We start from the raw sequence: 288,358 nt of genomic DNA on the forward strand, positions 1-288,358 counted from the left end.
CCTTCCAAAGGGAAAAAAGTCAAAGAATCTTTACCTTTTGAATCTCTTATCCATTTGGGTATAAACAGTTCCCACAGGTCTATTGCTGGAATGCACTGGAATTCACCTCAAAAAGCCCCAAGCATTGTGGGGGAGGGGAAGGGAGGAGGAAGACATTCAGTACTAGATTTAAGACTAAGTGCAAAATCAATGAGATTTGGGGCTTGATTTGATCTCACATTTGGCATTTTCAGACAAGGAGACGTACAGTGTTCTGTTTGGCTCTAATTACAACAAGCGTGCAACCATGCACACAAAATTTACATAATACCTTTGACTCCTATCCCAACTCACATTACTAAACAGAGCCATACTCTTTAAACCTATAATTAGGAGGCTGTAGACAGTTTACTTGGTTTATAGAAGGCAAGAATACTCCAGTAACTACCAGAATGATGATTTAACTTCAGTTAGAATGGGTAACTGTTGTTCAAACTGAAAGTTTCTAAGTAAGGAGTGGTTATTCCCTTATAATGAGCTTCAATTTCTCTGTAGGCTGAATGCTTTTCTAAAGAATAGCTATGGAAGTTACAGGAGATAGTACTTTCAGAAAGGAAGATGCAACTCTTTCCAGTATCATAATCACAGGGCTGCTCCACCACTGGCTGTAGTACACCATCACTCCTACAAGTTACAAGCTCTGCAGTTTTCTACCAAGTAGGAGTAGGAATAATCTGATAAAAGCAAAAGAGCTGGTGCACCTGCCCTTCACATGAAGTTGCCAGAAAAGGGAAATGGTGATAAACAATAGACTAGTGCAGGGGTAGGCAACCTATGGCACATGTGCCAAATGCAGCACGCGGGCTGATTTTCAGTGGCACGGAGCTGCCCAGGTCCTGGCCACTGGTCCAGGGGGCTCTGCATTTTAATTTAATTTTAAATTAAGCTGCTTAAACATTTTAAAAACCTTATTTGCTTTATGTATAACAATATGTTAGTCTCTATAAGTCTATAATATATAACTTTCTAAAAACATTAAAATGTATTACTGGCACGCGGAAGCTTAAATTAGAGTGAATAAATGAAGACTCAGCACACCACTTCTCAAAGGTTGCCAACCCCTGGACTAGTGGTACATAAGACACTTACCTTTTCTAGCAGTTTTTCCTGTGGCTGAGGCTGACGCAGGAGTGTCATACCAGAAGTTGTCTCTCCAAACAAATCCACAGGGATCAAGCAAACGAACACTTCTTTGGTGCTATTTTGTTGTTGCTGCCTAGCTAGGGAGGGGCAGAAAAACCCAAATTTGTCGATAGAAGGGGATATCAAAGAATATTAAAAGCAACTGTAGTTAAAGGTATTACCTACTTTCTGCTGACCTAGCATGCTAGGACTTGTGCTCTTCACTTGTATACAACATTTGGGTTCAGTTCTGAAACTCAGCTCTTACTCATGGGGAAAAAAAAATGCCTAGCAGTCTTCTGCAGCAGTCTGGTTAACAAATATCCTGATAGAATTCACTTCACAATTCTCCCTTGACCTTCCTGTCAGGAAAGGATGGTAACTAATGCAGGGGAATGATCACTTTTTATGTCAGAAATGCTAGAGATAAGGGTCTGTCTCTGCTCCACTGTAATGCTGTAAATGTTGCAAAAAAGGGGGAAGTGGGGGAGAAGAGGTTTTCCTTTTTTAAGCTTTTCAAGCAGCAAAGTTTCTGAAGGTGAAGTGTCAGCACAAAATATTACCTAGATTTATTTTTTCCTAGAGAAGATATGAAAAGTTGAAAAAAGGCATATGCAAGTCATACAGTAGTCACTTTTTTTTATTTAACTTTTGGGGTAGGGGCAGAAAGAGCATACATTTTTATTTGTACAATATTTAACAATCAATCACTTTTATGCTGGGCTGGGGTTTTTGTTTTTGATACTTGCAGAAAAATAGCAAGTATAATCTGACAGTAGTACAACAACCTGTGCCCCAAACAGACAAATACAGAGAGTAAAGCTAAAACAATTGCTTACCAATATCTTGAGAGGTAACAAATAATATATGAACTGAGACTGCTTTAAAAAAAAAAAAAAAGTACTGCTGGTTGAATCTCTGAGGTAAATGATGTTCCATCAAGGATGCTACTTGTATCATTTTGCCCATAAACCTGCATATAGCTTTTTGCATTTTGTACCAGATGTTCCTAATAAAAACAAATGCATTAGAAGTTAAGAGAAATTGGAAAAAGATCAGTCCAACTGGTAATCCCACTTGTTAAACTATAATCAGCAATGCTGTTGAAACCTAGTATGAACAAGAAATACTCACTTCTGTTTCTGCTTACATTTTAGCTGGAATTCCAAGACTCTTTAAAAGCTACATGAATTTTGCTATTTCAAATAGATACAAAGTGGTGAATTTCAATCCTGATTTATAGTTTCAGAATGTCACCATGAATGACAGTGCTAGTTCAGGAACGCCAACAATTCAGACACAGTTTCTTCTGAAATGCTAAGGTACATGTAGTAATAGGTGTACAAAGAGTAGTCATGCATCATGTGATATAAAAATGTCCTAGTAGCTAATACAAACTAAAAAAATGCAGGGCTTGGACTTCCAGTAAAGCCAAAAACTGGCTAATCCATCAGTCCTGTGGCAGTTATACAGCAATCATTTAAATAGACAGGCAAAGCTGACAAGTTGGAAGTGAGCCAAGGGACTGACTTTTCTTCACAAGCCAAAATACAGGGTGAACCACTGGAATAGACCATACATGTACATATACACCACCACACATGCTGCAAGTAAAAAGAGGGACAACGGTCACTACTTCTGCTAGTAAGTAATGCCAGAATATTTTTACTAGCTTAGTTCTTATTCATTTTTATCCTCATTCATGAGTCTGGCTCAAGCATTTTAACTTACATATCTATATTTTACTGTACTATAAGTGGAACACACACAAGTTAAAATGCCCTGCAAAACACAAGTCTTATGTATAAGAACAGCTCACCAAAGTTTAGTTATTTCACCAATTATAAAAACACTTTTACCATGAACATCCTTATCAGTGTGATACTGTACTATGCTGTTTAAAAAAAAAAATCAATCAGAAAATACAGTTAGTACAATATTCACAGCTGTGGGAATTTCTATGAAAATAAATATCTTATTCAGTTTCAGGCTTTGTGATTCACCTACATCACTTGCAAACACAAAGTGCACTAGCAACACCAAAGGAGCCCCCAAACAGCATGGCCACCAGGGCCCATACCAGCAAAAGTTCAAGGATCATGCATGCAGGATGCAAGGCTCATATTGACGTATGTCCGTAGCTAGGTATGATTTCTGCATTGAATCTTGAATAACTGATCCTTATATCATCCATGCTGTTCCTCCTACTTTTGCCAGTGTTGGGGTTTAAACTTCAGAGAGCAATACAAGTTTTTGAACTAAAATATGACTGGTTTTGTTCATCTCTCTTTAGCCATGATCACTTGATGTACGTTTAAGATAATGTATCCCTGCACTGAAGGTGGAAGCAAAATGAAAATCCAGATCAAGAAAATGGGTGCATGAGTAGTTTTATAAACAAAACGAGCAAGTTGCCCTACTAGTACCAATAACGCATTAAAGCAGGGATTCTTATGGCTATCATGAAACCCTAGGAATAAGAGCGAAAAACAGCAAGCAGAACAGTATTGAGTGGTATGTTATGCATGAACAATGTTGCTATTACCCTTCTTCCCCCTCCCTGCTTAGAATATGGTGATCTAGGTCTTGTTTATAAATAAATGTTATTGTTCCCAGAGATTAAGTGCATATTATATGTAAAATTGAGTGTATTCTGTGGTTTCTACAAATAACTGTTTAAAGATAACATTCACAGTGAGCTCCTGATTGTGACATTAAAAACTTCCTTAAAAATCTAATGCATGATTTAAAAAAAATGACCTGACAAAATACATAGCATAATACTGGCTATTGTTGGTTCGGTACTTGAGTACTTTAAAAAGTTTGTTTTTTTTACTTTGATCTGTATCAATGTAAAGGATCAAATAAATAGTGTAATATTAATTTTGAAAAGCACTTTGGCACCTACAGTCAATTCAGGTTTTTTATGTTATGTTACATAGTATATAAGGCATGATCTCCTAAACCCTAAAATAATGTTGGAGTCCGCTGTGAAAGCAATTTTTTTTTTCTTTTTTTGCTAGACTGTGCTACCTATGTTGGTATTCGTTACCTCTAAATAGTCATTGCATATTTGAAATTATAGCATAACAACTAAAGTTATCCCTGAATATTTTTAGCAGTTACATCGGAAGTCTGTGGCTATCATTTTTAACATGACTCCAGCATGAACCTATGCATCACAGACATCAAATATCACTCTGACAAGATGGCAGCAAGCTTAAGTGTAGAGAAGTTGCAAATCTCAAAGCAGAGAGAGTGAGGAGTTCGGGTAATTAAGCTTCCTGAGGTGATCCTGAAACAGTGATCCAGAACGCACTGCAAACTGCTAGTGAAAGAAAGTACTCTATGCAGAACTTTTTACATAAATAGGAAAAAGCCTTCTTTAGAAAGAATAAGAATTAAGAGCCTTCCAGTGTCATAGCTCACATAAAATTAAAAAAAAAAAGTCATGCTCAAATATTCCTCAGACACAGCAAACCTAAATAGTATTTAGTAAAAATAAAATGTATGCAATATTTTGGGAACTGAATGTGAGATAAAAGCTTTAAACTAAAACAGGAAGAAAGTTTTGTTTCAAACCCAGCACTTTTTATACACAAGCTAGCACAAGAGAGGGCTAAAAACACTGCTTTAGGAATGGCCATTTACTCTTGGCATAAAGCATAGCTTACCCTTTTTTAAATAACAGTGAATTTGTAATACAGCATTTACAAAACATGGATCAATTTATTATTCAAATTGTTAGTGTTGTCAATCTCATAATTTAGCAGACGTGGAACTGAGGTATACCTTGTTGAGGGAGGTTAAAGTAATGCTTGGAAGCCTCTTTGCTATATCCCACTTGATTACTTTTGTTTATGTACATATAACAGCAGCACACTAAACATTCACAAGCTGTGTCATACTGCCATTACAATAGTCATTTATATAAACACAACAGCAAATGCAATAAAAACAAGTTACCCTTTTTTTAAATCTGAAATGAAATGTTTGATTTAAAAAAAATAGCAGTAGTTCATTTAAAGAATTAGTCTCTTCTGACAGATATTAAGAAATCTGATGTCAGTTTTTAAAACACTTGATTAGCCCGGATAGGTCCATATTCTTCATTTATTTAAGTTCCTCAACAATATTTTGCCACTTCTCAGGTCAATGTCCTTCAGGACGGGAATGCAGTCAAGTCTCATGTATTCATGTTTGGAAAAAAAAAAGTCTCCTTATTGACATTCCCAAAAAACTTACCATTCCTCATTTCACACAGAAAGTAATGACCATAAACAGTCTCATTAGCTTTAGCAGCTCCAGTTCAGAGTCCTGTTGGTCAGGATGCATAACCAGTGCAACTATCATAGACTGGATTCTTTGGGAGGAAAGTCAACATTTGTCACCATTGTGACCACTGTCACAATGTCCTCTGTTGTTATAATGTTAGTCAGCCTTTGCATCTGAATAATCCGTTCTTCTACGCAACCAGCTGATAACCTGGCTTCTGCATCATGATCCCAACATTCTTCTACTGTTTCACAGAGCATTGCCATTCCCTAAAAGAAAAAAGTAATATACAAGTGGAGTTGGTAACTGAGTTGTCTTATACCTTCATTATAAGGCCTTGTTTTCAGTTAACTGAAATTTTTGATGCCAGTTGTCTGCCTCAGATTGTTTTATTTTCGGGGGGGGGGAGAAAGTTTCAGCTAAATCAGTTCAACTGATTCAGAATGAAGATAGGCAAAATATGTTGATTTGTCCATGTTGAATAAATCTTACATCTGAGAGGTTCTATGTTTTGAAGCAGGTACTTAAATTGGGCAAGGGTGGGTCACACGTTCACTAGAAGTTTCGTGAATTTAACTGAAAGCCACTAACAAATATTGTCTACACTGAGTATGCTCCATCCCCTCACAGCTCCTATACATTGAATGGACAGAACATGAACCATCCTCAGAGTGACTAAGCAGAACTTTTATTCCAATTCCTGCATCCTGAGAGCTGCTGTGACACCAAAATAGACTGTTTTTCCCATGCTCTCAATGCTCCTTCTGCTGGTGCAGCATGGAGAAGTAACCAACCTGAATGGAATGCAGAGAGGTGAGGATAGGATAGGATACAGGCCAGAAGGAGGCACAAGTGTAGAAAAATGACTGGGTGGAAAAGTCTTGTAATCAACAAATCTCTTCTCCAGAATCTGAAACAGACCCCAGGACACCTGGGTCTCAACATTTCCATGCTGTCTAGCAAATAGCTGCAACATCCACTGACAAAAGCATTTGTTTCATCCTCTGTGTTCCAGCCACTACAGGAGGATAACAACCTAGTCCGGGTACCAGTTACTCTGAGCTAATGTGCTATGAATCTAAAGGTCCCAACCCTGCTGATGAACCATGCGGAGGTTCATCAGGTTCTGAATGATCACATGTTTTTCTCAGGAAGTTACATGACAAAAAGCTACATTAAAATAAATGTTAACGGTGGCAAAGTCAGGAACTCAGAAGTTAAGAAATGCCAGAACTGAGGTTTTGTCCATGCCTTATTCACATCAAAGCACTTAAATCCTGCCCTGAGTACAGAATTATTGATTTTCTCAATATACATAGCAACTTTGCCATCTTAAAATATAATGAGATCTCTAAGAACTACTAGTCCTGTTCAAGATTTGAATGAAATAACTCCAAGAAAAATAAGGGTACGAGCCAGGGTATTAATAGTCAGGCAGTGGATGCATGCTTACTTCCATGATGACTTGAAAATACGCTAGTCTGCTATTAGGGAGCAGCATGCTGTGAGAGGTGCTGATTTTTAGGATAAAAAAAAAAAAGTCACAATATTCAGAATTCTGAAGACATGCCACTTTTCCTAAAGCAGCGGCATCACTCAACATCTAGCCCAAACCCAAATGTAGGCAATTCGTTCTGCCCACCTAAATTATCCTTGAAGTTTCAGGGTCTCTTTACCTTTCTGAGATTGATACTGCGTTATTAAAGGCAGCTACCAAATTACCCCTCCAAAGGTGGCATCATTTCAGTAATGAGTGAAGGGGATAAATACACATCTTTATATGAAACAACAACAGAACTGCTCAGGACTAAAACTGAAGAGTCACTTCACCCACCAAGGAAGTTTAAAACTTTTATGAAGTACTTTGAAATCCTTTGGTATGAGTGCTGCATTTAAAAACAAAGTACTATAAAACATTAGTATACAGTTTATTAATTTTTCAGCAGAGCTAATTATATAAAAATACTGTATCAGAAGAAAAATGTCCACAGATAAGAATTAAATATAATTTCATGAAAGTTTTACAGTTAAAGCACAATAATACTTTCAGAACTTAGTTATTTTACTACTTACAGCATGTTTCTGCCAACACTCTCTTAAAACAGGCCTCTTCTTTTTGTGCACTACAACTTCCTGCATGTCTTCAAGGGATGGATGCTGGCCAATTTCCTCTTCAAATGGCAACATGTATTCATCCACTGGTCCTATATTTAAGAATAAAATAAATTTTGCTTTTCAGACAATTGGTACACCACAAATTTAATAAGTATGTCAAAATACTGTACAGCCATTTACTCACTATTGCCATGAAAAACTCATATGATGCCAAAGTGAGAAGCAATGGATGCTAGACTACATATCAAGAGGGTGGCCATGTTCTTAAAAAAACTACCATTCAACTCATTAAGTTACATTAATAGTAACTTATCCCCTTCAAGCTGACAGCAAAGGGCAACTAGATTGTAAAAAGATATCCAGGATAAAAAGAACAGCGACAATGAAAGCTCAGAATAAAGAAAGGTACAGAAACAGGTTGTAATGCAACCTCTGTAGGCCCACCACCAAAACTCAGAGCCTAGACTACAAGCATTTGGCAGGTACACTATGCCAGCGAAGTGTTTCTAGTGTGGACGCAGCTTATATGGAGCCTATACTAGTCTATCCTCTCCCCTCCCACAATGAAACAAGGGCATTCTTACCAGTGTAACTAGGTATACCCTAGGGACTTGGCAGCACAACTGTCGGTCAGGGATCATACCTTTTCACACACCTAACTAACATAGGTATGGCAGCAGAAGTTTGCAGTATACAAATGAACTTGGCATTACACGGAGTACAAGCAGCAATGCCTACAGTTAGGGTTGACCAACACTTCCCATTTTAAGAGCTTGTTTCCATTTACTTATGCTGCTAAAAAGGAAATAGTTTTCTGGTCCTAATTTTCAAGATGTCGAAAAAATTTCCTGTTCCAAATACTGACAAAATCATAAATCACAAATTTTCACAAACCAAAAAGCAAAACAGCAACAACAAAAGCCCTACCATCCTGGTCTGAGTCCATCAAAAAGTTTGAAAGATTACAAAATTATAAAACCCATTCTGATTAACTTAAAGTAATGATTAGCTTAAATTTTGAAATAAAGTTATATTGAACCCCAAAACTGGAATTCTTTAGAAAACATCAAAAGATATTAAGAATTTTGAAACTTATTTTTCAAAATGTCTTCAAGGTGAAAATTTTGTTGAAACTCACTTTTTCCTCTTAAAAGTTTTGGTTTGGAAAAAGCTGCATTCTTTGACAAAGCATTGTGTCAAAAAATTGCCTGAACAACTCAACTTGTAACTTTGCCAAATTTATATCATACAGGCTGAATTTGTCTATATCAAGTGTCTGTCTCTGGCTAAATTTTTTGAGGAAAATTTCAGCAAAAATGAGGTAGCATTTCTGAGAACAAGATTAGAAAAAAATACGTTTTCCTTTGGAACAGTGTCTTGATATTTGACTTGGGGAGGGCAGGGAGGATAGCCATGCTGTCAGGAATATACTTTCTGCTCATCTTTTAAAAAAAACCAAACATAAAAAACAACAAAAAACTTATTTATCCAAATAATCAAGACTTAGAATCTGGTTAGTAAATTCTCTGAACATTGTCTGTACCGAGAATGCTCCAGTCCCTCAACTCTTACATTTGATTAGACTGTGCATGCAATGCAATGATTAAGCATGCTCCATCCTAGGGTGCAGGATTTGTTCCTTGGATGTACTGAAGTCACTTCTGATGACTTTTTAGAAAAAAGATTTATTATTATTAACTGGGTACTACCATAAAACAAATGTCTGTCTGGAAAGCATCCAGCACACGAGAAAAGTTTCTCTGGCTCAAAGTTCTTACAATATATGAAAGATGGGCAGATAGAATTCCTCCTAACCACTGTCTATTCATCTAACTTAAATTAAGGAAGCACCAATTATGACTCCATAATAAAGGCTGAGAAATTTTGCATGTAAGAGCAAGAATTCTCTGCTACATATGAAAATTACACCCTTTCCTCTCCAAAGTTACATCACTTACTGAGTAAATGATTTTTGTGAGAATTCAGAAGTACATTGGTTAGTTTATGAATTTAAATTAATTTTAAAAATAGGTTAAGAAATTTGGCACCCTATGTCAGACCTTTATTTTGTTCCCCTAATATCTTAACAGAAGAACACTGACTCTTCAAACTTCCCATATAATTAAAACTTGCTGAAATCTTCTGGATAAGTTACATTTGAAAAAAAAATAGATTCAATGGACACTTTTTGGTGTTTTTCATAACTGAAAGTTCCTGCTTCAGGTTAAGCTGAAGGATAATTTTCAAGGAGTTACAAGAAGAACTGTCCTCTTCAAAAATAGCTGCTGTCTCTTACTGCCATTCATCTGCTCCTCAGTGTTCCCTCCGACTCCTGACAGCATTAAGGGAATACCATCTTCCTTGCAAGGAGCTTGGCTTCATTCCTATTTTCAATAAAATAGGCAGTGGCCATTTGGAGAGGGCAATTCTTCATAAGTTTCTCTGAAGAAAATTTCATGCACCAGTGTACACTGGAGGGACAAGCTTTCCATTATGGAAAAAACAAAAAAAAAGGTTAAATTGAATCCTAAATATTTTTCTTTACAAAAACCACTTGTTGCCCCTTACTAGTCAGAGGACAAAATGGTGCAAGAGGGGAAGAGCCAGCACAAAGTGTGCGCAGAGGAACAGAAGGGTGCAGGAGGGAAAAGGTTAGAATTTATGCATAATGTCTGTGGAGAAGACAAGAGGGAGAGGGAACGTGTGTGCACAAGGAAAGGTAGGGAACAGGAGTGAGGGGGAAACTGCAGTGTTCAGCAGCTGCTTTGTGCTGGTCTGGCAATATAAAGCAGCTGTAAGCCCCCGTTTAACTAGCCAGCATGATCTGGCTGCTTTATGCCTCTGCAAAGGGACATAAAATAGCTGGAGAGTACTGTGATTTATTAGAAATATCACACGGGAGAGTCTCTTTGAATTTATTGTTTAGGGTTCATGTATGCTTTAAAAAAAATTCAGACAAAAGATATGTTAAAAGGATTTATTAAGACTGGGATACATATAAGTAATTTAGGGTAATACATATTACAGGGATGTTGCATGTATCCTACAAAAGCAACCATTTTAAGCCTGGGAAATTCAGAGCTTAAAAGGGAAAAAAAAAAAAAAAAAAAAAAAAAGACAACGAAAGACATACACACAACTCCCACTTCCCCCTAACCCCCGAGCAGATTCAAAATTTTAAATACTGCGCTATCGACTATGTATTTTTATAAATTAAACATTTTGCTTACCATCTGACGCAGTACATCGGGATGCCAGTTCCCACAGGACTAATCCCATGGCATACATATCTATTCTCAGAAATGCATCCCTTTGGAAGTTTATCGCACCTTCTAATACTTCTGGAGCCATATACCTTCGTGTACCAACCTTTTAAAGATATTCAAGCATAAAGTGTTACTGCACTAAATTGTTTATTTCAAGATAAGCAAAAAGACATTGACCTTACTGTACAATTCTCTCCCCCCATCCCCCATTTAAACAAAAAATCCCAAACCAAAAAAAAAAAAAAAGTTGTAGTCACTGCTTTTACTTTGGACTCAATCCAGCAAGGTGCTGCATGCCCTCAACTCCCTTAGAGTTGAGAGGTTAAGGACACTCAATACCTTGACAGTTTGTGCCCCCACAGTGGATTTCTAGAATGCATAAAAGTCTGCATGTATATTTATAAATAATTTAACATTAATTTTCCTTCAGCAGATCTGGTCTTTTCCTCCCCTCCCTTGTATCTTATTTTCTTCCTGGTTGCTAGAAGACCATCATTTCCTCCGCTATTAATATTAAAGGTGTCACACACAGATTCCTGTAAGTAAATCCTCCAAGGCAGTTGACACTGAAGAAAAGAAGATCTTCAGATAGAATTATATTAGTTGGCCATGATCAACTATGAAACTGAAACATCACATCAAGTAATTTACTGAATTAGACCTAGAAGAAAGCTACATTTCTTCCGGTTAAAATTCATTTAGTACAAAGGGCCAAGACAAGGCACCATTCACAATTAAGTCCTTCCACAATACTTTTGCCGTGATTTTTAATTGGCTGAGATTGTGAAGGCCTTAAACACAACATGAGGGCATTTCTGTGCCTGTAACATAATACCTTTTGAACACTGTATCTGATCCATTTCAAAATTTCAGTTAACATTCTATGCACCAATAGCTGGAATCCTACTAATTGTCGGGGAAACTAGAAAAATCAAAAGGGGGCACACATATGAAGCCTCTGCCATCTGTTTAGCAAAACCATAGCTTAAGGACTTCTAATTGTCTATGGTTGATGGCTCCATTAATGCCTTCCAGAAGAAAGTGCTCAGCCCTTCAGCACAGGAAGAATGAGGGATCTTGACATGGGGTGCAGTATGGAGGACAGATAAAGCCTCCAGCATGGCAGAGAGAATGGGGGACCCTGGAATGGAGGACACACATACCTGGATGGGAGGCTACTGGGGGAGTTTCAGGGTATTCCAGACTTAGAGAGGGATGGGGGTGGCACACAAACTGGGGGAGGTGTTGGAGAGATGCAAAGAGCTCATTTGTGCAACAAGCTCAGCCTACAGACGCAGCCAAGTGTGTGACCACCTTGGAAATAAATACCTTCCAAGCTACAAACTGAAATATAAGCATTGTTAGTATTTAATTTTTATGTAAATCCATTACCTGTCCATGTGTGTCACCTGCAGACTTTCCAGCCTCAAACTTTAAAGCTAGACCAAAATCAGCAATACAAGCTGTAAGGTTGTTTTTCAATAGCACATTCTTGCTTTTGATGTCCCTTCAAATTAAGGGGGAAAAAAAAAATACCCAAATTATACAACACCATCTAAAAGGTCTAAGAATAAAAGTGTTAATGGAATAAAACAAAGGATCTTGCAGATGCATAATAATTTGAAAACATAATTATGGTCTAAGAGTATATTTAAACACCATTAAAGGGATGACAACAAAAGCTAAAAGACAATGTTAAGTGTGGCAGTCCATCCTTAAAATCATGCTGTTTAAATATTTTTAAAAGTGATAAATTAAAACTGAGTACAGTACATTCTTTAACTATGAATTTATTGTCTTTCTGGTTTAAGAAAACCTTATTTGTAAAATAAGTAAATCTGATGTAGAAGTATCAGTGTAAACAGGACAGAATGTACTTACTGGTCACTTTCTTGACTTTTAAAAATGGAATTGTGCTTCAAATTCAGCCTATTCCTGCCACATGAATGGGAAAAGGAGAGAACCCCTTGAGCAGAGATAAAGGCCTTTGAAGTTTTTCTGATAAGAGGACCAATAGCCCAAATAAGTAAAAGAAAATTCTTGTTCTACCAGGTGGCAGTTTATCTTCCACTCAATTTTCAAAGGGTTCTTCCCAAAAAATCATGCCCTTCATCTTATTGAAAACTAGGTCTGGAGAATTACAAAAAAGAAAAACTAGGTAATCGGCACAGGCCTTTTGTGGTTTTATCACAAACTCATGTAATAGGCACATAACACCAAGATAGATCTACCCATAATGTGTGGTGTAGAGAAATGCTCTTCTTTCAAAACATCTACCATATCATTAATACTTTCATTTAAAGAAAAGGTGCTATATGGCATCCCTGGCACACTCCAATAAGAACAGGAGTTCCTAACCCATATTGCTTTGGTGTAGAACCTCCAAAATATATCACAGTCTTAGATTGGTACCTATTCTCCTTAATTTCACCCAAAGTTTGTCTCAGTTAATAGACTCAAATGCCATCTTTAAATCTATGAACACAGCATATAATTTAATACCCTTAACCACAGTATATTTATAAATCATGGAAGAAAAATAATCATCAGTTGTGGCTCTATCCGCCCTAAAGATGGACTGCTCTTTGTATAGTAAATTAGCCTCTGAAGCCCATTTCAACTTTAGATAGTAAGAATCTGGAGTAAGTTTTCCTTGCCACATCTAACAGACTAATAGAGTGAATGAAGCAGGATTCTTTGTCCTCTTTTTAAAAAATAGGAACTATAATACTAGACTTCCACCTAGCTGGAATCCATCCAAGATGATTAATGACAGTAAATAATTTAGCCAAGACTGGAGATTACCAATCAAGAGTTTTCCTGAATAACTTCAGCAGGGGAAAAAAAAGTCTTCCCCTGGACTTTTTTCCATTGTTGGGCTAAAATCAATGAGTGGATTTAATTGTGCTTTACCGAAGGACAGAGTGATAAGTTTATGGAGGGGATGGTATGAAGAGATTACCTCCAGTGGTACATGGCCCATCTCCAGCAGCCAAAGATGAGACAGTAGACAGGTAGGGCCCTGAGTCACTACAGTCAATTCTCTCCCAGGTGTCTGGCTGATAGATCTTGTCCACACTCTCAGGGTTTATTTGAAGTTGGGAAGGAATTTTCCCCTCGAGGTCAGATTAGCAGAGACCCTGGGATTTTTGTTTGGTTCGGGTTTTTTTGGCCTTCCTCTGGAACATGGGGCACAGGTCACTGGCTGGTTTGAACTAGAGTAAATAGTGGATTCTCTGTAGCTTGAACCCTTCAAATCATGATTTTAGTAACTCAGTCTGAGATTAGGGGTCTAGTATAGGAGTGGGTGGGTGAGGTTCTATGGCCTGTGATGTGCAGTGGTGAGACCACATGATCACAGTGGTCCCTTTTGGCCTTAAATGCCTAAGAGTCTATAAATTGAAGGGATTTCTCATTGCACCAACTATAGGAGAATTAGAGTTAAAAAAAATATATTATTGGAATGTGCTATCCAGGCTTCATCATTAATATGGGGTTCCTCATCTGGAGTATATCTACCAAGGCCTGAAGCCACCATGTTCCAAAACATGGAATAATTTTCAGCTTTAGCTACTGCTTCAAAATTGTTACATAAGGATCTCAGATATTCTTGGCTTTCATTACATAATAAACCTCAATATCTTATTCTGGCAGCTACTAACTTCTGAAGTAAATTAGGAGAGGGATCTTATTAACTATATGTGCAACAGCAGATTTTTCCTTCACACAGTCCACGTCAAACCAAAGTGCGCTAAACTTTGAAAGCATTTCTGGGATAATTAAAACCAAAGTCTTCTTGTTTAGAGAAATGTGGCAGTAAGGACTTGACCAGCAATTCATGAGATTCACAAATTTGAGAAGAATTCTCAGACTTAATTATTATGTCTCTGAAAAAATTTAACATCAGTCCTCCAATCTCCAAGATAATTTGTCCATTTTAGTCTTTTACAACCACATTGTTCCAAACGGAGTAATTAAGGCATCATCATCCATCAGAAATAAAACTCTCCCCAAAAAGGGCACATCATTCATAATTAGAGAGGTTGGCAGTCACTATCTGGGCAAGAAAAATTTACATAAATCCCTAAAGGAAGATCAATTATATAATCAATACTACTAGAACCATTTGATGAAATACAGGTAAACTGTCCACCTCTGCCACATTTTTTTTTCCATGTACAGGTATCAGATTAAACTTGTATAACAAAACCTTTAATTTTTGACCAATGTTAACCACCTGATCTCTAGAGCTGAGAGGGAAGTTCAAAAATCTCCTCAGTGTTTTCTTCCCCTGATACTGATTTTGTTGGAGGACCTATTGGAGCATTAAAATCTCCCAAAATTAGACAAGCTATATCAATTTGATCATCCAGGCACTCCCACAATTACTCCAATAAGAGGAGGAGAATGAGGGGAAAAGAATATTTAATATTATAATTTGGAGATCAGGAAAACACTAAAATACAGCCTGAATGCCCTGACAATTTGATTCCAAAGGTAAAACCCAGGATTTCAGGCATAAGGAAACTAAGGTTGCAAGTACTTCAGATATATGACCCCTTACTAACAATCAATTTCTTCCTTGAAGAAAGGATTCAAACACAAGAAAGATTATGATTTAAGATTCACTAACCATGTTTCTTGTTAAAATAAATCAATTCAAAGGCTTCCAAAAATTTAAAAATCTCCATATCATTCATCTTATTTTTATAACCACGAATTCCAGGATAAAGTATGTAAATTGTTCTGGCAAAAGCTCTCCTTGTGTAAAGGGAAAGAAATTGGACAATCCAGTCAGACATAAGAAACAGACCTAACAGCCTCACTATAAGCATTTGATTAATCTCCAAATACCACTGTATTCTAAAGAGCAATCTATGTGGGAGATTTTGAATGTAAAGGAAGTCTATCTCAAGGATCCCATGAAAAACCAACCTTATTTCAGTGAAGGGGAATTGTAAAGCTCATGGGACTAGAAAAGACTGGAGTGTCAAACTTAGGAGATCCAGTTAAATAAATAGTACAAAAAAGTTTAGAAAGGAGCTGAGGAAAAGTTGACGTAAAATCCTGAGATATATTCTCATAAGATAAATAAGAACCAGACTCTTCTATAAATTATACCTTATATTTTTGAGAATGTTCTGTAGAGCAAAGATCTCTCAAGAGTGTTTTCTACTCTATAGAGATGAAGACACCTCAGAGCTTTAGTGGTTTCCTCAAATTCCAAATTCTAGAACCTATGTGCCAATAAAAAAAAAATTCCATCTCCCACCTCGTGCGTATTTCAAAAATAAAGGTGCCCTATGCGCCTTATAAACTTAAGAGTTAAATAGTAAATACGAAATGAACCGTATCAATTTATAACTGATGTAGATCAATATCTGTAAGGGGCTGTCTGCCTGAATATAATCCCCCCCTGAAAAAAGATCAAATCAACATGGGGCCCATTTATATAGAGTATCAGAGGGCCAATTTTTTGGCATTTTCCAATACTGACATATTTGGAGGATTTCTAAGGGATGGGGAATTCTGCTTGGAAGTATTTAAATCAAGAAACAGAATTTCTGAAACCTCAGAGATCCTGCGTATGATAAAGCAAGAGGACGATGACGACAAAAAGGTGGTGTCAATTTCTCTTACTTTAGCCTTAACTCACTAATAAAGCTCTATATTCCTTTCATCAATATGAGAGAAATTATCTATAACTTTAGGTTCTTCCTTGTCCAGATCTGAATTAGTGGGGGGAGGGGGCATCTAGCTTGCCTGTAGACCAATCCTCTCATTATCCACCCAACAGAATTTTTCATTCAAAGAGCTCTTAATATCCACTAATGCTTCCATAAGAGGTTTCAACAAAGAAAACCAATGGGAACTGTGAATAAGTCTGATGATACAGGTTCACAGATATTGCTCCTGCTATTCAAAAGTTCTAAATTTGTAAGATCCTTATCTATAAGTTCCTTAGCCAATAAGATACTTCCAGGGGTTTCCATCCCTCAGAATTCAAAGTAACAAGAGAAACAGAACTCATGTGAGCCAAACCCCAGATAGAGAGTAGGGGAGTTTGCTTCTCAGAGAAGTCAGTTAATTTATACTGCAGTAGACGAGGATACCCAGGACAATCCGGAGGTGGGTGGGTGGGTGGGAGAGAGTGAGAAGGAGAGCGGACCATCTTCAAGGGGAATGCTTACATGCTTTTCAATTTCTCACGTTTGGGGGAAGTGTGGAATAGAGCTCACAGTCTTTAGGGCCATTCTGTTAATCCCAAAAGAGCGGAAGAAAAAGCTCCTTCCCCGCTCATTCACCAATAAGCGAGTGATACTGCAACTCCTTACAGAGAGGAGAGGGTGAGCTCCTCTCCAAAACAATCAACGCCTTCAACTTAAAAGTTCTATTTAAGCCTCACAAACTCCTACCAAGGAGGAATGATTCTACGACACTCAGGCCTCAGTCCAACTTGGATGATATGACCGCCTTCAGAGTGGTTCACTTCATCTGCCACTTGTTACAAGTCTCCAGATTCTCCAAGATTACAGAACAATATTGCCGTATAGAGGAAATTGCTGCTTATTCACTCAGCAGCAGCAGACTCTCAGCACTACTCCCCATTTGGGTGGCCTTGACCTTTCAGATACTGCTCTCCCTGAGCCCCAGTGGGCCTCTCTCTTCCTTCCCAGAAGTGAGCTCAGTGGTAACTCTCTCTTCTCTCATTATACCGCTTCCAAAAGAGTTTCATGTTATACAATCAGAACTTATTGTAGCTGAAAAATCTGATGATGATCCAGACAGATTGCACACCTGCTTATTATCCATAACATTACAGAATTGATGGAGGTATCAGTAGTAAAACTTCGCCAAAAAGTAAACCAACATGATATGAAAACTCTTCGAAAGCAGGCGTGCTGGACAGAGTGGTAGCCAGAAAAGTAGTAAGTATTTTATTTAAAAAAAATAAGCATGGTGGTATTTTGATCCATGTTCAATTTTTAGTTACGGGCTTTTACAGCCTGGGTCAACTGCAGCTAGGAGCACCGCAGCGGTAGCTCTGAATTCTGCAACAGAAGAGAATATCTTCCATTGATACAAGGGGTTACAATTCAGCAACCAGTTCTAAAAGAGAGCCCCATTTGCTTGTTCCCATTTGGAAGGATAGCAATGGGGACACAGGACTGATGATCAGCTCCTACGAACTTATGAGAGATACTGCTTATTTTGTTTGAAGGGTAAAAGTATGTTTGGCCTTGTGTAAACATGCATTTAAGTAATTTTAAGAACATTTTACAATATAGCTACAGATACTGATTACACCATGCTGATTAACGGACTAGAGTCGTCATTTAAATATGCAAAAATTGAAAATATATCACCACTGCCAACCATGATCACCAGAACACATCCTGTAAGTCAACTTATCTGGTTAGGTAGAGAAATTTCTATTATCAGACCTTTTCCAGATTAATGATTTTTCAGAAAACTAGGAGCAAAAACAACCTTTGAAGCTAAAAATTCTCATGCTTGCTCTCAGACTAAAAATGGTGATTTTTATCTGAACATGGGAGCAGAATAAAGAGATTTTTTTCTGTAATTAAAATATCAATTATAACACTATCAGGGTTAAAAAAAATTGGGCACATTGAATATAAATGCATGTTGTGCAAGGAGGTAGTAAAACATTGTCCTTTGTCCTCTTCAAGTATCCTTCTACTGCTTTTCTAGGAGTATTTGATTTGCAGGAAACTAACAGATTTCTTCCCTCCTCAAAATTCAGCCTCCTTTTCTTTACCGCTCTCTTTTTCAATGCTGCCATGACAGTCCTGGAACTTAATTTTTTATTTCTTCAAAATGGGAGCTGTTGAGCGAGAGCGAGAGAGCATGTGTGTGCATGTGTGTGTGTGTGGTCTTTTCAAAAAGCACTCAGGCTGTTGAAGGTAATAACTGTTAGAGTACTTGCAAACAAAACCCCCTGCTTCTGAAAAGGCTTCTGCAGCCCACAGGCTATTGTTTCGGCATGTCCTTGCAGGCATCTAGGTTGCTTTTGACATCTTAAAAAGGCTAAACTTTTTAATAGAAAAAAATCACAACTTCAAAACAGCACATCCACTGAAGATAACAGGGGAAACAATCTTATAAGGGAGAGAGAGACTGAAGGGACAAGGTTATTTGTATTTGTCAACAAATTCCCACAAAATTTTGAAAATACAAGTATTTGCATACTAGTTTTATTTTTCCATTCTTCTTTGGGGACTGTCACCTTGTTGTGGTGAAGGGGCTTGCATGTTCCAATGATCCTCAGAGCTAAGTTGTCGGGAGCTTCATGTTCCTGGTAGGGTCTCCCAAGAAGAACAGGTCTGAGGGGAATCCCAGACAAAGCACAGTCCAATTCCTCCTAGTCCTCAACAGTGGATCAGGTGGAAGAAGGTCCTTGGATCTCAACGGCCATAAAAGCGGATGAAGGCTGCAGCAAGTAAATCTCCAGTCGTCCCAGACTTTCCCTACTACTGGGTCCCACATCTCCAACTTGTCATGATCATGTGGTTGTTGTAGCCACACCAGCTTCCTCACGTTAAAGGAAGTCATGCACAGGCTTCTACCACGGGAAATAAGGTCTTTCCAATCTTCCAAGCCCTGCGGCAATGGGCTAGTGGTGACAGGGACAGGATCAGTGAATCTGGCAATCCCTAGCCATGAATCTGCACATAGGCGGCGATAGTTAGATGGTCTGGCACCTGGACTGAGACAGGAGTGCAATTCGGCACCTTCTATTGCAACTGAGAAGTCCTCTTTAGGATCCCCTCTCCTACCCTACATGGTGAGAGGGTTAGAAAAGTTGCCCTAAACCTAGGCTGTCTCATACACTGCTGGCTGGATTACTGCATCCAATGGGATCACTCTGCCTGTGAAGCTATAAAGACTGACTTTTGCTACTTTGTTATCCATCAGGGTGCGAACATTCAAAGATAATGTACAACTGGAAGGAATTGTTATTGTCACCAGGGAACTTGTGAGATATTACATCAACATCACTGCCCTCAGTGAGACAAGGCACCCAGATGAAGGTCAACTGAGAGCAGGTGGAGGCTACACCTTTCTCTGGAAAGGAAAATCTGCAGAGTACAGGCGCATTCATAGTGTCGGTTTTGCAATCAGGAATAAATTTGTCAGTCAGCTTATAAAATTTCCTGTAGGAATCAAACATCTTATGACTTAGTCTTGAGCTCAGCAACCACCAGTCTGCTGCTGTCATCAGTGCATATGCCCCAACGCTGGATTCTATCGAGGATATCCAGGAACAATTCTATACAGATATTGACAGAGGCCTGGTCTACACTATGCATTTAAATCGAATTTAGCAGCGTTAAACCGATTTAACCCTGCACTCGTCCTCACAACGAGGCCCTTTATATCAATATAAAGGACTCTTTAAACCGGTTTCTGTACTCCTCCCCGAAGAGAGGAGTAGCACTGAAATCGATATTGCCATGTCAGATTAGGGTTAGTGTGGCCGCAAATCGATGGTATTGGCCTCCAGGAGGTAACCCACAGTGCACCACTGTGACCACTCTGGAAAGCAATCTGAACTCGGATGCACTGGCCAGGTAGACAGGAAAAGCCCTGTGAACTTTTGAATTTCATTTCCTGTTTCCCAGCGTGGATCTCTGATCAGCACGGGTGGCGATGCAGTCCCAAATCCAAAAAGAGCTCCAGCATGGACCGTACGGGAGATACTGGATCTGATCGCTGTATGGGGAGACAAATCTGTTCTAGCAGAGCTCCGTTACAGAAGACGAAATGCCAAAGCATTTGAAAAAAATCTCCAGGCTATGATACAGAGTCCACAGCACAGTGCTGTGTGACGGAAAGCCAGAGAATCAAATGGACGCTCATGGAGGAAGGGACGGGGTACTGAGGACTCCAGCTATCCCACAGTCCCCGAAAACCATTTGCATTCTTGGCTGAGCTCCCAATGCCTGTAGGGTCAAACACATTGTCCGGGGTGTTTCAAGGTATATGTTGTCCTCCTGGCCCCCCGTGAAAGAAAAGGGGAAAAAATCATTTATTGACTTTTTTATATGTCACCGTATATCTACTGCATGCTGCTGGTAGACCGGTGCTGCGGCACTCAACAGCAGCATCCTCCCCCCTCCATTCCCCGATGGCAGACGGTACAGTGCAGAATGATTGATAGCCGTCCTTATCATCCCGTGAGTGCTCCTGGCTGGCCTAAGGTGAGGTCGGCCGGGGGCACCTGGGTAAAAATAGGAATGACTCCCGGTCATTCCCAGCAGATGGTACAGAACGGCTGGTAACCGTCTTCATCACAGCAACTGGGGGCTGAGTTCCATCAGCCCCCCCCCCCCTTCATGTCTAAAGAAAAGATTCTGGTACTGCCTGGACTATCATAGCAGCAAGATGCTGGGCTCCTCTCCCCCCACCGTTTAATGTCCTGCCAGGATTATCATAGCAGCTGGAGGCTGCCTCCCCCTCATTTTATCTCACTAAAAAGTCAGTGTTTCTTATTCCTGCATTCTTTATTACTTCATCACACAAATGGAGGGACACTGCAACGGGTGGGGTTGTTACAGGGGCACCCCCTAGAATGGCATGCAGCACATCATTTCTGTGGGATCTGACATGGAGCAGCTATGCTCTCTGGTACACTGGTTCTCTAGTACACTTGCCCCATATTCTAGGCAGGACTGACTCTATTTTTAGATAAAACAAAGGAGGGAGTGACCCGGGGAGTCATTCCCATTTTTGTCTTCACGTCCCCGGCAGACCCCAGCGAAGGCCAGCCAGGAGCACCCATGACAGCAGCAGATGGTACAGAACGATTGATAACCGTCATCTCATCACCAATTTACACTGGCATGACAGACGGTACAGAACGACTGATAACTGTCTCTGCTACCTTGCAAAGGCAAAGGAATGCTGCTGTGTAGCGCTGAAGTACCACCTCTGTCAGTGGCATCCAGCACACATACGGTGACAGTGCCAAAAGGCAAAACAGGCTCCATGGTTGCCATGCTATGGCATCTGCCAAGGCAATCCAGGGAAAAAGGGCGCGAAATGATTGTCTGCCGTTGCTTTCACGGAGGAAGGAATGAGTGACGACATTTACCCAGAATCACCAGCGACACTGTTTTTGCACCATCATGCATTGGGATCTCAACCAGAATTCCAATGGGCGGGGGAGACTGTTGGAACTATGGGATAGCTACCCACAGTGCAACGCTCCAGAAATCGACGCTAGCCTCGGTACACGGACGCACACCGCCAAATTATTGTGCTTTGTGTGGCCGCATGCACTCGACTTTATACAATCTGTTTTACAAACCGATTTATGTAAAATTGGAATAATCCTGTAGTGTAGATGTACCCAGTCTTGATCAACATTCCCGAGGAGGAGGAAGAGGAGATCATTCTTCTCGGAGATTTTAATGCTAGAGTCGGGCAGGAGTCAGATCTCTGGAATGGCACTATCGGAGAAGGAGTAGGAAAGGGTAACTCCAGTGGCATCTTTCTCCTGAGCAAATGCGTAGAACATGGTGTGTTCATCACGAACACCCTCTTTAGACAAAGTGAGAAGTATAAGACCAGCTGGAGACACCCTCGCTCCAGGCATGGCACCTTCTTCACTGTTATTGTTAGAGCTTGACATTGGAAGGATGTCCACATCATGAGGGCCATGCATGTAACTAGTGACTGTTGGACAGACCATTGCCTTGTTAGATCAATCATGAATTTCCAGATCGTCTCAAGGCAATATAAGCAGGCAAAATCCGTACAAAAGAAATTTCATGTCAAGTCCCTTGACGATATAGTGACTCAGAAGAAACTTCGGCAGTGTCTCCAAGATAAGTTTGCCACTATGCCTACAGCTAACAATGAAAATTTCTGAAAGGGATTAAAGATGGCCATTCTCTCGGCATGTGCCAAGTCTATTGTCTATGTAACCTGCCATCATCAAGATTGGTTTGATGAGAATGATGCTGAGATTCAGGGCCTGCTTGACCAGAAAAGAAAAGCTCATCACATGTGGCAAAACATCATATATGACTTTCTTCTGCTGGTGTGATAAGTAATTCAAGGCTAAAGCCCAAAGGAAAAATAAGTCATGGTGAGAAAAGGCCAAGGAGATTGAGCTTTATGCTGATATTACCTGACAGAAACTCATGTCATGTTTAAGGGCCATTTATGGCCCATGATCTCATGGACCCACACCACTCTGAGCCCAACATAGGTCAACATATTTTAAGGACAGAGAAGCCAAAGCCAGATGGAAGGAGCATTTTGAGTTACTCCTGAATCGTGAGTCAACTGTCTCTGATGCTAATATTGAATCTATAGCTCAAAAGACGTGAAAGAGAATATCTTGCTGATCCCCCACCCACCCTTGAAGAAGTAACATGAGACATTATGCAAACTAATAACAACAAGGCAGCAGGGCCAGATGGCATACCAGCTGAAGTATACAAATTTGGAGGTGAAGAACTGGTAGGGAAGCTCCACAAACTTTTTCTTCATATCTGGTAAAATGAGAAGATTCCAGAAGACTTGAGAAATGCTAACATTGTTACAATCTTTAAGAAAAGAGAAGTCAGAGTGTGGAAACTAATCGATGCACTGCCTTGCTATCTACAGCAGGGAAAATTCCTGCCCATATCCCCTTAAACCGATTACTTCCCATTGCTGAGGAAATATTGCTGGAATCTCAGTGTGGTTTTAGACCATCTCACGGGACAACCGATGCTGCATGCCAAATCCAGGAAAAATCTCCAGAGCAAAATCATGACCTGTACATGGCTTTCATCGATTTGCCAAACGCCTTTGACTATCAATTGTGAAGCCCTGTGGAAGGTACCAGATTTGGCTGCCCTCCAAAATTTATTACAGTTCTAAGGCTTCTCCATGATCAGATGACTACCACTGTTTCCTGTAATGGACTTGAGATGGAACCTTTCATCATCAAAACTGGGGTTAAGCAAGGATGCATTGTTGCCCCAACCCTGTTTTCCATTCATTTAGCAGTCATTTTGGTCCTCGTTAAAAATCATCTCCCCAGAGGAGTTGACATTCAGTACAGAATGGATGAGCGGCTCTTTAATCTTTGACATCTCCACTCAAATTCTAAAAAGTCTTCAGGGCATCCATTACTGATCTTCAGTCTGCTGAAGACTTCATTCTCTCTCACACTGAGAATGACCTTCAGTCCATATTGTATTTTCTTGCACAAGCTGACTGAAACCTAGGACTCCCACTCAAGACTAAAGTGTTCTATCAACCTGTTTCAGGCATTACACATGACTAACCACAAATCACCATTTAGGGTCAGACTTTGGAGATAGTTAGGCACTTCTGCTCCCTTGGTAGCCAACTTTCCCAAATTGCAAAAATTGACAGAGATGCACACTGGATCCTGTGCCGGAAGTGCTTCCTTTGGGAAATTGCTCCGACAAGTTTTCACGGACTGTGACCTAGGGCAGGACATCAAGATCCAGGTCTGTATTACAGTTGTTGTTCCTACACTCCTCTATGGATGTGAAACCTGGGTGACCTATTGACAGCATCTCAAGAGTTTGGAGAGGTATCATGAATGATGCTTCCAGAAGATCCTTCACAGCAAGTGGCAAGATTGCCGCACTAACACCAGCATCCTCACTGAAGCCAACGTCACCAGCATTGATGCAATGATCCTCATGCACCAACTTCACTGGGCTGAACATTGTGTGCAGATGCCAGACTCTCACCTCTCAAAACAAGTCCTCTACTCTCAGCTCACACATGGTCAGAGATCCTGTCATGATCAGAGGAAACGCTACAAAGATCCACTGAAAGCGTATCTTAAGAAAACTCATGTGGCCATCACAAGCTGGAAAGAAGAAGCCACCAACCAACCCCAATGGCACCTCCATCAGGCAGTAGCCTGTTTCGAGGAGAAGGGCGTGGCCCTTGAAGCTGAAAGGAAAAAGAGAGGAGGAAAGAAAAAGATACAGCTTTCTCCCAGCAGGTCACTGGCCTGCCACAAAATGTCTGTACCTACTGTGGGTGGATCTGCTGTTCCAGGATCGGAGTCCTGAGTCATCTCAGGACCCATATGCAAATTCGTGGTAGAGATCATCCTCGAATCGAGGGATCGCCAATCATTTTTCCATCTTCCTTTAACTAAATAATTAAGTCTGATAAACACAGAGAACTTCACATACTACAATCTTATAGGACCACTAAAGATTAGAATGCACAAGTTTGACGTTAGACATATTAATTGGCATACAAAAGCAGCACAAATGCCCTGCTTATATATGGAACTGATTCAGTACTTTTTATTAAATTAAAATATATCAAGATAAAGTGTTTAGATAATAAATAGCATCTTTATATATGTACCATGTACCAATATGATACATGTACCAATTTTGAAAATTCTTAATTTACTCAAAAGAAACTTCTTAAGACAGCATTTCCCCAAAGCATGGAGCATGCCAACTAGGAAAAGACTAGTTCAGGGGAACACTCTAATATCTCTATTGCTCTCCACAGTGGTGGTTTTCTCTCTTTATTTTAAATTCAGTCTTAGATTGCAAGGAATATCTTCAAAATGTGAAGTAAGCTGTAACAGATATAGAATCATCTATCTTCCAGAATGTCTGAAACAATCTCTGTGGTGTGAACTGCCCATTTAAGTTGATGGCAATTCAGGTTCCCCATTAATATTTTAAATAGCAACACCTAACTATTTCACTGCTAAAACCATGCGAGAAAGGAGAAGGAAATACATGATGAAGACCTATATCAATATTTCCCAAAGCAGAGCAAAAAATGTATGAATTAAAGTGCATAGCCCTTTCATACCATCCTACAGTGAGATGGGACTGGTTTTATTTCCTGAAGCAGGGTGTCGCTTTCAAGGGTTTAGGAAAGACTGGTTTAAGACATTACTCATGTAAATATGTACATAGTAACTACACTGGGAGTATATCATACAAATGGTGCAAGAAACCACTTTAGCTTCATGCCATGTCTTAATCATCTCGCACCTCACACTAGTCACATATTCACACTTTTTAAGAGTGAGTTTCCAGACCAACTCCCCACTTCTCTGCATCCCACTCTCACCAACTCCCTAGCCCCTCAAAACTCCCAATTTTCTGACAGTGAAGAGTACATTTCAATAACTTCAGGGTAAAAACCCTTAAGAGCTAGGAAATCTAGAGCTAGGATAAACCTCCAGTAACTGCAAACATTTGAAAAGGAAAAAAAAAAAAATTTCCACGGGATATTTATTCCCTAGACATTGAGTCCAGATGCTACAAAGCCTTACGCACATGCTTACTTTACACACTTTGAATAGTCCCACTGATATTAAGTGGTTGTACCAACTTTAACCTTATTATCTCTATTATTGTAGTGCTTAAGAGCCCTAGTCAAGGACCAGCACACCAACTGTTACTGTCACACTCCACAAAAAGCCTACTTTCCAAATTCCTGATTAAATGAAATAGGAGAATATGGGCAGTCATTCCAACTGCTAAATAGGGACCTGATTCTTTGAGGTGCTCACCACTTTCTAGAAGGTGTTCCAATTAGATCACAGTTCTGTAATATCAGACAATCAGGCCATACTTGGAGCTAGTGTGTACACAATAGAGAGATAGTAAACCAATAGTGATGCATACTTGCAGCAGTTCACCTACAAACTGTACAAAGCTAGTGACTGTTTAAAAGTTAAATTATGAATGTGCATTCAAGTTTAAAAAAAATGGGGGGGGGAGGGGACGGGACACAGCCTCCTGATCCCAAAGTACATCTTACAAAGCAGGCATTAAAGGAATAGAGGAAAAATGAAAGGTTAATCGATATCACTAAAGGAGGTATAGTTAAGGTTTTGGGGTACTTTGTGAAATTCTGTACTTTCAAATTTTTAGGTTTAAGTCATATCTTAATTCTATTCTAACCTCAAGCATAGGGACATAGGTATCTAAGTTACTGCTTTGTATTCTTATTTTCACCTAAGTTTTTTATCTGGGTATAATTATAAAGGGAACCAACAGAAAATACTAACACTTACATTTGCTTTCAGAACTGTAGGAAGGTGGATTAACTAGGAATAGAGAGTAGAGTCAACATGCCTCTAACAGTTACAAGGAGTTTCCCAACCACTTCCCAACCCAACTAAGCACATACCTAACTTTAAGCAGTTGAACAGACCCATTGAAGTCAAATTTGACTCCAGACAAGTTCAGGGCTCCATCCATACAGAACTCAGGTGGTGGTTTAAGGCTCTGATCCTCACATAGGTCTATGATAAAACTCACATTAAACATCAGTGGTACAGAACAAGGCCTAATTACTTTTGAGTTCCAGGTATATGCATAACCTCAAGTATAGGGAACTGAGTAGGTACTATAATAAATGCAAACTAGACTTGACTGTGTACTGAAATACTTGCAGTAAGTACCTATTCTCAGCCTGTAGATACAATGTAGTCACCTGGACATGGAGAGAGAGAGAGGAAATATATGTGATCTGCTTTATAAGCAGCTTACTGGATATCTCACATTGAGAGTAGTTGTGTGATTTTCAGTACTAATTCATTTTACATTTTATAACCACAGAACTCTAAATCAGACACATTAACTTGTAGTTTAAACAGCTGCATTTCAAAATTTAAAAAATATTTAAAAAAAGTTATTTAGAACAGATTTTTCTTGAAAGTGCAAAGTTGCAGTGCTGTTTTATTTATTAATCTGATTTTAAATGTTTATTTTAGCTATGATAAAGTATTTCATAGCCATGTTGTTCTATATCTGTACACAAGATTAAGCTACAGCTTAATACATGAGATAATAGGCAATATCTGTAATATAGCATACCTATGGGATATAGCAGGTTTATGTCCATCTTTCAGACCTGGTATATCCTCATGAAGGTAAGCCAAACCTCTAGCCATAGTTTCGGCAATATGACACAGCTCATTCCAAGAAACCACATTTGCCTTGAGAAAGTCAGTTAGTGAACCCTGTACAGTGGAGGGAAAAACAATTAAAGTAAATCTTAGTATTATTTCCCATTAAGGAGAGATTTTCTTAATGATAAAGTGTACCTAGAACACAGATACAAAGAATCATATCTGTTTCATAAACCTATATATATAGCATGCATGATTACAGGTACAGTAGAACTTCAGAGTTACAAACCGACCAGTCAATCAAATACCTCTTTTGGAACCGAAAGTACACAATCAGGCAGCAGCAGAGACAAAACCCAAAAAAACCCTCCACCTCCCCACTCCAAAAACCACAAATACATATATTATTGTGTTAAACTACTAAAAAGTAAGGTTTTAGAGTGATAGCCAGTTAGTCTGTATCAGCAAAAAGACCGAAGAGTACTTGTGGCACCTTAGAGACTAACATTTATTTGAGCATAAATAAATTTGTTAGTCTCTAAGGTGCCACAAGTACTCCTCGTTCTTTTTGCTAAAAAACCAGAAAGTTTAAAAAAAGATTTGACAAGGTAAGAAAACTGTTTTGTGCTTGTTTCATTCAAGTTAAAAGATGGTTAAAAGCAGCATTTTTCTTCTTCGTAGTAAAGTTTCAAAGTTGTATTAAGTCAATGTTCAGTTGTAAAAACTTTTGAAATAACCATTATGTTTTTTTCAGAGTTATGAACAACCTCATTTCCTAGATGTTTGTAATGCTGAGGTTCTACTGTATAATCTGTTGGTATTTAGAAAAAAGGTATAATTTCCAATCCAATTGGTCATCTCTTAACACAACAAACACTTACAAGAGATACCTATATTTCACACAATAACCAAACAATTTAATAAAATTAAAAAAAAGATGTGAAAAATGTCTTGTCATTGACCCTCATTTATTAGGGGATTAAATAAATGGGAGTCAAATGTGCAAAGTTTTAAACTAAAAAAGACTAGAGATGAAGGAAGACAATTTATGATAGATATTAAGAAACTATTCTGTAAAAGAACAGTCAAAGAAAAAAATTAGATATTACAAGTTAAACACACTGCTGGAGATAAATACTGGAATTTCTTTGCTTTCAAAACAGGGTGATTTGATTTTCTGGGCACAAAGTCAAGAGTTTTCTGGATCCAGCCCCAAGCATCATGCTGAATTATGTATGTACTTTCTCACAAGCATTACATTTATATTCAGAGCCTTTTTTTTTCTTTTTAATATAGAGTGAGGGGATCTATGAGAGAGAGATCGTTTCTTTACCTTTTCTCATATTATGAACTACAAATTTAGTCAAATTATAAACAAGTTAAAATTCAAGAGTTACACTACTCTTGAATCCCACGCCAACTTTTGGGGTTTTAAATATCACTTTTTAAAAACCAGACAAGTGTCTGTGTCTCACTTGTTGCTGTGAGGGAAGCCCACACAAAATGGGACAATGGATTGACTGCTCAAGGGGAAAAAACGGTTACCTATCTTTCGTAACTGTTGTTCTTTGAGATGTGTTACTTTTGTCCATTCTATCCTAGGTATGTGTGGGCTCACGTGCACTGTCGTCAGAGATTTTTGCCTTAGCGGTATCCGTAGGGTTGGCTATGACAGTCTCTTGAGTGCTGCGCTTATGAGTTGGTATATTAGGTGCCGCTGACTCTATGCCCTCTCAGTTCCTTCTTGCCAGCAAGTCCAATAGAAGGGCAGGAAGGTGGGTAATTGAATGGACATGAGCAACAGATCTCAAAGAACTGTTACAAAAGGTAGGTAACTTCTTCTCTGAGAGCTTGCTCATGTCAATTCCATTCTAGGTGACAGGCAGTATCCATGGAAGTGGGCTCGGAGTTCATGGCCGTGTGGCTTGTAGCACTGTTCTGCCAAAGCCAGTGTCATCTCAAGCTTGCTGCGTAAGTGCATAATGAGACATGAACGTGGGGACAGATGACCAGGTAGCTGCTCTTGGAGCGGCACCTGTGCCGGAAGGCCACTAATGACACTTATGCTCTAGTCCAGTGTGCCATCATGATTGCTGGTGGAAGCACTTTCATCAGTTCATAGCAGTAGTGGATACAGGCCATGATCCAGGATGAAATCCTCTCATCAGGCACTGGCTAACCTTTCATCCTATCTGCCACCACAACAAACAGCTGCACTGACTTGTGAAATGGCTTTGTCCTATCGATGTAGAAGGCCAATGCCCTCTTGACATCCAGGGCACGTAACCTGCATTACTCTTCTGATTTATGAGGCTTCAGGAAGAAGACAGGTAAGTAATATGTCCTGGCCAGTATGAAACTAGGAAGCTACCGTGGACAGGAATGCTGAGTGCGGTCACAGCTGGACCTTAACCTTGTAGAATACTGTATGGGGAAGTTTTGAACTAAAAGCCCTGATCTCACACACCCTGCAGGCAGATGTTTTGGCACCCAGGAATGAAACCTTCCAGGAGAGAAGGAGAGAGAAAGCCAGAGGCTTGAAAGGAGGCCCCATGAGCCACGACAGCACAAGATTCAAGTCCCAAGGAGGGACAGGATCCTGGACATGAAGGTAGACACGCTCCAGACCTTTCAAAAACAGGGCTGTCATGTCATGAGCGAAGCCTGACCTGCCTTGGAACAGAGGTGGAAGGCCAAAATAGCATCCAGGCAGATCCTGATCGATGACAGGGACAATCCTTGGAGTTTGAAGTGCAGAAGATAATCCAGGGTCACCTGCAGCAGGACCACCTTCAAAATGAATGCTTATAGCCTACAGGGCGCTTTGCCAGACTGAGCTGCACGGGTGAGCGGGAGGAGGAAGGGCGGCAACAACTAAAGCTAACGTCTCTATCCAGTGTCCTTGCAGATCAGTCAAGGCTGCCAAGGCCTTGGCGGTCACAGCCAAAACTGTTTCCTTGCCAATTGCAGCATACGCAGACCCAGAAAGCAAGGGGTCACCCGAAGTGTCCTTTAGGCTAATCAGCCTTGCATCAGTCTGCCCCACAAAAGAGACCATTCCCATCGAACAGGAGATCTTGAATTGGGGCCTGCATTTCCTGGAACACGCCAGCGGTCTGAAGCCAGGAGTTGCACCTCACGACCACCGCCGTTACCACCAAGTCGGCCATGTCCCATGCCATTTTGGAGGGAGCACCTTGCTGTTGCAGTACCCTCCTCCACCAGGGTACCAAACTCCTGGACCAAGTCCTGGGGCAAGGACTCAAACTTCAGAGGGAGTTCCATAAGTTGAAGTATCTGCCCAACAGAGCCCAGTGGTTTGCCACCAGGAACTGAAGGCTAGCCACTGAATAAATCTTCCTCCCAAAAAGGTCCAGCCTCTTTTGCCTGTTCATTTTTTGGGGGTCGAACTGGTGTGCCCCGGTTGGCCTTCTCATTGGCTGCAGAGGCAATCAGCAAGTCTGGAGGCGGGTGAGTATGCAAGTACTCAAACCCCTTGGCTGAGATGAAGTATTTTCTCTCAGCCCTCTTGGAGGTGGGAGGGATGGATGATGGGGATTGCCAGAGAGCTTCGGCTATTTTTAAGAGTCCATCATCCATGAGTAGTGCAACATGGACAGGGATAGACACCAAGAGCACACTGAACACAGGCCATCTCCTCTACCTCCAGGTCCAAGTTCTTGGCCACGTGTCAAAGCAGGGCCTGGTGCTCCTTGAAGTTATCTGGGGGGTTAGCATGCAAGGGCCCCGCCATCACCTTGTCCAGGGATGAGGATGATGACTGGACCACCGGGGGAGTCCCCAGGGCACCATTCTCCTCAGGGGAAAAGGATTTTGTGGTGGGCCCTCATTCCTCTACCTCGACCTTTGAGTGCACTTTTTGCACTAAGTCTGGTGCCAGTGGTGCCGTCAGCTGTTAATCGTCACACGTTAAGACGTCAGAGAGGGCACTGGCATCACAGGCATACCCCACGTACTCCAGTAGGACCACTGTGCTGGTCAATGGCTGTGTTGCAAAGTTGACATCACAGAGGTCGACACAGCCATGAGTGCCCAATCACGCTGGTGATACCTCAATGAGGGGCTGAATTCCCTCTCCGTGCTGGAGGAATCCTCTTCCCATGACCACGGTGGCGCTGTTGATGCCTGCATCTGGCAACTAACCATTGCCACTAGAGACGAGCATTTTAAATAGGACCAGTACAGGATGGTGGGACTGGTATTGCAATGAAGACTGTTCCCACAGTGCGGGGGATAGGGATCCATGCCGATAAGACGGACCGACGGGAGGGCGAATGGTGCTGGTGATACAATGACCAGCACCTCCCCCCAAGGCAATCTGCAGCATGGAGACAGAGCGTTATCTTGGCTCTGGGGATCAGCAGCGCTCACTTGCCGTTTGCGGGGTGTCTAGACGGCTGGCTTGCCCGCATAGTGAGCCTTTGCCACTTCCAGAGACATACGTGGCCTCTGCTTTGGAGAAGCCTGGGTTCCCTACCACTCCCAGGAGTGCAGCCCCCTTGGGGTGACGGGTCCATGTGGCTCCAGTGTTGGCTGGCAGCCTAAACTGAGTCCTTTGCCTGATACCCCATGGACTTTCTTGGACTTTTTTTTGGGCACTGGCAACAGAGAGTGATGCCAGGCAGAGCCTGGTGCTGGGGGTGCACTATGCACCAAGGCTGAAGTACTGGGGGGACGGGGGGGAGTACAGTCTAGCCGGGAAGGCTCAGAAGCCAGATAGAAAGCAGACTCCATGAGGAGGGCCTTCAAATGGATGATGTGCTCTTTCTGGGTCCTGGGTCAAAAGTTTTTACAGATGTGATGCTTGTCCCTCATATGTGATTCCCCCAAGCACTTCAGGCAGCTGCTATGGGGGTCACTAACAGGCATAGGCCATTTACAGTCCAAGCAGGGCTTAAAACCTGGAGACTGGGGCATGCACGCCTGGGGAGAAGTCCCCGCTGAGACTAACTTCTAACTACACTACTTAATCACTACTCAAACACTAGCTACAGTAATTCCTCACTTAACATCATCCCATTGCTGATCAATTAGAGAACATGCTCGTTTAAAGTTGGGCAATGCTCCCCTATCACATTGTTTGGCAGCCGCCTGCTTTGTCCACTGCTTGCAGAAACAGTAACCTGTTGGAGCTAGCGGGTGAGTGCTTGGAACCAGGGTGGACTGGCAGCCCCCCTAAGTTCCCTGTGCAGCAGCTGCCCAGCAGGCTATCAATTGCCTGGCAGTGCTGCTGTTCCTGCCCTCTGCCTTGGAGCTGCTCCTGGGAGCCTCCTGCTTGCTGTGGGGGGGTGGGGGGGAGAGAAGGAGGGAAGAAGAGGTGCTAATGTCAGGGTGTCCCCCTCCCCACTCCTTTACCCCAACTCCATAGAGCTGGGGGGATGAGATGGGACATGATCAGGCTCAAGAAGGAGGTAGCTTGCTGGCAGCAGCTGCTGTCTCACTTGCTGAACAGTGTACTCAGAGTGGGGTCGGTGTACTTAAGGGGGCAATGCGCCTCTCTCTCTGCCATGCTGTCTCCCCTCCCTCCATTTTGTGCTGCCTTGTAGAGTGTGAGGCTATATTAACGTGTTATCCTTGAGGGCTCAGCTGAGTGCTAGTTCATCATTTAGCAGTAAGGCATTCCCTCGGAATATCCCACCCTCTGACTGCACCATCTCAAACAGGCTTCACAATCATTACTGTGTACAGTATTTAATTGTTTGTTTAAAAACTATTTTTATATATTATACATCTATATCTATATCTATTGGGGGGGGGGGTCTGGCAAAAAAATTTCCCTGGAGCCTACCCGCTCCCCTTTACATGAATTCTTATGGGGAAACTGGATTCGCTTAACATTGTTTTGCTTAAAGTAGCATTTTCCAGGAAAATAACTACGTTAAGCAAGGAGTTACTGTACTAGGAATAAACTATTTACAAGGCCCTAAGGCTTGAAGACAATAACAACGAAACTGTTAGCTCTTGCTAGGTGAGGAAAAGGCGCTCTGACTAACCACCACAGGCAGTAAGATGGAACTGAGAGGGTGTAGGGTTGGCGGCACTTAATATACCAATGCATGAGCGCGGCACTTAAGAGTGCCACAGCCAACCCTATGGATACCACTACAACAAAAATCTCCGACGACCGCATGTATGGGTGCGTGCATACCTAGAATGGAATTGACATGAGCAATCACTTGAAGAACTGAATTGCTAACAAACCAAATGCTGACAAACGTACAAAAATTGGGGGGGGAAAAAGAAAATTTTCTCTCCTGTTCTTCAATGAGAATAATCTTGGTCATTAAGAGATAACAGTAGTTTAAAAAACAATTCAGACATGAGCAATTAAGTAGACCATATCCTTTTAGAAAGGGAAATGTTTATCTGTTGATTTAATTTGATATAACATGCATAAATAAATTTAATAGACTGGTATCAAAAATGTGAGGTAGCTGTCTTGTTTAAAACTTTACAGTAACCAAAGCAAAAGCTAGAATCAAAAGCTACATTTAACCGGATGGATGTATGTGTTAGGACTGAGGTGTTGTACCAAACTGTAAATACTGACTATGACACAGCATAAGTCAATTTTCACATTTACATTATGTAAAATCTTTATATATTGAATAATTTTTTTATAAGACTTATACAGGAAATAATATTCCTAACTTTACGTGGTTCATAGCAAAGCACTCTATTTCCCCTTAGCTATTTATGCTATTACACAACTGCTTTAATTTTACAAGTCCTAATATTCAACATGTCTGAAAATATTTTTATTCTACTACAAGAAATGTAAGTTACATCACTAAAGCTAGATGGGCCAGTAGTAACAATAATGCTGTTATTTTGTTATACATACACTTTGATATTTCTTATTGTAGGGAGCTTTCCATACAGAAAACCATTTAAATTTGTGATACAAATTTCATATATGAGACTCAGTTCAATTGATGGGCATTGGTTAAAAAACTTTTGAAGACCTACTTCATTAGGAAGGCCCACAAACAGAGTGAAATACTGATAAAATTATATTTGTGTTGTTTTAGAGAACATCTTACTCTGGCAAGGATCAATGCCAGTGACTTTTACAGCTTCTCTACTAGGACAAAACCTGTTTTAATTTGGCTTGGTCTTTTGGATGGGGAAGGGAGTGAGAGGAAAATGATCCCTGAAGCTACAAAAATGGGGGAGGGCCTAGTGGGTAAGTGAAACTACTTTCAATTCTTTTTTAAAATTAGCTGGAACTCCAAATTACACAGCCTTCCTTTCTGTAAGCTTGTACATAGGCTACAGGATTTTAATAAAATTACAATGAAACTAAATAGATAAAAACCAACATTATTTGTTGTCAAAACTGACCATACCTTTTCATGAAATGCTGTAATTAACCATAGATCTACATCAATGCTGGTGCCTCGTTTCTCTGCACCAATGAATTGTAAGATATTTTCATGCTTCATTCCAGGCAAGCTGTAAATTTCATACTCATTTTGCCATGACTGTTTGTCCTTAATCAAGCACAGATATTAGGTTAGTACATTTACTATTTTCTGATGGGGAAAAAACAAAACAAAACAAAAACAACTCTTCTAAGTCACAAGTTTGCTGCTGTAATTCATTATGAAAAGTTAACTGATCTTTATATTAAGAGATTAAAATCTGTTTTGACCTGGTATAAATTTGAATCAATGGAAAGAAAGGAACGTTTCAAAATATTAATATTGACAGACTAGATAGATTATTTTAAATTACAAGTATGTGTCTGAAATTTAGGTAAGTAATTAAAAATCTGTACTACATATTTCAGATAAAACATGAAAAATGCATAAAATTATAGGATAAATCTTTATGTATCTAATTTAAGTTACAAGGAAACTATATTTGGTAGTCTCCCATGGAAATTTGTCTATTGTAACAGTACTATGCAGGTTGACACCAACGTGGATCTCCATAGATACCATACACTGGAATAGCAGAGAAGCTTAAGGTCAGGTCTGGGGTACTGTCAGCTGAGTGAAGGGTTTGCATATTGCCCACCAAATCTAATGCTTGGCTCTTGATAACGCTAGCAACATTAACCACTCTGATGCTGAAGATCATTGCTCAAAAATTATGTTCAATACAAGTTTTAATATTATATAATTTTAAGAAGTGGGAACAGCTTTTCTTCATTAAGTTGTGTTAAGCAAAATTCCAAGTGTAATGGATTTTATTTAGGGGGTAAGAAATTCCTACTAGAGAAAGATGATCTCCACAGATGTGTTTTATCAGCAAGTCAATATGGATCTACTTATTAGAAAATCTAAGTACAACTCACCCCTCCTTACCTGCTAAAGTGTATTTTTAAGTACTGTAATACTCAGATTAATGTAATTCAATGTGCTTTAATATCCTTTCAGTGAGACTGCACTTCTAACAATTTAACAGGACCCCCCAGAGCTGCAGAGCTAAATGAAGCTGATGGCTCAACATTTCCAGTACTGCAGTATACTTCACTTAATGGATACATGCCTAATTGGAACAGCCACTTTCCTGGGATCTCTTTCAGGATACCAATTTACTCTGACAATTTTCATTCATTATGACTACCATTTAATTTAGACAGCGTTAGCAAAAAATCTCCTTGGCAGGTTCACATTTTTTCAGTACCCAACAGCAAACTACTACTAAAACCAGTAGGAGGATGGACAGCAGGTGCAATGGGACTAGTAAAGTGCTTAAAATTACTAATATGCTTAAGAGTTTGCAGGACCAGAACCTCTGTCTTTTGAATTTCTTAACTTTGAACTCCATTTCCCCAATGTTGAATTAGAGCACATATTTTGCATTTAATTACAATTTATTTTTATTTCAATTAAAAAAGAATATGTATGTCATCATCTGCCTTGTTCACTTTTGAGCTGCCAACATTTCCTGTATTTGAGAAAATAATTGTTTTTTATAGTTACTGACATTTGGGGAGATGACAACTTCCTATTGCATACAGAAAAGTTTGCTTTGTATATTGATATTTTACATTACAATAGGACAAGAACATTTACATACCTGGATTGGGAATATTTTGACAGCAACGTACTCATTTAGCAACTGAGCTTTCCATACACAACCAAATCTTCCCCTAGCTTTTATCTCTAACAATTGCAGAGGCTTCAGACCCATCAAGGGTGAAGGTGGTGGTGGGCCAGGGTCCTGAGAACAGATAAAAATGTATAATTGAAATCTAGCTAGTCTGCGTGAGATCTAGGACTACAGTATTAGGAACATAAAGACAATTACATTGAAAAAACATTTGGTGTCAAATCCTGCCAAAAACAAACCATCTTTAACCCTTCTTTACAGGAAGGAAACACGACTCTGTCAGACACACCGCAAAAGGGAATCCAAACGTCCTTTTCAAAACACAATAGAAATTGAGAGAACTACTGGAAGGGAAGGGGACAAGTGTCTGAGGGTGTCTATGCAACCAGCAGATTACTCTGGACAGTTTCCCTTTCTGGGAAACATTATTACAGTTACTGTAAATAATGAAAGCCCTTACATATTTTGTTATATACATATACATATTCATTCTACATACATCTTCCTCAATTGAAATAGCACATTTTCAATATTTCTGGTAATGGAAAAGCACTGTGGGCATTTTTATTTTTCTTCCCATTATACTGTGTTTATGTAAGCCATTATTCTATTCTGAAGAAAAATGTCAGGCCTACTTGTATCTGCACAAGCATATCAGAATTTTCTACTGATTCATCTAACAGAAAATTTAACTCTTCAGCAAAGGCCTGTTTTCTGAGTCAATGTTGAGAGTTATTCTTGACTGTACACATACACCACTCACTTGTCAAGTTTGTGCCTGATATTACAGATCATTAATTCTAGTCCCCCTCTACTGATCAAATAGATAAGATTCAGACTGATACAGAGAAGGAGTTTTGGTTTATTTTTAAATCTCTTTGTAATGTGCACATTTTGACTTCCCTATTGGACATTACTGCACCGTTGGTGTGTGCAGGAGGGAAAAGTGAGTTAGGAAACTGATTTGCTATTTTTACATAATGAACAAGTGGTCTCCCTCACCTCTATGTTTGGACACTACAATGAAGGGTGGTATGGAATACCCTTAAACAAACATTACAACTACAGTTGTTCAGAAGATAAATGAGTCTTTAAATCTGCTTCACTATTGTGAGAATAAACAATACACAAATATTTTTGCCCCTATTTTAATTAAAAGAAAGCTATAGATGCACAGATTTCAGTTAGCTAAAGTTGTTGTTCACATAATGCCACTTTAATACTTCATCAGGTCCTAGTTTAAAATGTGCTAAAAGAGTAAATCTAAATTACCTATTTCTTCCCTTACAGAGGATTACTAAATTTAATTAATTAATTAATTGCAGTTGTCATGCAATTAACACAACAAATTAACTAGATTAAAACAATAGTCGCAATTAATGACCGTTTGAATCACACTTTTAAACAAAGTAATACTAATTTAAATTTATTATATATATTTTGGATGTTTTTCTACATTTTCAAAATATATCAATTTCAATTACAGAGAATACAAAGTGTACATGCTCACTTTATATATATTTTTTTACAGTGCAAATATTTGTGAACAAAAGAAATAGTATTTTTCAACTCACTTCATACAAGTACTGTTGAATCTCTATCATGAAAGTGCAACTTAGTCCACTCAGTCCTAATTCCAGTTCTGCTAATCTCTAAAACAAATTTGTTTAGATTTACAGGAGATAATGCTGCCTAGTACTTATTTGAGGTGAACTGAATAATACTCTTTTATAGTGCAGATATTTGTAATAAAAATATAAAGTGAGCACTGTATACCTTGTTTTATGGTGTTGTAACTGAAATTAATACAGAGTAATTCCTCACTTAACATTGTAGTTATGTTCTTGAAAAAGCGAATTTAAGCAAAATGATGTTAAGTGAATCCAATTTCCCCATAAGAATTAGTGTAAATGAGGGCATTAGGTTCCAGGAAAGAAAAATCTTTTGTCTGGTGGAAAAATTATTTATTTTTTATTATTTTATACACATATATACACACACACACACACACACGTACGTATGTGTATATACACACACACAGTATAAATTTTAAATGAACAATTTAAGGTTGCTACCAAGTGATAATGATTGTGAAGCTTGGTTCAGGTGGAGGAGTCAGAGGGTGGGATATTTTCCAAGGAATGCCTTACTGCTAAAATGATGAACTAGCAATTGGCTGAGCCCTCAAGGGTTAACTCTCACAGTCTGCACAATCTCCCTCTATCCTGAGCCCTGTCATGTTTCCCCCATCGTTCTACGGAAGATGGGGTGTGCAGGGTGCAGGAGCAGGGGAGAGGGGGACACCCTGACATCAACCCCCGTCTTCCTCCTCTCCCCCCTGCACAGCAAGCAGGAGTCTCAGGGAACAGCTACAAGGCAGAGGGCAGGAGCAGCACATGGCAGTGGAGGGAGGGACAGCTGCAATGTTAGCCTGCTGGGCAGCAGCTGCACAGGGAACTTAGGGAAGCGGGGAGCTGATGGGGGGCTGCCTGTCCACCCTGGTTCCAAGCCCCCACCAGCTAGCTGCAACGGGCTGCTCTTCCTGCATGCAGTGGACAAAGCAGGCAGCTGCCAAACGACATTAGAAGGGACCACTGCACAACTTCAAAGGTGCATGTTCCCTAATTGATCAGCAACATAACAATGAAACGACTTAACCGGGACGACTAAGTGAGGAGTTACTGAATTGAAAAAGTAGAAAAACATCCACAAATATTTATTATAAATTTCAGCTGGTGGTATTGTTTAACAGTGTGACTAAAAGCACACAATTAATCTTGAGTATTTTTTTTAATCTCACGATTAATCAGGATTTTTTTTTAAATCATTTGAGAGCCCTAATTAAGACTAAAGGTAAAATTCTCACACACTTAAGTCCCATTTTCAAAAACACTTAAGTCATGTAAATGTTACCCCTCATGTAAGAATCTGAACCTTTAAAGAAACATGGAAATGAGGGATGCTTAAAACAAAACTAAGATAAAATACTTAAACATGCTGATTAGAGAAATAAAGCTGGTAAAAACAGAGCACCAAGATTAGGCATTAACATAAATTTCATTTTTAATGTCACATAGAAAACAATGTCTCATTGATAAATTCACTAACACAATGAAGTATAATTTCACTCCTATAATGGCTTCCATACAATTTCAAATCCATTTACAAAACACCTTTGAAGTTATCCCAGTTCTGCTGATGTAGAAATTCAGGCAGAGGGGTTAAGGCCTTTTTGTTCCAAAATGGGTGCCTGAAATTATTTGTAAACCCAAATCCTCATACCAATTTAGTAGGCTTATCTCAAGTTTTCTGAGCACCCAGCAGTTCCCATGGATGCCTAAATATGAATTTACAAATTTAACTTTAGGCATCCATTTTTGAAGTCTTGGCCCTAATGAGTTGCCCAAATTAAACAAAGAAAGCTAGATCTGTGCACTATTGCTCACTTGGTCACAGAGCTGCTTTGTTAGACGATAGAACATTCCTCTCCCAAATCTAGAAGTAATTAAAACTTTCTGAATTTGCTCTGTACCATATAGCTAGCGAATGTTCAAAACTTCTCATTTACTAAGAGTGATTAAAAACAATTCCACTACAATACTCAACTTCCTAACCACTAAATGCTACATACTTCTTAAAAACTTCAGAAAGTACACAGACAGGGGAATGTATTCACCACACTCTGTGATATATGTATTAATCAGAGTAGCCAGAGTATATTAAACGTTTTCTTGTTTTCACAGCGGAACACAAAATTCTTCTACAGGGCAGAAACTGAATTTTCTGTGTCAAGAAATTCTGTAATAAAAAAAAATCATTCTGAAAAAAAAAATTCAGTTTCCAACCAACAAAATTATGAAAAAAAATAGTTTTTGGTTGAAATGTTGTTTTGACAAAAGTTTTATTGCAATTTAAAATTTTATTTGGATATTAAATTAAAAATAAATAATTTTGAACACCCTCACCCATCCAAAAATCCTTTCTGAAGAGTTCAAAATGCAACACTGTTTAATTTTTCCTGAAGTAACATTTCATCAAAATCTACGTTTCCATGAAGTGTTTCACTTTTTGAAAAATCAACTTTTCCCAAATAGACAAATGTTTCATTGGAAGAGTCCCAACTAGTTTGAGTTTATGTAAACCATTTAGGTGCCACAGGCATAATTATTTCTAAATAATCTTTTCAAAAGATCTTTGTAGCCTTAAGGGCTCTAAATTTTCTCCAAAGCCTAACTGACTGGCTAACCTAGTCAGTAGGAGACAAAAGTTGATAAACTGACTAGGAGGCAAAAAGCTCGGGCATTTAAGCTCCACTTTTCCCATAAGTTGTAAAGCTAATTTGAGTTAAATACTGCACCAGACTATAGTTGCGAACGTAGGGAGCAGCAAACACCGGAGAAGCAAACAGACAGAGGATTGGTGGGACAACACCCTGGTTAGAGTACCAGTATTGAAGAATATAGCTTGTTCCAGAAGGATGGGTATGGGAAAAAGGGGGAAGCATCGTGCTGTACATCAAGAATGTTTATACTTGTGATGAGGTCCAAGAGGAAGTGAGCAGCACACTTACTGAGGGTATGTCTGCATTATGAAATTAGGTCGAACTTCTAGAAATCAGTTTTCTAAAAATTGATCTTATACAGTCAACTGCATTTGTCCCCACTTAAGACCACTAAGACCATTAACTCAGTGGAGTGTGCCCACAGTACCGAGGCTAGCATCGACTTCCGGAGCATTACACTGTGGTAGCTATCCCACAGTTTCCGCAGTCTCTGCCACCCACTGGAATTCTGGGTTGAGATCCCAATGCCTGATAGGTCAAAAACATTGTTGCAAGTGGTTCTGGGTGCATATTGTCAGGCCCCCCCTCCCTCCCTCCGTGAAAGCAACGGCAGACAATCATTGCAAGCCTTTTTTTCCAGGGTTACCCATGCAGACACTATACCACGGCAAGCATGGAGCCCGATCAGCTCACCATACGTCTCCTGGGTGCTGGCAGATGTGGTACTGCATTGCTACACAGCAGCAGCTCATTGCCTTTGGCAGCAGATACTGCATTACGATTGGTAGCCATCATCGTAGTCTCCTGAGTGCTCTTTTAGCAGACCTCAGTGAGGCCTGTCGGGGCGCCTGGACGTAAATGGGAGTGACTCCAGGTCATTATCTTTTTAAGTTTCGTCTCCTGGAGATTCAGTCCTGCCTGAAGTCACACTGCACTGTCTTCTGGCGAGCAACCAGGAGACGACGATGGCTAGCAGCTGTACTGCACCATCTACTGCCAGCTTAAGATGTATAAGAGAGATGGAGTGGATCAAAACAAGAAAGAGACCAGATTTGTTTTGTATTCATTTGCTCCCCTTCTCCCTCCGTGAAATCAACAGCTGACAATCGTTTCAGTGAGGTCTGTCAGGGGCACCCTGAAAAGTTTAATGGAGATTCAGTCCTGTCTGGAATAGTGGGGTGAGGAATAGCTCATTGTTTTGAGCATTAGCCTGCTAAACCCAGGGTTTTGAGTTCAATCCTTGAGGGGGCCATTCTGTGCAACAGTTGTGTGTGTTTCTCTTTCATGCAAACCCATCCTCTTTGTTGATTTTAATTCCCTGTAAGCCAACCCTTTAAGCCATGTTGTCAGTCAACCCTCCCTCGGCACTGCTGCGGGTCCCTGTTATAGCCTCTGTCCTTCATGCTCTTAGAGTTTTTTTCAAATGTTTGGGCATTTCATCTTTTGGAACAGAGTTCTGATAGCACGGATTTGTCTCCCCATACAGCAATCATATCCCATACCTCCCGTTCGGTCCATGCTGGAGCTCTTCTGTGATTCTGGGACTCCATCATGGTCACCTCTGCTGATGAGATCTGCACTCACCTGCAGATTGCCACACCGGCAAAACAGGGAATGAGATTCAAAAGTTCGCGGGCCTTTTCCTGTCTACCTGGCCAGTGCATTTGAGCTGAGAGCGCTGTCCAGAGCGCTCATAATGGAGCACTCTGGGATAGCTCCTAGAGGCCAACAACATTGAATTGCGACCACATTACCCCAAATTTGACCCAGCAAAATCGATTTCAGCACTAATTCCTTTGTCAGGGGAGGAGTACAGAAATCTATTTTAAGAGCCCTTTAAGTTGAAAAACGGCTTCATCACATGGACGGGTGCAGGGTTAAATTGATGTAACGCTGCTAAATTCGACCTAAACTCATAGTGTAGACCAGGGCTGAGAGTCACTGGGTGAGGATAAAAAGAGTAAAGAATAGTAGCAATGTTATGGTGGGCGGTCTATTATAGACCACCAAATCAAGAAGAGGAAGTATATGAGGCATTCTACAACCAGGTAACAAATTATCTAACACATATGAGCTAGAATTAATGGGGGATTTTAACTTCCCTGATATCTGTTGGAAAACACAGTATGTCTTGCAAGTTTTTAGCATGTATAGGAGACAACTCTCTGAATCAGAATGTGGAGGAAACAAGTACAGGGTCATCCATTTTGGATCTGGTACTGACCAACAGGGATGAATTATTTGCAAAAAATGAAGGTGATTGGGAACTTATGAGTTGTGGGCTTTTATTTGTAGAACAAAAAATGTTTATTATTAAGTTTGTTTTTTTTTTTTAATATAGTGCTTCTATCCAAAGCACTTTACAATAGTTCGCTAATGGTACAAACAACATTTGGAAAGATCTTTTGCCAAGACCCTCAGCAATTTTCAAGTGGTCCACAAAAAAAAAAAGTTGAGAACCACTGGTCTACACTACAGAGTTATGTCAGTGTATACACTAGCATACTGCTTTGGATGAAATAAGTGGCCTGCTACACCAATATAACTCCACCTCCACAAGAGGCATAGCTCGGTGTAGTTAGGGCAACAAAGTGCTCGTGTAGATGCTCCGTTACTTACTTCAGATGTTGGCTATAATTCTGTCAGCAGCCTGGGGTCCTGTGCCATTTAATTGACAAGAATGTCAATTTCATTGCTAGTAGGCTCCAGTACTGTGAAATTGAGTCCATGCTGGGCTCACAGCTGTGGCTATCACCTCGATTTGGGTAGAGGGGCTCCAGCTGTCAGCCCCGCATGTCTATCAGTACCCCATAATACCCACTTCAGCCTGTGCAAGTGATACTGTTGAAGCCACTCTCCACCAGTAGGAGAGTAGCATGGACACCAACAGCAAACTGAATAATTGCGGTGGCTGTAGGTCGACCTAAATTAAGTTAAGTTGACCTAATTTTGTAGCACAGACAAGCCCTCAGCCTTCTTACAAAAAAGATGTGACCTGATGACTAATCAAGTTACCATAGAGAATAAAGAGGAAGAGATGCAGATCAAGCTAAGTAAAAAAAAAACACACAGGATCTTCTTACTAATTTGAATGAATTGAAGACAGCGGAGCCTGATGTTATGCACCCTAGGGTGCTGATTAGCTGAAGAAATCTTGGAGCCACTGGAAGGAATATTTGTAAACTCATGGATAACAGATGAGGAATACTGGACAAGGGCTAACATAGTACCATCTTTTAAAAAGGGAGAAAGGAGGAGCAGGGAATTTGTGGCAGATCACAACCCCAACATGAGTCAATGTGATGCTGTTACAACAACAAACAACAACCACCACCAGCAAATGCAGTTTTAGGGTGCATTAACAGAGGCACAGCATGCAAGTTACAGAGGTCATAGTTCCACTCTACTCAGTGCTCGTTAGGCCTCAGCTGGAGTACTGTGTTCAATTTTGGTCATCAATTTATAGACAGAACTTAAACAAACTGAAAAAGATCCAGAGAAGAATGACAAAGATGATCAAAGGGACAGAATACAAGCCATATGAGCAAAGACGGGAAGAACTGGCTATGTTTAGTTTGGAAAAGATGAGATTAAGTGTGCGTGGGAGGGAATATGATCGCAATCTTCAAATACCTGAAGGTTGCCATTAAAAAAAAAAAGATGGATAACAGTTGTTCTCTCTTGCCATAGAGGACAAGACAAGAGGCAATGGGTTCAAACAACAGTATAGCAGATTTAGATTAAACCTCAGGAAAAACTTTGTAACTTTAAGAACAGCAGGACTATGGAACAGACCATCCAGGGAAGTAGCGGATGCTCCGTCACTGAAGGTTTTCAAAAGGAGGCTGGATAGCCATCTGTCTTGGACGGCTTAGACAACATATCCTGCATCTTGACAAAGGTGCAACAAAGATTAATAAATATCTGTAAATGTCAAAAAAAGCGTGCATGGTAAGTAGTAATAAGTTTCCTATTTTAATTTCTTCTGAACCTGAAGACTTTCATTTGAAGCTGAACAGTGGTTTAAGTGGAAGGAAATCTCTTCCAACTTTTTACAAAATTTAAAATTTGCAGGAAAGCTATTTAAAACAATGAAAAGCAATGTGCCATTTTCTCTAAATCATGTTTCCAATGGGTTTGTACTATGAATTAGCAAGACCACTTATAAAAGAGAGTGAAGTTCAGTATCCACAGCAATTTAGAACTTGGCTCTCTGAAGACTGCCAACAAGGAACTGCCAATTGTCAATGAAGTTTTATGTGCAGACATTTTAAAGTGATTGGTTTCTTTCATATAATCTCAAATGCCGAATTCAAACCAGTGACCTAAAAAGTGAAAGGTGGTGTACTCCATTATCAATCTCCACAGACATTCAACTCTATTGCACAAGAAATTCTAGTAATTTTTAGGAGAATAAGTTTACATTTTGACCCAGCATGCTTACTGAAAGTACCGCTACAAAGTATTGCAAAGACTTTAATTTATATCAAAGCAACAAGAAATAGAACGTCTTAGATGACCACAAAGTTCCACAAACACACACACACAAAAGTACAGCTTACCTCAATCATTATATGAAAGGCGTGCTTGTAAAAACAAAAAACAAAAAAAACAGGCAAAGGAAGTTACTAATTATATCAAGAACAAAGTGAAAAGCATCTTGTGAGAAAAGTGACACAGAAGATTAGTTTGTATAAAACAATCTGTTACAAAGAGTATCTAAGGCGCTATCAATTTTTGCTTGGATAATTAACTGATTTAGAACAATAAATCTGTCACTGAATGTCATGTTAGTAAAGTAAACAGGTAAAAGAATAATTGTAGTACAGGATGTTAGCAGAAATGATCTTATGATTAAACAGAGAACTGCTCTTTTAAAGTATCTGAAGAATCAGTTTGACAAAAAACGATATTTCTGAAGATATTTTTTAAACAGTAATGAAATAGAAGACTTACAGAACATACATGGGACATAGTCCACCATCCACTTCTTTCATATGCTACTCTGATTTCACAACTGTTACTCATCTGTTCAACCGCTCATATTCCACATATTTACACAGCATTATGTTAGTCTATTTGCCACATCTCAGTTTGAAAGATTTATGCTACTAGAAGAACATTCACATTCCTGCTAGAACTTATTTTCTACTGTGGTCACAAGAATACACCAGATGGCAGTGTTGCATTTTCTAAAATTAAGAAGCTATATTGCAACTGAAAACTGTAAGTATGAAATGAAACAACCTTTCTTTAATAGCACATCATATGGGAGATTTGTACTACTAATTTAGAAGAAGATGTGTACATTTATTTCTGGGGGTACAATTTAAATAACTGATCCTAGATATGCAATATTTGACAGATGTAAGACGTGAAAATATTTAAGGGTTCTTTCAATAAGTCCAAAAGAGTAATTTGATTTTTTTTCCACTGAAAAGTTTTGTAAAAAAGGAGGAACAGAACTGAATTACTGGAATTTAGAAAATGATTCAAATTAATGTTGATTGCTTGGCCTGGCTAACCCCCACCCCCTCACACCTCTACTTGATACAAATGGCGTGTCACTTGCCGTTAACCACTACACTCAGAGCATTAATTTTCAAACTTTGTTAATTTACATGGGTTTTTTCTGTTTGTTTTTAACTGCCCTCAATGACTGGGTCCTTATTTCTGGACATTAGCATCATCAATCATGTCATCAGCTAAATGAATGCTATTGCACAAAATTCAAACACTTAGAGTACTCATTCTTAATGGCAACTATCCCTATCCACCACCCTTTGTCTTTATCTTCTCAGAGTACACACATTGCAGGGCCAAGCGCCATGTCTTCCGCTGTGCTTGGAAACTGCCTAGAACATGCCGAGCAGTATCTCTGTAACAAGCTAGATGAAGTATTTCTTGAAGGCTAGATTAGCCAGAGTCAGGTGTATTAATCCTGCAGTAGGGTTTATTGCTACTGAAAGGATGACTAAATTTCCAACTGATTTCCCAATGATCCATTTGCTAAGAAAAAAAACCAAACAATAGGTGATCGCCTTTCTTGCCTCCCCAAGTCCTGAAGGAAAGCCTGGAAGCACCTGACACAAAATCCCAGAAATATAAATGGAAAGGACTTTGAAATGTCATCTAAGCCTGCCCCCTTCACTGAGGCAGGACTATCCATGACAGATGTTTATAGCCTCTTAAAAACCTCCAGTGAGCTCTCTTGGAAGCCTGTTTCCGAACTTTATCCTTATAGTTAAAAAAAATTTCCAAATTATCCTAATCTAAATCTCCCTCATGGCAGAATAAGCCTGTGACTTTTTGTTCTAGTTTCAGTGGACATGGAGAAGAATTGATCATTGTCCTTTTACACAGCTGAAAACTTATTGGGAGCCCCCATTCACTCTTTTCTCAAGACTAACATGCCCAGTTTTTATAAAAAACTTTCCTCAGAGCTCAGATTTCACCATGGTTTATCATTATTGATGTTTTCCTCTGGGCTCCCGCCAATTTGTCCACATATTACTTGAAGTGTGGCACCCAGAACTGGACACAGTAGTTCAGCTGAGGGCCTCACCGGTGTCCAACACAGCAGAACAGCACAATTACCTCCCATATCGTACATACAAGACTCCTGCTAATACGCCCCAAAATAACATTAGTTTTTTCACAACTGCATAATACTGTTGGCTCATACTCAGTTTGTGATCCACTATAACCCTCAGATCCTTTTCTGCAGAACTATGCGTACCCAGTTAATCCCGATTTTGTATTTGGTGTGTTTATAAAACACATTAGGAACTACACAGAAACTTCTCCTAACGTGACATGATACAGGAATTTGTAAAAATGTTAGACCCTCCCTAATGAACTCATTAAAATACAAATACCAAGGATATGTCTACACTGGCAGAGAGTTATAGCACCACTCAGAGTGTGCTGAAAGTGAAATGACTGTTGTGTGTTCACACTATCAGCTGCCTGTGCAATAGCGTGTTCACACTTGCAGCGGTGCATTCTGTGCAGCTATCCCACAGAGCATCTCTTCCTCTTCTGCCACTAAGAGTTGTGGGAAGGTGGAGGGGGTCGCAGGGCATCCTTGTCCTGTCCCAATTCCACATGATGCACTGCTTCACATCCCAGAAATCCCTGTGCTTCTGTCCGCATTTGGCACCATCTTTCAACTGTTTGTGTACTGTGCACTCTGACTTCAGTCTGCAGGAGTGGACCCTGCTGTGTTGGATCAATATGTTGCTGGCTCTCACTAACATGTCACAAGTGGCAGTGGCATTATTCCTTAAACTACAAAGGCAACTGGAGTTTGACATTGATCTCCCCACGCATAGTAGTTACGACACGAGATTGCTTGTGGCATTCATGAAGGTGCTGATCACAGTGGAATGCTGCTTTTGAGCTCAGGAAACACGCACGTCTGGATGACAAGCAGTGGCTGCAGAACTTTCAGATGAGGAAAGCCACATTCATGGGACAGTGTGATGAGCTTGCCCCAGCCCTGTGGCGCAAGGACAAGAGAATGAGAGCTGCCCTGCCATTGGAGAAGTGCGTGGCGATTGCACTATGGAAGCTGGCTACTTCAGACTGCTACCGATCAGTTGCTAACCAGTTCAGAGTAGGAAAGTTTACCGCTGGACTCGTTTTGACAGAAGAGTGCAGGGCCATTAATTGCATCCTGCTCCAAAAGACCATGACTGTGGGTAACATGCGTGACATTGTGGATGGTTTTGCACAAATGGGCTACCCTAGCTCGGGGGGGAGAGGAGGGGGAGCAGGCGATAGATGGCACGTATATTCCAATTCTGGCACCAGGCAACTGAGTACATTAATCGGAAGGGGTATTTCTCTATGGTTCTCCAGGAGCTTGTGGACCACCATGGGCCTTTCATGGACATTAATGCAGGCTGATCCAGAAAGGTGCATGACGCACACATCTTTTGTAACACCGTCCCTGCTCGCAGCTTCCTGAACACGCCATTCTTCCAGGATCAGAAGATCATCACCATAGGCAAAATCAAAATGCCCATTGTGATCCTGGGAGACCCTGCCTGCCCCCTTAATGCCATGGCTTATGAAGTCATATATTGGGCAACTTGACAGCAGAAAGGAACAGTTCAACAACAGGCTGAGCAAGTGCAGAATGACGGTTGAGTGTGCTTTTGGCTGTTTAAAGGCCTGCTGGCACGGCCTATATGGGAGGCTGAACCTGGTCAATGACAATATTCCTATGCCTATAGTCACGTGCTGTACTCTCCATAATATTTGTGAAGGGATAGGTGAAAGCTTCACTCACAGCTGGATTGAAGAAGCTCAGCATCTGGAGGCTGAATGTGAACAGCCAAAGACCAAGGCTATTAAAGGGATGCTTTGAGGCAGCAATTTGAAGCTGAAAGCCACTAATTTTTGTTGCTATGCTTAAGAGTGCAGTGCTTGTAATGCTAGGAGGTGATTGCGATTGGTGCAGACTATGCACTATGAAGGTTTAAGAAAACTGCCTGCTGCTTTGCAGGGCTATGTTAGCTTTCAATTAATAGAATTAAGATTGCTTTCAAACCAACACAATTTTTTTATTAAACAACCACCACCACCACCACCACCACCAGAGGAGGGGAGACAAAATATACATATCAGCACTGAGCAGGATGGGGGGGAAGGGACAGTCCCAGGAAATTAAAGATTTGTGTATGTCCAGGTATCATATCCAACCTTCTCCTTTGGAGTACAGTGCAGCAGGTACTATACTTCAGCAAGACTGAACTGCAGAGGGACAGGTGTTGAGTGCACTGGGTACTGGGAGTCTGCAGTGCAGAACTGTGATGGGAGGGGAATGGAATGCCATGGGTACAGACTGGAGCCAGGAGGTTGATAAGAGGGTATTGGCGGTGTCTAGGAGGAGCATGGGAAAGAGTTCTGTGACAACAGCTGCAGGAGAGGGTGGGCGCAAGGCTGCTCAGTTTGCAGTGCTAGTAGTGCCTGGAGAGAGAGTGTGTGTGTGTGTGCTTGGTGCGCCATGTTTATGAGCCGCTCCATGACTTTGTTCTGGCACGCCATGTTCTCCTTTCGGTCCCTCTTCTTGCTGTCCCCGCTACTCCATCAATTCTTGTTTTTCAGCCGCGGACTGCATCACGACGCCACTTAGAAAGTCCTCTTTAGTTCTTCATGGCCCCTTTCTAATTCTGTGCAGCCGTTCAGCCAGTGATAACAAAGAGGGAGGCTGGGCTCCTTAGGTCAGATCTGTGAAGCCAAACTGCATCATTTTACAGAAGCAGTATTGTTTACAACACACAGACCACTGATTCAGTGATTTATAACAGTTACTATTCACATACCTATCACTAACTGGCTGACCACATGCAAGCACACATGAGCCATAAGACTCCCAAAATGGTGAGTAACCACAGGGGAAGGGGAAATCAGTGTTCCACGACTGTACTGTACACTGGGCATGTGGCTCTTGGGGAGAGCTAGCACTGTAGTGGGGGCCTTATAATCATTACCCTTCTCACATTTTCCATAGGCTGTGTTCATTATGGAAGATCTCACTGGTGAGGGTGAGCAGGGAATCAAGGGAGCGTCTCCTTCAAAACTGTGGCTTCCACCCTGGTCCTTATGTGACTCGCTTGTATGCGACACCCCCTGCACTCCCCTGTTATGGCAGAGTGGTGCGGGAAAGTTACCTTTAATGGATCAAGAAACAAAGCAGCTCTGCCAAAGAACCTGCAGCAGCAGATTGCCCATATTTTCATGAGAGTTTTGTGGAGATCTCGGAGGCAGATTCCCATGAAGTGAGGGAGTCAATCAACACCTTGTTCCGCTGCTCAGACTAGGCATGTGGTGGTACACACATCATACAGACACAAGTCTGCTTTCTGCAACCCTCCTGTCCCCAACAACACTTCAGTGATTCCCAAAAATCAAAGCCACTTACTAGGGGCCTCCTCTCCTGTTTGCGCTTTGCCAAGCTCCAATAGCTGTGATTGGCTAGCCTCCACCAGAGTAGAGAAGATCTCCTGGCTGCATGCATCTCTGACCTCCAAGTCATCCTCTGCCTCTGGGTCACCCTCCACATCCTCATCCAAGATTTCCTCTCCTGGCTTAGTCCATTCTTGACTGGCACACGAACCACCGAAGTATTCACAGTCGCCTTCGCAGTGGAGGTGGGGCTGCCACAGAGTATTGCGTCCAACTCTTTGTAGAACTGGCAACTCGTGGGCACAGCACCACAGCAGCAGTTTGCCTTGTGGTAGGTGTTGCACAGCATCTTCACTTTGACCCTGCATTGCAGCGTGTTCGGTCATAGCCTGTCATGCATCATGAAATCTGCCCATAGGGGTCATAATTCCTATGGCTGGAGCACAGCTGGGACTGGACAGCCTCCTCTCCCCAAATGCTGATGGGGTCCAGCAGCACGGCATTGCTCCAAGCAGGGGATCGCCTGCGTGTGGAGCAGGCATGGTCACCTGGAAAGATGCTCTGACACGACTGCATGCATCACAGAGAAAACAGGAAGGGGACTTTCAAAATTCCCAAGAAATTTGAGTGGAGATGACAGTTGGTCACCTGAGGGAAGGGCAGTAGAGTTCAAACCAATGACCAGAGAAGGGAGAACAGGTATTGTGGAGCACCTCCCCAAGGACAATCGCAGTGCTGTAATTGACAGAGTGTTTACACTGGCACTGCAGCTCCAGCGCAGAAAGCTGTACGCCTCTCGTCAAGGTAGGCTTTTGGTTTTTTTGTGTGTGTTTTTTTTTTTTTTTTTACAGTGCTGCAACTGCACAGTTTCTGCACATTAAGTGGCTTGGCAGTGTGTACACCTCAGGAAAGTTGCTTTACCTCACAGAAACTTGCCAGTGTAGACAAGACCTAAGTTTCTCTACATCAACAATTAGTTTGTGGCAAACAGGGCTGTTAATCTACCCCTCATTAGATTGCCACATACACACTGTGTATTTGGACCCTGCTCATGTCCATTAAATCTGTTAAAGAGCTTTGATGTAATCCCGATTCAAAGAGGACTAGATCAAAAAGTATTAACAAATAGTTAATGAGCAGAGTCCACATGGACAGTTAGTCTGTGGCAGGCTAAACTCATACCTCAGGTTACCGTGAACTAAATGTGCACGCAGACAAACCCCAAAATCTCATTTAATAATTTAGACTAAGTATTTCAACAAAACTACAGAGAACAGTTATAAATATACATTTTTTTAAGTTAGGGAATCTTTCTGTAGAAACTTTAAGCTTAAAGGGGAATTCGCCTCTTAACTACTTCCTTCCTGTAGTCAGAAATTCCTCCCTACTGCTCTGACTTGTCATTACTGCATTATGAGTGCAGTTATCCAAGGATCTTGACCCTTTCAACTCTTAAATTACTAGATTTTAAGATGATGTCCTCTGACAACGTTAAAAGTATTAATCTTTAAGTAATAAATCCTGTGCTCCAATACAGGAGGTTCTTATTCTAGACACAACTCTAAATAAAATTCCAGTGTTTACTTTCTGGAGCTATTGTATAAAGGTATAAAATATTCATAGTGAAGTGTCTGGATTAGTATAAATGAATGGAGAAACTTGTTTTATATAACTGCACAAAGTTTAATTTTTGACATTTTATTCAGTTGTAAAACGTTCAGATCTATTAGATAAGACACTAGTCATACCACAGCCACAACTGGTATTATTTGACATCCCTGACAGTGGTCTCAACTGAATGAGTATGGAGATTGAACTATTTGGTTATCTAGAGAGTGATTCTCCCCAGAACAGAGGGATCAGCAGGGTAAGGGAAAGAAGCTTGGATAACTGCCATTTTTTCTACACCTTGTTCTGTGGATAGAGGACTTCACTCTCCAAAGCTATACCTCTGGCAATTTTCGCCAGCACTAAACACACAAAAAAAGTGAAGCATTTTACATGAACAATTTTTAAACTGATGCCTAATCTAAAGTGTTAATGAAATTCCTATTCAATGTGATCAAGCATTTGTATAAATACACATTTGCAGTATGACAACTGTCAAAATGAAAATGAATAAAAATAATTTAAAAACCCCCCACACACGCATCAGCCCTTTCTAGATTTTGTTTTCACAAAAATTTAGCAAAAGCTACATTCATGTGGTATTTAAAAAATTTAAAAGGCACAGCAGTGACGAAAACTCAAAAAGTTAAAAACTAAAGATGCTTTAACTTAGTCACACTGCAGATCCACACTGTGGTATGAAGTTAATAGCATAAACAGTAAACCCAGATGGTTGAAATATTAAACAGTTTATATAAGGGGATATCTCCAAGAATAAATTACATTTTAGTCCCATATAAAACTAATAAGAAATTTAAAGACTTAGTGGCTCAAACATGGGCAAGAAGTGTTATACTAGGTATGCTACCTTTCCTTCCCTCCCCACAAACATTACTTTTAATTGTAAGATACTAATACCAAAAAAGGTAAAAACCAAAAGGCAGAAGGTAAAAGCTTTAACTCATTTCCAAAATTAAACCCCTGAATCAAAAGTTCCTAATTTTAACTGAGGTGAGATTTGTGCTGGCACAGTTACAGTTCCAACAAGTTGTAAATACTTAAGGTAACTACAAGTATCAATAGGTATTATCTTGAGGTGTTCGCAATACTCTTTTTGAAGTATGAAAATGAACAGTCTTGTTTTAGAATTAAAAGTTGGCCCCTCCTAATTTCTCATTTGACAAATATTGATTCCCCCCCATCTATTACTAATGGAACAAACCAACAGATCTCATTCTGCGTATGCACCACTAACATCTGTAGGAATATGCAGAAGTAGCAATTCTAGTACTGTTGAAAGTGGTGTCAGCAGAGCACAAGCATATGTAAAGTTTTGATTAGGTCTGACAAAAAATTAGCGTGTTTTACAATCAGATTAATCAATAATGTTACCCGGGAGGCAATGTATTCTAGCTCAGGGGTTCCCAAAAACTTAATTGCTCTGCGACTCCCTTCTGACATCAAAAATACAATATACGACCCCAGAGGGGGGACCAAAGCTTGAGCTCACCAAAACCTCAATGTCGCAGGGGGTAGGGGCCTGAAGCCCAGGGGCTTCAGCCCCAGGCAGGGGGCCTGTAACCTGGACCCCTCCACCCAATAAGGTGCTGATCTCAGGTGACACCTTTGTGACCAGAATATATTTATTACAAACACACACAAAAATAAAATAAATTAAGTTAGTATTAATATTATAATAGTACCTAGAGTGCCTATCAGGTATTGTGGCCCCAACATGCTAGGGCTATACAAAGTTCTTGTTTTGCTTTGTTTTTTAGAAAGCTAGCCTCCTTCCCTGAATAACTTACAGTCAAAGATCACGTTCTTTAAACCACTTCACATTTAAAGCACATACGGAAGTGTTTGCAGGATTTGGATCTAATTTAAAACAAGATGCAAAATGCTTTTTTAACAAAAGGAGAGAAAATGGGAGGAAGGTCAATCAAACTGTGCAGTAGCCAAGCTAACTAGTACACAATCCAATGACTGCACTTCATTTACTTTTAAAAAACTGCTGTCTAAGCCTATCTATTTTTTTTTTAACATAACCTCTGCTTTGCTAGTTACCAGCTTTTATCCTTTTTTACTTTTAAAACACATCCACACACACACATCCCCAACAGGAGTAGATCATAAGCACCTTATTCCCTATGATGAGTAGATAGTCCATTCACATCAAGGAAACAATTCGAACATGACTTCACAATTTTCCCATAATATTGAGTCTTTACTGTTTAAAATAAATATATGGACATGTTTACTTAATTTTTCTTTTTTTAAAAGCATACGCTGGGTTTTTAGAATGTTAAAAGGTGAACTGAATCTTCACTAGGTTCTGATAATTTTAGAGCCTAACCTACCAGTACTTGATTTTTATTAGTTTCCTTATGCAAGGAAAACCAAGCACCTGCTTCAGTATGCAAAGGAAGTCAGATTTCAGTCACATCACTTAAAAATATCCTCTATCTCCCTCACCACATTGCTTTAAAAATGATTCTAAAACATTAAGATTACAATATAGCAACTTACTTGGGTTGGTACAAGTACTGGAGGATATGCTAGCTTATGATGTCTGTACATCCAAAATGAAAACAATACGATCACCGCAATTCCCATTATAGGCACCAACGAGTAAAGCAGAGTATTGAACAAGGGTGGTTTAGGTGTAACAGGATTGGAAGTGGCTGAAGAACAAAAGTTACAATTAATCTTCTGCGATTACAGATTTTAACAAGCTCATCCAATGCCTAAACTCGATTATTAAGTTCTAAAAGAAATGAACACATTTATTAAGTAGCAGAACACAGTGGCGGAACCTAATTCACCACAACAGAGTTTAATAGCCAGATACAGATTTTAAAGATTTATCAGAGATTTTCAAAAGCATGTAAATTAAAGTTCAATTGAAGAACTTATGCTCCTAAACTCCTTGGTTGCTTTTGAAAATCTTCCTCTTCTACATCAAACTGTTTAATATTCATGCAGTTCCTAAAATAAATCCTCAAAACTGCCATACCAAGAAAAATAAATTCACAGTGAATGCTCAAACTTAGGGAACTATATCACGAGGCACCATTTTACAGGGTTTATTTAAATCACCAATTTTAAATCATGATATAAATCAGCAAATATGAAATCTTGATTTTTAAATTGTAATCTTCTTTTGCATTTGTACTTTTTAGTTATTTTCCTGAAGAAAACTGGATTCTCAGTTACTAACCATTAAAAAACACATTGACTTGACTGAAACAACACCTTTACACTGTGATGCTTCTCTTTCCTAATCAGAATACATATCTATATACATTTAAGCAATTATATAACTTAAGATGCATGCATTCAGATTCTTAGTTTTTCCTTTTAAAAACTTTTAAAACCTTAGAAAAAGGTGACTAACGTATTTATTTATCAAACGATTGACTGACTTGTGATTTGCGTCAAGCTTCATTTGCATGGAAATTGGAAATCGGAAATCAATTAAAATGCACAAAAACACCATTTTTTAAAACTACCTTAAATATGCGGGGTATTTAAGAAAAAAGTTTAACATGTTTTGCATTTAAAAGCCAAGTACTTTATTACACAAGGAATTACCATCTGCAGTAAGTGAAATGAACTGTTTCTGGGCACTCAAAGCCTGTACACCCTCTCACTCTCTTTGGTGTAATTTAAGTAATTAAGGGGTGTGAAAAAGGAAGCGACTTCCACAAGTTCAGTTGTCTGACTTAAAACAGCCTCAGCAAAACATGTACTGCTTAGTATTTTATTATTTAATTTGCACTCTCTTTACAGAAGTATTTATTGATTTTGCTTTTTCATACAATCACCACAATATATGAAGAACACAAATTATAAAATGTATAATTATTTTCTGTAACATGCAGCATAGCGTTAACATGCATTTGCAAAAAACATTTAAATCAAACAAACTATAAAACCAAAGAAATCAATACTTTCAAAACTCATGGGGAAGAACAATGCAGACTCGATAGGGTCAGGCAGCATGGAAGCAGAGGCAAACAGGCCAGGGGAAGGAGTCTTGGACAGGCTGTTAGACCTTTAGACATACCCTAGTTAAATGTTTTTTAAAAAGAGCAAAGATTTCCTCAAATTCACATCACTGATCCAGGTGGCAGAAAGCGACTCTTGCTTTGGCCAGTAGATCTGAATACCATTATCCTACTGAGCTCACTGATTTACTTTTCCACCTCTGTAAAATCATTTACTTTGTAATCATGACTCCTCTCAAGTACCACGAATGCTGTGCCAAGGAGACCAAAATTTGCAGCAAAATATTCTAATATGCAATTCTCAAACTATGTTAGATTGTTAAATCAAAAAATGATTTTAATTCTAATGTCAACCTACTTCTGTAGAAAGGGGATATTCCTATAGCCTGCGCAGAAGTGCGTCCATCTTTTACCATAGTGCCAGCATGTAGCCGAAGGGAAAAACGATCTTCTGTAGTCTTTGCCATACCAAATTCATTCTAAATAATTTTTTTCTTGAATTAAACATGAGCATAAAACTACAGAAGCACATTTTGCATTGCGTAATAAAATGGACCATTGTAATGCCTTTAAACGATGCTCTAGCTCTTTATCCCAGGATTTACTAGTAACTTCAAGATGAAGTCTTGTTTTCAAAAAGGCATACATGGATGACATGGGTCTAAGGAGTTTGTAGAGCATCTCTTCTATATTTTATATTTGGGAGACGGGGGGGAGAGTGTAGTGAGTCCCTACTGTCAGTACCAAAGTGAGAGGTCAATTAATTTTTTGGCTGTATATCCTGCTATATTGCTGTGATCAGGAGGTCATACTGTTTTAGGACCTGGAAGAGAACTACCCCCCGCCACCACCACCACCCGTCAGAAGAAACCACACATCCCAACCACCAACTGAGAGAGAAATAATTTAAATGAATAGATATTAAGTTTCGTCTTTAACATGGTTGTCAATTGCAAACTTAATTTGAAATATTTATGAGAACAAAATTAGTGTAAATAAATTGTTTTCAAATAATTACTTATACACCCACTCACTCTGTTGATAACCCATAAAGCAGCACTACTGTTCTGCTTTCATCTACATGATCTCACCCTTTTAATTAATGCTTTTGCGGGGTATGTGTGGTGGGTGAGAGGAGGGCGCACAGGCAGGGAGTTGCAAATTTTTTTTTTTAATATATATATTATATACACACACACACACACACACACATATACACACATATACACATACACACACCATACTTTTCAAATGGATATTTGTCGTTAGGGTGACCTAGTAGTGCTTAACAGGTTAAGCACCTTCGTTGGAAGGCATGGAAAAATAGCGTCGCAAATTTTTAAAGTTATTACTTAAAATCATGCACAGGATTTTCCCCCTTCCCCCCTAAAGGATTTCCAGAGAGTTTTCTTAGTAGCTTTTAGTGTGTTTTTTTTAGCAGACTTTTTTTTTTTTTAATACATTACAAGTGTGCCCAGCAATGACAATGAGTTCATTTAATAAGTTACAAAATTAAACAGACCATTTCACAAGAAAGTAAGTACCTACTCCAGGGCATGCATCTGTAAGGTAATACATGCACAGGTTGAGTGTGCTATGGCATTATGGCCAGTTCAAACACAACCAGTTTCATTTACTTACACCTAAGATGAGATTTAAAACAATGAATTTTTGTTTAGATTTTCAAAAGAGTATGAATTAATTAGCTGGATTTTTCTGAACAGGTTGCCAAGGATAGATGCCCCCTACTAGCTTAGAATAGCTTTATCAATTTGAATGGTTTTGTTTCAAAACATGGGCCTTTCATTTCAAGCTGAAAAAAGTTAGTCTATTGCCCAGATCAAATTATTTACACTAATACAACCAACTCTGAACCACTATAGTTACCAAAAAATCCTCTTCCACATATGTTTGGAAAAGGGAAAACTAACAGAAGCTATTCAAAATATTCTGGAAAAAAAAGTCTTCCTGCCTAAACATACAGAAACTGTATTCTGGTCAATACTGCAAAACCATTTCTTTTGAATGTTAAACCAACTTACGCTGTGTTACTTCCATCTCTGGAAAATAGAAAAACCGTTCATTACACATGTTGCCTTCACAGCAACAGAAGAACACGTCAGGGCTGTCTTTCTTTTCTATACAATCAGTCCTGTAAGAGAGCACCGGAAAAGTCATTTTTGTTCATTTAAGACTGACTTTCTTTGTACAAGAGCAAATATTGCACATAGTAGCTACAAAGTTAACTTTGAAAATGAACTTTTGAAAATTGTGATCCACTAGACTAAGATGGTGTTATTGGAATACCATGCTAAACTGAAGAGAAAATATATATTTCAATACAGGTCTACTTCCATTTGCAGAAATATAACATTGATCAACCTTGATGCAGAGATAATCTTCCTAACTTGCAAGTTGCAAACATGCTAGCATCCCAAAAAAGCCACCAGCAAGCTGGGTTTCAAAAACTCCTCTTGCAAGAGGAGGGGGTAGTTCTGGTGGAGGTTTTAACAACTCATGAACCCAATTTAAATGTGGCATAATAAATAAAATGAGTACTTTGAATGACTTGAGTTTATCCATGAAACCTTCACTGTGAGGCTGTTGGGAGAAAAACACCTTTTAAAAGGAAGAATACAGGAAATTTCTGTGCAGCCAAACATTAACTTTGCCCAGAGCTAGAGCTTATTGCAGTAACAATCTAGAACTATGACACATGAAAAGACATGACAAATTGGTGAGGAAAAACCATCAAAACCCCACCCCCCAAGAACTCAGGAGAGGGAAGGTAAGATAATAGATGTTGTCTCTATACCAGAGAGCAAAAAATAGTGAAGAATTCTAAGAAGAGTTTGAATCTGTTGGAGAAGTGGCTGAAGGCTGCTGTTTTATATACAATTAGAAGACTTGCTCATTATAATTGCAACTGTTTCTGTCATAATTCATTCATTGCTTGATATTCTTTGTCTGGAACCTTTTGGAGTTTGGTATACCATAAACTTAAAAGTTTAGTGAACTGCAATAGTCCTTCGCCAACAAACGAAGTTATGTACAACAGATATTATAATGTTTCCAATTAGAACACTATTCAGAAATCTTGTATTCCAATAATAAATAAAATAGTGATGTCCTGGCACAAAAGAAACAAACAAAAAAGAATAGTTTACTGAAATGCAGTAGATAGTATTGATTACCAAAATCAATTGTTATTTAAGAACCAGAGCAAAGTTTTAATATCTTAATTTTTTTGTTTACTAAATGCTGTGTATAGTATGCTACAAAGAAAAAAATTAGCATTCGCTCCCACTTCCTTAGCTCCCTTTATTTCTCTAGAAAATATAGGGTTTAATCAACACAACTGGTGCAATTCCACTTAAGGCTTGTCTACACTTGAAAATTAATTTGGATCAAGGTGGAGTATGAATTTGAAGTGCAAAAGCTATTCCTGAATAACTCCATGTTTAGACAGACCCTTAAGATTGACTCATCTGGTCAAAAACAGACTGATACAAAAACTGTGAACATCCACATGAGGCAATTTAAACCTGTCTTAAAAGAAAAAGCCACTCTTACACCGAGATAAGATTATCCACCGGGGGTTGTACCAGTTTAAACTATGCTAGTGCAATTTTGTCTACTCACAAAAAATCTTCCTCTTCAACTTTTCACTCCTCTCACACCCTTTGACTTCTTCCAAATCTTTTTTCATCTTTGTAGGAAGCTTTGAGTGAGGCAGTTCCAAGCACTCTTGAAAATTCTTAGGTCAGCTCTCATTTGTAATCAGTGCCAAAATTCTCATGGATTTCCAGTGAGAATTAGGCCAACAATAAGCACTGCAGAAAGTCCCTCCTTAAAGTTTTAAAATTTGAGAGTAACAACATCAACCCTCAAGCTGGAAACATACCCCTCACACCTACCCTTCCCCTGAAAAGGGAATATAGTCTCACTACCTCCCCACGATGGTTGAAATACAGTTCTACAACACTGTGAATAGCAGTTGACAAGATTTCATAAAAACTGCCTTTTTCCCTTCAGCACAGCAACACTTCAGTCAGTGTCAGGAAAATATCTATAGATGCTTTGCTACTTCGGAGGAACTGGCAAATCAGAATTACAATTTTTCCTTTAACTGCTTTTTACTGATGAACTTAAAGCTATAAAACTTTTTTATGAGGTAAAGAGGACTATAATGAATATCACTTTCTTCCACTGACACAAGTAAAGTTGAACAATTTTTTTTTTTAAAGATATGAAGATTTGTAAGATTAAGGGGTGGTTTTTTTTGTTTTTTTTTTTTAAGTTTTGTTCAAGCTTTTTGGAAACATTTTACTAATGCAAAGACAATACTAGAAATTTAATGTATTCCTTTTCTTCCTTCTCCTCCCTCTCCCAACACTGGTATAAAGACATTTTGTAGCTCCAAAAGAATCCTTCAGAGTACCATACAGAGATCAATTAGATGGTTGTAATCTTTAGCATTCGGCCTAGGACCCAACCAATGCCTACTGATACCCCAATACAATCCTATTGTGTGTGTTATTGCTTACCATATCTGACTGGCCATCAGTTACACAAAAAAGGTCAAGATTTTCAGAAATTATGAGTACACGGAAGCTGCCACTGGCCTCAGTGGGAGCTTCTAGGTGCTCAGAAATTTTGACAATCAAGCTATATATTGACATGTCTGAATAATGGTTTAGGGTCCAATGAGAGCTGGACTTCTAAAATGCTTTTAAAATTCTACCCCTAGGAATATAACTTTAGGCACTAGTTTGAATACTTTACTTAAATCATTCAGTAATAAGCAGTACTTATAAAATAAACTTTAAGGGATCAGAAGGAAAAAATTAAAAAAAAACACGAATACTTCAAGTTTGTCACTATTTCTATGAGTCAATGGAAGATGATGAAAAATATGTCCAACTATAGTAAAAGCTGTTAAGTATCAGAGGGGTAGCTGTGTTAGTCTGGATCTGTAAACAGCAATAAAGAGTCCTGTGGCACCTTACAGACTAACAGATGTACTGGAGCATAAGCTTATGCTCCAGTACATCTGTTAGTCTGTAAGGTGCCACAGGACTCTTTGTTGCAGTAAATGCTATGTTATCTTGCACTTTACCAACTGGAAAGCTCTATAAACTGGCATTTCTGATCTTCATTGAAAGTCTGGTTTATAGTCCAGTTGGTGTGGGGCGAGCACGCTCCCTACCTGGCTCCCTGGAAGTGGCAACATGTCCCTGCTGCTCCTAGGTGGACAAACGGCCACAAGGGGTCCTGCGTGCGGGAGGGGGAGCAGGACATGGGCTCTGGGAAGGAGTGTGAGTGCAGGCGCGGCCTTCACCTCAGGTGGCTCCCTGCAAGCGGCTCCCTGTCCCTGCTGCTTCTATGCAGAGACATGGCTAGGGGGCTTTGTGCGCTGCTCCAGGGGCAGTGCCTGTGGGTGGAGGCGTGGCTAGGCAGCTCTGTGCACTTGTCCCTTGCAGGCACTACCCCTACAGCTCCCATTGGTTCCTGGAACCAGCGCTCGGGATGCAGGCAGAGCACAAAGCCACCTATCCGTGCTCTGCCTAGGAGCAACAGGGACAGTCACTGCTTGCGGTGAGCCACCCCAGGTAAGCGGTGCCTGGATCCTTCACCCTGCACTCCACCTCCCGCACCCCAACCCCCTGCCTCAAGTCCCCTCAAGCACCCGAACTCCCTCACAGAGGCCATGCCCTGAGTCCTCCCCACATCCAAACTCCCTCCCTCCCTCTTAGTTAACCTCTTAGGTTTTAATTTTACTTACTGGCACCCTTCCTTCTTCCAACATGCCAGATAAAGTAAAAGCTTTAATAAATTTAATGGGAACTGCAGGCACCTAAATTCAAAAATTCTGGCTTCTAACATAGTGAACAATGTACTATAACGTGTCTCCTAACTAGCCTTTTTTTCCCCCAGTAAACTTGGTTTAAAGCATTATTATACTTAAGATACTTAAAATTTTCTCACCTATCGTAACAGTTGATATCATCCAGCCAACAACCTTGTTTCACAATATCAATTGATCCAGAAATATTCTTCCATGTAGCAAAGCAGTGTCGTCTTTTATCTTTATCACCATAACAAGGTTCAATGCCACTGCGATTTGTTTTATCCTTTTCCCAATTAGCATTATAGTAGATGCACTCCTGTGTTTCCGATCTGCCTAGTATGGCACCTATTTGGAATTAAAAATAAATTAATGTTAAACCACTGGATTCTGAAGGCTGAAGCACATTTGAACACTAAAAATCAGGCTGCATATAAGCTTCTTATATTGATACCATTATTAATATTCAAGTTCTCTTCTCATTGCTATATTTAAAGTTAGCATGCATTCTAAACAGGTACTGAAACATAAAAACAACAGCAGCTAAAAACAAAAGTTTTCTATTAAATTTAATGATATAGCCCAAACAACGCATAGCTTGTCAAGATTTGTAGAAAGGCTGGAAAATATTTCTTACCAAATAAGTGACAAATTTTGGCATAGCTTTTCATTATATGGCTGTAACCAAAGGTTTTATTGGCTAAAGGATAGAGCTTAATCAGTAAGTATTAGTCAAATAAATGGTGGTCTTAAATTCCAAAGCAGCATTAGTTAGCAGAATTTACCCAGTTTTCAAAGGCTGCCTCACTTCCTTGTCTTAGCACCCCTCCATCACCTAGGGTCACCTGATTACTTCATTAGCTCAGCTCTTAAAAAAGTTTCTAACCCTTGCAGTTGTGAAGAAAAGTTTGAAAAAATAACCCAATTAATGGCATAGTGTTCACCTACATTTGAGCTAAGAGGTATGCTTCTTAGCTCATGTAGATGTCCCCATGCTAGTAGTTCTGCTCAAGCAAGCACACTAAAAAAAGCAGTACAGCCACGCTAGCACAGGCAGCAACTCAGGCTAGCTGTCCAAAAACATATCCAGCTGATATTTAACTAAGTTTTCAAGATACTGTTAAACGCTTAGACAGGAACTCACATGGTTTGAATGTGCTTAGGATTCCCGTGTTTGTCCATCTATAGGAAATTAAATACCAGAAATAGGGGGTGGTGGGGGGAGTGAGTTGGCTGTAGGGGCAAAGTCAAATAAGCTGTTTAGGAAATAAATTTTCCATGAGACTCAGACAAACCTAAAAGTAGTTTCCAGAGGTCAAACTTCTTGATACCTCAAAAAATCCCAAACAAAAGTTCTCACCCCAGATGTGAAGCTGCGCACACCTCTTTGTCAATCAAAAGGCACTATTCTCCATATACGGTTAACCTGTAGTCTTCCTTCAAAATAATGTCTTGTTCTATTGTAAACTTTTTTTTTTTTTTAAAATAGGCGAAATGCTTATATATAAAAATCAAAGAATGCATGACTAGGTCTTCTAAGTTTATGGGAACTATAAAGGATTTGTTTGGTTACTTTTCCAAATGATTGCCACACTCTAGAAATGTGGATTACATAGCACAAGGAGGAAAGACTATTTATAGATACAAGTATCTAACCTGGGGTAAAATTCTGTAATATTAAAAGAAATTGCTTTGAATAGGGGAAATTCCAATTAATAGTCTGAGTAATATAGAAAAATACAGTACAGTATTTGAAATAAACAAGAATCTTCCAACTAAGAACAAAGTACAAAAAATCTGTTATACACTGATGCCATCTACTGGATATCAAGGGACGTAGTAGAGAAACAGCTGAAAGTCAAGAGCCATTTGGCACCCATTCACCAGAAATGAGAGCAGCCCCCTTCATTGAACCTTGAATCCATGATATTGAACATGGTCCAAGCTGTGGACCCTAGAGTTGCTAAACCCATCAAAGCTGCAAAAACAGAAGTGTCACCAGACACTTGGACTCACCCCACCACTCACGATTGAGAAGTGACAAGCTTTCATTTCAGATACTGTATGTGTTTAATGCAAATAACAGAAACACTCTTTCTAGCAAGACCTCAACTAACTATATTTTGGATTTTAACTGGGCAAGCCACATTTCTCATTTTTAGTTCAAGTAAATTACTCTAAAAGATCTTTAAAGTACTTTAACAACAATTGCTTGAGATGTTTTAAACTAGGCCAGGTCCACACTACAGCGTTAAATCGATTTAAACAGTGTTAAATCGATTTAACGCTGTAACCGTCCACACAAGGCACTTAAAATCGATTTTAAGGGGTCTTAAAATCGATTTCTGTACTCCAGCTAAACGAAAGGAATAACCCTAAAATCGATATTACTATATCGATTTAGGGTTAGTGTGGACAGAAATCTAAGTTATTGGTCCCATTCTTTTACTGAGCTACCCAGAGTGCACCGCTCCGGAAATCGATGGTAGCTTGGGACCATGGACGCACACCACCGAAGTAATGTGCCCTAGTGTGGACGTGTAAAATCGATTTTATAAATCCTGTTTTATAAAATCGATTTTACTAATATCGATTTTAAGCTGTAGTGTGAACGTACCCCTAGTCTCTATCAAACCAAACGAGAAATAGCAGGAACCACATTTATAATAGTGCCTTACGATAAGTGCATCTTTACACCATTTGAGAATTATTTAAAGGGTGATAAATGCACTGGAGATGAAAATTGGTAAGCAGTTCAACTAAAAAACCCTGATTTGTTATTGTTCCTTCATATAGTTAGTGAGCAGCAACAGGGGTCTATGCTAATTATTTACAAGACTGCATGCATGTTGTGTGTTCAGTATGTGCCTGTGGTAGCTACACTTATGTAAATAATCAACAATTTATAGTTTATGTGGCTCTGGGCAAATTAAGTCAACTGTCAATTGGCTGAGACCTGAAAAATACTGTCCAAGATAGAAACAGAACTGAAAAGAATGTAAGAGATAAATTCAATAAGCTAGGACTCCCCAGCTCTAAAAGGGGTTATCCTGATTATATTACTTTCCAATACTATTCTATTATACTTACCAAATAGGCAAATCTAATTTGTTAGATTTCAGCTTTAACAAATTGGTACCTCCGCAAGTTAATGCATCTGACCCTCCGTTCACATCTGCACTTACCCAACAATAACTGTTGATTGAGAGGTTGGAGTGGATCAAACTGAAGGTGTACATATGCCTTGTGTGAGAGACACACACACACACACACACACACACACACACACTTTTTAAAAGAGCCATATCTGTCAGCATGTTTCCTGTGCCTCTTCATGCTTTTTGCGTGAAGGCATGAGTGGCCGCAACCCTCCCTCAGTTCCCTCACAAGTCAAAGTCTATAGGAGATGAGAACTCCAAAAAGCACAGATGAAAGTTGGGTTGAGGGGTCCACCCAAAAGAATAATAGTTACTGAAGGATAAGTAACCCCTCTCACTGAGTAAGAGTTTGGATTCCACTGTAGGTGACTGGCAAGCAGTATCGCCTCAGGATGGTGAGAGTGACGAGTTTTGGCAGCATCCATTGAACGATTGTAATATTTTTCTCCACTGGTTTTCAGTCAGCTTCCAATGCAGTTTAATTAAGTAATGCATGAATCCCCAGCTATATCCAAGACCCACTGATCTATTGAACACGATTACAGCCACACTCAAGGACAATGCACATCTCAAAGTCCACGGTGAAACATGCAAAAGCTGAGAACAAAACAAACATTCTCTGCTCCATAGCTAGATCCTCTCACCAATCTTTCAGAAGAGATCAGGCAAATCTAGAGTCTGTCCATCTTTAGGAAATGTTGTAATGCCTTCTTCTTTGAAAAGGCCTGTCCACTATAAGTGACATAATTCAAAGTCCCTCCCCTCAAAAAAAATATCCCAAGCAGTTTTGACCCCAAAAAGGAGGAGGACATGCCAGAGGCTCCATGAAGTCCACCATAGAATTTGCTATTGGTTTTACATGGAAGGCATTCAGATACTATGGTGATGGGTGGCACTATAAAACTGTAAAATAGTAATGTTTCAGAGCAAAATGACGACAGTGATGGTAATAGAACCCAGATTTTTTTTTACATCAAATTCCATGCATTGTTTATTTTCATAACTGTGTAAAATGGGAACTAGAATCTTTTACATTCCCCTGAAACAGAATAAACTGAGCTTCATAAACTAATTACTCTCATATGATCTGACTATTAAGTGGACAAAATCACAAGGAGAGCAAAAACTCCACAAAAATTAAGAGCAATGACTCTGGATATAGTCTTCCTGAAGCAGAAATAAAAAAGGCTAGCCTACCTAAGAGACTAGAAAGGAACTGATTGATTAGGTTTTTTGATACATTCTTGAGGACTTTCTAGTACTGGTTGGTAGCTGCTGTTTCAGCATTCTGAGTTTATGAACTGCACATAAGTACATAAATTGGCAACTCTGATTCAGGCAGTTCCTGAGCATTACGTAGGTATTTGGAGTATATTTTGTAGAAGACGACCTTCAAGGTTTACAAGTTTGCTTTTAATTGAAGTAATTTCCCAGTCTTCAGATTAAATGAATAAATAAGAATTGGAGTAAAACTTAAGTACTCTAGAATAAGAGGATCTTAACATCTTTTCCATGCAACCATGTGCTGCCATGTGTGAAGACATCCCATATTCTTCAATCGGATCTGCTTCTTGAAACTAAATTCCTTCTACCACCATTTGCAATTCTATTAAACAAAAATATTGAAGACATTTCTCCTGTTTCATCATCAGATCACAATCTGTACACCCCAAGTTTCAACATAAATCACTAACATATTTCTCATGTTCAGTGTTAAAAAAGATTGAAAATGTGATTTACTTCCCTACACATACAAACACCACAGACAAGTGATGGACACTTATCACTCTTTCCAGACAATCTCTGGAGAAGAAACTTGCACATTGGTGAACATTTCAGAATTTCATCATCTCTCCTCACCCACCAACAGAAGGTACACGTAGTTTTTTACAGTCCAATCCCTACAATGAAAAAAAACAGAGCAAGAAGAGGTGAGGAGCCAACATTCTCCTCTCCAGTTAGACTGGATACTTCATTTTTCATCTTCTTTGTAAGAATCACACTGAAGACATTATAAATTGATTGAGAGTGCACACCACATACTTCAGCCAAAATTCTCCAGCAATACTGTAAATATGTACTATATAAGAGACACTAGAGTTGGTTATTAATGAATCAACACAATATTCTTCTTTGTAAGACTACGTATGGGAACATTTGTTTTATAAAACATCACCTCAGACCTTTCTTGTAAAAGTTCAGAATTCAGATTTTAATTATCTCAAATAAAAGGTATAAAGATGTAGAAACTATAACTTTTAACATCTTCAATGTTAAAACACCACAAACATATAATTAACCAAGAAGTCCCTTCCAATATAAAACCCTGATTCAGGAACACCTTATTTTGGATAGCACTTCAGCACATGCTTAAGTTCCACTGAAGTCATGAGGACTTAATGCACTTAAGTGCTGTCTTGAACAGGGATGGATGGTCTTAAACATATTCTAAACTGATTTCCTAATTTGAAGTCTTAAACTTGTGCAGAATCCTGCTGAACCTAATGCTGATAAATTCAGGATTATATTGCTTTGCTCATTCTAGTACCACATGAATGTTTAGAGGAATAATAGCTCAACAGTTCACAGAAAAGCCATTTCATAATAAACCTCTCAGTCCTCATCCTCAGCGGAAACCTGTACGCTGTCAAAAAAGAGCCTGAGAGCTTAAATTCATAACTACTAGACACTAAAAACATGGACTTGACACTGGGGTTTTTGGCACACTGCAGCAACTTGTAACAAACCCTGCCATCAACTAACCCTCCATCCTCTTAAGACTGTGGAGGTGTTAACTGCCCACTTCATTTTAAGGTCTCTCCTATAAACATGTGAGCCACTGATGTTTAATCTGTCCCTGGTTGTATTTACCTTGGACACTCATTTCTTTCTCCAGACCTGGAAAAAATGATGAGGCTTGAAAGCTTGTCCCTTCCACCAACAGAAGTTGGTCCAATAAAAGATATTGCTTCACCTAGAGAATCAGTCATTCCAAATTCTGCTGAGCTATACAATATCTAGTTAGGATTATGATACTCTATACAACTCTATACAACCCCATTAGATACAACAAGGCTTGGCTTTACAGAGTGCAAGTCAAGGAAGAATTTGGTCTATCTGAAGAAAAAAAAGTTACTTTTTATTCAACTACTGGGCTGGCTTTGTGTACTTAACTTTACAGGAGAGCCTGAAATACAGTTTAAGTAAAAAAACCACAATGAACAGCTTTTATGATCTAATTTCAATATGTTAATACTGAAAAAAAAATTTTACCATGATTCTATTGAAATGAAAGCTTCCAAGCAAACTCAGATGTGTGCGGAGAGACTAAAACAGTTCCACCTGATTCTCTGCCTCAAATAATATATAGATCTATATCAAGATTTGACTAATTAATTATCTTATTACACTGAGTTCTAATTATTTTATCTTTTTTCTGGGCTGACCAACTAGGTATGTTATTGATTTCTCCTCTTAAGTGTGGAACATTTACACACAAGTCCATGACTATACAGTGTTTCTCTACAAACAAAACGCTTGGGAATTGAACTGTCTACTAAAACCAGAGAAATACCAGCTTCCTGTTTACTGAGAGAGCATCAAGCTCTATCATATTACCCATCCTGCACAAGTTTCCATTTCCTACTCATGGGGGAATTCTGCACCACTGCACATGTGCAGAATTCGTGTGTCCCACAGAATCTTATCTTATTTATTTACAGAAAATGCATTCTGTCCCAGAAGTGCTGCACTTCTGCCTTTTGCCCACCAGAGCCCACTGTGGTGCCAAAAACAGCCAACAGCATGAATGCAGCAGACTGTTCTGGTGCCAGAGTGGCCTCTGGTGGGAAAAAGAGAGAACTGCAGCACTTCTGGGACAGAATGCATTTTCTGTGGGGAAAAAAAAAATTCTGTGCCAGGACTAGAAGTTCATCACAGCACCTAGCCCATGGACCAGGTTAGGACAGAGTGGGGCACAAGGGACTGCTGGGAGACAGGGGGGGTGTCACAGACAGTGGTTCAGAATGGCTACCGGGAGGGACAGATTGGTGATGCTAGTGGGCTCAGGAGCTAGAGGGTGACAGCACTGAGCCAGGGGTTGAATGGGAGTGGGGTGAATGTACACATAGGGACCATGGAGGAGGGCTGCAGGGATCCATGAGGATGGGGAAGGAAGCTGGAGGCCATCAGGATGGTGGGGGATACAGGGACTGCAGTAAATGTGCCTGACTGAATGGGAGAGGCTTGTGATCAGCCAGGTTCTGCATGGGGGAGGCTCCGTAACTGTTGTGCCTCTCCCCACCAAAAAAGCCTGTTCTATACTTCTCCCCTTCACCCCCCACACCCAACAACCCTCTAGTTTCACTCCAGGCTCCTTCCCTCTCTCTCAGGACCTTCATTACCCTTCTAAGTCCCAAGCCTTTGCACTGCTTCTGATGAGTGCAGGAAATATAGTTCTGTATTATAATTTAAATGAATTACTCAAAGTTCTATATTAATATGCCTAGTAAAGAATCTATTTGTCAAAAGAAAATTAACAATACAGACCAAAAAAAGACTCTGGTACATACATACTTGCGGACAGATGATATTTTGAAATAAATTACCAAAATAACTGAAACTTGCATGATTATATGGTGTTATTTTGACAAATAAAATATAAAGAATTTTTCAGAATTTTAAAATATTGTGTGCAGAATTTAATTTTTTTCCGCAGAATTCCCCCGGGAGTAAAAGAGTTTCCCTAGGAGATACAGAACCTCAAGACATCTGCTTGCAGCCTGATGTCCCACTGTTCAAAGACCTCTCTCCACCAACAAAACCTAAAACCCTCTTCACAGACAACTTTAGTATACAAACAACCTTTTTCTTTTCTTTTATGGTGCATGTAGAGGGGCTATTCTATAATAAAACAAATAAGAGAGTGCTGCTTATAGTCACAGTTCAGGTGTGGCAATCCAACAAAGGTCAAAGCCAGTTTTTCTATATTTGCCCTATGTGTGTGTTAAGAGGTTCAGTCACATCCCAGTGACAGGGTGCAAAGTGGTGGCACTGATGCATCACACAACCCCAATGAAGAGGACAATCTTTCCTATTTCAGCCCAAGAACCTTGAAGAAACTGCTCCTCAGTTAACTTTTCCACCCGAACAAGGGTTCAAAGTAAGCCAACATATTATGGTTTTGACACCTTTCTGGTGACCCTAGACTTTCCAGAGAGACTGAAAATAAGTTTAAATTCAAGCTCTTACATTGTTCCATGTATGAACAGTTATAGTACTCCCTTCCTAAATCTGCAGGGGATTGCATCCACCACATTCATTTCATTGAGATTAACAATACAAAACTTCATGCCAGCATTTCATTACTACAGTTTTCTTGTTTGATCACTGAAGTAAAAATAGACCATTAAGTTTTTCCAGCATGGTTAGATATACAAGTTAAGGTGCAGGCTCATGCTCTGCCCATTCAGTATGGCTCTCCACACCCTGGGTCTCTCTTTTTTTTGGAATACCAAAAGAATAATTGTTACACAATTCAACGTTATATGTAATAAATGCAAATTAATAACTTAATTCAGCATTCATGTTGCACGGTTCAACAGTGAAGGCAGGCAGTACCAAAGTTCAGCATGGATGTGCAACCTTAACTCTCCTCCCTTGTTTGAATGCATTTACAATACCCTTTTCTAAATTAAATAGTCATTTATTTGTCTCAGCCATCTGTTGCATCTTGCCATACACACAGATTGTAAGCGCTCTGGGGAAAGGATGGTCATTGTGTTTGTATAGCATCCATCACAATGGGGCTCTAATCATTGATGGGGATGTTTAGATGCTACTGCACTATAAACAGTGGCCTTTAACAATTTGATCCTACAAACTTTATACATATTGCGTCCTGATATATATTTTATCACATTTATACACACTATTTTCACTGTTAATACAAGATCATTGAAACAGTTTTAATTTTTCATGTGACTACTCAATGTCTTAATGAAGTTCAAATACTAATTTTGAGTACTGAAAGCTCCCTTTTAAAACTGAGAATTTACATGCTACTGATTTGAAAGTTAAATGTACTTCTAAATAAGCAGCTAACCAAAAAAAAAATTTTTTTTCCATAAGATGACAAAACTACATTTCCAACAGTAGTGCATTTAATGAAGCATCACCAAGAGTGATAATTTTGTATTCCACTCCTCCATATAAACTGTTTTGTTCTGCTAGTTGGGGGACATGAATTCCATTTTCAATCCAGGTCTCTTGCTTCCCAACACAGAGGTGGAATATGAATTCTATAGAAGCAGAAAATCAAGCCCCAATTCGGAAAGGTAGTCTGATGTTAACAATTGTATTTGTTTAGGTTCTTACACCATGTGCAGTGCAGCAGTATAATCTCTTTACCCTGTTAAAGCCTGAAGGCAGTGCTGTTCAGTCACCTTCAACTGCAAGAATAGGGGCTAGAAAATATAGTCTTGGTGGTGCTGGAAGAAGTGACAGGCAAGTGGGTCAGTGGTATCTGAGATCTGACCAAAAAAACCACAAGTATAATGACCCAAATGAGGGGGAGAAACCAAACCATCAGAGACTGAACCAAAAGTCAGATATATTTTTAGGCATATTAACAGTACAGGAGGAACAAAATTATAATGGCAACATTTCGAATTTTTTTTTTTTTTTGGTGAAGTGACTGCTTATTACTTTAAGAATAACGTTACTGTATCTAAACAGAGTTGAATGTTCAACTCACGGCTTTGGGGCTGCAGAAAGACTATTTTCTGCTACTTGCGGAATATGTGAAGCATAAAAGCTCTCCTAAACACCATTTTTTACTAGGACAATTGCCCTCACACATATATAAATATATATAAAATCAGAGTTAAGAATTTTCTGAGGTTAAAAACCGAACATGATAAATGTAGTACAACAGTTTTAATTAAGGATCAAAGCTCTAACAGAATGCAGACAGACAGTCTAGACTGTCTACTTCAGAAAGCCTCTGAAGCATATAAAACAACATCTGCAAAGAACATTAATCACATTCTAGTCCACAATCTTATCACCTCCTAAATCAAAAGAAACAACTTTTACTTAAAACACTGTACATACATATGATAAACTAATTTTTTAAATAAAAAGATATGCTTAAGTTACTGTAAATCGATGACCAATAACTATCTATATAGACTCAAAAAAGGCTAAAATAGTTAAGATTTAAAGCAAAGGTTTTCAAACTAGGGGTTGAGACCTCTCAGGGGTCACGAGGTCATTACATGGGGAGTCGTGAGCTGTCAACCTCCATCACAAACTCCGCTTGCTTCCAGCATTTATAATAGGGTTAAATATATTAAACAGTGTGTTTAATTTATTTGGGAGGTCGCACTGAGAGGCTTGCAATGTGAAAAGGGTCGCCAGTAAAAAAAGTTTGAGAGCGACTGATTTAAAGTATGCTTAATGGAAAATTTAAATCCGGAAAAAATTAGTTCCCTTTGGAGATTAGGCGGGTGGAGCAAGAGATCCACTGAAAGCTACTATGGCCACGTCCAGACTAGGTATTAAAATCGATTTTAGATACGCAACTTCAGCTACGGGAATAACGTAGCTGAAATCGAATTTCTAAAATCGAGGTACTCACCCGTCTGGACGGCGCGGCATCGATGTCCGCGGCTCTCCGTGTCAATTCCGGAACTCCGTTCGGGTTGATGGCGCGGGTTAGTCTGGACGTGTGCTATGAAAACATTTTTGCACTGATCCTATGGTACAAGATTGTTTAACTAGCATAAAAAAAGATTTACGCTAGTGAACATAGAACATTCATATCACATAATGCACTTTGCAGCAATAGCATGGAAAAATGCATAGATACAATGCTCCTTTTATCAGGCAATATCTCTACTAAAGAGACCTCAAAATTTAGATAACTTACCTTTACGCCTGGTCTACACTACGAGTTTAGGTTAAATTTAGCAGCATTAAATCAAATTAACCCTGTGTTGTACCAATTATATTAGACTAGTAAAAACGAGCAGGATCTTATTAAAGGGGACAAGGCAAAGATGCCACATTTATTATTATAACAATTTATGACTAATAACTAATATCTTAATTCTTATACACACACATTATACCTATTACCTATACACACACACACACACACACACACACATATTCATCAGGTGTTCTGCAGCTGCTGCATAGTTACCAGTCCTGAAGATAGCTTAAGTTCATGGCTTGATTTTGCAGCTTGGGTTCGTAGCTTGTGGCAGCTAACTGGCCAGGAAAGCTGGGCACAAGGCTGAGCTGGATCTCTGTTGGGCAGGCACTGATGTCCTTCCATGTTGGCAGCAGAATGTTACCCAGAGTTTCTCATCTCACCCTTCTTTTTTATAGGCTTTTAGTTTGGATTCAAAGTCTATAGGTCTTGCTGTGTCACGCTGCCTCTGCGTTTAGATTGATCACCCATTAATTGCAGGCGTGACTTTCAGCCTTGAACCTGGCTTTGATCTTCCTTCTGTTGTCCTTTTCTTTTTAGGGTGGATGCTTCTTACTTTGTTTAGAGCTGTTGTCTAGGTCTTCAGCCGTTGGTATTTGAACTTTATCTCATCAGGACAGGCTGGGGCTGGAGGTTGATTCCATCATTCATACATACCTCATTCACACATCTAAACTAAACTAATAAGATTACAGCAGGGTTTGCAAAAATGAAGGTTGGAGGAAGCTTTTACAAAATAGAGGGAGTGTTTTAAAATGGGGTTTGAATTACAATATGGAACAGAAGTTACAGTGTAGGCAAGTGTAGTGAATGGTGAACAGAAGTTACATTAATAAAATGAACAATTAAAAACAATTTCATTTATCAGTTCTACACCTGCACCCATCCACACAACGAAGCCATTTACTTTGACATAAAGGGCTCTTAAAATCGATTTCTGTACTCCTCCCCGACAAGAGAAGTAGCGCTGAAATCAACATTGCCTGTTCGAATTAGGGTTAGTGTCGATGCAATTCAATGGTATTGGCTTCTGGGAGCTATCCCACAGTGCACCATTGTGACCACTCTGGATAGCAATCTGAACTCAGATGCACTGGCCAGGTAGACAGGAAAAGCCCTGCAAACTTTTGAATTTCATTCCGTTTGCCCAGTGTGGAGCGCACAGGTGACCACACAGAGCTCATAAGCACAGGTCACTATGCAGTCCCAGAATAGGAAAAGAGCTCCAGCATGGACCATACGGGAGGTACTGGATCTTATCGCTGTATGGGGAAAGACGATTCCGTGCTAGCAGAACTACATTCCAAAAGACGAAATGCCAAAACATTTGAAAAAAATCTCCAAGATCATGATGGAGAGAGGCCACAATAGGGACTCACTACAGTGCCGCATGAAAGTTAAGGAGCTCAGACAAGCGCACCAGAAAGCCAAAGAAGCAAACGGATGGCAGACATGCCGCTTCTACAATGAGCTGCATGCAATTCTGGGGGGCGGGGGGGAGCTGCCACCACTATCCCACCCCAACCATGGATTCTGAGGAGGGGGTACTCTCAGCCATGCCTGAGGATTTTGCAGACGGGGAAGATGAGGAGGACGACAATGACGTCGACAAGCTTGTGGAGAGCACACAGCACACTGTTCTCTCCAAAACAGCCAGGATCTTTTTCTCAGCCAGAGTGAAATAGCCTCCCAGCCCTCCCAAGGCAGTGTCCTGGACCATGAAGCCAGAGAAGGGACCTCTGGTGAGTGTACCTCTGTAAATATAAAACATGGTTTAAAAGCATTTAATGATTAATTTGCCCTGAGGACTTGAGATGCATCTGCGGCCAGTACAGCTACTGGAAAAGTCTGTTAACGTGTCTGGGGATGGAGCGGAAAGCCTCCAGGGATCTCTCTATGAAGCTCTCCTGGAGGTACTCCAAAAGCCTTTGCAGAAGGTTTCTGGGGAGGGCAGCCTTATTCCATCCTCCATGGTAGGACACTTTACCACGCCATGCTAGTAGCAAGTAATCTGGTATCATTTCATGAGAAAGCCTGGCAGCATATGGTCCCGGTGTTTCCCGGCATTCAAACAACATCCATTCTTTATCTCGCTATGTTATCTTCAGGAGAGTGATATTGTTCATGGTAACCTGGTTGAAATACAATAATTTAATTAAGGGGACATTCAGAGGTGGCCGTTCCTACTGGGCTGTTTGCCTGTGGCTGAAAAGAAATCCTCTCCTCAGTTAGCCAAGCGGTTGGAGGGGGGAGAGGCACTGGCGCTGAGCTGTTCGCGTTTGGCTAGCAGGGATCTTCCCTGATACCAACCATACGGTGGGGGGAGGGGTAAAGTGATCATCCCAGAGAATTGGATTGGGGTTCGGGGGGTTAGTTTGGTTTCTGCGGCTGCACATTAACATGAAAACCGCAGCACTCAATGGGCTTTGCTTGGTATGGGAAAGGAGAGCATTACTTTTACGAAGGTTTCAGAAGCCGAAAGATAATGGCTTACCATGCCCGCATGCAAGCCGAATTCTGTTGCCTGACCCTGCATCTGTGATCTTTAACACCAAAGCTGCAGGCACTCAAAATATTAAGATGCAAAATGCAACCTTGTACTGAAATCACGTGCTATGTAATGGGAATAGTGTTATTCACCGTGAAAGATAGGGCGGCAAAAAACAAGATGCATGCGAGATAAAATGTTCACTGAGATCATGCAGTCGACCCGCAATGAAAGAGCTCATCTGAATGAGTGGAAGGACACAGTATCACAGTACAGGAAAGTGGCCAATGAACGTGAGGACAGGAGGAACGCTCGAGATGAGAGGTGATGGCAGGAAGATCAGAGGCGGCAGGATGCAACGCTGGGACTACTGTGGGATCAAATGGACATGCTCTGGAATCTGATGGAGCTTCAGGAATGGCAGCAAGATCACAGAGTGCCGCTGCAGCCCCTGTTTAACTGCCCTCCTCAAGTTCCATAGCCTCCTCACCCAGACACCCAAGAACACAAGTGGGAGGCTCCATGCACCCTGCCATTTCACCCCATTGGACAGCCCAAGAAACAGAAGGCTGTCATTCAAGTTTTGAAGTGGCCTTTTCCTTCCCTCCCCCCACACCTCATCTGGGCTACCTTATCAGTTCTTTCCCTATTTTTATAATTAATAAAGAATACATGGTTTTTAAATGATAGTGACTTTATTTCCTATGCAAGTAAGTTGTGATCAAAGGGGGGGGGGAGAGTGGGTGGCTTACAGGGAATGAGTCAATCAAGGGGGTGGGTTTTCATCAAGGAGAAACAAACAGAACTGTCACACCGTAGCCAGGCCAGTCATGAAACTGGTTTTCAAAGCTTCTCTGACACGCAGTGCTTCCTGGCGTGCTCCTGTAATCGCCCTGGCTGTGCATAATCAGTGGCCAGGCAATTTGTCTCAACCTCGCACCCTGCCATAAACAATCTTCCCCTTACTCTCACAGTAATTATGGATCACATAGCAAGCAGCAATAACAATGGGAATACTGGTTTGTCTGAGGTCTGAGCGAGTCAGTAAAGTGTGCCAGCGACTCTTTAAATGTCCAAATGCACATTCTACCATCATTCTGCACTTGCTCAGCCTATAGCTGAACGGCTCCTGACTACTGTCCATGCTGCCTGTGTATGGCTTCATAAGCGATAGCATTAAGGGGTAGGCTGTGTCCCCAAGAATAACTATAGGCATGTCAACATCCCCAAAAGTTTTCTGGTCTGGGAAGTAAATCCCTTGCTGCAGCCGTTTAAACAGACTAGTGTTCCTGAAGACGTAAGCATCATGAACCCTTCCCGGCCATCCCAGAGGGGCCTGACGACATGTACCCAGAACCACCCACAACAAATGTTTTTTGCCCCATCAGGCATTGGAATCTCAACCCAGAATTCCAATGGACAGGGGAGAGTGCGGGAACTATAAGATAGCTACCCACAGTGCAACACTCCAGAAGTCGACGCTAGTCTCGGTACTGTGGACACACACGGCCAAATTAATGTGCTTAGTGTGGCCGCACGCACTCGACTGGTTTACAGGATTTGTTGTTTGGCAACCGATTGTATAATCTGAGTAATCCTGTAGTGTAGACATAGCCTTCGATAATACGGGTTGATTTTAATCTTGTTTTCCATTTGTACTTTTTAGTTATTTTCCTAAAGAAATATTGATTCTCATTCATCGGTAACCATTAAAAACACAATTTGCAACTAAACATAGCCTTGACATTAAATACGATGCTTCTTTTTTCAAACCACAAGGGCTACTTTTATTTAGCAGTTATATAGCAGAACTCAAAGTAAAGAAACTGAATAATGTATTATGTTAGAAATGGTGACTGATGTATTTCTTATTTACCAGATTAATTTTTAAACTCATCATTTGTGTCAAGTTCTATTTGTATGGGAATTGAAAATCCATTGGAAATGCACAAAGACAGCATTTTAAAAATTACTTAAATAAGGCTACCTTAAGTGTGCAAATACATAAGAAATCAAAATATTTTGAATTTAAAGGGAACTAATTTATTAAACAAAGAAAGTATTTATCTGTAGCTAGTAAATTGAACTAACAAAAAAGAATGCCCTTCAAAATTTAAGATTGAGCCTTGAGTACACTACAACAGTTCTAGACCAGTAACAGGTGCAAGGATCAATACTAAAGTCAACAAGGCTAGAAACAGAGCAGCTTATCGATGCCTGAAAACTTCCTTTAATTCATTAGAAAGGCCGACAAATTAACCATGCAACTTCAGCCTGTTTGCAGCACAGAGGGACAGAATTATATCTGTTCACTATTAGCATGGTGGGAGTAACCTACCCACTGCAGAACCCCTCAGAATTCCATAGCTGCTGCCATAAATATAGATTCATAGTTTAAGGCCAGAAAGAACCATTATAATAATCTAATCTGACCTCCTATACAACATAGTTCAAAGAACCTTACCCAGCCATTTTCACATCAGCCTACAACTTCTATTGGGGTTTGTGACAGGGTGCTAAGCAGAAAACTGCTTAGCCAATCCTCTGTCACCCCAGCTCCAATTAAGGGGGGTGAATTGGAGCTGGGTAAACCACCTGACTCTGATTGGGGAAGCTTGAACAGCTGCTGCCTTGTCAGGCTGCGGCTGGGTAAGAGCCCCAGGGGAAGGGGGTTGGGAGCTAGAAAGAGGAAAGCTGCAGTAGAGGAAAGACAGTGAGGGGAAGCAGAGAGAGATAGCTTGCCCCCTCACCTGCCAGTGGACTGCAAGAAGGGGGACTACTTGTATGGTGTAAAGGTGGTGGGAGCACAGCCTGTAAATAAAAGCACCAGGTGGGCACTGCACCAAAAAGTCTCTGTGACTCTCAGCCCAGTGGGGGCAGGGGCCAGGAGGGCCCAGCAGGGAAACCGCTACAGAGCTATAGCCTATCTTTTATAAAGATATGTAGTCTTAACACCGCAGGTAACAGAGAACCCCCATATATCTAAGTAAGCTGTTTAAATGGTTACACTCACTGTTAAAAAAATGTACATATTTCTAGTCTAAATTTGTCTAGCTTTGGCTTCCAGTTATTGGATCTCATTATGTCTTTTTCTTCAAGATTAAGCAAGCCATATACTATCAAGTATCTCTTATATACACCGGTACTTGTAGCAGTGTTCAAGTCAACTCTTAGCCTTCTCTTAAAGTGAATAGAGACTTAAGAAGCTCAAGACATGGTTTTCCAGACGTCAAATAATTCTTCTAACTTTTTTCCAAACCCTTTCCAATTTGTCAGCTTCCTTTTTAAAGCATGGACATTGAAACTGGACACCCCATTTTGGTAGCAATCACATTAGTTCCCTATACAGAGATTCTACCAACTCCCTACTCCTAGTTAATATTCCCATTTATATATCCATCCTCTGAGCTATATCACCACAGTGGGAGATAATGCTCAACTGACTACTGTCTTTTTCTGAGTCACTTTCTTCAGACGCAAACCCCTAATTTTACTAGTCTGCCCTATAGTGTTTGTTCATATTATATAAATAAACAACAGCCTTGCATTTGGATTATTAAAATTCATGTTTAAATGAGTCACTGTACAAAGTGATCCATGTCTGTTTCCGTAGTTGGCCTCTCCACATTTACTACTCTACCAATTTGTATATTTTTTATATTTTCTTCTCTATCACCGATAAAAATGTTAAAAAAAGCACTGAGCCAAGAACAGATTTCTATGGGACCTCACTGCAAATACCCTTTTAGATGAAAATTCCCTATTTTACAATTGCTTGTTTTCATCTTTGGAAAAAAATGGCCTTTTAAAGCACGTCTATATGTACATTGCTGAAAATATATTCTGTTTGCACATAGCAAGTGAAATTAAATTTTTATTATTTGCAGCTAGGCAGCCATCAATTTCTCTATCAAACACAGAATGTCTATCTAGAATATTATCCAACATAGAACAACACACACAAAGTAACATCTATACTTTTTACAAACTCCAAGAATATTTTAATCTAGACATTAAAACAAAAACAGGATTTTGTTTCGTTCTTCTAAAGTATGACTAAACAAGACAGCATCTGTTCTCAAACAGAGCTATCAATCTTTGTCTCACTTCTTAAAATGTTGCCCCAGGAAAGAGTAGAGGTGGAGGAGACAGATGTGGACTTTCCTAATGGAATTTTTCAGGTAAGCATGAGAAATTCATCTTTTTTTTGTGCAGGAAAGTACACATACTCACAATGGCATTTTAAGAACCGTGTGTAGGCAAGAACAATTAGACACCAATATTATATGGGCAGCTACCAGATTCCCATATATTTAGGCTACTTAACACTTTCCTTTATAAAGATTCTTGCTACTTTTTTTTGAGATGCTCTAACACCTAATTACCTTGAAGTAGACCCATTCAATATTTTAAATTTTATTAATATAAAATAAACATATCTAGCAATTATATAGTGCTTTTCATCAGTAGCTCTCAAAACACTTCACAAACAGGACAGTCATAACATTATCTCCACTGTACAGATGGTGAAGAGGAAAGGATAGTGCAGTGCAGTGTCAAGCAAAATGGCATCTCCATGCAGTGTGATCTCATACATACCATGTGCATGAGGTCATGCTGTGTGGAACAAAATGGCATCCTCCACACACTAGGGGGATTGCTGCAACCACCTTTGCTGATGCAGTCACAATCCAGTTTTGGAACTTCTGCCATAAAACTATTGTTTCCCAACTTAGGATGCTTACCTTTGCAACCTAAATAAGTCTTAATTTATGTATAGTGATATAGAGATTTCACTCAGCTTTCTGGAACACTACTACCTGCAGCATCATTCTACCAAAGCATGCATCAAACGAAAACCCAACATCTATCTTGTAGAATTTATTCCTACATCGATATCCTCCCCCACCAACCGCCCTTCATTTTGCAGTGGAAACTCTCTGCTCAGGATGTTGCTATTGCCTTTAGAGAATAAGCTCTGCCTCTTGAAAAAGAGAGAAAGTTTCTACAGGCCTCTAAGTTTTCAGATGGCTGGGTTGGAGTGTGAGGACTTTGAAGCCTTCTGGCTCTTTGAAGCCAGAAAATGTAGGATGAAGAGATCATTTAATCTTCAGAAGGATAATGTGATGTCTATAGAGCTGTGCGTTTGGTGATCAGAATCTAAATGTTAGCTAGCCAGCCCCTCTGATGGATACCACAGTATCACTATTCTTCACTTATCTATAGAAGAAGGACTTAACCTTGGGGCATGGAAGAAGCAACATTCCAGATATAGCAGAGTTCTGACACACTTCTCACCAAGGCAAAAGGTTGTGGGGTGGGGTAGGGGAGAAGAGAAACTTAAATGGGGAAAAAAAAAAAAGGCAAAGGTGCACTTTGATGACCGCATTTAGAACTAAGTTAACATTCCAAGGTTGAGTGCCGTGAACCCAAGTTGTGGAGGATGGGAGAAATCAATGAAGCTGCTCTAAGGAAGTGTTGAATGTACTCATGGAAATAAATCTGCCTGGCTGTAGATTTAGTGTTGCTTCAGTGCAGAAAGAAGCTACTATTTATATTGATGAAATTACAAGATATGACTGACCCTGGCCTTAGTTGGAAACAACTTGCTCTCCTTGCATCAGGACTCAGAGTAACCCATACTAGGAAAATGGCTGGTCCATAACACAGGGGAAGTCACTCCTATCAGGTGCCAGCTAAGCAACTTGTTCCTCGAGCTCAAGTGGTGTAAGTTTTATTTTTAGCATTATGATCCCCAGTTCAAACTCTACCAATGGCTCAAGCAGGCTGTCGTTATACATGCACCCTAGGAAAGAAAAAGGAGGCAGCCTCCTTCTCTGAGGTTAAGAAAACTCTGGCAGACTCTAGAAGCTTACTTCTGCTCCTAGAGGCAGTCGGCTGGTAGGATATCCAGAACAGTTTCTTGTAACAGTACATATTAGGAAACCAGTGGGAGTTGAAGCAATCCCAGAAGGGGGAAGAGAAGGGATTTCTTTGGCTCTGATAAGACCACCTTTTCATCATGCCAGCCTTGATCAAAAGCTTTTTGCCCTTAAATAGGGTGACAATAAGATTATGGTTCATCTGTAACTGCTTACTCTAGAACAATACCCACAGAGTTCTTCTGTCAGTGAGTTTACTGGTGCGCAGGAAGAAGTTTTCAGGAAAAACACACTGAAAAAATCCACCAAAAGGCAGAGGTAGGCCTTGAGATTCCTCCATGCCTCTGAATCTATAGCTTAAAGCTAGATAGACATGGCAAAATGTATCAAGGTAAAGTTTTGACAACAGATCCAGGGCTTTTGGTATATGAAGTCATCAACTGGCTTGCTCCTTGATCAGGAGAAAGGTCTTCTGTTTCTCAAAGGAGCACTTCCTCCCTCTAAGCTCTCAAAAAAGCTTAAAACAGCAAATGATAACTAATCCTGTAAGAATGGTAGGACTGATAAAAGGAAGATGCCTCAGTATGGACACCAGGGCCCTGCTCCCTCCTCCACTCCCCGCCACCCTCCCAAGGACCCCATTCTTCCAGAGAATTCACAGTGCACACAGGAAGGGGAAATGAGACCTAATATGCCTAAAGGAAAACTAGCCAGGGGAAATAGTAAGTATTGTCTAATCCTAAAGTTGCATAGCTTTGGAGATTTTCTTCCAGACTACATAAATGTAGTGTTAAGGAGGAAAACGAGGGTCAGAAGAAACTCAGGAGATAACCAGACATCCTGGTGTTCACTTTTCTCTTGGCTCTAGCACTCTGGAAAGGCAGTTTGCCAAGAAAGGGCTGGGAGCATCTCCATTGGCCTCCTCGATCATTCAGCCCCTGAAAGCAGGCTAGCCAAGTGGGTTTTATCTACAGATAGCTGCAAGCCTGTTCACTCAACACTAGAGAACCTGTTGTGGCTCATGGAAGGTATTGTCAGCATTGAAGGTGCTCTAAGTCAATAAGCTGCCTCCCAATTAGCTGTAAGGTAATGAGATACTACTCAACTAATTTTTAATTTACATAAGACAGGATAGAGTTGAGAAAATGGACAGCTTTTAATTTTCTTGTCTCTCTCTCTCTTTTTTATTATTTTAATCATTTTTATATCTAATATGAAATAACAGAGGGAAAAGGTTCATACAAGTTTTGTACTCTGGAAGCTATTGCCAGTCTACCAATGTTGATGACAACTGAAACACAATTAAAAGTTTGTATCTTAAATAGCTTCTATTTTAAGTTTTAGTCTTGTAAACACTTACTCATATACTGACATTTAAGTACTTGAGTAGTCCCACTGAAATGGAATTTCATTTAAAAACTCATGTGTTTAAAGCGAAGCATACGTAAGTGTTTACAGGATCAGGGCCTTAGCTAATGCATTGGTGCGGTTTTTCATGTAATTTAAAAAGTCTTCTCATATGTAAAAATGATTTCTATTTACATTCAAACTGAAAAAAAACCTCATCTTTTTCACAGATATTGTAGGTTAATATTGGTCGGTTTAGATGGCAACCTACAGTTAGATTTTGGGATAACCAAAACAAAGATGACAAATTTAAGCCTTAATACAAGTTCATAGGGAGAAGATCCAATGGATTTATAACTGTTCATGTTTAGGTGATAAAAATTTTTCACTCACAAACTGTTTTTGATATGCACAGGATGTTGCAATCTGCAAAGTTATTTCACTGTGTACAAGAAGAAACTGGAAAGTTTATAAACATATAGATTCCAAATTGATTTAGAAAAATATCTAAAATAGTACTACAACTCAATCAACACTAAACCTCTCTCAGCAATTGCAGGAACTATAATAAATGTTAACCATCAATGTCCTCCTCTTAGTCATGCTGAAACCTTTATACAATTCCAAATTATGGAATATGGATTGGTGATTAAAAGATGAACCAATTTTAGCATGTTAGTTCAACGTACATGAAAACCCCAAGTTCTAACAGCAGATCATCACAATTTATAAAGCAAAAGTAAGAGTCTAGAAAGGTTAAAGATGTGCAGATTGTGCAATGAGGAATTCATTCCTATAAGAACCAAGGATCATCACAAGCCTCACCTTACCTTCTCTAGCACACATACATACACACAAACGCTGTTATAAAAAACTCCAAGACAACATTCTACTGCATGTACTTCTTCCCGTGGGGAGAGGATGAAAGACAAGACATGTGACAGATATCAGTCACGTTGCTTAATACACTGCTGGAAAGCCTTCAAAATGCTAGTGATAAGTGTGGTATATACCTATACAGCAGTGATATTCGCCCTGTTGTCCGCGGACCCCTGGGGGCCTTCAGACTATGTCTAAGATTTCCAAAAGGATCCACACCTCCATTCAACATTTTTAGGAGTCTGCAAATGGGAAGAAAAAAAAAAAAAAAAGCTGAAAAAAAAATTGCTAGAGATTAGAACAGACCTGCCTTATTCACAGAAAAGGGCACTGGAGAAGAAAGTTTCAAAAAGTTTTAGACCACTATAGCTGTAGGCTGATATGAAAGGTAAGACCCCAATCAGGGTCCCGACACAGAAACAAGACATATCCCACCATCCTCAATAGTTTGAAAAAGGCAGAAGGATGGAGTTTCAAGATGCCATTTCCCCTGAACCTCCCTGATGGAGTTTCTCACTCCCGCATCTTTTGTAAGTACCTCAAAGAGAGATCAAAAAGATTTTAAATCCTGGGTTACACATAGTTGACAAAGTTCATTTGTCTAGTTATAACAAGACTGCCGTAGGCATAAACTTACAGCTGATAAACCTGAGAAAAGTCTGTAAAACACCTGAATGTTCCCTTCTGCTCTTGACCACATACGATCAGCAGCCTTAAGTTGGCTGTGATGAACACCTCTCCAAAATATTTCAAAAAGAGGTAATCTTCTTATGAATCCTAAATTAAGATCCATAGCATGACTATCTGTTTAGCTATCCTGCAATATGAATTGTTTCAATCAAGATAGTTCTGTCAACAGTAGTTCTTTGTATACTTAACTTCCGTATTATCAGATTTTTAAGTTATGGTATTGTCAGTCTGACCAGAGAACACATTTATCCATAGCTCTGCAAAAGAGGTTCATTAGAGGCCAACTTCCCAGATTTCTAGTCAGTTAAGGGGCCCCTCTGATCGTTTATAATTTTTTATTTGCTCTGTGGTTCATATACACTCAACACATCAGACTGGCTTCCAGAGTAACCATCATCCACCTGGAAAGGTCCAGTGGTTGTGTCAGATGAACATTCTCATCTGGTACATTCAACAAAAGCCTGTAACACAGATTCCACTGTCAAAGGCTAAAATTAGTTTTCCTCATATGCAGCATAGGCAGGAAACAGCCAATGAGAAATGTTCATTTTAGAACCTTCTATTAGCATAAGCTTCACCTTCCCCCTCCACTTCTGTCTAAGTACTTTCACTGATAGGGAGGGAAAAAAAACAAACAAAAAACAAAAAACACCAGTATAGGAGCCACCCCACATTTCCATGTAGCCTTTTCAGTAGCCAGTAAAGGTGGAATCTACACCTGTGGAATGGAAGCCAAAACAAGTTAATTGTAAAAAACAAAACAAAAAAACAAACAAACACACCACTCTTTTCTGACTCCCAATTCCACCAGACAGATGAGATCTGTATACCAGTTCCCATTCACACTTTGAAGGGAGAAAAAGGTTGTAGAGCTTCATAGACAACATAGAAAGATACTTCCCCAACCCCCATTAAGCTGTAATAACCAGGTTAAAAGAAACCACTGGGGCCTCAAACTAATTAAACCAAGGTAGAGACTACCAGCTTTGAAAAAGCAGACTATATTATTGTACAGAAGTAGTCTACAGATATAGGATTCAGTGTCTGAGAGTCTGCAGAAGTTATGCAAGGAACACTAAATAACAGACGTACAAAAAGTTTCCCTACTTTAACCTCACCTTTATTAGCCCAAAAGGCTGCAGTAACTTGAAAAATAATAATGAGGACTGGATGGTAGACATCAACAAGTTATCCACGTCTCACAGGCAAGAAAGATAGATTCCTTCTTCCATCACAGGGGCGGGCAAACTTTTTGGCCTCAGGGCCGCATCGGGTTTCGGAAACTGTATGGAGGGCCTGTTAGGGGAAGGGCTGGATGCCCTCCTCCATCCATCCACCCCCCTGGACTCTTGCCAATCCAACCCCCCCCACTCCCTGACAGCTCCCCCCCCCCCAAGACCCCTGCTCCCCCCACACACCCCTCCCTGTCCCCTGACCACTCCGGAATTCCCACCCCTGAATGCCCCTAAATATGGCTCATAAAATCCCAGAGAAGGGCTCAGCCTTAAAAAAAATGCATAACCCTATTATGAATGCACTGAGCACAGAAATTTTAGAGTCCATTACTAAGAGCTCAAAAATCCATCTGAGGGAAGACTACTATGTACAGATCACATCAATAAGAGTGGCCACAGAACCAGAGATAAACACTGTTTTAGAAACTTGTGTTAAAGTACAAATACAATGTAGAACACCAGAGGGATAAGAGAACTTTGGGCTCCATTCCCAAAATGCATTGTTCTGGGAAAAGGCAGCCATGCTATGGTACTCTGTTGCTCTTCCAAAAGGATGCATGTTAGATTCTGAGAGGGGAGCCAGATTGGTAAATATAAGCTGGCTCAGATAAGAATTCCCTTTCATGAAAGGGACTGCTTGGATGCTGGCAGGACAGTTATCCCACATCATCAAACACTCAGGATCGCTTTTTCCTTACAAGCTAGGGAGCGGGTCCTGATGTTGAAGGAGCAGGGTGGTTGCATGCCTGCTTAAGCAAGCAACAAGGAGGAAAAGTACTCTCGAAGAATCAGGAACTGTGTGACAGATGGAGCAAGAATTTTAGTTTGACTGGATTGTTCTTGGAGGCTGTTTGCAGACATTTAAAGGACACCAGAAAGTAGTAAGGAGGCCCTGAGCTATCTCAACAGAAAGACAGACCTAACAGATACAGCTGAAAGGAGAGTGTGGAGGTGAGAGTCATGAGAGTACACCAGAGAGCCTTCTGCTGCAAGGGAGGGAGCACGGTAGAGAAAGAAACTAATTAGTTTTCTTTCCAACACTGAAGAGTTGAGGGAAAAGAAAATATCTCATCAACTGACTTGAGCGGTAACAAGAGGAATAAAGGAATACTAAAGTGTGAACTTCTACCCTGGTAGTACTTCTGCCTTTCTGGAGTTACCACGGCCAAAATAAATAGGAGTTTGGACTGCTAGTGTTAGCCGAAAATGTGATACCTTGGATACTTTTGTTAAGGTTGGGAAGATGAGAATACAGAGGGTAAGTCAGTCATACAGAAGTTACAAATAAGGTTTATCACTTGTTGACTATTCCTGAAATTCATGTTGTAAGATCTAATTCATACTCTTCAGATCCACGGGTTATACTTCAGAGACCACATCAATATCAACTCTAATACAAAATCTGTTCCAATGAGAATTCTGTCATCTAATCCTGTATCCTCTGTCAGTCACCAATGACAAAGGCTTCAGAGAAGATGTACCATACCCTATAATGCTTTTAATTCACCATCATATATCGCACAAGTTTCTTCCCAAGTATTCAGTGATCACTTTATGCCTTGACAAAATGATAGTTCTTGAAATTTTATTACATCTGTAGGTGCATTTTTTTCCTTAACAGTATCTAGCCCAATTTTTAAATTTACTAAGTGCAATAATACCTGTGTAGCAGCAAATTTCAGACTGACACAAATTACATGTAATAAATATTTCCTTTTATCCTGTTCGATTAGCAGGGTCTCTTTCATTGTTATCTTTTAATATAAACTGATTTGGTAAAGAAAGGTCCACAAGATTAACATCTAGGAGCAAATAAGCCCTGAAGTAAGCTAATCCATTCCAGAACAACAATCTAAAAGTGATCGGTAAGAGGCCACAGTGAACCCACATGGCATTATAGAAAATATCCAAGGCATTAATCCAAGGGATCTTATTTTATAGTCAGATTACTAGTCTGAAATAACTGCACACAGAGGAACATCACAATATAAAGCTACTTCTTTGAAGCAAAGCATTAAGTCCAATTACAGCAATCTCTCTTTCCTGGAAATAGTGTAGTAACTAACAGATGTGTTTACTCCTGAAATCATTAGTGTTATCTCAGTTTCATCATATACAAAGCACTTCTAGAAGTAGTGTCTTCCCCTCTGGATGTAAATAAAAATCACACTGCCTTAAGTACAGCCACCATTAATAATTAGAATAGTACAGTAGAACCTCAAATACATGAATGGAGTTATAAACTGACAAGTCAACCAGACATGATGTAAAAACCAGCAGTAAAGAGGCAGCAGCAGAGACTATGCACACCCTCCAAAAAAGCAAACACTGTGCTGTGCCTGTATTGCATCTTAAAGGTAGACACATCTGGGCTGCCTGTTCCCAATGCCACCCCTATAAGCAGGGCAGTCATTTAAACCTACAGTGAAAGGTGAAGACAGGGGCTGTCAACCCAAGGCCACTGGAGCCAGCAGGGAGATGCACTGTCCACACACACACACACACACACACCTGGGTAGGGGACAAGCTTGAAAGATGCTGCCGGCTGGAGCTGAGGAAGGAGCTCAACTGCTGCTGAAGCATGGCCTGAAGTTGTTTGATCTGGAGCCCAAACTGTGCTTTGTTCAGAGTTACACACATTTCAGAGTTATGGACAACCTCCATTCCCAAGGTGTCCGTAAACTCCACAGTTATAGCGTATATTTAATTAATTTATATATGGACAAGTCCTTTTCCACCAAAAAAAAAAAAAAAAAAAAAAAAAAAAAAGAAACCCTCTCCCCTAGACCTCAGTGCCCCTTATCTTGGGGTTCTGCCCCACACCAGTGCCCCCAGACTCTGGGTCTCCCCTCCCCAGGGAACCCTAGTCCCCTAAGCCCACCTTGCATCAGTGACCCACTGCCAGTCCTCATCTAGCCCCTTCCCTCAGGGGAGAATTGCTGTCTGAAGTTGCCATTCATCAGCAAGGGGGTTTTGACCTGCTGCCTTTCCAGTCCCAGCTGCCTCCCTAGTACCTCCACTGGCCTTCAGCAAGTCCTTAGCCTGGAGACTCACCAGGCCAGAGCGCCTAAGCTCTACCTGCCTTTCCCCAGCCATGCTCTGCCTCAGGTACCCTGCTTGCTCTCTCTGGCAGCCTGGTCCTCTCTGCTCCTCAACTTGGAGCAAAAGTGTTCTCTGACTCCTTGAGGCCTGGTCTACACTGGGGGAGGGGAGAATTGATCTAAATTACACAACTTCAAGCTATGTGAAAAACGTAGCTGAAGCAGATGTACTGAGATCGACTTGCCGTGGTGTCTTCACCACAGCGAGTTGACTGCTGCCGCTCCCCATCGACTCTGCCTGCACCCTTCGCCAAGCTGGAGTACAGGAGTCGACAGGAGAGCACTCAGGGGTTGATTTATCGTGTCTAGACTAGACGCGATAAATCGATCCCTGCTGGATCGATCGCTGCCCGACAATCCGGCCGATAGTGAAGACAACCTCAGCCTGGCCTTTTATCAGGGTCAGCTGTGCCCTAACAGGGTGCAGCCACACCTGTAGCTGTTTACCCAACCAACCTCTCTTGGCTGGTTTTAACTTCTTCCTAACTGGAGCGGGGAGACTGCCCTACTACAGTACTGGTTTAACTGTCTGCAAGGTCATCCGCTACTACAGTAGAAACATAACCCTCAACTCAAGCACAGGCAGAGGAAAAATACTTTGAATGAAGAGGAATTAACAGAAACAGTGAAGTCCTCTATCATTTCTGCTTTCAGAATTTAACATTTTCTATAGTCATTTTCATATCAAGTAAATTCTACCAACAGCACACTGAAGAAATGATTTCTAAGGCTTCAAGTCTGCTTAGTTTAAAAGTTTAGTAAATAAATTAGATTCTCAATGAGACTGCATTATGGTAGAAGTCCCATTGGACCGAGAGCAGCAAATAAAATAAAATAAGACATTAGCAGTCCTGATCCAATTTGACTCAAGTCTGCTATAAGATGTATTGGAAACAAGTCATTAACATGAATAAGACAAATATATAAATTCTGAGCAAACTGGTCTTATGATTCTGTACTGCACACATACCACAGACAAGTTTGAACATCAATTGTTCTAAAGTCTTGTATATATAAACAATTTCATGCAGTTTCTCAAATAAAAAACTGGTAATGCACAGCAAAGTTAAATTACCAACCAGCTCGAGACACTTGAAGTACTTATCCTAAAATGTTTTCTGGGTGTTGCATTTAGGATTTACTGTTCTTTAGGATCCTGTTTTCCCATGTGTTTAGTTTGGTGTTAAAAAATTGCACTACCATTAGAGATACTGATTGGGAAATTTTATAAATGCTTTACCAAAATGTTGGTCATGAGTGAAAGCAACAGAAAGTTAAGTGAAAAAAATAGTTTGTACACTTCATGTTTTACTTAAATTTGTGGCACTTACCTTTGGCAACCTAGGGGAGCATAAGGGACTGAATTTTTAGAGCACTACGAGCAGTATCTTAACTGCATATGAAAGGACAATGCTTTTTATTTTTCTATTTACTTAAAGAGGAGATACTTTGCATGATAGACATTTGTGGGCATGCACTACAACACTTATAAAAGTGAAAGACAGCGACATCAATGACTCCATAAAAGATAGGCAGTTAGTCACCCTAAATTCAGGCCTATTCAGTGCTGTCAATTAATAAACTGAGGGTTTTATGCTTGCTAGTTTAATACAAAAAAAAATCCTCTTAAGAAGTGGGTTGGAGTCCATTTATTTTCATCAGTGTCTTTTCCCCTAATGCACAACTTTCTAATAAAGCTACGTTTCATAAGAATTAAGAGACTGATGAGGGTCTCTGTGTCCCCTCCCTCGCTACTAAATTATGTTTTTTTGGACTTAAATCTACATTCTGTAACCTTTAATAGTTCCAAGATATGTTTTCTTGTTTTGGAGGTAGTTGGCTGTATTATACTACCTTGGCTTCACCCTTAGGTGTGGAGTGACAAAGGAATATACAAACTATATGATTTCTATTATAACAAGACTGCTTCAAGTAAAAACAGAAAAACAAGTACTCCTAAATGAGATATTAATGTATATTTAGTTAAAATTTAATGGTCAGGTCAATACAAAACATCATTTTCAGTCAGGAGATGATCAAATCAAGAGAGAAAGAAAGTCATATTAGGAATTTATGTATTACACTTTCAAGTAGGCAATAGATTGAAATATTTCATATTGTGATGTTACCTGAAGCTTTGATACATCATTCTTGTGTTACATAATGTTAAAAAGGCACATTTTAGGTTAAAAAAAATCAACTAATCCTTAATACTGTTAGACTGATGAAATGATTTCATATTACTATAAGAGCTAGGTATTATTACTTAATAAAGCTGCTCTGTAGCTATAGTTAAATGTTACTCCTCCAAGATGGAGTAACTTCAACTATAAGGCTAATGGACAAAAATATATGTTAGAGCAACCAAATCAGGAAAAAAAAGCCTTCACTAAAAAAAAAAGATTGGAGAAAGGAAGGAGGAAGAAGTATTTCCATCCTCCTACAAGGTATTACAAAACTATGTCACATTAAAGCAATCTTAATATATTAATGCAATGCAAGTTCATTTTCCAATTGCAACAGTTTAATGTTTCATTTGGCAAATGCATTTATAAATATTTCAGTACTCTAATTCAGAATTGACAGTCATGAGTTTGTAATTCAGCTTATCAGGCAGCAGCAAACAACTAATTGCAAGTCCTCTGGTCACCCCACCAGCTGGTACTCTAAAGAACTGTAAATCTCTATTATGCACTTGTTAAAAATGGTCTTAAAAATTGACCTTTAAGCTGCCAGATATTTAACCACAGAGTAAAGGAGAACAAGATTCATGTTAAGAAAATATGAATAATTCTTCCCATAACAATGCCCAAAAGATACAGAAACAATTACCAGCTGGTTACTCTGTTCTGCAGTTTAACTGATGAGATTCAAATATCTATCTCCATATATAAACTAAAAAGTGTGCTGGGTACTGAGAGCAGAGTCCTTGAAAAACACTACTGCTCATATATTCTGTAATGTGAAAGTTTATTCCACAATTCACAGACTGTACTGAATTGGCTGAGCAATAATACATCAGCAGAGGACAGAGTGATTACTGTAGCAATGAAACTTCTACTACTTTTTTTGGCTCAAGAGTAGAGAGTGATATGCAGCCACAAAAAGGAAGGTTCCGTGGTAGCTGGCAGGACAGTTCAAGACCTAGAGAGACAGCAATGAAGGTAGATGCTCCTGGGTGGCTGCTTGGTGTGACTTAGCCAATTTCCTGGAGTTGCCTGCACGTAATTAAAGTCTATGTATATAAAATATAGATAAGATACACAGTGTAAACAAGTTACAATATACCCAACTCCAGGACAAGCCAATGGAAACTGACTTGGGAACAAAAAACAAACAAATGAAGACTACTGCCAGGTCCAAGGAGCAACATGTTTCTGGTTGAGTCATCAATTGTTTTGTTGACTACAGCAGGGTTCTCAAATTGGGGGTCAGGACCTCTCAAGGGGATGCAAGGTTATTACATGGAGGGTAGCAAGCTGTCAGCCTCTACCCCCAAACCCCACTTTGCCTCCAGCATTTATAATGGTATTAAATATATAAACAAAAGTGTTTTTAAATTTATAAAAGGGAAAGGGTGTCACACTCAGAGGCTTGCTATGTGAAAGAGGTCACCAGTACAATAGTTTGAGAACCACTGATCTACAGGGTAGCAAACTGGAGTTTTTAAGGTGGTTTTAAGTATAAACTACCAAGTCATCAGATCTTACATGGCCTGTTCTCCCTTCAAAGTGTTTCTGAGGCAGTGTCAATAATTAAAAGATTTTGCCAGTATAGATATAGATTGGCAGCCCCCTGGTGGAGATGCAGCTTATTTTAGCGAAGGAACTCGTCAGTATAGCGTAAACTACTTACCTGGGGGGGAGAGGGGGGAGTTATACTGGCAAAAGGACTTTTTTTTTTGCTGGTACATCTGCATTGACACTAGGGCTTTTGACAGCACAATTATGTTGGTATGAAGTCCTAACAGGCATAGCTATGCCAGTAAAACTGCCAATTGTAGGCCAGGCGTAAGGTGCCTACTCCATAGTATTTTGGGCTAAGCCGAGTGTTACTGATAAACATTCTTCCATAATATGCTATAACGTAAGTCTTGGGGTAGGTTCTACATGTCAGCCTAAGAATGAAGTTTCATGGGTGAAAGAAGCTTATGTCCCTGTTGCGAACAAAGGTCAGGTCTACACTATAAAACTTACAATCGGTACAATTACGTTGCTCAAGGGATGAAAAATCCACACTGAGTGATGCAACTATACCGCCCTAACCCCAGGTCCAGACAGCGCTATGTCGATGGGAGGGCTTGTCTTCTACATAGTTACTACCTCCTGCGGAGGTAGATTACTATGCCAATGAAGAAGCTCTCCTTCTGTATAGAGTAGCATCTTCACTGAAGGCTAGAGAAGCGTTTGACTGCAGATCTGCCCTAACTTTTCTTGTCTCCTCTACTCTACGAGAAGATCATTCACACTTTAGTTTGTACCCAGGTGGGAAGATAATATTGGAAATGGAAAAAAAAATTTAAGCTGTTGCCTCCGCAGTACGGGAAATGATGACATCCGGGACAAGTATAAGACCCACAGAACTATTACGAGGTCTTACAAGCTAGCACTTTTTCTAAGCAGCTTCTTCAGAGGAATTCAATCTTTCCTTTAATTTTTGTGATTAATATTGAGGAGAAAACTGTTCATTTACTGTATATCCCGTTTTGTTTTTTATTCTAAATAAGTAAAACATGAAGTGCTGAGAAAACAGCTAGGGCAAGTAGTAACACCGTTACTGAAAATTAAGAAAGAAGATTGCAGTGGTTTGGACACGCAACAAAATGGACATAGAAACGATACCATCTGTGGCAATACTCCGAATGCAAGCAACCTAGAAACAGGAAAAAACAGAGGATGAGTTGGACAGACAGTGAAGAACAACATACAACAACAAGTAGTCTGAGATGAATGAAGCCAATAAGCTAGTACAAGACCAAATGTGGTGGAGAGAGATCATTTGATCTCATTGCTGCTAACAACCAGGGATCAAAGGAGAAAGCTTCTCTTGATGTTCCATTTTCTAGATTAGCATGTGTAGATTCCCCACAATTCTGAGTTAAAAAAAAAAAAACAGGCTCATCACTGCAGATGTTGCTACCAAAATGAAGCCAGGTCTGATTAGCCTCTCACTGAGGGCTGGTCTACACAGGGAAATTTACTGCCAACTCTACCAGCATAGATCTACAGCTACAGAACTCCTGCATAAGCACTCTTACTCCAGAATAAGAGTACTTTTTTTTCTGGTTCAGTTTCTCATATTCAAAAGGCTGAAAAACAGGTTTCATGGTGGCTGTAGGCGCCCACTTACCTTTTCACTAAAAAAAATATATCTATATCTATATTTTATCCTTACACCTGAAAATAAACTTTGAAAACATGAGCCAAGCATAAAGCAATGCAGATCCAAATAAATCTTCAAATAGCTTAAAATATCTCTCAATGGCGTTAAACTGTCCCATTCATCTCAAATAAATGCCTTGTGGTTTCTGCCTTTCTGCCACTGTGGAATTGACATTTTTCCATGATGCCATGGAATGGAGCATTATTGTCATTTTACCACAGCCAAGTGCTCAACCCTTTTGTTTTATCTCCCTTCCTTGCCACATTGAAATGTGTCTGCAGCTGTCTCCTGTGCCCCTGCTAATTGGATTGCAGTGCATGCTCCCTGCACTATTCCTCCAAGCCAGGTAGCAGGACAGTTCCAAGCACCTTCTTTTTCTCTCTCTTCAACGGAGCTGCTGGTTGTGCCTGACTCTCCTCTCTGGGGGACTAGGACCAGAATGCACATCAGCTACCACAGTATTTCAAAGAAGAGTTCAAAGTAATTGTGAAAGGATTCCTGGGGTGTGCATATTCCCACTAAAAGGGGTCAACTGGAGACAAACATTTCTCTCTATAAAATAACCTACTGATTAAAGAAAAGCTTATGTATTTACAAATTCAGAAGACTTGTGTTATAGTATGGCAATACTATAACACAGTAAAGCCTTCTGAGCATCACACTCGGTGACACTGTAAATAGCAAAAACTGGCAAGCTTCTCAATTGGGGAAACACGGATTGTACCATGTGCTTTGGACGCTATTTAATGTTCTGCTAAGATCTACTGTTGCCAGTCAAGCCAAGATAATTACCCTCTCTCGTAATGCAAACATTAGATAAATTCATGATATAACTACAGACATCCAGGAACAGCTGTTCAGAAGAGCCAGTACAACTGGACAGAAACTACAGATTTTCCCTTAAGATCTGTCCTCATTTATCATCTCTCAAATAGAACTGCCTGTTGTGCTGTCCACTGATAGGTGTGCTAAACAAGAAAAGAAATATTTGAAGTTTTCCAAGAATCAGTTCTTGCAGGCATCACTCTTGGTATCGTCATTGATGATGCTCCAGTTGTCACTGGAAAACAGCACCCTTGTGACTAGAATCCAGTCTTTCACCTGAAGCCATTGGGGCATATTCAATTCACCAGGAAGTCAGAGCTGGTTGAAAAGTTTCCCCCTAAAATGGAGGAGGGGAAAAACCTCATTCTAATTTTCATAAAAGTTATGTCCCTTTTTTTCCCCCTGACCAGCAATACAAAGCAGCTTTGGTGGAGAAAGGGATGCTAATGGAATTGAAAGAGGCACTTAATGAGTTTGTAAACCTTGTGAAAATTAACAGAGGTAAGCCAACCAACGCATTCCTCTTCACTATTTTACATGAAGAAATGGGCATTTGATATTAGTAACTCCTTCTACACACTGAAGTTTATTGATTTTCATATGGCAAAGTTCTGAGCACATAGTATGAATTAAGGAAAGCATGCAAAAATTTTCCTTGGTAAATGTGGCTTTGCCCTTAATCAATCACTGATCAGCACTGGCTTGCTCTGAAAGCTTCTTTTCAGATACAAAACTAGGACATAGGAAATCCCTTTCATTTAGCAGTATGACACTGATACTTGTTCAAGCCTCCGTATGAGAGCCTATCTGGTTCCAGTATTGGAAAAGGTGAGAAACATGATTTATAACATGGATGAAACATCCTTCTACTATGGTGACAGACTGTGTAATGTTTATTTTTTAACTATTGAAACAAAAGCAGTAGCAAAAGCCCTCAAGAAACTCTAGCTTTCTCCATCCTTCAATCTATTGGGTAGTTTTGACTTTCCTCACTCAAAACTCTTATCCTCAACAACAGTTGTCTCAGTAAGCCCCATTCTTACAAATCTGGGAAGAAATTAAATAAAAATTACATCATGTTTCCTGAAGTCAGTAACCTCAGATTGTTTCAGACCAAGAATGGAAGCTTGTTTACTTTTTTCACCCCCATCTTTGGCTTTCTACTACCACCCATATCGGTCACTTTTGTAAATAATCTTCACATTGTTGAGCATCCAAACGGACAAGCAGAGTATTGGATGAGTGAATCAAAGGTAATACTGATGTAGCAGGCCACCGCAGGATGTGTGTAGGCTGGTTTCCTTGAGACGACTCAGGATCAAAAAATCCTTTGGAATGCAAGGCAGGATCACCATTTTACAGACTTCATCTTGAAGTGCCTCCAGTAGGCATACTGGTTTGGCAATCTTCAGTTCCAGGGCCATATACGTCATGTCCTTCGAGGGTTGCTGGGGCAGAAAACCAGCTTCTGCCCACATAAAAAAAAAAAAGAGGAAAGGAGATGCAACCCCTCCTCTCCAATGTCAGAAGCCTAATCTCAAGTTTTGAGCCGTTTGCCTATATCATCTGGGTACTCCAACAAACCCACTACCAGCTACCAACACTTGTAGGTTTTTCCCAATAAAATCAGCAATGCAATTGTGTCATCAACATACAATTCTGCCTCTGAAAAATTTAACATTTGTCAACATAAGACTGTATTTTGAGTACTATATTAGCTGCATTGTTTACACTTTAGTTAAGTCAATACAAACTTTTAAAATTTGAATCATGTGCAGAAAAATCTGTGCACCACACAATCACAAATCGCTATGCCACACAAATGAGGGCCTACCTGCAGAATTTAGGCCCAGTTTCTACCCTGGTTATACAGTGAGCATCAAAGCAAAAGAGAAGTGCTGTTTCATTTACCACTAATGAGAGTTTTCTTATACCACTAGAAGACTATGGGCAGGTCTACACTACGGGGTTAAACCAACCCAAGTTACACAACTCCAACTATATGAATAATGTAGCTTGAGTTGACGTACCTTAGGTCAACTTATGGCTGTGTCTACACCGCGCTGGCTCCCTTTAACTACCTTATGCTTCTCGTATTGGTGTAGACAGGAGAGCGACTGGCAGTCTATGTAGCAGGTCTTCACTAGACCTGCTAAATCGATCCTAGGTGGATAGATCATCACAGCGTCAATCCACAGTAAGTGGAGACAAGCCCTATGTATTAGATCACGGCTTTAACTTTCAAAAAGGGCCCGAGTGTTCTAAACACTCAAATCCCAATAAAGGTAAAATGGGTACTGGGAACATAACTCCTTCCCGCTTATTTGTAAATCCCAGTCTATAAATATTACTGGGTGTGTGGGGGGGAATAAAAAATGGTAGAACATCAAGTGTCCTAATATTCTGAGTGGTACAGTTTGCAAGTTTGAGAAGTATTAGTAACATCTGTTTGGCAAGAATCAAAATATTTCTTGGCTTTTAATGGAACTGCAAGCAAGTTAATCCATGGTCTCAAATGTTATTCTTCATGCACACATGGCTCATAATTTAGGTCCTACTTCATTCATAATATTGCGGAAGTTGTGGATTCCGCACTATTATGCTTCCACAGCAATTTTTGTTTTAAATTGGCTTACTTGGCATAGACCAGAATTTTACATACATTTTGAGGTTACCACCCTACACTTCCCCGCCCCCAGTAATACCTTAAATGATCTTTGAGAGTTTTGGGCAGGGATGTAACCAGGGCACAAAGCCTGGGGGCAGAGGAAAGGGATGAGAGAAAAAACAGCAGAGATTAGAGCCCTGCAGCAGGCATGATATTGCCACCGTTACTCACTGCTACTGGCGTCAGCACTGCCTTCAGAGTTGGGCAGCCAGAGAATGGCAGCTGCCGGCCAGGCCCCCGGCTCTGAAGGCAGCACTGCCACCAGCAGCAGCACATAATAAAGGTGCAATACCATGCCTGCTGCAAAGCTCTAACCCTACTGTCTCCCCCCTTGCTCATTTTTCTGCTCCTTCCCCTGACTTTGAATCATGAGTAGCTGTCACACTCTGGTTACAGCCTTTAATTGCACCAAACTGTCTGGTTATCAAAAAAAATTTACAGGTATAACGTAATAGTTGAGTGTTTACATTGTTCCAGCAAATTTTTCTTAATGCATAGTTCTGCTGTGGCTTTTCCAAATTACCACAATTATAAAGGTCCATTTCTACTTTTCCATGTCTTCTTCAAATAATTGCAGCTGAGTTGCGAGATCATCCCACAATTCAGATCAGGTCTTACTCACAATGCATTAATTTGATATTTTATTAATGCCAACACAGACCACCACAAATTAAGGATGGATTATAAGTATTAACTCACTTTTCTTAGTGTATGCCACAACCTATGAATTAAACAAAATTTACATTAATCAGTACATGAGACCTGTTTCTATTAAGTAAATACATAAGCAGATTTTTAAAAAGCAATCAGTGGTAAGCCTTGCAAGCAAGCTCTAGGATCAAATTTAATACAGCACAAATATTTTTAGTTAAGCCGCTAATTAGAACCAGTCTCCTGCCAAATTCAAAACTCAAGAATCAAATCTTAATGAAAATAATTGATAACCTGTCCACCATAACAAGGTGATGATCCTTGGAGGGATGTGGGAGGGGCTTGCATGTTCCAACGAAACTCAGGGCTATGCAGCCTGGAGCCTAGTGCTCCTGGTAGGGTCACCCCTAGGTGAATAAATCTGTGGGGAGGTTCCAGACTAAAAATAATCCACCAATATCCACCTTATCCAAAAATAAGCCCCAGAATGATCATATGAACCTTGCTTAGACTAGGGACCTATCCCTGGGAGTAGTGTCAGGTGAGCATCTAGTGGTGGGGTACCCATGTAACCTGGCCAGGCCCAGTCTGAAAAGACAACATGGACCCATCTCATGGGCTCACCACCCACAAGGCAAAGGGTAAGGGTTGAGTGCAGTGCCAGAAAGGCAGCAAGAGGGACAGACCATGACAGACTGGCTCTCCACAACGAAAACTGGCTCTGGGCATGTAGAATGTCACTTCACTGGCGGGAAAGCAGCCAGAGTTCATGAAAGAGGTGGAAGGGTACCAACCAGGTATAGTTGGCCTCACCTCCTCACATAGCCTTGGCTCAGGAAACAAATTTCTCAATCAAAGGTGCTCTCTTTCCTAATCAGAAATGGCCCCATCTGAGAGGTCCCGGGTGGGTGTGAGGATACTCACAAGTCCCCGGCTCAGAGCTGTGCAGTTGGAGTTTTTCCTGGTTGAAGAGAGGGTTGCCTCAATGAGACCTTGGGCCTCAGAGAAGGAAACTTATTTGTGCCTACATGCCTAAGAAGCAGTTCAGAATACTCTGCCTTTCTGGAGATGGTGGGAATCGATGCTCAATAGAGTGCCACCGACTGACTATAGTTCTACTGGGGAACTTCAATGCTCACATATGGAACGATGGAGATAAATAGAGGGGAGCGATTGGGAGGAACAGCCTCCCTGATCTGGAGGTGAGAGGTGATTTACTGGACTTCTGTGCTACTCATGGATTGTTCATAATGAATACCATGTTTGAACACAAGGTTGCTCATAAATGTACTTGATACCAGAGCACTTTGGGCCAAAGATTGATGATTGACTTTATAGTCATCGCACTGGACCTAAGGCCATTTGTTCTGCACACTGGATGAAGAAGGGAGCAGAGCTGGTAACTGATCACCACTTGGTGGCGAGTTGGATCTAATGTACGGGACACTGACCAAACAGACACGAGAGGCCCAAACTAGAAGAAAGTTGACTGCTCTTTAGGTGAGGGAGAGTAGCTGCCCTTAGTGGAGGAGTTCAAGTACCTAGGAGTCCTGTTCACAAGTGATGGCAAGCAGGAGCAAGAGATTAACCAGCAGATTGGTGTGGCAGTGATGCATGCCCTGTACCGATCCATGGTGGGGAAGTGAGAGTTGAGTTTTCATACGGAGCTCTGCATTTAGCGGTCGCTCTGGTGGTCCCCATTCTCACTTATGATCATGAACTTTGGGTAATGACTGAAAGGACAAGATCACAGGTACAAGTGACAAATGAGGTTTCTCTGCAGGGTGGCTAGGCTTACCCTCCAAAATATGGTGAGGAGCTTGGCTATTCGGGATGGCCTCAGAGTAGAGCCGCTACTCCTCCCGATCAAGAGGAGCCAGTTGAGGTGGTTCAGGCACCTGATAGGGATGCCCCCTGGGAGGCTTCTGTTGGAACTATACTGGGCACATCCTACAAGGCTAGCCAAGGACACACTAGAGGGATTATATTTCCCAGCTAGCCTGGGAACGCTGGGGAATCTGCCAGGAGAAGCTGGAACCTGCTGCGGAGGAAAAGGAAGAGATCTGGGCCTCCCTACTCTCCATACTGCCACCGCAACTTTCACCAGAAAAAGCAGCATTAAGGAAAAAAGAATAAGAACCTGTCCCCCACTAACCTCAGTTTAAACTATCACCACAGGAAAAAGCAGAAGATATGCTTGGCTAAATTACATAGTAGATAATTTCTGCTCCATCAGATTTGTCAATTCTCTTTCAATTCTGTAATTTTGTGAAATAGTGAATATGCTTGTGCTTTGCAACTGAGAGATATGAAACCACAAATAAAACCCTTCAACCATTTAAAATGGATATCAACTTAAATAATATCTGTGTAAAGTATTTAGTGTTACAAATTAACACCTAAGATTAGTACAACTAAGATATATCTGCATGCATTTTTAACTCTGATTATGTAATGAATTTGATGACAGTGATTCTGGTCAATCAAACCATTCCCCCATTTGTGTTTCTTTCCCACAGCAATAGAGGTGGGAGAATTTTTTTTTTCTTTTAAAACTAGCAAAGTGATTGTAAAACCACGAGGTCTGGCCTGGGAACATGGGGGCATACACAATATCTAAATCGTCACTCTTCAAAAGTTGACTAGATTTCACATTTGCAGGGATATTTTTAACAAATGCTTGTCTGCAGTTTCAAAATACAAAGATAAACTACAACAACAGCTTGGGCAGGCTTTAAGGCTCAAGGTTAGAGATAACCAAATAAAAAAAAATGCCCCATATATAATTTAGGTTTTTGAAATTCAGGTGCCTCAGTCTGGAGTGACTATTTCCAATGGTATGGGTTGGGTCAAATCAATGTGTAGTTTCTTAATCAAAATTTTGTCAAAGAAAATGTGCTTAGAAAATAAAGAAACATTTTTGAGCTTGGTTTCACATTATGTGATCAGTAGATCAGGATGTAACTGGCGTAACTCCAAGCTGACAGGCATGAATAGAATCACCCAAGTGAGGACCATCACAAAAGCTAGGATGTGAACTAGGTCCACTGTTTTAAGTTACCCTTCCAATTCAAAGCTGTCATTCTGAAGTGACCGACTTAAAACAACAAAATAATGGACTGGGAGTCAGATTCCCGAGCAGAGGTAAATTTTGCAACCAAAGAGGACATCAGAAGCCTATACTGTGTTTTATGTAGACAACAGAAGAGTATAGGACTTTCGCCCACTTCTATAATCCCAAGTGTGCTGTTAGCCATGGCCTCTGCAAGGAGTACAAATTCTCCCTAAACATGGTACAGGTTATTCAACTGTGCATCCATTTAGCAATCATTGTTGATAGCTTTCTCTTAAAACTTTTTCCAGCTTCTGGCATTCCATATATTTAGCCTCTCCTGCATAAAAGAGGGTCAGTGTCTTTAAGAGGCTGGATTTGTAGCTTTTACTTTTTTTTCCTAAGTCTGTTTTGAGAGGAGGCAGGGAGGGCACTCACCTATGTCTAAAAAGGACAGACCCCAACTCATAACCATCAGTAAGGCCACTACAGAGTAAAATCGAAATTAATAAAATCGATATTATAAAACAGATTTTATAAAATCGATTTTACACGTCCACACTAGGGCACATTACTTCGGTGGTGTGCGTCCATGGTCCCAGGCTACCATCGATTTCCGGAGCGGTGCACTCTGGGTAGCTCAGTAAAAGAATGGGACCAATAACTTCGATTTCCGTCCACACTAACCCTAAATCGATTTAGTAATATTGATTTTAGGGTACTCCTTTCATTTAGCTGGAGTACAGAAATCGATTTTAAGACCTCTTAAAATCAATTTTAAGTGCCTTGTAGTGTGGACGGGTACAGCGTTAAACCGATTTAACGCTGTTTAAATCGATTTAACGCTGTAGTGTGGACCTGGCCTAACTCATAACTAATCACTTCAGGGGTAGGGGAGGGAGGTGAGAGAAGAAGTACAGAAATTGAGGAAGAAGGAAAAGTATAGGAACCACAGAACATCCTACTTAATTTTAATAAGGTTAAAAGAGGAACTCACTTCAGAGAAAAAAACCCTCACCCACTTGACAGGCCTTAGCAATAAGTTTCAGCAGAACTTCATCTTCGATTTTAAAGACCGTCTAGCCTTTAGGAATGCTAAAGTAACCTTACAAACCCATGCAGCATTAGCTTCCTGAATCTGCATAAAGTTTCAAGTTGCTGCTGCTGCTCATAATTCCACTATCCTGATGTGTATAAAAACAGGACTCCAGGTTATATTGCTGCTATTCAGAAGTCTACTGACAAAAATAAAATTGTAAAATATGCCACATTCCTGCTGCTGCATGGAAAAGTTTAAAAGAAGGAAGCCCTGGTGTCACTGATGGAAAGGGTTAGCCTGAAAAAAATAAGTAAGGATGCATGGGGCTTAGAATGGTTGGGAACCATCCTGTCTCATCTTTCCAGAGCCCCCTACCTGTGAAGTAGAGTACATCTGTTGCAAGACTTTGAGGTAAGCAAGGCAAAAGAAGATTTAACTGGAAGTTTAAAAAAACCAAACAAACCGAAAGCTCCTTCCTCCTGGCTACTAGAAAAGGATAGATACATCTTCAAAACTTGTCTGACACCTACTAACTAGAAGTGGATACAAAAGATACAGCCTTTTCTCTCCAAAAGGCAGGAACAACAAACCGCAACAAGCACCATGTCAGCAGCTGAGGGAAGGCAGTGGGAGAAATTAGCTTCTTACTAGGTTGTTGGCTTCTCCCATCATCTCCAGTTGTTTCATATTTAACTCAAAAAGATTTAGACTTCCAGTAGTAAATTGTCCATTTTTTTCTAGCCACACTTAAGTGTTTCCAGCTACTGCTCTAAACAAGCAATTCATAGAACCCTGTTCCGTGAAAATTCCATCAGTTTTTCTCCTTGTAGCCAAGTAGTATTCTACTGTACTGTTAAACTATTTCAGAGTTGTATCTTCACAACAACTAGTGCAGGTATGTGACATGGAACATTTTCAGGAATTAAAAAGTATTTGGTTGAACTAACATATGTCCTCCATATCTAGCTATAGGGGTTCAGAATTTGAGTACTATGGTGATAAGCCTACATTTTCTGTGGGATGGCATATATCTTACCAAGCGGTTGGCTAGCATTTCTTGAGATTTAAAAAAAGATAATTTTGTTCAGCACCCTGGAGGAAGAAAGTAATTGAGAATTAAGTCCTAAAGTACCACTTTAAATTACTGAGTTTCTAGAGGGAAGGAACAGAAAAAGTGCCTTGCAAGGAATCCTTTGATGCACAATCTAAAGATGTTATTGTAGTATCACACAATAAACACAAATGATGCACTTGGAGTCTGTCAATCTCATTTAACAGGAACACTCAAGAAAACTTTCTGGATGCTAGACCACAAACTTCTGCCCCCCCCCCCCTTTTTTTTTTTTTTTTTTTAAAAAGGGCTGCTTCCCCATGGTCTAACAACTGACCAATCAACTTGTTCAAAAGCACTAACAGAAAGCAGATTTAAAGGGTAGAGAAGTGTGTCCTGCAGAACCCTCTATCATCCCAGTTTATTACAGCCTTTTTCCACCCCGTGTTAGCTCAACTATTCTTTCAGGTCTGGACATTGCTACCTTGAAAAAACATTAAACTTTAATCCTAAGTTAGATAGTTCTTCAAATGACTAGACAACTATTTCTTCCCAATAAATTTGCCCCCCGATGTCTTCTGTGTAAAGTAAAACATTTTGATGCTACTGTGTGGCTTCATGGACTCAGAAAGAGAAGCACAATGTTACTTCAGAAAGAACACCTAGTTCACACAGAGTGAAATAAGTTATAAACAATGACACGGATCTCATTTTTTGCATGACAAATTTAAAATGGAAGTGAGGGCCTTGTCAAGTGAGATGTAGGAAAAGGAATCACTTTAGAAGACTCCCATACTAATTTCTAACTTCTGAGGTTGGCAGCAAAGTCAGATATGCTAGGAAAGGTTAAACAAATTGTTTTTCTGTTATTTCTATGTAAATTGAGATGAAGTCCTGAGGAATTTTTGGAATTTTTGGCATAAAGAGCAGGAATGCCACTTAGATATTGAAGTAAGCTATTAAAAACAACTGAAAGCTATTAAGACCTATATACCAGGATTGCCATAGTCATCCTTTTGCAGCTGCAACATAGTATCCTTCGCCTCAGAGAAGCTTCCATAGCATTGAGCATATGTAACAGTAATTCTTAAGCAGCTCTTACTAAAAGACAGGTCTATAGAAGATCTACAGCAATAGAACTCTGCTAGCTAGAACTGCGTTCATTAAACAGTTGCCACGCACAGCTCTTCCAAAACAATACTGAAGTTTTCAAACACAGCTGTTAACACAATTGTAATATTGCTTCCATGTCCCATATTGAAATTTTTTTTTAAATTATTAGCAAAAATATTTGAGAAACCCCCCTCAGGAACTCTATTGTACTGTTTCTGAGCATAGCTATAACATTAATGTAAGGCCACAATACGGCTGTAACCTAATTTATAGTCACACCTGTCTGGCTGTAGCCATGTTTGAAAATTATCGTAAAAGGCTACTATCGATAGTGCTGCAGAGATTGTGTTAAGAACATCTGCCACTAATGGTGAACGGAAAAGCCAAAATTGTGCTGCTACTGTTCTTTTATGTACAAATAGGAACTTGGCACTACTTTTAAAAGTATGTACAGTGTGTCTTTAAAGTGTTTCATCACTTTATTTTACAGAAAGTGCTTAGGGGGTTCAAACACTAAGCACAGCTTGATTACTGGGAGTACACAGTTGGAGTCAAGTTCATAAATGATGCTCCTGAACTGTTGGCAGGATTCTTAAGTACTGCCATAGTTACTTGGGGGGAAAAAGTCTGAAAAATTCTACTCACTAATAAAATAAAGAACTCATCTCTCATTTTCTTCTGTTCTTCGAGAATAGCTAACATTGTGCCTCTAAACCTTTAAGAGTATCAGACTCTTAGTAATTATTTCTCAGATATCTGAACAATTTATTTGAACTTTTACTAAGGGGAGGAAAAAGCAGTCTCTGTAAGAGTATAGAAAATATTTTTACTACAGAACAATTTTGGACCTACCATTTTCTTTGAAACACAAAAGCCTCCCCAAAAATTGAGTAAATTGAGGGTGACCTGCAAATAAGTGAAAAATTGTGCTAGCACCCTTTTGTTTGCTTACTTCTTTGACATGCTTTAGGCAGGCTTAAAAAAAAAAACAGCATTAGCAACTGAACTCTCTCACTCTCTTTTTTTACATAAAATACAAGACTCAAAGCTAGAGAATTATTGAAATGACAACTTCACAAGTATCAAGAGAGTGAAAGTTAAGCTACAGGTGAGGAAGGTTTCTTTTTTTGTTTAAGTGTTGAAGAAAAAAAGAAAAAACCCTTTGCTAACACTGCCAATGACTGCATATTGTCAAGAAATTCTGCAGAAAAGTTTTAACACTCCCCTTAAGTAAAAAAGATGAGGGACAAGGCACTACAATACACATGCTTCAAGACATACCAGAAAACCATGGAAGACCAGTCCTGGCATTCCTGATGTTAAGGTATAAACTCTAACAAAGGAGGGACAGGGGGAAGCATACTTCCCTCTTTTCTGAAGAAACTGTAAAATCACCTCCAAATTAAACAACGAGAAGTTTCTTGTTACTAGGGTATAGCTTTTTATTTCTTGTTCCATTAATACTGAGATGCACAGCAAATGTATCCAAGAGCCATAGGGCCCTGTTTTACTTCGTTTTCCTTTTTTAAAAAAGCACTTGCTGAATTTAAGTATACATATATTTACATGTAAGCATGTTAAAGGACCACTGACAGCTTTATTGAGGTATCTATTTAGTTTCCAACTTACTCTCTGTGGTTTGTACGGATGTGTACATTTCTACATGTGATTATCTCTTGGGGTAGTCACTGTGATTTAGTTATGAGTACTAAAGGGGAAGGTGGCATGAGGAAGAGGCATTAATCCTTTTCCATACTCATGTTAGAGTGAAAGATATTTCTGTTCCTTCCATAAAAAGGGCTAGATTTTGATTTAGAAGAGGTGAGGGAACCCAAATTAATCTGAAATCAGTATTTAGTAAGGCAAAATTATCCAAAATTACAGATCCCAGCCCCAGCTCTTGCAAGACAGAATGTGACCTTTTCATTTGAAAAAGGACAGATGATTATGATGAACTGGTGTGCACCTAACTTTAGCAAATGCTTTTAGACCAAGATGTTGACTAAAACACACATTAAGAAGAGCTGGAGACTTGCAACCACAATATCAGATAGCAAGCTTAGAATTAAGTTGTAAAAGTCTCTTCATGCTGGCCAATATACTTAATAAAAGCTAAGGCAGAAATCCCGATTAGTGGGGAAAATAATTTTAGTCTAACTTCAGAGTTTAAAAAAATATTTATAATTTTTCCATGCTTGATTTCATGCTACATAAAAGCAACATGATCAGAAGAAATACTACATCTGCTTGTGTGTTCCTGTTATTTCTCATTAAGAAGCCTAAGTAATCTTAGAAACTCTGAACTGTAAAAATAGTCACATTTCTAAGTGGATGTATTAACCATTTATACAGCTTGATCAGGAATACTTTATAAACTCTGAAGTACTCAACGGTTACACAGAAATATTTGCTATGACACTTCAGAATAACTAAAGATATTAATACTTTATAATGGCTATGAAATGCATTCCATAATATTTTAACCAGCTTCCTGCTGGCCTAGTACAAGTTATGTCCATTGGCATGAACAAAATTAAACATTCGCTTTCAGGTCTACTGTTACCAAGACCAACAGAGGCTAGAAGTACTCCAGGGAGGTTTGCCCTGTGTGGATCAAGAATGCTTGATTGAGTAGTAAGTAGGATAGGCAAGTTCCTAGGAAAGGACCACACTGTGCTGTGCTATCCTATCCTCTAATCAGGCAGGGTGAAAAGAAGAGACCTGATGAAAATAAAAGGTGCTTTAAAATGCAACAAGACTAAAGAATCCCCTGCAGAAAATGTTCCTAGACTCGAGCAATTTGCTTTAAGAAAAACGAAAGCCTTATTAAAATTGAAGGTCATACTTTCATAGAGAGGCTCTCAAGAGGGGCTTAACTACTTCAATGAAAGCCATCATGATTTTGTTAAAAAACTGGTATTTTTCTGATATTAAAAAAAGTGTCATGCTGTCTTTAAGGTGTTCTGCTGTTCTTCTGTTTAGACATATGCAACTCTTTTGATTAATCTCTGGCAGCGATCGCCATTTCACAGCACATTCAACCCACACAGCACTGATCAATAACACTACAGACACAAGACTAGACTGCATCCATTTAATAACCACAAGGAAATGTATCATTCAGCAAAATTCTATATATTACAGGGGTCTAATTTTTTTTAAAAGCTTCATTGTTACAGAAAACTAGCCACCCAGCTATTGGGGGGGGGGGGAAATGAAAATGTGATCAGATAAAACCAGCTGTCAAATCAAAATAATACCACCAAGTAATTTTACTTACACATACAACACTACATAAGCAAAGAGGAATTTTAAAAAAAAAAAAAGCAATGTAGAACAAATTGTAAAAAAAAATGAAAATCAGTTTCAAGACCCAGGAACAGTGGATCCTTCTCTCTGAAAGAAGAATAGTTTCAAATAAATGCAATTGTATTAATTTCCAAACACTGGTTGCTACCATGAAAAATGCTTCTACAAGCCTAAACAATTCTTAGACCACTTTATTTCATGTGACTAAAAACAGTAGTTCAAAACTGGATTTTTGTATCTAAAAGTTATATAAAACAGAACCATGTATTTTAGGTAGCTAAGAAAAAGTTAGGTTTTGCAAAATATCTAGATAGTTATTTGAAGCTTACCTCATTCTCTTGCTACTGTGCATACATACAAACACACAGCTCCCTCTCCATGCAGCAGGTTAGTGTTTTCAGAATAGTAACTATTTTTAAACACACTAATGGACTGGGAAGTTCACCACTGAGTACCCCAAAATAAGATCTGATCTAAATGAAGTTAGAGATGTGACTTGTTTAAAATGGTCAGGAAAATATAACCATGAGAACACTCAATTAAATTACAGTATTAGTCTAAATGATTAGCTTGAAAGTTACTCCATTAATCAACTCTGCAGTGGACTAATTTAAAACTAATGTTAAGTTTACAGGCTGCATACCTTAGAAGTGCTAAACTGTGGTATTTTAAGATGAACACAATAGCTGATATCACCAGAGTTGTCATCTACAACCACCTTATCACTTCAAACAATTAAACACTGTCAACGAGAAACTATATTCCAAGTCAAATATCCTCAGAAAGTAAAAGCTAATCGAAGTTTGCAAATCTTAGCTAACCCCACAACCTTTGGCCCCATAATACCTTTTAAACTGACCAAATTACGTTTACTTACCTGAAGAACAAGAGATCAGAAAAACAGCAAACGCCAACTTGGTAGCAGCTCCCATTTTCGAAATACAGTTAGAACATATAGGTGATTTTTCTACTGTCGAGTTTCCTGGTTCTTCCAAATAGAAAAAAATCCACCTTTAAATTTAACCGTTATAAAGCAATCTAAGCCAACATATTTGGAGTTCACAGTGTTCATAAAACAAAATCAGACATATTTAGATACTGACGACCCTCCAGCTCCTTCTAGTGAGATCCCCGATAAAGGGGTGTATATGTTTGGAGAAGCATTTCAAAATACACGTGTCATTTGGCTTCTGTACAAATGGTGGAAAAATGCAATTCAGGGGAAGAAAAAAAAAAACACGTTAAGAATCCGTAAAAAGTCAACAGCGGAAACCGTCTTTTAGGAAAAGAACCGAGTCTCAGAGTACAGTTCAGCTTTTTTCCCCACGTCAAGCTCTGTAAAGTATCCCTCGTCGTGTTGGACCGGGCAAGTTGTACTGAAATTAGTAAACAATATATTTTCGGCCTCACTCCCGTTATACATGTAGTGTTTGAACAAGTAGTTCCATCTCCGTTTCTAAACTAAAAAACAACTAAGCCACTGAGAGAGAGAGAGAATAGTAAACTTGTTAGTTTCTTTACAAAATTGTCTAAAGTAAGTTACCAGCCACACGTGGGCAACAGTAACGTTTAATAATGCTGGGAGATGTAGAGTGACCAGAGGAAAAGGTCGGGGAGAAAAACAACAGCTTGTAACAAACAAGCCTTTACAGTTCCACACAGGTAAATCTCTGGGCTTCCCTTCAGTAAAAGAAAGACACACGTTTCCCTTCTCTCCCCCCCTCCCACCTCCCTCCTACTTTCACGATCCTCTCCTTGTCCGTTCAACACAGACTGTACATTTCAGACATTCTTGCTTCTACACAGAATTGCAAACTCCTTTAAGAATTCCCTCCAAGGGACTATATTTGGTGTTTAAACAGTGAAGAGTGGCTGAAAAAAAATGCAGTCTCCAGCCGCTGGGAAGGAGGGTGATCTATGGGCTCGTGGCAAGTCTCATCTTCCTTGATTTCTGTGCTTCTAGGAGAATCCGCTTCTATTGAGGTGGAGAGGGTATCATTATTATATACACATGATTGGCTGGATGTGGCCAGTATCTCCGTGTTTGCCAGGCTGGTGACAGCTCTTTTTCTCCTATGAGCGGGACTTGTGGCTCTTCCGTTTGATGCACACCCCTCTCCCAGCTCCTCACAGATACATTTTCTCTCTCTTCCCCCAACGTGGTTAGAAGAGACAAATCTGGACAATTTTCCACTCACTCCAACTTTTGCTTTCTTAGGAAGAAAAACTCCCCAATGGGTGGGAGTTGAACGCCTGATGAACTCTTACTGCCTTTTCCTTGTGCTTCCCACACCAGGTACTAGGCAAGCCCTGGGCAGAGGGTCAGAAAGGGAGAGGGGAATCCCCTCTTCTCCCCCTCCCCTAGCTCTGTCCCCGGCTCACTCCTTGCTCTGAGGAAACTGCTGCAGGCTCTGACCCTCTCGTCTCCCAGGCGGCGCGACGCACACCAACTTTGCCCCCCCCAGAAGCGGAGTTTAGGGGTCGGCGAAAGTGAAAGGCCAAGCCCGTAGCTTTTCTCTGGGCGGCGACGGACGAAGGAGCCGGCTTTATCGTCCCCAACGTCCCGCTGGCAGCTCCGAACGGCCCTTCGCACCGTACTGCTGTTGCTGCTCGCCTGTGGTAATTTCATATCTACCCATTCACCGTGTGGTGTACAAAACGAACCCAAGATGGCGGCGCCCGAGCGATTGTTTTTGTTTCCTCTCCTGGCTCCCCTCCCCCCTTTCTCCCAATCACGGCTGCCTGTCGCGCGACTCGGTGCGTGCGCGAGTCGTCCCCAATTGACAGCCCTCGAAACCACTCAGGGCGGAGCAGAAGACCTCGCCTTGCCGGCTGAGGCGGGGCACTGGCGCCCCTATGCGCCAGGAGAAACGCTCCCGCGCCCCGTACCTGCGCGCGCCCCCCTGCTTGGTGAGTGAGTCCGCGCCTGTTCCTAACCGCCTCCGCTGCCTACTTCATGCCCCTGGACTACACGGGATGTTCTATTGGATGCTGCCCCCGTCACCCTGCCCCACCCCGACTTGACTTGTTCCCCACCCTCGCTTAGTTTATCTCCCCTCTTCTCCAGTTTGCCGTTTTAAGTGCAGTCAGAGGAAAGAATCAGAAGATTCGGGTTGGAAGAGACCTCAGGAGGTCATCTAATCCAACCCCCTGCTCAAAGCAGGACCAACCCCAACTAAAGCATCACTTCCCTCCTCCCCCTTATCACAGTTGTCAACTTGTCTGGTGTCAGATCTCTGCCTAGATTCTTCACCCCTCCGTGTGCTCCCCCACCTTTGAATTTTTATTTTTAATAGTTTGGGCAGATGATAATGCTTATTTTTAAGCTTTTTAAAATCTATTTAAATGTTTGCAGTTGCTGATTATGGGGTGGGAGGGGTTAGACAATAGGTTTTTAATTACAGTAGATGTCGAGATACAAAAAGTTAACATTTGTAGCTGTTGAAACACAAGTTGTCAGTGTCCCATCAAAATATACAAAGTAAATAGCCTTAAATCAAACTCTAATAAATTCTCAAGCAGCATTCTTCTTACTTTGATGTTTGACTGCCTGTAAATTTCTATTATCCAAGGATATTTGAGGGGGGTGGGGGAGTTGCATGTGTATGGTGAAATTTATGTTTACTGACATTTACCAGTAAAAATCTATTCCTAAACCTGGTCATCTGGGCTTTACCAATGCTATCTTTGGTTTGAGAGTGGGGAGGGAAGGAGCAGCAGAAAGGGGGAGGAGGGTAGCTTGGTTTTCTCTCCCCCCCCCTCCATTTTTGTTTTGTTTTATTCTTTTTAATTAATTTTAGTTTTTCCTCTCATCAAAAAAGACCATAGCAGGCCCCAACACTTTTCCTTGGAGGCCTTACTCCTGGGCAGTTGTAAGGAACAATAATCTGTCCCCAGTCACCCACCTACTGTCCCTACCATGCCTTACCTTGCCAAGAACCGTAGAAAGGTGCTAGAGCAAAATCCTGATATTGACTTAAAAATCATGGATTTTTAGAAAATAATAAATGTTATTTTTGTTCTTCTTGAGCCTTTTAGGGTTCATGCTTTCAAGCTTTCTGTGCAATCACAGAGCTAGAAACGTTCTGTTTTTGAAATAAATGCTCACATCGCATTCCAATAATCACATGACTCCAGGAACTGAGGGTTCAAGGAAAACAGAAAATATATCAAAACTTGGGATAAAATTGTAAGAGTTGGTAACACTAAATTATGCACAGTAGTTGCTAACAAATCCTTCACCAGCATAAAGGGTCCTGTTTCTCAGAGTAGGGCATATGCCCAAGTGGCTGCAGAGTCTTCAGCAGTTGCTGTCTCTCTTTCCACTAGCAGGGCCCAAACTTTACTGGGGGTATGTCTTAACTGAAGAAAAAAACGGGTGTGTTCTTAACTTGGATTAGGTAACTTTGTTTAAGTACCAGTCAAGACACAGCAACTTGACTTTTAACTCAGGTTAGCAGCATTAGTTAAATTCTATATAGGAACTTGCGTCAAACTCAAGCTGCTGACCCAAGTTAAAGAATCAAGTTACCTTCTTTTCACTGCTGTTTTAACCCAAGATAGCTAACTTGAGTTAGCTAATCCAAATTAAGAACAAACCTTTTTTGCAATGAAGATATATTCTGTGAAGCCTGACTGCCTTGCCCCTTGCGGATGTGTGCAGATGGCTATTGTCACAGCGGCCTCCAACATGTGTGGTACTGGTAAGTCTCTGTAATTCCTACTGTCAGGTGATGCAACCCAAGAGGAGGCAGCAATGGGGATCTGTAGCAGCATGGTCCCCTGCTCCTGCCCTGAAGGGCTTGAAACAGCCCAGGAGAGGGCTGGGGCTGGGGCAAGAAGCCAGCGCTGATTGAGGAAAGTAGGCTCAGCTGTGGCTATGCCCCAATCAGGCCCAGCTGGCCCCAATAAGAGGCAGTGACCCAGAGAAGTCTCTCTCTAGCTGTAGAGGGAAATGGGCCTGGTTGCAGGGAGCTAGAGACAGGATACCAGAGTGGAGCAGGACTGGGGAAAGGCTGAGGAGCCGGGGAGCTCCAGGCAGCTTAGCAGAAGGCCAAGGAGTACTAGGGGTTGCAGAGGGCCAACCTTGCCAGCCTCAGCCTTTACCCTGTCTCTAGCTCCCTGCAGCCAGGCCTATCTCCCTCTTCAGCTAGAGAGAGACTTCTCTGCTCACTGCCTCTTATAGGGGCCAGCTGGGCCAGATCGGGGGATGGCCACAGCTGAGCCTACTTTCCCCAATCAGCCCAGGCTTCTTGCCCCAGCCACAGCCCTCTCCTGGGCTGTTTCAAGACCTTCAGGGCAAGAGCACGTGACCACCCTGCTACACACCCCCAACTCAAGATCCTCTCTACTGAGGGGGGGGGGGGGGAGGTTGTCTGCCAGGCCCTTCTTCCTCTACAGGCAGAGGGAGACTGTTTGGGCTCCTGGCTCACAGCCTTTTTATACAGGCCAGCTGTGGCCTGATTGGGAGGGGAAGCAGCTGCAGCTGGTCCACACCCCAATCAGCCCAGCTTTTAGAGCTGCAGCTTTCTGGGCCTTCCAGGCCACTTTTTAAACCCCTCAGGGCAGGAACGGGTAACCAACCCGCTACAGGATCCCAGTGGATAGTATCCATGTCTCCACTAATGCTAAGATGGTCTTCACAATTGTTCTGTGCTGCTTCTCCAGTTCAGCCTTCCTGGTCCTCCTCTGCATCCTCAGGAAACTATTGACTCTAACCACTCATCTTCCTTTTGGCTTGATGGACCCAAGCCTTCACCAGTTATTATTATTTGTATTGTGATGGGGCTTAGTCACAGACCAGGACCCCATTGTGCTAGGCACAAACAGAACAAAAAGACAGCTCTTGCCCCTAAGAGCTTGCAATCTAAGGGCTTGTCTTCACTACGGGGATAAGTCGACCTAAGTTACGCTACTCTAGCTACGTGACTAGTGTAGCTGGAGTCGACGTAGCTTAGGTCAACATACCCCAGCGTCTTCACTGTGCTGCATTGATAGGAGACACTCTCCAGTCAACTTCCCTTACTCTTCTCGGAGAGCTGGAGCACTGGGGTTGACCAGAGAGCACTCTGTCATCAATTTAGCAGGTCTTCACTCGACCCGCTAAATCAATCCCTTCTGGATCAATTGCAGCAGCATCGATCTCCCCATAGTGAAGACCAGCCCACAGTATAAGATAAGAGGGAACAAATGGATACAGGCAGGCAGGCAGACAGATAGGGAGGACAAAGGAATTATCTCCAGTATTCTCCTCCTCATGCCAGGTATCCATCTGGCTGATGGCAACTGTGCAATAGTTCTCTGAGATGCCCTTCCAGAGGACCCTGTACAGAGTCCACTACTCCTGAAACCAACGAGTACATAGGCAACAAGAACTAGCTGGAGATCCTTTTCACTCTGGCCAAACTCTGAGAAAACACCCATCTAATGTGTTGTAATGAGTCCCTAAGTATCCAAAGGCTGACTGTGAAGTTCTGCTGTGTGTTCTGGGATGTCTTCAGTCCAGCTCTCCTGATAGTGTAGACCAAGGCTCTGGGCCATGTGAGCAGCAAGGTTTTAAAGAACATGATGATTAAGGAGTACCCCTTCACTTATGGAAGTGGTATCTCCAAGTTAGAATTGAGTAACAGTGTCCATCAATCTGCAGGAAAAGTGAACTAACACTGCCTGAGTTGTATCCATTTTGTGGATAAACAGGATTTAAATTGACAGAGCTGGCAAACCATCACCATTACTTAAATTAACAAGGGCACAAGCACACAAATTTAAAAAACATATTTATTTGTACTGTTGTATCTCCTAGGGACCCCAATCGAGGACTGGTATCCCATTGGGCTCAACACTGTATAAACACTTATTAAAGAGACATTCCCTGCACCAAAGAGCTAACATGATGACATTTTGTTTGGAGGCCCTCAGAAGTAAAACTGAATACGAGATTGTGCAACTCTGGAAATATCAGGACATTTGGCAACACCTTGTATGCTGCTTTTTATTCAAGGACATCAGAATGATTTGCAAACATTAATTAATTAAGTCTTGCAACACCCCTATTTAATATGTAGTTTTTATAGTCTCCTATAACACAATATTCAAACTCAACTTGTTCTGCAAGTTGTATTTTCACCTGGCTCAGCTTCTTCTAAATGTTAATCACACAGCCACGTGAGCTGAAAATTATAGCAGAGAGCTATCGATATCACCTTATTTTAAAGATGGTTTTGGTTATTTTTAGGCAAGTTATAGTTCATCTTTAGGAATAAAATGGACTTTTTACTAATGTTTTTAAATTGTTTTTCTTGAATTATATGGAAACACGGCCTGTTCTAAGGATATGCTCACAATAAGTGTGGGAGATTATTTGGGATCCTCAAACAGGCGTCAGCACTGCAGAAATAATAATTAGGTATTTTCTATATACTGTATAAAAGTGTTTCAAATGTTTGCTTCAGTGAGGTTATTTTATTACCCTAAAACCAGAAGACTTCAGATTTTAGAAAGCTGCAAATAGGTTAACATCTTTAACAATTTTTATTGACAGTATTCAGAGATTTGTTTAGACCAACATTTTTGCCACCAATTTCAAATATAAAAAAGATCAATGAATCCTGATTAAACATTATTGTACTTATAATTTATACAATGTCATTTCTGTGCATGTCGTATTACAAACTTAAAAGAAGGTTGGGTTCCTGCTTTATGGGGTTTACAATCCTAAAGTCTGATTCATCATTGGTCAAGGCTTATCTGCACAGTCATAAGGCCCCACCTAGTGAATATTACTAACTCATGAGCTGCTCAATCTTGGGCAGTCATGGGGCTTATCAGGGCAGGATCAAGCATAGTTGGAGCCTCCCTATGCCCTTTTTATTCCCCAGCTGTGCAAGGGACATAGGGGCCATGATGACTGGTGCAGATTAGAATGGATATTGCCTGGGACTAATTTAGCCCCTTAACACAACCATAATCAGGTGAACGCAAACTGCCTCCCCTCTGATAGTGTCAGCTTGGGAACCAGCCCAGGGATGAATTTGATTCTGGGGTCCCAGTCCTGCAAAAGACGCTTGCATCCCTTTATGGAATCCCGGAAGGGGGGGAAAGTGGATGGTGATATGACTGGAGGCCTGTGCCACAAAGATACCGAGAGGAAGCAGCTGTAAGGGATGTGCAGGTGGACAGCCACTACTAGCCCAGGGCACACCCCTTGCTACTGAGCTAATTCCCAAAACACCCACCAGGAGCCACCAGTGTGATGGGTGACCCCATGACAGGGCTGCTTTACACTCCCTTTTTTCACTGATTTAACTAAATCAGTAGAAGAAGTTATTTATTTAAATGGGAGCAACCCCCTAGCATGGATGCTGGTATACCAGCATGAAGGCATTTATATCACATACCTGGTTTTGTAAATTTTCCAAAACAAACTATATCAATCTAATCAACACTTTTTTCATATAAAACCAGCTTAGCTAAATCAGTGCATCTCCAATATGGATGCAGTTATACTGATAATACATGTATAGCCATATAAATGCATCTGCTCTAGAATGTTGCACTGATTTAACAAAGTCATTTTTTCTACCTGTAGTCTTACTGGAAACCCAGGGGGTGGGCAGGTGCAGGCCTAGCGGGAGGGACCACTGGACCCAGGGACCAAATGAACACAGGAGACAACAAATGAGAAAAACAGGGATTGAAGTGAAGGTCATAGATTCAAAACAAGGATACCAGATGTTCACACCGAGCAGAGTACCCTGGACAGTGACCACTGCTCCTCAAAGGTGTCAAGGGAGCCAGCGGACGTTGCCCACTGTAACTCTGCCTGGATGCGTGAAACTAGGGAGGAACGGAAATAGGCCCCATAGTCGTAGAGCACCCTTCGTCCAGCGTCCTCCTCCTGGTAGTATAGATGGAGAGTTTGACCAGGGCCAGGAGGAGGTTGAGCAGGAGGTCTTGCGACTTCATGGGACCACGGATGGGATATGCAAAAAGGAACAGGTGCGGGGAAAAGTGCAGCCAGAACCACAACAAGAGGTTCTAGAGGAGCCAGAATAGGGGCTGCATCCTGGCGCATTCAAGATAGGCATGCCCCAGGTTCTCCCTCACACCGCAAAAGGGGCAAGCCTTGGGCACGGCTCCGAACTGTACTAGGTACAAGCCCATGCTCACGGCTCCATGAAGGAGCTGCCAAACGATGTCCCTGGTGGGCTGTGGAATAAAGGCTGGCCCACCGGAGCTCCTCACCTTCTTTAAGTGGAAGATAGTCCCACCATTTGGTGTTGGGGCAGGACGCAAGGGTGAGGAATTGCAGTGTGTAGAGCACGAGCATGTACAGTTGGTCTCTAGCCGCAGTTTGGAACCAGACCGGCTGCAGGGTGTGCAGCCGACTCAAAGCGTGGGAACAGGGAGGCCGGGGGAGGGCGGGCAGAGGGCTCGCAGAACGTGGCCTGGGGTGAGCGGCAAGCATCCTCTCACAAGGTTCGCTGCAGGAAGACAAGAGAAACGGGTGACAAGGCGGCCTTCACCTCCTGGAGTACGCGCAGGGGGGTCGGAAGGGTGGAGAGCCCCATGCGCCGACTGAGCACGTGGGGATCCACTCAGTCCCCCCTGTCGTAGTCCAGGAGGTCTCTGACCCTTGTGGTTTCTGCCAGGACCAACCTCTGGTGCACTAAGGGAGACTCCGCCACCTGCACATGCAGATCGGGGTTGTGTAGCAGGGGCTCTGCGAGGAGGTCCGCCCCCTCGGTGGCCATAAAGGACCAGGTCGCTGAAAAGAGCTTCCAGGTCTAGAGGAGGTCCTGGCAGAAGACCAGCAGCTCTGAAAGGTCTTGTGGAAGACCCCTCGGGTGGAGGGAAAAGAGTTGCCAGCTATATTGGATCCATCAGAGGCAGTGGCGGAAGGTGTGTGCCGAAGTGCTCCATGCTGGACTACGTGCAAGGAGTCTCTGCAGGGCCTGGAAGCGGAAGACATAGGCCTGGCTACAAAGGCAGACCAGGCCCTGCCCTTCCTCCTCCAGGGGAAGACTCAAAACACCTGGAGGGACCCAATGCAGCCCCATGTCATAACCTATTCCCAGATTTGGACCTTAGCGTCCAAAATATGGGGGTTAGCATGAAAAACCTCCAAGCTTAGTTACCAGCTTGGACCTGGTAAAGCTGCCACCACCCAAAAAATTAGAGTGTTTTGGGGCACTCTGGTCCCCCCCAAAACCTTCCCTGGGGACCCCAAGACCCAAATTCCTTGAGTCTCACAACAAAGGGGAATAAACCATTTCCCTTCCCCCCTCCAGGTGTTCCCTCCCTATTTCCAGTCCTGGAAACAGAAGTACTTCCCTCTTCACCCAGAGGAATGCAAAGTCAGGCTAGTAAATCTAACACACACAGATTTCCCCCTGACTTCTTCCTCCCACCAATTTCCTGGTGAGCACAGACTTAGTTCCCTGGAGTTCCCCACTAAAGAAAAACTCCAACAGGTCTTAAAAAGAAAGCTTTATGTAAAAAGAAAGAAAAATACATAAAAATGGTCTCTCTGCATTAAGGTGACAATACAGGGTCATTTGCTTAAAAGAAATATGAATAAACAGCCTTATTCAAAAAGAATACAATTCAAAACATTCCAGCAACTACACCATGTAAATACAAAAGAAAAAAACAATAACCCCTATTGTTTTATGCTCTCTGTACTCACAACTTGGAAACAGAAGATTAGAAAGCAGGAAACAGAAAAATCCTTCCCATAGCCAAGAGGGACAGATTCAAACCCCAAAAAACAAAGGACTCACCCGCAAACTTCCCTCCACCCAGATTTGAAAAAGTCTTGTTTCCTGATTGCTCCTCTGGTCAGGTGTTTCAGGTTACTTCTTTCCAGGTGTAAGAGACATTAACCGTTAGCTATCTGTTTATGACACCCCGGCCAGAAGAACTCCAGGGCTGTCCTCTGGAGCCTGACCAGGGTCCCCGGGGCCAAGCTCAGGGTGTTGAGATGGTGCCAGAGTATGGACAGGACTAGCTGCTTCAGCACCAGCGCCCTCCCTCACAGGGAGAGACACCAGAGCAGTCCTGTCCATCTCCGTAGCCACTCACCCACCCTGGCCTCCAAATCCTGCCAGTTTTCCAGCAGAAAAGGATATGTGGCGGATAGATAAACACTGAGATAGAGCAGAGGACCCGCGCTCCACCGGATGGCTTGAAGCACGGGTGGGAGGGAGCTCGCCTGCCACCTGTCCCTGACCACCAGGCCAGAGCTCTTGACCCAGTTGACCCGGGCGGAGGAGGCCACCAAGTAAACAGCCTGGCAGGCCTCCACCCACGCCAGGTCACCCAGGCCCTGGACCATGAGGAGCACGTCATCGGCATATGCTGACAGGACCAGCCACAGCTCCGGTTCCTGAAGCACCAACCCTGTCAACCTCTGGTGGAGGAGACAGAGGAAGGGCTCGATCGCCAGAGTGTACAGCTGGCCCGAGAGGGGGCACCCCTGCCGTACTCCCCGTCCAAAGCTGACCGACTCAGTCAGGGTCCAGTTGAGCCTGACCAAACACTCCGCCTAAGCATACAGCACTCGGAGAAAGTCCATGAACTGGGGCTCAAAGCCAAATGCCCACAGAGTGCCCAGGAGATACCCGTGGTCCATCCTGTCAAATGCCTTCGCCTGGTCCAGGGACAGGAGAGCAAACGACAGACCATCCCTATATCCCAGCTCGAAGAGGTCCCAGACCAAATAAAATTATGGAAAATGGTCCGGCCCGGGACTGTGTAGGTCTGGTGGGGAAGGACCACGTTCGCCAGCAATGACCCCAGCCACAGCGAGATGACCTTCGCTATGACCTTAATAGTCTGTGCTGAGGAGCGCGACGGGATGCCAGTTCCGTAGGTTACGGAGGTCCCCCTTCTTTGGCAATAAGGTGAGCATGGCTCGCCTGCACGAAAGAGGAAGGACCTCACTTTGCAAAGAATTGGCCCAGATGGTGACGAGGTCTGGGCCAATGACGTCCCAGAACACGCGGTAGAACTCCACGGTCAGCCCATCCATGCCTGGGGATTTGTTGGGCTTTCGAGAGCTCGGCCAGAAAGAGAGGCAGCTCCAGCCAATCTCGGTCGCCCACGCTGACCAAAGAGAGTCCGGTCCAAAGCACCCTGAAGGCTTTGGCATCAGTGGAATCTGGGGAGAAAAGGCTGGCGTAGAAGGCGCTGGCCCTTCCACGCATCTCAGGTAGGTGACATGCTTTTTAGCCCCCCTCTTTTTCTCCAGGGTGTAGAAGCGGGAGCCGTGATCCATCCCCCAAAGGAGACAGATGCGGGATCAAACAATGGCGCCCCAGGCCTGATGGTCCTCCAGGGCCCGGAGCTCCTCCTGCTTTTCCCAGTATGCTGTGCAGAGGGGTGGATCCTCGGGGCTGGAGGCCAGATGCCTCTCTAGGTCTAAGACCTCCTGCTCCAGCTGCCCTATCACCGCATCTCTCTGCTGGCTGGTGCCTCGGGAGTAGTCATGGCAGAAGAGCCCTGCATGCATCTTCCCCACATCCTACCACTGTCTTGCTGAGGGAAAGGCGTGCCGCTGCCCCCGCCAGGCCAGCCGGAACTCCCAGAAGGATGCCACGAGGCTCACATCCTCCAGCAAGCTGTTGATAAAATGCCAATAGGTCAGCCCCGGCCTCTCCGAACTGAGAGAGGCCGTCACGCTCACCAGATGGTGATCTGAGAACAGGGCTGGCCAGATGCCAGAGGCGTGGGCCCGTGTCAGATAGAAACATGAGAAATAAATGCGGTCCAACCGGGAGTGGCACGACAAATCGTCCTCTACCCAGACATAGGTGAAGGTGGCATCATCGTCTGCGCCAGACGTCCACCAGGGAGTGATGGTCCATGATCTCCCTGAGGACATCCGCGGCCGCCTGGGACTTCTCTACTCCTGAGCAGTCCCAGTCCTTAAGGGTGGTGCTGAAGTCACTGCCCAGGACCAGGCACTCGTGAGGATCCAGGGTGCCGAGGAAGGCCAACACCTGCCAATAGAAACGTGCTAGTTCCGGGCCCATGTTTAGGGTGTAGACGTTGACCAGGTTTAGTATCAGCCCTTCCACACAGGCCCGGATGTGCAGCAGGTGACCCAGCTCAGTGTCGGCGACCCCCAGCGACCTGAGTGGGGAATGTGGCAGGAGGAGGAGGGGCGGCGGTAGCTGGGCCACCAGGGTCACAGGCAATGACAAGGCCGGCACCCTCCCAGGTCTTGGGGGTCCCGAATGCCCCTCTGGGCCAGGGGACAGTCCCTCCGGACATACCCCATCACCCGGCAGAGGAAGCACCGGGCCTCTGTTGTTGTATAATGGACCTGGTAGTGGAACCCCTGGTAGGGCACCAGGAAAGACCCCTCGAGCGCCACTCTGCCACTGGCAGTAGTTGGATCTGGACCTGCTGGCAGAAAGACAGGACATGACGGAGGGCAGGGTCCTTATGGCCCAGTGGAGAGGGCAGGCAGCAGGGCAGCGTTGGGAAGGAAGGGCGGGACGGAGGTTAACACCAGCTGTATGCCCAGGTCTTCCAGGGGTTCCAAGGGAACAAACACGTCCCCCACCGCCAGACCCTTCTCCTCTGCCTTCTGCGTGGCGGCCTCCGATGCTAGGAAGAATATGACCTTCCCATACATTTTGGAAGCCACCACGATGGCTATGGGCCCCACCACCACCCTTGCCAATGCCCGCATGTTTCAATGTGGGGTGAGGTGGGCACCAGGAGGCAGTAGACGCCGGGCCTCCTGGTCATCGAGGGGAAGGGGTCCCAGCCGCCAGGGATGGTACCAGAGATGGCAGCTGGGGCAGATGGCACAGTGGCGTGCAGAGGGGTGGCGGCCACCTAGCCGTACGATCCGGAGGCTTGAGATGGAACACCCCCAGAGCTAGTGGAAAGAATGGCAGGGGAAGGAGGGGCCGTGGCAGGTGTCGAGGCGGCGGCCGGGAGGGTGGCCCCTCTGGCAGGAGGCTTCAGTTTCCGGGCAGGGCCTTTGCCCTTTTTATTCCCCTGGCTGTTTTTGCCAGTGGAAGGGGCAACCATGGCAATGGCAGAGTTGGGGCTAGTGGTGGCCGAGAGGTCAGCTGCTGGGGCTGGCAGGGGCAGTGGCAAGGGGGGAACCACAGGGTCAGCAGAGACGGGGCAGGGGTCGAAGGAGGGGTTGGGACAGGGGCAGGAGCTGGGTCCTCCTCCATGGTGGCAAGAGGAGGCCCCAATATGTGACAGGCAATGGGCAGTCACTCCTCCCCGCTAGGCAACACGCAGGGGAGGAGGGTCCAGCGAGACAGGCAGGGGAGATGGGGGAGAGGGAACAAGGCTAATCACTCCTCCCTGCTAAGCTGTGTACAGGGAAGGAGGGCATCAGTGGACGGGGAACTACAGGGAGAACCGGGGAAAAGGGGAGAAACAACTGCTCCTCCCCGCTAGGCTGCGGGCAGGGGAGGAGGGTGCCAGCAGTGGGGTATGCAGGAGCAGAAGAAGGGGACACAGGTACTGGTTAGGGATACCGGCGCCTCCGGCTGCACTAGGAAGGGGAAGGACTACAATATCAGTAGGAATGCTGTGAACAGTGGTGGGAGCACAACCGAAAGGGGGCACAAGCACTTATGGAGGGGTCATGGGCGCACAGGAAAGAGGGACCAAACTTGGGGGTGCAAAGGAGGGCAGAGGAAAAAGAAAGGGGCCAGGCAAATCACAGAGGGGAGCTTCCAAGATAAGGGCAGGGCAGGTAACCAAACCAAAGCCAAAAGTTTGGGGCTGGGCAGGTAACAAACACTGAAGGGCTAGGGCAGGGCAGGCTGCAGGGGGGAAGGGGCAAACTAATACAGGGAGGCTGGGGAGCACAGCAAGGAGGGGACCCCACCAGCCAAACACAGCTAGGGGGATAGGATAAGTCCAAGGTTGGGAGGTACGTGTGCCCACGTGCGCTTGTGTAGCTCAGTCCTTGCTGCTGACTGCTGCAAACTGTACCAGGCGGTAAAAGAAAGGGGGAGAATAAACAGCCCCGTCAAGGGGTGAAGAGTAGGTTCAGGTGGTACACGGGGTGTGGAGGGGGTGGCGGTAGGGGGGGAGCAGACAGGCGAGGGGGAGGGCTCTGCATCTCTCCCCCTTGCTTCCCTCAACAGCAACAGGTGTCACCACCACCCCAGGCGCAGAAATGTTAAGAGTCACTCAGTTTGTAAACAAACCCCCTCTACATTGTACCTTGGTAGGAATCCTCCTTTTCTAACTCCTTGATGGCAGCAGCAGCCAGGCAGGAGGAACCCCTAGGTGGTGGTGGGGCCCATGCTTCTTTCTCCAGAGGTGGGGGGCGGGCTGGCCAGCAAGCCCCCCTCCCAGCAGCAACAGCAGTAGTAGTAGTAGTCCAGGTTGGGGGAACACCAGCTAGTAGAAGAAGCATCAGCCCAGGAAAGGAGGGAGAGCTCTAGCCAACAGCAGAAGCCCAAGAAGGGAGAAGAGTTCCAGCCAGCAGTAGCAGCCAGAGAGGGAGAGCTCCAGCCAGCAGGGCAGCCTAAGCAGACTGACCTCACCCTGTCATGGGGCAGCTGCCCCACTTCCTGAGAGTATCAGCTGCTGCAAGCCAGTAGGCCTGTGCAGACCAATAGCTAATAGGAAAAGGGCTTATAGGGGGCCAATCAGAGCCAAGACTGGAGACAGCCAATCAGGGTTCAGCTTGGCCCTGTATGAAGGAAGCAGGCAGCCTATCCTAGGCCTTTGACAGGAGAAGGTCAGTCTCCAGAGCTGGGAGACCAGCACCACAGTCAGGCAGTGCTGGCCAGGCTTGAGGAGCAGAAGGGAGTTCTAGCCCATAGCCTGCCAGGCTGTAGGCTCTGAAGGGAAGGGCCTAGCCAGTGTGAGGGGTCATAGGGGAAGCAGCCCAGGGAAGTGGACAGATGAGGGGAGAGAAGGAGGACAGCAAGGCTGTTGCCAGAGGGTCCCTGGGCCAGGACCCCCCTGCCTTCCTCCCTTGCAGTACACCCAGCCATTGGCCATGGGGAGCGGCCATCGCAGACTATGCCAGATCCCTGACAAGAGGGACCGGACTTTAGGGGTGGGGCTGGACATAATGGCTGGGGTGTAGAAAGGCTGCTGATCACCAGCCTGAAATGGGGTGTGGGTGGACTAAGGGGCACTCCTTTAGGGCAGTCGTCCTGAAGAGGATACCACAAGCTGGTGAGTGACATGGGCTCAGATGCCAACCAAAGGTGAGACAATGGGTGGGACATCACCAAGAGAGGGCGCGCCACTGGACTGAGCTAATTCCTGGAGACAACCAGTAGGAGGTGCTGCAATAGTAAGTCCCAACTGTATCACACTACCGAATGAGTTAAATCCATGCAAAAATTGAATGAGGAGCAGCCCTCAGAAATGATCACTGTTGATGTAAAGTACCTCAGGGGTTGAGTGCTGTCTCTTCAGGGCTGTATCTATTATGGTGTGGTTGCAAAGTGCTGAATTCTGTCCCAAACAGATGTGAAGAACATCAATGCAATGTCAGTCTCCTCCCTTTGTTTGCATCTCTTCCCACTGCCCTTTTGTTGCCCCTTCTCTGATTTTCTTTTTCTTTCCTGGCTTTTCCCTTCCATTCTCTTCTTCCTGTACACTTCTGGTTCTTTTCCCTCTTCTAGGATCAATCAATCAATCAAAGTATTTAAATGGATCTTTCCCTGTGATATGTGAGCATGCAAGATATAGTACCAGGGACTTGTGCTTCTACACAGAGTTTACCCAGTTATGCACAAGCAGCATGAAATGTATGTGACCATACCTAGTTTTGTTATTCCGTTCCTGTTGGGGGAGTGCTTTTTCTGGACACACATGTGGATAACACTTTTACTTTCTTCTGAGGAAATAAGGAGAACAATGGGAAAACCTGCTGTCTCCTTTTTCTTCAACAGAGCACTCATAACAGGAGCACAGAAGATTTCAACTGTGCCTCTGCAGCTTCTACACTTATCACTGAACAAGCATTATATACTCAGGAGCAGCAGCATACACAGGATCCTGTGCTGCAAAATTAATTTACAGTCTCCACAGAAGTATTTTTAAGATGTGGTGGAAAACATGGGGTTCGTGTGGCTTTTGTATTGAATTTCAATCCAAGATTTATTTTCTGATTAATCCAATAATACAGAGGATTATATCTTCCCCCCACTGTGTGAAATTCTTAATGTTGGTTTCTGAAGAAATGAGAAACAAATTTCAGTGACTTTTTGTAAAAAAACGATAAATGGTCTAAACAGCAGGAATTAATCCCACCTCCAAGTCATTCCCATCTCACCAGCCAAGCATGAGACTATTTAGCCTCTAGTGACGCTGAAATACAAATACGAGAGGCCTGGTTTACTTAAAAAAAAATGATAGTGAGAAAAACAACCTAAAATGTTCTAATTTGACCTATGATTTATGAATTCCAAATCATTTGTATGAAAAATTGGATTTTTGTCATATATAGATTTTTCATTGTAGTCCATCACGGGTGTATGTTACTGGGTAAATAAAATTATACTGTTCACCAAATATGTAAGTGTATTACATTTTAGAGCATCATATAAGTAACACAGCATTTGAAAAAGAGACTCTTAGTTAATTTGTCCATGACAGTTTTTTCTCCTGTTACTTCTAAAAACTTATAAATGTCACATGCTGCTATCAGGCCCAGTAATGTGCTGTCTTGCTGAAATCTGCAAAGATAAAAATAAAACCAAAAATAGGCTGACACACTAGTCTCAGTTTGTGCCCAGGTGTTTTGGCTAAATTCTGCTTGTTTTACTCTTGTGAGTAGCCCCATTAATTTCAAGTGAACAGGATTCGGCCTGTATTACATTGTATTAAACTATCTCTAGAGATCCATGCTATCCTTGAGAATGATTGTGTAAATTAAGGGCAAAGTTTCACTTTTAAAGCTAAATTTCCATGTGTCAAATCCCTCCATATTGTGATTTCACTAAGTTTACAGGAGTTATACTGAGATGAATGTGGTTCCTCTCCTCTTTCTTAAAAACAAGCATGTATCAAAATTTTGCCTGAATATTTAAACAGAAGCAAATTTTAATCAAAATGTGAAAGATAATTTTTGGTTTAGAAGGTAATCTCTCAGTTAAAGTATAAGATAGGGTACTAGTTAGTGTCTTCTATAGTCTACCAAATCATATTAGAGAATAGGTGCTTTGGGAGGTCGTCATCTTATCTATAATGTATAGGCTAAAAAGCTGCATGGTTGTGGGGGACTTCAGTCTGCCTGACATATGCAGAGGTCTCTGGCAGCCGGTGTGAAAAAATCCTCTGAATTTCTAAATGTTACAGATGCAATTTTCTAACTCAAGACGTGTTGCATCTTGCATAGAGGGATTCTATATTAGACCTCCTCTTGATGGATAAAGAGGAATTGATCACAGAACTAAAAATTAGTGGTAGCTTAGGTGCAGGTGAGCATGATTTGGTTGCTTTTGTTACGTGCAAACAGAAAAGGTCCGATCCAGTAACATAATTACTTTGTACTTTAAAAGGGCCAAGTTCACAAAGTTGGAAACATTATGAGCCAGATCAGTGAGGAGAGACTTTACACAGAAAAAATTGAATAATAATTGCATTATTTAAGAACATTTTTATTAGAAGCTACAAAAGCCAGTGTCACCCAATCAAGAAAGAAGAATGCACTGATTTAAAAAACAAATCTAGCTCAGAGGAAAAGTGAAGGCAGCTATAAAAATAAAACAGGATATAACAAATGGAAAAAAGTGATTGATGTTGATATGCATTAGAAAATTGATAAGGGAACAAAGGATACAAGGAGAAATCTCTGGCCAGCAGAGTTAAGAACACTAAAAAGGAATTTTCCTAAAGTATATTAGGAACAAAAATTATTGACAATGGTATTGGTCCATTACTAGATGGAAATGGTAAATTTTCAATAAGGTAGATGTGTTCAATAATTTTTTGTCCTGTACTTTGAAGGGGGTGAGGTGAGGAAGCTAGATGAGGTGGAAATATTGTGTGATGATGAAACACTCCATTCCAATAGTAACTTAGGAAAATATTAAAGTTAGACATTTTCAAATCAGCAGGTTTGGGTTACTTGCATCCATTTAAAGAGCTGTCCGAGGAGCTTGTTAGACCATTAATGTTCTTTCACTAACTCTTGGAAAACTGGGGAGATTCCAGATGACTGGAAGAAAGCTACTGTGCCAGTATTTAAAAAGGATAAGTGGCTCTCCAGTCTAACACACAAAGGTATAACAACATCCAGTGGCTTGAAGATGAAGCCAGACAAATTCATATTGGAAATAAGGTGCAAATGTTTAACAATGAAGGTAATTGACCACTGAAAGCAAGAAGCAAGCTAGAGATAACAAGGTTAGTTACATAGCCCCTCTGCTATGTACATCGGCCAAACTGGACAGTCTCTACAGAAAAGGATAAATGGACACAAATTGGATATTAGGAATAGCAATATACAAAAACCTGTAGGAGAACACTCCAACCTCCCTGGCCACACTATAGCAGATCTTAAGGTGGCCATCCTGCAGCAAAAAAACTTCAGGACCAGACTTCAAAGAGAAGCTGCTGAGCTTCAGTTCATCTGCAAATTTGACACCATCAGCTCAGGATTGAATAAAGACTGTGAATGGCTTGCCAACTACAAAACCAGTTTCTCCTCCCTTGGTTTTCACACCTCAACTGCTGGAACAGAGCCTCAACCTCCCTGATTGAACTGACCTCATTATCTCTAGCTTGCTTCTTGCTTGCATATATATACCTGCCCCTGGAAATTTCCACTACATGCATCCCCAGTGGGTATTCACCCATGAAAGCTCATGCTCCAAAACGTCTGTTAGACTATAAGGTGCCACAGGATTATTTGCCGCTTTTACACTTCTGAAAGGTTGCTGATCCCTGGACTAGATGATCATAGTGATCCCCTCTAGCCTTATGTATGATCTGTGTATCATATCAACAAGAGTTATTATTATTGAGATTTTTCTAGAGCTTCAACAATATCCAATAGTTTGTTAAAGGTGAAGTGATGTTTGTTTCTAGGACTTATGTTGTCTTACCAGAAAAGATTGTGCAGTAAGGAGTTTTCTTTGCTTTCAGAGACTATGTTGTCTGCTGCAGTCAAAGTTTATTGTGGATCATAGCCGTGGGTTATGCTTAATCCTTATTGTGATAAACAAACAGAAATGAATATTGTTGTGGGTTTTTCTTCGTAAACCAATACATTATGTAATTTATACTGCTTCATAAATAAAAACTGTTAATCATTCATTTGGAATAGAAAATTAAAAGCACCCCTCATGATATGAAATAGTACAACATTTCCATTTTTATTTTTCCTTTTCAGCTCTGCTAAACTTATTAAATTGGTGGAAACTTAGATTGTCTTCCAGCAGTAGCCTGTCATTATAGATAAGCCTTGGAATGCATGGAACTATACTAGACTTATAATAATGGGTGTGTGCATGCTTATTATTATTCTATAGTTGTATATGTTACAATAAGGAAGTAAGACAAATAATTGATAAGTGTAAGTATATTAATGTATAGTTTGGAATGTAAATAGTTGTACCTTTTAGCTTGTCAGATTGGCTTAATAATTAAAGATCAGAAATGAGAATGGAGATTGTTACGCATGTGCTATGTTAAATAATGTATCCTCCAAAAATAATAATAAAGACTAAAATTTTACCTTTGGTTCTGGTAACATGAAGAAAATACTTCATTCAGCAGCAAGAGCTTTGTTATCCAGCATATTGGGGGAATGGAGGGTACCAGTAACTCAAAATGCTGGTTAACTAAGAGGAAGGGAGTCGGGTTGCAGGAGGGGGTGCAGGGCGTGGGCTCTGGGAGGGAGTTGGGGTGCAGGAGGGGGCTCTGGGAAAGGAGTTGGGGCATGGGAGGGGTTTCAGAGTGCTATATCTGGGTGGCACTCACCTTGTGTGACTCCCCGGAAGTGACGACACATCCCAGCTCCTCCTAGGCAGAGGCATGGCCAGGCGGCTCTGCGCACTGCCTCTGCCTGCAGGCTCCACCTCCACAGCTCCCTATGGCCACAGTTCCCAGCCAGTTCCCAGTGGAAGCTGCAGAGCCAGCGCTCAGGGCAGAAGTGGAGACAGGATGCTTCTGGGGAGCTGCTCAAGGTGAGCGCTGCCCAGATCTAGCACCCCATAACCCCTTCTGTGCCCCAACCCCCTGCCAGTCCCATGCCAACTAGACTGTAAACCAGACTTTCAATGCAGATCAGAAATGCTGGTTTATAGAGCTTTCCGGTTTCTGAAGTGCTGAATAAAACAGCTTTTACTGTAAATATATTTATGATGTCACAGGAAATGAAATTGCAGCCTTTTTATGCATTTTTATGAGCGGGAAGAGCAGGATAGCATATGTTGCAGACTACACGTCTTGAATTCTGGTCCACAGGGCTCTTTGGACTTAGTAAGTTTCAGTATACTACCTGCTGATCTGCTTACTTTTGTCAGAAGAGAAGCTGAACACTGAAAGAGGATCCCAGTCCTGGGACCTGATTGGCAAAATGCTGGGCATCCTGATTGGTTCACAACTCCTATTTAAACCCAGCAGAGGAGCATGCACCCAGTACATAGATGCTTTGGACTGTTTCCCCTGCAATACCTGCTCCTACTGCTAATCATCTGATAACCAGACCCTGCCTGACTCTTGGTTTTGCCCTCCGGCCAGACTCAGACTCTGAAATCCTAGTAGCTGATCCAGCCTTACTCCTGCTCTGACCATTGTTAGGTTACTCGTGTCACTGTAACAATAGTGTGCTAACCTTGAAAGTTTTGGTATGTATTTTTGGCTTTGGGTTTAGCCAAAAAGTATGATATTTATACTGCCAGCCTAACAGATACTGTACTTCAGAGTCTGCGGCTTGTCCATAGAGCCCCACAGTTCAGATTACACAGGAGTGAATAGCAATGCAGACCAAAGGGCTGCACTGTAACTCCCTTATGTGGACACTGGGCATGACTTAAAAGGTTCCTAGTTTATATTATTGTAATCCCTTCAAACAGAATTACACTAATGCAAACTAGGCAACTTTTTAGGTCATACCCTAACTCCTCTATGTGGAGGCTGTGAGCATGTCTACATTTCAGTTAGACACCTGTGGCTGGCCCAAACCAGCTAACTCAGGCTCCCGGGGCTTGGGTGTTAACACCAGGGTTAAACAGCCCCTTCGCCCAAGTCAGCTGGCACTGGCCAGCCAAGGGCTTTTACTTGCAGTGTAGACATACCCTTACAGTGCAGTACTTCTGTGCACACTGCTATTCCCACCCCAAAGTTAGAACTGCGGGGCAGTGTAGACATAACCCTAATTTCTGCCTAGGATCTATGACAGAATAAATCAGCATGCATAGATCCTTATTGAGGTCATCTGCAGCAGAAAGTCTGTGGGTGTTATGGGTTGGTTTAAACTTCACTGAAGCTGGTGGGTACACCAGCTGCCTTTCATTCAGGGTAACTATAAAAAGCAGTTGAGCTCCTTTAAGTAACTGGACAGCGGACACAATAGAAGAATCATCCAAAACACAAGTACATGGCAAGGCTTGAACAGAATCTGAACCATGTGACTCAAAGTATTTCCCTCAGGATTGATCTAACAAACTCAGGAGCTAGGGCATTGATTGGTAGAGCTGTGTGTGTGAGAGAGAAGTAGTGAGACACTTGAGAGAAGATAGGAGAGAAGCAGATGAAAGCCAAGGACGGCAATCAGAACGGCAACGTTAATGTGACCAGGAACTAAGACTTTATGTAAACTCTCTGTAAATAGAATTGCATCAGAGAAATAATTGACTCCATCAGTCATTTTCCTCCTAATGGAAACAACCTGCAAGACCCCCTAAATTTGCTAACTGCTCAATTCAGAAGGGGCAATACTGTTGTCAAGAGTGGGATCCTGTTTCCAAGAAAGAAATTGTGAGTTGGCATTCAAGGTGAACAAAGATAGAGCAAATAATGAAGATGCTTGCAGATATCAAATCTCCAAAAGGAATGGAAAAAAGACAGAAGACATTAAAACAAGATTTAAAACCATGACCCGGATATTTTACAAAAGGAATTAAAGCACCATCTGGAGGTTTCTCAGAAGGGGCAGAGAGATGACTTGCAGGTGGAGATGAAATCTCTGTTGGAGCAGCAAACTACAAAGGTTTTGGATGGACTGGGAAGCACACCTGCAAAACTCTCGATCTGGAATGACAAGATAAACCAATGAGGTAACCAGCCATTTGACTGCCATAGAGCAGAAGCTTTTGCATGAAGTAAGATACAGCTCTGGCCACCTTGGAACTTGTCAGCAGAGGATCTGCGATAATGACTTAAGGAGCTGAGAAATCACCTTGAGAAGGAAATCAAACGGTCACAGGCCACAGTGGAAGTCAGCTGCCTAGATATGGAACTGGAGCAGACCAAGACAGGGGAAAGACTGGACATCGCGAGAGTTTTTTACTCCATTTGTAACTCTCAGAGGGGAAACGCTTATGGCTTATTTCAACTTCATAGCCCAAATGTATGCTCAACAGATGGGCAGAAAGAGGGTGTTTCAGCTCTGATAGTGCTACAGAACTTACATTAGTCTCTTTTCTGGGGGGTATCAGATCTGGATAAAAGTCCTTAATATGCAGTGTGGAGCCAGCTGTCAATCTGAGCTGGCACAGCTATGAGCTAGAAGGAGAAAAGCATCTCCAAGTCAACTGGCAGAGGAACTGAGGATACTTGTGTTCCTGACATATCCAGATACCAATCAGGACTTCAGGATAAATTGACAATGGATCAGTTTATAGATGCTTAGTTGGACTCTGACTTGCAGATCAGGTTCAGCAAAAGGAGACCCAAGACACTCCAGGAGGTTATGGAAATTGCCATGGAACTTGAATTAATTTCTTGCAGAAGAGGAAGCAGCTGGTAGTGAGGAAGACAGAAGCTGATCATCATAAGCCCTTGCAAATAAAAACTGTTTAATACATATGATGGAAAAGGGAATCTAATATGATCTGACTCTTTTGAAGGAGAAAAGTGATAAACAGAGCTCATAAAACAAGGGAAATTGGCAATAATACAAAATTAAGGCAGTAGTTGAGTTAAATGTGGAAGTTTGGAAAAAATTTGTCACAAAAAGGCCAATTATAAATATAAAGGTGTCCAGAACATAGTGTCATGAATTTTTAGTGAAAGCCCCCTCTCCCAGTTCAGGAAATACTGGGACATCAACCTGAAGGGACAGTTTGACAGTACAAAGATCAGCCCAACAGTTTTTATTTAAATCTGGACAGTTAAACAGTAATGGGACTTTGGCTATTGAGTGTGTAGTAGGATCTGTGAATTTCATTGGAATAGTGGACATTGGGTCAAATGTAACAATTATTAGACCAGATATGATAAAAAGTCTAGAGAATAGGGTTCCCAAAACAGAACCACTCAATTGGTCTCAAATAGAGACAGTGCCTGGGAAATGTGCACCCATCCAAGAAACTGGGATTACTGGGTTTGAAAATTGGATCGCTAGAATTTGAGCATGAGAACTAGATAGCCATAATTAAACCCAAACCATTGGTAGGAGCTCATTCACTACCTTGGCTAACAGGTACGTAGCCAGTGCCAAGAAATATCTTACAATGTGGAAATTCCCTTTAAAGATGTGACTCAGGTGAAACAAATGATTTGTAGGCAGTTGGTTTGCAGTGGACAAGTTGTCCTGCCTCCACGGGCAGAAACTGTAACAGCAGCTAAGGAAAGATTGAAATAATTGAACCTGCTTTTGAGAACCAGTGTCTCAGGGGAGTGTTACCTGTCCTTGTGGATCCGCTTTCACGGCAGGATAAGGCCTGTGGCAGTTTGTAATGACAGCTTTTGATTTGTGCAGTGCACTTCTAACTTTTGGGAGGTTAGAGGAGAGAGTATTGCATGACATGACTCTCATCTTGTTTGCTGTTCCTAGATCATGTCCTGGTGCCTGCTAAAACCTTTGACCAAGAACTGATGCAAATGGTCTGTGATAACCTTAAGTTCCAAATGTGAACTGTTTCAAGAAGAGGTACTTTACTTTGGCACACAATCAGTGAGGTGGAAATTTCCATTGACAAAGAAAATTGAGGCTGTGCAGAACTGGCCAACTCTCCAGATGCTCATAGATGTGCAGAGTTTTGTAGGGTTTTGCTGTTACTTCCAGAAGATTTATTTGAGTTTGCGAATATTGCAAAACCATTGCACAGGTTGTCTGAGAAAGGGAAAATGTTTCAGTGGTCAACAATGTGATTTAGCATTTTCAGAGTTAAAAAGGACTCTTGTGACTGCTCCTGTCTTGGCCTATCTGTTTCGAAACACCTTTCGTATTGGACATAGATGCTAGTGCCAGCAATTTGGGACAGTATTGACGAGAGCATGAAGGACTTCAGAACATGGTGGCTTATTACTGCAAAAATCTAAGTTATCCAGAGGGGAAATTATTGCACCACCTGGCAGGAAATCCTGGCATAGAACATTTTCACCACTACTTGTATGAGAGAAAGTTTGTCAGGACAGACCATGTACCCAAGCGATGGTTCTTTTGAAATGTCAACTTGCCAGGTGAAAACTGCAGTGCTCTGGTTTCATGATTACACACAGGCCTGGGCATGAGCATAGTTATACTGATGCCTTGTCCAGCTGACCTTGTTAGTAGGCTAATTGCAAACACTGCCTGGAGTTCTATGTAGGTTACTAAAACAAGACTGAATTCCACCCTATGTATGAGTGTCCTTTTTTCTTTACACAAACCTCCTGTTCTTTTTAATGGGAGTTCTGTATGCAGAACCATAGCTTACACATTTTACCCAGGGCCTTGTACTGAGGGACTTCCAGTGTGTGTGAAATTTGCTTTTAGGTGGAATGAGTATTGAATAACCTTTTAAAAGAAATTATTTTAAATTTGGTTTTCATACGGCCAATGTATTGTGCCAATTCTCCTTTTGTTTACACCAGTTTATTGACTACAAAGTGTGAAGCACTTTAAAAGATTGAAGGGATATCTCAATGTTTGTTCTACCAACATCCTTGTGAGCCCGGGAAGCATTATTATCTCCATTTTAGAAGATGAGGAGTTCAGGCCCAAAAAAGCTAAGTGACTTGTCCAAAGTCACACAGGACTTCCTTCATGGAACAGAAATTTGAGTTCAGATCTACCATGTCCTAAGCCAGCATCCTAACCACTGGACCGTCCTTCCTATTTATTTCATTTGTATTTTTACTTTTTTAGGATAAGAGGAAGGGGAAAAGGAACACCTCATGGGAAGCCTTTAGGTTAGCACAGAGAAATGAAGGTTAAAATTTAGTGTGTTATGGTCAGCCCAGAGCCAGGGGCGGCTCCAGGTCCCAGCACGCCAAGCGCGTGCTTCGGGCGGCATGCCATCGGGGGGTGCTCTGCCGGTCGCTGGGAGGGTGGCAGGCAGGCAGCCTTTGGCGGCATGCCTGCAGAGGGTCCACCAGAGCCGCAGGACCGGCGACCGGCAGAGCGCCCCCCGTGGCATACCGCTGTGCTTGGGGGCAGCGAAATGTCTAGAGCCGCCTCTTTCCAGAGCTCCAGTCTAGATGTAATGAAACTCCATTTTCAGGTTCTATCCCTCTCTCATAGGCCAGCTCTACACTACAGACCTACTGTATATACTCGTTCATTAGCCCATTCATTTATAAGCTGACCCCCATAATGGATAGGTAAAAAGAGCAAAAACTGTATGACCTTTTCGTAAGCCGACCCTATATTTCAGGGGTTGGAAAACTTTGGCTCCTGGCCTGTCAGGGTAAGCCGCTGGCGGGTTGAGACGTTTTGTTTACCTGGAGTGTCTGCAGGCATGGAGCCCCTCAGCTCCCTGTGGCTGCAGCTCACTATTCCTAGCTCTCCCATCAGCATAGTAGCACCTTCACTAAAGCACTCTAGCAGTGCAGCTAGACCGGTGCAGCTATAGCACTGTACATGAAGATAAGCCCTTAGTCTGACCGCCTTAGTCAGTTACCAGGTGAAAGCACTCCCAGCTTCTTCTAGAAGCCAACACTTAATCTTCTACCTCACAACTGTCTCTTGTTCTCGAGTTGGGGTCTTTGCTCAGCCTCCCTGCTGAGAAGTACGGGAATTGCATGAATCATTGGAGCTTGTATTGTCTCTCTAACCCCCATCTCAATCTGGGGTGGTTTCAACCAGTTCCTTAATGATTCTTCATTCCACCCAGACAGATACATAGGTAGGTGTCACTTCCCTTAGTCTGCCCTGGTAGCAAATTTAATTCCTTCTTTCCCCCCCACCGGGTAACTATGTAACATATGTTGGAAATTGAGGCACACATAGGTTGCAGTGATGTAGAAAGTTTTGTAATATTTTATTAAACATTTCTTCTTTTGCTGGCCTACATCAGATGTTTGGGAACTTTTTAAGCAGTACCCATGAAATTGGGTGAGGCTCATCCACTGATATTTCTGGCAAATGAAGCATTCAGCAAGGTGTGCGTGTCTTGTCAAATGGGTGAAGCACAACCCAGGGGGTCACCATAAAAGTTTCCAGAAGAGAAACCCTGATCTTTCAACCCAAATTGCAGGCGAGCTACTGCTCTGGTGGACTGAGCCCTTAAAACCATGGGAATCTCTTTCCTGAGAGCTACTTAAGCTTCCATAATACTCTTTAATCCACCTTGATATTGAAATGCTAGACACTCTGGCACCCAGCTTCTGACTTCCTATAAGACAAATAGCTGTTTCAAATGTCTGAGTGCCTGTGTTCTGTCAAGGTAAATTGTAAGAAACTGTAGGACATGACTGAGTGAAGTTTTTTTTCCTTTGTATTGAGGTGTTCAAGGAACAGCTTACTGAAAGTAAGAATCTGTCTTTTTTGGGGGGGAGGTGGGTAGGTGGGAAGAAGGTTGGGCTACCAGAAATCCTTGTTCACAGTGAAACAGCTAGAGCTCTTCTGTTCAGGGTGAGGAAAAGGGCACTGCAATCTGGGGGACTAAGCACTCACAATTTCTTGTCCTATATCTGCCAAAAGACCAACCATCCTCTCTTCTTCATGGCACAGTGAACTAAGTCAGGGATATCTTCCTGTACATGTGCGCTACTTAACACAAAAGCGCCCTGATCTCAGTTGGGCCTTTAGGAATTATTGTAACACCAACATTGTGAAGTAAAAGGATTTGGTAATTCCTCTGATTCTGAAAAATGAGTTATCTATCTTTCGCAGCTCTTTTCCACAGGGTTACAGATATTTCAGAGCACATCTGTACTTACTAATACTGAAGACTTTCCTAACAGGTGATTTCAAAATAAGGCGTGATGATTTGTTCTAAATAGTTCACAACGTGTGATCTCAATGTTTCCAACAGCTGATACAAGAGTATAACTTCAAGTACCAAAATCCAGGACAGACACATCAGGGAGGGGGAGAAATCAAGCTTAAAAGGGACACCAGCTTGGAAACGACATCTGTATATTATACTTTAACAGTAATACAGACACATGGCTATGTTCTGTCACCATTGTTCAGTATCTGCATTGATTGATTGGTGGATAAGCTTGAGGTGGTAGTGAGCTGGCAACCATTCTGTGTTGAGATCTTGAATACATAAATGACATTGTCTTGTTGGCTCAGTTTGGAGAATCGTGGAAGATGGATGATCTGGTTGGGCAAGAAGCAGTGTGCATTGGTCTGATTATTATATGGGTTTTTTTTCCAAGTTGATAATGTCAACTTAAGAACACTTTTAAGTTGAGTTCTCCCCACTCCTTGGTGTCTGTCTTGAGGTTTGGTGTTTGAAGTTATGCTCTTGTATGAGCTGGTGGGGTGGAGTGATTTTTATTTTTATTTATTTTCCTGTGGAGAGCCTTCCAAAGATTTTGCTCTCCATTAGTCCCAGAAAAAGTGGTGGTTCTGGAAATTTCCCTCAGCTTTATTTCAAACATTGATGGAGGAATGACAGGTGCTTGTAATTTTCTTTAAGATCTTCCCTTAAAGCTGTTCCTGTGAGGTACTATACATCTACAACATGCAACTATCATATAGAGATCATGTAACATACTGCCACAGTTGTGGTTAGCAGAGGGACATGAGCAGGAGTCCTATTGGTATAAGAAGGAGGAGACAGCTAGCAGGACATTCTCTGTTAGGACACTGAACCTTTAGAATTTGTTTCTGCTTAAATGAGGAACAGCCTGAGTTAGCCTTCTCAGGCTAATCTTTTCCCCTTAGAGTGATGGGAAGTGCTGAACAGTGATTGTAAGGGACACTGGTGGATTTTGTGGAGAGGTTAATTAATTATATTTATATTGCTGTAGAGTCCTTTGATTTGATCTTGGGATAATTTATGAATGTTTATATGCATACTTTTGAAAGATTATCAAGTGCACCCAGACCCTTGGAAGGACACTCTTATCCTGGAGTAGTAAAATTACAAATGAAATAAATAGGAAGGATGGTCCAGTGGTTAGGACACTGGCTTAGGATATGGTAGATCTGAACTCCAGTTTCTGCTCCACAATGGGAGTCCTGTGTGACCTTGAAAAGTCACTTAGCCTCTCTATGCCTCAACTCCCCATATGTAAAATGGAGATGATGATGCTTCCCTGTTTCACAAGGATGTTGTGAGAACGAACTTGTGAAGAGATCCTTTCCTTTACATGGTGTAAGTCTGGAGTAACTCCACTGTAGTTAATAAATAAACTGGTTTAAATGAGAGAAGAATTAGGCACAGCACATTTTTGTGGCCTAGTTTGAAGACCAAATTTAAAATGTCTTCTTCAAAAGGTACAAAATTCATTCCACCTAAAAGCAAATTTTGTACAAACTTTTGGTCTGCAAAAATGCCCCAATGCAGGCTTTTCCCTTTGGCATAGCTAATCCACCTTCCCAAGAGGCAGCAGCTACTTTGATAGGAGACTCTCTCCCATGGTGCTGTATACATGGGGTTTAGGCTGGCATAACTTTTTGTCACTCAGGGGTGTGGATTTTTCAGACCCATGAGCGACAAAGTTATATCAATATAGGTCTATAATGTAGACCTGGCCTAAAAGAGAGGGACAGAGCCTGAAAATGGAGTTCCATTACATCTTGACTGGGGCCCTGGGCTGACCATAATGGGCTAAGCTTTAACTTTCATTTCTCTGTGCTAACCTAAAGACTTCCCATAAGGTGTTCCAGAAGCCAACACTTAATCTCCCACCTCACAACTCCTGTTTTTTGTTCTTGAGCTGGGGTATTTGCTCAGCCTCCCTGCTGAGAAGTTTACATGAATCATTGGAGCTTGCATTGTCTCTCTGACCCCCATGTCAATCAGCTGACTAATAGACCCTACTATTTTGAAAATGTTGTTTGAGTGTCACTGTAAATACTTGGTGAGTTGATTTAAAGCTTAAGAAATGTACAAGTCTCTACCACAACTGTCCCACTTCGACTTGCTGAACAAAGCTCATGAGGTGAAGCAGGATTGCTGAAGCCTCAGAGGTTGTCTCAGGAGTTGGTGAAGCCATGTGGTTTGCCACAAAGGAAGAGCCAGACTCCTTGAGGTCTGGCACATTGAAGAGGTTCCTCCACACAACTGTTCCAAAGGTGAGGGCGTAGCACCAATCCTATGGATCTGTGACAGAGAGACATTTATTTTCTGATTGTTTGCTCTCTTCTTTTCTATACCAGTCTAGATAGTCTAGATGTCCCTACTTGTTTTGGAATAATTTTTTTTGCCATGATTATGTTAAAATGGAGAAGAGGATATCACTTCAGTTGTATGTTCCCTTCTCCACTTGGGAGGAATTACACAATCCTCTTGCCTCATGTAGCAGAGTTAGAGATAATCAAATTAGTAGCTAAGAAAAACATATACACGCCCACTCATCCTTTTAAGATTATAAAATAATCCAGGTATTTAGTTAACCCAACCCAGTGAATGTGGATTAATACAACTAAAATGCCTAAAGGTGCAATAACCTTCATGTTAAACTATGAAACACATTTTCATTCACTAAGATGGTTTACTTTTATGATATGGCACTTAGTTGTCATTTGCTATGCACTGTTGCCAGTTGCACAATAGAAATAATCCATATGTATTTTGCAAATTGGTATCCTACTTCCAAATTTTTGAGATCACCACCATCTTCTAGCACCTCATAATTTAAGGAGGGTAACTTTCATAGACATACAGAATTTGCTGTCTGAAACAAAAGTATTGACTGTGGGTGGACTCATCTCCAAACAGCCAACCTTCGAAGTATGAAAAAATGGCAACATAACCCCCGCCCCCCAAACATACTACTACTCCCCTTGAAGTGGTGGTAACTAATCCTCAATTAAGAAAAAATGCAGTTGTTGCTTATATTTCATTTTGGATTTACACAGAGAGAAAGATGCACTCACTTTTTGTGAGAATACAATATTTAGCTAAAATATCATTGCAATTTCTGTCAGATGTGTGGGTTGTTTTTTTTTAAACTAAATTATGTCCTTGATCACATTGGTTGATGGGTCTTTCAGACCTTGTATAGACAGCAGCAATGACAACACATCTTCCATTTTTCATGTAACTGGCCTTCCTTCTCCATGTGCAGGCATGTCTTTTAACAATAAAATCTTCCCATATTTTTGGAGGTCAGACAAGTGGTTTTCAGTTCCTGGGGGTACCACTTGGTGACAGCTGCAGTCCATTGATTGTCAGTGAGTCTTGCTATATGCCTGGTCCATCCCATTTTACTATGCCTGCTCTCAACAATGACATCCTGCAGTCTACTCTGCTATCTGATCACTTCATTGGGGACTCTGTCGCGGATTGAAATTCCCAGAATTCTTCTTTCCATCATCCTCTCCCTGACACCTTGCTGCTCCTCTGTCTTTGTCAGAGCCCATGTTTCATTGCCATACAATATTGCTGGCGGTACTGTTGAGTTGAAGAGGCTGGCACATGTTGCCTTGTTGATTTTTCTTGGAGGACATCTTCGATAGAATTGAATGCGCACCAATCTGCTTGCTTTCTTTGTGAATTCACCTTTCTGGTTGTGGCACATGTTAATTTCTTGGCCCAAATAGAAGTTGAGCAATATGTCTATTTTTTCTCCCTTGATTGTTATTTGGGCTTGTGGCAATATATCAGACCGCATAAATTTAGTTTTGGAGTGGTTAATTTTCAGTCAGAGTTGGCTGCATATTGTGTTTGAGTTCTTGCAGCATTTTCTGTAGTTTGCTAGTATTTTTAGCGATCAACACTGTTGTCCGTGAATCTGAGATGCTTTAACTGCTCTCCATTGATATTGATTCTACCCTTCCAATTCATCCACCTCATTACCATTTTGAGGCAGGCTGTATAGAGTTTCAGTGAAACAGGTGTGAAATAAGGAGAGTTTCTTAACTGAGATACGAAGTGGGATATCAGTTATATCTGTAGTGCAGTCAGAATTGGCTTCCTTTAATAGTTCAATGTAGTTTGTGTCGATGCCCTGCTGCAAGAGCTTTCAACACTGCATTGATCTCTACACTGTCAAATGTTTTTTCATAGTTGACAAAATCAATACATAAAGGGAATTTGTATTCCTTTGAGCATTCCAATAGCTGGTTTATAGTGAAAAATATGGTTCATTGTGCTGAAATTCCTTCAAAAGCCTGCCTGCTCTCTCGGCTGCTGCTCATCCAGACTCAGAGCCGGTTTATTTTGGTAACAGCTTGTAGACATGAGAGGGCAGTCATACTGGACGATAGTACTTTAGATCTTCACAATCGCCCTTCTTGTACAAGCAGGATGGTGTTGGACTCCTTCCAGCTAGATGGTATCTTCTGCATTTCTAAGTAACAGCTAAGCCTCTGAGCAAGGTTTTCCCAGAGGTCTTGGCCTCCAGCTCTTATTTCAATTGTCAGTCCAACTTTAACTGGGGCTTTTCCTTCCTTCATGTGGCAAACTGCATGTTGAACTTTGCAGACAAGGACGGGGAGTACATGGTAATTGGTCTGTTGATGTGTTGGTACTAGGACATTTATCTGAGATGCAAAATTTGGTGTAGAAATCTTTGCAGACCTCTTCCATCCCTGTTCTGTCAATTACCGGTTTTACGTCCCTATTCTTCAGCACCATTATTGTTGACCTGTACAGTGTCAGTTCCCTTTTGCATTTTTTTTTTGAGGCTTCTTCAATCTTCGGCCATCTTTAAGAGCCTTTCATTTTGGCACTTCTTGAAGTCCTCCTTTAGTCGTCGTCATCATCTTCTTCTTCTGTCTTAACTTGCAGAGGAGGGAGTACTCAAGTTTGTCACCATCATATTTGCTTCTCTAGCAAGTTCCACATTTCCTCCGAGATTCTTCCTTTCACTCTTTTCAGTCCTTCTTTCTTTTTTTAATATGGAGATATACCTATCTCAGAACTGGAAGGGATCCCGAAAGGTCAGCCTCCTGACTTTACTAGGAGGACTAAGCTAATTTCACACATTGCGTCAATTTATCAGGTGAGATTTTTATAATCCTTATCACAGTTATCTAGAAGACTCCAGTCTTCCTTGGAAACATTCACTTTCAAGACTGCCTCGTTGAATATGTTTGGCCACTGTATTTGATTTGCCATCTGTAGCGCTTTCTTCTCCACCTTTTCGTTGAAGTTGAGCTGTACTCTGAGCAATCAATGGTCACTATTGGTGTTAAATCATGGTACTACTGAGATATCTTAGACTATATTCTGATCATTAAGTGGCGCATTGTGCATCTCATTCTTGTTCGTCACATTGGGTGTGATCCCTGTCCACTTTCTCTTGGCCTTCTTCTTAAACCAGGTGTTACCAATGAACACTTCTTTCATCCCCACTAGAGCTGGCAGTCGCTCTCCTCATGGATTCCATTCGCCAATGCCATATCTTCCAACAAACTTTCCACCTTCTTTCCCTTCTGCTCAACAGAGGGTTGTGAGTTCAATCCTTGAGGGGACCATCTGGGACAAAATCAGTACTTGGTTCTGCTAGTGAAGGCAGGGGGCTGGACTCAATGACCATTCAAGGTCCCTTTCTATTCTAAGAGATAGGATATCTTCAATTATTTCTGGGGGGAGGGATAGCTCAGCAGTTTGAGCATTAGTCTGCTAAACCCAGGGTTGTGAGCTCAATCTTTGAGGGGGCTACTTAGGGATCTGGGCAAAATCTGTACTTGGTCCTGCTAGTGAAGGCAAGGGGATGGACTCAATGACCCTTCATGGTCCCTTCCAGTTCTAGAAGATAGGTATATCTCCATTAATTTGAAATCTACCATCATGATTGTATGTGGATTTTTGAGAAGGTTTCCTCAAGCTTCTGATAGACTTCTTTCACATCATCATCTTCGCTTGTGCTTGTGGGAGCATAGATATGAATATTCTTGAGGGTGCTGTTCTCATTCAGTTGGAGGTGTAGCGCACCGATGCACAATGACTTGAACTTGCAGATGATAATTTTTTTGAACACCATTCCTTATTGATGGTGAAACCAATTCCTCCAACAGTTCTCATACTTTTTCCTTTTCCCAACATGATGGCACCTTTGTCTTTCCACTTCACTTCCATTTCCTTTCTTTGTCATGCTTCGCAGAGACGAAGGATGTTGCAGGCTGTCCTTGCTTTCTTCTCCATTAGATGGTTGATCAAATAGTCTCACATCAGTGTCCTGCAGTTATAGGTGCACACTGAGAAGGCAATCCTTTTTCTGGCCCCTGAGATTCTTAACAGCCTCTTGTCGACTGAACTCCCCACCACTGTCATAGAACGGATAGAGGAGCCCACAAGGAGTTGTTTATTCATATTGTGTTAGCCATTTCTTCATCCACCCGCTTGCTATGCTGTCAGTGGCAAGTTTTATGTTATGTATTTTAAAAGACTGGCGCACTGGGCATGAAATAGTCTTTCAAAGAAAAAGCAGCAAAGGGTCCTGTGGCACCTTATAGACTAACAGATGTATTAGAGCATGAGCTTTCATGGGTGAATACCCACTTCATCGGATGCATGTAGTGGAAATTTCCAGGGGCAGGTGTGTATATATGCTTGCACCAACATAATACCACTTGCCCGAGTGGTGTTGAGCCATGGTTGATATTTTAAGGTTGACACAGCACAAATATGAACACTGCATTACCTATGTCAAGCTTAACAGCCCTCCAGCTGCTGTCCCACAATGCCTGACACTGATTGCTCTGTTCACAATTGTGGACTCCACTTCCAGGGGTCATAGAGAATGGAAGCCACTCATGCTTTAAAACCCTGTGAATTTTTGAAATGCCTCTTCCTGATTGTCCATCTTGGTGAGCACACCTAGCAACTCTCCCTTGTTGTATACAACTGCCCAGCTAACCATGATGGTTGCACGCTCCAGACACACTCCAGCCTGGAGTAGACTGGCTATATTGGATCTCCTGGGCCTATGGAGAGAAGAGGCTATTCAGCACAGCTATAGACCAGCTATAGAAGTATAGATGTCTACAAACAGATTGCATAGGGGATGCAGGAGAAGGGGTACAGCAGGGATCAGCAACAGTGCTGTATGAAAACACAGGGACTGCAGCAGGCATATCGGAAGACCAGAGAGGCCAACAGTCAGTCTGGTGCTGATCCACAGACCTGCTTTTACTAAGAGCTGCATGCCATATTTGGTGGAGACTCTGCCACCACATCCTGCACACGACTGTGATACCTCCAAGAACCTGAGTCTCAGTCCCCTGGCATGAACATCATGGATGAGGGAGAGGATGGGGACATGTAACCATAGGGGTCCAGTTATGTCATGAGCCAAGATCTGTTTAAGACTCCAGTGTAGTCCAGTCGGTCCCAGCAATCAAACATGAGTGAGCCCAATACTTGGGTAAGTGTGTAAATTTATTTCCCATTAAAATGATGGCACCCCTAGCTTAGTATGACACAGCCATTGACTTTTCATTGATTTACTTGTACTAGAAGACATAATGGTACAAGAAACAGAAGTAGCATTATCTGCTTTTCATTCCCCTGAAGAATTAGGTGGAGGGGGCATATAGAGCAGTCTGTTTATGTGCACATGGTTATCCCTTGAATCCTCCTGAAAGATCTTGATGAAACTTTGATGAAGGTACTCTACAGACTTTTCCTGAAGGTTTCTAGGGATGAGTGTCTTATTTTTCTCCCTGGTAGGACACTTTGCCACACCAATCAGTGATAACTTTGGTAGGCACCATTGCAGTAGACAGGCTAGCCGATACAGGCCTGGGAGGCTTTGTTACTCTTAGAAGTGAGATCTTAGCTAAGATCACCACTGCCTGTGGAAAATAGTGCCAGTATTCAGTGTCATTGCTGTATACCCATAGTTTCATGCAAACAAGAAATTCTCTTCTCATTTTCTTACACCTGGCAGCTCATACTTACCATGACGAGCCGTGAGTGGCACCTTGCATAAGCACTCCAAAACACTGTCAATAAGTGTCTTGTTTAAAATGTTTTGAGAGCAAGGGAAGGGAGTTCTAAATCTCAACTATTGCATTCCATTCTAACCATACTGAGAATGACATCTCTGCATTTTTATCTGTACCTGCTGCTGTTATGGCCTTGAGGGGTTCCTCCTCCACTTCTGTGGAACACCTGAGCCAGATAAGGAGGCTGAAGAGGAGGACTCCAGTTGACATGTTCAGCAACATCCTGCAAGTCAGTGCTGCATCAGACTGAACCAGAGGGCCTGGAAGATGAATATTACAGACTGTATGGAGAAGGAATGAGCAGAAAGAGACACCCAGGAGTCAGAGGGAGATGCACTAGGACATAACAGAGCTTCTACATGAGCAAACACAGATGCTGCAGACTCTTGTGGATCTACAGATTCAATAATCCTGGCTTTTCACTATACCACCTCCCTACACCTCTCCTCAACATTTTATGTGGCATCAGAGACCACATCCCTACCCCTACCCCTCTGTACTGGGAAACATTAAAGACAGCTTCACATACACTGATGTGTGAGCCACAGTTGATGTATGTTTAGATAAAATAGACATGAATGTTCCTTCTTCTTTAAGCTCTGTTCTATAAATTAAGGTTTGATGTATGTGCATTATACGTAAACAGAATTTTGTTGAAGTTTTTGTTACTCAGCTGGATTGTGTAAAAAATTAAATGATCTTTGTTAGCATAAGCATGTGTTGAGTAGAACCCAGGTCTTCAAAGCCTAGAACAGCTGACATTCCTCTGGGGCAACCGTGGCTAGAAATGCTTCATCTCTGCCATGACACTCTGATGGTAGGCCTTTTTGGCTGTCTTAAGATTTTTCCACATGGCTTCCATTTCTTCTGATGTCCCTGTATGCAAGCCAAAGTCCAGGACTGAGTATTGTGGCATGTATGCATTCACCAAGACACCTAGAACTATAGCTCTCAGCATCCTAATACCCTTGGACGCTCCACCTGGACCTTGGGCCTCTGTCAAATGACATTTCATAGTGGAATTTCTTGACTCTGACAGCCACACAGTGATCTTGACTGTTGTAGATCAAATGACCAAAATGTTGCACTTCATTCCCTGTAATAGCTTGTCCTCTTCTGAAACAATGGCTTAACTCCTAGTGGTGCTTGTGATCATCTTCATGCGGTTCTGGACTGTATCACCTCAGACCAAGGCTCAAAGTGTCTCATGCTTTTGGCATAAAACACTCCAGTTAATGGACATTTGCATTTTAAATTCATCTGTATACTATCGATGGGCAGATGGAGAGGGTGAACCAAGTATTAGAGCCATGCCTAAGGTGCTTTGTCAGCTACCATCAAGATAACTGGTTCTCCCGCCTTTCTATTGAGTTCTCATACAACAATGTTGACCATGCCTCCATGGTGAAGTCCCTTTTTTGCAAATTACTGGTTCTACCCTCTCTTCTGCCTGGCCTTTCCAGCAGTCTCCCTGAACCCAGAAGCTACCAACCGGATCCAATGAGCTCACCGTATCCAGAAGGAGCCCAAGGACCACCTCAAAGACACACAAAGGCACTACAAGCACTATGCGGGCTGTCAACACCAGGAAGGCCAAGTTCTCAGTGAGTGAAAAGAACTGGCTTGCAGTAAAACTCCTCTGTATGAACAGGCCACCATGCAAGCTAGACCATCAGTTCCTTGGACCCTTCCAAATTTGTCAGCAAATTCAAATTGCAGCTCCCTTGCTTCCTTAAGATATATCCCGTTTTTTCCATGTCTCCCTCCTGAAGCCTTACGCAGAGGACACACTTCTTGATCAGTCCTAACAGCTGCCTCCAGGTCCAAGGGCATGAGGAATACATATTCCACATTATCCTCTACTCTAAACTGCAGAGGGAGTGACTATACTTAATTTATTGGGAGGGCTATAGTCTTGAAGAGCACTCCTGGGGACCAGCTGCCCATGACCACCTGGATAATCCAGACCTGGTGCCCAGCTAGAGGAAGGGCACCCTGAAAGAGGGGGCTGTGTAAGGATCTATGAACATGGACTAGAACTTGGGTCTGGAGAGACTGGGATGGCTGACATTCCCACAGTGCCACCAGGAGGGCATGCTGAGTCACATCCAGGGAGCATTGTGGTGACTCCAGCTTGGAGGTACCTCTGATCTCCAGTCTCTAACTCTGGCCTGACTCTGACTCTTGCTTATTGACCCTGGCTCTAGTGATTCCTCTGATCCCTGCTCACTGACTACTGTCCTTGAAGTGTGAACCCCAGACCAGATGTGACTACTACACCAGACTACCTACACCCCAGTCCCTTACAGTTACTTCCCAACATATGCTGCAGAATACCTGGTGGTATTGAAAGGACCCACTTACTTGTTAGTGTACACAGACACACCTCTTAAGATCATTGGCAAACAGTGTAATAAAAAAAGTACAGCAAGCACCATACAATTAATAGGTGCATTGTCAGTGCTATATTCATAGATGTGCACCAAGCACCACAGAATTCCTAACAGATCCCCAAATTGCAGGGTCAAATAGAGCACAGTCCACCACAGTGCATTACTGTGTCTCACCGTTAAAGTGCTCTTTCAAAGCCTTCCAGAGCTGTATAGCTCCAGATTGAGATCTTCTGATAGCTCTTGTGTCTGGCTGCTCAAATTCAGTAGAGAGCCACTCTACCTCTGTCATCCATCCAGGTGGCAATTCCCCTCCACATTGCTTCACTGATATTATGCAAGACAAAGCAGGCAGCTACAACTGGTTGGATCTTAGTGAGAAAAAATCCCATCTGGTGAGGGAAGGGGCATTGGTGGTGTTGAATATGCTTTTGATATATTAAGCTGTCATTCTGCACCTGCTGAGCCAGTAGTTGAATCTTTCCTTGGTGCTATCAATGTGACTGATGTATGGCTTCATGAGCCAGGGGGTATTAGGGGGAGCCTGGGTCCCCCAAGATCACTATTGGCATTTCAACGTTGCCAGTGATAATCTGCCAATTAGGCAAGAAAATCAGCACTTGTAACTTTCTGAACAGTCCTCTGTCCTTAAAGATTCAAGCATCATTCACTTTCCTTGATCAGTCAACACTGATGTTGGTGAAGCATCCCTGGTGATCCACCAGTGCTTGCATAGCCATAGAGAAATAGCCTTTTCTGTTGATATATTCTGTGGCAAGGTAGTCTGGCGCTAAAATAGGGATGTGTGCTGTCTGTTCCTCCATAGTTCAGGAACATCACTGCTGCAGATCCATCCATTATGTCCTGCACATTGTCGAGAGTCAGTCCTGCATAGCAGGAGATGGTTAATGGCCCTACACACTTGCATGACAATGGCAACCCACAGTGGATTTTTCAATTCCAAAATGATTTCCCACTCACTGGTAGCAATATGATGTTGCAAGTTTTCACAGTGCAATCACCATGCACTTCTCCACTGTCAGTGCTTCATAGTCTAGTGTCCTTACACTGGAGAACTGGGGTGAGGTTGGCACACAGTACCAGGAATGTGGCCTTGTGCATATAAAATTTCTGCAGCCACTGCTTGTGGTCCCAAGCCTGCATTATGATGTGATCCCAGCAGTCAGTGCTTTTTTTTTTTTTTTTCAGTACCAGAAGCAGTGCTCCGCCATTTGCAGCTGGTCTGTGAACACCACCAACAATCTTGAATTGGTTCACACTAGGTCCCACAGTGTTCTGACCTCCCAGGAAAGCATCATGTTCCCTGTGTCTCTTCTTGCAGCTCTGCAAATATTGGAAGATTGTGTGTTGTGTGTTTGCAACATTCATGACAATAGTGCAAGCTCCAGGCTTCTGTAAGACATGGCAAACAGCAACAAGTCTCACACAGATTTGTGGGATTTTCAAAAAAGGTGCAAAAATTATTGGATGGAAGTGGCATTATGGGAACTTGACCCTGCGATCTGTCACCCCTGTGTGACTCACTTCTGCTGCACCATGCATTGCCAAAACTTCACAAAAAAACATGTGCTTGGATGGTGGTGAGTTGCACAGTGGAATAACTACCCATGGTGCATCAAAACACACACTCCTGGTGAGTACATGCCACACCAAAGCAAAGAGCCAAGTATGAATGAGGTTCTAACTGTACCAGCTTTATGTCAACATAACTTACATCCGCAAAAGTTTGTAGCATAGACATGCCCTAAGTGAGAGGAGATTCAAGCCCTTGGATTTCCCATAAAAGTTGGTCCTTCATTTTGAACAGCTATGCTGTAATATAAATTGCTTTAACCTGAGTTATAGTGAATACGTATGGACTGAAGCGTATATAATATAAGCACATGTACCATACTCTGTAAGGAGCACCAAAATTTTAGCATACGGGTACCATGTAATGTAATGCTTTTGTTTTTAAAAGCATTATTTTATATTTGAATTAGTTTTCTTAACTCTTTACTTTAATCCAAATAGCGTCATATTTGAATTATTTTTAATATTTGGGTAGACTTTTTAAAACAAATCTGATATAAATTAAATACTCAAATTTAATGGTAAAATTCATATTATCAGAAAAGATATTGCCTTCATACATGCCCAGCAAACTGCCATCAATGTTTCCAGAATGCAGTGAGCAAAGATTTTCTCAATACATGCAGCACCACATTGTCTTCAGTGGGTTAGTTTCTAATTAGTATTCAGGTGGTGCCTAGAAGAAATACATGAAAATAAATGCTAATACTGTTTCATTAATATGAATATTATTCTGATTTAACATGTAATGTATCACAAGAATGGCTGTCCCTATATATCATATTGCTATATCTGTTATATGTTTATATATATTTTGTCATATGTATACTTTTTTTGGTCTGTAGTTCACTAGCTTCAATCTTTCAATGGTAGGACATGAGCCACTGTTCTACTTCGCTTTACCAGAATATTTTGTCATTGCTATCTCCAGTGCTGATATCCTGACTTGGTGGATGTACAGAAATTAATGTCTCAATGTGCTGAAACCTGATAGTAGAAAGACAGAATTTTTAAGTGAGACACTTGGCAATAGAGTTAGCAGTGCTGTCCATGAGTTAATCAATGCTTTATTTTTATATGGTTTGGTGTTATTAATATGTAATATTCCAAAGTACCACAGCATACATAGCATGAAAAACACTTTGCAAGTGCAGTTACTGCATATTGTTGTGTCTGTGAACCTTTTACATTTTTAATGTTAAATTTGCCAAAGTTAATGTGTTGCAAAGTAACAAGCTACCAAGTTAGTTAGCTGTCTCTTCCCTGAAGAAAATTACTATAATGGTTACTTTTGCTAAAATGCAATTACTGTCACTGTAACAGTCAATCATATTTCCTTGTATAAGGAACTTTAGTTACTTTTGAATGTATTAAGGAACCTAAGATCAAGTTGCTCAGTGTAAAATTAGATGGAGAAATTACATACTTTTTAGTAAAATCTTGTGAAAGTTGTATAAAATCAGTTGTCTTTGAGGTCATTTAAAAAAAAACAAACAAAAAACCCTGAGATGTTAAAGTCCTTTGAAATATAGCTTTAATGACTTGTAAAAGAGAAAATAAGAATGCAAGTTTCTCAAAATAGCTTGAAAAATGCTGTCAGTGCTGTACATGGCACAATCTTAACTGACTAGATCCTACATTCCACTTACCAGTTCAGTGAAAGGGACTAAAAGATCTAATAAGCAATCTGGACTTTCTGTGCTTTTAGTCTCTGCTGTTTGCCCCATCTTCCTGCTGTTCTCTCTTGCAGTCCTTCTGCTGCCTTGCTCCCCCTGCCATCCATGTTCCCCCATTCCTCTCTTTACCTATCTCTCATTTCTTTTCCCACTGTCTCTTCTGAATCTCTTGCCCTTTATTCCTGCCACCTCACCCCACTCCTGTCACCAATTTAAAAGAAATCTTTATCTTAGAGAAAAGATCAGAAGGGAAAAATGTACTGCTGATGCTACTGCGGTTAGTAAGACTCAAATGTATTACTTTTTTTTTCTTTTGCCAGTAGATCAATTCCAGAGCTAGCATTTGGGGGATGAAGAAATATCAGAGCTAATCTCAGTTCCATGCACCCCTCATCCTGTGCATCCATGCAAGGGACAGGGACAGGCCCTTACATGGGGGCAGGAGGAATTATTTCAAAGGCCCATCCCAAAATACTAAGACTGCTTTGAACTATTCCCATGACAACTGACAATGCCTTGCTCTGAGGAAGGTTTCTTCCCTCTAATATTTCCTGATAACATATGAGGAGTAATGCTAGAGCATGATTTCCATACAGGTAGCTGCATACACTTTTTATCTTCCATTACAAATTGGCCAAGAATACAAATTAGCATTTCTTAAAAGATAGCTTACAACAGTCAAAACCACAGGGTTTCTATTTGCTAATAATTAAAGCTAAAGAACTGGTTTTTGAGAATTTATTTCCTAGTTTTGAAGCAAGGAAACTGGGATACAGCATTGCTTTGCTAACTATAACAAGCTGCATTTTGTTTGCAAAGCAATCATGTGACATTCTTTTTCTCCTACTTCTGCTCCTCCTATTTCTGGCTAGAGCTGATGTTCTATGTTTGAACTACAAAGTCATGGTAACCAGAAAAGGAGTAAGAAATACTACTAAAGTACTGGATTAAAAAAATCACTGAATACCTCCTTGTTTAATGGCTCAGGCATTGATCTTTGGGAATACATCTTTCATTTTATCTGATAAGTGATTTTAAGATTAGATAATATAATATTAAATATGATTTTAACATCACAATTGATAAATATCCAAAAAAGTATTTTGTTTGAAGTTTCAATATGAAACATCTTTGCTAGAACAGGGGAAAGTTTTTAACTTTCCCTTCTGCAGAGAAGACCCAGGTTTAAATCTTCAAAAGTGACACATGATTTTGGGTGCTCATCTTAAGACATTTTAAAGAGACCTTATTTGCAGATAGTGCTAACCATTGCCTTCTGAAAACATGTCTCCTTTTACAGTATCTTGGTTTGGGCATCCAAATATTGAGGCACCCAAAGTCAATAATAACTTTTGAAAACGTTGGCCTTGATAGTTAGGACGACTTCAAATCTGCATTCAGGCTGTGGAATCTCCAGAAAGTCTGATAAGTTGATGTTTTGTTTAAATCACAGTATCTCCACAGATGATTTGGTTAAGTATGGAACATACATGGTGAACACTCAGCAGGCCATTCTTGTTTTCACAGTAGTATTTCATATTTTGAAGTGATAATGATAATGTGAGTGACAAGTCTTGATTTATCATGCATGCCCCACATGTGTAGATACTTAGGGAAATAGTCCCATTGGTTTCAGTGGACCTCTTGCATAATTAAAGATGTGCCAGACTGTGCCCAGGTATTGTGTAATCATTTTTTAAAAAAGACAGTTTTGCTTCATTCTTTTATACATGATATTTGAATGGAAGAAACATGTAAAACTTATAAGAGGTATAGTCAGGTCACCTTTTGTTTAAAAATATGAATACATTTTCATTTCACCATATATAATTAAGCAAGTTATTGTAACTGTATTTTAAGAGTTCCTTCAACCTAGCCGAAGAAATGTTGCTTATCAGCAACTAGTCATGTAACTAATGGACATCAAAGCATTACTAACAATATCCACTGTTTTGTCAGCAACATTGTCATTGATTTATTTATGCTTTGTGAGTTAGTGCTTAATTAAAAATCTATGAACACAATTTTACTTTTAAAAATAAATCACAATACATTTTAAAAAGTTCCCTCATGTAAAACTCAAGGTTCCTTAGACATATTTTAGAGAGATCATTAACCAACTATTGTCTAACAGCTATCATTCCCCAACAAAAGTCAGACCTTAACTAAACTCTCCACTCTCCCACTATCCTTAGTATTATGGAAGTATGGAATGCATAATAGTATGGAATGGGGCTGAATGCTATATTGACCTATTCTGTGCCTAATTCTTGCCAAAACTATTGGGTAACCAACCAGTATCCTAAGTGATTAAGTCACATACTACATTAGATGGAGAAGTTTGGAGAAACACTTCTTGAATAGGACAGAGAGGTTATAGTAGAGTAAGCATTTGAAACCTCAGTTGGCCATGGAATAACTGAACAGATCAAAGCACAAAAGTGACCTGTGTAAAGGTCTGGCAAAAAGTAGAAATAACAATATACATAATGTGACACATATAAGCATAAATACAATAATACAGGTTGTACACTTAAACAAGTGAGGGACTTGCTTAAAGCACATAATGCATCTAATCAACAGTTAACTAGATTTTATTTTTTCATTTAGGGAATGTTTCTGAAAGTAGATTAATGCTAATTTATATTTACAGCATGCACTTAACATAAAAACTTCATTCTACTTGCAGCTTACACACTGGGGTGTGTGTGTGTAATTGTGCCTTGTTAACAACGTGACATTTGATGTCTTTCCTATTGGGATAAAGGCAGAAAGGAGGCTATCCCATGTTCATTCTGCATGTAGAAAAGGCTTGAACCTTAGCATGTGTGCAGGTAAGAGCACACAAACTAGATTATCTGCTTCCTACTAACAACGAGCACAAAAAGAGAAGTAAATCAACACACTTGCCACTATGGCAAATCAGAGCCTGGAAAAAAATATTTGCTTTACAAGGCTATGGTAGACATGACCAAGAAATCTATTTTCCTTGAAGAACCGATTAAGTTGAAGATGGTAAAGCCAGTGTCGGATGAATGCACCTGTAATTCCTTACTTAGCTAAAGGATTTCTCACTAGATTAAAGTATATGCTCTCTAGTTTATCAAATTCCTCTCTGTTACTTGGTATGAATGCTATTTTTTTTAACATATCTATTTTGAACTTGTTTAAATGAATGTATATTCTGGAAGAACTCTGTTAATAACTTTCTACAGCCTATTTAATCATTACTAAATTTTTACTGTTCCTGTCTTGCCATATACTTTTAAAATAGTGAATTATTTTGCTGCATGGTAAGAAAGATAACAGCATTGTGTGTATACTCAAAAAATGGAGGCCTTAAACTGACATTCTAATTAGAATTCAGAAAATTCATTGACACAGTTGATTTGCTGGCTCTCAGCCTAATCTTGTTATGTTGTTTTTAACTCTGAAGAGAGTGGGTTTAAAGATCTCCAGCAGTGCAAATGAGATGAAGAAGTAGTAAAGTGTTTAAAGAGGTAAAAAAGTATAACTCCTTCAAAACAAATTATGTTGTATATGTGATATTTTAAAAACTTTCTCTAAACATTTTTTTAAAAAACAGGATTTCTAATGACTGGTGTCATGTCAAACTTTTGGAAAGCATTGTTATTATGTGGCTCAATAGCTAGCTAGTAAGGTAATAGCTTCATGGATTCAGTTTAATAATTCAGATTGAAATGAGTTACATGGGAAAATGCAGTTCACACACTGTCAGATAATCCGATATAAAGTGTGGGCCAAATTTATGACTGGCATAAACATGTACCAACTGCACTGAAGTGACTGGAGGTACACCTACTTACACCACTGATAAATTTGTGATAAACTATGATTTTCAAAGGTGCCTAAAGGATTTGACACCTAACTCCCATGGAATTTCAATAGGAGATGGGTGCCTAATTCACTCAGGCTCTTCTGAAAATCACAGCTATAATAATAATGCTTTGCATTTATAGAGCAGTTTGAGATTTTAGAATGAAAAGTAATTTATAAATGTGGCAAATAAGCAGTATTCTTGGGGCTCAGAGATGTTAGGTGATTTGCTTGTGCTAACAAACAAATCTGTGTCGGAGCCCAGAATTCCTGATTCTTTGAGTGCTTGCTCCTGTTGTTCCCACGTGCGCAGTTGTCGGAGATTTCTGCCACAGCGGTATCCATAGGGCCAGTTGCACCACCCTCTGGAGTGGCACTCCCATGCAGCAGTATATCAGATGCCACCAGCCCAGAGCCCTCTCAGTTCCTTCTTACCACCCATGATGGTTGGAGCGCCTTGTCTTGCACTGCAAGAGCATTAGCAGTTTTTCTCTCAGACTTTGTTCTTTTGGTTGTTGTATATAGTTCATAGTAGTTATAGTGCTAAGTTAGTGTCCCAGTTGGGACTTTGCCCCAAGCAGGGCATGCCCCACACTCCTGGCTTCAAGTCATGTTCAGCATGCAGCAGGCCAATACCAATCAGTGAGCCCCACGACAGCAGTCTCAAGTCCTTTCTGTGGCTTTCTCCCAGATACTAGGTCCTGGGGGGCTCCCAGGTCTGGCTCCTACAGGAGGAAGGACAAGGATAAGGGGCCTAAGAGATGCTACCCATCCTCTTTTCACCCAGCTGCCCAGCCTGACCCTCACAGAAGTCAGGGAGGCCAGAAGTCAGACAGCTGCAGCGGCACAGGAGCCAGCAAACAGAGCTGCTAACAGGGGAGTTCCAGTGGGAGTTCCCAGGGGGAGGTCACAGGGGAGACCAAGGCTGAGAAACCAGGAAGTCAGACAAGGGAAGGGGCAGCGGTCCAGTGCCCATTGGTGGCCTGTGGTATGGTGTGAGGCGTGGACTGCCAGGCACAGAGGTGGAAGGGTATGATGGAGGCAGAGGCAGCAGGTAGAGACATGCTGAGGATGACCGGATGCGGCAGCTGTGGCATGTACATGGTCCTGGAGGGGGCACCTGAAAGGAGTTTCGTCTGCATGAAGTGCCACCTGATAGAGCTGCTGGAAGAAAAGATAAGAGGACTGGAGATGCAGGTGGAAACTCTGGCTGAGTTTAGAAGGGGGTTCGAGCAGATGATGGAACACAGACATGATGAGGCACAGGGGATAAGCTCAGACGAGCGGATAGAAGCAGGACCAAAGAACTCTGAGGAGGGGCTGCTGGGTGAGAAAAGTGGATGGTGGAAGCATGTGACTAGGAGAACCAGGCAGAGGAAAAGACGGGCCAGCGATGGAGAAATAGAACTCAGGAACAGATTTGCTGAGTTGGGAAATGAAGATGGAGCACAGCAGGCTGCTGAAGGAGAGAGGGCAAGCAAAGAGAGACGAGCAGCTAGTCCTGCAGAAGGAGGGGAGGAGTCAATGGAGGCGGCACCAAGTACGAGCCCTAGGAGGATTGTAAGGGCGAATACAAATCGAGAGGACTTGCGGCAAGCTGGTGTGGGGGATAGACCGGAGAATCACACTGTCGCCAGGAAAAGGCAAGTCTACGTGATTGGAGACTCTTTACTGAGAAGAATAGACAGGCCTGTAACTAGACCTGATCGGGAGAACAGAAGGGTGTGCTGTCTGCCAGGGGCTAAGATACAGGATGTGGACCTGAGGCTGAATAGGATCCTAGCGGGAGCGGGAAAGAATCCGTTGATTGTCCTTCATGTGGGAACGAATGATACGGCTAGTTACTCGCTGGACTGTATCGAGGATTATGCCAGACTGGGGAAGACGCTCAAAGAAATCAAGGCTCAGGTGATCTTCAGTGGGATTCTGCCGGTTCCTAGAGCAGGGCGACGAAGGAGTGACAAGATTATGGCGATCAACAGATGGCTCAGGCATTGGTGTTACAAGGAGGGCTCTGGGATGTACGGTCATTGGGAAGTGTTTACGGACAGACAACTGTTCGCTCAGGATGGACTTCATCTAAGTAAGGAGGGAAATAGAATTCTAGGATGGAGGCTCGCCGACCTCATCAAGAGAGCTTTAAACTAGGAAGTTGGGGGAGATGGTTGGGAGATGTTCAGGAGATCTCCACGCCGGAATATAACCTGGAGAGGGAAGTAAACAAAGTGAGAGGGGATACCCTTGCGGACCAAAGAATTGATCCAAGGAGGAATAGTGGAGTAGAAACCAGATTAACGGGTGATGCTGGTGGTAGAAGGTCTGTGCACGACGGGGGAAAGAATGTCATTGACGCTAAATGCCAAGAATTAAAATGTCTGTACACTAATGCAAGGAGTCTAGGTAACAAGATGGAGGAACTGGAGCTACTGGTGCAGGAAGTGAAACCGGATATTATAGGGATAACAGAAACCTGGTGGAATAGTACTCATGACTGGCGTACAGGTATTGAAGGCTATGTGCTGTTTAGAAAAGACAGGAAGAAAGGCAAAGGTGGTGGAGTAGCCTTGTACATCAATGATGAGATTAACTGTAATGAAATAAGAAGCGATGGAATGGATAAGACATAGTCTGTCTGGGCAAAAATCACACTGGGTAAAAAAGCAACTAGAGCTTCCCCTGAGATAGTGCGTGGGGTGTGCTATAGACCGCCGGGATCTGATTTGGATATGGATAGAGACCTCTTTAATGTCTTTAATGAAGTAAACACAAAGGGGAAATGTGTTATTATGGGAGACTTCAACTTCCCGGATATAGACTGGAGGACGAGTGCTTGCAAGAATAATAGGGGTCAGATTTTTCTGGATGTGATAGCGGACGGATTTATTCATCAAGTAGTTGAAGTACCTACGAGAGGGGATGCCATTTTAGATTTGGTTTTCGTGAGCAGTGAGGACCTCGTAGAAGAAATGGTGGTAGGGGATAACCTTGGTTCGAGTGATCATGAGCTGATTCAGTTCAAACTAGATGGAAGGATAAACAAATGTCGATCTTGGATTAGGGTTTTCGATTTCTCGAGGGTTAATTTTAAAGAGTTGAGGAAATTAGTTTGGGAAGTGGATTGGACGGAGGAACTTGCGGATTTAAATGCGGAGGAGGCCTGGAATTACTTTAAGTTGCAGCTGCGGAAATTGTCGGAAGCCTGCATCCCAAGAAAGGGGAAAAAAACCATGGGCAGGAGTTGTAGGCCAAGATGGATGAGCAAGCAACTCAGAGAGGGGATTAGGAGAAAGCAGAAAGCTTACAGGGAGTGGAAGAAAGGCGGGATTAGCAAGGGAAGCTACCTTAGTGAGGTCAGAACATGTAGGGATAAAGTGAGGAAGGCTAAAAGCCGCATTGAACTGGACCTTGCAAAGGGAATCAAAACCAATAGTAAAAGGTTCTACAGCCACATAAATAAGAAGAAAACAAAGAAAGAAGAAGTGGGGCCGCTATACACTGAGGATGGAATGGAGGTTAAGGACAACCTAGGCATGGCCAATATTTAAATAAGTACTTTGCCTCAGTTTTTAATAAGACTAGTGAGGAGTTTAGCAATGATGGAGGGATGATAAGTGGGAATGTGGATATGGAGGTGGATATTACTGCAACTGAGGTAGAGGCCAAACTTGAACAGCTTGATGGGACAAAATCGGAGGGCCCGGACAATCTCTATCCGAGGATATTAAAGGAACTAGCGTGTGAAATTGCGAGCCCGTTAGCGAGAATTTTTAAGCAATCGATAGACTCGAGGGTTGTGCCGTACGACTGGAGAATTGCTAACGTAGTTCCTATTTTTAAGAAAGGGAATAAAAGTGATCTGGGTAATTATAGGCCTGTTAGCTTGACGTCGGTGGTATGTAAGGTCTTGGAAAAAATTTTAAGGGAGAAAGTAGTTAAGGACATAGAGGTCAATGGTAATTGGGACGAATTGCAACATGGATTTACTAAAGGTAGATCATGCCAAACCAATCTGATCTCCTTCTTCGAGAAGGTGACAGATTACTTAGATAAAGGAAATGCGGTAGATCTAATTTACCTCGATTTCAGTAAGGCGTTTGACACGGTTCCACATGGGGAACTGTTAGTTAAATTGGAGAAGATGGGGATGAATATGAAAGTTGTAAGGTGGATAAGGAACTGGTTAAAGGGGAGACTCCAGCGGGTCGTACTGAAAGGTGAACTGTCAGGCTGGAAGGAGGTTACTAGTGGAGTCCCTCAAGGATCGGTTTTGGGACCGATCTTATTTAACCTTTTTATTACTGACCTTGGCACAAAGAGCGGGAATGTGCTAATAAAGTTTGCGGATGGCGCAAAGCTGGGGGGTATTGCTAACACGGAGAAGGACAGGGATACTATTCAGGAAGATCTGGACCACCTTGTAAACTGGAGTAATAGTAATAGGATGAAATACAATTGTGGAAAGTGCAAGGTCATGCACTTAGGGATTAATAATAAGAAATTTAGATATACGTTGGGGACGCATCAGTTGGAAGCGACAGAGGAGGAGAAGGACTTTGGGGTATTGGTCGATAGCAGGATGACTATGAGCCGCCAATGTGATGTGGCTGTTAAAAAAGCAAATGCGATTTTAGGATGCATTAGGCGAGGTATTTCCAGCAAAGATAAGGAGGTGTTAGTACTGTTATATAAGGCGCTGGTGAGACCCCATCTGGAATATTGTGTGCAGTTCTGGTGTCCCATGTTCAAGAAGGATGAATTCAAACTGGAACAGGTCCAGAGATGGGCTACTAGGATGATCCGAGGAATGGAAAACCTGCCTTATGAAAGGAGACTCAAAGAGCTTGGCTTGTTTAGCCTGGCCAAAAGAAGGCTGCGGGGGGATATGCTTGCTCTATATAAATATATCAGGGAGGTTAACGTTAGGGAAGGAGAGGAATTATTTAAGTTTAGTTCTAATGTAGGCACGAGGACGAATGGGTACAAACTGGATATTAGGAAGTTTAGACTTGAAATTAGACGAAGGTTTCTAACCATTAGGGGAGTGAAGTTTTGGAACAGCCTTCCGAGGGAAGTAGTGGGGGCAAAAGACTTATCTGGATTCAAGATTAAGCTTGATAAGTATATGGAGGGGATGTTATGATAGGATAGTTTAATTTGGGCAATTGATCTTGGATTATCACCAGATAAGTCTGCTCAATGGTCTGCGGGGAGTTGTTGGATGGGATGGGAACTGAGTTACTGCAGAGAATTCCTTCCTGGATGCTGGCTGGTGAGTCTTGCCTACATGCTCAGGGTTTAGCTGATCGCCATATTTGGGGTTGGGAAGGAATTTTCCTCCAGGGCGGATTGGCAGGGGCCCTGGAGGTTTTTCGCCTTCCTCTGCAGCGTGGGGCATGGGTCGCTTGCTGGTGGATTCTCTGCAGTTTGAGGTCTTCAAACCAGTTTTGAGGATTTCAATAACTCAGTCCTGGATTAGGGGTTGTATAAAAGTGGATGGGTAGGGTTCTGTGGCCTGCCTTGTGCAGGAGGTCAGACTAGATGATCATATTGGTCGCTTCTGACCTATGAGTCTATGAGTCTATGAGAAGCAGTCATTTTTGAGCGTGTGCTTGAGGACTGTGCCTCAGCCAAAGTACTGGATCCATCCCGCCCTTTCCAGTTGGCCTGGTCCTGCATCACCTCAGACCGCTGGGTGCTCGATACAGTTTTGTCAGGCTATCCCCTGAAGTTTATAGCTTGCCATCCCTCCCACTCCCCTTCCTTGGTCCCTCTTCAGGGACCCTTCTCACGAGCAACTCCTTATTCAGGAGGTTGAAAACCTCCTGTGCTTGGGGGCAGTGGAAACAGTTCCTTGGAACATGGAAGAAAGAGGATTTTACTCCCACTACTTCCTAATTCCGAAGGCAAAGAGATGTCTCAGACCCATCCTAAACCTGTGTCACCTCAACAAGTCACTCAAGAAGTTGAAGTTTTGCATGGTCTCCCTAGCCTCCCTCATTCCCTCCTGCATCTGGGAGACTGGTACGCCACCCTTGATTTAAGCGATGCGCACTTCCATATTTCCATCTTCCTGGGGCACTGGCGCTTCCTCCGCTTCATGATGGGCCAGTGCCATTTCCAGTTCACTGCAATGCTCTTTGGTGTCTCATTGTCCTCAAGCGTGTTCACAAAGTGTATAGTGCCAGTGGCCACTTATCTGAGATGTCGGGGAGTCCAAATATATCTGTACCTCGACGACTGGTTGATAAGGGGCTGGACCCTGGATCAGTTGCAGAGGCATCTCAATCTGGTATGTTCCACCTGTTGCGACCTGGAGTTGATAATAAATGAGGAAAAAGTCAACCTTAACCTCAACTGAACACACAGAATTCATTAGAGCGGTCCCCAGCTCCACTCGGGCCAGGGTCTTCCTCCCTGAGACTCGGATCCAGGCCATGGCAGACTTCATCACAGGCCTGTGGGCCCACCTGCTCACCACCTCCCACATGTGCCTGAGACTGTTGGGTCAGATGGCAGCATGTACTTGCGTGGTCTGGCATGCATAACTCTGCCTCAGACCTCTTCGGGCATGGCTAGTATCGGTCTATGTCTAACTGGCACAGCTTGGATTGAGTGGTCAGGATTCCGGACAGCATACTGTTGTCCCTCATCTGGTGGCAGGATCCCACATCAGTGCTGGAAGGAGTTCCCTTCACAGCCCCATCTTGTCAGTGACCCTTGTCTCTGACACCTTGGATCTGGGATGGGGAGCCCACCTGGGTGCACTCAGCACTCAAGGTCATTGGTCCAGTCACAATTATTCCCTGCATATCAATGTCAGGGAACTCAAGGTGGGTCGACTAGCTTGCCAAGCCTTTCTACTCAAGAGAGGGTGGTCTAGGTCCTGACAGATAACACAGCTACAGCCTTCTATATCAACAGGCAGGGTGGAGCCAGGTCATCCACCCTCTGCCAGAAAGCCCTCTGGCTCTGGAACTTCTGTCTTTATCACAACATCCGTCTTGCAGACATCCATCTCATAGCCGCTCCCTTTCCATGGACTAAGAATGCTTTGGCAGATTGCCTCAGCAGAATGTTCTCATCTCGCCACGAGTGGCCCCTTCATCCAGAGGTGGTCAGTTCCCTCTCTTGCAGGTGGTGAACTCTCCAGTTGTACCTCTTCACATCCTGGCAAAACAGTAAATGTGATGTCTTTTGCTCGATTGGGGGTATAGACAGAGGATTCCTGTCAGATGCTTTACTGCTCCAGTGGTCGGGGGCTCCGATGTATACCTTCCCTCCAGGTCCTCACAAAGATCATACCGGACAGGGTAAGGGTCATCTTAGCGCCAGCGTAGCTACACCAACATTGGTTCAGCACCCTGCTGGACCTTTTGGTGGCAACTCTGTTCCAGCTACCACTCAGGTCAGACCTGTTGTCCCAGAACCACAGCAGTCTTTTGCACCCCAACCTGGCAGCATTACATCTGAGGAGCAGTAGTGCTTGGCTGAGGTTCAGCGCATCCTGTTGGGAAGGAGGAAGCCCTCTACCAAAGCAACCTACCTGGCCATGTGGAAATGGTTCACCTGCTGGATTGTGGACAAAGGTGTTTCTCCCAAACAGGCTTCGCTGGAGTTTATTCTGGATTACCTCCGGCATCTCAAGCTCCATGGCTTGTCCCTATCATTGATCAAGGTCCATCTAGTGGCCATCTCAGCCTCTTGTCTGGCATTATAGGGCAGGTTGGTTTTTGCTCAGAATATCACAGCCAGATTCCCAAGGACCTGCAGTGCTTCTACCCATAAGTCAGGGACCCCATCCCACTGTGGGACTTGAATCTGGTGCTGTCACAGCTCATGGGTTCTCCCTTTGAGTCTCTTTTCCTGGAAGGTCACATTCCTGGTCGCAGTGACTTCGGCCCACCGAGTATGCGAAATTCGGGTGCTCACCCTGGAGCCGCCAAACACAGGCCTCTACAAGGACAAGGTCCAGTTAAGGCTGCACCCATCTCTTCTTCCCAAGGTAGTGTCTCAGTTTCATTCAAGCCAGAAGTCCTCCTTCTGAAACTATATAAGTCAGAGAAGGAGTATAGGCTACATGCCCTGGACATCAGGAAGGTTCTGGCCTTCTACATTGACAAGTCATTCTGCAAGTCAAGAAAATTATTTGTCGCTGTGGCTGACAGGGTGAAAGGTTGCCCTGTATCCACTCAAAGAATTTCTTCTGGGATCACTGCCTGCATTCACTTCTGCTATGGCCAAGCAAAGGTGCCACCCCTGGTGAGCGTCACCGCCCACTCTTTCAGGACACAGGCTTCTTTGGCAGCCTTTCTGGCCCATGTGCCTACTGAGAACATCTGTAAAGTGGCCATCTGGTCGTTAGTGCATAGTAGGACTTAAAGGTATGGACAGAGCCACCAGGCCCGGGACAATGCTGGCTTTGGTAGGCAGTACTGCAAGCCACAAAGCTGTGAAATCCGAGCCCACCTCCGTGGATACTGCTTGTGAGTCACCTAAAATGGAATCGACATGAGCAAGCACTTGAACTTCTTCTTCTTAATTTTTTTGATGTGTTGCTCATGTCCATTCCATTTCCTGCCCTCCTATCCCTCTGTCAGAGTTGCCGGCAAGAAGGAACTGAGAGGTGGTGCCTAATGCCGCAGCATGGGAGTGCCGCTCCAGAGGGCACAACAGGGGGCCCTATGGATGCTACTAAGGCAGAAATCTCCAACTGTGCATATGGCCTGCACACACCTAAAATGGAATGGACATGAGCAACACATCTTGAACAGTTATGAAAAGGTAGGTAGCTGTTTGTTTTTTCCAAGTTCTGTTCTCCATCATTGCAATAGTCCCTCCCAGCTGGCATTATGGACATGATCATTGATTTCAGTGGGTTGGAACCTGTCTCAAAATGATGTCAAAAGTAGGGACTGATTCAAAGCCCTTGCAAGGTCAGAGAAGGTACTCAGGGAGACTTGTACAGAAAGTAACCTGCCCATTTTATGCAATTAGACACGGAGTTCTAGCCCAGTGGCTCTCAACCTTTACAACCTAATGTACAGGAACTCCTTGCTTAATCCCAGTTAATGTTTCGTTGTTACGTTGCTGATCAATTAGGGAACATGCTCATTTAAAGTTGTGCACTGCTCCCTTCTAACGTCATTTTGGCAGCCCCCTGCTTTGTCCACTGCTTGCAGGAAGAGCAGACCAGTGGAGCTAGCTGGTGAGTGGTTGGAACCAGCATGGACCAACAGCCCCCCTATCAGCTCCCCGCACCCCTAAATTCCCTGTGCAGCAGCTGCCCAGCAGGCTAGCAACTGCAGCTGTCCCTCTCCCGACTGCCACGTGCTGCTCCTGCCCTCTGCCTTGGAGCTGCTCCCTGAGGGTACGTCTACACTACCCACTGGATCGGTGGGTAGCAATCAATCTATCAGGGATTGATTTATCGCATGTAGTGTAGATGCAATAAATCGATCCCTGATCGCTCTCCCATTGACTGCTGAACTCCAGCAGTGCAAGAGGCAGAAGCAAAGTTAATGGGGGAGCCCTGGCCATCGATCCAGCACCATGAGGACGCGAAGTAAGTAATTTTAATTCAATCTAAGATACGTCTACTTCAGCTATGCTATTCTCATAGCTGAAGTTGCGTATCTTAGAGTGATCCTTCCCCTGCCCGCCACAGTATAGACCAGGCCTGAGACTCCTGCTTGCTGTGGGGGGGGGGGGAGGAAAAAGGGGGCTAATGTCAGGCTGTCCCCCCTTCCCCCGCTCCTGCACCCCACTTACCTCATCTTCCATAGAGCAGGGGGTACGCATGACAGAGCGAGCTTCCACGCAGCAGCAGCTGTGGTCTGGTCTCAACTTGCTGATCCCTCAAGGGTTAGTTTAGCAGTAAGGCATTCCCTGGAAATATTCCACCCTCTGACTCCTCCACCTCAACCAAGCTTCACAATGATCACTGTGTACCAGTATTCAATTGTTTGTTTAAAACTGTGTGTGTGTGTGTGTGTGTGTGTGTGTGTGTGTGTGTGTGTGTGTGTGTGTGTGTGTGCGCGCACTTCTACCCCAATATAACGCGGTCCTCTGGAGACAAAAAATCTCACTGCTTTATAGGTGAGACCGCTTTTGTATCGAACATGCTTTGCCCACCCCGTTCCTTGTTCCCTGACCGCCCCCTCCAGAGAACCCTGTTCCTAATCGCCTCCAGGACCTCACCCTCTACCCAACCCCTCTGTCTCCTGACTGCTCCAACCCCTATCCACACACTCCGCCCCCTGACAGGCACTCACCGGCAGCGGTGGGAAGCGGAGCAACATGGCCCCAGCCTGCTCCACTCCACCACCTCCCAGCCGTGGTGTTCTGCTTCCTGCCGCCGGTGAGTGCAGGGAGGTTAGGGAAAGGACGCCCCCCACACTCAACTGTGGCGGGAAGCGGAGCGCCGCAGCTGAGAGCTGGCAGAGCAGAGCAGAGCAGGCTGGTGCCAGGCTGCTTCGCTTCTCACCGCCGGTGAGTGCAGGGAGGTTGGAGAAAAGAGGCCCCCCGCACTCACCTGTGGTGGGAAGTGGAATGCCAGGGCTGGGAGCCAGCGGAGCCGAGTGGGCTGGGGCTGGGCTGCTCCGATTCTGCCGATGAGTGTGATGGGATCCTTTACTCCAAGCCCGCTCCCCCAAGCTGGAACCAGAGCGAGGGAAGCGGAGCGGGCTGCTCCTGGCCCCCTGCTAATCCTCTGGGCCACTCTGGGCCTGCAGAGCCTCCCAAAGTGCCACCCCACAGCTCCTACCTCCCAGACCCTGGGGTGGGGGAGCTCCTGACTGCCCCCGAGACCCTGACTGCCCCTTATCCAACCCTTTGGACTTGGCCTCATCCCGGCACCCTTAACACGCTACTTAGAGCAGCGTGTCAGAACTTTACCAATTTGTAGCGAACCCACGTTATATCAGGGTAGAGGGGTGTGTGTGTGTATATTATATAATCTTTTCTCTGATGAGAGAAATTTCCCTGGAACCTAACCCCCTCATTTACATTAATTTTTATAGGGAAATTGGATTTGCTTAACATCGTTTCTCTTACAGTCGCATTTTTCAGGAACATAACTACAGCGTTAAGTGAGGAGTTACCATACTCCTTTCACAAGTCTGATTTGTCTTCCGTACCTCCAAGGTTTCAGCTCACTTAAACTACTTGCTTACACAATCAGACATAAAAATACCGAAGTATCACAGCATACTATTACAGAAAAATGGCTTACTTTCTGATTTTTACCATATAATTTTAAAATAAATCAACTAAATATAAATATTTTTATTTCAATGTATAAAGAGCAGTATAAACAAGTCATTATCTGTATGAACAGCAAAGAGTCCTGTGGCACCTTATAGACTAACAGACGTTTTGGAGCATGAGCTTTCGTGGGTGAATACCCACTTCGTCAGATGCATGTCATGGATCTGAGGAAATGGGTATTCACCCACGAAAGCTCATGCTCCAAAACATCTGTTAGTCTATAAGGTGCCACAGGACCCTTTGTTGCTTTTACAGATCCAGACTAACATGGCTACCCCTCTGATACTATCTGTATGAAATTTTAGTTTCTACTGACTTTGCTACTACTTCTTAATGTAGCTTGTAGTAAAACTATACAAATATCTAGATAAGTTGATGTACCCGCTCAAAGACCTCCGCGTACCCCCAGGGGTACAGGTTCTGCTGGTTGAGAACCACAGTTCTAGTCAATCCTACTAGTCCTTTAATTTCAAGTTCTCTTAACTGTGCATGAATTTAATGATAGAAATAACTAACAATGGCCTATTGCATTTTCAAATTGGCTATAATGAATTGAGAAATTTTATTTAATAAGATTTCTATATATAAACTAAGGGCTAAATTGTGACCCTTCTCTTCCCCCTTACACAGGTGAACAATTTCTCCCTTAAGAGGTTCCATTGTTTCCAGTTGAACTACTTATTAATGAGTAAGGGTGTCGCAATCTGTCCCTAAGTAATTCTCCATTCCCAAAATTTCATTGGTGTTTTTTTTGTTTGTTTTTGTTTTTTTTCAATGGACTGCTTGAGTCCACAGTGACACTCATGCTGCTGAGGAACTGGTTTGCTCAAAATGAAAATCTTAGCTTTACTTCCGCTCTCATAAGGAGTAACATTAACAATTAATAACAACAGTACTTTCTTCATATACCTTTAAAGGCATCTCCCTTGCATTTGTCTAATGCATGCTGTAAACTGTAACACCTATCTCTGAAGAATTTAACAATTCTGAATTTGTTGACCTCCAAGGCTTATATTAGACCAGTTTAACACATATGCTAATTTACTAATAACTTGGCAACACAAAGTTGGGGGCAGATGCTTACATATCTCTTAACTACAGAATTGTTCAAGTGTTAACCAGAAATACAAAATAAGATTCTTGAAAGCAACACTTTCCCACACATGATGTGGAAAAATATAAATTTAGGGACTCCATCCTCATCTTCCTTGACCTGGCAGCTGCCTCCTATTCTGGAAATCTTGTCCTTCCTTTAGCTTCTGTGATGTTGTCCAGGTTCTCTTCTGACCTTTCTAATTTCTTCAGTGTGTCCTTAAGATGATCTTCCTCATTACCTCTCCAGTTTTCTGTGGGGTTTCTGTAGGGCTCAGTTCTTGGTCCCTTTCTCTTCTCCCCCTACACCTTATCTCTGGTAACTGAATTTGTATTAGTGGATGAGATTATCTCTCTGCTGATGACTCACGGATCTACCTCTCTACATCAGACTGCCTCCTATCCAAATTCTAATTTCAGCCTGTCTCTCTGACATGTCTTCATGGATGTCCAGCCATTAGCTCAAGCTCAACATAGCTAAAAGACAAACAGACGTATTGGAGCATGAGCTTTCGTGGGTGAATACCCATTTCGTCGGATGCAACTGACAAAGTGGGTATTCACCCACGAAAGCTCATGCTCTAATACATCTGTTAGTCTATAAGGTGCCACAGGACTCTTTGCTGCTTTTACAGATCCAGACTAACACGGCTACCCCTCTGATACTTCATAGCTAAAAGAGAGCTCTGAATCTTTTCCCCCAAGACTTCCCTCCTTTCTCTTGATCACTGTGGTCAACGCTACTAGCCTGTCCTTCACCCAGGCCTGTAGAGTCTGTGTCATCTTTGACTTTGCTCTCTCTAGATCTTCACATCCTGGCTGTGTCTAAGTCTTGTAGGTTCTTCTGCATAGCATCACTAAACTATGGCCTTTTCTGTTCTTCCAAACAGCTAAAATTGTCCACTGAGTTCTCATCTGACATCTTGATTACTGCATGATCCTGTTCCCTGGCCTTGCAAGATTGGATTTGTCATATACATCCAGGATATTACTGCAAAGCTCATTTCCCTAACACATTGCTTTGATTAAGTCACCTCTCTGCATCCCTCCATTGGCTTCCCTGTCTGTGTTCCATACATAAGCTGCTTGTCTTCACTTTCAAGGCCCTTTCTGACCTACCTCAGCACTACCTGTCCTCTCTCAATCACTACAGAGGTATTATCTCTAGCCTCCAATCGACCCATGATGCCAGTTTTCATCACCCATTTGTTAAATTTCCAAACGAGCACTTCTGTGCTTGCTCCCAGGTTGCCCCTCTCACTTGGGAGGAGCACCCCAGAAATATCAGCAAAGCTATTCATTATCCTTCAGATCCCTCCTTTGCCATGTTGCCTACAAAACACTTGAGCACATCTTATCTTGTTCTTAAATTGTGAGCTCTTTGGAGCAGGGACCATCCAATGAGCCCATCCTGGGCCATGACCGTGGCTGTTAGGTTCTATAGCAATAATAATACTTCAATTTCCATATTATCTGCTGTTATATTCCTATGTGACTGGATATTGTTAATCTCAGTGCGCTGGCATTTAAGTCTCGTAAAACTAGATATTTTTTCTCTAGAATTAAGCTACATCATTACAGCTAAATATGTAAACTTTTACCCCAGAGTTTAAATAACACAGGAAAGCCAAAAGCTGTAAAATACTTTTTTATTATTCCTTTCACTTTTTGAGGTAAGATTCTGTTTTGAGATATAAGCAAGTGCACAACAAATTAGAAGTAAATGTACAAATTAAGATTTATAAAAAAAATCTATTGCTTTAATTTGTACATTTGGTCACTGGAGGGACACTGTAATTCTATGTTTAGCATATTCCAGATGGAGTGAAGAATTATAGCCATAGCTACTCGTTATTACCAGTGACTTTGCATTCTCTGTGTTAGGCAGAGAACTTCCCTACTCCTTTGGGGGAGGGAATTAAAGACCAATTTTCTTTTGGGGGTTTTCAAATTCCACTTGGCATCATTGTTGCTGTTGTCAGGGGAGGTTGAACATGAGGCAGAGATGAGAATTTGTGTATTAACACAAGTATCTACTTGATGTTATGTTGTAATTAGTTGCAAAAGAAACATCAATCATCATTTTTATGGAAACTATTTGTCTTGCTTTTTTGGGCTTGCTACTGATTTCAATGGGACCCTTTGAGAAATAAGTGATTCCTAATTTGATGGTGGAATCTGACCTGTAATGTTTAGTAAGCTATCAGGAGTCAGGTTGGCTAGAGGGAAGGCACAGCACTTCTACTAAATGCATAAGCACACAACTAAGTCTGACTCTGCTAATGGTGAGGAGTGGGGGAAACAAGAGAAATTGTATATATTTTCAGTCTTTGGAAAGTCCACAGAACTGACTGTCATACTTCTTAAGTCTTCCTTTTATTGAAATACACAGTTCTATAATCTACTTTGCTCTTTTTTAATCTGAAGGCATTTACCTATCTTATCTCTTAGAGTTTTATACTGTCATTCATCACTGTATTTTCTGAGCACCTTCCACATAAATTAGATTGACAGTAGTAAAGCCCCTAGTGTACCTAATGGAGTGTCTGGCTCTGCTCCCTCTTTGGGTTATAGAAGCTCTGGAGCAGTGTTTCTTTTGTGGCTCTGTGTGTGTATGAGTAGATATATGGGGGGGGTGGTATATGTAGATGATGTTGTTAGTGCTGTGAAAGTTATTCTTATTCTGGTTATGATGGACTTTATTTTTCTAAAATGAAGTTTGATTCACTAATATATATATACAGGTCTGTCGCACCTTACGTGCATTTAACATGCACAATTTCAGCTTTACGCTGTCAGCACAAACAAAAAAAAGAGAAAAATAACAATTTAAATACTGTTTCTGTAGTGCGGGCGATTCCGCTTGCCATTCAACTCAAGGTAATTTTGACTATATGCGGTTTTCTCTTCATGCGCTAACCACGGAACGGAACCCCCGCGTAAGATGAGACAGTCTTGTATGATGCAATAAGTAAGACCATTAGGGTTGCCAATTTTGGTTGGACGTATTCCTGGAGATTTAATCACATGATGTAACCTTTTAATTAAAGCTTAATCTTTAATTCCTGGAGACTCCAGGCCAATCCTGGAGTATTGGCAACTCCAAAACATTCATCTTATCAGCACTGCTTCAGGCCCAGTTGTTTCTCTAGGATAAGAGTGGCTGAATTTTTTATATCTCCTAATAGTTTAGGAGTGTAATAATCATAGAACTATAAAAACAACAAGGAGTCCAGTGGCACCTTAAAGACTAACAGATTTATTTGGGCATAAGTTTTCACGGGTAAAAAACCTCACTTCTTCAGATGCATGGAGTGAAAGTTACAGATGGAGGTATTATATAATCACATGTGAAGAGAACGGAGTTACTTCACAAGTGGAGAACTTTATCCTCACACACAACTATTTCAAATTCAATGACAATATATACCTCCAGATCAGTGGCACTGCTATGGGCACCCGCATGGACCCACAATATGCCAACATTTTTATGGCTGACCTGGAACAATGCTTCCTCAGCACTCTCCACTCACGCCCCTTCTCTGCCTACGCTGCATTGATGACATCTTCATCATCTGGACCCATGGGAAGGAGACTCTGGAAAAATTCCACCACGATTTCAACAGCTTCCACCCCACCATCAACCTCAGCCTGGACCAATCTACACGGGAGGTCCACTTCCTAAACACCACGGTACAAATAAGCGATGGTCACATTAACACCACCCTATACCGAAAACCTACCGACCGCTATGCCTACCTTCATGCCTCCAGCTTCCATCCCGGGCACACCACACGATCCATTTTCTACAGCCAAGCACTGAGGTACCACCGCATCTGTTCCAACTCATCAGACAGAGACCGACACCTACAAAATGTTCACCAAGCATTCTCAAAACTACAATACCCGCACAAGGAAATAAGGAAACATATCAACAGAGCCAGACGTGTACCCAGAAGCCTCCTACTGCAAGACAAACCCAAGAAAGGAACCAACAGGACTCCACTGGCCATCACATACAGTCCCCAGCTAAAACCCCTCCAACTCATCATCAGGGGTCTACAACCCATCCTGGACAATGATCCCTCACTTTCACGGGCTGTGGGTGGCAAGCCAGTCCTCGCCCACAGACAACCTGCCAACCTGAAGCATATTCTCACCAGTAACTGCACACCACATGATAGTAACTCTAACTCAGGAACCAATCCATGCAACAAACCTCAATTTCAACTCTGCCCACATATCTACACCAGCGACACCATCACAGGACCTAACCAGATCAGCCACACCATCACTGGTTCATTCACCTGCACGTCCACCAATGTAATATACGCCATCATATGCCAGCAATGCCCTTCTGCTATGTACATTGGCCAAATGGGACAGTCTCTACGGAAAAGGATAAATGGACACAAATCAGATATTAGGAATGGCAATATACAAAAACCTGTAGGAGAACACTTCAATCTCCCTGGACACACAATAGCAGATCTAAAGGTAGCCATCCTGCAGCAAAAAAACTTCAGGACCAGACTTCAAAGAGAAACTGCTGAGCTTCAGTTCATCTGTAAATTTGACACCATCAGCTCAGGATTAAACAAAGACTGTGAATGGCTTGCCAACTACAAAACCAGTTTCTCCTCCCTTGGTTTTCACACCTCAACTGCTAGAAGAGGCCCTCATCCTCCCTGATTGAACTAACCTCATTATCTCTAGCCTGCTTCTTGCTTGCATACATATACCTGCCCCTGGAAATTTCCACTACCTGCATCCGACTAAGTGAGTATTCACCCACGAAAGCTCATGCTCCAATATGTCTGTTAGTCTATAAGGTGCCACAGGACTCTTTGCTGCTTTTACAGATCTAGACTAACATGGCTACCCCTCTGATAAGTGGAGAACAGTGTTGACAGGGCCAAATCAAATCAGTCAAGGTGGATATAGTCCACTCCCAATAATAGATGAGGAGGTGTCAATTCCAGGAGAGGCAAAGCTGCTTCTGTAATGAGACAGCCACTCCCAGTCCCTATTCAAGCCCAACTTAATGTGTTAAATTTGCAAATGAATTTTAGTTCTGCTGTTTCTCTTTGAAGTCTGTTTCTGAAGTTTTATTTGTTCAAGAATAGTGACTTTTAAATCTGTTATGGAATGTCCAGGGAGATTGAAGTGTTAACCTTCTAGCTTTTGTATGTTACCATTCCTGATGTCCGATTTGTGTCCATTTATTCTTTTATGTAGGGACTGTCCGGTCTGGTCACTGTACGTGGTAGAAGGGCATTGCTGGCACATGATGGCATATATAACATTAGTAGAGATGCAGGTGAATGAGCTCTTGGATAGTGTGGCTTATGTGGTTGGGTCCTCTGAGGGTGTTGCCAGAGTAGATATGGGGACAGAGCAGGCAACGAGGTTTGCTACAGGGATTGGTTCCTGGGTTGGTGTTTCTGTGATGTGGTGTGGTGTGTAGTTGCTGGTGAGTATTTGCTTCAGGTTGGGGGGTTGTCTGTAAGCGAGGATTGGCCTACCTCCCAAGGTCTGTGAGAGGGAGGGATTGTTTTCCAGGGTAGGCTGTAGATCATTGATAATGTTCTGGAGAGGTTTTAGCTGGGAGCTGTGTGTGATGGCCAGTGGTGTTCTGTTGTTTTCCTTGTTGGGCCTGTCCTGTAGTAGGTGATTTCTGGGTACCCGTCTCACTCTGTCAATGTTTCCTCACTTCCTCAGGTGGGTATTGTAGTTTTAAAAATGCTTGATAAAGATCTTGTAGGTGTTTGTCTCTGACTTGGACTAGAACTATGGAATTTAGAGCTGGAAAAGAGTAAGTTTCAATAGGTGGATGTGGTTGAAAAGTGGAAATTTTTTTCTTTTTTTGGAAAAATTGTGCCCCCATTTTTTGTGAAATTCTGAAATGCTAATGTTTTGACCAGCCATGGTAATAATCATTGATCGTTTTTAGATTGCATATACCCCCCTCAAAGACCAATAAGCTATTAGTATTAATGCTCAAATTAAAATTTCAGAATTTTTCCACAAAAAATTATAAATAAAATTTGAGTTGTCAGAAAGGTATAATGAATATTATACCATACAAGTGTTGGGATGATTCTACTTTTGATTTTACTCCTGAGATGGCTACAGAATTCAATTGTCTCCCACTATACACTATTGTGTAATATGTGACATAAATGCTTTTCCTGTGCTACTGCACAGTTATTTTCCAAGTGACTTCTTGTAGCACATGTTGCCACGCATGGACTTTATTCTCTAGCATACTGCTTTTCTACATAAACAGCATGTTAGATTGATGACACTCTTTTTATCTAAAGGAAAGCAACCCACACAGCAGCTGATTTTGTACACAAGGAAGGCACATACATCTTGCTCTTACCAAAGGCAGATCTTTTCTCCATCCTCTTTCTTTCTCAAACTTGTAAGGTTTATTTTAAAAGTTGGTTTATGCTGAGTGTCCACTTTCTTTATCAATATCACATTATCATCATCTGATTCTGTTGATGATTTGTTGGCACTAGAATCCCAGGCAGAACCGAGAACTTTATTTTCTACCTACTCTTTTCTTCTAGGGAGCATAATAGAGTGGGAGGGAGAAGCCTCATATTATTTTTTATTTTATTTTAAATATATCTATCCTCTCCATGCTGCCACACATGGTGCTACCTATAGATAGTGAAATAAATCCTTAATCCTTGGCCACAAAATCCCAGTTTGCTTACTCTTTATTTTGTACTAATGCCACTAATTTCACCTTGGACACGCTTATAACTGTTCCTTCTCTTTGCGGGGTTTAAGAATGAGCTGCTATTATTCTTTTAGAAGAGGTAAAAAAATAGTTCTTATCCCAAGATATTGGGGGAGAGGAATAGTGAGATAAATGTGGTGATGCCACAGATGTAGAATATGTTGTCAGCTAATCCCACAATAAAATAGCATGCAGGGGGAAAACAAACAACCCCATAAACTCTTACAAATTAAGATGAATATGGGGGAGGCTGGTGTGTCATTACATCATTCCCCTTCAGGCAATATAGCATACTCCCTCCTGTGCAGCCAGGCCAGTCTGCTAACTGGTGTGTGGGGAACCTTAGCTCTACCTCTTCTGCCCCTTTCTACTCTTTCAAGAGGTCTTGTTCTCTTGGGAGCAAAAGGATAGCAACTGTGCTTTAGAATCATACCGTTATCTAGTCTAATCGCCCTGCCCCATCTGCTGTGCAGGGGAGAGCTTCTCTTCTCCTCTACCCCCCAAGCACCCAAGGATTAGTAAAACACAATTTGACCTTTAGTTAGATGTTACTGCTAATGTGCTCATCCTACAGTCCCAAACTCTTCCCCCAAACCCTCCCAGTTGCCTGGGGCCCCAAAGGTAAAGTAAAGACTTTCAGAAGCAATGATTTAATGGCACACCAGCCTCCCCCCTATTTCTCTGAATCTATAGCAGTGTATGGATTGTTTGCCTTGTTGTAAAAGCTTCTGTTTTTCAACAAACTGTCCTTATGACTTCTTCTCTTATGGCAATTCCCTTTGATAATTATTTTTGGCTACTCAGATTTCACTGTACATTTTGCTGCTTTTGATAACAATCCAAGACTTTACATCTCCATGATGTAAAATCTCTCAGCTGTCTCAGGGGCTATCTGAAATCAACACCTGGATGAAATACAGGTGGCTGGGCACTGATCAGCCACTATGTTACAAATGTACACTGAAAAAGTATAAATGTCTAATTTGTATGTTTACATTAGATGATTCAAGTATGCATTAGATTAAATTATTCATTATGGGCTAGATTCTGATAAATTGACCTGCAGTGAGTAGCACCTTACTCCCCAATAAAACTGGCTGAAAAATGGGAAAACATTTTTCAGGAAAAAAAACATTCCCTTGGTCCTACTTTTTTTTCTTTTATTTTGACATTCAGAATTTTTCCACTTGTTCTACTCCAGAGGTGTTTTCATTACCAGAAGTCGCACTGACGTCAAAGTACGACTCAACATGAGGTAAGGCAAACCGAATCTGGCAGTATTTCACAGAAAGATAGCCCAAGGAAGTGAGGTCACTTGCAGTCAGGGATCAAGCAGATGTTTCAGTATCACAGATGTATTTATACAGGGTACTGATAGTAATTTGAAGTTTTTTCCTAAATAGATTCAAGAAGTTAATTTTCTTAAAGAACAGCACTGTGAGGATAAGATTTGTTACCACTACAAATGAAAATTCAAGGCATGCACATTAGAGTTGTGCAAAGCTCTGAATTTTGTTATGTCAGTTTAGTTTGTGTATGCTTTGGAGCATTTTACTTATCAGATGACATGACAGGCGGAAAATTTGTTACATGATTGGCTCCTAACCATACAGAAAAACAAGAGGTAGTATCAGTCCCGTTTCATTTGTTTTTTTTCTAAACTTAAATTGTTTAAATCCATTTGTTTATATTGCACAAAGTAATTACTTGTGGGTGATCAACATATGAGCTGAAAGTCTGCAGGCCAAGGGGAAGAATAGACCTGAAAAGATAATCTGGGACACGTGACCTAGAAATCATTGCTATTAATTATATTTAAACAGTAATTTGTAAGAAGATAGGTCAAAGTAAGATTATATTATTGCTCATCATAGAGGTGATGTGAGATGACAGGAGGGGTAAAATACCAAGTAAAGTAAGAGGAGGTTTCTCTGTTAAGGCACGTAAGATTGTACATAAGAACATAAATATTATAAATACGTGTTTTTCCCATTTTCCCCCTTCTATTTAAAAATGGATCGTTTGAACTGTGATGGTGAAATTGCCAGATTGAAATATATACTGCTCAGAGTCATCTGTCCTTATTTGCTTGGACTCTACCCAGTTCCAGAATTGTGGGAGTTTTCCAGCTTAGGACTGAGGTGCCTTGGTAGACCTGTCTATGGAAAATGTGCTCAGCCTAGTCTGTTTTTGCCTTGATTTGGTTTCCTGGATGCACTAACCCACACTGCATTTCAAAAACTGGCATAGAAAAGATCTAGATATTAACCACTAAGCTTAATTGTAATCACCAGTAAGTAAAATGTTTACTTTTTATAGCCAATAATACTTGACAAGAAATAGCCACTTGTTACCTAGGACAAATATAAAATTAAGATCACTGTTGACCAACAGATATTGGACCAGCTTCTGCTCTGTTGCATCCAGAATGACTCACTGGGTGCAAGTTATGCTTTAATCAAACACAAGTTATTGAGCTCAATCCAGGGGTAACTGTATAAGTGTAATACAATATTAATTCAATGGCACCTTTGCCCTGGAGCTTGTTTAGCCTTGTTGCTATCTGGGGAGAGAGAGACCAGTATAGCACATTTAAAAAGAATTAACAAGAAAATATGAACTAAACAAACACCTTTATGGCTAAATTAATTTCCCTAAATGAATTGAGGATGGAGCAGTACAATGATCAAATCAAGGCTACGGTTCGGATTGAATTAATAAATCAGTGAATTAACAGTAGCAGGAAATAGGATCAATAGTTGATCAGATCAACACAATCAAATCACAAGGTCAGCGTAATACCAATTGAACCTTACACATACTAACCCCAGACACTCAAGGCATAGTTTCTTTTTCAGCCCTTGAAATATTACTACACCCCTTCAAAGCACTATTTATTGCTTGATTAATTCTCCTCTCCCAACTAACTTCTCTATTTCAATACCGTAACTTGGGATTCCCCTTGCATGCAGAGTAGTATAACACTTTTAAGTACCTAGGTTACACCCTGTGGGGTAGGACGTGCATATAATTTTGGATTGATAAATGATTAATGCCTTTCTCCTATAGATTTACACACACATGCTACTACTTTCTTTCTATCACATTGGAAAGGTTAGAAAAAAAATCAGAATTATTAGTTGAGTGCCCCTGCAACTATATTAAAGTTAAAAACCTCCAAAATACAGTTTCTTAAAGAAAAAATATCTGCACTTCAGCTTGACTGGTTGTAGGGTTGTTGCAATTTGGGGACCAGGGTGATGTCTTCTGGCTGGTACCTTACACTGCACAGCAGGCTTCATCAGAGTAATTAACTGGGCAGGCAGGCATGGTCTGGGCCCCTACTTTCCTTAGGACTGGTTCAGGAAAAAGTAAGGGCGTCAGCCATCCTTAGTGGTGGTGTGGTGTCCTCACAGAAAACACATCTGCATTTATTCTTTACCATTTAAAGTTGCAGTTTGACCTCATTGCACCTTATGCTACCTCTCAGGAGATCTTCCCAGTGGATCACAGGTCTTGCACCCCAATAACATGATGTAATCCTAGTCATGTGAGATCAGTCTTAACTTTTAATCTGTTTTGGAGGCTCCCCTTCCAGCTGGCAGTTTTTACTATAACTGTCCTAGAAAATAAGCATGTGCTTAGTTTCAAAAATATTAAAGCATGGGTTCAATAGGAGATGATTCCACAGAAGAGGCTTTAAACACTTCTGCTGAGTTAACGATTAAGGTGTGCAGCTTACTTCCCTATCCTCACCGCTTCCATGGATGTGATTTATAGCCTATGAAAACTATCATTGCTTCTAGCTCATTCATACCTCTTGCTTGCTTGAAACTTCTTAATACCCTTTAAGGCTTTTTTACTGCAGCAAATAACTCAGGTAACAGAGTTTGTGGCTTAACTAAGTAAAAGGTTGCTTTTAATGTGAGCTACCTATGGACATAGCTGTTTTTAAGACATTTAATCAAAATCCCATTTAAAATAAAGCAAACTAAAGTTTATAAATATTAGGCCATGCTACTATAGGCCCATACAGCTAACAACTCAGTGAAATGTAATGACCTGTGATATACACGAGGTCAGACTAAATGATCAAATGATTCCTTCTGACCTTAAATTCTATGACTCCAATGTCTGATAAAACAATATTATTCATAATGTACCATCTAAATGCAGATTAATGAAAAAAATGGCCACTTGCTTCTTGAAAGTCAGAGTGCCAAGGCAGAATATCTATATTAGGAAACTTGTTGATATGAGCAGTAGCTATCGGTAGGACTGGCTGGAATATAAGAATTCCAGTTTGCCAAAAAAAATTGAACTTCTGAAATTTGTTTTCATTCTGCATTGGAAAGGTCTCTCCCCTTCCCCTTCCAAGTTTTTCCTCACTCATGCAAAACTGAGAGAACCATCCTGTAAGGGAGTGGACTCACCTGTGGCACCTCCTGCTGGTCATCTATGAGAATTAGCTCTTCCAGCATCCTGAAGCACCCCCTGCAAGCTGGTGAGCCACCTTACCGCTGGCCCCCCTATGTCCTTCCCAGGATCCCAGTGTCCCTTTCTATAGGTTGCTGCCCCTCTGGCAGTATGCCCACACTCTGGGTCTCCCCATCCACTAACCCCACCTCACCTCAGTGTAAGGCTACTGCCAGTCACCATCTAGCCCCACTCCCTGGGGCAGACTGCAGCATACGCCACTCATCACAGGCAAGGTTGGGTTGGACCTGCTGCCTCTCTCTATAGCTGGGCTGCCCCTCTGGTACTGGTCTTAAGCCCTGCACAAGGCCTTGCAGCCTGAGGAGTTATCAGGCTGGAGCTCCCCAGCCCCTCTTGCCTTTCCCCCAGTGCTGCCCTACCTCAGTCCCTGCTCAGCTCCCTAGCAGCCAGGCCCTTCTCTCTCTACAAACAGAGAGAGACTCCTGAGCTTCTGGCTGCCTTACAAGGCCCAGTTAGTCTGGTTGGGGCATGGCCCCAGCTGCAAGCACTTCCCCCAATCAGCCGGGGTTTTGTTCCCAGCCCCAGCCCTCTACAGGGCTTTTCCAACCCCTTCAGGGCTGGAGCGGGTGCTCACCCTGCTACACATCCCAAAATAGCCCAGATGCTGGAGTGTCTCACTCTCTTGCAAAGTGGAACAGCTGTTTGTACATAATATTCATTGGGCCAGAGAGACTGACCCTGTAGGCTGGTGGTTAATGCACTTACATGGGATATGGGAAATCCACATCCTGGATGATGCTTTATCCACTGGGCTCTTGGCTATTTTGGGGTCTTTCCTCTCTCTGACTTCCAAATGAAAGTTTTCGTGAAACCAATAGGTTTCCATGAACAGTTTCAATTTTGACAAATTGACATTTTCTGATGGGAAAAACGTTTGTCAAAATATTCCTGACCAGCTCTAGTTATTATCATTACAGGTTCCTCTAATTTTTTTTTAAAGTCTGTGATCAGGAAGGATCTTGCTGAAGCAAAGGAAAGCACACCCAAGCCAAAACTAGTGTAATACTTGCTTTGATGGAATTTTGGAGTAATGACTCAAAGAGAAACTTTGCACCCAAAGAAATGTTTGATCCAATGGAAGTTTAATTTAAAAAAGAACTGAGTTTGGCCCATGTGTGGTATGCATTTTCATTATGAAATACAGGATCAGAGAAACACATCTAATTAATACTGAAAATTACATTGTTAAATCCCGGCGTTTCAGTATGAACCCTGAATATCTTGGCTATTTTTACTGTAAGCAACTGCCCGTCTCTCTGGTTTTGGGAACTTCTATTTCTGTCTCTCACTCCATGTTCTGAATGTTTTTGTTATATATTTTTAAAAGCTAAAAATAATCTGCTACTTTGCTCTTCATTGTTTCATATAGAAAGAAAATGTATACGTTGTTCTTATCACATGGCAAACTATCTCCACGATTCGACTTTATGGACATTCTATAGGAAAGGCACTTATCAAGGTTTTGTACAAACCTAATCAGATGTTTGGGTTTTGTTTTTTTGTTTTTTCAAAATTTTCAGAATAAGCATAATGCACAGGGAAAGAATCAAATAGACAAAATAAATATGGACTGACTTACAACTTGTTTTTGTTTACTTTAGTGGGACAACTCCTGTAAGTAAGAGTTTGCATGATTGGCCCTAAATATTTAATGTCCCAGTTCTGCTTCTGTCAAAGTTCCACCCTGAATTTTCAGAGAATGCAATAAGCAGTGGTGCTGGAACAATTTTTATAGAGGGGGTGCTGAAGGCAGAACCTATATATTTGGGTGGCTGTTACTATTTCAAGCCAGGGGTGCAGCAGTACCCCAGCACCCCTAGTTCCAGCAAGTATGGCAGTAGGCCACCTATTGGCCATACTCAGTGAAGCATTCTACTAGAAACTGATTCTGCTTGAACTCTTCTGTCTCCTTGTTCTAAAATACAGGATCATATTAGTTAGCATGCAGGTAGATTATTGAATTGCCTGTTTCCTTGATTTTTCTTATAAAAATAATTTGGTTTCCCAAACTGTTCTTTTAAACCTGATTCAACAACAAAACCAAGGATACATCACACCCCAGCTAAGTTTAACAGTCACATGCAATACTGTATCAAAAACCTTAAAGTCAAGATACCACATCTTCCGCTTCCCACCCTCATGCCCCACCCATAATCCAAAAGGTTTTCTACCCTGTCTAATAAGCTATTATGTTGGTTTGACAAGATTTTGTTCTTGACAAATCCATGTTGACTGTTACTTATCTTTTTATCTTCTAGGTGTTTGCAAATTGATTGCTTATTTGCTCCATTATCTTTCAGGGTCCTGAAGCTAAATTGACTGGTCTATAATTCCCTGTTGTCCTTATTCCCTTTTTTTTATAGATTGGCACTATATTTGCCCTCTCCCAGTCCTCTACAATCTCTTCATCTTCCATGAATTTTCGAAGAGACTTGCTAATGGCTCAGATCTTAGTCAGCTCCTTGAGTATTTTAGGATGTATTTCATCAGACTCTGCTGACTTGTAGACATCTAACTTGTCTAAATTTTTAACTTGTTCTTTCCCTATTTTAGCCTCAGATTCTACTGCCTTTTCACTGGCATTAGCAATTGGATATCTAAACATAGTGACTCACATTTCTGGTGAAAACTGAAACAAAAAATCATTTAGCATTTTTACATTTTCTGTTATTTTCTTTCTCCGACTCATTGAGTAATGGGCCTACCCTGTCCTTGATTTTGTGTCTTGCTTCTCATGATACAAACACTTCACTGTAAAAATCACAGGCTGCGGTTCAGGGAATACATTTTCTATTAATAATAAATACAAATTTTCTTAAAACAGTGGCACTTGGGGGCTACGGTTCTTACCCTTGAGGGGCACAAGTCAGATACCATTGGTTTAATATACCAGGGTATAAGCAATATAGCGATGACACCTGCTGCTTGTTAGTTGCCTTTTTCCCTATATACACATATGAGAGGTCAATTTTAAGTATGACTATTTATACTCCTCAAACAGTGGCCTATACTGGATAGTGAATATGTTAGCATTTCTGGCATATACTTACTCCTGTGTGACACTAATGATCTGAATTTGTCCAATAGATTTCAGTCCTTTTCTGTGTCCTTACAGGCTATCATACGCAGTTACAAGAGCTCTTTTTTTTTCAATTTTTCTTTCTGGATTTCAAATTCCTAGCTCCTGTATCTTCTATTCGATATCTTGGAAAGAACACAATGATTTTGAAGACCTGTTTGATGCAGTCCTTCCCACTCTCTTGAATATCTTTACAAATGTCTGGTGTTTTATAGTTCATACTTGCCCATCATCTCCTTTTTCACACTCTCCAATATACTTACCAATCACGTTTCAAGCTCACTTTCGTTCTCATCGTGATGCAAAAATCACTTTTTGGGTGAGGTGGTTTTGTCTTGAACATACTGGGCCATATCCTGTCCATCCAGTGTGGTTACTCTGCATGTGGTGTATTCTTGCCCCAGGAAGATCTCTGCAATGTAAAGATAATCTTCTGGTGGTATTGAATTAAATGTAGGAGCCCTTCTGCCGCTCACTGCTCTACTGTTGGTGTTGATGGGTGTGATGGTAAGGGATATAGTCATAGGAAAGGGACATGACCAGACTGCCCTTGCATTGTGCCAATCCATGGTTGCATTTTCATCCTCCTGTGGATATTGCAGCTATGCAAGTTAGAGCAACTCTTAGACTGCTTTAACATATCACAGGGAGATGAATCCCAGAGCAGCAGCAGGATCAGAGGAGTATAAAGGTGACATTTAAGTCATCTTTGTGTACACACCATAATCCTGTGTTCTGTGTAGTTTAGCTGCACCCCAGAATCGGTCCCGTTTTTTCAGTTCAGCCGCTATTATACTGTATCCTGTGAGATCCAATGTTCATATTTTCTTCAGTCTCACACTTCACGGTAGTTTCAAGGTTAGAAGAGTCTGTTTGATTGAACTTGCCAGCAGGATAAATGGTTTGTTGTAGCTCTAGTGAAATATACACTTTAAACTGGACTCTTAAGTCTCTGTTGCCAAAAATAACAAAACCAACAGGTGTCTGTATATCTAGGATGTGTAGCCAAACATTTGACAGTTGTGCTTTTGTCTTTTTGTTAAGCAGGAATGTTTTCATTCATGTAGCCAATTTCAGTTTCAGAACACAAGTGATACTATGAATGACATGTATTGCTTTTCATCCCAGGAGCTCTTCAAATTGTACAAACTATAAGACTGACTTTACACATCCATTGAATTGCAGCCAGTTCAGGCATGGGGAGCGGCAGCTGTTTAACAGTGTATAGCAACAATCCACAACAGTTCAGCATAGAAAGTGAAGAATACTGTACTTTCATTGAAACTATAAGGATACATTTTTTCTAAACAGAAATACAGTCTTACTGTCAGGGCATAGACTCAGAAGTTTTTCCTATTGAAACATTAACATTCCTTTCTGCAGTATCAGGCTTTTCCCGTCTACACACTGGACAGGCCCTGTCATTGCTTAGCTTATGAGATCTGACATCTTGACAGTCTGAAGCTCAGGGCTGTGGAGTGTTGTACACATGTTGTTATGCATAAGCATCAAACATTCACTCTCCGAATTTTTGTTGTGAAATTTTAAGTGTCAACATTTCAGTCAATGTTTCACAAACATTTCTATTGATGGGCTTGACATCTCAGGCTAAATCCTGTTTAAATCTTTTAATGGTAGTGGTGGAAAGGATTGTTGAAAGCTCCTTTGCATGCTGTAATATACCCTTCAGCTATCCTCTGACATCTTATCTGTCTGTGCCACTGAATGGCCATGGTGATCTAGAGTTCTTGGCTGAGTAAACTCCTGGTTTGCACAGACATCTACTATTATAAGGTCAATTTAATCAACCATACATGTTTAGTTTTCACAAGGATCCTCAATTTTTTGTTTTAGTAAAAAAAGATTTTATTGAAATTCCTTTATGTCCCAGGAGACACTATGCATCATAAGCAAAAAGTTAAGTTGCTGTTAATTGAGTTTCTGATGCATCTTTAATGGTACAATACAGCTTTTTCAATGCTTTAATTTTTTGCTAAATATAAATGATTGAATGAGCTGTTGCTTTTTGACATGGTTGTATGAAAACAGTCAAAAGTACAAATATCCTTTCTTTTCTTCTCAAAAGAAAGGAGTTTTATTTTTGAAAATACTAGCAAGAATCCCAGTCCTGAAATTAGTTATGTATAGATGGAACCCTGTGCCTATGCAGTGCCCAAATGAAGTCAGTGAAGTTCCACATGGAATAGGGGTCCAGCCATGTAGATTGGATTGCAAGAACAGATCTGAAAACATTATTTCAAACAGACTTTTTGTATACTGGCCCTATCCCCCATTTATAATTCCTTGACTACCAGGTTTAACTAGTTAGCATGGCTTAACCAATAGGCCTGGTACTGGGAGCTGGGAAATCTGAGGTTTAGTCCTTGTTCTGCCCCTAACCTGCTGAGTGACCTTGAATAAGTCACTTGACCTCTCTGTGCCTCTAGTCTCATGCTTTGACAGTCTTTCTATATCATTGTAAGATCCTTGGTGTTTCTCACTATGTGTATGTGTAACACACATTTCATCAATGGGTTACATATGTACAGTGTGGCTGATATTGGCTTGGGCCTCTAGGCACCATTTACTAATAGCATAGTAACTGGAGAATCATAGAACTGGAGGTCATCTAGTCCAGTCCCCTGTACTCATGGCAGGACTAAGTATTATCTAGATCATTCCTGACAAGTTTGCTAACCTGCTCTTAAGAATCACCTGTGATGGAGATTCCACAACCAAACTAGGGAATTTTATTGCAGTGCTTAACTACCCTGACAGTTAGGAAGTTTTTCCTAGTGTCCAACCTAAACCTTCCTTGCTGCAATTGAAGCCCACTGCATCTTACCCTATCCTCAGAGGTTAAGAAGAACAATTCTTCTCCCTCCTCCTTGTAACAGCCTTTATGTACTTGAAAATGGTTATGTTCCATCTGTCTTGTATGATTGCCTGTTCTGGAAAAGAGAAGTTTTCAATTAAAATTATAGTCTAAATTCTATGAGTTAGAAAGAGAGAATACTCTTTTCACTATGTGGAAAGTTCTAGTGCGATGTAAAATCTCAAAACGAAAGAAAATCTATTAGATTATTTTGCAAGATTGAGGCAGATTTTGCCGAAGTCTAAATTTTTTATCTTATGAGGAATTTAGAACACAATTAAAATCACTTCCTGCTATATATGACCTAGGAATCTGTATGGTAAAAATAATGAAATTTCTTTTTAATACTCATAATTGGCATATTAATAATAGTAATTCTTGATGACCAAAGTTATTTTTGTGCTATTAAAGAGGGTCTTGAGAATTTAACATGAAGTCAATTATATTTTGAGGAATGTTTTATTCTGAAATTCTCACTTTCTCCACTGTTCTAGTTGTAAATATGAGGAACTCTTTACTTGACAACTATAATTATTCCTTGCCAGTTTGACAGCTAAATTTGCTTTCTGTAGTGATGTTATACCTGATACCATTGTGGCCACAGAGCAAAAACTTTTCTCTGTTTGAGATTATTCATTTTGATGCTGTTAACATTCCACAACAACATTCTAACCTTTTTACATTTTTCATTAATCCAGTGTAGTCTGTGGTGATGCTGTAGTAATGTGCAACTTCGAGCAATATGCAGAGATCCATCAGTGCTGAGACCAAGTGACAGCATGTGAAATTAAGTTCTGTATATTACACAGGTATCATCTTCTAGAAAGTTTTTACATATTTATAGTTCAGTAGTGTCTTGAGTGGTAGGTGTTGCTAGGCCCTGAACTTGTGTGGTTGCTCAATACTTGGAGTGCTCCCTGTAGTCAAGTAGCTTGCAGGATTCTGCCCTTGGACACACCAACTTGGGTTTTTTGTTTGTTTGGGTAAATAAAACAATAGAGCAAGGGTCTGGCCATACAGATTCTATTACAGAATTGGGGCCTAATTTTGAAATTTGCTGGGTGTTTGTGTTGGGGAGAGGGGACACTAGATCTTATATGACCAGGAATAGGATCCTATAAGCTATGTTGTATGGTCTTTTACATCTACAGATTGTCTCATTATAGGACCACATATCATATCCTTACTCTCCTGAGTGGTATCTTATTCTAAAGATAGTCCTATTTATTTAAATAGGATTACTTATGGTATAGGTATTACATTTGGACCAATATTGTTATACAATAAAGACCACATTTATTTTTTCTGTGTGGGAGAGTGGGCATTACTGAATGATCTTTTTTTTTTATCCCTAACAACTAATACTATTGGTCAAATCCTTCAAGGTACTGAGTCTCTCTTTTCAGGTGTGGGCTCTACTAGATTAATCTTGTACCTTGAATTTTTGCTTTCAAGTAAAAACTTCCCCACAAAACTACAAACTGCAGGTGTCCTTTGCTTTCTCTTGCAGATGGAATATATCCAGAGTGTGCTACATGGTCATGTCCCTGGCTTATCCTGATAATAAATTAGTTCCATTTAATGTTCCTTCGCATTAAGAACTAAACATTAAATATCTACTAACCACCTGTTCATTTATATACATGTAACTAGTTACATTTCATATGCAAGAATCAAATGTAATCTTCTTGTTATGGCAGCAGAGCACTAGTATGCGAAGCTTAATAACTCCTAATACTACATATATTTCCAAACTATTATACTATTTACTGATTGTAGATGCTACTAAAACAATCAGAACTGGGGCTCCTTTGTGGTGAGGATGTACAAACACATAGCAAGACCTGGTACAAAGTCTGAAGAGTTTACAATATAATTTAAGACGAGGTATAATAAAAAGTAGAGTGGAATAGGAGTGGAAGGATGTGGATAATTTTAAGAAGTGACAAACTAAATGTACAACCTGTTGAGTCCAAGGCTAAATTCTTTAAATATATATCTATATAATAAGATTCCAGGACTGTCACCTGTCTGTGTCACCATGAAGTCTAGAATATCTTCTGAGTCAGTGTGAAGTGATAGAAGCAGCTACAAACATGATGGGGAGAGGTTTTTTTGTTCAGAAGATGGCCATATTCAATCACTGTGATTCAAAATCTGTTACTGTCTAATTTTTAAATTCTCCACCATTTTGACTTCATGAATTACACCCATGCATGTACAGCTACAGTTAGCACATATCTATGCCATGCCAAGAGTCCTAGACCATTGAGAGATAAGAGCTAATTCAACCAATCACTACTTCACATGCAAATTAGTTGCACAGTAATGATTTCATTGGCGGTATGAGAGAGATTGCCAGGTGGTGGATTACTTGGCCCAACTGCCACACCCAGGTGACAGTATGGGATTGCCAATCGTACTAGTAGCTGAAAGCCCTCAATTCGAGCATGATCTCTACATATGGGTCCTGAGATGACTCAGGAGTTCAATCCTGGAACTGCCAATCCGCCCGCAGTAGGTACAGACACTCTGTGGCAGGCCATCTGCCTGCTGGGAGAAAGTTCTTTCTTTTTCCTTTCTTCTCTCTCTATTTCCAGCTTCGAAGGCAAGGCGCTTCTCCTCAAAGTGGACCACTGCCTGATGGAGGATACGATACCATTAGGGTCAGTAGGTGGCTTGCTCTTCCCAGCCTGTGATTTTCACATCAGTTTTCTTAAGATACGCTTTGTGTCTTTGTAACCTTTCCTCTGACCACCACAGGATCTTTGACCATGGGTAATCTGAGAATAGGGGACTTCTTTTGGGAGGCGAGAGTCTGACATCCACACGCAATGTCCAGCCCCGCGAAATTGGTGCACAAGGATCATTGCTTCAATTCTAATGACATTGGCTTCAGCGAGGATGCTGGCATTAGTGCAATGATCTTGCCACTTGACATGAAGTACAGTATCTTCCAGAGGCATTGTTGGTGATACTACTTCAGACTCTTGAGGTGCTGTTGATAGTTCACCCAGGTTTCACATCCATAGAGGAGTGCAGGAACAACAATTAATTGTCTTATAGACCTGGATCTTGATGTCCTGCCATATTTCATGGTCCATGAAAGCATATTGGAGCAATTTCCCAAAGGAAGCACTTGCGCACTAGATCCTGTGTTGGATCTCTTTGTTGGTTTTTTTTGCATTTTGAGAAAGTTGGCTACTGAGGTAGCAGAAGTGTTCAATTGTCTCCAAAGTCATGACCCACCACAAATCACCCTTTAGGATCAGTGCAAGACCTGAAGCAGGCTGATAGAGCACTTTAGTCTTCTCAATATTGAGAGTTCTAGACTTCAGTAAGCTTGTGCAAGAAAATCCAGTATGGTCTGAAGATCATTCTCAGTGTGCACAAGGATGACAGTCATCAGCATGCTGCAGATCAGTAATGGATGCCCTGAAGAGTTTAGACTTTAACTGGAGACATCGAAGATTAAAGAGCCACCCATACATTCTATACTGAATATCAACTCCATTGGGGAGATGATCTTTAATGAGGACCAAAATGACTGCTAAATAAATGGAAAACAGAGTTGGGGCAACAACACATCCTTGCTTAACCCCAGTTTTGATCACGAAAGGTTCTCTCTCAAGGTCATTACAGACCTAACTGACTCTGTCTAATATTATCCATTGGCAGTATCTTTTAGGCATCATGGGTAAAAGTAGGTTCTGATCCAGGATTTAAAGGAAAGAGAGATGGCTTTATAATCTGTTACATATGGAAAGTCCCATCTGAAATGGGTGGGATGGAAGACAGCCTGAAGATGCTTATGTAAGAAATAGATGATTAGGAAGCAGAGGCTGGCATCATTGGCAAAGAACCAGAATGGAAGGGAGGGAGTGACTTGATAAATGCAAGTGCTCTCCTACCACAGTACTGAGTGTTCTATAGGAACGCGAATACAATAAAAATGAGAGAGAGTTAACTAAATTAAACAATATTATTTACGGACTTCTCATCATGTATAGAATAGTTTTCCTATAACTTTATTTGACGTAATGATTACCTACATTTATTTTTATATCAATTTAAATCTAATTATGTCCAGGCCTGTGCAGGTGGGCAGTCAGGGAACAGGTACAGTGGCAATGACCCAAAGACTGTGCAAAGGATGTGCTGCTACTAGGCTTACCCTCCCAGATGCAGTGAGACTTTTGCCAGTAGAAAATTTTGCAAGTGGGGAAGGGAATCCCTGGATTGTGGCTCCCATGCCAGCCTGTCAAGGTATTTTTCCCCCAGTTTGAACTTTAGCGTCCAAAAGTGGGGACCTGCATGGACCCTTCTAAGCTTAATTCCTAGCTTAGATCTGATAGCGCTGCCACCAGCCAAAATATAGTGTTTGGCACACTTTCTGTTCCCCCAAAACCTTCCCTGGGGAACCCAAGACCCCAAACCCCTTGGGTCTTAAAACCAGGAGAAATAAACCATCCCCTCTCCTTTCCCCCTCCCAGACTTTCCCCTCCCTGGGTTACCCTGAGAGGCTACACTGATCCAAACTCCTTGGATCTTAAAACAGAGAGGAATTAACCTTCCCCCTTCTTCCTTTTCCCCCACCAATCCCTGGTGAGTTCAGACCCAATCTCCTTGGGTCTTTAACAAGGAAAAAAATCAATCAGGCTCTTAAAAAGAAAACTTTTAATTAAAGAAAGAAAAAGTAAAAATTATCTCTGTAAAATCAGGATGGAAAATGTTTAGAGTATTCAGATTCATATAGCCTAGAGGGACTCCCTCCCCACTAGCCTGAGATTCAAAGTTACAGCAAACAGAGGTAAAAATCCTTCCAGCAAATACACATTCACAAGTTAAAAAAAAAACATAAGTTTAATCTGCCTTTTCTAGCTAGTACTTACTATTTTAAACATGAGAGACTGTTTCAGAAAGATTGGAGAAAGACTTGGTTGCACGGTTGGTCCCTCTTAGCCCTAAGAGCGAACAACGAACAAAAGACTTCCCTCCATCAAGATTTGAAAGTATCTTGTCCCGCCCCCCATTGGTCCTCTGGTCAGGTGTCATCCAGGTTCACTGAGGTTCTTAACCCTTTACAGGTAAAAGAGACATTAATCTTTAACTATCTGTTTATGACACAGCCAAATCCCAGTGATCCCTGACTACAGGAATGGTAGTTGGTATAAACTAGGCATAAATTACAGCAGTCCTGAAGCTACTCTTATTTATGCTGGGGACTCACCTGGTCCCTGGATGGAACCAGAATTAAGGAGGACGTAGTAATGGAGGTATAAGATCACTTGTGTCTGCTCCCTGTCCCCTTGAGCTAAACTAAACCCAGCCCAAGATATGCTTCTTAGACCATTAACCAGTGAGCTGCTTTAAAAAGATTTTAAAATTTTCCTGTAAATGTGCTAATTCAGTGAAAATATTGTTGATATTTTCAATCACAATTGGTTGGGTGAGAAATTAAAAAACTGCTAATCTGATATCTTTTACTGTGTTAATATTCTAGGTAATATGTGCATTGTAATGTCAAATATCTGAAACTTGGATCCTGAATGAGTACTGTTGTTTGCATACCATGATATGGTTTCACTTCAAAAGCAGTATGGTCATTTGTAAAGGAATTATATTTCTTTGTAGACAGCTAGCTAATCATCCATGCATAGTTGTAGCCAAAATAGTTCTAATATTCTTTTTACTGCTACTACAGTATCTCTCAAAATGAACCATGAGCTCATAGCAGCATTTAGGTTATTGGTTCAGTTTTCTATTTCTTTCTAGATCTTTTTAAGCTAACTGTCCTTATAGAATGACCTCCTATCTTACTGTGCATAAACATGTGACCAACTGTTTATTGTGTTTCACTGTGTCCTACTTTGAGTCCTTTTGATAACCTAACAGGACATTTTTAGCTGTATAGTTTTATGGGAGGTTTCCACAAGGAGGGTGTTTATTTCACAAGCATATTTCAGAATCCCATGAAAGTGACACTGGCAAGAAGCAGTCCAACTAAACAACATTATCATTTAAAATGAGATTTGATCATTAACTATTAGGCTATTGTTAATATAGTGCCATAATCTATTATGTCCTTAACAGTTTTATTGAAAAGTAAAACATCCAGTTTTCCTTATTGTGGTGTTTGCTTCATTTTAGGATGTGTGGTTGAGTCACTCATTTTACTTTGGATCTGCAAAGATGCTCCACTGTAGTATGCAAGTAATAAAATTTAATTTATTTTCCAAGAAAGTAGATGTTTATTCTGTAACAGAAATATTGGGGTATTTTGAAGTGTCCAGTATTTACATCATGGATTTGTTACAAGTCCATCTGCCTAAAGAGAACCTTTAAATAAAAGCTACTGAAAGGATTAAGCCCCATTCTGCAAACAATAATACAGAGGGTAGTGCTTACTGATCAGAGTAGTCCCAGTGATGTTAATAAACTTCCTATTTAAGTTAATCCACTATGCTTAGTAGTATATATTTGAAGGATTGGGTTTTTAGTATCCAACTTTATTAATAAACTTGTTATATAAATAGATATTGCTTGATACATCCCATATCATAAGAATATGCATACCAAGAACTTCCTTGAAGAGAAGATATATTTTATTATATTTATTGGAGAGAGAGATCCTCCTGAATTTTCATTTTCTTGAGCTGCAAAATGTTTCATACAGCGGATCTGGATGGCAGAGATTCTGTAAAAATTGTGTTTAAAAATATATAACATACTTTTTCTATGCCAAATTTTCCTTTGTGCAGCTATTTTTGTATCCAAGCCCCAATAGGAACAAAAAAATTATTGCACTGAGACTTATTTTTAAGCGTTTGAAAATGGTGTCTTATTATTTCAGAGTACAGATGAATAAAATCTTTGTTAGAAAACATTGGTCATTTGTTTATTGCAATATGGCAGCCCATTTATCTGTTCTGAATTTTTAGAAAAGTGTTAACTGAAAGAAATATTTTTACTGTTTGAGTCAGATTCTAATCAAATATGTGCAGCACATATCCCCATTTATTTATAAAAAACATTGTGACTATGCACATGTGTAAATTAGGAAGGTTAGTATTCTGTCTTCCTGTAATGCAATTAAAAAGCAGGATCCTTGATATTTGGAAGCTATGATATGTACATTTTAACTGTCCATAGAAGCTGAATCAGACCATTAATGTAACAGAATTGTTTAGAAAATGAAACTGACTACTTTGAGTGAATCTGAAATGATGATAATTTTTAGGTGCTATTTTCGCAGTTCAGTTTTGGGGGTTATACTATTACATGGGTTGGTATATAACAAGCAGTGCTGAACATAAACCATTGTTTTAAGCAGTCAAAAGTTTTCTTGAGTCATGAGGTTCAATATGTACCATAGTTTTTTTTAACCTATAATAATGTAATTAGATTCAGCCCTACTATGCAGATGGAATTAATTACTTGTATCATAGCAAGTGAAATTGGCTATGCAATTACCCTATGTTTGAAATCTACAGAAGAAAAAAATTGTAGGTTGCACATATGAAACTCAACTTTTAAAACAGCAGAGTGTGTGGTTGAGATACAACATTTTTTGTTACCAAACTGTATCTAATCAGATCCTTACAAAACAATGCGGTGCATTCAATGCATGTCCCATAATTCTCTTTGGAGACAGTGCACAGCTGCTGCAGTTAGTATTAGTTGTTTCTTATGGCTTGGTATCTTCTTTCAATAAAAGTCACAGATGGTGAGGTGTCTTTCACACTCTGATAGTAAATATGAGCATGGGTCAGGTGAAGGGGTGATGTAAGTACATGTAATTCTACTTTACGTGTAAAAATCCTCCATCAAGCCCAAGTACTATCTATTTTTAATTTAATCCCCTAAAATAACCAAACCTTTTCCAATGATAGAGGTGATGTAAAGCTCTAGGAAAGCAGAAAAATATTATTGTGTTTACAATGGAAAACTACTATGATTTAGATGTCAAAATAATAAAAGGGCAAGGTAGCAGTTTCCTACTTGAGAACTGAACTCTGTATGTGTCGCAGATATGTAACTATTAACATTTTGCTACAGGTACCTCTAAGTGTATGTTCCCCTTTTCTATAAGTGCTAGCTGGCACCTTCCTGAAATTGATAGGCCCAGCATGCAATTGCTTCTGTAGATGACTTTTTTTCCCTCTAATACTCACATACATTGGTCATATTTTTGTGGGGGAAGATCTGGACGATTTATACATAAGCAACATGTATTTTGCTGTTTGGTAGTGGTTATCATGGCTGCTACTTTGAGGGGTGTGGGGGGGGGGAAGATGCTAAACATCTTATGTTAACAAGACCAAATTTCCATTTTGCTCGTTCACTGAAAAATATCACTAAAATCCTAAAATCTTGTAGAAGTCTCCTGCAGAGCTAACAAGCATTAAAGAATTTTGACTAGGTTGTACCATTTGCTGCTGTCTAATACCAGCTCAAACGATCTACATCCTAGTTAAGTGGGAGGATATAGAAACACAATCTGATGGTGACTCAGAGTCAGGGAATATACGGTAGAGACTGACTCAAGCAAAGAGCCTATTAAGGACTAGGATTATTATTAGAATTAGTGCTGGTAGACATGAATCTCTCTCTCCCTCCCTCCCTCCAAACTATCTGTTGACCTTTTTAATTCTCATGCAATATTAGTGAAGACATAATCATCAAGCCATAGAAATTAAATCTGACAGATGATTGATTAATCTGGCCATTCAGTTACCAGCACAGGATTGGTCCTGGAAATTATTTGCTAGTACATTTTCCAGTCTCATTTTAAATGTCCTAAGTGGTGGAGCTTCCACTACTTCTGCGAGTCTGTTCCAGTCCAATATATCCTACTTTTAGCAAGCTTTCCTGATATGCTGTCAAAAGTTCCTTTTCTAAATCTTATCTCATTGCTTCTTATTCCCTCTTTATGCCATAAAAAGTAATTTCTCTCCTCTCTTAAACTGAAATCCTGGCCCCATTGAAGTTAACAGCAAAACTCCCATTGTCTGACTTCAGTGGGGCCAGGATTTCACCCTTAGTTTTTACACCATTCAGATATTTGTAGACACTCTTTATATTCCCAGTTCTGTCATAATGTAGCTAAAGATTATGATTTTATAGAAGTCTGCTGCGCTGTGTGGTCATAGGTGCCAACTTCCCCTCTGCCCCATGGGTGCTTGACCCCCCCGCCCCTGCACCATCCTCACCCCCTTTCCCCAAAGTCCCTGACCCACCCCACCTTTTCCCACCTCAGCCCACCCCCATTCCACCCCTTCCCCCCAGGTACCCACCCCTACCCCACCTCTTCTCCACCTCCTTCCTGGAAAGTCCTAAGCACCGCCAGACAGCTGTTAGGTGCCGGGGAGGGGGCAGGAAGCCCTGGGAGGAGTGGGGATGCAGTGTGCTGGGGGAGGGGAGAAGGAGGTTAGGAGAGGGGAGCTTGGCTGCCAGTGGGGTGTGGATCACCCAGTAGTTTTTCCCTGTGGGTGTTGCAGCCCCAGAGCACCCACTGAGTCAGCGCCTATGTGTGTAGTTAATTCTTTAACAGCTCCTCATTTGTCAATCTCTCCATTCCCCTAGTTATTTTTATATTCCTCACACTCTCAAAACTTTCTATAGTTAATCTAAATCTTCCTGGTAATGAAATAAGCTCTTCTGTGTAGGCAGGCCTTGTATCACATTGACTGCTTTTTTTTTAGTGCCATCATCGACTGTAAACTCCTAAGAAATTTACAGTCCACTGTAATCTCCATATCTGTCTCAGCCTTTTTGTTCTGAAATTTCTTCCTCACATTGCAAATGTTTTTAAGTTTTCAAATATTTTTCCTTAGTTGTATTATTTTGTGTTTTTCCTTTTTCTTTTATATCAATTTTCTACCTTCTTTCTACTTCCCTTTTTTATTGTGTTGTCATCTTTCATGTTTGAAACATCCCCCTGTTTTATGACTTTTGATTTTCATTTATGTTCTGATCACCTCCTCTTCCAGAACATTAATGAAAGAAATAAGCTCAGTCTTACCACCAATCCTGGTGGAACCTCCTGAGACATAACAGCAATTCAGCACATAGCCATTCATTTGCACCTACATGCACATTCTCCTCATTTTCAGTCTTCATCTAGTTTTCAGTCTCTCTAGGTATTTCTAGTGCTTGCGGGCATTAGAGGGTTGTTTGTGTAAGTCATAGATCGTGTACTGGATGGGGATCCAATGGAGCACAGAGCATTAGTGTGATATTTTCTCTCCAGCTTGTTCCAGCTGAAGATGAGTCGCTGCACCTAATCCTAGGTGGAAAATTTAAATTCTGGCCATGGGTGATATTTGGATGACCAGTTTTAGAGATGAATCCAGGAGAATTCCAAGGCTACTTACCACTTGGAGACAAATGCCTTCAATAAGAGGATTTGGCAAGGTCTAGTTCATCAGAGCCGTGCATCAATGACTTATTATTAGTACTTTGTCAGATACCATGGACTAATCTTGCCTAATGTTCTAATACAAATTTATTGAATAAGGGAATCATTTGTTTTAACAAATAAAAAAAATGCCTAAGCTAAGCTCTAGGTGCCAGCATGATCAATTATAAAAATACAGTGCATAACTGTTAAAACCATCACAAAACACTCACTTCTACGTCAAACCACTGGCAGCCAAAAAGTGATGTGAAAAAAAAAATCTCCCCACCCTGTCCACCCACAAACTTGGAATACTGTCTGCAGTTACCGACAGTCAAAACCAAGACAGTTTTCAGCAAACTAGAAGAAATGCAAAGTATGAATAGAGGTGTGGGTGGCCTGACCAATTGTAGTAGCAAAATTAAGAGATCTAATGACTAAATGGTCCCCAACACCTCTGCAGGCACAGAGAGAGAGAGAGAGAGAGAGAAAATCTGCTAGATCTAGGGTGCAAAGAGTGAAAATGTATGGTCATGTACTTCTTGGACCTGGAGAAACTTTCTGTACTGGAGATCTGCTGTACTTTGAGGTGGAGCAATTCTTCTTTGAGTGATTGCTCATGTCAATTCCACTTAGGTGTGTGCGTGCGTTGTGTGTATGGCAGCTGGAAGGTTTTTCCCCTGGCAGTACCCGTCGGGTCAGTCCAGACACCGCCTAGAGTTGTGCCTCCATGGCACTGAATAGAGGGCCCTGCCGACCCACTGCCGCTTCAGTTCCTTCTGACCGCCTATGACAGTTAGCCAGAATGCTGATCTCTTGCTTTGCAAGTGTAACTTTTCTAGCAGTCTTGAACTTTTTTCCTGTCAAGAGTTAGGTCAGTGGTTCCCAAACTTTAACAACCAGTGAACCCCTTTCACAAAAATGTAAATGTGAACCCCCCTCTAAAAATGACTATTTCCAGGGATTTTTGCCTTTTACCTGAGTATGAATTATAAAAGCAGTGACCTTGGAAACATAAAATTTGTTTTTATGACATGCTTAATACACACTATTAATTATTATTTATCATTACAGTATTTTTACTACATTATAAAAATGGCATCTTCCAAGATCTCACTTTCATAGCCTGTATCACTTTGAATAAGCCTGTTATAAGACAAGGCTCCTATGTTTCATTGAGGAGTGTCAGATATGAAACAGCATGAAGGTATTTAAGAAGCCAACTCAGAGTGCCTCCTACACAAGCATTCAGGTCTTGAGCAGTCCAGGCACACAATGCACATTACAACAAAGCTTCAACTTGTTCTTCATAATAAGTTTAAAAACAATACTAGCTGCCTATTTAATTTTAAAAACAGTAAAAAATATCCACCTCCCTTTCTATTTCTTATAAGAAATCTTGACATTTAAATCTCCTCAGTATGATAGATATGCTTGCTTTGATCTGCTTAGCTCTTGGAAGTCCAGGGGCTCCTGGCTGCTGTCCATGTACTGCCTGGGGTCCCTAGGGACAGCTCTGTCCACCATTAGGGAATGTTTTTCCCAAGAACTCTCTGTAACATTTCACGAACCCCTAGTTCTGAGTTAGGTTATAGTACTAGTTAGTATAGTACAATTTAGATAACTTTCATTTGGGGGAACCCCTCCTTGTCCCCCATGCCCCAGAGGTCTGCACAGTATGTGGCAAGTCTGTAGCAAGTCTGACCCCCAAATTTCCTGCTTGAAGTGTTTGGGGGAAAGCCACCAGAAAGAATGCTGCAATATTTGTGTGGTTTTTTGTCAGAGGACTCAGAAGGAGAGGGATCAGCCAGCACCTCAAGATCCATCTGATGGAGGCTGCTCTCCATCCTCACTTGGACCCCAGTGTCATGGATTCACAGATCATGCCCACTCTTGGCCCAATATGGTCTGTGTGGGGTGCCTCTTTCAGTGAGACAGCCCTTCTCAGGGTTCCACTCCCTCTTGGGTTAGGCACATCCACCTCCTGAAGCCGCACCTCTCTGAGCCCTAGTTTCTCACCGTGGGCCCCCTCAGGGAGTCCACTTGCTCTGGACCCTCAGGGCCTCCACCTCCCTGAAGGGGTTGATGCAACTCTGTTCTCTAGACTGGAGTGACTCTCAGCCAGTGTAAAACAAGAGAGTGTATTGAGCATTGAACACAGCACAGGAAACTCTCAGGGCCTTAGGCCTGGCCTCCCTCAGCACAGCACATCCAAGTCTCCCCTCCATACAGGTGGGCTATGCCTACTCCCCCTCTCCAGCCCTGAGCCCCTCTGCTTCCCACTGGGTATCTGATATCACTGGCCCCAAGCCTCGCCTCTGTCCATTGTCTTCTCTCCAGGAAAACAAGGTTGTAAATCGATTCTCCTGGGTCTCCTCTCCTCGCTTCTGTCCTCTGGCCCCCTCTGACTGGAACTGGCTGGTTAGGTCACTGGGGTCCTCTCTTCACAGCCCATTGTCCTCCCACTGGCCAGAACCAGCTGTGACTCCTGAGCTGGGCTTTGGGTCAGCAGGTCACCAGTCACTGGGGTATCCATTCTCCAGGCCATTGGCCGGGGTCCCAAGTTCCCTCACTGGTCCTCTGTAACAACAAACTCCCTCTCCCCTCACCTTGTTAAACCAGTAACACTCAGGGAAACTGAGTCTCACCCCCCTCTGCATGCAAACCACTGGAAAAACATGGAAGAAACAAGAAAATCCCCCATTTTGTCACACCTGGTTCAATGGAGCCGATGCCGAGCACCTCGATATCGGCATGCAGTGAACTGGCACCGACAAGGCATGAGTCAGCGCCAAGGAAGGACTCTGCCAGAAACCCATGCTACTGGCAAAGTTCCCCATGTAGGGGCTCCACACAGGGCAGTGGGTGGCACCGCTCGCAATCCCCAGTGCCCCCACGCCCAGACCGGCACTGAAGGAGCCTGCTGCTGGGAGACCCATGTTGGGCTACGGGAGTTTGGCTCCACCAGCTAGGGTCATGTCAACCAGGGGCGGCTGGAGGCATTTTGCCACCCTAAGCACGGCAGGCAGGCTGCCTTCCGCGGCTTGCCTGAGGACGGTCTGCTGGTCCCGCGGCTTCGGAGGACCTCCCGCAGGCACGTCCTCCGAAGTCGCGGGACCAGCGGACCCTCCACAGGCAAGCCACCGAGGGCAGCCTGCCTGCCGCCCTCGCGGCGCTGGCAGAGCGCCCCCCCGCGGTTTGCCGCCCCAAGCCTGGGGCCTGGAGCCGCCCCTGATGTCAACTCCTGCTCCTGCATGGGACCAGTTGAGTCCAGGCCCCCAGCACTCACCTATCTGGGAAGGCCATGATGTGCAGTTGCCTTCCACACTGGAGGCGTTTGACGCTGCCAAGGACCTCATCACCTTCCCAGCACTGCTTTCCCCTCTGACTTGAGACAGGACACCAAGTTGAGTCTCAGCAGCACTCGTGAGACCCGTGGTGCCGTCCAGAGGCAAGTCTGTGATGGTGCAGCACCAGTCACCATCTCCTCAGCACTGATCACTGGTACCATCCACCAGTGGGTGGATAGGGGAGCCACACCAGTCCCCAAATTGCAGTCCCTGCTCTCCGGTGCTGTTGGACACTGCTCCTCCATGGTCTTCTTATAGCGAGTCCCATTGGCACCAACTTTTCCCGGCGCCAGTGGGTGCTTGAGTCCCCCTCAACTCCACACCTGCCCTGCTTTCTCCCGCCCCCATTCCAACACCTTCCCCAAAGTCCCTGCCCCTATTGGACCCTTCTCCAAATTCCCGCCCCAGGACCGCCTCTTTCCAGAGTGTGCCACATTCCCTTTCCTCCCCAGCTCTTGCAGCACAAAACAGCTGTTTTGCAGTGGGAAGTGCTGGGAGCTAGGGGTAGAAGCGGTGCGCTCAGGGGTGGAGGCGGACTGGAGGCGAAGGTGAGTTGTGGTGGCGGGGGTGGGCTCCCGGTGGGTGCAGAGCACCACCAATTTTTCCCCATGGGTGCTCCAGCCCTGGGAGTTGGAAGCCAAGTCCTATAGGTCCAGGAGAAGCAGGCCATCCAGGACTGACAGACGTGGACAGCAGCAGCTTTTTCTGGGACACTGGCCTGGTCCATGGTAGGCTCCTGCCCAGTTGCCGTTCTGGACCCCCTGGGCGTTCCATCAGGGTCCGGGCCAGAGGTCCTACTCCAGGGTGGCATCAGTGGCCTCAGCATCATATGTGCCTCTGGTACCTCACCTGGGACAGGACCAAGAGTTCACTGCACAGGCACCAACCACGCAGGAAGACTGGGCACTGCGAGATCCCCTCGGTGCTGAGGGCAGGGAACAGGACCCGCTCCAAGGTAGGACCCTGTCCTCGCCTGATGAGGTGTTGGCAGAAACATCTACTGCCCCTGCTCTGGAGGACAGCAGGGTGCTCCACCGTTGAGGAGGGTGGCACAGAACCTGGGGATCCTGGCCCTGGAGGCCGTTGAAATATCAGACCCCATGGTGGACATTCTCACCCACTCTGGTCTGTCCTGTATTGCCTTGCCACTCATTAAAACAATACAGGACACCACCAAGATCCTGTGGCAAACCCCTGCCTCGTTAACACCAGTGGCGAAGAGGAATGAACGAAAATACTTCATTCCCTCTAAGGCATTTGAGCACCTATACACTCATCGCCTGCTAGAGTCCCATGGAGTTGGCGCCTATGGTAGAGGCTATGCTGGTCGCTTCTGGGAGTGGCGTGGGGCTGGGATAGGGAGTCTGCCTTAGTGGCAGCCACACTGTGCTGCCAGAGGTGGTGACTGATTGGGAGATCCTCTAGGATCGACCAGTCAATCGCAATTGATCGGTTGGTCACCACTCCTTTACACCATGCCTACAAGAAACAAGCTAATATTTTAAAAAGAAAAACCACAAACATACAGTTACTTCCTCCTCTGTGTTACCCAGTGTTTGCTATTTTCTATGATTGTTTTAGATAAACTGTAAGTTCTTTCATCTTGTCGTACCTAGCCCCTGGCAAGTTATCATCAACTGAGTCCTAACAATGTTATTTGAAGGGAGTTAGCAACAAAGAAACAGGGAAATTGTTCATTACTGTGTAGTACATTACCCTTTAAAGACAAGGTGGGTGAGGCAATATCTTTTATTGGACCAACTTCTGTTGGTGAGAGAGACAAGCTTTCGAGCAACACAGAACTCTTGCTCAGGTCTGAGAAAGGTACTCTAATTGTAACAGCTAAATACAAAGGGGAACAGATATGTGCTAACTACTTAGGTTAACCTAACCTTGAATGGTCACTTTGACTACAGAAATATTATTAACAGGGCAGTTATTCTGAGGACAAAAAGGGGGGTAAATGGATTACAAATTATTGTGATCATAAAGACACTGGATTTATGGCTTAAGACAATGATTTTTAGTGTCTAGCAAAGTTATGAATTTAAGCTTTCAGGCTCATCTTTTGAAAATGTTGTGCAAGTTTCCTTGGAGGATGAGGACTGACAGGTAAGATATAGAACAATCACTTTGTGAAAAGTGTTCACCACAGATAATATGGTGTTTTTATCTTTTCATCATTTTTCTGTGTGAGTTCATTTGAGAGCATAGTGATTGTCTGGTTTCACCCACATAGTTCTTATTGGGACATTTAATGCACTAGATGAGGTCACCACATGTGATTGGCATGTGTAGAACTCATGAATTTTGAAAGGTGTGTTGTGTGGTGTGTTGATCATTGTAGTGGTGGAGATAGGTCTAGTGTCGCTTTGAGTTGGTGTTTGCTCTGTGGGGAGCTTGCTTCTGATGATGAGCTTGGAGAGGTTATGGGTTTGTTTGAAGGACAAAAGAGAGGGTTCAGGAAAGATTTCTTTCAGGAGGGTTGTAGGTACCCTATCTAGTATGGGTTGTAGTTTTTTGATACGTGATATGGGTTCCAGTGTGGACTGGTAGGTGACAACTAGGGGTATGCAGTTAGAATGAGGTTTATTTCTGTTTTGAAACAGGTTCTCTCTGGGTATTTGGGTGGGCTATTCCATGATGTGATGTACTGCTCTGGTGGAGTGTCCTTATTTGATGAAGGAACTGGCGCGGGGTAAGGGACGTACTGGCTGCTGCTTCCCGCAGCTTCCATTGGCCTGGAACGGCGAACCGTGGCCAGTGGGAGCCGTGATTGGCCGAACCTGTGGACGTGGCAGGTAAACAAACCGGTCTGGCCTGCCAGGGGCTTCCCTATACAAGCGGCGTCCCAAGTTTGGGAAACGCTGATCTATGAGAAGATATTGGCAAGATCATTTATTTTAAAAAAAAAATCCCACTGCTTGCTACTCTTCAATTATGTGTAAATCCATTGTTCCACACTTCAGTCAAAATGTGATCCTGCCAGGAATATAGCATGGGCAGCAGGTTTAATTAATAAAAGGGAGTTCTTCTTCATACAGTGCACAGTCAACTTATGGAACTCCTTGCCTGAGGAGGTTGTGAAGGCTAGGACTATAAGAGCGTTTAAAAGAGAACTGGATAAATTCACGGAGGTTAAGTCCAACATGAATGGCTATTAGGCAGCATGGGTAAGGAATGGTGTCCCTAGCCTCTGTTTGTCAGAGGGTGGAGCTGGATGGCAGGAGAGAGATCACTTGATCATTGCCTGTTAGGTTCACTCTCTCTGGGGCACCTGGCATTGGCTACTGTCGGTAGACAGGATACTGGACTAGATGGACCCTTGGTCTGACCCAGTATGGCCATTCTTATGTGCAGGTTCTAATTTTTATTTTTTTTTTGTTAAATTTGCTCATTTGGAGCAGCCCATCTTTTTAAAAATACTTTTTCAAAAAATGTAATATTTTAAAATCCTACAAAGGAAAAATATTACATTCATTATAGATTAATGGCATTTTATTGGCTGACTTTTTTGTCTGACAATAGTTTTGGGGTTTTAATTAAGAGTTCTCATGGATTTATTATTAATAGCTTTGGGCTCTATTAACTAGAATACTAACCAGCTCTCCGCCCCTATGTGACTCTGCAGGAGTCACCCAGGCAATCAGGAAAATTATTCAATCCATCTGAGCTAGCTGTTGAACAGCTAAATGGGATGAAGAAGCCAGCTGTACAATTTACTGTGATTTCTGCTCACCTCTGCAGCTTGGGAGTTTGTGGATCTTTGATAAACAGGGCTATCATACAGAAATTCTTACAGCTAATATTTCCAGATAAAATGGTATCCAGAGTAAAGAGAATTGTAACAGTCATTGCTCAATATTATTTGATCCTACAAACATTTAAGCATGTATATAACTTTATTAATGTAAGCAGTCCCATTTCCGTTAAGCCCTGATACTACAAGCTCATGTGAGTGGGTGTAGAACCCCCAGAGAACTCCATTGACTTCACCGGGACTTGACACAGGCAGAGACGCCTGCCCATGCATATGAGCTTGTAGATTTGGGGCTTTAGGGGTTCTGTCCTGTACAGCTTACCAAGGGACAACTCTTGAATCCTGTGCTGTAATGAGTTAGACTAGTATATGAAGTTTGCACAATCAGAAAATATGAACACCTATGTTAAAATGGCTTTGAGAATGATAGTCCAATGTGGAATATGACTGACTATGTATGCAATTAAATTAGCTTTATATAAAATACCAAGCCATGGAGAAAAAGTGTCTCCATAATATTTATACTAGGATCTCCAAAATGGAAATTATGTGAATGTGACTAGCTCTGAAAACAGTTGCATCCAATTTTGCATGCGGAGCACACCCTAGGTCCCATTGACTTCGATAGTGTAAGCTTAAAGGATGAAAGCATCTAAGAATACTGTGGACAAACAAATAAATAGTCATTTGAAAAAATAGTATTGGTGGCAACTAGTTCATTTTGCTTTTAATGATCTGAATATCTTTCAAAGTACTTTCTAAAGAATGTTTTACTTATTTCCAAATTTCATCACAGTCAGACCTCAATTATGTCTGTTGGCCACATTTAGATTGTCTTCTTACGTCCATTGGTTACATTAAAATCTTCTTTACTTTATCTGAACTACCTATTTTCTTAAAAAAACAAAACAACCCCACCCACCCCCAAAAAACACAAATCACATCCCCATTCCATATGAAAGAACAGCATTCTCATCTGTTATTTTTCAGTACTTCGCGCTTAGAAGTTAAAGAAACTGATCAGAGTATGTGTAACTAGAAAATCATCTGGATTGTGATAGTTGATTATAGTCTAGACTTTATTTAGAATAGCCAAGTTTTTTTTATTAAGATTAATCTGATCTATAGAAGTGTATTAATAACACGCCTGTCTGCTGCAGAGTGGTGAAATCTTAACTGCACCAGAAAATGAAATGAGGAATTAAAATAATATTTTAACAATGAATTTATAGCTAGTGTGCAGCCATTTTGACATAGCAGTGGAAAATGAGATCATATAAATCAGAAGTACATTTGACATTAAGGAGGATACAAATGGACCAAATTTCATAAAGCACCTGATAAAACTAGAGTTGCTAAAATATTACTCATGCTGAAAATGTGGATGATTTGGCAGCCTCCAGCCATCTGGTTATAGTCAAAACATCCATTTCCAAACCCTTTAGATTGTACAACTGGCTGGAAAGCTTGGAGACAAAATAAGGAGGTATGTTATGTTCAGATTCTTTCAGTTCTTACGTATATTTCCATAAACAAGATATTTTAAAAGAAATGCTGGGAATTACAACATTTTGCTACATTGCAAAATGTTAATGAGCTGGTTACTTTTAAAAAAAAAATTGGACAATACCTTATTTAGATATGTTTCTGAATCACTCACTAGCCTGTTAGTATCACTTAGAGTTGAGATTTTTCAGAGGTGCCTAGTGTACTTAGGTGCCCAAATTCTGTTGAAAGTCCATGGCAGTAGCCTGATTGCCTTAGGCTACTGACGAAAATCCCAGAATAGATTTTTACTATGTACTTGGCAATATTCTGACCTGAGGTATGCAGGTATCTATTACCATGTACCTTGCAAAATCAGTTAGTTTGCACATTAGCAGGTTTAAATATCTAGGGCCTGATTCTGATCTTATGTTAATTTAACACTATTGACTTTGATGCAATTACTTCTTATTTTCAGGCCTTATTTACACCTGTTAGAGATCAGGCCTAACGTTGTACATCTGCGTTCAGAATGAACTCACCTTAGGTTAGATAAACGTCTCATGAATAGAATGACCCACTGGAAAAAATAATACCTTTATTATAACTTGCTTTAATGTTGAAAGCAATTTTAACACAATTTGTTACTGTAAACCAATTTAACAATTAAAATGTACATACTCTGCCTGTCACCTGCTTTACAATGTATTTAACTCCTTTCTTGATTTCTCTAGACAAATGCAAAGTGACACTTAGAGGAAGAGCTGCTGTTACAAGCACTCAGGACTTAAGGCAGTGACCAAGTATGCCCTTCATGACCTTAGCAATATCAGACAGATTAGTAGTTCAGTACATCTTTCTGTTCAGCTTTATTTCATTCTGGATATAGCTGTTGCATTCACACACCTTGCAATCTGCGAAGTTAAAATTAAACCGTTCCCCAACCTGTCTAGCAGTGAGAAACTGAAAATCGCACCTTCTATGTGCATCAGACAGTGTTTTGTGTTGGTGTATATTTTTGATGAAGAAATTTTTAGTAGAAGAGAGTGAGACCCTTGAGAAGACAAACAAATTTAAGGAACTTCAAACTTATACTTTGTGTAAATAGTTAATTGTAATGCCAAAACAATAATTAGAAACCAGGCTATGATACACATTGCTTCAATACATCAACACAAACATTTCTGAAACTATGACTTCAAATGCTCCTGTGCCCCATAGTCATAATGGGACATGTGGAACAACCTAATGAATAAGAAGACTCTTTCCCAGTAAAAAGTACAGCAACTTCCTTTGTAGGCCAATACTATAACTGAACTAATAGTTATCTCCTGCCAACAGCTTAAAAAGCTGCCTAGCTAATCTGCTTCTCTGCTTTCTGTGTCAAAGGTGAAATCTACCTTGATTTCTGCAGGAGTTTTTACATTTGCCAAAGCATGTTGATTGCTGGCATGTCCTGCTGCAAAAGTGCTCTAACTGAAAACTTCTCACCATGTTTCACTGTTGCATCAATTGGGCTGGAACCTAAAAAGATGATAGGAGAAGAATCAGAGAAATAATACAAGAATGTTTGCTGCCCCATCATTCAAAGGGTCTAGCACAACAGATACTATTTCCTGTTGATCTGAAATTTTTCTTCACTGTGTTTTATTACATGATGTTAAGAGTGACATCAGATAAAAACACATGTATGGGAAGCAAATATAGTAATATGGTGTCAGTCTTTTTTCCATCCTGCTGCCATGACCATTGTCATCAATGCACTTCTTCTCTTCAAGGGTTTCTTCTCTTCTTCCATATCAGATTTAAATTCATAATCCTCCCCTTCATAGTCTTGCACAACTCTGCCGTGCTCTCATTTTCACTTGCTCTTCTCAGGCGTCTTTAGTTTTACATCCTCTCTTTTGTCTATTTTCTCACACTCTTAACATCACTCCTTCTGCGACCATACAATTTGGAATTGTCTCACACATCTTGTGTGCCAAGCAACGTCCCTTTTCTTTTCTGAATTCCTCCTTAAAACTACAGAAGGGTGAATTCATTGGGGCTAATTTTGAATAATCAATTCAGCCATAATTGATTCAGGAGACTTGGCCCATGTCTACACTACCGATTTTGTGAACATAAGTGGTGATGACACCCGAAAGTCGACGTAATAAAAATTGGAATTTCATGTTCATGCTTACTCCCTCTGTTGGCAGATCGCGTACACTTTGGGGGCACCATCGTCAGTCCAGCAGTTTTGCGGGACAAGCACTGTGAGAGAACGGGGAGAAACAGGCCATGGCAGCCTGCTCATGGGAGGCAGAGGGGAGGCAGAGGTGAGTTGGGGCAGGTCGGGGAGTTGCCAGAGGGTACTCTGCACCCACCAATTTTTCCCTGTGGGTGCTGCAGTCCCGGAGCACCTACAGAGTCGGCACCTATGGCAGAAGGTGCTGGAAACCTCTCCATCTTGCCTCTTTCCTGCTCAAACCTCTGGACTATGGACTTATACTAATGGTAGCGACAGAGGACCTTCCAATGATTTGGAAGCAACCAGAGACTTGACTTAAGCCAGCAGTTTATTCCATCACTGCTACAATAAATGCGAAGTTCTTGAATCAGGATTGTTTGTATTTGATTCATCTACCAATTTTAACTATTGTCTGACTGTCTGTCTTTTAAATAAGCCTTCAGTTTTAAGATACTAAAGGATTAGCAAAAGCATGTTATTGGGTAAGATGTGAATTGTATATTGACCTGGGTGTGTGGCTGGTCCTTTGTGATCAGAAGAACCTTTTATTTGATTAAATTGATTTTAAAGAACCACTCATTTTTAAGTCTAGTGTTTTTGATACAAGGACTGGAATGCCGAAGGAAACTGCTTTTCTGACTTCTTGTTCGACAGTGTAGTGAAACAGAAGCTTACTTCTGTTGCTGGTTTGGTACATCTTATGGGAGAATAACCTCCAGTTTTGGGGTGTGTCTGCCCTATTTCTCAGCAGTTTGTCTTGAATTTGGTATTCTCAGTTGTGATCCATGAAGGCACGGTTACAGATCAATCCTGCACTGCTCTCTTATGCTCTGTTAACTGTCATGAAGACCTCACGGATGGCAGTGCAGTTAATCATCAAGTTCCTAACTAAAAAAGACTCGCAGGCATCCAATGTTTTGCATGATAAGGATAGGAGCAACTTTAGATTGCTTTTGCCATTCATAGAGCAGCTGCATAGGGTAGACCATAGCCTTTGGGCTTGGGAAACAAGCACTGAATGGTGTAATCATATCATCATGCAGGTGTGGAATGAAGAGCAGTGGCTACAGAACTTTTGGATGCATAAAACCACCTGGAAATATGTGCAGAGCTCATCCCAGACCGGCGGTGCAAGGACACCAGAATGAGAGATGCTCTCTCGGTAGAGAAGCGTGTGTGGAAGCTGGTGACTCCAGACTGCTAGCAGTCAGTTGTGAATCAGTTTGGAGTGTGGATCTTGACTGTTGGAACTGCATTAATGCAAGTGTGCAGGGCAATAAATCGCATCCAGCTACAAAGGACCGTGACTCTGGGAAATGTTCATGTGATAGTGTACGGCTTTGCAGAAATGGTATTCCCTAACTATGTAGGGGTGATATAATAGGAAGGGGTACTTCTTGGTGTTGCAGGCACTTGTGGATCACCAAGGGCGTTTCACTGACAGCAATGCTAGGTGGTCCAGGAAGGTTCCTGACATACACTTCTTCAGGAACACCAGCCTGTACAGAAAGCTGCAAGAAAGCCTGTACAGAAAGCTTTGCAAACCAGAAGATTACAGTGGGGAGATTTTGAAATGCCCATAGTGATCCTGGGAGACCCAGCATATCCTTTACAGGATGAGTACCTTGCACAGGACACATGGACAGAAGTAAGGAGCGGTTCAGCAACAAGCTGAGTAGGTGCTGGATGACAGTTGAATGTGCCTTTGGCAGATTAAATGTGCGCTGGCAATGCCTTTATGGCAGAGTAGACCTAATGAGGATAGTATTCCCATGGTCATAGCTGCGTGCTGTATGTTGTATAATCTCTGTGAAGCTAAGGGTAAAAGGTTTGCTCAGGGGTGGAGTGTTGAGTCAGAGGGCTTGGCCACTGATTTTGAGCAGCCAGATACTATGGCTGTCAGAGGAGCTCAGAGGGGGTCAATTAGAATCAATGAGGCTTTGAGGCAGCACTTTGACAATAAGCACCAGTGATATATCTCTGTCACTGGTGGTAGTTTTCCTAGGATGCAATGGTGTCATTTTGGGCCTTATATTCCTGAGAGACAATGATTAAAATGCCTGTGCATGTATTAGTAGTGCCTGCAATCTGAATTTGTAGGAAAAAAAAATAAGGGTGATTCACCATTAAAGAACTTGTTTCTTTTATTGAGCAAGAAACAGCACACCCAAACACACAGATGCCTATTGGGAAAGGAGGAACCAGGAAAGGCCAGACTTTCACAACTATCTGTAGGTCCAGCTATCATTGTGACAGTTGTACGAGGGGGTGGAATGAAGGGGAAACTGAGAAATTCCAGCAAGTGGAAAGGAATGTGTGGGCGGAGTTTGGGGGGAGCATGGAAAAGTGTTCTGAATGTGCTGTAGGGGAGGGTGAGCACGGATCTGCTCAGTCTGCAGCACTATTAAGGACTACAGCATATGCGTTTGCTCCTCCATTACTTTAATCATCCTCTCAGTTGCGTCCTTAACAAACGCTTGATTCTCTTTTCCATCCTGCTGTTTGGCTTCCCAGCACTCCTTACATTCCTTTTTTCTGCATTGGAGCACTACAGTACCTCCTGAAACATGTCATCTTTGCTGCGTCTTGGGAGCTTACTTACCTGGCAGAGATGCTCGGCAGTGATGTGTGAGGTGTTCCTGAAGGCCACATCTGGTGAAGCATAGGGGACAATGCACAGAAGTGGGATTATTAAATTCATAGACAGCATTGTGACATTTCAGTTAAATACACCTTGCAATCACTTTCTCACTGACCCTAGCCAGGTACACGTCTCCGCGAACAGCCAAAGCATGGTGAGTGCTCCACATGGGAAAAGTGCCCACAGTCTTTGCAAGAGTCGTGGTGCAGCATTCTATGTCTAAAATTCTCCTGCACTTTTCCACAGGTGGGGATCATTCTAGCAGACATCTCACTGTTAAGTTTAAGCAGGGAAACAAGGGTACATCTACTCTGTTCTTGTGGCTTCTGCCCTGCTCCCTATGCGGAGCGTCTATGTGCTGCTTTGGTCCCTGCACAAGTGATTGCAGAATGGTGCAGGAAAGTTTCCCACAGTGGGGGAAGGAACAAAGCAGCTCTGTCATGGAACCTTTATCAGAGGATTACCAAGTACCTCCAGGAAACTTTCCTGGAGATCTCTCTGGAGGATTCCTGTGAGATTTCGGCATGCACCAGCACCTCACAGAAACACAGCCAGCCTCCTACATTTCCCATACTCTGAAACCAGCTCCTCACTACACAAGCCACTTACCAGGAGTCTCTTCTCATGCTTCTTGCTCTCCGGAGAGTGATGGCTAGACACTAGAGTGGAGAACAGTTCCTGGCTGCCTGCCCCAGCAGGTGACCCCGCTGGGAGCTGCACATCCTTGCCTAACTCCACCTCCTCATCAATAACTTTGTCCTCCAAGTTAGGTCCTCTTTCCACTGCATCCATTCCCTCTGAAGTAGCCACAGGGCTCTTGGCAATGGAGGTGGGTTTGCCACCAAGGATAGCATTCAGCTCCTTACAGAACCAGCAGGTCTTAGGTGAAGCCCCAGAGCGACAGTTTGCCTCCCTCACCTCATGTATGCCTGCCTCTGCTCCTTTATCTTTGCTCTGCATTGCATGTCCCGATCATAACCCTTTTCACGCAAGCCTCAAGAAATGTGCCTGAGGTATCCCCGTTCCTATGGCTAAAGCATAGCTGGATCTGCACAGCCTTCTCTCCCCATATACAGATCAGATCCAAGAGCTCCAGAGTGATCCAAGTGGGATAGCATTTGGTGCAATAGTGTGCCATGGTCACCTGGGAAGACGTGATGAGACACCTCTCCGAGCCAACAGGAAATGGAATTTCAAAAATTCCTGGGAATTCTAAGGGGGAAGGTGGATGTTCCTTTACCTGGCTGCAAGGCTGTGGGGTTCAAACTGCTCACCAGAGGTGGGAATTGTGGGACATCTCCTGGAAGCCAAGTAAAAGCAATGAAATCAAGAGTGGTGTCTATACTGGCACTTTGTTGAGAAAAATGTAGAGAAAAAAGACTTCTCTTGTTGGGGTTGATGTATTTAGTCACCAAAACCAGGCATCTTTCCTGACAAAAATTGCATCGCAGTGTGTATGCATGCATTGTTTGGTCGACAAAAGGCAATTGTTGGTGACAAAACTTGGTAGTGTAGACAAGGCCTTAGCTTCATTCCCCAATTTGAAACACTTACCTTGTGTGACCCAGGGTAATTCTGTTTATGCCTTAGGTATCTAGCTGTAATATTAAGATAATGTTTTTTTTTCCTATGGTGCTTATTAAGCGTGTCGAGGATAAATATATTAATGTGTGAGTAAAGCTTTGTGAATAATGGATATTTTGGTTTGCAGGCAATTTAAAAAAAAATCAGAAAGAAAACTCTTTTAGCATTGAACCAAAATCAAATTTTTTGGCAAATCAAAAAGTTAAAATTCATTTTGGGTTGAACAGAATGTTTCATTTTGGGTAGAAAAAATCTGGTTTTAGCATTTTAAAATGTTTTTAATTTTTTTTGATAAAATAAATGGAAATTTGAAAATGAAAAGTTGGTTTGAACTTAAATTAAAACATTTCATTTTGAAAATCTCAGTTTTGGAGAAGGGCTTTCACCTGAAATGATTCATGAAACATGTTGGTATTGCTGGATCTGCATTTTTTTTTCTGGAAAAAGGTAGATGATGAAAACAATTGACCTGCTCTGTTTGTGAGGCACTTGGATACTATGGTAATGGGGGTCATAAAAATATGTAGATTGAGAAGCGGGAAAGAAGGGCAGAGAGAGTAGGCAGGGCCATGTTCTCATTGCTCACTCCAGTGAGCGGATTTGACCAGGAGCACTGCAAGAAGTGGAGAAGAAAAGTACTACACTATAGTAAGGGATAGTTCACTCTGTACGTGCCAACTGTGCACCTGAGGCATGATCCCTTTATAACCCCTGCTTAATCAGTGCATCTCCATGTCATTCCTAGCAAAGAGCAGCATGTATTTTACTTATTTTAACCCTTTGCAGTGGCTTGCTTCTCTGGGGCAGTTTGAGGGAGCAGTCCCCATGTTTTGCATGGACAAGGCACATACTAGTATTAGCTATTAAAACTTCTCTTGAAAATTTTGCAAGAAAGTCAGTTTAAAATTGTCTATCCACTATATTTTCCATCTTCTGCTAAGATTGATTTTGCCAGCTTTCTACATTTGTTTAAAATGTCCAAGTAAATGTGTCATAGTTTAACTAATAGATTGTTTTCAAAGGATCTATAATACTATTCAGAACTTTTAACTAATCAAGCCTGTTTTTTAATAAATCACTGAACACTTATCTGGGTGGTTCAAAAAAGCCCCAAAACAAAAACCCCAAAACCCCCCAAAACAAAACCCTGCCAGATGAGTAGTGGATCATGGAGATAACCATAATAATCTATTTTTGCATGACGTAGTTTTAACTAAAATGAGGCCAAACAAATTGTCACGGAGTGTGGGGGAGTCCGGTCCTGCACCCCTCTTCCTGGGACCCACAGTGACTCTCAGCCAGCCAGTAAAACAGAAGGTTTATTGGACAACAGGAATGCAGGTTACAGCAGAGCTTGTAGGCACAACCAGGACCCCTCAATCAAGTCCTTCTGGGGGTTCAGGATGTTTGGATCCCAGCTTAGGATTCCCTGAATTCCAACCACCTAGCCCAAAACCGAAACTAAAACTAACTCCTCTCCAGCCGGCCCCTTCCTTTGTCCTTCCTTTGTCTGGCTTCCCAGGCAAAAGGTGCTGACACCCCTCCCCCCTTACCTAGCTCAGGTTACAGGCCTAGGTCCTGTCCCTCACCTAAAGTCCTCCCCGTCTCTCTCTCATCCCCCACACGACAGTCCCTACTCCATCACATATCTCTCCCCTTCGAGTCTGAACTGAGCGGTGTCACTCTGCCCAGTGACTTGGGAAAGTGCAGGCCCCCCTCTCTGGGACAGCGCGTCCGCTATCAGGTTGGCACTTCCCTTCGCATGGACCACGTCCATGTCATAGTCTTGCAGGAGCAGGCTCCACCTCAGGAGTTTGGCATTGGCTTCTTTCATCTGGTGCAGCCAGGTCAGGGGAGAGTGGTCGGTGTACATGGTGAAGCGTCGCTCAAACAGATATGGCTCCAGTTTCTTAAGGGCCCACACCATGGCCAGGCATTCCTTCTTGATGGCCGCGTAGTTCTGCTCCCAGGGTAGCAACTTCTTGCGCAAGTACACGATGGGGTGTCTTTCCCCCTTTTCATCCTCCTGCATTAACACTGCCCCCAGTCTCGTGTCTGAGGCATTGGTGAACACCATAAAGGGCTTGTCAAAGTCTGGGTTTGCCAGAACTGGGCCACTAATCAGAGCGTCCTTCAGCGCCCAGAGAGCCTGCTGGCACTGCTTGGTCCAGAATACCTTATCTGGCTTCCCCTTCTTGCACAGCTCAGTGATGGGGGCGGCTATGGTGCTAAAGTAGGGCATGAACCTTCGATAGTACCCTGCCATCCGAATAAAGGCTTGGACCTGTTCTTTGGTTTGGGGAGCAGGCCAGTCTCTGATCACCTCCACCTTGACTGGTTTCGGCTTTAGGTAGCCGCTCCCCACCCGCTGGCACAGGTAAGATACTTCAGCCATCCCCACCTTGCACTTCTCAGCCGTTACAGTTAACCCAGCCTCCCGGAGTCGGTCCAGCACTGGTTTAACCTGGGACACATGGTCCTCCCAGGTCCTGCTAAAGACGCAGATATCGTCAATACATGCCACGGCAAAAGTCTCCATCCCCCTCAGTAACTGATCCACCAGGTGCTGGAAGGTGGCCGACGCTCCCTTGAGGCCGAAGAGCAGGGTCAGAAACTCGTAGAGCCCCAGAGGGGTGATAAAGACCGATTTCAGCCTGGCATCTGCGTCCAGTGGCACTTGCCAGTAGCCCTTAGTAAGATCCATGATGGTGAGGTTCCTAGCGCCTCCCAGCTTGTCTAGGAGCTCGTCAGGCCTGGGCATGGGGTAGGCATCAGATACGGTGATGGCATTGAGCTTTTGATAGTCCACACAGAACCGGATCAACCCATCCTTCTTGGGGACCAGCACCACTGGTTCACCCCTAAAGCCAGCATGTCCCTGACCTCTCTTTCTAGGCCCTGGGCAGTTTTCCCGGTGACCCAAAAAGGGGAACATCTTATAGGGGGATGTGACCCGGTCTCCACCCGGCGGATAGTCAAATTAGTGCACCCAGGCTGGTTGGAAAACAGCTGTTGGTATAGATGTAGCACCCCTCTGATCTCAGCGTGCTGGGACAGGGTCAGCTGATCAGAGAGGGGAATTGCCTCTGGGGGGAACCAGCTTTTGTCCCAGGGAATAGATCCACTAAAGGGTCATCTCCCTGCTCCTCCCAGTGTCCACACACGGCCAACACCACATTGCCCCTGTCATAGTATGGCTTCATCATATTCACATGGTACACCCTGCGATGAGCCCAGTTAGACAGCACCACCACATAGTTTACCTCATTTAGTTGCTTGATAACCTTGAAAGGCCCTTCCCAGGCAGCCTGGAGTTGGTTTTTCCTCACGGGAATGAGAACCATCACCTGATCCCCAGTGGTGAAAGTGCGGGCCCGTGCCATGCGGTCATACCAAACCTTCTGCTTCCTCTGGGCTCGGGCCAGATTCTCCCTGGCCAGGCCCATGAGCTCGGCAAGTCTTTCCCGGAAGGTCAGGACATACTCCACCACCGACTCTCCATCGGGAGTGGCCTTCCCCTCCCATTCGTCTCTCAGCAGGTCTAGGGGCCCCTTTACCTGCTTTGCATACAACAGTTCGAAAGGCGAAAACCCAGTAGATTCCTGGGGTACCTCCCTGTATGCGAACAGCAGGTGAGGTAAGTACTTGTCCCAGTCCTGCGGGTGCTGGTTCATAAATATTTTTAGCATCATCTTTAGCGTCCCGTTGAACCTTTCCACCAGCCTGTTGGACTGGGGGTGATACGCTGAGGCCCAGTTGTGCCGGACCCCACATTTCTGCCATAAGGACCAGAGCAGGGCTGACATGAAGTTGGATCCCTGGTCCGCTAAGACTTCCTTGGGAAACCCCACCCGGCTGAAAATGGTCAGCAGAGCATCTGCCATGGTGTCCGCTTCGATAGAGGACAAGGCCACTGCCTTGGGGTAGTGAGTGGCAAAATCTACCACCACCAGAATGTATTTTTTCCCCGACCTAGTCGTCTTGCTGAGACGTCCCACTATGTCTATGGCCACCTTCTGGAAACTTTTGGGGAACCACCAGCTGCCTCCTGATCCCCTATGCCTCTACTTCCCCTGGGGGAGCCCATTCTTGGTACAGGAACCCCTTCTCTCACAGGAACCTCTCCTTGCAACCTCTCCTCATGATTTAAACCGCACTGAGGTTAGCCCGGTCCCTGGGCTTCCTCAAGGAGGGTTCTTTCTGCAACTCGGCCTGGAACTCAGCAACTGGGACAGGGAAGGGGACCTGTTCTCTCTCGCTGGCTGGGTCTGAGGCCGCAGCCTCTCTGAGCCATGTCCCTGGGCGTTCCCTCCCCACCAGGTTAGGGTCCTGTGCCTTGGGCAGAGTATCTTCCCCATTGTCAGGGCACAGTGCCCCTCGCTGACTCTGACTACGAGTCACGACCAGGGCACCCCGGATGTTACTTGGCCAGTGCTCGAGTTCCCCTCCCATTAACACCTCCGTGGGCAAATGTGGGTGTACCCCCACATACTTGGGGCCCTCCTTGGCCCCCCACTTCAAGTGTACCCCTGTCACGGGCACCTTGAATGGAGTCCCGCCCACGCCCATCAGGGTCAGGTAGTGTCAGGCACCATCCGATCTGAGGCCACCACCTCTGGCTGGGCCAGCATCACCTCTGCGCCCATGTCCCAGTACCCAGTGACCTTCCTCCCATCTACCTCCAGGGAAACAAGGCACTATCTCCAGAGGGGCAGCCCTGCGCCCACCCTGTAAACCAAAACCCCAGAGCCTGGAGCATCCAGCCCCCCAGAGGAGCTGACCTGGGGACCACCTCCCTCCTTCACAGGTGATACTCTGCCAGCCCCCCTTTCCTGGGAATGTTGCCCCTCATCTGACTGGGTCTTTACCCAGTCAACCCTCTGCGGGTTGGGTCTTCTCGGTCTGTCCCTGCGCTTGGGGCACTGGCCCCTTATGTGGCCTCGTTGGCCACAGTGATAGCAGCCCATGTCTTGTGGGTCCCCTCGAGTGGGTCGGATGGACCTGACGCTGGATGTTCCCCTTTGGTGGGGGTTCTCCATAGGCCCCCGCTGGGAGGTCCTATGGTGACTCTCTCTCTGTGTTGAGGCAGGCCTGCTCCTTCAAGACTCTTCCCTGTTATCCCCTGCCCGACTGTCCACAAATTGGTCGGCCAGCTGGCCTGTGTGCTGCGGGTTCTTCAGCTTCTGGTCCATCAACCACAGCCTCAAGTCGGATGGGCATTGCTTGTACAGGTGCTCCAGTATGAATAGGTCTTTAGTTTGGTTCCCAGCTGTCCACTTGCGGGCATACCCTGCGCCTGGTTGGCTAGTTGTAGGTAAGTGACCTCACAGGTTTTACGCTGACTCCGGAATCTTTTCCGGTACATCTCAGGAGTTAGCCCAAACTTGCGGAGCAGAGCCTGTGTGAACAGCTCGTAGTTCCCTGCCTCCACCCCTTTCATTTGGCTGTACACCTCCATGGCTGTGGAGTCCAGTAAGGGGGTGAGAAATAGGATCCTGTCTGCAGGGTCAACCCTGTGCCGGTCACAGGCGTTCTCAAAGGCCGTCAGGAAGGTATCTATGTCCTCCCCCTCCTTACGCCTGGCCAGGAAGTGCTTATCAAAGCTTTTTGTAGGCTTGGGTCCCCCCTCACTCACCGCAGCCAGGGCCCCGCTGCTTCTCAGCCGGGCCAGTTCCAGCTCATGCTTATGCTGGTTCTCCTTCTCCTCCAGCTCATGCTGGCACTGGTTCTCCTCATGTTTATGCTGGTTCTCCTGCTCCTTCAGTTCTTGCCTCCTTAACTCGAGCTCTTCCCGTCTCAGCTCCCTGTCATATTCCATCCGCATCCGTTCCAGGGACGGGGAGCTCCTCTGGGATGATCCCCTGCTGGCCGCAAGGGTCAGGGTGCCCTCGGTATTCACTGGGCTTCCCCCAACCCCTCCCCTAGGTATAGGTGGGCAGGGTCTGGAGGTGTCCTCAGCAGCAGTCTGGCTCCTCCCAGCCATGTCCCCGGGGCTCATGCTGCGTCAGCTGTGCGGCTTCCCTCAGGGACCGAGCTCGGTTCACTCAAGCGATCCTTCTCCTCCAGCTGGGCAATTAGCTGTTCTTTGGTGGACCTCCCAATGCGCAGCCCCCTCTGCGTGCACAGCTCCACCAGGTCTTTCTTAAGGTGCTTAGCATACATCTTCCTGCTGGCCACTCAACGTCCTGTGCTCTCCGCTTCTCACCGGTTCCAGGGAGACCCCTTGTGCACCAGCCCTTTTTTCAGGTCACCCCCTCTCTGCCAGGGTTGAGCTGCAGACTCCTCCGCCCCTGAGACTGCTCCTGCAATCCCCCCGGGGGACCCTGTTACTGCAAAGTCCTTTGCTCTGGTCACACACTCCCAGGGGTTAATCACCTCCTGAAACCGTAGCTCTCTGTCTCTTCAGCCCACCTGGTCCCCATCAGTCCCCCTCTGTTTTACTGCTCCCCAGTCACTTACTGCAGGAAGCACTGTCCACGGGGTGCAGTACATCCCACCACTGCCACCAGTTGTCACGGAGTGTGCGGGAGTCTGGTCCTGCACCCCTCTTCCTGGGACTCACAGTGACTCTCAGCCAGCCAGTAAAACAGAAGGTTTATTGGACAACAGGAATGCAGGTTACAGCAGAGCTTGTAGGCACAACCAGAACCCCTCAGTCAAGTCCTTCTGGGGGTTCACGGTGTTTGGATCCCAGCTTAAGATTCCCTGAATTCAAACCACCCAGCCCAAACCTGAAACTAAAACTAACTCCCCTCCAGCCAGCCCCTTCCTTTGTCCTTCCTTTATCTGGCTTCCCGGGCAAAAGGTGCTGACGCCCCTCTCCCCCCACCTGGCTCAGGTTACAGGCCTAAGTCCTGTCCCTCACCTAAAGTCCTCCCCGGCTCTCTCATCCCCCACACCAACACTCCGACCCCCTACTCCATCACACAAATTAATTAAATGTAGTAGTATGTTATTCAGACTACTATCTGCATGTGCCAGTGCTATCATGTTTGTTGCCTTCTGAAGTTTTCCTTTTGAGAGAGATGTCATGGCACCAATCACATGTTTACTGTACCATTGTTCCTAAAAGAACTACCTTCTGGAGATGATTTGGGATATTTGGTGAATGGATATTTTGAATCTGAACTATTATGGGTGGGTCAGCAGGCATCATTCTCTCTATTAAGAAATAGGAGAGCAAGCAGATTCTACTGTTCAAAGTCCCTTGGGAAAGGTTCACAAAAGACTGTGCCTTATTTCTCAGAGCACAAACCCACATCCTTGACTTCTCCTAGACAAAACCTAAGGGGATAATTTCCCCCCTCTCCATCTCCCAACTTTCAGGTAATAAAACCATTCCTCTTTCTTCAGAGACATGAAAATAAAGTTGCTTGTATTCCCATTACTTCAGGAAGTATTTGGCAGTCAGCTTTTTCACAGATGGATAAGTAAGAGCTGGTGCCTGATTTGGTTAGGTTCAAAAATGAAATGTTTACTGTTATGGTTCAGTTCAGGAAATATTCTGTTTGCCTCAGAGCTCAACAAACCAAGTGTTCTGCAAGTCAGTGTGAAAAGAATTGTTATTACAATCTCAGCATAGACACTATGTTGATAATTACTTTTTAAAATACCAAACATAAGTTATCAGGAAGACTCTTCTGCCTTTTCCCATCTGCAAACCCATCTAGCCTATTTTCTCTCCTTCCTTCAAAGCTGCTGTTTAGAATATCACAGCTAGAAGTTCTTATAGTATTATACAGTCCTGGAAATGTAGGGCTGGAAGGGATCTTGAGAGGTCATCCCATCCTACCCCCTGTGTGGAGGAAGGCGCAAATATACCTAGACCATCCCTGACAGATGTTTGTCTAACCTGTTCTTAAAAAAAACCTCCAGTGACAGGGATTCCACAGCCTACCTTGGAAGCCTATTCCAAAGCTTAACTGTCCTTACAGTTAGACAGTATTTCCTAATATTGAACCTAAACCTCCCTTGTTACTGATTGATTGCTTCTTATCCTACCTATATTTCTCCCCCTCATTGAAATGAGCTGGGTCTGGTTTATATAGGCCCAAACCTCTTTTACTCCTACTCTTACTTATAGGACTGCTTAATGAGAGACAGCTGCTTGGTTTTTTTTTCCTTGCCCCCTCTGTGACAGTCATTCTGTCACATAGGCACTGTATCTGCTTTTCTTCAGTAGGCCCTCACATGGGGAGGGAGAGCTCAGTGGTATGAGTATTGGTCTGCTAAACCCAGGGTTGTGAGTTCAATCCTCAAGGGGACCATTTAGGGAGCTGAGGTAAAAAAATCTGTCTGGGATTAGTCCTGCTTTGAGCAGGGGGTTGGACTAGATGACCTCCTGAGGTCTCCTCCACCCCTGATAGTCTATGATAAGTTCTGGAAAATGGTGACATTGGTTCTGAGATTGCTTCATTTAATTCTTTACATACTCTAGGATGAACTTCCTGAGGCCCTGTTGACTTGAATACATCTAACTTGCTGGTGCTAAGCTGGGTATCAGCTCTGTCACTCCAGTCTCTTAGCCACTCAAACAATCTCCTCAGAAGCTCTGCCAGACTCTACTTTGCCTTGAAGGTTAACTTTAGGTGCATCCCAATCCTCAAACTCCCTTGAAGAGCATTCCCCTGTAGCATCCAGTCCCTGGGAACTCACAGAAATTACCAAGTTTGCTGTCTCCAAAGAGAAGGTGTACACTCCAGCATGTTTGGTTCAGCTGAGGAGTCATATTTTACTTAATAATACAGCACTAAGATGATTTTATAATAAAACCAAGAATAAGTTTATTAACGAAGAACAGAGATATCAGGAATACAGAGTAAGGGTATGAATTGGTTACAAAAACAGAATTGGTTACAAAAAATCCCAAAGCATACCATATTTCTAAGGCCTGGTCTACATTACAGGGTTAGATCGAATTTAGCAGCGTTGACAGAGTTCAGGGGGTGACTCTGTGACCTGCAACCTGATCACTTAGAGGCTAATTAGTGCCCCAGGAGAAGGTGGTTAGGGATAATGATCTAATCAGGCTGGTGGGCTGACTGGGGTCAGAACTCCATTGGTCCCATTATCTCAAAGCTGATAAGAGGCACAGGAAGGAAGTGCAAGGAGGAGAGATGAGAGGAACAGGGCTAGCCACACAGAGGGCTCAGAGTAGGGAGACCATTATTCTCTTCAGGTCCAGTTGAGAGGGCCTTAACCTTGACAAACACTGTAAATAGGTGGGAGCACAGGACTGTGGTGATATTGGTGAAGGGGCCTTGAAATAAAGCTTCATTGAGAACACACCTGGAGGACTGTGTGCAGTTTCTGTGGGGAAGAAGATGGGGGTGTAGGCAGGGCCCTGTTACACCCCTCTCTGCCAATATTCCATTCATGGAATAGTTTATGTATTGTGGTTCTTCCTGTTTATTCCCTATACTCCTTTCATTTGTGTAGAAACATCTAAGATGTTGAGTAGATTACTCCCACTGTTTTCTGTTTTTTGCTCCTATGATCCTGTTGTAATTTTCCATTTTTTCCCTCCCCACAACATCTAGCCCTCTATTAAGGTTGGGATTTTTTTTATGCCTACCTGTGGGCTTTTGTCACCAGTCCCCTTTGAACCTAGTTTAAAGCCATTTTCACTAGGTTGGCAAATTGGTGTCCAGAAACGTTCTTCACTTTCTTGGTCAGATGGGCTCCATCTCTTCTGAGCCGTCTTTCCCAGAAAAAGAAACCATAGTTGAAAAAGCTAAAGTCCTTCCATCAACACCATCTGCACAGTCATGCATTAATCTCCAGGATTCACATGTCCCTGCCTGTGCCTGTACTAGGGCCGGCTCTAGGGTTTTTGCCACCCCAAGTGGCAAAGGGGGGAATAAAAAAGTCGCAATCGGCGGCAGCTCCACCGTGCCTCTTTCTTTCGCTGCTGAATTGCTGCTCAAGAGCCCCACGTGCCGCCCCTTCCCCTTGGCTGCCCCAAGCACCTGCTTGCTGGGCTGGTGCCTGGAGCCGGCCCTGGCCTGTACCTCCAACCAAATTGCCTCTAGCCTGGGCAGTTCAGACCATTTGTGCAGGATCTTTTCCCCTCTTCCAGTGAATGGTTTTAACCCTTAGTTTCTCCTGTTGGGTGTAGAGTTTGCATACCCCATCACATACCTACCTTTATTAATTATATGCATTTATTCAATTGACTGAATTTTCTTAGGTCAAATTATGAGCTGCAGTAAAAAGTTTCAAGGCAGTAGTCCTTTTGTTAAAAGCCTCAATCATATCAGGTGTTATTAAGGATGATGATTACCTCTGGAATGTTAGAATATTTATTCTTCTTGGGGAAATTTAGGTTAGGTTTTGCCATTGCAGTTCAGATTTATCCTAAACTGTTTAGATTCAAAAACAAGTGAATAGGCCAGGGATTAAATATGATTGATTATTATTACTTGACTGTACATGAATATTATTACTTCAGATATTAAGCACTGGTGATTAAAAGAGAGGCATTAACATTTGGGTAACTAAATGCAATCCTTCTTATTCATAATTCAACACTGCAATGTGCAGCACAAATCTCCATAGTAAATAAGAATACTTTTTATTAGATATTTCATAATGCATCCTATGGTGCTAAAAATAATTTAATATCTTGAGGTTGTTTTTGTTCCCTGATCAGCCAGCCACTCCATCTGTGTTCACTTTGTGTGAGCTAGTTCTCATTAACTGTTCAAGATCACCTGGCATTGTGTTTCCCGGTTGTCATATCCATAAGTGCATGAAGTAGCACCTTCCCCCACTCCATTTTAAAATGTGTATATATACCTTTATTAAAAATTCATGCTGTCTGCTTGTGACGATAACCTGGATATGAATGCATGCATTGCAATCTCTTACTGCTTTTGCATACATGCTGAAATAATAGCACCACAACAAATGAGCTGACCCCATTCATCTCAATGGGGTGTTATCTCTTCAGCTAAATTATGGCAATTTAAACATCAACAGAATAATTTTACTCCTGATGATTTTAGTAAAAGCATCCAGCTAATGTGCTTATCTTGTGTGACTGGATGGCCCACTTATCTGAAAAGACATTCCCCAGGAATAAGGCTGCAAGTTTTAAATTGGGATGGATTAGTAATCTAAGTATCAGGTTAGATTTCCTAGACTAATATCTAGACTCTCTGGAACCACAGTTTCAAATCCTGCCAGGCAATCCTGCCAAGTGTCATACTTTTCACTTGATGCTCATTTGCTTCTCAGTCTTTCACTCCCTCACAGCTCTGCTGACCTCTCCCATGTCTAGCAAGGAGTGAATAAGGTGTTGTCTGTAATTCCTCCCCTGGACACTAGGGTACACAATAATGGCTGTTGTGTAGGCAGCTGGAGCTGTCTCTTCTTCTACCCCTTCTCTGCTCCTGCACCTCACTCCTACGCCATAGGGAAAGCAGAGAGTGCAGACAGATGGAAGAGGCCAGAGTTGGTTCTCACTTGCCTGCCTCATGACCTCAGCAGTGACCACATCAACCTTCTCTGCAAGAGGAAGGAGGGCAGACACATGACCAGTGGTAGGGGAGAGATGATGGGGATAGGTTAATAGAAGGGATTATGAAGGGTACAAAAGAGATTATGGAGGAAAGGATCTGAAAGAGGAAAGGGGAATTGATCTGGGGAAATAAATGCTTAATGGGAAGGAACAATGGAAAATGGAAGCAAGAGAGGTGAATAAAAAGAGTATGGAGAAAGGGAGCATAAGAGATGGGTAGTGAGAAGAGAAAAACCATTGAAGGTGAAAATCTGAAAGGGAATCAAGGAAAAAAATATGATTTGAAGAGGGAAAGGTTGAGAGGGGAAAAAGAACTAATTCAAGAAAGGATGAAATGTCAGGGAAAATTACAGTGAGAGAAAACAGACAGTTGTTACCTCAGGACTGGATGCCTCGGGGTTTGGAACTGGAATACTGAGTTTTTCACTCAGTTACCAACTCAAATCCAGTCCAGTCATTAACCTAAGACAGTTGTTTGTTCACCTAAATAAGATTAGTTGGTGGTCTTGGTCTAGATCCTAAAGCCTAGATTTCCACATCAGAAAAACCACCATCATAATTGGCACTCTTTTTTGGCAATTTCAGCAAAAAGGATGAAGCATGAATAGGCACACAGAGTGAACTAGTCTGTCATCTCCAGAGGTGGTCCCTTCTGAGCAGGGATGAGGTGCGTTAGCAGAGAACTGTTGAAATATCCTGTTTAGTGAAAAGAGAGGACTTCCTGGGCTATTAAAATGCCACATTTTATGTGCAGTAAACTTAGTGATTAGTCTGTTTTATTTTTTACTTTAAAAAAGTAAATTGTGCTCTCATTAATAGGCACCTTGTGTGAAGAGGCATAAGGATAGTATGGGCCTGCACCCTGTATATGAAAGCTTACAGTATTTTGAGACTTGACAGTATTTAGAGGTTAGCAATATGTGTTTGTGTCTGCCTTGGTACCATTCCCACTCAATTGAATGGTCACATTCAATGCATTGAATTGCATATTAATTGAATATACTTGTGTGTATTGAGTTTGAGTACTGAACAGACAGGTTCCATATACACATTTTCATATATTGGATAGGTTAAGTTACTTACTTTCAGTGGGCATTTTGATGGCACGTGAAAAGGATGGATATTTTGACATTTCCCCACCTCTCGTACTTTTAGTTGTAAAAATACCATTTGGTTAAGAAGTGAGGTAAAATAACACTTCAGAATCGTGACTTGGAAACTGTCGCTCTCTTGAAAATAGTGAAAATTAAACTTAGAAATAACAATTCTATTTTATAATATTTCACATTTATGCAGCAGCTGTGCATCCCGAAGGTGTCCAAAATGCCTCACAAACTATGTATGTACTGAAGTGCTGAAATGCAGCCACCTCTTAGTTCAAGTGTGGTAGCCAACTGGCACAAAACATGCTGTGTAACGATGAGTGGAGGAAGGCCAAAGACACCAGAGCACATTCGTACACAAAGTGCTGTGGGATCTTTAACATTCCCATAGAATGGACAGGAATTTGTTTAATTATACTCCAGAAGACTCCCACATGGTAAGCAGCATGGTACTCGATTTCTGTACCTTGGATGGATGAATGGTGCCAAGATTTAAACTCGCATATGGGAATAGATATCCCAAACCACATGCTGAAACTTCACATGGTCAGAAGCAAACAATCACTATAGAAGGGATTTTTGCTCTTGTTTATTGCCTCAACCATCTTGAGTTACAGGAGTACAAAGAAAATTTGCAAAGCAGCAGACCTTTAAAGATGCCTCATTTTAAGACCAGTGGCTTTGGCTCCTTTGCATAGGACTTGGTACCCAGTTCTACAACTCCATACTCACATGAATAATCTATAGTCAATTAAGTGGCTCCAACTTATTTTTATTTTACGTGTCATGAGGGGGTGATTGAAAGGTCCAGGATGAAAATCCTGGCCCACACACCCAGCTGCGAACAGAAATAATTTATTATATGGATGTTGATCTCTAAGGAGCAACTTGTGAAGAAGAGCTGGATGAAGCAAGTTGATGGTCCTGTCCTCCTGCGCAGGCCTGTGGAACAGGGCTGACACAATGTAGGAGCAAATTGCGAATGCCTTGTCTACGTGGAACAGCTCTGAGGCAGATTGGACTCTGCCCCACATCCTACACAATCTAGCCCTCAGTGTTCAATCTGCTCTACTGCCTCAACTGCTGCTCCAAACCACTCTAGTCTGCCAGCTAAGAAATGTCCCACAGGCGGTGGTTGAGTGGTGTAGGAGATTAGCATATGCATCCAGAACTGGAATGTGTGAAGGAAGATGGGGTAATAGTGGATGAAAGTTTTTTGCTGAACAGTAAGTAGAGGAGTTTTTGCAGTAAATGGGGGAGACATTTTAGTTCCCAAAGAGTGCTCAAGTTGTTGTTCCTATAGAGCTGTAGCAGCACAAAGCCACTTGCTCATGGACTACGTGATGCAAGACAGGAATATGAGCACAGACTGAGCTACCCTGTCTCCCTGTGCATCATAAAATGATCCTCCCTATGCAGTTGCAGATTTATCCCCATTGTCTAAACTGGCCCTGCCTGGGTCCCTTGAAGATTGGAAGGAACTATGTCCATTTTTTAAATAAAATTGTTGGGGTTTTTTGTTATGTTTTTTTCTGTGTAGGAGGGTTTGTTATGAACTAAAATCCTGTTTGGTGGTTTCTTTTCCTGAGATATATATCTGTTCTCAGTGCTATGCCAGCTGGCTACTCACATGCAGTTCTGTGCTTTAGTTTTTGCATGTGCTGTTAAACTTTGAAAAGTTTGTTGTTTTATTAAGACATCATATTTTTCCAGACAGAGCGTTACCTGAAATTGAATAGCTTTATTTCTCTTTGTACATGGTTTGAAGCAAAATCATTGCTTATAAAAAGGCAATTTTATCTTTTTATTAATACAGTAACACAAGACTTTTTTAGTTTGTTATTCTTTTTAAACGTTACTAAAGAGAAAATTTTAAGTTTCATCCTTTCTTGTCAGTTTGCTTGAAAATAAAAATCCAAAGAGAAAAAATGAAAACTACTAAGAGCTGTGAGAACATAAGGAACAAGACCTTTTAGAAGAGATTAAAGTGTGTGACAAGCATTAGTAATTCAAGGTGATTGTAGTGATCTACTCATGGATTGATGTGGCTAAAATTGAGATGAGGCACATTAAAAGACGAGATCATTCAAGCCCGTAAGAAACTGAATATGAGCAATTATGAAATAGTTAAGCTATGAAATAAAATGGATAATTTTGTGAACCTGGAGTATATAACACATCTTTTGTGTGACCAAGTGCTCAATCACAAAGCCTTCCTCTTGAAATATAAACATTAGGAAATAGTGTTTAGTGTGAAAACTAAGATGTTTAAAAAGAAACAGTACCTATTTTGTACAGCAGTCTATCACTTCATTTGGTGAGAAGTATTACTCATTGTGAATAAAACATTACATTCAAGTGTTTAACTTTAGCATTTTTGTTAGCAGTAGCCATTGGAAAGTAACATCGTTGGCATAGACAGTATAGGAGCTGTAGTGTAAGACTGTAAAGTAGCCTCTGTCATGCTTATATAATTCTAAATACTTGTATCTGCAGACTCCATTAGGAGGCTTTTTCTGTGCTAAAGAGCCTGATTCCTTCTGGTTAAAGCTGTTAAAGCAAAATCCTCTTAGGATCCAAACAAAGAGTTTGCCTTAACTGGGATACCATATTGGGCAGCCTATCATCCCAGTTTCGTGATTGTGCCAATTAAGAAAAAAGGTCCTTCCAAAACAAATTTCATTCTCAATAGTCTTTTAAAATGAAATATTTAATAGAAATGATTAAAGGGGAGAACAATTTCGTCCTTATTTATAACTTTTCCAAAATAAATACAGAAAAAAACTGAAGTGTTATGAAGGACCTGATGTTCTCTCTCACCAGTTGAGTGATTCTGCTTCAACTGAACTCAATAGAAGTTTTGCCATTGAGTTGAGCTGGTTTCAACACCATAAAATCCTATGCCCCCATTAAAAAGAGACAAATCCACACGTGAAATGAAGTGTTAGAAAAGGTACTTCAGGCCATTAAAACTTCTATTATTTCAGCACAATAACATCCAATGGCCAAATATAGTGAATAAAATATTTTCACAATCAGTAAGATATATGCTTATTAATTCAGAATTTCAAAATCCCAAACTATAGCTTCAGATTATGTTCTAATTGCCAAAAAAAACCCACAACCCCTATCTTGATGTAAATTCCTAGAGGATATAAGGAACGGGTTGTTTTTACCTCCAAGTAGCTAGTCAAGGTAAACCCAAAGTGTGTAGAAATATGTAGTTTACCTTGACTAGTTACATAGAGGTAAAAGCTACCTGTACCTCTACTAAGATTTTGCATTTGGGTAGCTATCTTGATGTAAAAAAAGATGTGTACTTTTGCAGTGAAGACAAATCCTCAATCTTCATATCCACAAGAGAGAAATCACTTCTGCGAGCCCTCTTGACTTCAGTGGTGATCTGCATAGGCTTCTTGTGCCCCTACACCTTTCTAAACCACATTTAAAAAATGAACCTAATTTTTATGAGATGTAAAGGGCCAAGTCCTCAGCTGAAATAAATTAGCATAGCTATACAGAAGTCAATAGAGCTGATTTACATCAGCTGAGGTCCTATTGTAATGTTTTCAGTAGATCTAGATTCAAAAAATGTTTGATTTTTTTTTATGGGCTACATGGCACTATGATAAAGAAGTTTAATTTCAGCTTTTATAGTTTTAACTTTGAAAACTAAAGAAAATTTCTTTTTTTCATTTTAACTGGTAACTTCTGCATTAAAAGTCCAGAACTAAGTATCTCATACCTGGTTAAGCATCACATAACCCATTGATCTGGTAAAATGTATCTCCATTAAGTGGAATGTATGCTGATTCTGTACTGACTAAGCAGCATTCTTTACCACTCACTATCATTAGCTAACTCCAGTTCTCTTACACATCCTAATGCAGTGACCACTGTGATTAAGTGGAGTATACCACATAAACACCGTTTTTGTGGTACTTTTTTTTTAACATGCTCTATTGGTAACTAGTTTCCTCTGAGTTTCTTGCACTGAACTTTATCTGAATCTTTCAGGGTTGACAATGTTATTTGACTGCTGACATAAGCATCTTGTGTGTGACTCTAGCTAAGGTTTGGTCCTCTCTCTCAATATTCATTTTTGTTAGTTCTTTGTGTTTCTCAGATTTAAGTTAGACCATAATATTTGTTTCCACTAATAAGTATGATTTAAATTTGTTGTTAAGATACTTACTTAGAATGCCCACACTCAAGTTGTGGCCATGAAACCAAAACTCTGGATATGTAATCGTGGTGATGGAATTAACTCTGAGTCTCCTGTAGACTTCTGATCAGTTGCCCTAGCTGTTTGTTCTTGTTGCAAGTTGTGGATCAGCTGATCTGTACAATTTATATTCTGTGTCTATATACTTACACCATTTGCCGTGCAGATTGCAGTACTTGGTCAGTTGAATTCATTGTTTTCAGATGGTATAAGCAACACAAACAGCAATAATATGTCCCTTGTGGTTCATACATGCATGACACAATGTTTCCTGTTCTTACTTATTTTAAGCAATATATAGTTCAATGGTTTACTTTATTAGATTCCAAATCCCCATGCAGAACATGATTTCTTGCTGCAGAAGAAGAGAAGCCATATTTTGAGATACTGGTATTTCTTCCACTGATAGTCCTACAACATTCTTATCATGTTGTATACTGAACTCTCATTTCAGGCCCTCAAAAACTATATTCTTCTTGCAGTTGCAGGTGTTCAGGGTTTGTGGTCTTGTCTCTAGAAATCTTTAATCCTGTGACAATGTCACATGTTGGCTTGGGTGTATTGAGGGCTTGGATAGAGATAAAATCTTCTACTACATAATGCAGAGCTTTTTTAAAATAAAGCCTACTGTTGTGTGACCAGATAGCCTAGGGGATTGGTAATAGGATACAGAGCCTTTCATCTTTAGATCATCCATTCAAATGCATCACACCCTGATAGTGTCTGAAAGTCGTTACTATCTGATGACCGTTTATGGCTTTATTCCATTTCAAAGTGTCCATACACAACCACTATCAAAACTGGGAGTCTCAGCAGAGAGGGCAAGGACTGAACATAGATGAAGACTCTATCACCAGTAGATAGAGTCCTCTGTTATGGTTGAGTGCTTTGATGGAACAGTATAGGAGAGCTTTCACTGCTATGGCCAGTTCTGAACCTGCTGTGGACACAGGACTTCAAAGTCCAGGGTCGCTATTCTGACAACTTTTATGAATACCAAATTCATATAAAGTTGTATTAAACATCACCAAAGCCCATTGCTGAGTGAATATGTACCAACTCTTGAGTTCCTAATGGTGAGATCTAGTGTAATAAGAAAAGACTACATAGATAATATATAAATGATAACATTTCACAGTGAAGAAGTATAGTAAAAGAAAATATGACAGAGAAACTGGAAAAATAACAATGACAAAAAGTTTGGATCAAGAGGAAACCAGAAATGTTTCCGAAACTTAAAGTGTAGCAGGCATCACTGACCTCATTTTTCACAATAGGAAGGATAAATATAAACAAAAAAACTTTATTGTATTTTAAAAAAAAATTGTCTACCCCCAACATTCATTTTTTTAACAAGCTGGAAGGTAAGGTGGCATAGGTAGAAGAAAGGCAGCATTTGCCCAAAGGCAAAAATTTCAGTCCCTGCCTTCATCCTCCTTCTCCAGGCACCCTCACAGCTGAGAGTTCCTATTGTCATAGGATTTATTCTAGGGTGCCAGTAGCCCTCTAAGAAGGTAACATTACATTTGTAATAACCACAAGGAGACAGAACATGCAGTTCTCAATTTTACTCCTTGTGAATGAGGGTGGGTGGAGGCAGCCCATTCCTCTGAAGATCTTTTCTATTGATAGTTGGGTCTGGTTCTCTGGAGAGTTCAGGTACAAAGAGTGTGAGAGCTGGGCAGCTGATCTCAGTACACACTGAGTGAATGGGAGTGAAAGGAATATAGACCACTGGACCTTCCTATCCCATCTTCCCAAAAATGTCTTAATGGGTGTCCCAGAGTCCCAAGTGTATCCCCTGGAGGAAAAGAGACATCATAGATGTCACAGAAGTTCCTGAACCACATTGTTGAGAGTAATGTGTATATTGGGTGAGGCATAGCCATGGGGACTGTTAGGAAGGGAGAGGAGAGAGAGTAATGAAATAACTGGTAAGGTTTACATGGAATTTCATTAGGAGTTTTTGGATTCATGTCAGTGTGAGACTCCTAGCAAAACTCAGGGATCATGCACCTGGCTGCACTGAAATTTCATGAACAACAATTGGCAGCTTTTACACAGCTCTCATTCTAAAATTTTGCTATAGTGATGATAGTAATGTTTCTTCCAACATGTTTGCCTAAAGAAATGGTCAAAATCTTGTATGGAAAGTATTTGAGAGCAAGGTTGTCTTTAGCAGGCTCTGCTTCCAGTGTGGACAGGGCCAAAACTTCAGCTTCTGTATTTTTGTTGGCAGTCTCTGATAAGTATGGTATGTTGGATCAGGGACAGTGGGAACACAGCACTTCTTGACTCATTTATAATCTCATTTAGAGTCTGAGAAGTTCTTTTTTACTCTTACATCAATAAAGTCACACTGAAATCAATTTATTGTAATGTAGATTATTGCCGTCATATGATGGAAGATAGTTCAAGGTAAATAGGAACTTGTAATTTCCCTTTAGGTCAGTGGTTTTCAACCTTTTTGCATTTACAAACCCCTAATAAATTTCAAATGGAGGTGCAGGTCTCTCTGGAAATCTTAAATATAGTCTGCAGACCCGCAAGGGGTCTGTGGACCACAGGTTGAAAAATACTGTTTCATATGGAATCCAGGATACATCTTTAATGTTTGCAATGCATAGTATCTGTCTAAAGAGTTCAGCAATGTTAATTTTAATGGTATTTTTGAAGGCTGAATAATATGAGTGTTAGAAGTATATTTAAAATACCAAAATGCTTAGAATTACACATTAATTCTATATTAATAACTGAAGCATGGGCTTGCCCATTCCAAAAAAAAAGTAAAATGTTAAAGTGAAGAAGGAACAGAAAACAAAATTAGCACCTTTTAAAAATAACTTTTCCTCTTTTAAAAAGTAGTTTGTCATTGTCAATTTTAGGTGTGTGGCTAATGTTCAGTGGGGAAGTATTTTTATGTCAGTAGCCCAAATAATTGAAAGATATTGGGTAGCATTTAATAATATAACCAGTGGTTCTAGCTTTGCAGATAACCTGTTGGGGTTGGTGGCTTAAGTAGGAAACACACACACATGCCTGAGGAATAATAAAAGTATTTATTTCTGGTGTGGCAGGGACTTTTGTTTTTTTGAGCTGAGCTCTGGAGTATTTTTTTGGATCTCAGCCTATTAGATTCCTCAGTGACCTAAAACAAAAATACAGGGTTCACTTTCAAAGTGGCATTTTGGACTTCACTGTATAACTTGTAAATGAGAATCATGCCCCGAAACTATATCACTCATATCCCTGAAGCTAAAAAATATTGTGAATCTCAGACCGTTCATCTAGTGTTAACCTCTCCGGTCTCACATTCTGTTACAACTTATTGAGTTCCTCTATATTTCAGAAGAAGAGAGAAAACCAGGAGCACTCTGAGCCTAACTGGGTCTTCAGCTGTACTAGAAATTATTTTTGAGAATCCAGAGCTTAATGTGGGAAGCATATTGCTGTATAGGCTCTTGCTGTTTCTGAACCAACCGATACCTTTTAGCACAAGCTGTCAAATTGGTATGTGCTGTTAAAAAGAAATATCAAGCACCAAGTCCTTCCAATCATTCAGTGCTACTTTTCAGGCAGAGTACTGAGGAGATCCCCCATCAACAAGTGTGGGATGTTTATCGTGTGTGTGTGTGTGTGTGTGTGTGTGTGTGTGTGTGTGTGTGTGTGTGTGTGTGTGTGTGTGTGTGTGTGTGTGTGTGCTTAAATCCAAACCTCTATTGAGCTGTTGCAGACTGTTCTGCTGAAATATCTGTCCATGTGGGGGGTGGGGGGAGGAAAGGATTACTTGTAGGTCTGAAGCCTAAAAAACTTGCTGGTTTAAAAACAAGAAGTCCTTGGCACAGAATTTTATTGATTTTTAAAGTACATATCAATATCTTGGTTTCGGATTTGATTGGGGAATGTGTATCTATTTATATTCAGGTATTTACATATATTACTTTAATAAAGCACACATACACTTGTTTCCTAAAGTTTCTGTTAGATCCAAATATGAAATCAAGCCATAAAATTCAGAAGGAGATCCAAATTTCAAACACTGCCAAGTCCAGGATGCTAGCATCTGGGTTTTGGCATGGTTCCTAGTTGATTCTAATAAACCCAGAACTGGAGCAACAAAAATGAAATTTGTTCAAGTTAAACTATTTTGCTGACTTTCAGACTTCCCACTGATTTCAGTGGGAATCAGATGCCTATATATCTTTTAAAAACCTGGCTCTTAAGGGATGTCTAAACTGCAATTGGACACCTGTGACTGGCTCACGCTTGCGGGGATTGGGCTAAGAGCCTGTTTGATTTTGGTGTAGATATTTTGACTATGACTGCAGCCAAGCTCTGAGACCCTCCAGCCTTGCAGGATCCTTGAGCCTGGGCTCCAGCCCATGGCCAAATGTCTACACTGCAATTAAACAGTCCTTAGCCCGAGTCACATGGCATGGGCCAACCGCAGGTTTTTAATTGAAGTATAGACATACCTTTAGCGCCTTTGGCATGTATGTCTCATTGGAAGTAAATGGAACTTGGGCTCTTAAATGCCTTTAGTCCTGTTAGAAAATAGGACTTGGGTAAAATTTTCAAAAGTGCGTAAGTATTATACTGAACTTCTAAAGAAGTCCTTTCTGTGAGGTCATTGGCAGACCATGGCTCCCCTAAATATATGTTAACTGTTCTAAGTGAACATGAAAATATGAAAGTTTGCAAAGTATTTTAACTTGAACAGTGGGCTAACTTGAACCTTTGTCGGTTTAGTTATTCTTTCATACTTGTTTATCACAGTTCACTTTTGGTACAGAATGTCTACAGTACAACATAAATAACATTTTATAATGAAATATTAGTTCAAGCTCAGACATAGGGGTAAACTTCTAGAATGTCCAGCCAAGACTCCAATTTTGCAAGCATAGTTTTAGGTCACAGTTAGCTGTAGCTGCAAATTCTAGCAGGTGTTCCTATGCCTAAATTCCTGGCATAAGTTTGCAGTAATGGTAATGGAGTCTGGTTTGCATCATCAGGCCTATCATGTTTTTGTTAAATTGAAAATACATAAAATTGAGACTGTTGGGTTCAATAAAAATGGTATTGATTTGCAGTGAAAATAAGTGTATTTTTAAGATGTAGTTGGTATAGAATTCAATAATCCTTGAGAGAATGCTATGAAACTTTCAGACTGACATGTTATAATTAGATGCAGGTCTCTTATAATTAGACAAAACATAAAATATCAGACATGTAAGGAATTGTTCTCTGTGCATGTGCCATGCTCCTAAGACATACCTACCTCTCACCCTGAGCATTACTATTGGAAATGTTACTACTCAGGTGACTTACTTTACAAAATAATGGTGGGTGAGATCATATCTTTTATTGAACCAACTTCTGTCATAAACAGATAGCTAAGGGTTAATGTCTCTTTCACCTGAAACACCTGACCAGAAAACCAATCAGGAAACCGGATTTTTTCAACTTTGGGTGGAGGGAAGTGTGTGTCTGAGTCTTTTGTCTGTCTGCCTGTTTCCTCTGAGCTTTGGAGAAGTAGTTCTATTTTCTAGTCTTCCGTTTCTAAGTGTAAGGACAAAGAGATCAGATAGTAAGTTCTATGGTTTCTTTTCTTTGGTATTTGCATGAATATAAGTGCTGGAGTGCTTTGATTTGTATTCTTTTTGAATAAGGCTGTTTATTCAATATTCTTTTAAGCAATTGACCCTGTGTTGTATCATCTTAATACAGAGAGAACATTTGTATTTTTTCTTTCTTTTTTATATAAAGCTTTCTTTTAAGACCTGTTGGAGTTTTTCTTTACTTCAGGGAAATTGAGTCTGTACTCACCAGGGAATTGGTGGGAGGAAGAAATCAGGGGAGGTCTGTGTGTGTTGAATTGGCTAGCCTGATTTTGCATTCCCTCTGGGGAATAGTAAAGTCCTTTTTGTTCCCAGGACTGGGGAACGGAGAGGGGGGGAATCACTCTGTGTAGTTTCACAGAGCTTGTGTCTGTGTATCTCTCCAGGAGCACCTGGAGGGGGGAAGGGAAACAGGATTATTTCCCTTTGTTGTGAGACTCAAGGGATTTGGGTCTTGGGGTCCCCAGGGAAGGTTTTTCAGGGGGACCAGAGTGCCCCAAAACACTCTAATTTTTTGGGTGGTGGCAGCAGTACCAGGTCCAAGCTGGTAACTAAGCTTGGAGGTTTTCATGCTAACCCCCATATTTTGGACGCTTTGAGAGGCATCTGGGCCTGGGGATCTTTGGGGTGATGGTGGTGTAATGAATTGCACTTGCATGGTGTTCTTGGGACAGTTGGCCTTGATATGTCCCAGGTCATTACACTTAAAGCATCTTCCATCTGATGGGTCACTGGGCCGAGGTGAGTTACTGGAGACTGGTGAGGTTGAAGAGTAGGGGATCTGTGGCTTTACTTGGGTGGTATGTAGGGTCTTTGGCTGTCCTCGGTTGTAGGGTTTATGGTCTGTGTGCCCCCTGGGGTAATCGTTCCCCTTGACAGTAGCTTTTTTGCTTTTTGCCAGTTCCATCCATTTGGCTCCAATCTCCCCCGCCTCAGCGATAGTTTTGGGATTTTTATCTTGTATGTACCGTGTGATGTCTTTAGGAACACCATCCAAGAACTGCTCCATTTGTATGAGGAGGTTTACTTCTTCCAAGGTTTGAATGTTGTTTCCTGTTAACCAGGCCTCATAGTTTTTTGCAATGTAGTAGGCGTGTTTGGGAAATGACACCTCTGGTTTCCACTTTTGGGTTCTGAAGCGCCGACGGGCATGATCTGGGGTTATCCCCATCCGGTATCTGGCCTTGGTTTGAAAAAGTTTATAGTCATTCATTTGCGGCTTGGGCATTTCAGCTGCCACCTCTGCTAAAGGTCCACTGAGGTGTGGCCTTAATTTTACCATGTACTGGTCTTCGGGGATGCTGTACCCAAGACAGGCTCTTTCAAAATTTTCCAGGAAGGCCTCGGTGTCATCACCTGCCTTGTAGGTGGGAAATTTCCTGTGCTGTGGAGCAATAATGGGCGCCGGGTTGTTAGGGTTGGCTGGCACATGCAGCCCAGCTTTTGCCAACTCCAGTTCATGTTTTCTCTGCTTTTCCTTCTCTTCATTTTCTTTTTGTTGTTTTTCCATTTCTTTTTGTTGTTTTTCCATGTCTCGGCGGTGGGCCGCCTCTTCTTCTTCTTGCTTCCTTCTGTGGGCCAACTCATCTTCTGCTTGTTTCCTTCGGTAGGCCACCTCTTCTTCTTCTAGTTTTCTTTTGTGTGCTGCCTCTTGGGCTGCCTGTTTGATGCTTTCTTCCTTTTCTTTCAGCTCCATCTCTTTTTGTTTTATTTCTAGTTGTCGCCTGTGTTCAGCTTCTTTGATTTGTTCTTCGGCCTCCATTTTTGCCTTAGAAGTCATGATTCCTGCTTTCTTGTGTTGGGGTGCCCTCCGGTGTTTATCTTCTGCACTGCAGGCTCTGTTGCCTCCTGAAGTCTGCCTAGCAACAGTGCTTTTTTCCTTTTCTCTCTCTAGCTAATGTTCAATGAAGGGAAACCAGAAAAACCACTTAATTTGCATGCATATAAGTGCTGGTACTTGCCACCTAATGGGAGGGCTATTGCATGACAAAAGACCCTCAACAGTCTTCTCGCTTAACATGCAAACCACAAACTGCTAGAGAGAGCAGAAAAAAAAAAATTCTCTCTGGTTCCCTTTTAAAACCAAACTGTTTCTCTCTGCTAAAAAGCCCTTAGCAGAGAAAAGAAAAATATAATATTCCTACTGGCTTCTGGATTCTGTCTAGATCCCACCGCTGCTACACCATGACATAACCTTATTCCCAGATTTTGGACCTTAGCGTCCAAAATATGGGGGTTAGCATGAAAACCTCCAAGCTTAGTTACCAGCTTGGACCTGGTACTGCTGCCACCACCCAAAAAATTAGAGTGTTTTGGGGCACTCTGGTCCCCCTGAAAAACCTTCCCTGGGGACCCCAAGACCCAAATCCCTTGAGTCTCACAACAAAGGGAAATAATCCTGTTTCCCTTCCCCCCTCCAGGTGCTCCTGGAGAGATACACAGACACAAGCTCTGTGAAACTACACAGAGTGATTCCCCCCCTCTCCGTTCCCCAGTCCTGGGAACAAAAAGGACTTTCCTATTCCCCAGAGGGAATGCAAAATCAGGCTAGCCAATTCAACACACACAGACCTCCCCTGATTTCTTCCTCCCACCAATTCCCTGGTGAGTACAGACTCAATTTCCCTGAAGTAAAGAAAAACTCCAACAGGTCTTAAAAGAAAGCTTTATATAAAAAAGAAAGAAAAAATACAAATGTTCTCTCTGTATTAAGATGATACAACACAGGGTCAATTGCTTAAAAGAATATTGAATAAACAGCCTTATTCAAAAAGAATACAAATCAAAGCACTCCAGCACTTATATTCATGCAAATACCAAAGAAAAGAAACCATAGAACTTACTATCTGATCTCTTTGTCCTTACACTTAGAAACAGAAGACTAGAAAATAGAACTATTTCTCCAAAGCTCAGAGGAAACAGGCAGACAGACAAAAGACTCAGACACACACTTCCCTCCACCCAAAGTTGAAAAAATCCGGTTTCCTGATTGGTTTTCTGGTCAGGTGTTTCAGGTGAAAGAGACATTAACCCTTAGCTATCTGTTTATGACAACTTCTGCTGGTGAAAGACAAGCATTTGAGCCACACAGAGCTCTTCTTCAGACTGAAAGGCTAGTCTACACTGGCAATGCTAAAGTGCTGCTGTGGCAGGGCTTTATTGTGGCTTCTGTGGTCCTGGCAAAACCACCTCAACGAGAGGCATAGCTACCAGCCCTGGTGCACTGTTTATACTGGTGCTTTACAGCGCTGAAACTTGCTGCACTCTGGTGTGTGTGTGTATTTTTTCACACCTCTGAGTGAGAAAGTTGCAGCACTGTAAATTGCCAGTGTAGACAAGCCCTGACATGGCTACAACTATGCTGCATACAAAAATAGTGGTGTGTCATTCTTGTTTGTCTCTTTATTTTGGTTTTTGAAATTATTATAAACCACCTTAAATGCTGTGGAACAGATGTTCTATAAGAACAAGCAGCAAAGAGTCCTGTGGCACCTTATAGACTAACAGACGTATTGGAGCATGAGCTTTCGTGGGTGAATACCCACTTGGTCAGATGCATGTCTATAAGAACAGATTGTATTGTCTGTCCTGTGGAACTCCCTGGAGGTTGCACATTGCTGTGCATTGAGAGGTTGGGACTTTTTGCCTAACTATACATGAAATTTACTTATAACATAGCTCATTATAAGCAGGATCCAACTTTGTTATATAGAACAGTGTGTGAGCATTATTTGTTTAGAAGGTTGATCAATTTCTTAGGATTCCAGAAACAGTGGTTCAATCCAGAATGGGTTGTACACTGATCATGGCAAACATTTATTGATCCTGATTAAATATGCATTTTTATGTATTTTAATAATATAAACATTTCTGAATATATGTGTTTGGGAGGTGGAGGGAGAGAGGTTTTAGTGTTGATTTCTCTCCTCTCAGGTAAGCAAGATATATTGCTGCTACTTTGGGATTTTTCTTGTAGCTTTAAAAAAGCAAATCCTCATGAAATGGTCTGCACTCTCCATGGGCTTGATCCAGTACCCACTGAAGTCAGTGGCAAAGCTCTCTTTGACTTTATGAGGGAAGGGTTGACTTTAAGAGAAATTTGAGGGGAAAATGCCTTTAATTTATAAAATATTGCCTTATATGTTCCATGAAATATACATAAATATCAATTTAAAAAAATTAATGTAGCTCTCTTACTTTTAGGGGCAAATCCTAGTTCTGTTGAATTAATTGGCAAAATTCCCATTCACTACAATTGGATCAGGAATAAGCCCTTATTAGAATATCTAAACATGTATGGTGGAAATAAGTTTGTAAGAGAAATTGAGTAGATATTAAAGGTGACCCTGAAGTCCTTGATTTAACAGAGATTACCTTTAATGTTAATCATATGTAACACAAATGAAGAAAAATCACTTCATAAAATGTAAAAAAGTAATATATTAAAGTAACATTTATTCATTGAAAAGTAAGATGGACAGTTACCCCTTGAGGGTCGTAATCTGTAATGTCATTCTTGTTCCAGAAAGTATGGCAGGATCTTAAATCAAGGACCTCAGAGCTGTCTCACTAATGCCTATTTACATTTCCATGTCAATACTTTTTCTCTGAAAACAATACATTATTCATTGTATTGAATAAAAACCACCAATTTTTAATGAATCCATTACATTTCTGATGGAGACAATGAATATACTGTATTCTGGCACCAAAGTCAATGTACTTCTACAAAAATTGACATATTTCCTTAATCCAATATATATATTGGATCTAGCATCTAGCAATTATATATATGCTAGATGCCTTTTTGAATTCTGTTATGATGATTGTTGGGTTAAACATCATTGAAGCTGGTGGGCCACCCTTCTTTCATGATAAATATAAAGGAACAATTAAGCTCATTTTTGGAATAAAAAGATAAAACAATAATAGCTGCTGCCCAAAACTGAGCCTGTGCAGGGGCGGTCAGAAACTGAGCTATGTGGGAAGAGGGTTTTTGATGGATATTTGTATATTGGAACTCTGTGTGTGTGTGTGTGTGTGTGTGTGTGTGTGTGTGTGTGTGTGTGTGTGTGTGTGTGTGTGTGAGTGAGTGAGAGAGAGAGAGAGAGAGAGAGAGAGAGGGAGATATAGGCCTGGTTTACATGACAAAGGTAGGTAGACATAAGTCACCTTGCATCAACTTATTTGTGCATAGGTGTACGCTCAAATTTGTCTCTCACAGACATAAGCACTCCCTTACGTCGATGCAGTAACATCACCTCCCCAAAAGGCATGGAGCCATGGTCAATGCACTGTGATCAATGCAGTGCAAGTGTGGACGTTGAGTGACCTAACAGTCCTCCAGCAGCTGTCCTACTGTGCTCAACAGTGACTGCTCTGGTCACATATATAAACTCCATAGCCATACTCCCCATGACTCCAGCTGCAGAGTGGTACTGTGCAGCGGTACTCTAAAGCTGAAGTGTCAATAAGAATGTCTTATTTAAAACTCTTATGGGAGTAAGGGAAAGGAGTTCTGAAACTTATCTTTCACTTTCCATTGTGACTGTAAATATAATACACCTGTTTGTTTTACCTGGAGCTGCTGCCATTGCAGACTTGAGGGGTGCTCCCTCTACATCCACAGAATGCCTGACCCTGATGAGGAGGGGAAAGAAGTGGACTAGGGTTGACATTTTTGCTGAGATCCTGCAAGCCAGTGCTGCACTGGACTGTAAACAGAAGGGCTGGAGCTTGAATATAGCAGACAGCCTGGTGAAGAAGGGAGCAGACAGGAGATATGTCCAGGAATCCCAGCAGGAACAGGAAAAGGAGATGGATGAGGACATAATAGGGCTTCTCAGACAGCCAACACAAATGCTGTACACCTACAAGTCCAATAATCACAGGCTCACTTCCCTTTGAAGTCAATGGTGAATTCCATTTCAGCAGCTTCCTCGCTCCCTAACGTTCCACTTGTCATCCTGGGCTGCATTCCTACCCCTACCACTGCATGCCAGGGGTCATTAAAGAAAACCACAGCTTCATATATGCTGAGCTGTGAGAGGCCTAGTTGGAGTATGTTTGGCAGAAATGGACTGAAATGGATACAAATATTTTCTACCATTCTAATTTTAAAGTTCTGTTATATTAATTTATTTTATAAGTTTCCACTGTATTGTTTTTAATTGTGCATTAATGTTTGGCATTGGTTTTGGTATGCAATACATTTTTATTTATTGGAAATAAATTACTTCATAATACATTACAGAATGCCTAGTGCTACTCAAAGCACACATTACTTGTAATAGAACTTATAGGTTTAGTGAAAAACACAGTGTAATAATTATATATATAAAGCAAGGACCACATAATTCACAAGTTCATTAAAAACCCTGTGAAATTCATAAATGTACATTAAGCCCTATAACTTTCTAACAGCCTCCAGAATTTTAGGGCCAAGTACAGCAGTCTACCATGCCACATTACTGTATCAGATGGTTAAAGTGCTCTTTCAATGAATCCCTCAGCTGCATAGTTCTGCGTTGAACTCTACTAAGGGCGTTGGGTCTGGCTGTTCAAAGTCACCAGACAGCCGTTCTATCTCCTCCCTCATAACTAAGGTAATATGTATATCATGAGCCCCATTTTACTGGTGGAGAAACTGAGGCATGGATCGGAGAGCTGAGTTACCCAACCACACAGCAAGTCAGTGTCAGAGCAGGAATTTGTCTCAGACCACTGGACAATGCCCCTTTAACATTTTAAACCCCATGCAGGGGCTGAATCCCTCTTCTGAAAGGAAATTCAGTAATATGATTAAACCAACACAGAGGACTTACAAAAGGAAAAAAAAATACTTGGATAACCCAATAACATCAAGGCCTGATGTTGCTGGGTCCGTTATAGCAGTGTTAAACACTTACAAGAAAAAAGCCATATATGATCTGAACATGTGGAATCAGTTCCTCTGTGTGGATGAATTGAGAAGTTTAGTGCCTGACTAATCTAATTGCCTTCCATGAGGAGATAACGGGGTCTGTGGATGAGGGGAAAGCAGTGGATGTGTTATTCTTTGACTTTAGCAAAGCTTTTGATACAGTCTCCCACAGTATTCTTTCCAGCAAGTTAAAGAAATATGGGCTGGATGAGTGGACTATAAGGTGGATGGAGCTGGATAGATCGTCGGGCTCAGGGGGTAATGATCAACGGCACCATGTCTAGTTGGCAGCCAGTTTCAAATGGAGTGCCTCAAGGGTCAGATATTTTGTTCAATATCTTCATTAATGATCTGGAAGATGGCGTGGACTGCACTTTCAGCAAGTTTGCAGATGACACTAAACTGGGAGGAGTGGTAGATATGCTGGAGGGTAGGGATAGGATACAGAGGGACCTAGACAAATTAGAGGATTGAGCCAAAAAAAACCTGATGAGGTTCAACAAGGACAAGTGCAGAGTCCTGCACTTAGGATGGAAGAATCCCATTCACTGTTACAGACTAGGGACCGAATGGCTAGGAGGCAGTTCTGCAGAAAAGGACCTAGGGGTTACAGTGGACGAAAAGCTGGATATGAGTCAACAGTGTGCCCTTGTTGCCAAGAAGGCTAACGGCATTTTGAGCTGTATAAGTAGGGGCATTGCCAGCAGATTGAGGGACGTGATCATTCCCCTCTATCCAACATTGATGAGGCCTCATCTGGAGTACTGTGTCCAGTTTTGGGCCCCACACTACAAGAAGGATGTGGAAAAATTGGAAAGAGTCCAGCAGAGGGTAACAAAAATGATTAGGGGGCTGGAGCACATGACTTATGAGGAGAGACAGAGGGAACTGGGATTGTTTAGTCTGCAGAAGAGAAGAATGAGGGGGGATTTGATAGCTGCTTTCAACTACCTGAAAGGGGGTTTGAAAGAGGATGGATCTAAACTGTTTTCAGTGGTACCTGATGTCAGAACAAGGAGTAATAGTCTCAAGTTGCAGTGGGGGAGGTTTAGGTTGGATATTAGGAAAAACTTTTTCACTAGGAGGGTGGTGAAGCACTGGATGGGTTACCTAGGGAGGTGGTGGAATCTCCTTCCTTAGAAGTTTTTAAGGTCAGGCTTGACAAAGCCCTGGCTGGGATGATATAGTTGGGAATTGGTCCTGCTTTGAGCAGGGAGTTGGACTAGATGACCTCCTGAGGTCCCTTCCAACCTTGATATTCTATGATTCTATGACTGAGATTTGAAGTTAAATTATACAGTTAACTTCTAATCTGACAGGCAGCAATGAAAACATTACAGAAGAAAATTGTTTAGGTCCAAGTGTGGCCAATGTAGCCTGCAGTCTTCCAGGGCAATAGAAGTGATAAGAAGCCCAGAAAGGCTTGCATATCAAGAGAGATGGAAAAGATAAGGACTGTTTGATGGGGCGGAGGAGGGACATGATTGAATTATATAAAATAATGATGGGAGAAAGAAGGCAAATCAGGGTTGCTTATTTACCCAAAGTCATAATACAAGAACAATAGCAGCATTGAGCGAAACAAATTTAACAGGTGGCAACTTCTCCTCCTTTGCCTCACAGATATTATGCAGGACACAACAGGCAGCTATAACCATTGGGATATTTTTCTCACTGAGATATAATCTAGTGAATAAACATTACCAGCATCCCTTCAATTTGCCAAAAGCACATTCAATTTTCATTCTGCACTTGCTGAGCCGGGGGTTCATCTTTCTTTGGAGCTGGCAGGGTGCTAGTGTACTTCTTCCTAAGCGAGGGGAGCAAGGGGTAGACTAGGTCCCCCAAGATCACTGTTCACATTTCAACATCACCAATGATAATCCATCAATCAGGAAAAATGTTCCTGCTTGCAGCTTCCTGTACAGTCCTGTGTTCTTAAAGACGTGAGCATCATGTACCTTTCCTGACCAGCCCAAACTGGTATCAGTGAAATGTCTCTGGTGATCCACCAACACATACATAACCATGGCAACGTAGCCCTGTCTGTTGATATACTCTGGGGCAAGATGGTCTGGTGCCAGAAGAGGGAGATGCCTGCTGGCTATCACCCCACCACAGTTCAGGAACCCCCATGGCTGCAAATCCATCCACAATGTTGTGTACATTGCCTAGAGTCACAGTCTGGCTTAGCAGGATACAATTAATGGCCCTACACACTTGTATGATAGGAGCCCCCACTGTGGATTTTCCAACTCCAAAATGATTTCCCACTAACTGATAGCAATTTGGTATTGCAAACTTTGACAGTGCAATTGCCACTCGGTTCTCAGCTGTCAATGCAGCTCTCCTTCTGGTGTCCATGCGCTGGTGGGCTGGTTTGAGTTTGGCACACAGATCCAGGTGTGTGGTCTTTTGCATCCAAAAGTTTTGCAGCCAGTGCTCATCATCCCAAACGTGCATTACGATGCAGTTCAATCATTCAGTGCTTGTTTCTCAGGTTTAGGAGCAGCAATCCACCATCTATATCTGCTCTGTGAATGCCAACAACAATCTTGAATTGTTTTTTGCTATGTCCCTTAGCAATCTGTGCTCAAAGAAATCATCATGTCCCTATTGTGGTACTTCCTGCGGCTCTGCAAATACCAGAGGATCATTCATTCTGTGTTTGCAACATTCATGACAATAGTGCAGAGTTGTTCAGGCTCTATGCTTGTCAGAGATGGCAGTCAGAAACAAGTGCCGTGACAGTTTGTGGGATTTTTTAAAAAAAAGGTATGAAAATTATGGGACAGGGATGGCAATATGGGATGAAAAATGTTGCATGATGGGAACTTGATCCATTGCTCCCCCACTCCAGCATGACTCGTATGGCTATAGGGTGGCATGCAGCACACTCAGATATCCACCCTGGTGCACCTCAATGTCCGTTGACACAAGCACTCCTTGTGAATATGTGCAGCACTGACACAAGTATTCATGTGTACAAGCGATATGCTAACTGCAGCAGCTTTATGCCAGCATAACTTGTATCAAACAAAGCTTATAGTATAGCCATGGCGTTAGACAGAGAAGACAAAGAAGGCAGCAGGGAACCACCAGCCACAGCCACAGCAGTTCGGGTAGCATGACCCTGAGAAAAACAGGAGAGAGAGCGCTTTGGGCTAAGTGCTGGCTGGAAAGGGGCTTGGAACTGGGAACAAAGGATTGTCTCCTGAAGTTTGATTCCTATTGTGTTCAAGGAAACAAGACTTCATAAACAAACAAGATTGCATTGTAGAAATATCTGACTCCATCATTGTTTTTCCCCCCTAATGGAAACAATCTGTAAGACCTTGAATTTTGGCTAACTGCAAGGGTCAAAAGAGGTAACAATATTTTTTTTATGCAGATACATTTATATGACTCAGTCCATTTTAGTAACATGTGTAGATTGTATCATTTAGGCATAACCTTAATTAAGAGTCAGGGTTGAATTGCATAGCTCCAGCAAGAGCACTATGGATGATTATGCCTCTGAAGCACTATCCCCCTCTCAGTTGTCCAGTTAATTTCTGTCGAAGTGAAAAGCTGTGCTGTTTCTTGAGATTGTGAGGTCTGCTCCCCCAGGTGTTCCTGTCCTGCTTTACATAATCTTGCCTCTTCTGTCTCTTTTTGGCATAATGTGTGCTCTGGATATAGTTGGAGAGAATAATTCCTGCACACTCTTGACTTCAGGAACTATGATAGTTCCTCATCTGTGTGGGCTTTTTGCCATCTTCTTGCAGAAACTGCAAGGAAAATCTTTGTGCAGCACTCAGTTCTGATTCCACTGATGTCAAGGGCAAAACTATTAACATAAATGGGAGCTGAACAGAACCCATAAGAAGTAGGGTTGGGCCTCTTTCATTAATGGGAACCATTACCCTTTGAATAGGGTTGCCAACTTTTCTGATTGCAGAAAACTGAACACCTTTGCCCTGGCCCTACCCTTCTCTGAGGCCCTGTCCCCCGCTCACTCCATCCCCTCTCTCTTGGTCTCTCGTGCTCCCTCACCCTCGCTCACTCACTTATTTTCATTGGAGCTTGGCTGGGAGTGCAGGCTCTTGGACGGGGCCAGAAATGAGGCGATTAGAGTGTTGGATGGGGGATCTGGGCTGGGACAGCAGATTCAGGTGTGGGGCGGGGAGTGAGAGCTCTGGCTGGAGTGCGGGCTCTGGTGCGGGGCCTGGGATGATGGGTTTGAGCTGCAGGAGGGGGCTCTGGGTTGGAGCCAAGGGGTTTGTACTGCAGGATGGGGGGTGGACTCTAGGAGGGAGTTTGGGTGCGGGAGTAGGTTCCAACCTGGGGTTGGGGTGTGGGCTCTGGGCAGCGCTTACCTCAAGCAGCTCCTGGAAGCAGCTGGCATGTCCAGCTCCTAGATGGAGAGGCTAAGGGGCTCCGCATGCTGCCTTCACCTGTAGATGTCATCCTCGCAGCTCCCATTGGCTGGGAGCCGTGGCCAATGCGAGCTGTCTCTTGGGGCGGGGGAAGCGCACGAGCCTCCCTGGCCACACCTGTGCCTAGGAGCCAGACATGCTGGCCACTTCCTGGGAGCCACATGGAGCCAGGGCAGGCAGGAAGCCTGACTTTGCCCCACTACGCTGCCTACTGGACTTCTAGTGGCCTGGTCAGCAGTGCTGACCAGAGCTGCCAGGGTCCCTTTTTGATCAGGCATTATGGTTGAAAACTGGACGCCTGGCAACCCTAACTTTGAAGTCAATGGGATTTTGTCTGAGTAAGGAGTGTAGGATCAGACCCTTATCTGCTTATAGTAGGAAAACTGAAAAACTTGAGATTTTCATTTTGGCTATTCCCTGTATTCTGTTACTTTAAATGATTCCACATAACTGTGGGTTACAAGAGCTCAAGAACTGTCTTCTTTGTATCCTGCTTAAACAGGCTACAGCTCTGTTTTGCTCCTCTCTTCTAGCCAGTGTTATTTGCACAGCTACAGAGCTAAATGTTTTGAGATTTTAGATACAGGCCTAAGAAATCCCACAAGATCCCAATTCTTATTCTTAAAGCCTGAAATTAGGCAGATCAGATTAATTTTAACACCTCATTTTTTCCAGATATCACTTTTTCCCCTTTAAAGTTGCAATTATTTTGAAATGAAGAGAAACAAATGGACTTTTATTTAAAACCAATGTACATATGTTACAGTATAAACAATTTGGACTGAAACTGCCCTGTGTTTTGAAAGCCAATACATTTTCCTAACCAGTTTATTTCAACTGAAAATGATGTTTGCTGAAACCATTTGAACACTCTAGGCGAGATCCTCAGTTGGTGTAAATGGGTGCAATTCTGTTTATGTCACTATTAGAGTATCTGGCCATCTATCTCTAGTGTGAAGGCTTTTCAGCTGAGGGCTGAATTTGCTCCCTGAATCTCTATATTGCATTGAATGTTCCCAGTAGACGCACTGGATTTCAGTGTGGAGCAGCCACAGAGAGGCCTAGTGAATATTAGTGTGACATCCTCAGAAGAGGAGAGGAACCAACAGACTTACACAGATTTAGGAGTTGAAAATGAAAAAGCAGAGAAAATGTGTATTTTGAGTACAGGCAATGATCGGACTTACGACACTATTGGTTCCTGAAAATTGCATTGTAAGTTGAAATGTGTAACTCTGAACCGCAATCTACTCCATTGCAGGACCAAGCGTCGTAAAGTCGAAACCGATTGTCATAAGTTGAATCAGGGTGTCAATTCAGAAATGTCATACTTGCCATTCATTGTAAGTCGAATGTTGTCAAGTCGAGGACTGCCTGTAATCTGAACATCTGAGTGTTTTGGGTTCACAAATGAAACAATGAAAATTGCATTATAAGTTGAAATGTGTAACTCTGAACCGCAATCTACTCCATTGCAGGACCAAGCGTCGTAAAGTCGAAACCGATTGTCGTAAGTTGAATCAGGGTGTCAATTCAGAAATGTCATACGTGCCATTCATTGTAAGTCGAATGTTGTCAAGTCGAGGACTGCCTGTAATCTGAACATCTGAGTGTTTTGGGTTCACAAATGCTTGTTAACAGGTAACACTTGCATTTTTTCCATTTTATTTTTATCTTTATCAGTAATTTTTGAATATATATGATAGAACAGTATGTCACAGTAGAGACACCTCAGGCATTTTATATTACATCCTAGAGATAAATTATTTTAATGACACAACTGATCTGGTGCCTATGTATTTCTATCTTTTCTTTTTGAATTAGCTTTCGTCCCCTACAAATGACATTTTTAGAATCTATGCTGTTCACACAGTATCAAGAAAGAGAGAGGAAATACATTATTTATAATGTCTGAAGAAGACATTAACACAGTAGGAGGTACTGAAGGCACTGGGTCATGGAAAGATCAAGATAAATGATGGAGTGAAATACCATCTGAATGTTGTAGAAAACAGATTTCAAGTTACTTAACTATAACTTTAGTTAAGCAATAAATAATTGGTTACAAAAAAACAACAACAAACAATTCCTCCTCCCTGAAACTTGCTGTTACTCTCCTCTTGTACCCAGAGATGTGCCCAGTGGCAAATACTACCTGCTTCAACCAATGCTGATTACTAATAAGAAAAAGATTAAATATAAAAAAACCTTTAAGCTCAGCTTTTTACAGATAGCAATCAACGTTATATTGCAGAATAATAGCTACTGCTATTTATAAAGGGCCAAATTCTCTGTTGATGTAAATTGGCAACATAGTCAATTTATACCGGCAGAGAAGTTGGCCCATAGATTAAACATTTATTTTACTTTTTAAAAATATTTTAAATTTGCACTTGAGAAGTTTCTGTCTAATGATTTGTTTATTGCTAAAAACATTCTGTGACATATATCACAGAGATACCTTTGGCATATCATTGGTGTGATGCATCACTAGAGATGTAGGAACCTAATGTGACTAATATCAGTGTCTGAGCTGTTTCATTTCTGTATTATCAGTGTAGTGAAGATTAAAACAATATAGTAGCTAAAAAGTCAGATAAGAAGGGTCCTTTGTTAAAAACACACACACAAATTCTTTTATCCTCAGGTAGAAGAGTCTAATTTTTGTGATCTTACTATTGAAGAAATTTATTTTTTATTCTTTTTTTATTGCCAGCTGGCTGTTACATGTCCAGTTTAATGTTGTTTTACATTTAAAAAATGACAAGGTTTGGAAATACCTGATTTGCCCCAGGGTATTATTAGTAATCTGACCTGGCAACTTGAGGTTTACTCAAACACAATACCTGTAAAAAACATCAGAGATTAAGAAAGATATCAAAAGGGCAAGAGACTTCCTAACCTTTAAAAAATGACGCCACTGCACAATATTCACTAATTCTACTTTTAAATGGGACAGATAATGTTAAGAAAAATATACCTTAAGACAAACTGCATTTATTTTTGGGATGTTTTATATTACATAAAAGCAGCAAAGAATCCTGTGGCACCTTATAGACTAACAGACGTTTTGGAGCATGAGCTTTCGTGGGTGAATACCCACTTCCTCAGATGCATCTGAGGAAGTGGGTATTCACCCACGAAAGCTCATGCTCCAAAACGTCTGTTAGTCTATAAGGTGCCACAGGATTCTTTGCTGCTTTTACAGATTCAGACTAACACGGCTACCCCTCTGATACTTTATATTACATACCCTCTTCTAGAAGTTGATTGATATAATGTATGAACATTTCTCAGGGTCTGACTGTATTTCAAGCAACATGGATTATATCTTCCCTCTCCCCCCCCACTTTAATTTTCTCTATTCCCCAACCTCTTTCATCCCTTTCCATTTTGGGAGAATAGGGTCAGGCAAACAGGCAGATACCGATTGTGCAGGACTGCAGGCCAGGAGTGTATTTTGAGGAGGGATTTGAAAGAGGAAAGTTGAGGATGCAGGCCACACTGGATTAGCAGGGTTGTTCCAGGCTTGGCAGAAAGGCACAGGCATTAGTATGAAGGATAGGGTTGCCAGGTGTCCGGTTTTCAACTGGGATAGCTGGTTGAAAAGGGACCCTGGCGGCTCTGGTCAGCACTGCTGACCAGGCAGTTAAAAGTCTTGTTGGCATGGCGCTGGCACGCTCCCTACCTGACTCCACACGGCTCCCAGAAGAAGCAACATGTGCCTTGGCTCCTAGGCAGAGGGATGGCCAGGGGGGCTCCAGGTGCTGCCCCTGCCCCAAGCGCTGGCTCTGCAGTGGCTCCCATTGGCCAGGAACCACAGCCAATGGAAGCCCTGGGGGCGGTGCCTGCGGGCAGAGGAAGTGTGCGTGCCATAGAACTGCCTGGCTGCCCCTGCACCTAGGAGCCGAGGAACATGTTGCCACTTCTGGGAGCTGCCTGAGGTAATTTCCGCCTGGAGCCTGCACCCCACACCTCCTCCCACATCGCAATCCCCTGCCTCAGCCATGAGCTCCCTCCCACACGCAAACTCTCTTTTGAAGCCCGCACCTCCTCCTGCACGCCAACCCTCTGCCCCAGCCCTGAGCCTCCTCCTGCACTCCAAACACCTTGTCCCCAGCCCAGAGCTGCCTCCTGCACCCCAAACCCCTCACCCCAACCACACACCAGAGTCTGCACCCCCAGCGGTATCCCTCACCCTCTGCCCCGGGCCCTAACCCCTTGTGCCAGTCTGGATCCCTCTCCTGCACTCTGAACCCCTCATTTCTGGCCCCATCCCTGAGCCCACACCCCCAGACCAGAGCCCGTACCCCTTCTCACATCTGAACCCGCTGCCTCAGCCCAGAACCTCCTCCCACAGTCAGAATGCCTTGACCCCAACTCCCAGTCTGGAGCCCCCTCTTGCACCCCAAACCCCTCATCCCCAGCCTGATCCCAGAGCCCACACCACCAGCCAGAGACCTCAAGCCCCCCCCTCCAACCCTCTGCCCCAGCCTGGAACCCCCTCCTGTATCGCAAACCCCGCATCCCCAGCCCAGAGCCCATACCCCTCCTGCACTCTATCCCCCTGCCCCAGCGCACTGAAAATGAGCAATTGAGGGTGGGGGAGAGCAAGTGACAGAGGGAGGGAGGATGGAGTGATCAGGGGCAGGGCCTCAGAAAAGGAGCGGAGTCTCGGGGCAGGGCAAGTGTGTTCGGTTTTGTGTGATTAGAAAGTTGGCAATCCTAATGAAGGACTTGACCCAAAGCCCATTGAAATCAATGTGCTCTAAATCGGACCTAAAGGTAGCAGTAGGGCAGGAAGAATTAGGAGAGCCTAAGGTTTTAAGAGGGGAAGTAGAAGGAGACTAGGAAAGAGATATAAGATGGGGCAGAGTTCTACAGCATTTTAACAGTGAAGACATGGGGTGAAACCCCGCCCCACTTAATTTTGTTATTGACTTCAAATTTCCAATGAGAATCTTGTGATTGATTCAGTTCAAGTTTAATAACAAGGAATATAAGTTCAAATTGTATCAAAGGCAAAGAAAACTACATTATCAGCTCTGTGACATTTATAGTATGGTCTACATTTGTCTTGGCCCACCTTCCACAGCTACTTCAGTGTAATGCCACCATTTTAGTGTTTCACTATTTCTGTTAGAAACATTTGTTTTATTGTCTGTAACTTAAATGTATGGTATCTTTAATTGCCATTAACTTGCCATTACACGTATTTTGGAAGGTATATTTGTGGTATTCACTTCCATTCTTACTCGATCTGTCTAAGATGCAAACAGCAGATAAATTAGAGATGAACGTGTTTACCAAACAAGGAAACTAGATTTCTTCTTCTTTGTTGCATCATTCCTTTCAGGTGCTTGCAATTGTAAACATCCCATGTTTTTAATTCCTTGTCCGCTTAATCTCATTAGGAGAATATCAGACGTTAAATCTTTTAAGTAGCATTAGAGTATGTGTTCATCCATAACATATGAGGATGCTAGTTAGTTCTTATCACTTAGCTTTTACATAGGGCTTGCTGTTCTGTGAGTTACTTTGTTGAAAACAGGGGTTTGCTTCCATGAAGATTTTGCTGGCAATGAGTGCTGTGAATTAAAATATCAGTGTTACAAATCAGACTGACAGTACAAATTACAGAGAGTAAGAAGGGTGTGTGGGGGAGACAATCTGACACTGCTGGATTATCAGCCTTGACAATGAGAGAACTTCAATACAAGGCTAAAGTCTTGTATGCAGAAATGGGCGTCACGATGCAACTGGTGTGATCAGTTGATGTAATTATTGTTGTGTACAAGGTCATAGGCTATAAGAGATAAACATACAAGGGGAAGCTATAAAACCTCTTCTCTAAATGGTCTGCTTGGAGCATCATATAGCTTTCAATGGAACACATAATCCACATATATTGTAACTTGGGAAACATCTCAATTCCTAGTATTGTCAGTTTTGACTAATTTTAGCAAAAAGGTTTAATATACTGCCCTCCATGCTCTTTATCCTTCTCACCTTCTTTCTTCCTCCCTTTTTCCCTTTCACTTTCTTGCACTTGTTTGCTCACCCATTCCTGCCATTTTACACCACCCAGCCTATAGCATAAGCATAAATGCAAACTAATTAATAATTTTAGAAGACATGGAACAAACAAGTGATGGGCCCATTATCCCCTTGTCTCCTTTGCCTGCATGTTGTGCCCTCTTTCCCCAACATCCTTCATCTGATTTTTGCTTTTTAAGATTGTAATCTTTTTGGGGCAAGGTCCATATATTCATACATGAGTTTGTGCAGCATCTAGTATGATGATTGAAGCCCGTGGGTACTACCGCAATATAATTTTATGTGGGGACCCAGTAGTCTATGGATAATAAAAACCACAAAAATGCAGAGGATCAGATTCTGAGGCTACTGGCCAGGCCCTCATTCCTTGACCAACAAGGACTTGGAACGCAGTCTTGCCTATTAATAATTAATTGTCTTTGGACCTAGGAGTCCTAGTCATGGACCAAAGACCATGTTGTGCTAGGTGCGATATAAATACAGAACAAAAAGACAGTCTCTGTTCTAAAGATCTTGCAATCTAACTTATTTCCTGGAAAGAGAGACAGTACCTCTATATGGCTCAACTGTGATCTGTGTTAGCTTTAGTACATTGGTGATGGGGTCTTTAGGGTCATGTCCAACTTTCCTTAGCTAAAGATAGTCAGACAGCACAAGATCTTGAGAGTCAGAAGAGTCAATGAAAACCATTGGTGGAGCTCTGAGGACTTTCTGAAACTTTTTGAAAGAAAACTTGCCATTGTAGTATTGGTTGTGTCCATCAAGGTAGAGAACAGATATGGATATAAAAGAGATTGTTTATTAAAACCAGTGGGCACAGTCCAGAGAGGGCCTGTAGTTGTGTTTGGCTCTTTTGCTCCCTAACTAAATGCCTCCTGTGCAGTGTAATGTCTCCTTAAATCCTGGCATGGATTAAGCATTCTGGAAGGGACTGCTGACTGCAGTGATACCGATTATTTTTTCTACAGATACTAAAGTAAATAATTCTTCTTACAACGGACAAGAATGGACAGTGTATGCTCGGATCAGTCTGTAGATCCCCCGATGTAAACTTAATTTTATCCACAAACCTATGGAGGTATCTGAGACATTTTTTTCTCTGTAGATGCAGTTAATCTACAGCTCATTTTACTATTGTGCACACTTTTCCGTGGTAACCTGGGAGGCTGGACTTGTGTTGCCTACCTCATGTGAAATAATAAAGTGCACTTTTGTTAAGAACACAGATAAGGACAAATTGTGTTTCATGTGCGTGAAGACCAAAGTTCTATTTTGTAAAATCACCTGGCTGTTGGTGAAACCTACCATGAACTTTTTTTTTTGTCCTACCATCCAAACGTGGCTAAAATATCTATTCAGCAAAACACCTTTCTTTCTGTCTGATAATCCTAACATTTATAGATGGCTGATTTGTCTACTGCAAGTACTGTGAAACCTTGTTTAAAGATTTTAGGATCTTTTTAATCCCTTCCCTGACAAGAAACTCTTGCCTGAAAGCTGGGGGGAAAAGGTCCATCTGTCTTGCACCATATGTGTGTACACTGTAAAACCAGCAAATACAGCACAGTTTGCTGATAGTAATGAGTTCCATTTAGTCATACATTGGAATACACACTATTGCTACCATTATAGAGCTTTCACACATCTGAGAGGCAGGTATTGCTAGTTACCTATTAGAGGAAAATCTGTGGTCAGTTACAAATAAAAGAAACACTTTGAAGAAGTTCAGTGTAACGCTTTCAAACTGTTCTGAAAAGGTAATATAAAAATATATTTGATGAATATAGAGAAGTATCATTTAGCATATTGCTTGTATGTGTTCCTGTTTTGAACATAATGGCCATGATTCCCTTCTCACTTTGCACCATTATGCACTATGAGTAAATCCATTGAAGTCAATGTATATACACCCTTGTAGAGGAGATTCAGGCTCTGTATTTTGAATTCAGTCTGGAACAATATACTAATATATCACTGATCTGTTTCTCCTTGGTGGGGGATAAAATCAGCACCCCAAGGATACTAGAAGAAAATGTTGCTTATTTGTGCATATGTGAATAGCCACTTTGGTTGTAGCTCCTACTAAATCCATATGAAAAAGTTTACTTGAACTGCAAAAGTAATCATAGCCAACCCAAAATAATTCTTTCACAATACTTTGTCATAAATTGTCCTTTGACATTTTTGGTCAACGCTATTTTCATTTTTCTGACTACTATCTCACAGCAGCTGGTAAATTCTGAGTTTCAACAATGTTTGCCTGGAAAAGTCAGATGGTGCAAATCACATATTTTCCAGTGTGGCCTCTTCTGTTCCGCTTTAGTTAATCTGCATGAACTGTTCTAAATCTATAGCCAAGATTCAACCAAGGGAAAGTCAGTATCATTCAAAACTAAATTTTTTCAAATGACAAACTTGAAGCTAAAGCATAGTGTCAAAGCTGGGTTGTAGGCAGCCATACCTAGTGGTCAAAGCTGGAGTCCACAGTCAGGAGTCAACAGTCAGCTAGGTCAAGATAGTGGGAGATCAGAAGCAGAAGACAAACTTGGGATTGGAAGTGCAAGTTTGTAACCAGAGTCAGGCCAGGTCAGGAAATGAGGTAGTCAGAGGCAGGAGACTAACTGGAGATCAGAACCACAAGTCAGAGGTCAGAAGCCAAGCCAGGTCAGTATGCCAGGAAGTCAAACTGGGGGGAACAGGAGTGGGAAGGTATGCAGTCCAGAGCAGAGCGGATCTCTGTTGTTCAAACAGCTTCCTATTCCTGGTTTAAGTAGGGCCAGCAGGCCAATCGGCTGCTTTAGGACTTTACCAATAGGACGTCAGACAGAGCCTCAAATGGGCTGGGTTTCATGGGCCCTGGGTCAGCAGGCTGCCAAGTGGAGGGTTGAAGAGTGGCTGGTCCCGTGGACCTGGGTTCGAGGCCTAAGACTCATAACATCACCACCTCCCCTGGGGGAGCCCTCTGGGCAACATGGGTCCAGCGTTTTCAGGATGACTCCTATGGAAGGCCCGAACCAAGCCAGTGAACATTCTCCACTGGCTTCCACATGCATTCCTCTGGGCTGTAACCTTCCCAGGCAATCAGGTACCACAATTTGCCCCACTTGACCTTGGAATTGAGGACTTTGTGGATAATTTATTCCTTCTGACCTTGTATTTGCATTGGTGAGGGCAGTGATTAGACTCTATGGGGAAATATGTTCTTAGTGTAGGGCTGAGGAGTGAGACATGGAATATAGGGCGGACTCTGAGGGAACTGGAGCTTGAAGGTGATTGGGTTGATTTGTCACCAAATCCAATACGGGCCAAAGAACTGGCAGTCTAGTTTCCAGGAGGTCTGTCCATGCAGAGAGGTTCTGTAGAAAGCCATAGCTTTTGTCCTACAGAACAGGCTGGACCTTGATGCCTATGCTTGTCTGCATGCATTTTGTAGTCCTTCTTTGTCTTCCCAATGTGTCCCTTCACCTCTTCTTGGGTGTGATGGATGTATTGTACTAGGTCCAAGGCTGATGGGTTGGGGGAGGATGTTAGTAGTTGTGGTGAAATCGGGAGTGGTACCCATAGTTAATAAAGAAGGGGCTGTGGCTTGTGAATGCACGATCTGCATTATTGTATGAGAACTCAGCATATGGTAATAGTGCAGACCAGTCATACTGGTGATGATTGATGTAGCATTGTAGGTACTACTCTAGGATGTGTTTGATTCTTTCTATTTGGCCTTTGACTGAGGATGATGTAAATGGTGAATTCTTTGTAACTTGAAGTTGTCAAGGTTTTTTCCCCACTCTGAACTTTAGGGTACAAATATGGGGACCTGCATGGACACTTCTAAGCCTAATTACTAGCTTAGATCTGGTAACACTGCCACCACCCAGAATTTCAGTGTCTGGGGCACTTTCTGTCCCCCCAAAACTTTCCCCTCCCTGGGTTTCCTTGAGGGACTTCACCAGTTCCCTGGTGAACACAGATCCAAAACCCTTGGATCTTAAAACAAGGAGAAATTAACCATCTCCCTCCTTTCCCCCCACCAGTCCCTGGCGAGTCCAGATCCAATCCCCTTGGATCTTAAAACAAGGAAAAATCAATCGGGTTCTTAAAAAGAAATCTTCTAATTAAAGAAAGAAAAGGTAAAAATTATCTCTGTAAAATCAGGATGGAAAATGCTTTACAGGTCATCAGATTCCTATAGACCAGAGGGTCCCCCCCCAAGCCTTAGGTTCAAAGTTACAGCAAACAGAGGTAAAATCCTTCCAGCAAAAAGAAACATTTACAAGTTGAGAAAACAAACATAAGACTAACACGCCTTGCCTGGCTAATTACTTACAATTTTGAAACATGAGAGACTGATTCAGAAAGATTTGGAGAGCCTGGATTGATGTCCTATCCCTCTCAGTCCCGAGAGCGAACAACAAAAACACAAAGAGAACAAACAAAAGACTTCCCTCCATCAAGATTTAAAAGTATATTGTCCCCCTATTGGTCCTCTGGTCAGGTGTCAGCCAGGTTTATTGAGCTTCTTAACCCTTTACAGGTAAAAGAGACATTAACCCTTAACTATCTGTTTATGACAGAAGTCTTTAAACCATGATTTCGGTAACTCAGCCAGAGGTTAGGGGTCTGTTACAGGAGTGGGTGGGTGAGGTTCTGTTGCCTGCAATGTGCAGGAGGACAGACTAGATGATCACAGTGGTCCCTTCTGACCTTAAAGTCTATGAGTCTTTGATAGGCAGATGACAGGTGCATGGAGACCCTTAATAAACCCAGGACCTCATGCCAGAAGCTGGCAGTGAACTGGGGTCTCTGGTCGGAGGTGATATGATACAGAAGGCCATGAAGATGGTCTGCATTGTTTATCTAGAGCCAAGTTTCCCCTGTGGAGGGTAGACCCATGTAAGGAATAAAGTGGGCCAGTTTTAAAAAGAGATCAACACTATCAGGATGCTCATGAAACCACTGGATTCTGGTAGTTCCACCACAAAGTCCAAGAAAATGGCCTCCCTGGGCTGATATGAGGCATCCAGGGTTGGAGGATGCCACAGGGTTTGTGGCATGGGACCTTGGTGCAAGCACACTTTTGGCAGGAAGCAACAGTCAACAGAGGTCTTTATTGTGAAGCATATACAGCGCCACCAGAAGTACCAGGACATTAATCGTTGGGTTTTATATTGCCCCAAGTGTCCTGCAAGAATGGAGTTGTGGCACAATTGAAGAACTGCTACTCTTACAGGTCTGGGGGGAACATAGATGCGGTCCTTACAAATGTGATCCCCTCCTGGGTGTCATGTGGTTCTTGCTTGATAGTGGCTCTCTTCTCAGGTGGAATTCCAGAGGCAGAGGTGATGAGTGTAAAGAGGTTCCGGTGGTGGATCACACTGAGCAAGTTATGGGATTTGAGAACATGGGTTGATTCCAGACTGAAACGTGGTTGTTCCTGTGGACTTGGGTTAGACACCTGAAGGTCATGATGCACGGGGATTGAGCACTGGGTTCTATTCCAAGATCTCCAATAGACTTCTTTTGTAATTAAGACAAGTCACTTAAACTCTCAATGCATCAATGTTCATACCTGTAAAATTGGTACAATACTTAATTATCCACCTCAGAGAGGTGTTGTGAGGCTAAATTCATTATTATTCGTAAATCATATTGAGATTCTCAGGCACAATGCACAAAAGTTGAACAAAGCACCCACGAGCAAGAATTTTTGTGTTATGAAATACAACATTTTTGGGTAGAAAAGAATGGACATGCAGAATGGATAGTAATTCTGAGGTAGTACTAAGAAATCTGGAAACTTTTTAATTGGGTGCACAGAGAGGCCAAAGAGTGAATGAGGATTATGCTCCCACTCTAAGAAGTGGTCTCTTTACTTCATGGTTAAGACATGGGGAGTGTAAGGACCATCATATTGCCAGTGTCCATATTGCACCTGTTCTATGGATAGAAAAAGGACATGAGCTTTCAGGGATGTATATCTGACAGAAGCACTCCATTTTTTTCCACTCTCTCTGCCATGCATGCTGGTCTCTTGTTTTGTTAGCTTTTGCGTTAGTGAATTCTGGTGGGTCTAACATTGAAAATTCAAAGAACACTTGCCATCTGTGATGGGTCACAGCCTCTCCATACTGGCTGACAACTACCTAGTGGTACTAATGTTCTACAGTGAACTTTTCACTCTTCAATCTCTTCTCAGAAAGTCCCTTGTTACAAGGGAAGCCAAGCTGAATTTCTTCAGAATCACTCGACTGGATGGGCGTTCTCAGAAGTGCTTTTATAGCACTGAACCCCCTGGATATTTTCTGTGAGCAGAGTTGTGTTAATGGATATTTGAAAGAAAAAAATATGTATATCCTAGAGTAACTGGGTGATTTGCCCCTTTAACAGCCTGGGAGTGGGACAGGGAACAGCTGACCCTACCCCAGAGAGACGCACAACAGACAGGTGCTGGGAATCACCTGACATTGTGTGCCTCATGATTGGCCTATACTCTCAGCTGGAATATAAAGGAGAGCTCAGACATGAAGGTGGGGGAGGGGAAGTCAGGAGAGAGAATACTCTCTGGCAAAGGCAGAGGGAGGATGCAATCAGGCAGGCCATGTGGAGTCTCCCCTCCCCTGCCCTCCCGGTCTGGAAAGGGCCCTACCTGGTAGTTGCTAGAGGACCCCAGTTCAACCCCCCTACCAAGTGGTTGTTAGGTTTGCCAACTGTCTAATCACCCAAACCCAAACACCCTTCCCCCAAGGCCTTGCTCCTGTCCTGCCCCTTCTCTGAGGCCCCGCCCTGCTCACTCCATCCACCCTACCTGTGTCACTCGCTGTCCCCCACCCTCACTCACTTTCACTGGGCTGAGGTGAGGGGTTGGGGTGCAGGCTCTGGACTGGGGCTGAGGGGTTTGGAGTGCAGGAGGGGGCTCAGGGTTGGGGGAGGGGGTGCAGGGTGCAGGCTGTGGGGAGGGGAGTCTCAGGGCTGGAGCAGAGGATTGGAGTATGGGAGAGGGCTCAGAGCAGGAGTTGGGGTGCGGGAGGGGGTGATGGGTCTGGGCTTTGGCTAGGCGGTGCTTACTTTGGGCGGCTCTTGGGAGGTGGTGAAGTGGGACTAAGGCAGGCTCCCTGCCTGCCCTGGCCCCAGGCCCCTCCCAGAAGCAGCTGGCACATCTCTGTGGCCCCTGTGGGGAACTGTGACCAATGGGAGCTGCAGGGGCAGAGCAGACCAAGAGCCTCCCAAGGTAAGTGGGGTCCGCGTGCCATTCTGGAAGTGGCCACCATGTCCCTGCAGCCCTGGGGGTGGGAGGGCAGAGGGCTCTGTGTGTTGCCCCTGCCTGCAGACACCACTTTTGAAGCTCACATTGGCTGAAGTTCCCGGCCAATGGGAGCTGCAGAGTCAGTGCTCAAGGCACACGCAGTGTGTGGAGATCCCTGCCTCCCCCACTCCCGCTCCCCCAGGGTCACGGGGATGTGATGGTGGCTTCTGGGAGTGGTGCAAAACCAGAGCAGGCAGGGAGCCTGAAATCTTCCAGTTTTACTTCAGTAGCCTCTGGGAGATAAAGCCCAATACTGGGAGACTCCCAGCGAAACTGAGAGAGTTGGCAAACCTAGTGGTTGTTAGTGTTGCTTTTTGCACACTTTTTGTTTTTGCTCTGTTTGGGAAGACAATAAACAGAGCCCTGAAGAAAGGGACAGAAATCTACTGTTACAAATAGCTAGTGTTTGAAGCTTGGTATTTTTTGTGCTGCTTCAGGAGAGACAGCTTGCAGCAAATTTTGCCAGGTTACAGTATAGTAACTGTGCTATTTCAAAAAATTGTGAAGATAATTGAAAGGTTCTGGTGGAGAACTTACATGGCCAGTAACTGAGGACAAAGGGAAGAAATTCACAGAAAATCTTTATACATTAGGCTTGCAAAACCAGGAAAGAAAAATCCCTGATGAGAAATTAAATGCAAAAAAGTTTTGTTTTCAAATACCGGTAAAAACTTTGACTATAATTGGGGAAAAAAGACAAATAGGAAAATTTCTCACTAGGGAGATCTGGGAGAATTGTGTGGAAAACTCCTTTTTCTAATATTGTGACTTTTCTGAGAATGTGTATATATTCCTGTACCAAAGGATGATAACTTAAGTTTATGAGCTGCTAGTGAGAGAAAAGCAAGCAGATTGTTATGATAGAGCTGACACTCCTTTGGAAGACTAAATCAATACATTTTAAAAAAGAGAAGGGATTGATACGTGAAAAATCGTGTGCAGTAAATTCAGAAGGGCAACTGTGATGTCTTAAATGAAATGCAAGCATTGAAGCATTTCAAGTCTTTTATAACAAAGATGGCACTTTGCATTGGGCATAGGGAGTACCAATACAACAAAGAAGTAGAGGAGAGCTGCATGTTGTCTGTGGGTGCAGAAAGTTGAGAACATCTGAATTAGTGGATAACAGAGGAGGCTAACTATGTCTTAATCTAGACTGACAAATAAAGAGATAATTATCTCCAGAGGAGGGATAGTATGGAGGATTCAGTTAATTACAGGAGAGGAGGAAGTTAGAGTACTGAGGAATAGAAGTTGTTTCTGATTTATTGAGATATAAAACAAATAGCTTATCTTTATCACCATTGCTTTTGGGTCAATATTTCATGATATCAGAAGGTGTTTTGTTTAAAAAGAACCACCCAAAATTATGAATTAAACTCTGATCTTGCACTGAGACCCTCCAGTGCCTATGTGGAATCCCACTTTAATGGCACAGCTCATGAGTCCAGAGGTCCCTGCCAGCAGGTCCCAATGCAGGATCAGGAACTAAGTTAGACAGCAGCATTTGTTTAGAAATAACAGAGTTAGTGAAAGATCAACTCAGAATTCACAAGTTCTTTTTAAAAAAAAAATTTGTGGTATTATTTTTTAATCTCTTTCCAAGAGGGTCATGAATCCTGTGTCCCATTGAAGTTTATTCTGTCTGTATCTCTCTCTGTCTTGTGCTTATATACCTTCCATTACCATTGTATATTAGCACCTCACAATCCTTAATGTATTTATCCTCACAACACCTCTGTGAGCTAGGGAAGCACTGTTATCCCCATTTTACAGATTAGCAACTGAGGCACAAAGAGGCTAAGTGTCTTGATCATGAACATGGTATCTGTGTACATAAACATCCTTGGTCACTGCACTGGCATGGTTGCCCCAAAGATTTTAGAAGAAAATTATAGTTTGAGTTTTTTTCTTTCATGTTTTAAATCATGACTGGACTCATTATACATAACAGCATTCAATAAAGGTTGTAGACATCCTATCAGTGTTAAGATGTCTTAGATCTCATTGTAGGTTACACATTGCATAGTAAAGGGCATCATGGAGGAATAGTGTCTGATTTGGATGTTTCTTCATCCCTGACAGTATTTTATAAACATGTTTTGAAGAAAACTGTATTTTCTTGCAATTTTTGAACTACAAATTTTTAAATAATTAAAACAAAACCCAACCCCCACACCAACAGATGAAGATTGTGTGTGACACGTGACCTGTTAAAGGATCTAGCTACATAGGTACAAGGGTGAAATCTTGGCCCTATTGAAGCCAATGGGAGTTTTCCCATTGACTTCTGTGGGCCCTGAATTGCACCCAATATTCTCTCAACAGCACTGGATATTAAGAGAATGAAAGCCCTTTTGCCCCAGGGCTAAATATGGTTCTGGGAGCAGGTTTTGGCTGATCTGCTCTGATCTTTCATCTGTCATATCAGTTAGAAGCAACAGAGGATGAGAGAGACCTGAGTGTACTGGGTGTCAGTTACAGGCTGACTATGATCTGCCAGTTCAATGTGGTCATGAAAAAGGCTAAAGTGATTCTAGGATACATTAGGCAAGGTATTGCTAGTAAAGACAGAGAAGTGTTAATGCCATTATACAATACACTGGTGAGACCTTATCTGGAATATTGTGTGCAATTCTGGTCTCCTATGTTTAAGAAAGATGAATTCAAACTGAAATAGGTGCAGAGAAGGGCTACTAGGATGATCAGAGGAACAGAGAGCCTATATTATGAGCAAAAACTTAAAGCTTGGTTTATTTATCTTAACAAAATAAAGGTTGAGGGGAGATATGATTACTGTCTACAAATACATCAGAGAGATAACTCCACTCCCGCCCTGGTGTTTATTTAAGTTAAGGGCCAGTGTTGGCAGAAGGACAAATGGATATAAACTGGCCATCAATAATATTAGGCTTGAAATTAGATGAAGGTTTCTAACTATCAGAGCAGTGAAGTTCTAGAACAGCCTTCCAAGCTGTCGGAGCAAATAACTGAACTTTTTTTAAGACTGAGCTTGATAAGTTTATGGAGGTGATGGTATGATGAGGTTGCCTACAGTGGCATATGGCCTATCCACAACTGCTATTAGCAAATATGTCCAATGGCCAAAGATGGGACACTAGATGGGGAGGGCTCTGAGTTACTACTGAAAATTCTTTCCAAGGTGTCTGTCTGGTGGGTCATGCCGGCGTACTCAGAATCCAACTGTTTGCCATGTTTGGTATTGGGAAGGAATTTCCCCCCAGGTCAAATTAGCAGAGACCCTGCCGGTTTTTCACCTTCCTCTGCAGCATGGGACACAGGTCACTTGCTGGTTTGACCTAGAGTAAATTATGGATTCTCTCAAGTCTTTAAATCAAGATTTGAGGACTTCAGTAACTCAGCTAAAAGGTATGGGCCTATTGCAGGTGAGGTTCTGTGATCTGCAATGTGCAGGAGGTCAGACTAGATGATTATGATGGTCCCTTCAGGCCTTAAAGTCTATGAGTCTTCCCTCTGCAGGGAAGGGAACGGAAAAATGTCTGATGCCAGTATCCATGATGTCCCCCTGGGGAAGGGAGAAAGTGCTAAATAACCTTTCACTTTCTCTTTCTCTTCAAGAGGAGTGAGGATTATGATGAGTTGTCTGATGCTGGAGCAAGGCTTAACTCTGGAATTTGCACTCTAAAGGGAGTGCACCTCATTTTAACTGACCTTAGCTCCACCCACACAGAGAGCCCTAATTCCTATTTCAGGAACAATAACACTTATGAGTAATTTCAGAGTTAGCAGGTGAAAGGCTTGTGCCTGAGGAGGAAAAGAAAATTCACATTCTCTGGGGAGAAGAAGAAATCCTAGCAAGTTCCTCTCTCTCCATCTCATATATAGGAGAGGATGTGAGTGTGCAGGGGATGCAATGTGATCCAGTGTATAGGAGATGTGCGTTCTGTTCCCAACCCTGCCACTGGCTTGGTGGATGACACTGGGCAATCACTTCTTCACTTCTCCGTCCCTGAGTTTCCTCACCTATAAAATATGACAAGGCCACTTACCTTCTTTGTGAAGCACTTTGAGTTCTTTGGAAGACTAGAACATATGGCAACTGGTTAGCAGTTACTCAGGAGCAGTAATGTTGACTTTACTAGGAACTGGTCAACCTTCTGAATAAGGGGTTTGCAGTCTGGTCCATAGCAAGCAGAAAAATTACTTTCTTATAGCATGTGATGATAAGTACATTATTTATTTGTTGCGTTTACCTGTCTTGTGAAAATGTCTTAGTTTACAAGTCAGTAATGAGAAGAATATTTGTACTGCTTGCTAAAGCTATTTTAATTTTAAGAAGTATAATATTACCAAATCTCACTAGCAGTGCATGTCATAATTTGGAAATATGTTATGAAATTCACACTGAAATCCCTGGGACAATTTACAGAAAATGGAACATTGCCTCTTGACAAAGGAAGTGGGTGGAGTAAAAATCTAACTTACCTTGGGGCCTAACAAGCCACAGTTATGGTTCAAGTAACACAGATTTTTTTTAAATAAAGCTATGCACAATATGTACTGAATTTCAAGGATGTTATGTAAGTCAGCAACAATTGCAATAGAAAGAAAAATAAGGATAAAAATCCAGATGTGACAAGGGCCATAACTTTACTCTGCTAAAGAGTATTGAATAAAAATGACAACACTTCAAGCGGTGGCCACATGTTTAAAGAAGAAAAATTGTATGAAAATTCTCTTAGAAAAAAAATCCTATTTTTCTTTTGCTTTTCTTTCTTATCTCTTCCATCTCCTTCACCTTGCCCCAACTTATTTCTGAAAGGAGGTCTGTGAGGAGGGTGATTTTTCACCTTTATACAAGGTAAATTTCTTGCCAAGGGATAATCACAATGATTTGAGAGGATGAATTCTGCATAATCTTTTTTGTAAGGTATTGGATCGTTTCCAAGCACCTAACTAAATTTTGCTTTAGCCAACCATCACAAGCATAAAAATCAAATGTGACTGGGTAACAACTTCTCTGAAGAAAAAAAATGGAGAAAAATATCCCCACAATTTTTTTTGTGTGAGATAGACTGATTGCTCACATCATTAGTTAAAGATCTCAGGTTTCTATCTTTAGCAATGTATTCAAAGTGAATTTGTAGTTAGTCCTTTACTGTTGTTATTTAAATAGAGGAACAGATTATGGCCAGCCTGATGCATGTGCATGTGTGGAAGAGAGGGCATATGGAGTCTTTCCTCACTTCCTTGCTCTCCTGTATAGGAGCCCTACCACAACATAGTTGCAAGGGTGAAGGCAATACACGTGGCTAGAGCCATAAGCAGCATTATCCTTCCCAAAATGTGGAGGAGTGGATAGGGCCATATGGCTGACTCAGTCAGACATGCTTCTGAGAGGGATTGCAGTGCAGATCATCCTCAGTGTGAGTAGTTCCTTTCAACTTTAATCCGGCCCAGAGACATTTGAAATTAGGACATTACAGTGACTTCAGTGGATAAAAATCTACCAGAAGATCCTGGAGGTCTTCATTATACAGGAGCTAGGGAACAGTAAAACTAATTCAGCAGAGAGAAACTGCACGAATACTTTCTGTTGATCAGTAACTGGCTTGTGCTACTAAGTAGGATGTATTACACTCTGTCTTTCTAAGAGTCATTGTGGAGTAAAGTTTAGAAAAGCTTTAGGCCTATGAGAACTTTACAGTAACTAAACATAAAGAAAATGTGCACCAATTAATGATTTTATAGTAGAGTATTGTAGGTTTGCTTTGTGAATATGAACTAGGAGAATTATTATAATCAAAATGTAAACAGCTGCAGGAAGAATAAATCATATTAGCTGACACAATATTTCCCAACATAGTATTTGCTAGGTCTAATATATTAAACTGTGGGCTGCATGCTGCATTCCATGCATCCACCAAACAATGGGAGTTTTGAGTACACGTGGAGTGGAACCTACTGATACTCTGTAAGAGACGTCAGTATTAATATTATTAACAGAACAGAGCTTGCAGGTTAGTAAGATGAACACTTTAAAACTAGGCATGCTCCAACTTGTGCAAAATATTGACTGCAATTGGTTGGTGGTAAATTTCATCCCGTAATGTGGAGTATGATAATTAGTATGAATGTCATGATCTTAAATTGTCTGGGTTTTTTGTTTTTGGTTAGATTACCATAATGCATAGAAAATAAGCAAATACATTGTTTCATTTTATTATAATTTTTTTTAGTCTAGGTATGAAAACAGGATATTTTATTTGATACATGTTAAGGTAAGGTTAATAAAAAGGAAATTCAATACATACATTAAAATGTCTGAGATGGTGGCTAAACATACTAGTGAGTTAGACCATTGACCTCAATGCACTTAAAGGCTGTGAGTCAGACTCCTGACGCCATAAGACAGTGAGGCTGAGTGTTTGTATATGTGTTTGGGGAATTTGGAAAGATTTCTATTACCCAGAACCTTTGAGTCTTCTGGTACACTGAAAACAATTTAAAGCAGTTCTTAAATACATTCATTCAACACTATAAATCTGAGGTGAATTTGATTCAAAATCTTTGCCAATTGTACACAAGTTCTGTATACAGTACCATGAAGGAAAATACCTTTGTAATCACAATTATTTTCAGTGTTCTGAGATACAAATGCTGAACAAGCTTATTTGCATTTTATTATTGATAGACTGTTGCTATACTTAACTATTAGCATGAGATTAGCATTATAGTTTAGTACAGAACAGTCAGTGACAGGTACCGGGCTTGAATAGTGAAGAAACTCTTCCCCAAGCAGAGGACAATATTGGAAAAACACATAAAGGCCAGCTGGTGCAAAGAGAGTTGGAAATAGCCATGCTAATGACTTTCCTACCTCCAGTCCCTCAGATGATTGTTAGGCCTCTGACTCATAAGGTAGATATAACTGTGCCCACTTAAAAAATTGGACAACTTTATTGGTTGAAGAATTACACTTCAGTAGTGTTTGCTTTTTTCTCTGATTTAAGTTGAGATCTAGTGATCAATACAATACAAGTTTTCAGTATTTTCCATACAAACTGTGCCCCCAAATAGTTTGTGGAATCATGCAAGACAACGTATGTTATAAATTGCAGAAAAGTAGAGACCTTGATTCTCCACTTCATCCGAGCTCTGGGAAGGGGACTGTGGAATACAGATTGTCACTCCCTGACCGAGGGAGGCCTGCCACAGGAGTGGCTCTAATTTATGCCAGTGGAGGACTGAGTGCAGTGGAGATCGGCCCCACCCACACTCCACCTGTAGGCACCCTGAAATGCCTCATCCTTTTACTTATGCTAGTGGTGGTAGGGGTAGCTGGCAAAGGAGGTGGTGGTACCGCCTCTGCCAGCTTTCCACCAGCAGACAGGGGTGCTGGAACAATTTTTACAGTGGGGGTGCTGAGAGCCATTCAACCAAATTATAAACCCTGTATATAATGGAAACCATTTCAAGCCAGGGGATGCGGCAGCACCCTTAGTTCCAGCACCTATGCCAGCAGAGTTCCCTGGTGCAGGAGGAATTCTTCGCTGGATGTCTCTGGCTTCTTTAAAGCCACTTCATGCTGCATACGTAATCTTATTGACCACATAATCTAGTCTAGAAATTTTAAGTTCCATAGAAGGTATTATATACTATAAGAAGGAATCTCTTAACAAAGAGTTTAAACCATTGTTGATGGTCTCTTCTAAAGGGTGTACTTCTAGTGCATAACAAAGAGAATCAACATACTTTGAGCCATGTTCAAGATCTTGTTAAAGTGGGTGCAGCCTGATTGACTTCAACACATGAGAGTCTTATACTAGCAACAACAAAATTGTGGGAAGCAACAGAGAGCAGGCAGGTTCTAGGTGAGCAGGAAGAAAATGAGAGAGAAATTCTCTGAGAATATCTGGGCAAAGAAAGTAAATAATGTTTGCAAAATTATATAAAAACATGCAGTGTCATCATATTCAAGGCCATAATTTTTGAAAAATTCTCATGAAGATGTGGCATTTACATTACAGCATTAAAAAGATCCCAACATTTAATGTTTTGAGGCAAAAAATAAAAATATTTAGAAATACAGATGATTGAAACTTTCTGACTGAAAAACTTTCTTGTGGGAAAATGGGGTTTTATCAAAAACATTTCTGTATGGAAAAATTATTTTTCCTTTTTAAAAATTTATTTTAATGGGAAATTTCAAAACTTTTTTATTTCGTTTTGAACAGAAATGTTCATTTTGGTTTTAGAGAATCATTTCTTTTTAAATTACAAAATTTGGGATTTGTGTTTTCTTCTTTCACCTCCTTTTTTTTTCTTTCTTTTTTTTTGCAACTGAAGAATAACATCTGTTTCTTTCTTCCTTTTTGCACTCAGTAACTGTTCAAAGTGTCTCCAGTATTGGTAAAAATCAAGAATGGCAAAAGGAAAAATAAACACTAACTTTGCCACTTCAACTTTTCAAAAGTTGAGGAAACTTTGAAAAGTTAAAAAGCAACAAAGAGTCCTGTGGCATCCTATAGACTAACAGATGTATTGGAGCATAAGCTTTTGTGGGTAAATACATCTGTTAGTCTATAAGGTGCCATAGGACTCTGTTGCTTTTTACAGATCCAGACTAACACGGCTACCCCTCTGATATCTGAAAAGTTACAGAGTGCAAAAATGGGAAAACAAAAGTAAACTGCATTCATTCTACTGGATTCAATACCAAAAAAGAAACAAGGAAAAATGGAAAAAGGAGAAAAATAAGTTTGGAATTTGGAAGATTTTCAGTCTTGAAAACCATAACAAAAATGTTGATTCAAATTGAAATGAAAATTTTGTTTTGTTTTGAAATTTCCTATGCAAAATTTCAAATGAAAGCTTTTGATTAAAAAATTCATGGAGAAAATTTTTTTTGTTTTCAACAAACTGTACTTAAAACGTAATGCTTTTCATCCGTGAATTTCAAAAATACTTTACAAAGTGTAGGTATTATTATCCCCATTTCATGCATGGGGTAACTAAAACAATGATTTGCTCAGTGTCACTGCAGCAGGGTGGATCCCTGCCCCTGCCCTGAAGGGGTTAAAAGCAGCCCTGGGAAGGGGCTGTGGCTGGAGAAAGCAGCCTTTCAGCCTGGACTGATTGGGGGAGTGGCAGTAGTTGGGGCATGCCCCAAACTGAGCCCAGGCCCTTATATAAGGGCAGAGAAGCCAGGAGCCCACACAGTCTCTCTCTGTGTTCAGAGAGAGAAGGGCCTGGTTGTTGGAAGCTGAGATAAGGTACCTAGGGTGAAGCAGGGCTGGGGAGCTCGTGCCTGGAAAGCCCCAGGCTGTGGCCTAGAGTTAGGCCAGGAGGTAATGGGGTTGCAGCGTGCAAGGCAGCAGGTCCAACCCCCTTTGCTGATGATGGGAGGCTAACACTGCAGTCTGCCCCAGGGCATGGGGCTAGCTAATGACTGGGCAGTTGCCAAGACACTGAGGCAAAGTGGGGATAGAGGGTGGGGGGCTCCCAGGGAGGGGAAACCCTTAAGAAAGAGGAAGGGGTTACTGTGAGGGGGCAGAACCCCACATAAAAGGGGCACCGGGGTCCAGGGAGGGACACGGGGCCAGTAGCCAACACATGGATCACTGGCCTGCAGAGGGCGCGCCTGGGTCGAAGAGCTAATTCCTGAGGACGACCGTCAGGAGGCGCCGCAGGGGTGAGTCACACAGGTTAGTTGAGATTAGAATCCAGGTTTCCTGACTCACAGGCTTGTGCTCTACATGCTAGACCACAACTGCTGATTTCCATCTACCTACTCCTGCACAAACTGATCTTCATCAGAAAAAAGTTTTGAAATTTCAAAAATATTTAGGGTTTTCCCTGTCTCAAAAATAGGGTGGATTTTGTGAAAAGAAAGGGAGAAAACTGTAAAATCTTTGCAAAATCTTTGCAAAATTAATGCATTTTTGCAATGAAATGCATTCTTCCCTCTCTTGCCAATTTCTAGGTTTTTGAGTCTAGTGTATTTCATACTAACCTACACATGAAGTAGCTACAGACTACAGCAAATGCAGAGAGGAGTATCAAAACAAAATAAGCAGTTTTTAACTGGACCCTGAAATGGATGTGGGGAGTCTACGAGGAGCCAGTGGAGGTCTTAGAGAATGGGAAAAATTTGGCCCTGGTCCTAATGTGAATGGGTGGATTGGGAAGGAGTAGGGATTATGACAACAGTGGAATCAGAGGTGATGGGGTGACTTTCCTCTTTCTTTGCTCCTGCCCCCAAGCTGCATCTCAAAGTATAGCAGGAAGTGGAACAATAAAGCAGCAAAATGCTGCATGCTCTTTCCACCTTGTATTTGAAGCACAAATGCACCACCCCTTCATTTTCTCAAAAATCATAGTGTGGATTGCAGCATGTCACTAGTGCCACTTCCTCTCCAGACTCTGAGAGAAGATATGTCACCGGTGGTGTGCCACAGAGCCCAACTTCCCCGCTTATGCTATGTCAGTATGGAGAAAATGAGTCATGGAAGTGATGGGGTTCCTGTCCCCCTCTCTAGGCCCACAGGGGAATGGGTGGGATAACAAACAAGCCTTTTTCTAGCAGTCACAGCAGGGGCTCAATGGAGTGGGGAGAAAGTGCTTGGGAACCCCTCTCTAGCATGGTCAGTGGAACTGGAGTCAAAGGGACTGTGTTCTCTGGAGGCACTATTAAGGGACCATGAGGAAAACAGGGAACAGCATGGGCCCTCTGGCTCCAGTGCATTCAGCTTTACTTTTTGCTAATGCAACAGTCTCCCCTTTTCCTTAAGGAGCATGGGAGTGAGGTTGTGCCAAATTGACTTGTGTGAAAGCAGGGAATTTGTGCAAAGTGTCTCTAAAGGGAACATGCTAACTTTCTAGGCCCACACACAGAGCCTCAAGAGCATTGCCTGCTGAACTAGGTGCTCAAACAGATGAGAGCTGTTACAGAAAGGGGGAAAAAAGTCTTTTAGAATGTGATGGCTTGGTAGGAAGTACATTGGTACATTAACAAATATGGAATTTGCACTAAAAATAAAAAAAAAATTGCAATTCTGCCACTGGTCTTTGAGGACTCGGTACTGTAAGCTGCTAAGGACTCTTGCTGCATTCCAGCACAGCACATAAGAATGTGCATAGTTAAATTGACTTCAGTGGGACTAGTCATATGTTTATAGTCAAGCATGTTCTTACTTGGGTGTTTTGCTGGATCTGGGCCATAGTACTCAGCACCTTTCAGGTTTAACACCTACATGCTGGAGTAAAGGCTTTGCAGAGGTCATGAGAGAGAGCTACAGTAGTCATTTGCCTGAACACGAAACTCTCCCAAATTAAAGAAACTCTTAAAAAAAAAATAAACAAGAAAAGCCTGGGAAATAACCTGCAGAAGAGCTCTGTGGAATTCAAAACTTGTTTCTTTCATCAACAGAAGTTGGTACAATAAAAGCTATTACCTCACCCACCTTGTCTCTCTGGGAAATAATGACATTCTTGGTGTTTGTTTCTTTTTTTTATCAGTATGAAGCTGCTCCCATAGAAAATCTGTAAAATATGATAACACAAGTAAGGAAGAGGATAAATGTAAAACCTCAGCTATATCTGGAGCTGTGTATGCATGGAGTAGTTGTAGTTGAATCTCTCTGAAAAATCCAATTCAGGGTAGTTCACTGTTGAATAAGAATCCAAATAATGTTTCAAATATTTTTACAGTTGCAGGAAGACATATCTTGGCCTGCTTCCTGAAATAGTAAATAATCACCAGGACAACAGCAAAACCATAATTACTTGTGATTTTTTGTTTAAGTTCTAGCCATCATAATCATTCAAGGGAAAAAAAAATCCAAACTGTTTATTTGCATCTTCCTGGTACCCGGTCTACCCTCCTAGAGGTTCATGAGAGAGGCACAGATTATGACAGATCTTTTTTTTCGACACGGCTAAGAGTAATAGGCTAAAAATAACTGTCTTATGATTAAACTGTTAAGTGCTGATTTGATTATTTTCATTAGCATTTGCAGCAGTTGGAACATAGCGTCATGAAAAACTCCCTTGCAAACCCGAAATGTTTACAAGAACACAAACTTCTTAATGGGATTGTTGAACTTCAGTAATAATAAAAATAATGGAAATTATTTAACGTCATCTACCAGTTGCCTAAAGTTGTTTTTCAGTATTTCAAAACATCATAAAGCTCTCAAGAGGATCAGCCTTTGAAGATATTAGGTTGTAAGCTCTTTGTGGAAGAGATTGTTTTTTTGTTGTGTTTGTACAGTGTCTAGCACAGTGAGGTCACTGCAATACAATAAATAATGCTGAGAGTGGGCCAGCTTTACTATACCGGGCCCTTGTGTGCCAATCTATTGGTGTAAAGGGCTCTAATTTGCCAGAGGGGAAGTTCCTGCTGGTGTATGTGTAACAGCCCGGCCCTGCATCCTGTCCCAGCTTAGAGGACATGGTCTTGAGGGCGGTGGTACGTCAGGGCTGCAGTGGGGATGCCTTAATGGATCTTACATTTCTCATACAGTTTAGAGCTGCGTGTCAGCTGCTGTAAGATGCATCAGGATGGGGGCTTGACATGACAACGAGATTCAGGGGGCTGTAACTGGCTCCCTCATATAACTCCACCTCTCTGGCACATGAGTAAAACTAGACTTATTTTCTTTGCAACAAATCCAAAACACATCTTTGCACCTCTTCTGCTCCCCAAATCCCCTTCCATACTACTGCAGGTGGAATCCCTGTGGAGCACTGAACTGCCAGCTCTCCTCAGACTATCATTAGTCCACAGACCACAATTTGGAAGCTACTGCTGTAGTTGGTATCTACTGCACTCCATGAGACTAGCACAGTCTGATTATAATGGAATGAAACTTTACTATAACTCAAGTGATGTTTCTCTGGAAAGGAAGTAGAATATGCTGAAACAGTTCAGGATTTTCATTTCACTATCAAAGGAATTTTACTTTTGCAGAGTTCACTATAAGCAAATTCTATTACATGTAAAATCCATTTTAAATTACCAACTAACCCAATATTGTGAATTGTCTCCTACCTCCCACTTTGAACTTAGCTACAGTAGCGCTTGTTCATAAAAAATTAAATAACTTAAATAGAAAGCTTCCTCAGAAGCAGCAGACACTGTGGGACAGATTTTTAAAAGCATTGATGCACCTAAAGAAGCAGATAGGCGCCTAGTGCCATTTTCAAAAGCAGCTAAGCAGATTAGGCCTAGGGTGCTGGAACAATTTGTATAGTGGGGGTGCTGAGAGCCATTGAACTAAACTGTAAACCCTGTATATGATTGAAACCACTTCAAGCCAGGGGGTGCGGAATCCTCCCACCCTCTGGACCTTTAGTTTGAGCACTTATGGATTAAGCACTTAAGAATCCTAATGTGGACATTTAGGCACTTTTGAAAACTCTACTAGGTGTCTATCTGCATCTTTAGGTGTCTAAATACCTTTGAAAATCTGGTCTTGTTTGTCATCAGGCTGAATTTTGACTGGCCTACCTTTACATGATGCTGATCACATGATGAGTGAGCCCTTACGGTCCATCATTTCCCAACTCCCACCACTGTCTGTCCTTGGGGACATCAGAGGTTTTATGGGCAGAAGGATAGTAGTGTTGTGAGAAGGACGTATGAACGGATAGGGAAAAGGGGAACTCTTCTTTTCCATGCTTTTCTTCATTCTACTCCTGTACAATTGGCTAGATCTATGAAAGCCCAAGAACTGTCTCAAGGAAAGGGAAGTGCAGTCCGAAGAAAGGAAGGAAAGGCTTTACATAATAGTTCTTAAACATCCTGTTTTATGGTCAAGAAGTTGTTTTGACAGAGGCTGTATGCAGATAATAATCCCAAAACAAGTTTGCTGTTTAATCAGAGTGGGCAGTGACATAAAAGAGAAAGAGGTTGTAACTAGAGTTGGTTAATATAATGAAGTTGCACTACCTTTTTAGAGAAGTGCTAGCTAAGAAATGAAGCCTGATTTTGAAAAGGGAGGTAGAATAATTTGGCAAGAACAAGGTATCTAGTTGCAAAATAGAAGCTCTTTAATGAGCAATAAAAAATGTTTTAGGCATGAGGCAGAGGAGATATGCCCTGGGAGTAGTTACTTTTGTTGTTCTTTTTTAAACTGCTTAGAAGATACCATCCAGATAAGGCACAGAGCCAGTCAAATGTAAACACGGTGCCTAAATAAAAAAATAAAACTGACACATAGGATTTCATCAAACTTTGGCCTCCTGCTGACTACATTGCTCCATCTTGTGTCCCAGCAGCTCCCTCTTAAGTCACATCCACAGTGGAGGGAAATTCTGTATGTGGGTTCTCCAGTGCCTGTTGGGACTCCCAACAGACTCTTTTTCTCTCTAGAAAACAAAACTGAAGGACCCTCCTGAGCACTAAACTACAACATTCATTGGCAGAGTCTCCTAGTCCATGTACTGGAGTGAGAAGGGTATACTGTGGAAGTCCCTAATGTGAAGTACTTTCTGCTGAAAGTAATACAGTAACTCCTTGCTCAATTTTGTAGTTATGTTCCTGAAAAATGCAACTTTAAGCGAAACAATGTTAAGCGAATCCAATTTCCCCATAAAATTAATGTAAATGGGGGTGGGGTTAGGTTTCAGGGAATTTTTTTTCACCAGACAAAAGACTATATTATAAATATATATAAACGCACACAGTATAAGTTTTAAACAAACAATTTAATACTGGTACACAGCAATGATGATTGTGAAGCTTGGTTGAGGTGGTGAAGTCAGACCATGGGATATTTCCAAGGAATGCCTTACTGCTAAATGATAAACTAGCAATCGGCTAAGCCCTCAAGAGTTAACACGTTGTTGTTAATGTAGCCTCACACTCTGCAAGGCAGCACAAATGGAGGGAGGGCAGATAGCATGACAGACAGAGACAGACATACACACCACGTGTGAGAGAGCGAGAGAGATGCACATTGCCCCTTTAAGTATGCTGACCCCACTCTAAGTACACTACCTTTTTAAATAGATCAGCAAGTTGAGACAGCAGGTCCTGCCAGCAAGCTCCCTCCATCCTGAGCCCTATCATGTGTCACCCCCTGCTCTATGGAAATGGGGTAAGTGGGGTGCAGGAGCAGGAGGGAGGGGAACACTCTGACATTAGCCCCTCTTTTATCCTTCCCCCCTTGCACAGCAAGCAGGAGGCTCCGAAGAGCAGCTCCAAGGCAGAGGGCAGGAGCAGCAGATGGCAGTGGAAGGAGGGACAGCTGAACTGCCAGCAATTGATAGCCTACTGGGGGGCAGCAGCTGCACAGGGAACGTAGGGGAACGGGGAGCTGATAGGGGGCTGCCAGTCCACCCTGGTTCCAAGCCCCCACCAGCTAGCTCCAATGGGCTGCTCTTCCTGCAAGCCATGGAAAAAGCAGGTAGCTGCCAAACAACATTATAAGGGAGCATTGTGCAACTTTAAATGAGCATGTTCTCTAATTATTCAGCAATGTAACAACGAAACAATGTAAACCAGGACGACTTTAAGTGAGGAGTTACTGTATAAGGGAAGGCGATCTGCTTGTAGATCACCAAAGTGAATACTCAGAAAAGCAAATCTGGTGTTAGATATTTTGACTTGGACTGAATACATGAAACCATCAGTCTTTGGAAAACTCTAGTAAGTCCAGGACACTGCAGCACATCTTCTCAGCAACACAGGGAAGCACATCAGATCTGTTTTCCACTCTTTACGCTGACTTCCCATAGAATATCGATGCAAATTTAAGTCTCTCAATGGCCTGGATGAGAGAGGGGCAGAGAGAACAAACTGACGTCACTTAATGGAGATGAGGATGGTATAAGTACCTATATATAGCGGAATAGATATGTAAAGCTCCATTTGCAATCTCAGATAATAACCAAGTGGAGGTGCTTAGCACTTTTGTATCAGGCCTTCAGAGTCTGAGGACCTGCAAAATTCTGAATGTGTGAAAAAAAAGTTTCTCTTGGGATGTAACAATCTTCTCTCAATTCTTCTTGCACTTGGATGCTGCAGTGATGGACAAAATCTGTAGTGAAGTATAAAACCATATGACTTAAAAATCGAACTGTTTCTTTGTTCCAACAAAAGGAAAGATAATTTGAAAATTAATCCCTTGCAGCCCCCTCCGTTAGAGGTTATCAGAAGTTTACTGCATTGTCTACACTAATCCACACTATGCTAGAGATATAGAAAATAATAAAAAGGGATACTTCTACTGTGGCTTTATTATAGCAGAACTTTTCTTATTTTGGAAAATTAAAAAAATAATCAAAACAGAAGGAGATAACCCTACTGATTTGTCACCAACTTATAGTTAATTTAGGTGTAGGTGTTTTTATGTAGGTTGTTTCTCTTTCTCGTGCAAGAATTATATAATACTGGCTTGACCTGCAAAGCTTAATTGATATGTAATAAAAACTAATAAATACAGTTAAAAAGTAAAACATTTATCTCCCCCACCCTTCTTGCTAAACATGCAGGTGAGAGGAAAAAATCCAGAGCTCAGGAACCCCAGCAAGTTTTCAGGAAAGTGCTAAAATTATATATATTTTTGCTTTTGTAGTGCTTCACAGCCACAGATCTCAAAATTATGTAATAATAATAATAATTCCCATTTTGAAACTAGGGAAAGGGAGACACAGATAGCTTATGTGATTTTCTTAAGGTCAACAGCAGGTCAATGGCAGAGTTGGGAACAGAACCCAAGTCTCCACCCAATGCCTAATCTAGTAAATCTCAGCTGTTCCATTCCAAGAGAGCGTTCCATAACAACTTTGTGTTAGCAAGAATCCTCATATTCCCTAGTATTGATTGCTCTCTTGTGCAGGGCTGGATGTCACAGAAGACCTTTGCAGGACGTTGGGAAAGCAGTGACCTCTCCTAGGGCCCCTCATAAATGTTTGTAGTACATGTAGGGGAGTGTCAATCTAGTGTCCTTTGAATGCGCTTAGACAGAAAGGAGACACCCACACCAGTACATACAGGGCAGGCCCAATGACAACATATCTTTGTAAAGAGGTGGTGTATGGATATAGAGATTAGAGGGTATGTTTCTGCACAAACCTAAGCCTCTATGTGAGCCTGCAGGTGTCTGGTTTATGGACATCTCAGTCCTCTTCATGTAATTTACACAAATTGGATCCAGCAGAGTTCACACAGCCCTATCTATTCATGCCCATTGAGTGAGAACAAAGAGGATGGACTCTGTATTGCATAACGGAGGTCATCTGTCATATTGATTAAATAGACCTGATGTGGTCAACACAGTTTTCCTGGCATGCATAAAGTTTGTTGGGATGCTCGGTTTTGCCAATGAAGTGGGTCCAAGATGAGATACAAAGTTTTCTGTAAGAATTGTACCACTGCTGTAGCCCTGCAGACACTAGCTATTGTTTTTGTTGAGTATAATAATAGATACTGTATGTGAAATCTGCTAACTTGTCAGGGCCTATACATGCTGCCTTGGGGCAAAATAACTTGTGTGTACTTCCTTTTTAAAAAACTCTATAACTTTTTGACCTCCAAGCCAGTCTTAAAGCCTTGAAGTTTCTTCAATTTTTTTCTCTTTTATTTCACACTCTGACAACTTGCAACATGCCTAGCTTAACAGGGCTAGAAGTGCCTTCCCTCTGTAGCTCCTAAACTAGCCAGAAGGGTGACTTCAAAATGCCTTAAGGCACTCCCCCTCTTCTCAAGGTCTGTGTGGCCTGCCTCTGCAGCATTATGAGCTTAGCTGAAAAGGACCAAATTCAAATCTGATTCATATAACTCATATAGTACCAAATTATGCTATCCCTCGATAGGTTTCTCAAGATTTTAATTACTATATATGTGATGCATCACTATGCTGCACACGTACCAGGTCATTTATTTTGTCCCCTATTTGTAGAGTTGTGAATTCCTTTGTTACACAATTGGGAAGTAAGTTGCCCCTTTTTTTCAGAATACATTGTTGAATATATTATGTAAAAAATTCATGCAGAAGTCATGGAAGAAAATCTGTTATTTGTAACACAGTACATGCACAAGTAACCCTTAGCCTCAAATAACATTAGACAACTGTACCATAGATTGAATAAATTATATGTGATATTTTTACGATAAAATGCTGTCTTTGTGCAGAGGAGACAGGAATATAAAATTAACGTATGTGCTTTCCTCACTGTTCTCTAATCATTTTTTAATATGAGATCATATAGTTTATTATTGGCCAAAAGAAGAGCACGTATACTGCCAATTTTTCACCTGATTGGTATTAGATTGTAAACGCTTTAGAAAAGGGACAAAGATTTGATGTTGCCAACCCTGCTGATGAGACATGTGGGGGGTCAGTATGTTTTAATCTGATGGAACCTTTGGTTTTACAGTTTACTTTTTTAAAAGACATAGGAAATTATATATAACCCACCCTTATGTTTAAAGAACATTAATTTGACCTCTTTGTCTGTATCCATTATGATATAGGCTTTAATTACATGATCACATGCTATTTTTTCCACAGAACATCTGCCTCAATTAGTATAAAAGAGAAACAGTGCTCGCTGGGTGGGTAGGTATTTAATATTTTGGTTTAATCTTATCATTCACTGTGGGGCAACAGGCCTTATTGACTGCATACCATCCAAACCCTACACTGAATTAAAAATATTAATTTCCTCATGGGGTTTTCTATGGTGTTCTCACCATGGTACCTGAGTGCTTCACAACGCCTCTGTGAGATTAGGTGGTATTATCATCATCATTGCACAGATGGGGCACAGAGATTAGGCAAAAATAGTCACATGTCCACAGATTTGGGGTGCCCAACTTGAGACAATTAGAGGCTGATTTTTCAGAGCACTTAGCATTTTTACAGCACTTTATATGTTCAAATTTCAAGTCCCCGCTAAAAAGCATGGAGATGCTAAGGTTTCTCAACAAAATTGTAGTAAGAATTCTTCAAAACAGGCAATACAAAATATTTTCTACTAACAGTCTTAGAAATGGCTGGAGCATTTTAGCTGAAAGTTTAAAATATTTTTCAGCTTCAGGCAGACACTTGTCATGGGAAATTTCCGCCAAAACAATTAAAGTTTGACAAAAAGTTATAAGCAATTGAAAAGAGGGAGATAAAAATTTCAAAAACTCTGAAGTGACTTAGGTGCCTGCATGCTATTTTCAAAAGTAGATCAATTGAGTTCATTGGACTTAGGATCCTAGGTTCCCAACTCACTTTTAAGAAAATGGGACGTAGGCACCTAACACTTAGTCATCTTTGAAAATTTTACTCATGTTTTTATAATAGAAGATGTTAGGCAAATTAAGTAAAGGTGGCCCTGCCAACTCTGTGTATTATTAGAAACAAACAACAACCGTCCAATAAAATTATTTTAAGCAAATAAATCTGCAAAATAAGGGAAATTATTGCAAGAATCCCTTGAACCTTGGATGATATTCTAATCAGTAAATATTTCTAAATATACATGACTGGGTTTTTTTCCTATTTCACTTTCTGTTAAGTAAGATCTAAGAAGTCGTTTCCTGGTGCATTTTGCTGCGGCTATGACTTGCTTGTTCTGTCAAAAATAAATTGAATTAAAACATCATAAAAGGGACTTTTGACCTGAGGCCTACCTTCTGCTGATTTTTGTTGTTGAACCTTTAAGATTCTTTTTCTTTGCTTTAAAATCCTGAATAGTATTTAAACTTCTGTAAGCAACCTGTGGGAATATCCAAGGAGAAAAGTACCTTGAGAAACAGCCAGGAGTGTTTCCCTAGCTGCTGTTTGCCATAGCCTGCTGTTCAGTCAACAGGGTTCTCAGATTTACTGGGTGTGAAGTTGTTCATTCTGTTTTTGCCTTTAGAGGCCTTTATCAAGAACAGTTATATTGGCACATGAAAAAGATTTGATTTAGACAATGACATCTTCTTTAACAGAAGTGCAGACAGAGAAAAAATGCCTTTCTGGCAAAGATAATACTTTAATGACGTTTACTGATATAGAGTGTGGAGTTTTATTCAAATGTGACCTTTGCAGAAATCAAAGCCTAGCAAAAAAGGCTTAGATGCCACTTTATTATAGCAGTGCCCGCTAGTATCGCTATATTTTAGGGTCTGTCAGCATTTCCATTATAAACCTTCAGGGGGTTATAATTTAACTCTGCAATAAAATGTGCTCTGGGTTTGAAACATACCCTACAAGGTCTCGGCTTGGGATCAGGTTTTACTTTCAAGACAGATAGTGGCAAATCTGTTTTCTCCAGTGTCTTTGCTACAGGAATCTCAAAATAAAAAATAGTTACTGAAATAAGACACCATTAAATATCCTTTAAACAGCTTTGGTTTTAGCACTCTTTTTAGAATATGTAAGCAGCTAGCTTGTAATCAAGGTTATGCCCTTTTCCATTCAAATAGAGATGGTTCTGTGAGGATTTTCTTCCAAAATCCCACCTCTTTCTAGCCCCTTCTCTCATGGCATCATATCCTACCAATCTTCCTTGGCTATCGAGGATTTTGTGGGGACTCATCATTATCATGTTTCCTTTTGTACTGTGATAGTTCCCAGAGCGCCCTTGTGCTGGGTGCCAAATACACGTGAAAACATAGTTCCTTTCCCTAGAACAGTGATTCACAAACTTTTTCTGCCTCTCATGCAGGACTTGGCAGGCCGGGCTGGTTTGTTTACCTATCGTGTCTGCAGGTTTGGCCAGTCGCGGCTACAGGTGGCCACAGTTCGCTGCTCAAGGCCAATGAGAGCTGCAGGAAGTGGTGCGGGCCAAGGGAACATAGAGTATAATAGATTGATGTACTGGCTGCTGCTTCCAGCAGCTCCCATTGGCCTGGAGCAGCGAACCACGGCCAGTGGGAGCTGTGATCGGCCGAACCTGTGGACGGGGCAGGTAAACAAACTGGTTTGAACTGCCAAGGGCTTTCCCTGCACAAGCGGCGGAACAAGTTTGGGAACCACTGCCCTAGAACTTAAAATCTAATTACATAGTAACCTGTGATTCTTAGGATGCTGTACTTTTCACTCAGCTCTTATATTTATGGTCCTTATAAATTATATAATTAGAGAAGAATGAATAATTCATAGTGAATTCTCTCTTTGACAAAATTAGATTTCTTTTCTGCTCATGAATTATCCACGAACTGTTTACAGTTTTGTGGAATTGATTTTCTATTCAAAGTTTTTCTCAAAAGAATTTCTGTGACTAATTCTTCATCTGTAGTTTGTTCAAAACTATGCTGTCATCCACATTACGATTGTCTTTGTTATCTACATAGAACATAACTTTATCTTTTTGACAGAATCACTTTCTGCTTCCACTGATGCTGTCACTACCTCATTTCTTCATTCGATTAGCCTTTTGTGATATCCAGATATATCAGTATTTACTGATACTGTTAATTGTACATGCAGTGGGTAAAATCTGTCCTTGGTGAAAATGTCATTAGAATCAGGATGAATATACCCTAATATTAGCAAAGCCACATAGAAGGAAATGCCTTCTCCCATATTCTAGCACGAATAGTCTACTTTTCTATTTATATAAGAATGCAAGGGTGGGTCATTGTTATATTCAGAGTTTAGGACTAGACCTAGCTAAATGGACTACTCTCCAAATGCCTCTTCAATTCTATTTAATCTCTTTTTCACACCATTCATGCCTATTTAAAATTAGCCAATGCTAAAGCATTCTACTAAGAATGCAAACGTAAGAGAGTCCCATCAGAGTTCCAAAAGTGAAGGAAATCTGCAGACAGTGTCAGGTCATGAATTAGGCAGTTGTATCTTATAAAGAGAGGTGCAATACTTTAATGCTAAAGGCAGATTTAAAAAAAAATATGGTATTTAAAAGACTCGTATTTTGTACTGAGTTTTATTCTGAATGCTTGTCCTGTGAGTCACCCTGAAGTATTTCAAGAAAGTAACTTCCATTTCTATTAATTGACACCTCCTTATCAGTTATTGGAAGTTGACCACATCCTCTGTGATTGAATTGGCCCTGTCAACACTGGTTCTCCACTTGTAAGGTGACTCCCTTCTCTTCATGTGTCTGTATAATAATGCCTGCATCTATAATTTTCACTCCATGCATCTGAAGAAGTGGGTTTTTTTACCCACGAAAGCTTATGCCCAGATAAATCTGTTTGTCTTTAAAGTGCCACCGAACTCCTTTTTGTTTTTGTGGATACAGACTAACATGGCTACTCCTCTGATACTAATCACCTGCAGTATAAAGCATACAGAGTTCTGTTTTGACCTTCAGAAATCTAAGTCCGCAAGTGAAAGTGAAGGTCTAGATAATCATCATTTGGTGAACTTCTGAACAGTTTATTATACTCCTCCTATTAAAATCAAATGTAAAGATGTATCTTTTGCATCCATTACATCTTAGCCTTGTTGGTTTGCAGGAGCATTGCAGGATTCATTAGCGCAAATGGTGCTGCATGGATTCATCAGTGCCAAAAATTATCAGGCCCTCCATTAAGGGCTGCATGATAATCTGTCAAAAAGTTGGATTTTCAATAGTGTCACAACAAAAAGCTTTAAATTAAATCTTTTACAGCTAAGTTTACAATGGAAATTATTGTATGATGGACTTTTTTGTGTGTATGTATACATCTGTGTATGTTTGCATGTGCATGTGCAAACTTTTGCTTTACAACGTACACTGGACATTGTACATATCTGGGCCAAGTTTCATGCTGGAAGTTGTGCCACGCCTGATTAGCTGCAATAGCCCTCTGCCTTTCAAAAAAGCAAAAGAACTAATGTGTTAAATATACATAAATGCTAATTTATGATGATTATATTTTTGTTAATATGGAGTACTGGAATTTTGTTTCTTGCTGCAGCAAATGACATACTCTATATGCTTCAATAATGTCCCTCTAGTTTTGTATTTATTGATCCATTTATTGAATTAGCTTATGTCATAAACAGATAGCTAAGGGTTAATGTTCTTTTACCTGTAAAGGGTTAACACAGGGAACCAAACACCTGAAACAGAGGACCAATCAGGAAACAAGACTTTTTCAAATCTAGGTGGAGGGAAGTTTTGGGTGTGAGTTCTTTGTTCTTTGTCTTGGTTCGGTGACCCTCTCGGCTCTGAGAGTGATTTTTCTATCTCCAGGCTTTCTAATCTTCTGTTTCCAAGTTGTAAGTACAAGGATAGTAAGACAATAGGTTTATATTGTTTTTTTTTGTATTTACATGTGTGTAGTTGCTGGAATGTTTTAAATTGTATTCTTTTTGGATAAGGCTGTTTATTCATTTTTTTCCTTTAAGCAATTGACCCTGTATATTGTCACCTTAATACAGAGACCATTTTCTGTCCTTTTTCTTTCTTTTTATATAAAGCTTTCTTTTTAAGAGCTGTTGGAGTTTTTTCTTTAGTGGGGACTCCAGGGAATTGAGTCTGCAGCTCACCAGGGAATTGGTGGGAGGAAGAAGTCAGGGGGAAACTCTCTTTGTGTTAGATTTACTAAACCTGACTTTGCATACCCTGTGGGTGAGGGGAGAGGGAGATTTGATCTCTCAGTATTTGTGTTTCAAGGACTTGAAGCAGGGAATCTCCTAGGGTCATCCAGGGAGGGGAGCCTGGGAGGAAGTAACAAGGAAACAAGGGGAGGGTGTTATTTCCCTTTGTTGTAAGACTCATGGCATCTGAGTCTGGGGGTCCCCCAGGGAAGGTTTTGGGGAGACCACAGTGAGCTAGGCACTGTATAATTCCTGGCTGGTGGCAGCGATATCAGATCTAAGCTGGTAATTAAGCTTGGAGGTTTTTGTGCTAACACCCATATTTTGGACACTAAGGTCCAGATCTGGGAAGAAATGTTATGACAGCTTAGTATAAAATGATTTAGTAGTTTTGCATATTTACAGGAACCAGCTGAAAACTGGCTTATAACAACAAATGTAATTTTCAAGGGCTGCACTAGTCTTCAAGACCATAGCAATGGGGTGTAGATTTTAGTATTGTTATATGGTTATATAGTTAATATATAGATGTGACTGGGGTCACAGTCGGGGTCAGCTGAAGTCACTCAGGGTGAACTGCAAAGAATGGGGCATATAATCCCTTTGGCTGGTGGATATTTTTAATACTTGGATTTAACAAGCCAGCATAAAACAGCTTCTTTATTACCTCACTGGTCACCCAGAAACCAGCAATAGAGTTCCCTTAAAGTAACCCAGCCTCAGGCCTCCATCCAGGTATCCAAGTCAAATAGGATGAAGATTTCTGAAAATCTTATTTCATCACATAAAAGATATACCAGTCCCAAAGGATGAGCCACATTATCTCCCAGGTTATTGAATATTGCAGATCTTGCCCAAATATACACATACAGCCAATTCTTATTAACTAAACTAAAATTTATTAAAAAAAGAAGAGAGAGAGAGTATGGTTAAAAGATCGGTATACATACAGACATGAGTTAAATTCTTGAGGTTCAGATTCATAACAGAGATGGTAAGCTTTGTAGTTTCAAAGAATTCTTTCAGAAATAGTCCACAGGTTATAGTCCAATGTTTATATTTCAGGGTGGTTCAGTCAGAACTGGGATCTCAGTCCATGTGGCTTAGGCTTCCCCTGCATGAAACCTCAAGCAGATCTGAGATAAATAGGATCAAGACCCGAAGTCTGTTTATACAGTGTTCTAGCATCCTCTTGCCATACAATCCTGGGTAAACAATAGGCTTTTGATGTAACCTTCTGTTTTCTAATCACCACCAGTAATTAGTTACACAAATTAATATTGGGCAATTTATCCATTAGGAAGCCTGTCACAAACTTGAAAAGGACATATAAACAATGACATTATTTCACCCAAGATTCATCTAAATGTTAATATTCCCTTTTGATCTCTGAATTAGTAGCTATAGTGGAACTAAACAGGAACTGCCTGTTTACATGGGTAGTATCTAAGATACACACAATTAGTATATTTCTAACTTCTAACAATATAGGTTTGCATTTCAAAGTTCTAGCCTACCTAGCCATAGAGCGTCCCTAATTACCATTTCTAACATGTCTTTAAACGTCAGCTTTGCGTTAGTTAGCGTGCAAGCTGTTTAACCCTTTCTGGCCATGAGTTATATTTTGTATAAGATTCGTTGCAATTATATAACAGTGGTAGCAATAATGGTTTGCATTTTAATTAGACAACGTCACAGTAGATAAACAGAGAAATGAAGTGCCTATCCTTTTATACTGTATATTTTACTGCTGGTTGCTTACAGATTCTTACAGAGACTTTTCACTTTGTTATAGTCATTCCTAATGCTTATCTTTCACTTCTCTCTAGCCTATAATTATGTTTCTAAATATTATCAAAATTGTCTCCAATCATCTAAACTTTAAGTGAGATTGTAACTTTTCCATTTGGGGCTTGTTTCCTAAAACAAATATGTGGGTAAGTGCTACATATACTGCTTATGTAAGAGCTGGATTTTGTACTGTGTTTAAAAGTAAAAGGAAAATTTCAACACTTTACTGGACATGTCGAGAAAGAAAATAATTGAATATCAGTGTCAAATATGGGCCTGGGAAAATGTTCCTTTTTATCTATAAATGCAGTGACAGTCAACAGCTGGATTGGATGCAGGTCTTGATAGTCAGATTTTCCCAGTTTAATGTACATTGCCAGCAGTGCTTACCATTGTAACGGCCACTGAAGAATTAAGATCCATTATTTTGGCTATGTTTCTAGAGTAGCAAAAATCTGATTGCACAACAGGAAACGTACACATGCACTCACACCCATTACACAGATCTTCTCTTCCTCCAAAAGTTATTTTTCAAAGACAAGGGGAAGGAAGCCAGTAGTTTATGACCTCCTTTGCTTGACAGTTATTTACTCTACCTTACAGAAGTGAAATCCATGAACTTCTGTATTGTATCTGTTGGAAATTATGAATCCTCCATAGCTGCAGTTGGAGCCTTTGGTGTGCAGGGGTGTAGGATGTTCAAATTTTTTGTCAAGTTGCATGCAGACACAGCAGTTGGAATCCTTTGCAGGCATGTAGTTTGCAGTCCACAAGCAATTAGTCAAAAAGCAGAGCTGTAAAAGCCTCACTAGCAAAGGTTACTGAGATTTGACAGATTTTGTTTTAGCTTATGGTTTTTTCTTAACATAGTCTGAAGTCATTGGTCATAAGGACACTGAAACATTTAACTGATTTAGAAGTCAGGCAGAAAATAGTTTGAATCATTTTACATAGCAAAACAGAAAGAATCACTCATATTTCCTGTTTTTCATTCTGTGTATGAGTGGGATTATGCTCACATCACAGGTTCACTGATCTATATCAAAATATATATTGCTGAATATTGGTACAATCCAAATTCTTCTGCAGTGTAGCACATCAACTTATTACTTCTAGTTGTCGGTTACCCACAAATGCTAATACAGCCTTTTCTTCCTGCAGACATAGTAAAAATAACTTGAAAGTAAGTTGATTTACAAATGGCTTAAAAACAATGACATCCTCAAGTATGTCACTTATATTGACACCACAAAGGGATAAATTCCTGCCTTCATTTACAGTCATGCAACCTTTTGAAGCTAATGAGTTACAATGGTGTAAATGAGGGCATAACTTAATAAAAAAACTATTTAAATGTTGCAGTTAAACATCTGACTTCAGCCCCTAAGGAAATTCTTATTGACAGTTATCATAGAATCTAGAATGAAGCATTGTTCTAGCACATATGGCATGTGATCCTCTTTCACCATGTTTCAGAAAATCAGGTAATCTGTGTGTACATTAGGCCATATCTTTTATGCTAGTATGATTACATTAAAGAGAGTGAGCCTAAGCCTGATGTAAATCCAGAGTAACTCCATTGAATTCATTGGGGGTATTGTGGATTTACTTTGAGTTAAATGAGAGTAGAATCTGGCACTGGGGTTACCCCTTTCTGTCTGCAGAATTGACTTCCAGGCTCAATTCTTCAGCACCTTCCATGGTGCAAAGAAGATGGAAAGCTACCCTAATTGGACAGCTGAGAATTCTCCTTGCCGGTTGACATAACATAATCACCACCAGTGTAGAGTGTGTATGGGGAGTAGAAGGGGGAAAATTGGGGGCAAGATCAGAGCACCTAGTTCTCTGGTGATCCTGGGCCCACAAGAGCTCCTGAATGCTGGCATAAGTTAGAGCAGGCCAAAATTCAGAGTTAGAGCAGCCCTTGGTCTAAATTGGTCCCCAGCTCTCTCCAGGATTGGCAAGGGGAGGAGGAGGCAAAGGGACACATAAAAATGGGCTATTAGCCACTTTTGCTACTCCTCATTGGGTCCTGTGCTAAGCACAGCTTCTCTGGAGCTAGAGAACCATCTTCTTATATTCTGGAAAGCCTAACTACCACAAGGCAAATTTAAAAATACTATGATAGTTAACTCAGAATTTTGCAGCTTTTTTTGGCTTTCTATCAAATCATTGATATTATTTTAACATAGCATTTCTCTGCCATTGTGTAAAAATGAAAATTTACCACATATTGAAACAAACTGATATTTACATTTTCTTGGGAACTCTATAGATCTGCATTTAAATTGTTTTCCCATCCTAATTTCACATTGTAATGAATTTATCCTAGGGTTTTTAATGAATAGCTTTAACAGTGTTATCATTTAGGGGGAAAATATTTCTTAACACTTTCCAAAGAAAACATTACCTGAAATACAGTACACGTCTCACAGTACATTAATCTCTAATGCTTTCATAGTAGATTTATTCATATTGAACTTCAATTTGCATACTGCTTTGAGAATGGAAAATCTTTATTACGTGAGACGACTCCGTCCCACTGAATGACCCTGTAGCATTTGTAGTTTTCTAATATGAGGGCAGCAAAAATGACTCTTCTCCACATCCTCCCCCTCACCAAAAGAATGAGATCCACATTATGAGAGTTAGTGGTTCCACTGACTGGGGGCACTTGCCTCTAACTAGGTATCTGATTGGGCTAAAAAACAGCCAATGAGTCAGTGTTGTCATTTGATCATGCTTCTTCCACAAGAGTCTCATAACACAGTCTATATTAGTTGCATGAAAATAGTCCCCTGTTAAAAATCTTAGAATAGAATGTCAGCTGTATGGAGTTGTTCTCTGCTTGTTTTGAACTTGACATGAGAAGTGACTTTTGCTAAGCAGTTTGTATCCGCTATTGCACTGACTATAAGCTCTGTGCATTGGTGGTTCTCCATGCCGTCTCTTCAGACTTGTTTGCTGTTTGCTTTACTATCATTCCATTTTCTCTTTTTACATTATTCATTCTAACACTCATACTCTCAACTCATCCTCAAGGGGAGTTAGAGGCTTGTAGTTTACGTTATCCAGAGGACTTCTTTCAGTATTCTTCCAATAGTTGGCTCTGTGATGGTACCTCCCATAAGGCTTTATGGGAATATGACATAACTGGAATATGTTTTATGCTGCCTGTGCCATGTAATATATCTCTGTAAAGGTTATGGTCTACTATATCTATTCATCCTATTTGTACACATATATAATTTGGTACTTGAGAATATTGGCTGTATACTTGCTTGATTTCTAAGTAAGCTTTGTGAGGCATTTGGTCAGCTTCTTTAGGAAGGAATTCACAAGGTTAAGTACTGATCAGGAAGCACTTGGGGAACAATGCATCTTGGAATGCTCCAATCCACATAAGAAGTCTTCCTGAAGCCCTACAAGATACCATGTGGACAATGGCTTCTGCCTGTAAAGGCTGTGAGTCATGGATGGAGATGTGACTTGCCCAGGTGACTACAGAACTCCATCTTGAAGCTGGACTTTGCATAGGAGTGAAGGAGGGGGTCTCCACCTACAAGTGAAAGTCTATTTAAACCCCTGGGAGACCCCTCCATTTTGTCTTCAGCTGGCTAAAGAGGGAGCCACTCCACCCCTCAGGATACTTGGAAGAAACTGGAACAAAGGGGTGTGAATGATTGCTGGACCCAGGCTAAAAGGAGATTAGTCTGTAAAAGGGAGCATTCTGGAACTGGTGAGGATCTTATCTGTATTCAGTTTGATTAATCATAGATTTGCGCATTTTATTTTATTTTGCGTGGTGACTTACTTTGTTCTGTCTGTTACTACTTGGAACCACTTAAATCCTACTTTCTGTATTTAATAAAATCACTTTTTACTTATTAATTAACTCAGAGTATGTATTAATACCTGGGGGAGCAAACAACTGTGCATATCTCTCTATCAGTGTTATAGAGGGTGAACAATTGATGAGTTTACCCTGCATAAGCTTTATACAGGGTAAAATGGATTTATTTCTGTTTAGACCCCATTGGGAGTTGGGCATCTGAGTGCTAAAGACAAGCACACTTCTGGGACTTGTTTTCAGGAAAACCTGCCGCTTTAGAGCAACTAATTCAGACCCTGGATCTTTGTTGGAGCAGACGGGCCTGTCTGCCTCAGCAAGACAGGGTGCTGGACTCCTGAGCTGGCAGGGGAAACAGGAGCAGAGGTAGTCTTGGCACATCAATTGGCAGCTGACGGGTTTCTGTGATCCAACCCGTCACAGGCTCACTTTCCTCCTTCTCTTTGTCACTATTTTCAGAAAGGGCTGCAGACTACTTAGGTGCGGAGGTGTAACAGTTTTTGTCGAGGCACAGTGAAAATTATTGTGCTTGCCTGGACAAAGCACAAAGTAGAAATGGAAAATAATCACTGTTTGAGTGCCCCAAGTTATTGTTTAAAGCAGAGTTTGTTGCTCTGAAAGCAGAGCTTCCCTAGTTGATAGCCACTCTGTCTCCTGCTAGCCTCTGAGACGTAGTCCTTACTTTATGTGAACCTTTTCTAAGGTGCTCACTGTTCCTTTCAATATGTCATTTGTTATTACAAAATGATTTGTTAAGAGTAAATTTAAGGCATGCTGTTTATTTCATAGGCAGAAACACTGGCAATTTTAAAAAAATCCCTTTTTCAAAACACAAAAGTGTCTCATCACTAAGAATTAATTAGTTATATACAACGAATCTTGAAAACTTGGTCAAAGTCTAACATCAGTACCGGGCAAATTAGTTGAAACAATAGTAAAGAATAAAATTGTCAGACATATAGAAGAACATAAATTGTTGGGCAAAACTCAACATGGTTTCTGTAAAGGGAAATCATGTCGTACTAATCTATTAGAGTTCTTCGAAGGGGTCAACAAACATGTGGGGATCCAGTGGACATAGTGTACTTGGATTTCCAGAAAGCCTTTGACAAGATCTCTCACCAAAGGCTCTTACGTAAATTCAGTTGCCATGGGATAAGAGGAAAGATCCTTTCGTGGATTGAGAACCGGTTAAAAGACAGGGAACAAAGTTTAGGAATAAATGGTAAATTTTCAGAATGGAGAGGGGTAACTAGTCCAGATCATTTATAAATAAGTTGAATAGGATTGGTCAGTCCTAGGACCAATCCTATTCAACTTATTCATAAATTATCTGGAGAAAGGGGTAAACAGTGAGATGGCAGAGTTTGCAGATGATACTAAACTGCTCAAGATAGTTAAGACCAAATCAGACTGTGAAGAACTTCAAAAAGATCTCACAAAACTAAGTGATTGGGCAACAAAATGGCAAATGAAATTTAATGTGGATAAATGTAAAGTAATGCACATTGGAAAAAATAACCCCAACTATACAATCAATACGATGGGGGCTAATTTAGCTACAACTAATCAGGAAAGAGATCTTGGAGGCATCGTAGATTGTTTTCTGAAGACATCCACACAGTGTGCAGTGGCAGTCAAAAAAGCAAACAGGATGTTAGTAATCATTAAAAAAGGGATAGAGAATAAGACGGAGACTATCTTATTGCCCTTATATAAATCCATGCCCACATCTTGAATACTGCATACAGATGTGATCTCCTCATCTTAGAAAAGATATACTGGCATTAGAAAAGGTTCAGAGAAGGGCAACTAAAATGATTAGGGGTTTGGAATGGGTCCCATATGAGGAGAGGTTAAAGAGGCTAGGACTTTTCAGCTTGGAAAAGAGAAGACTAAGGGGGGATATGATAGAGGTATATAAAATCATGAGTGGTGTGGAGAAAGTGAATGAGGAAAAGTTATTTACTTGTTCCCATAATATAAGAACTAGGCGCCACCAGATGAAATTAATGGGCAGCAGGTTTAAAACAAATAAAAGGAAGTTCTTCTTCACACAGCACATAGTCAACCAGTGGAACTCCTTGCCTGAGGAGGTTGTGAAGGCTAGGACTGTAACAGGCTTTAAAAGAGAACTAGATAAATGCATGGAGGTTAAGTTCATTAATGGCTATTAGCCAGGATGGGTAAGGAATGGTGTCCCCAGCCTCTGTTTGTCAGAGGATGGAAATGGATAGCAGGAGAGAGATCATTTGATCATTACCTGTTAGGTTCACTCCTGGGGCACCTGGCATTGGCAACTGTCGGTAGATGGACCTTTGTTCTGACTCAGTATGGCCTTTCTTATGTTCTTAAAGTTTGATCAAATGTGCCTTAAATTACAAAGTGAAAATGATATGGTAGCTGTTCTGACACGTTTTAATGAATTCAAACAATATGTGGGGGAAAACATTTATGCTGATAATTTGTATACAAAGTGATATCCTGATGTCCTTTGAAGTGGTGGGATATTTGTTTCTGACTTTCTACATTTATAACAAAGCTTTAACTGCAGCATTACATTGTACAGCAGCAAGTGCAGCACACATACAAGTTGTGGGCCTGATCATGTAAGTGCTATACATGTGGAACTTAGGGTTGCCAGGCGTCCTGTTTTCAACTGGAATGTCCAGTTAAAAAGGGACCCTGGTGGCTCTGGTCAGCACTGCTGACTGGGCTGCTAAAAGTCAGGTCAGTGGCACCCTGCCTGCCCTGGCTATGTGCAGCTCCCGGAAGTGGCTGGCATGCCTGGCTCCCATGGTGCAGGGCTGGATATGAGAGCACCAGCTCTGCAGCT

General features: G+C 41.7%; 1 protein-coding gene across 2 annotated transcripts; it reads right to left on the reverse strand.

The window, feature by feature from the left end:
• Positions 1–1,785: 1,785 nt before the first annotated feature.
• On the reverse strand, positions 1,786–111,090 carry ACVR2A (activin A receptor type 2A). Of its 2 annotated transcripts, XM_030579491.1 has the most exons (12): positions 109,214–111,090; positions 62,611–62,818; positions 58,665–58,774; positions 55,142–55,296; positions 45,652–45,675; positions 36,775–36,918; positions 35,094–35,237; positions 27,689–27,834; positions 12,210–12,324; positions 10,782–10,920; positions 7,510–7,640; positions 1,786–5,705 (listed from the first exon to the last, which is right to left on the reverse strand). In XM_030579491.1, exons 1-12 carry the CDS (start codon positions 109,266–109,268, stop codon positions 5,511–5,513), a joined length of 1,566 nt encoding a protein of 521 aa, XP_030435351.1. In that variant the 5' UTR covers positions 109,269–111,090; the 3' UTR covers positions 1,786–5,510. The 2 variants fall into 2 exon arrangements, with proteins under 2 accessions (XP_030435351.1, XP_030435352.1); XM_030579492.1 differs by lacking the exon at positions 45,652–45,675 and having other exon boundaries at positions 109,214–111,089.
• Positions 111,091–288,358: the final 177,268 nt, after the last annotated feature.

Source organism: Gopherus evgoodei, chromosome 11, assembly GCF_007399415.2.
Source record: "Gopherus evgoodei ecotype Sinaloan lineage chromosome 11, rGopEvg1_v1.p, whole genome shotgun sequence".
NCBI lineage: Eukaryota > Metazoa > Chordata > Testudines > Testudinidae > Gopherus > Gopherus evgoodei.

Excerpts from the sequence above, each read along its gene's own strand:
- ACVR2A (XM_030579491.1), bottom strand. The coding sequence starts at position 109,268 with ATGGGAGCTGCTACCAAGTTGGCGTTTGCTGTTTTTCTGATCTCTTGT. Across the intron at positions 10,921-12,209 it reads CAGGTGACACACATGGACAG|GTTGGTACACGAAGGTATAT; the intron begins GTAATGGATTTA and ends TATCTTTAAAAG. Across the intron at positions 7,641-10,781 it reads CCGATGTACTGCGTCAGATG|GACCAGTGGATGAATACATG; the intron begins GTAAGCAAAATG and ends TCTTAAATATAG.